The 288358-nt window shown below is 46.1% G+C and overlaps 2 protein-coding genes and 1 non-coding gene across 4 annotated transcripts; 1 reads left to right on the plus strand and 2 right to left on the minus strand.

Moving 5' to 3' along the window:
• Nucleotides 1–21111: 21111 nt before the first annotated feature.
• VAT1L (vesicle amine transport 1 like) lies at nt 21112–187136 on the minus strand. The gene is made up of 9 exons (XM_005905698.3): nt 186785–187136; nt 155935–156064; nt 151559–151774; nt 113515–113657; nt 103686–103789; nt 101395–101450; nt 97045–97239; nt 26268–26351; nt 21112–23668 (listed from the first exon to the last, which is right to left on the minus strand). Exons 1-9 carry the CDS (start codon nt 187015–187017, stop codon nt 23570–23572), a joined length of 1260 nt encoding a protein of 419 aa, XP_005905760.1. The 5' UTR covers nt 187018–187136; the 3' UTR covers nt 21112–23569.
• On the plus strand, nt 152430–152587 carry LOC138991866 (small nucleolar RNA SNORA15). Its single transcript, XR_011467764.1, has one exon. It is a non-coding gene; the product is annotated as a small nucleolar RNA SNORA15 (small nucleolar RNA).
• A 41616-nt stretch (nt 187137–228752) lies between the features above and the next one.
• NUDT7 (nudix hydrolase 7) lies at nt 228753–241312 on the minus strand. 2 transcript variants are annotated; one of them, XM_005905696.3, is made up of 4 exons: nt 241194–241312; nt 238971–239124; nt 237707–237865; nt 228755–232720 (listed from the first exon to the last, which is right to left on the minus strand). In XM_005905696.3, exons 1-4 carry the CDS (start codon nt 241289–241291, stop codon nt 232352–232354), a joined length of 780 nt encoding a protein of 259 aa, XP_005905758.2. In that variant the 5' UTR covers nt 241292–241312; the 3' UTR covers nt 228755–232351. The 2 variants fall into 2 exon arrangements, with proteins under 2 accessions (XP_005905759.2, XP_005905758.2); XM_005905697.3 differs by lacking the exon at nt 237707–237865 and having other exon boundaries at nt 228753–232720.
• Nucleotides 241313–288358: the final 47046 nt, after the last annotated feature.

Here is a 288358-nt window from a genome sequence, read left to right on the forward strand (position 1 = left end):
TTCTTTTGACTCTAAGTAATTGTGAGGAAGAGAAGCAGCAGATGGGGAAGACGTGAAAGTCAGTCATGTCCGACTCTTTGTGACCCCGTGGTCTATACAGTACATGGTATTCTTCAGGCCAGAATCCTGGAGTGGCTTTCCCTTCTCCAGGGGATCTTCCCAACCCAGGGATCAAACCCAGGTCTCCTGCATTGCAGGTGGATTCTTTACCAGCTGAGCCACGAGGGAAGCCCAAGAATACTGGAGTGGGAAGCCTATCCCTTCTCTAGGGGATCTTCTCCACCCAGGGATGGAACCGGGGTCTTCCACATTGCAGGTGGATTCTTTACCAGCTGAACCACCAGGGAAGCAGATGGAGGGGGTGAAAATCAGTTTGATGTTGGATGAGTCAGTCTTAAGGTTTTTATGGGACACTCAGCTGCGTCTGTCTCATAGATGATTGGATATGATGGTTGGACACTTGAATGAGATAGAAAAAGAGAGTTCCATAAATGCATCAATCATTTGTTAATAGAGAATCAATGATATGTTAATAGTGGGAAATTGATGATGGGGATGAAGTCAGGATACTCAGATGGTGAAAAGAGTAGAATCAGAGGCAAATCTATTGGGTCCCAGATGTTGAAGGGTTGGAAAGAGACAGGAAAGGGCTTCAGTGGCCAGAAAAGCCAGAGAAAACCTGTATTTCCCTCTACTGAGTCAACAGACCGTGTTTTAAAAATCTCAGGTGAAGTTTCCTAGGGAGGAGAGAGAAAGAACTGGCAAATAGGTCAAAGAAGCAAAATAGGAAAAAGACTAAAATAAACACTGGTCTTGGGAGTAAGAAAATGACTTGAAGCAATTTCTGTAATTCATTAGACATGGAAGCCAGACTGCAACTAAGTAGAGATTAAAAAGTTAATTTTTTAAATAGAATTTTTATGAAAGAGGAGTTTTAGGTTCACAGCAAACTTAACTGAAAGGTACAGAGATTTTCTGCGCCCTGCATAGGTCCCCACTTGTGTGCTGGGTCAGAAGCGGAGGATATGTTGGTGTGCAAGACGACAGGGGCATCTGGCCCCCATCCGCAGGCTTCCCCCTGGGCCCAGCTTCTCCCTCATCCCCTCCGCCACCCAGATCCAGCCTCACAGTCCTGCACAGACCTCACTCCTGGTGCAGGAATGTGCTGGCCACGGCCACACACATCCATGCCCACAGGCTGCTGACCAGAGGGCGGCCCCCCTGCAAGCTCTGGGCTGGGAGGGCTGGTTAAGGCCACAGACTCTGGAACCAAACGGCCTTGGACTGAGTCCCAGCTTTGACTTTTCAGTTGTGTGTCATTGCTGCAAGAGAAGGTGGAACAACAGTACCTGCCTCTTAGGTGGAGACTGAATTCGTCACAACACAGAAAATGCTTAGAATAGAGCCTGCCCAATGGCAAGTGCTAACAATGCTTATGAAGTAGGTGGGAATGTTGAGTGATTCTAACCCTGGGCTGAAGTTTTTGTTTCAGAGTGAGGCGGATTCTCCATTTAGTGAGTTTTCTCAGACCTGCGGGAACCTGGCCTCCAGATTCTCCCCTAATATTATAGGGGCAGGAGGAGGCTGGCTGAGAGCTCAGAGAAACCCTGAGAAGCAGGTTTGCAGGTGGGTCTGCAACAACCCAGTGACCCAAGTTATTATACACTGTTTTAATGGATACATTAAAATGCAAAGGTAGGAAGTCAAGAAACACCTGGAGTAACAGGCAAATTTGGCCTTGGAGTACAGAATGAAGCAGGGCAAAAGCTAATAGAGTTTTACCAAGAGACTGCACTGGTCATAGCAAACACCCTCTTCCAACAACACAAGAGAAGACTCTACACATTGACATAACCAGATGGCCAACACCAAAAGCAGATTGATCATATTCTTTGCAGCCAAAGATGGAGAAGCTCTATACAGTCAGCAAAAGTAAGACCAGGAGCTGACTGTGGCTCAGATCATGAACTCCTTATTGCCAAATTTAGACTTAAATTGAAAAAGTAGGGAAAACCACTAGACCATTCAGGTATGACCTAGATCAAATCCTTTATGATTATACAGTGGAAGTGAGAAATAGATTTAAGGGACTAGATCTGATAGAGTGCCTGATAAACTATGGATGGAGGTTCATGACATTGTACAGGAAACAGGGATCAAGACCATCCCCAAGAAAAAGAAGTGCAAAAAAGCAAAATAGCTGTCTGAGGAGGCCTTACAAATAGCTGTGAAAAGAAGAGAAGTGAAAAGCAAAGGAGAAAAGGAAAAATATACCCATTTGAATGCAGAGTTCCAAAGAATAGCAAGGAGAGATAAGAAAGCTTTCCTCAGTGATCAGTGCAAAGAAATAGAGGAAAACAACAGAATGGGAAAGACTAGAGATCTCTTCAAGAAAATTAGAGATACCAAGGGAACATTTCATGCAAAGATGGGCTCAATAAAGGACAGAAATGGTATGGACCTAACAGAAGCAGAAGATATTAAGAAGAGGTGGCAAGAATACACAGAAGAAACTGTAGAAAAAAGATCTTCATGACCAAGATAATCATGATGGTGTGATCACTGACCTAGAGCCAGACATCCTGGAATGTGAAGTCAAGTGGGCCTTAGGAAGCATCACTGGGAACAAAGCTGGTGGAGGCGATGGAATTCCAGTTGAGCTATTTCAAATCCTGAAAGATGATGCTATGAAAGTGCTGCACTCAATATGCCAGCAAATTTGGAAAACTCAGCAGTGGCCACAGGACTGGAAAAGGTCAGTTTTCATTCCAGTCCCAAAGAAAGGCAATGCCAAAGAATGCTCAAACTACCACACAATTGCACTCATCTCACACGCTAGTAAAGTAATGCTCAAAGTTCTCCAAGCCAGGCTTCAGCAATATGTAAACCATGAACTTCCAGATGTTCAAGCTTGTTTTAGAAAAGGCAGAGGAACCAGATATCAAATCATCAACATCCATTGGATCATCAAAAATAGCAAGAGAGTTCCAGAAAAACATCTATTTCTGCTCTACTGACTATGCCAAAGCCTTTGATTCTGTAGATCACAGTAAACTGTGGAAAATTCTGAAAGAGATGAGAATACCAGACCACCTGACCTGGCTCCTGAGAAATCTGTATGCAGGTTGGGAAGAACTGGACATGGAACAACAGACTGGTTCCAAATAGGAAAAGGAGTACGTCAAGGCTGTATATCGTCGCCCTTCTTAGTTAACTTATATGCAGAGTACATCATGAGAAATGCTGGGCTGGATGAAGCACAAGCTGGAATCAAGATTGCTGGGAGAAATATCAATAACCTCAGATATGCAGATGATACCACCCTTCCTTATGGCAGAAAGTGAAGAAGAACTAAAGAGCCTCTTGACGAAAGTGAAAGAGAAGAGTGGAAAAAGTTGGCTTAAAGCTCAACATTCAGAAAATGAAGATCATGGCATCCAGTCCCATCACTTTGTGGCAAATAGATGGGGAAACAGTGGCTGACTTTATTTTTCTGGGCTCCAAAATCACTGCAGATGGTGATTGCGGCCATGAAATTAAAAGATGCTTACTCCTTGGAAGGAAAGTTATGACCAACCTAGATAGCATATTAAAAGCAGAGACATTACTTTGCCAACAAAGGTCTGTCTAGTCAAGGCTACTTTTCCAGTAGTCATGTTTGGATGTGAGAGTTGGACTATAAAGAAAGCTGAGTGCCAAAGAATTGATGCTTTTGAACTGTGGTGTTGGAGAAGACTCTTGAGAGTCCCTTGGACTGCAAGGAGATCCACCCAGTCCATCCTAAAGGAAATCAGCTCTGACTGTTCATTGGAAGGACTGATGTTGAAGCTGAAACTCCAATACTTTGGCCACCTGATGCAAAGAGCTGACTCATTTGAAAAGACCCTGATGCTGGGAAAGACTGAGGGCAGGAGGAGAAGGGGATGACAGAGGATGAGATGGCTGGATGGCATCACCAACTCAATGGACATGGGTTTGGGTGGACTTTGGGAGTTGGTGATGAACAGGGAGGCCTGGCGTGCAGCGGTCCATGGGGTTGCAAACAGTCGGACACGACTGAGCAACTGAACTGAACTGAACTGAGTATTTTATGTGCCCTACTTTACTAAAACTTCTTCACTTGTTTTAATTTCCAATTTTTCCTTTATTGTAAATAATGATGAGATGAACATCTTTGTGTGTTAATCCTTTTTTTTCCCCCTGCATCCAGTACTTGTTTTAGGAGGCACAATTCTGTAAGTGGATTTACTGAAAGGCAATAGAGTCTGATGCTTAACACAGACTAGAGCCTGACTGCCTGGGCTCACAGCTGGGCTCTGCCCCCAGCTCTCGGGTCATGGGCAGTTTTTTGAGCTGTTCCACGTCTTTGTATCCCATCTTTAAAAAGGACAATGTGTGTGTTAGTTATTCAGTCGTGTCTGACTGTTTGTGACCCCATGAACTGTAGCCTGCCAGGCCTGTCTGTCAATGGGATTCTCCAGGCAAGAATCCTGGAATGTATTGCCATTCCCTTCTCCAGAGGATCTTTCCAACCCAGGGATCGAACCCTGGTCTCCTGCATCTCAGGCAGATTCTTTACTATTTGAGCTAAAAAGGACAATAGTAGTACTTAAAATACAAGTTTATTGTGGAGCTTAAATAAGTTAGTACTTTTAAAGCACTTACTTAGAACGATGTTTAGCAATATTGCTGAACTAAAGGGAATGACTACTCTAAGATTCTTAATACATATTGCTAATTATATCCCATGGGAAAGAGGAGTAGGCCTTAGCTTTTCTCCTTCCAAAGGAGGCGGGGACAGTGATTGGATTGGGTCGACTTCAGGACAGATCAGGCCGCGTGGATCAGCCCTCAGGGTTGTTAGTTCTTGGAAGGGTCCCACATAGAAATGGCTAGCTCTTTCTTTTTGCCTCTTCCTGTGAGCTTCTCATGGTAGTAAAGTCCTGAGATGTGGATCTAGCCAAAGGGAGACACAGAGGCTCTTAAATTCGGGGTAGGTTTCAGAGCCCAGGACACTGGGGTGCTCTGTAGTAGAGTCTGAGCCTCAAGCTCTCTTCTAACCGAGTTGTTTCTTGTGTCCATTCCCCACTGTCCCTCATGAATTGGGGAGGAGGGATGGGTGGGTCAAGGCAGGATGCAGGTATTGCTATGTTCTCTGACCATAATAGTGCCCCAGGGCCATCATCCTTAGCTCTATTTTAAAAGGCTGTGTCCATTTTCCCATTAGGAAAAAATCTGTAAGAGGTGGATTTCAATTTTATATTTTTTCTTAGTGGTGTGGAGAGGTCCTTCAAGTTAGGGAGCAGGATGGCTGGGCGTAATGGGGAGTGGTGCTGGCATCCAGAAAATACTGGTCTTATTTTCAGAGTCAAAGATTTGGGGCTTTAGAATATGAACCAGCTTTTCTTTCCTTTCAGGAAACCACTTGCACATCCATTCTGAAAGTCTGGTAAACATGAAGGAGTCAGTGTTTTATGAGTGTCTAGTTTTCATCTCGGGACATCCAATTTGCATTGGATGTCATTCCTTGCTGCAGGGCTCCTTCCAGTGGAAACCAGACAGGAAATGTTCCCAGAGCCTGGCCGCTAGGCTGTGGAGACAGCAAGTCCAGGGGACAGTCTGATGGTTTTGAAAGACCCACTTTCACCACGCCTGCTTCCTTCTGTAATTTATGTCTGCCCAAAGTGACCAGGCCATCCTCCAAAATATATAACAGATAGCTGGAATTGTTGTTGAAAAACCCAGTACTTGCCTTTAGTATCCCTTATTGGAAATAAAGGAGCAAACAAGTCTCTGGCTTGCATCTGTTGACAGTAGTTTAGAAGGAGTAAACAAAACAATTTTTTGTAATGCCCCAAATTGAAAGGGGATTACTCAAAGGGGAATTAGTCTATTGGACTTTTAAACCATCATTAAAATTCTGCTGTAAAAGAATATTGATCAACATGGAAAATTCCTACAGTATATTTCTAAAAGGGAAAAGGCCGTTATAAAACAGAACTTCCAGGCACTGTAATTTGGGTGGTTTGTTGTTTAACAACACGTGTATATCTTGTTAGATTGCACATCTCCTGGTTCGTACTCAAGGATGCAGGCTCTGGAATAAGTGACTCCACGAAGTCCATTCTCATGCCTCCTCAGTCTCTCTTGTTTCTTTCTTTCTTTCTTTTTTTTTTTTTTTTTTGCTATTCAGAAATAGAAATCCATTCAATAGAAATCACTGTAAGCAGGTTATTTTTCAGTTTTCTACTGACTTTTATTTGTAAATCTGTCCCAGGGATGTTCAATTGACTTGTTGGGCATAACCGCTTAATGAACCAAGATGTTGGATGTTTAGCAAGTGGAATGTCCTGCTATGAGTGATAAATCCCACGACAGGGGGCTTGTGCTTCTCCTTTCTTTTATTTAACTGACAGGGCTCGATTAAATATTAATTGACTCTCCTGGAAACAGGGCCAGAGTTTAGTGCTATAATTGAGGCTCATCTTCATAACTTAGGTTTCATGCTCCTTACTGCTTCCTCCAGAATAATAATGCCATTTCCCCCAAGGCTTGTCAGGTCAGGGAGGATAGATAGAGTAGCGGGAGGAAGGTGACATGTGTCACACCTGGTTTGCTGGGACCACTGATTGGTTTTGGCTGGAATATGGTGCCGGTCTGCATACCTCTTTCAGACTTGTCCATTTGTTAAGTATCAGTTGACTCCTTCCAGGAGGGGTTCTAGGTACAAGGGTACAAGAGTAAACTCACAGACCAAACCTCTGCCCATGTAGAACTTAAATTCCAATGTTTCCTGATGCTGGCTATTTTGAGAATTATTATGTGTTTTCTCAGTTAAATGCTCACAATTACTAAATAAAAGTTTTAAATGTGCTAGTTAGCAGCTGTCTAAATAGAATCAGTCCTCCAATCTTGGCCTCCTGCATCCTCTTGTCCAAACAGTGGTCCAGGGGCAGCTTAATATAGTAGAAAGCAATGGCATCTGGAATCGGTCAGAACCTGGATGGGGGTCCCGCCTTGCCACTGATGAGCTATGTGACCCTGGAGGATTAGCCTGTTGAGTCCAGTTCCCTCATCTGCAAGATGGAGATTATGCTTGTACCGTGTTGTGTGATGATCAAAGGCAATAATGGATTTGAAGGGAGTTTGTAAACGGTAAAGTACCACATAAACGATGATCATCATCACACGGAAAATTGGATCAGAGCCTAGTAATCTAAAAATGTTTTCAACTTGGTGTGTGTATGTGTGTACATAAGAAATTAATATCTGTGGAGCTTAAAAAAATATATTCACAATGAGGAAGCCCATCCTAGGCTTTTAGAATCTGAAACTCCAGGATTGAGCCCCTCCCTGGACAGGTGAGGGCTTCCCTGGTGGTTCAGATGGTAAAGAATCCCCCTGCAATGTGGGAGACCTGGGTTCCATCCCTGGGTTGGGAAGATCCCTTGAAGAAGGGAATGGCTACCCACTCCAGTTTGCTGGCCTGGAGAATTTCATGGACAGAGGAGTCTGGCAGGCAACAGTCCATGGGGTCACAGAGTCGGACACGACTGAGTGACTTTCACTTTCACTGGACAGGTGTAGTGTCAAAAGGCCCGTAGGTGCTTCTGATGTATATATACCCTGATCATGTGGAGTAAGAGATGTTTGAGATGAGCTATAAGAGGAGTTGACGTGGGATCTTGTGTAAGTCACTCCGCTGCTTCTGGGGCCTCAGTTCCATCACTGGGAATGACTTAAAAGGATTGCTAAGGTTCCTTCCAGCTCTACAAGACAGCCCAGCAAAGCCTTAGAACCTCCGTAGGAGCCTGACCATGATGCTCGACCAGTGGATCAGAGCCAAGTGGAGGGTGAGGTGGCAGGAGCACCAAGGGCAAGTCCAAGCTGCTCTGGGGAGGGGTGGGGCAGGAGGCGGGGCTGGGGCGGGGCTTGGGGGCTGCCTGGGAGGCTTCCTTGACCAGCCTTGAATGTCCTTCCAGGCTAAAGCTTGTTGTGGTGTAGTGGGTGGGGAGAAATGGGGGAGGCCTGTTTCACAAAAGGCCTTGCATTTAGACTTTTCACCTTATCTTCAAATGCACGTATTTCCACTGCCATAGAAATTCATAGATAGGATTGGGGGAAAAAATCACGCAACTACAGGTCTGGAGAAGACTCTTGAGAGTCCCCTGGACAGCAAGGAGATCAAACCAGTCAATCCTAAAGGAAATCAACCCTGAATATTCATTAGGAGGACTGATGCTGAAGCTGAAACTCCCATACTCTAGCCACCTGATGCGAAGACCCTGATGCTGGGAAAAGTTCAGGGCAGGAGGAGAAAGGGGTGACAGAGGATGAGATGGTTGGATGGCATCATTGACTCGATGGACATGACATGAGCTTGAGCAAACTCTGGGAGATGGTGAAGGACAGGGAAGCCTGGCGTGCTGCAGTCCGTGGGGTTGCAAAGAGTCAGACACGACCTAGTGACTGAACAACAGCAACAACAGATCTGTGCATTTTTGTAAATATGGCCTTTCTTACATTCTTTAAATGAATGGATAGTCTCAAAAACAGGAGTGGCAAGCTTTCCTTTCTCTCTTCCTACACTCTCCCCAGACCACCGCACTTGAGAGATCTGCGCCCCTGACCTGCAGAGTCAGGTGTGGACAGGGCGTCCTGGGGGTAAGATGACACTGGCCGGTCCAGCCTCAGAGCTCGCTTCCTTTGCAGGAGGAGCACTATTTGGTAACACTGAATTTCAGCCCCTTCAGGGCCCTGGGGCTATTTGGGGGGCCATTTGAAGGCTTCTATCTCCATCTTGGGTCTGCAGGTGCTAGGAAGGGGCTGTCAGGGTGGCTGACAGATGGTTTCTCTTTCCGTCTGAGTGTTCTGGTGTGGAGGAAACAAAACTTCTGTTGATGAGTCACTGCTGAAGCCGGCCGTAGCCAGCATTTAAGTAGGAACAGCTGGCTGAAGAAAATATTGTCACCACCCAGAAGTGAGAACTGGTTTAAAACTGTTGTGAGCAAAGTGGATTTCTCACAGGTGACAACCAGCATGTTCAGTTACATGCACTGGCCCGTCTTCTCAGTCAAGTGCTTGCAGGAAAGTCAGACCGCCCCAGCGTCCAGCCTACAAGGCCTCCAGCTGCCGGGCAGACCAAAGCTTCTACAGACCTTGTTTGCAGACAGCAGGCTTCCCTGCAGTTTGGTGTGCAGAGCACTGGGGTGCATACATTAAAGAATGTCTTATGACACAGTGAGACGGCCATTCCCCTTGCCAGCTCCCTTTCACTCTTGATGATGGTGTCCAGCAGACAGTCTAAATTTCATGTCATTCTGGCTTATAATTCTTCTAAGACTTGCTAATCTTTTTTTTATTAACCAGGCACTGGCCTCAAGTTCAGAGACTTCAATGGACTATAGTTTTTTTCTTTCTTTCCTGACCGCAAGGCATGTGGAATCTTAGTTCCCTGACCAGGGATCCAACCCGTGTTCCCTGCAGTGGGAGCATAGAGTCTTCAGCCCTGAACTCCCAGGGAAGTCCCATATGGACAATAGTTTTTAACCAGACTCTACTAGTATGTATTATTATATTAATCTTGTATTATTCTTTGGGTCAATTTTTATTTTGATATAATTTCCAACTTAGAGAAAAGTTGCAAAAACAGTGTAAGGAACTCCTTTCTACCTATGATCCAGTTTCACGTACTGGCTACATTTTGCTCCCCTGGCTTTGTCATTTTTTTTTTTTCCTCAGGATATTGTTTTGGTATTCTAGAGACATCATTTCCTTTTACACTAAGTCTTTAAGTGTGTGTTTCCTAAGAGCCAGGACACTCTCTAACACAGACACAACACAGCTGTCAAAAGCAGGCAGTGTGCTGCTGATGCGCTGTTACTATGGAACCTGCAGTTCCCAGTTGATTTCAGCGGCTGTCCCAGGAGCGTCCCTTTACGGCTCGTGCACTGCCACCCAGCGCAGAGTCCAGTACGGGGTCACACAGCAGCCGTAGCGGTTCCGTTGTCTCCTTAGGCTCTCAGTTTGTAATAGTTCTTCAGCCTTTCTTTGACTCTCTGGACCGTTATTGAAGAATGCAGGACACTTCTTTCTTTTCTTAGAACATTCTTCAGTTTGGGGTTGTCTGCTATCTCCTCCTGAGTAAATTCAGTCCGCGTATTTTGGCAGGAATATCATAGAAGTGATCCTGTGTCCTTCTCAGTCCATCCTATTAGGAATTGGTCCCATTGGATGAGAATGCCTTTGATCACTTGGTTAAGGTTGTCACCTGCCAGGTTTCTCAACTACAAGGTTATCACTTTTTCCCTCATTTGGGGGGAAAATATTTTGAGACTAGGTAAATAAACAGTTTTTCATCAAATTTTCACCAAGTAGCTAATTTTCTAACTCTATCATTTCATTTGCATTCGTTTGTTGGCATTTTATTGCAGTCAGCACATTGTTTATTGATGGACTCACAGATTTTTATTTTATTCATGGCTTAAATTGAATTACTATCATTATTTATTTTGAGGTTCAAATTACTTGATGTTTGGGCAGTGGGAGTTCGTAATCTGGCTCCAGGTATTAATGCTTATGATTGCTCTCTCTTTTCTATTCTTGGCAAGCAGTATTGATTTTCCATTTATGGTGGGAAGGAAATTTAAAAATACGTATTTTAAATCATCAAAAGGTTGGTATGTAAATAGCTGAAATTTGGGAGATACTGCTCTTGTATTAGGAGGTATGTTGGCTCTAATTTTTAAAATTTTGTACTTTAAATATTTGATAATTGTGTCCCATTTAAGAGCTTGGAGCATTTCCCAAGTGGCCACATTTGGACATGTACACTCTGTCCCTTATTGTTTATCCCCAGGTTCATCTTATCATTTACCTTTTACAGAGGAGGCAACAGAGGCCTAGAGAGGATCACCTGTTCGAGGTCATGCAACTGTAAGAGTCAGGATCCTAACTTGGGGCGTCTGTCTTCAGAGTCCCTGCCTTTGGCCATCAAGATACAAGTAGGGTGGAGTCAGTTCTTGACAGGCAAAGCCTAGAGCATCCTTTACTTTCACTCCAGGGAGACTGTCTTACCCCCAGGACAGACACCCCCTTTCTCAGCTCCGTACCATGCAGTCCCCTGCGTCCCTCCCTCCGGGCTGCTAGCCTTTCTTGGTCATTGCTGTTCCTCTCTCACTCACGAGCCTGGCAGTGGCCAGGCTGTATTTACCTCTGAATCCTTCAGAACACAAAGAACAGGGCCATGCACTTAGGCAAAGCTTGGTAAATATTTGTAGAATTTAATTGAGTCACCTTAGTAATTTTTACCTTAGTAGAGTTAGTTTTATAAATAGATAGCGATAGAGATCCTGAGTAAGAATGAGCATTCTGATGTACTCCTTAAAAAAATTTTTTTTTATTGTGGTAAAAGTCACATAAAATATTTTAACCATATTTAATTGTACAGTTCAGTGGTACTAAGTGCATTCACGTGTGTGTGTGTGCATGCTAAGTCGCTTCAGTTGTGTCCAGCTCTTTGCAACCCCATGGACCGTAGCCTGTCAGGCTCCTCTGTCCCTGGGATTCTCTAGGCAAGAGTACTAGAGGGGGTTGCCATGCCCTCCTCCAGGGGATCCTCCCGACCCAGGGGTCAAACCTGGGTCTCTTATATCTCCTGGCGGCACTAGTGGTAAAGAACATTCACACTGTTGTACAAAGCTAGTTAATAATTAAAAACTCAGTGTCGATTAGATGGTGCATGGGCTTCCTGCCTTGCTAGCTGACTAATCTGAAGAATCTTTGGAATTTTCTGACTTCTGCCCCTAAAACAATAGACAAACCAGCTCTTAACATCCATAGTCAACCTGAGCCTGAGCCTTGGCTCAGAAAATAAGTGTTTGTGCTTGTTTTTGTGAAGGATGAAGAGATCAGCTTGACTGCCATTGTGCGATGGTCTTTCCCCCGCTTCACAGCACAGCCCTTTAACTCATCAGGGTGGCTGGGCACCATCCTGCCTGCCATGGATAGAATGCCCCAGAGTCAGGGAGACAGCACTAATCCCTTCTTACTCCCTGGGCAGGCTTTTGAAAAGCTAAGGAGGGCTGGCCCCCAAAGTCTCTCTAATTGTCACTCGCTGTGCTTTGGAATAATTGTCTCCAACTTGTTAAGCATTCTCAATGACTTGAGCATTAGAGAGAGCTTAGCTTGACTTCTGGCCCAAATTCTGGAAACTCAGTTGCTATATGTAGTTTGGGGCACTTTATTTAACTTCTCTGGCTTCATGTGTGTGTGTGTGTGTGTGTGTGTGTGTGTGTGTGTGTGTGTATTTATTTATTTATTTATTTTGTGATGCCATGCAGCTTATGGGATCTTAGTTCTCTGACAAGGGATTGAATCTCAGCCCTCGGCAGTGACAGCGCCTATTGCTAATCACTGGACCACCAGGGAATTTCCTGGCTTCATTTTCTCATCAGTAAGGTGGGGATAGTGTCACTAACTTAGGCTTGTTATGAGTATTTGGCCAAGTTAATACATGCAAAATGCTATTTTTATTTGCGTTCCCCCAAAGTAGCCCTTTGCTCCAAAGAACAGCAAGGAGAGATAAGAAAGTCTTCCTAAGTGAACAAGGCAAAGAAATAGAGGAAAACAATAGAATGGGAAAGACTAGAGATCTTGTCAAGAAAATTAGAGATACCAAGGGAAAAGTTTATGCAAAGATAGGCACAATAAAGGACAGAAATTGTATGGACCTAACAGAAGCAGAAGATATTAAGAAGATATGACAAGAATACACAGAAGAATTATACAAAAAGATCTTAATGACCCAGATAACCACGATGGTTATCTAGATGATCACTCACCTAGAGTCAGATATCCTGGAATGTGAAGTCAAATGTGCTTTAGGAAGCATCACTACAAACAAAGCTAGTGGAGGTGATGGAATTCCAGTTGAGCTATTTCAAATCCTAAAAGATGATGTTATGAAAGTGCTGCACTCAATATGCCTGCAAATATGAAAAACTCAGCAGTGATCACAGGACTGGAAAAGATCAGTTTTCATTCCAATCCCAAAGAAGGGCAATGCCAAAGAATGCTCAAACTACTGCACAATTGCACTCATTTCACACGCTAGCAAAGTAATGCTCAAAATTCTCCAAGCCAGGCTTCAACAGTACATGAATCAAGAACGTCCAGATGTTCAAACTAGATTTAGAAAAGGCAGAGGAACCAGAGATCAAATTGCCAACATCCGTTGGATCACAGAAAAAGCAAGAGAGTTCCAGAAAAATGTCTGCTTTTGCTTCATTGACTATGTTAAAGCCTTTGGCTGTGTGGATCACAACAAACTGTGGGAAAATCTTAAAGAGATGGGAATACCAGACTACCTTACCTGCCTCCTGAGAAATCTGTATGCAGGTCAAGAAACAACAGTTAGAACCATACATGGAACAACGAGCTGGCTCCAAATTGGGAAAGAAGTACTTCAAGGCTATATATTGTCACCCTGCTTATTTAACTTATATGCAGAGTACATCATACGAAATGCCAGACTGGATGAAGTATAAGCTAGAATCAAGATTGCAGGGAGAAATATCAATAACCTCAGATATTCAGATGACACCACCCTTATGGCAGAAAGCAAAGAGGAACTAAAAAGCCTCTTGAAAGTGAAAGAGGAGAGTGAAAAAGTTGGCTTAAAACTCAACATTCAAAAAACGAAGATCATGGCATCTGGTCCCATCTCTTCATGGCAAATAGATAGGGAACAGTGGTAACAGTGACAGACTTTATTTTCTTGGACTCCAAAATCACTGCAGATGGCAACTGCAGTCACAAAATTAAAAGACACTTGCTTCTTGGAAGAAAAGCTATGGCAAACCTAGACAGCATATTAAAAAGCAGAGATATTGCTTTGCTGACAAAGGTCCTGTGTGTCATCAAAGTGCAAGTGAAGTCGCTCAGTCGTGTCTGACTCTTTGCGACCCCGTGGACTGTAGCCTACCAGGCTCCTCCCTCCATGGGATTTTCCAGGCAAGAGTACTGGAGGGGGTTGCCATTTCCTTCTCCAGGGGATCTTCCCAACCCAGGGATCGAACCCGGGTCTCCTGAATTCCAGGCAGACGCTTTAACCTCTGAGCCACCAGGGAAATCCCATATGTTATCAAAGCTATGGTTTTTCCAGTAGTCATATATGGATCTGAGAGTTGGACCATAAAGAAGGCTGAACGCCAAATTAATGCTTTCGAGCTGTGGTGTTGGAGAAGACTCTTGAGAGTTCCTTGGACTGCGAGGAGATCCAACCAGTCAATCCTAAAGGAAATCAGCCCTGAATATTCATTAGAAGGACTGATGCTGAAGCTGAAATTCCAATACTTTGGCCACCTGATGCAAACAGCAGACTCTATTGGAAAAGACCCTGATGCTGGGAAAGACTGAAGGCAGGAGAAGAAAGGGATGACAGAGGATGAGATGGTTGGATGGCATCACCGACTCAATGGACATGAGTTTTAGCAAGCTCTGGGAGATGGTGAAGGACAGGGAAGCCTGGCGTGCTGCTGTTCATGGGGTCGGAGAGAGTTGGACACGACTGAGCGACTGAACAACAAAAATAGCCCCCCAGGTGAGGACTCGGGTGTGGTTTATTTGGTGATCTCTAGAAGCAGGAGTGGGGGGGGTGTAGGGAGAAGGAGATAAGGAAGGAAGAAAAGCCAGTGTGCTTGCTAATGAGTAAGTCACAATTGTGACAACTTGGGGTTGACTCCCACGAGGGGGCCCTTCAGACACCGTGTGGAGCATGGAAAGGGAATCTGAGCACTGATCTACTGGCTGCCATTCTGCATGGTCGAGGCTGCCCCTGGGGGTGTGGCTCGCCTACCCCCAGTCCCCACCACAGTAATTCTGGCTTACCTTGGCGCACTTGTGCCCTGTGGCACTGGAGTGGAAAGAAAGCATAAAGAAGAAAGACCAAGGCAGGTGCTTGAGTGATGCGCTTGCTAGGAACTGCCCACAGGCATAGTGGACTCTGGTGTCAAGGGAGCCAAGACAATACAGCGGGGAGGTGTCAGTGGTGGTTCCCACAGGGGCTTAAAACAGAGTCCAGAAAATAAAACTAGTAAAACACCAACACAAACAAACAAAAAAAACAGTGTCTGGTATACAATCAGTGTTCAATAGACTGGAGCTACAGTAGACCCAGTTTTAACTGCCCAGCCTCCTATCCCGTGAGGATCTAACTCTCTGTGACTTGAGGTGGTTCTGGTAGGACTGTCATTCAAGTTGTCTGCACCTACCATGACCAGGTACAGGGGTGGTCACATGACCCAGACTGACCAGTGAGAATAGCCATCCCTCTGCTTCAATGATTGGTTGATGGATGGGCATGTGACCCAAGCTGGCTAGTCAGAACCTTCCTGAGAGTGCTTTGGCTCACACCAGAGCTAATGGAGAGGAAGTTGTGCTTAGGAGGGGATGGTGGAGGGAGTGTGGAGGAAAGTATGCAAGGGAGGAAGGACCACCTCACCAGGAGGCTGTGAGGTTGGAACTGCTAGTCCCCATCTTCCCTAGCTTCTGGGAAGAAACCTTTCTGTTATATGGAGTCCTGGACTCTATAGACAGAACTTTACTCTGTGACTGAGTAAACATGAGCAAGCTACCTCTCTGGAATTTAATGTCCTTGATCTGTAAGCAGGAATGATATCTATATTTTGAGGTAATGTTTTGATTCAGTGAGAGCATGTGTAAAATGCCTGGCAAAGAGCAGATCCTCAGTAAATGTGTGATTCACTTTCATGCTTTGCCTTGATTTGATTTCACTCTATGAAAATCTCCAAACTCTAAGGTGGGATAGTATTTTGAAAATGATCCCAAGCTTTATGTCCATGAGCATTTGTAAGTATGCTACCTGGGTCATTGTCCTCTGTTGGTTTTGACTCCCAGCTCCAGTAGTGATTTACATTTGTGGGGGGCACCTCTGGACAAGTGGCCCCCCTCTTAGGGAAAAGCTTACCTCACCTGCCCCTCTTTGTTTCACTCCTGAAAGGAAGAGGTTCCCCCCCCCATTCATGTCAGTTTAGTGCTGCTGAAATTCGTGATCAAACGTGTTATGGATGGACTCTGGGGTCGGGGGCGACTTGCTAAAGAATCGTGATTCTGATAGGACTCCTGCTATCTGATCTGCCTCCCAAAGCTAGAAGAAGCTCTGTGCGTGCATGCTCAGTCGTGTCCGACTCTTTGTGACCCCAAGGACTGCAGCCCACCAGGCTCCTCTGTCCCTGGAATTCTCCAGGCAAGAATACTGGAGTGGGTTGCCATTCCATCAGGGGATCTTCCCGACCCAGGGATTGAACCCGTGTCCCTTGCATCTCCTGCATTGGCAGGTGGATTCTTTACCACTTGAACCACCTGGACCATATAAATAATGGTGTTCATCTGGGGGAGATTTCTCATGATCTCCTCTTACTTGAGAACATTCTCCATCAATCCCTGGGTTAATCCCTTTGTTTAGTACAAAATCCAGAATCTTTGAAAGGATATTAGTGTATTTCTATAATTCAGCCACATTAATCATTTGTCTCTTCTCCCTATGCATGCAGTAGCTAAATGTACCATTCCATGAACTCGGCCTGCACTTTCCCACTAATGTGCCTAAGGATAGTTCCTTCTCCTGGACCACTCTCTTCCCCTGTTCCTGATGAACATGGTTCTTCAAATATAGCACTGTTAACTGCTCAGACCACACCGCCTCTCTGTACCAAGGCAGGCTCTACAAATAGATTGCTGTTTGCACTAGTGAGAAAACTTATTTGTTGTTACATCATTCAACTGTAAACTCCTGAAGGGCTGGAAGAGACTGTCTACTTTTTATTTTCCTGCTAAAATACTAAAAATACTGTGCTGAGAACATGTTTGTTGAATGAATAAAAAAAAAAAAAAAAACCCTTGTTTTGAAAGCATCTGCCATCTGATTTCCCGATTGGAACATGTGGGTCATAGTTTCAATCTGGTTATATAAACACTTCATCTTCACAACAATTCTAGGACATAGACCATATGATCATCTTCATTAGTGAAGTGAAGTGGCTCAGTCGTGTCCGACTCTTTGCAACCCCATGGACTGTAGCCTACCACGCTTCTCCGTCCATGGGATTTTCCAGGCAAGACTACTGGAGTGGGTTGCCATTTCCTTCTCCAAGGAAGGAAATTCCCTTCATTTCAGTAGGGGCAAGCTCAAATGCCAAGCCTTTTACCCAAATTTGATTCTTGATTTGCAGGATTCCAAGGCGTGTGCTCTCGGTCGCTGCACACGTGGGAGCATACGCGTGTGGTGTGTTTGGGTTTCTCTGCTCCTATCTGAGTCACTCCTTTGTTTGGGTGTTTGGGAGCCAATTTGAATAACTCATAAGACAAATTTCCCAGCATATTTGATTGGATCATAATAAGAGCTTTGCTCATTCTGCTCAAGACAGAGAAGGTAAAACATTTACGCCTTAGAGAATTCAAGCTGCTATAGCAAAATATCATAGACTGGGTAGCCTCCAAACAGCAAAACTGTATTTTTCAGGGTGCCAGCATGGTCGAGTTTTTGAGAGAGAGTGCTCTTCTGGGTTGAGGACTGCCAGTAAATGAGGGAGCGGAGGGAGCCAGTTTTCTCATGACTGTTTTATCTATCTGTGTTAGTTTTCAGTTGTGTCCGCTTCTTTGCAACCCCATGGACTGGGGCCTGCCAGGCTCCTCTGTTCATGGAATTTTCCAGGAGAATACTGGAGTGAGTAGCTATTCTCTTCTCCAGGGGATCTTCCCAGCCCAGGGATTGAATCCTTTTCTCCTGCATTGCAGGCAGATTCTCTATTGTCTGAGCCACCAGGGAAGCCCCTCATGACCCTTATAAGTGACCCTTATAAATCTGAAAGTGAAATAGTGAGATCTATGTATTATCTGTTGTTTAAGAAAAGGAAGCTACTGAGTATTTCCTAATCACCCCATTTTCCCAGCCCTTGTCATGCTCACTAGGTACGTTTACTCCTTGGAAGAAACGTTGTGACCAACCTAGACAGCATATTGAAAAGCAGAGACGTTACTTTGCCAACAAAGGTCCGTCTAGTCAAGGCTATGGTTTTTCCAGTAGTCATGTATGGATGTGAGAGTTGAACTATAAAGAAAGCTGAGCATCGAAGAATTGATGCTTTTGAACTGTGGTGTTGGCGAAGACTCTTGAGAGTCCCTTGCACTGCAAGGGGATCCAACCAGTCCATCCTAAAGGAGATCAGTCCTGGGTATTCATTGGAAGGACTGATTTTGAAGATGAAACTCCAATCCTTTGGCCACCTGATGCAAAGAGCTGGCTCATTTGAAAAGACCCTGATGCTGGGAAAGATTGAAGGCAGGAGGAGAAGGGGACGACAGAGGATGAGGTGGTTGGATGGCATCACCGACTCAATGGACATGGGTCTGAGTGAACTCCAGGAGTTGGTGATGGACAGGGAGGCCTGGAGTGCTGCAGTTTGTGGGGTCGCGAAGAGTCGGACACGACTGAGCCACGGAACTGAACTGAACCTAAGGTACCAAGCTCTGTGCCGTGTGCTTTTATTCTCATGAACAACACTAAGTCAGCTTGAAACACTGCACTCAGGGCTTGCCTGGTGGTCCAGTGGTTGACTTTGCACTGTCGATGCCGGGGGCGTGGGTCTGATCCCAGATCAAGGAACTAAGAGCTCATGCTCCCTGGTACTGTCAGAAAAAGAGAGAGATGCACTCAGCCATCACCTCCCCGTGCACACTGTCCTCAGCATTGTCTTCCATCAGCGTCGGACCCTCTGCTTTGCCCCGCCCTCTGCCCCCTAACATTACCTCTTTGAATCTGTGTTACATATCTTGGTGTAACATTTCTTTTTGAAAAACATTGCATTTTCTTTTAATTATTTACTTGGTTGCACTGGGTCTTAGTTGTAGCACGTGGGATCTTCAGTTGCCGCCTGTGGAATCCGGTTCCCTACCAAGGGTCGAATGCAGGTCCTCCATATTGGGAGAATGGAGTCTTAGGCACCGGGCCGCCAGGGAAATCCCTTGGTGTCCATTTCTGCCCTTCCTCTAGACCTGTTGTCCAAGATGGAAGAGCATCAGGGAATCAACACACTTGTTAGGAGTTGCTCTCATCCATCCAGTGATACTTGGAAGTTAATGGAGAAATACATCCTCTTCCTCAGGTGAGTTAGTTGTAGGTGTCCTCCTGTAGTCACTTGCTCACAGACGCACGTGAAGTGGCTTCTCCTCTTTCAGTCTTATATCCCCTCTGCCCCCATCTGTGCTTCTTGGGGTCACCTCCCAGTACTGCTGACTTTCAAATCCTTGTTTCAGTGTCTGATTCTGGAGGACCCAAACCAGGGCAAAGGGCTGTCTACCTCTGGATCACCTTTAGGCTTATCTCCAATCCCTCCTCCCACTGAACGCCACATTTACCCTTTGTAATCACCCCCCACACCCCCAGGCTTTCATGTCACCTCACTGCACACCCTTGTTCCCTCCCCTGGAAATCCACGACTATTCATTTGGCATTCAAAGACCTCTGTGCCCTGTTTGGGCTTCGCCTCATGCCTTTCTCCAGCCCCACTCCAGCCCCACACAGGGGAGCGTGTATTTCAGCTGCAGGATTCTGTTCCCCATCCTGCCAAAATGCCCTTCAGTGATCCCACCTCCTGGCTTTTGCACAGATGTCTTCCTCTGCCCCAAATGGCATGTAAAAGTTTTGCCTCCTTTTCTGGTCTACCTTCGTCCACGTGGCTGAAAAGAGTTTTGTTCCCAGCTACAGGTCCTGCTCCCCACTCTCAGATTTGCAAGTGAAGACACGGGTTCTAGTTTATGCTGCAGTTTTTTGCTGAACTGGATTTCCCTGTGACAGCACACCAACGCTGGCTATGCGAGGTCATGAGCCTTACACGGAGTACAGGAGCATTAAGTGAGAACAGAATGAAAATGCCCTTTGCACACTGATCTTGTAAGACTTCCACGCACAATGTGACTAACTTTTCTGCCTTGTTAACTCAAGTTTATGTATGTGGCATTTTATTAACATGCGACCTAGCTCTAATATTTTGGGCTTCCTACCCAGAAGGAAGGAAGAAGCCTCCCTAATCATGAATTCCTCCTTCACAAAACCTTTGCCCTTGGAGATTCACTTCTGTGCATCTCTTTGATAACCTTGAGGATATTGATTTGATCATGAAAAGGAAAATGGTTGAAATGTGTGAGGTTTAAAATAGCACTTCACTGCGCACTTGGATCACAGGCTGGACCAAAAAAAAAAATGCTTCTTGATGTGCATGTTATTTGCTGCAAAACAAAACAAATTGCTGAATGTATCCCTGAAATCAGAGGAAAGGGAATCCCTGAAGAGTTTCTAGTGAGAAGGGATGGTAACTTGAAATGCATTGTATGTTACCCCTTATTTGAGCCAGGAAGCATATGGGGCAGGTAAGGGCAAGGATTCTACTGTGGCTTTAAATCCTGGCTCCACCACTTCCTAGCTGTGTGATCTTAGTGCAAAACCTGTCTTCAGTTTTTGCACCTGTAAAATGGGCATAATGATGGACCCTGCTTCTTAAGGTTGTTGGGAGGGTAAGAGAGTGTCTTTATATATACATATATATACAAGGGGTGTGTGTGTGTGTGTGTGTGTGTGCGTGCGTGCGTGCGTGTGTGTGTGTATGTATATATATTCAGCTTGAGGGGAGCTAAATGCTTTTTTTCAAAGCTTCTGCTTACTCACTCAGTTGCTCAGTCGTGTCTGACTTTTTGCAACTCCGTGGACTGGATTCTTCAGGAAAGAATACTGGAATGGGTTGCCATTCTCTTCTCCAGAGGATCTTTCTGACCCAGGGGTTGAACCCCAGTCTCCTGCATTGCAGGCAGATTCTCTACCATCTGAGCCACCAGAGAAGCCCCTTTAAAGGCTTGTCTCATCTCAACTCCTATTTTTTCTATGTAGCCTCTAGTTCCTTCATCGGAGGATTCTTCTCGGATGTGTTTTTTTTTTTTTTTTAATATTTTCTTTTTTAGCCACTGGTGCCTTGCGTTTTAATAGCAGGGCTGTTTTTGCAACAACTGTGTATGTAGAATAACTGATGCCAGGCAAGGTTATGCTATGCTGAATACTTTTATTTGTATTTTTTAATGTAAACATGATTTGCTTTGTAGGCACAATATAACGAAAGCTCTAAAGCCACAAATACATTAGACAATGCTTCAGTTCCCTTGTATCAAGCTGACATTATGGTGAAGCCTGCACAGTTCCTTTAAGGCAACCTGAGACATTCTGTACACTTCCTTCAGGAAAACAACCACGTGGCGGCAAAGATGCTTCAAACAAGAGTGTTAAACGGTTCATTTTGATACTTTAATTTTTCCCCCCGGTCTTCATGGCATTAGTTGATCTTATTGGTCAAACACTAGTTTTCTCTTCTCCTTCTGTATTTCACGGAGACAAAAGGGTTTTCTTTAACTCACCAGCACAATTTGTGATTAAAGTTGAAGAAACAGACTTGGGAAAGAAGGTCTTTTCATGCTAACCCACTGGACATAACAAAGGGCATTTGGCTTCTGAACGGACAGTTCTGTCTCCCCAGCCAGAGAAGAGACTTGGGATGCTCACAGGTGTCTGTTCCCCCAGCCCAAGAAAACGCCATTTCTGTCTAGCTCACCAGGAATGCCACTTGGGTAGCGGCTCTTCTTAAGACCTCATGGAACACTTGGCTGTGGGAGAAACAGGACCAGTAGCACAGCATTTAGCAAAAGTGTTGGGAGAAGGGGCAATACAACCTCTATGTGATCTTCCTAAAGTGGCCAAGACCTGGAATACTGGCGTGTCCTGGGGTAGGAAGAGACGCTGATGTTGGCGTCTCCTTTTGAGATACACATGTCCCTTTGCTCATCAGATGGCATCACCCTTTCTCATCTTCATAGCTTATGTGTACGTACAGTGAGGAGACACTTCTTTCAGATAAAGATTTGGCATAAATAAGTCATCATCACAAGCTTAAGATAGGGGAAAAAAAGCACATGTTCAGGGAGGTGACATTTGTTACAAAGGGACTTAGGGAATAAAACAGGTAATTGCTGAGATGCGTTCATTGCCATCACTTGGGGAAAGAGTGGGTTCTACCCTAAGGCTCAGTGGTGGAGAGATTGGGCAATGTGGGAGCCCTTTGGTAACCGTGTGGGCTCCTGTGTCTGCAGCTTGGTCTGCTAGTGATGGAATCAACCCCTTGGGACAGCAGGACCGGGAGAAGGTGATGAGGACCCCCCCGGCATCTGACTCTCTTTCTCTTCCTCCAGGGGAACTGTTCGCCTCAAGCCATGTCAAGTGGGGTGGGGCTAGGGGTGGGCTCCTTAGGAATTTGGGAGCTGGAAAGTTCATCAAGGGTGTGTGATCAAGTAGTTTGGTCCCTGATTTCTGAAAAGCAGGGTCTTGCAAAGAGTCTGCACCATGATTTTTTATTTCAGAGGAGAGGAACGCACATTTGGCATCAGATAATAAACATCAACCTTTTGTATCACTAGAGTTTGTTACATGTAGGAACATGCTTTGGCAAGAAAAAAGATACTCATTGATTTTTTCCCCCCAAATAGGGCTCAAAAAGGGGGTCTTCCCTGGGGGAGGAGGGGAATCTACGGTAAAGGTGGTTATCCAGTACCTGGAAATGAAAAGAGGAAGAAGGGTAATGCCATGGCAAGTGTGCAAACAGAGGCAGGTCTCAGGAGTGACTTGGAAATAGTCCTGCACCTGGCACATTTTCTTAAAATGAAATCTATACGCAGCCAGAGGATTTTGCTCTCGTGATGGGGTTTCAGAGGAGGAATCCCCGTGGCTGGTCCTCACACTTTGCTGTTGACCCATCTTCTGTCCTGAAAAATGCACATCTCTTCCCCTATGTTTGTGGTTAAGAACCAGTGAAGGGATCAAGCATCAGAGGGTGGGAGGAGGGTCTTCCAACCTTTTGACCATGAAACACCTGAATGAAGGTGAAGAGGTTGCCTCTTCAGTGGGAGGAAGTAGAGTACGACTTGGGGAGATCCTACAGTTAATGGGCTCGTGAAAACATCTCCCGGCCTACCCTCTTTCTGCCGGCCAAACCGGCAAGTGCTCCTGTCGGAAGCATGGGTGGCTGGCAGCAAAAAGGATCACTGGCCCGAAGAATTCTCGGATCTGGACGGTGCTCTCTGTTAACACCTCTCAACCCAAACTCGTTTTTGCCGACGTCTGGCCTCCTAAGCGACGGACCTGTGGGCTCATATTGATTTTCAAGGCTGTTCTAGAACTGTCGAGAAGGACCCAAAGATGGATGGTTTTGAAACAGAGAAGAGGGCAGAGTGTAAAATACACAGATGGGGGAGGGATGTAATACCGCGTGATATGGGCTTGGCACTTAATTTCAAAAACAACAGTGATCAACAGCTTTTTTTTTAGCTCGGCTGACAGCAGACAAACACGACACGCACTGGACTACAGCGTTTGTTCACTGGGGCACAGGAGGGTTTTCTCAGCTGGGTCCTCTTCTCCCAGAGCATCCCTCTGTCCTCCTGCCCGGGCCGCGGGCTACTGGATGAAGGGCATCCTCTCCTTGTTCTCGCTGTCTCCCTCGTGGTCCTCCTCCTCTTCGCCCGCCTCGCTGGTCTCTGTGCTGTCGTTGGCCATCTGTAATCCAACAGAAACAGGGATAGGCCCCTGACTCTCGGCACCACCCCCTCCTTCGTGGTCTAACCTGGAGCTGGACTTTCTCTCTGGGCTACTGATGAATGCGGGGCCTTCTCCCTGGAGCTCCACCCCTCCACCCTCCTGCCTGCACAAGCCTGCTTCTCCTTTAGCACACAGCCCGCCTCCTCAAGGAAGCCTTCCTAGACTTCTCTAATGGGAACAGTCCCCCTGTTGTGAGCGCCTCTGTGGCCCGGATCCATGGCTACCGTGTCCCATCTATACACACGGCTTGTGAACAGATGACACCCTGCCCCGCTGTGGGAACTGCAAGCGACCGGGCAGATGAGCCAGGCTCCTGCTTTCTTCCATTTTATCTCCTGCAGCTAGCAAAGTGCCGGACACACACAGGAAGGCAATGTGCGTTTTAGAACAGTGAACACATAGTGGTGAGAGTTCTTCCTTATTAGTATACACGCCATATTCACCACCGTGCAGGTACCTCGTGTCCATCACCCCACTTTTTCTCTTCTCAACAGCCATGACGTAGTAGCCATAGCAATAACTATTGCTGGCAGTTGTTTTGCAGCGGTGCAAAGGGAGACTCAGAGGTGACGTGTAAGCGGAAGTCGTGAGGCAGCGGAGGTCAGCAGGCTGCAGAGAAGGTCGCTAGCCCTCTCTGGGGCCCGGGGCAGACGCCAGGCCTGGGGCGGGGGCGCCGTCTGACGCCGCGGGGTGTGCAGGCAGCAGCTCCGTCTCGGCTCTGACCCTACGCACGGTGTCAGATGAGCCCTGCTGTACTCGCCCGTCCCCATCAGGAGAAGGCCCCAGCAGAACAGATGTTCCCGCTGCTTGTAGGCACGTCCGCTTCCGGACCTTCGGGCAGCCTGCTGCCCCCACGCCTTGTAGCCCAGACGGTTTCGAATGGCGGGTGTGCTCCCTGCAGTGGGTTCAGTGGGGCAGACTCGGGGCCTTTGATGCCCCCTGAGCTCTGACAGTGGCCGCTCTGCCAGGAGAGTGTGCCCCAGGAGCCCCTAGCTGCACCCACCCCCCCACACATGCTGCAGGGCGGTGACGCGGCCCCACAGAGCCCAGACCCTGTGCTGTTTGCTCTCCCTAGAAATACCCTCACCGCTGGCTGCCTCTCCTTCAAGCCTCGTCTCCATCCAGGAGGGACGGGCCCCTCCCGCCAAGAGATGCTCCCCGGACCGCAGGTCTGAGCTGGCCCATCTGCTGTCAGCTCAGGTCCCAGGGGTGAAAGCCCCCCTGAGCTCCAGCAATGAGGACAGCGACACCTGCCACGGTACGGCCTGGGCTTTCACTCAGAAAGGTGGCTTTGCAGCTCCTGTCCTGTTAAGAATCCTCCTGTGGTCAAGCAGGCCTTCCTACCAGCCCCACCACCCAACAGGACCTCAGGTGTAATGGAGGGCAGGAAGCCAGGAACAACTCCGGTGCTTGAGAGCAATAAGTGGTCCAGTCGGGCTCTAGACCCCTCCTCTAATGGGACTGAGATAGACTCGGTCACGGGTTTACAAAACAGAACACAGGTGCACAGAAGCCCTGCGATTCTAGCCTAACCGTAACCCCTTATCTGCCTCCAAACACTTGCTGGCCCAGTCCTGGGACTTAGAAAACATTTAGAAAATTATATCCAGATTGCTATCAGTCACTTCCATGTTGTAAAATATCCTCTCACTAAACTGTCCTTCATTGTGTGAAATGGCCATTATACCCAAACCACATTCTGGTTTCAAAAGCAAGGAAACACTTTTTAAAGCATGCACGTTGGACTAAAACGTGCCAGGATTTTAGTTCTTCCTCTTTCATCAACCACTGATGCAGCTCCAAAGCTAAACATGTGAGAAACCAAAAGTCTTCCCGAGTATTTTCTTGGTTAAATCTTTCCTAGAACTTAGTTTGTACGAAACAAAGTTTTATGCACGTCACTGTAACTGACTGATGAGGGCGTATTCAGATCCAGTTTACAGACAGTGGAGCTGAAGCCAGAGTGACGACTGCCCAGGTCATGCAGGGGTTCAGAGCAGGGCTCAGGATCCATGCAGCCTGGGGGCAGTCTGTGTGTTGACCGCCACACTGCAGAGCCCCTCAAGGGACCCTTGCAAGAGGGTCTGGGATGTGTGTGTGACATGCTTCACTCCTGAGGGACAGGGTGTGTATGGGGGGTCCCCACATGTAAGGGTGTGGTCCTGGTAAGAGAAAACAAAAGCCCTGGGGCCAGCAGGAGGCAGCTCGGAGGCAGGTGGCATCACTCTGTTGGGGATCTGAATGTGAGTTTATGAACCTTTACCAGGAATTCCTCCCACCTGTAGCCAAGAGTGAGCTCGGGTAACAGGCCCGGGCTGTGGTTTCTGTCCTCTCCCCTCTGCCCTCGGATGGCTCTGGAAATGTTCTCGCCGAAGCCTTTTCCTTTCCTTATTGGCGTTCATCCCATCTGTGACTAATCCCTCACCCACTTACCTGGGGTCTCCCCCACCAGCCCCAGCAGAGAGCTGAGAGCAGAGAGCTCTCCTCCACCGCACGTGTGCCTGCCTCTGAAAACCCTCTCCTGCCGCAGTGAACAGATGCCTCTCCTTTGACTCACCAGTGGCGTCGGGGTCTTTTCTACGTCCAGAATTAACTTGCCGATGTTCCCTCGGTCGTGGATTCGCTGCATGGCCTCCTTCACCTGGGAGACAGGGAGACAAAGGTGAGGTGAGACGTCACCCAGGTGACAGGCTAGTTCAGTCGCTCAGTCGTGTCCGACTCTTTGCGACCCCATGGCCTGCAGCACGCCAGGCCTCCCTGTCCATCACCAGCTCCCGGGGTTTACTCAGACTCGTGCCCATCGAGTTGGTGATGCCATCCAGGTGACGAGAGGACCTGGACAAGCCAAACCACTCGCTGCCCACCAGGGGGCGCTGCAGTCCAGGTTTAGCAGCTCAACCGGCGGTGGTTCCCAACTTAAATTCTGGTTGTCACTCACACTCTTTGTTGTTATGCAAGCAGTTAGGTTTCCTGGGTCTAAAAAAATGAGCGTGATAGCTCCAGAGATGAAAAGAGGAACGTTTCTTTAAAAAAAAGAAAAAGAACTGGGGGAGGAAAGGCCTGTGGGGTTCCAAGAGTTACATGCTGCAGAACGTGTCAGGGCCCATTAACCAGAGCAAATTTTGACCAATAAAATTGTAAAATTATTTTTCTAGGGTCATCTGTGCCCAGCTTACTCAAATGTTACATAATCTGGTTCGCAGTTTGGCTAAAATGGCCCATGACCCAGGAACATTTTTCCCACCCGAGTGGAGGCGTCTCCAGACTAGCGTTTTCTCCAGTGAGGGGGCTTCCTGTTTCTCCCCAAGTGACAAGGGCTTGTCAGACAAGCACACAGACGCCTCCTGGGCCCCCTTTGCAAAGGCAGGTGTGGATGGAGTGTGATGGGGGCTTCCAGCATTTCATTGTTGCCGTATGGAAAATGAACACTCGGGGGTGCTGTGGGGATGAAATAAAAGAAGGAAATGGTAACAACGCCAAGCTTGGCGTGGATAAATCCTCCGCATCTCAGTAAAATCTAAATGGGAGTGCAACATCTCTTGATTTTTTTTTTTAAAGAAACAACAGAACTAGTTAAAATATTTTCCCTGAAGTTTCAGTTTTAAACATCTTTGTTCATACATTCATTCAATCCACAAATATTCACTAATTGTTGCTTATAGGCTAGGTGCCATATCTTAAAAAAAGTTTTTTTTAAGTAAATTAGGGTGTCTGTCTGCCTTTGAGGAACTCAATCTGGGATTTATGGAGCAGTGTTTGCTTATAGAAAAACCAAAGCCAACTTCCCATTTGAATGAAAACTTGAGAGAGCCATTAAGAGGTGCATATTCTAATTGCTTTTGTAGGACTTTTGTCCTAAAGACACAATTCAAATTATGGGGAAAAAATTACCACAGAAAAGATACTCAATTGCTTTCAATGGCAAAACATTGGAGCAACTTATATGTCACAGAATAAGGGAATGGTCAAGTAAACCGAAGTTCTGACATATATCTACCGATTGGAAATGTTTTGTGGCTGTTAAAGTGCTAATTATAAAGACTGCAGTAGGATTAAATGCCTTTATAATACAGTTAAATGAGAAAACCGAGGTGCATATCTTTACATCTCCATAAAAACGTGGGCATCCTACAGTAACTAGAAAGAGATTTAGATATAAAACATGATGTAGGGGAAATAGGCGCCTTTCAATTCTAATGTCCAAACATGTTTATCTGGTAACCTGTTGTCAAACCAGCGGTCATTGTAAATTCAGTGTATCTTTAAACGCGTTCTTTGGACAAGGTAGCGTTGGTCGGAATCAGCCTCTTTTGTAGACTGATGGCATCTTGTGACTGTTGAGTTCCCTGCCCCTGGTACATAATCCAGGAGGTTTCTCCCATTTCTGTGATGAACATTGCTTTCCAAGTGCTTTCGTATTTCAGTGCTGACAACTACTGTTTACTAAGAATCTTTAAATATTGTGGCAGGCAGCTTCTAAAACTGCTCCCAACCCCTTTCTGGGACTCACCTCCGTGTGTATCCCCATGACCCATCCCCGCCCTCACCATTAAATGTGAGCTGGACCCAGCAACCTGCTTCTAACAAACTGAGTATAGCAAAAGTGATGGGATGTCCCTTCCTGATTAGGTTATGAAAGACTGACTTCTGTCTTGCAGTCTGTCTCTTTCTCTGGCTCTTCTTGCTTTCTTGTTCTGATGACACAAATTGCCATGTTGTGAGCTGCTCTATGGAGAGGTCCCCCCATCACCGTGGCAAGGAATGGAGGGAGAACTCTAGCCAACAGCCAATGAGAAGCTGATCCCCTCCATCCAAAAGCCCCCAGGCTCTGGATCCTGCCGACAGCCAATGAGAGGGCTTGGAAGCAGATCCTCCTTCAGTCCAGCCATGAAATGAGGCCACAGCCTTGGCTGACACCTTGACTGCAGCCAGAGGACCCAGCTAAGCCCTGCCCAGAGTCCTCACCCACAGGAACAGAGATCATGGAGTTATTTTAAGTCAGTAAGTCTTAGGGATAATTTGTCATGCAGCCACAGATAATTAATACATTGTTACCTGGAATGTATAATTCTTCCCTTGCAAGGTACATATTATCCCATTCTACAGATCAGTACCTTGATGCTCAAAGACATAAGCAATTTGTCCAAAGGTTACATGGCTGTGGGCGACAGAATCGTGTTTCTGACTCAGTTTTGTCAGACTTCAAAAACCAATGCTTTTCCCCAGTTCTGCCCAGAACATGCCGCTTCCTTTGATGCTCACATAATGATTTCCCAGAATTCAGTTGTTTATTACCCAGGCAAGTTATTAAACACCTGGAAACTCCTTGGAGATTAGGAACAGTTTTTAAACTGCTTCTCCAATAAGGTAGAGCCCAGGGAGACAGAAAAGCTGATTGTGGTGCTGGGAAAAGAGCTCCCTGCCGGGCTGGCTCTAATCTGCATATTTTTTGTAGATTGCTTTCTGAAATGAACTGACGCCTTGAAGTTCCATACATGGGGGATGGAGAAAGGATTAGGAATCTGATCCCCAGTCATGCTGTTTGAGTTTACAGTCCTCCTGGGCTGCTGTTGGGGGTGGGAAGAATCTTTTATGACAGCTCTCAGAGGGAAAGAAACTCAGTACCGTTTTTTGATCAATTCTTTATGAAGCACAGCGTGAAGCATTTTACACATGTTGCTTCATTTTATCTGCACCTCAAGCCTCTTAGGTGACCACAGGCAGGCATCAGAGTTTCAACAGAGGAGAAACCCGAAGATGAAAAATCGAAGGGGTCTGTGGCAAGTCATCATCTGAATGGTGTGGGAACCACATGGGAATTGAGACTGCAGCTTGCCCTTTCTAGGACTCTGGGAAAACCAGAGCAGATGGGTCTCTACTGTGTGCACCCCAAAGCTTCCCTCCAGTGACATCATCAAAAGATAAAATCTGCAAAGAGAGATGTTGCTCCCAAGTTGCCAGTTTATGAGCTGAAGCACCTGCGTGGGTGACAGTGCCCAGAAGATGGAAGTGACAACGTTCAGAAAGCTGCTGATCTGCCTTGTGGCTGCCAGGGAGCTTTTTCTAAAGCACACCTCTGCTTGGAGCCTCTCCCCACTGCATTCAGGAGGAACATCCAGCCAGTGTGGCACAGCCTGTCACAGTGACCACTGAGCACGCGACACTGAGCACTTGAACCACAGCCGTCCCAGCTGTGATGTGCTGGAGTGTGAAATACACAACGCACTTCAGTGATTTAATCATAATGAAAAGGAGTGCAGACTCTCTGCTTCATGTCAGGAGATGGCTAGTGCATGCTCAATGCATGGAGCAGGGCGCCGAAGCCAGTGCTCTGGGGCAGCCCAGAGGGATGGGGTGGGGAGGGCGGTGGGGAGGTTCAGGATGGGGGACACGTGTGCCCGTGGCTGATTCATGTCGATGTATGGCAAAAACCACCACAATATTGTAAAGGAATTATCATCCAATTAAAATCATTAATTTAAAAATTTCAAAACAATAGCATTTTAAGTATCCTGGGTAAAGGAAAACATATGATTAAAATTAATTTCACCTATTTCTACATTTCTGTCTGTGAAAGTGAAAATGTTAGTTGCTCAGTCATGTCTGACTCTTTGTCACCCTATGGACTGCAGCCCGCCAGGCTCCTCTGTCCATGGGATTCTCCAGGTAAGAATCCTGGAGTGGATTGCAGTGCCCCCCAGGGGATCTTCCTGACCCAGGGATCGAGCCCACATCTCTTATGTCTCCTGGTTTTTTTGGCAGGAGGTTTTTTTGGGTTTTGTTGGGTTCTTTACCACTAGTACCACCTAGGAAGCCCCAATTAGACCCAATTAGAAGTGTAAAAAGAAGCTGCTGAGATTCACTTTAATAATATATTTTCTTTAACCAGATTATTATCTATTATCTTATATACCTTATACCTATAATCTTATTATCTTATCTGTTATCTATCTATGGAGAAGGAAATGGCAACCCACTCCAGTGTTCTTGCCTGGAGAATCCCGGGGATGGGGGAGCCTGGTGGGCTGCCGTCTATGGGGTCGCACAGAGTTGGACACGACTGAAGCGACTTAGCAGCAGCAGCAGCATCATTATCTATCTGAAATACTATCATTTCAATGTATGCTCAATATAATAAAAGCTATGGATGAAATATTAAGTGTTTGGAAGCCAGGGTGTACTTTCCTCTTAGCACATGTCTCAGTTCAGACCAGCTGCACTTCAGCTGCTCACATCTGCCGTATTGGAGAGTGCAGCCTGGATGGCATGACAATGACACCAACCTCAGGGATCCCAGTGCAAAGGAGCGTCTGGCATATGACAGCTTGCAGAACAAACGAATGAACGAGCAAAGGAGTCGATTTGTGCGGAGAGTAAGACATCACCCGGCTGAGCTGGCCCAGAGGTTTCTGTCTGATCCATGCCACGTTCCAGAGCCCCTGGCCCAGGCGGCATGCTTGGTGGCTGCCGGGGCGGCCCAGTGCAGTCTGCTCATAATCAGGGCGTGGTCCCCCACCCAGGCTGAGACACCCCTGCCAGCTGCGGGACAGATGGACTGACTGCAGCCAGGATCCCAGCTGTGGGGCTGGCCAGAGCTGGTCTCAGCAGCTGGATTCTCCAGCCTGAGAGGATGGTGGCAGGAGGCAGGGGTGATATCCCCACTTCCCAGGCTCTGCTTTGACTCAGCAACATCATTCCAGGAAGCTGCTTCACCTCTTTGCTCCCCATCTTCTTGATATGTTATTCTGTCCACCTGTTCATTCGGTCGGTCACTCAGCCAACAGTGCCAAAGCCCTTTTCCAGGAGCTGTGTGCGGAGTGGTGGTCGAAACAGACACTCTCTCTGTCCAGAAGGAATCACAGTTTCACTTACTAAACAGGCTAGTCGTCATAAGAAGAGTTCCACGATCTAAAAACTGTTTATTTCACCCCAGTGGGTGACAGTCCATCAGAGTTGGTCGTGTATCCCTAGTTTGTGTTCCAACCAAGTCCCGTAGCATTCAAGTTGGTGTTCACGCATGACCCCTGGGGAAACGTGATTGGCTCAGACTGTGTTCACAGAGGAACACTAGCTGTGGTCGTTCTTCTTTCCTCCTGCGACGGATCTAGGAGAAGTGGTTTTCTGGAAGTTGCGGAAAATGATGATGAGCAAACCCACAAGATCCCAGCCATCATGAAGCTCATGGTCTTAATCAAAATGACTCAAATAAATGTAGGCTTGCCACTGGGTAATTCTGAGATGGTGTTAAGAGAACGTGGATAGGGGAACTGACCTGGTTGGGAAGATCATGGAAAATTCTGAAGAAGCGACAGTTGAGCTGGGTTTTAAAGGATGAGTAGAAACATGACTAGGAAAAGAAGGGAGAGAGGACCATCGCAAGAAGAGGGGGCTGAGTATGAAAGGAGAGACTGCAAAGAGGCCAGCGGACATGAGGACAGAGAACAAAAGTGAGCATCGGGCAAGATGCTGGGGAAGTTGGCTGGGGATATTGGCAGTACGTTCCAGAGCCTGCCAGGGTGCAGTTGTCCAGGGCCGCTCACACAGATCTACACCCTCCAGTCATCTTCAGACTGGTCAGTTCCTTCATGCTTGAGCAATGAGGGTTAATGATGCTCCATCTTTGTTTGGGGTCTCATTTAATGTTTCCCAATATTTCATTTCCTTTTCCATGTTGTGAAAGGCACAAATTCATTAGAGTACAAATGATACCACTTAATAACCAAAGCATTTGGCTTGTGCTATGAATAGTAATAAGCCTAGCCATCTAAAAGAGGAAAAAAAATTAAGATGGATTATTCCATGGATCACTGTGTCTATTAGATTATAAATTAAAAGCTTTGAAAAGGAAGAAATGAGTAATACTCTAATTAAGAAGCACATCTACCCAATTCGTATTTGGAAGATGACTCATATTAACGGCATTCATCTTTGGGGGGAATGGATGATTGCTTAAAATCCAAAGTGGGTGTGGAAAAGTAACACATTCAGTGCAGGTAGACTTGAAATCTGGGGTTTAAGTTCTGTCGAGAAGCTGTGAGAATCTAAAGTGAGTGAGCCCTGAGATTTTGACCTATATGGAAGAGTGACTGAAAAAGTAAAATGTCCAGAATCATGGATTGACCCACTGGGAAGGTGGAGAAAAAAATCAAACACAATTCATGTTTGGATTAGATGCAAATGGATCTGTGCAATGATGCAAGGCATGGGTTAAGGTGGGGCATTTAAGGGGGTGCTCACTCCCAAGGTCATTTGAGTGGTGGTTTAGCACCCAAGAGTGAGTGCTTCCTTAAATTTTGCATCCTAGTCACCTGCCTTGCCCCATTCTAGTTCTGGCACTGCGTGGAAGCCAAATATTGTCAATAGAAGGAGACAGTAAGTCGTCATTTTAAAAGAAGTGTCTGCTTGGCCACAAAATAGTGTGGATGGTCCAAGAAGATTTTTAAAGGGCCATTGGTAGGAACACGGGTTTAGAAGAGGGACAGGATATTTGGAGAGTGAGGAAGAGGGAAGACAAAACAGCAAGACAATAGAATCAGATGAAGCAACTGGTCCTTTTTTCCTTGGGAACCTAGATGACGTTGACACTGATGATCAAGTATGCATTGCGGTCATGAGGAGTTCAAATGAAGTAAACATTGAGTTAAAAGCCAGAATTGTTCTGCAGAAACCTACAACCCATAATCAAGCTGCACTGTATATTCTAGTCGAATTGTATTTTGAACTAAAGCAAAAGATGAAAAAAAAAATCTAGTGAAATGCCTCCAACATTTCTTTGATTTTCTTTAACAATGCTCCCCAGTGTCAAATTTGGATGGTGGAATAGAATTAAGCTGGACACTTTGAGGATGCTTATTCCAACATATAAGTGAGGTCTGGGGGGAAGATTAAAAAAATGCGTGAAATGATTCTTGTTCCCTGCAGAAAAAAATATCTGCTGTACAATCTGTAAGAGAGATGTCTGAAGTGTGACGGGCACAGAAGAGGAAGCAATTGGGGTTAGGAGAAGAATGAAAATCAGGGGAAAACTCTTGGCAGGAATGAACTTACGGACTGAGACTTGAAGGTCAAGAAGTTTGTCACTCAGCCAAGGAGAAGGACATAGAAATATTAAGAGTTTAAGGAAATATTGCTCTGCTCCAAGAATGAGTCATTGACAGCCACCAGAACTCTGAGGGCGATGCTGGTGACGATGCTTTCAAAATCCTCTTGAATTAAGATTCTCAAGTCTGCTGCAGATGGGTTACATCATCGCTTGAGCTCCTGCCACTCCTGAAATTCCACACAGCAGTGGTAGAACTTACAGAATATTGTGTCAACTGATTCTTGCTTCCAATCCTTTAGCAAAATCCTCCAGCCAGGGAGAGAAACTCTTATTCCTGCTTGGAGGACTCTAGTTCCTCACTAATAAGGTCATCCCCTTGCCTCCAGATAATACTAGTTTTATTCATTCCCTGATGGATAATGACACCTGAAGGTTTTGCGTTCCATGACACTTGAAGGATTTCCCCTGAAACAGTGAAATGTGGAAGTTATGGAAAAGGGTTAGAACTACAAGGAGGCAAAAGACCCTTCAAAATCTTGAAAGTTCTCATCTTTCCAAAGGGATGATGGCCAGAGCTGCTGGCATTTAGGAAACTACAGTTTAGAAGGCAGAGGTGACCTTTCCTTAGACTTCCATAGAAAGGGCTTGTTTGCAGACTTCACTTTCACTTTTCACTTTCGTGCATTGGAGAAGGAAATGGCAACCCACTCCAGTGTTCTTGCCTGGAGAATCCCAGGGACGGGGGGGCCTGGTGGGCTGCCGTCTATGGGGTCACGCAGAGTCGGACACAACTGAAGCAACTTAGCAGCAGCAGGCTGTTTGGGGAGCATTTTTGTACCTAAGGGAACTGAGATGACATTGTCTCATCTAGACATGGCTGTCATTTAGATAAGGGTTAGGATGTCCAGGGTGCAAAATGAGCAGTGGCCAACAGAGGCAGATATGCCTGGGACAACTTGTCTGGGGACTGTAGGATTCAAGGAGTAGAAATAAAAGAGTAATTGTGTTTGTATAAGAGGCATTTGCAAGCAAAGCACTCCAGTAGAAAGTTGACCCTCCACTACTTTGAAGGGGATCTTGTGGATCCTCCACTAAGACAGGAAGGAAAAGAAGGTTTTAGGCTCTGGACTGCAGTGATATAACCTGTCCTCAGGTTACATTAGAAGAAGGTGAGAGTCTCAGGGAAAGGGCCAAATCTGAAACTCAGGTAACTGTAAACGGCAAGGCAGTGGCGGTGCATCCCCCTGGGGCTGTGGGGGTCAGTGCTGGCTCTCATCACAGCAGCCAGCACGTGACAGATGCTCAGCAGGCGCTTCACCAAGCAGAGCACTTTCCGCGCCTGATCTCTGTGAGGGGAGAGGTAGCTTGTCAGACTGTCAATCAAGGGTACGGACAAATAGCCTCTCTTTTCTCCTGGAGCCCCTGTTGCTTGCAGAGGAGAGCTGAGATCACACTGAGGTCTGGCAAGGTGACGTGGCTTGTGCCAAGTCAAGCTGTGGGATGTGACAATGTCAGCTTCAAACCGAGCCCTGTGAAGCCCCAGGGCGTGGTGCACTGTTGCCGGGTGTGTGGAGCCCGGAGGAGGCAGGAGCTGGAGAGGAGGGGCCAAGGGGCACCCTGTAGGGTGTGGTATTTCCTCCGCACTTCCACACTCACCCTGTTGCTCCTGGGTTGTAATACTTAATTCCACTCTCTCTTGAAGAGTTTCTCAACCTAGGAAGCACTGACTTTTGGAGTCAGAGAATTGGTTGCGGGGGCTGTCCTGTGCATCACAGAACATGTAGCAGCGTCTCTGAGCTCTACTCACTAGATGCCGGTAGCACCCCCATTGTGACAAAGGAAAATGTCCCCAGGCATTTTCCAGATGTCCCCTGGAGGGAAAGAATCGGCTCTAGCTGGGACGGTGTGAGGTCTCAGTCCGCCCTCCACACCTCCCATGCAAGGGCAGACGCCTGCCCCTGCACGGTGCGCACAGGACACCTTGGCCAGGGACTTGCCCCCAGAGCCTGGTTTCTGCTCCATCCTCAGGACTCGGAAGAGAATGTGGCACACGGTGGGTGCTGCATGGTCTCTGACCTCAAAACACTCATTGGTTAGGTCAGGTTTTCGTAAAATGTGGACGGAAGACAACCTGTATCAAGGGGGTCACCACGGATGAACCTATTTGCAGGGCAGCAAAGGAGAGGCAGACAGAGAGAACAGGCTTGTGGACACGGTGGGGGCAGGAAGGGGGCGCAAACTGACAGAGTAGCATGGAAACATACACTTTACCATGTGTAGAAAAGACAGCCAGCGGGAATTTGCTGTGACGACACAGGGAGCTCAAACCCTGTGCTCTGTGACAACCTAGAGGGGTGGGATGGGTGGGAGGTGAGGGAGGTTCCAGAGGGAGGAGGGGACGTGTGTATACCTGTGGCTGACTCATGTTGATGTATGGCAGAAACCAACATGATATTGTAAAGCAATTATCCTCCAGTTAAATACATTTTTAGAAAAGTGTGTTGGCTTCAGCTTAGACCTGTTTGTTGAGAATGCAGAGGCATGCCACTCCAGGCGATCCTGGGGGTCTGATGTTTTAGACTCTTGACCTAAATGGTGCTTCATGTAACAAATATCCACTGCCCACCACAACTGAGGCTCTGGGCTTGACTGACTCACAGCGAGAAATAAGAAAGACCAGTCCCTCCCCAGGAGGGCTAAGATCTCTGCGAGGGGTGGGGTCTGGTGTACCATGTTTTAATATCTGGATAGGACCTGTTTGGCACTTGGCTTAAACATCACTGCATGTAGGAAAGTAGCAGAGAGTCACAGTTACAGCCCTTCTCATTCTAGGGCAACTGAGAATGAATTATCTCAGCTTTGATTCTGCACACCTGTGTGGACATCAAACAACTTGCTTTCTGCTCAGCGCATGAAGAAAGCTTCAGGAAAGCTAAAGGCCTGAAATCAAGGTGTCAGAAGAATGGCTTCCCAGCAAAGGCTCCAAGGAAGAATCTTTTTCCAGCTTCTCTCCTAGCTTATGGGGGTTGCTGACAATGCTTGCTGTCCTTGGCTTGCAGCCACAGCATTCCGATCTCTGGCTCCGTCATCACGTGCCCTTCCTTTCTGTGTTTCTGTGTCTCCCCTCTTCTTATAAGGACAGCTCATATCAGATTAAGGGCTTATCCTATTCTAGGATGACCTCATCTGAACTCAGCCCTCTGCAGCTCAGCTGTGTTGAAATACATCTGCAGCGAGCCTAGCTCCACACTCGTGTTCTAAGGTTCAGGGAAGGACATGAATTGAAGGACACACCTATCCAAGCTGAGACAGGTAGTAACACCTTTAAGTTTTTCTTTTTAAACTTTTTTAAAATTATAAAAGAAAACACATACACAGACAGCCACACATGTATAGTTTGTAAGTACGCAGGTAAAGAAACAGAACTTTGCTGGACGTCCCCAAAGCCTCCCTGTATGTTCTGTCACAGCCCCAACTCCCTCCCCTTCTCCAGATGTTACCACTGCATCCTGACTTTTAGAGCGACCACTTCCTCGTATTTCTTTCGTTTTTCACCTAACTGTACATCCCTAGGAGAAGGCAATGGCACTCCACTCCAGTACTCTTGCCTGGAAAATCCCATGTTCGAAGGAGCCTGGTAGGCGGCAGTCCATGGGGTCGCTAAGAGTTGGACAGGACTGAGTGACTTCCCTTTCCCTTTTCACTTTCATGCATTGGAGAAGGAAATGGCAACCCGCTCCAGTGTTCTTGCCTGGAGAATCCCAGGGATGGGGGAGCCTGGTGGACTGCCACTATGGGGTCACACAGAGTCGGACACGACTGAAGCGACTTAGCAACAGCAGCAGCAGCAGTACATCCCTAGGCACCAGCGATTTGTCTTGTGCCATTTGAAAAAACATACACCTTCAGGTCTTTTTAAATCTACAGGCTGTCCTATTTCATTATTGCTGCTGTTCCTTCCAGGTCGAAGTCTGGGTTGCTTGGCGGTGGTTTCCTTCCCACGGTCTGGATTCTGTGAACTGCAGGCAACCAGTACTGTCCAGCAGGGCCCCCTGTACTCTGCATTTCCTTCAGGTTGGCGGGAGGTCTGATCAGACTGAGACTGTGGGTGCTGTTGTGTCCTCTGGGAGACACACGTGGCTGGTTGGCCCTCTTTTCCTGATGTTCAGTGCCCAGACCCGTTAATTTAGTGGGGGTTGTGAAATTCCGATTCCAAGACTCTGTGTTCATTTATTACCTGCCTTCATTTTATAAGGAGCCATGCCCCTTCATCTGTTTAGTTGATTATGACTGGTGAACAGCTCCTATAGGAATGGGAGGATAAATACGTGATTCTTTCCTTGGGTTTACTGGGAGCAGCAGCCTTTTCAAAGAAGCAAAATTAAGGAACTTGAGTAAAGCTTTATGCGTAAAACATTCACTAACTGAATATTACTAAATTCTTATTTGATATTTAAAAGGAAAAAGTGGGAAGCAAAACATGTCTATCAATGTCTATCAGGATGGTTAAGGGAATTATAGGATAACCCTGAAAGGTCACCTCATCCCATTTCTTATTGACATGCTAAGGAGAAAGAGTAATTATATACTCAATGTGGTCATACCTTCATAGAATACATATTAATATAAAGAATAAAAGAGAGCTTATATCAACCCAACTACCTTGGATATATCTGTAGCAGGATTATGGCTAGTTTTTATTTTCTCCAATATACTTTTCCTGTTTTTTATCTTTTTTTTTTTCAATTACAATGGAGTTTATGCTGAAATAGTAAGAACACAGATACAGTGTAAAAGCTACAGATCAAGCTGAAGGTAGGTTAGAGATCTGCTCTAACCTCCAGAGATGTGCCAAGAGAGAGGCCACAGTGAGTGGGGCGGTGGTGAGGAGAAGGGGTCAGAGTAGCTGGGGAAGGCTTCGCGGCGGGAGGAAGACCCCGGAAGACACGTACTACTTGGATGGGGAAGAAAGAACCCCTGAGGCAGCAGCGTGAACACGGGCGGGGAAGCAGGAATGAAGACGGTGTGAGGCGCGGCCCCGCCCCGCCGGAGCAGCGCCCGGGCCTAGAGACCCCGCGAGCGGCGGATGCAGGGGCCCCGGGGCCGCGGCAGGGCCCGCCCAGAGCCTGCTGCGTTTCTCCTCCACAGGCTGCACGTGCTGACGCCGGACGGGCAGCCGTGGCACTTGCAGGCTTTCCCATGCACCGTAGTCCATGCAGCAGGCAGCAGAGGAGCAAGCCTCTGAGGGCACAGAGGCCGCGGCAGGCCTGCGGAGGGCGTCTCTCAGATCTGCCTCAGCACTCGGGCTTTGAAAGTAAGGCCCTGTGTCAGGCTTCCAGTCTGAATCCCCATCTGCTATTTCGAGGCGGCATGAAGTTCTACAAATGGAAAGAATGTGGGAAGATCCTCCGATGTAACTCAAAGCTCCTTCGGCACCAGAGGAACCACACTCGGGAGAAGCCCTTCAAGTGTAAGGACTGCGGCAAAGCGTTCGAGTCCAGCTACGCCTTATCGGCCTTCCCTGGTGGCTCAGACGGTAAAGAACCTGGCTTCAATGCAGGAGACCCGGGTTCAGTCCCCAGGTTGGGAAGATCCCCTGGAGGAGGAAATGGCACCCCACTCCAGTATTCTTGCCTGGAGAATCCCCATGGACAGAGGAGTCTGGTGGGCTACAGTCCATGGGGTCGGAAAGAGTCGGACACGACTGAGCGACTTCACTTTCACTTTTACGACTGTATCATACACGAGAAAATTCCCAGGGTTTCTCCTGGGCGTGGATGCGCCGCTGGACAATACAAAAGTGACCTACACCCAAAACCTTTCCAGCACTCCTCCCATTTAGCTTCTCCCCCGTGCGTAGCCTCGGTGCTGCAGGTAGGTGGCGCTCCGACAGAAAGCCTGCCACACTCCTTACACGCACAGGGCTTCTCCCCCGTGCAGATCCTCTGATGCTGGGTCAGGGTGGTGTTGGAACGCAGGCCTTCCCCAGGCTCCTTACATTCGTAGGGTCCTACCGTCAGCTCCCCTGTCTTGATGGGGGACTTGCCATCTCAAAACCTCTGCTTCCCAGGGATTGGGGTCCCCTGGAGCTTACCCTCTGTCCAGCTGGCAGACCAGATCGAATGTGGGGGATGGAGACACCAGGGAAGCCACATTTGTATAATTCTCCAGCGTCACCTCCCTGCACAGGGCCCTCTGTGCAGAATCCAGACTGGCCTACTGGTTCTGAGTGAAACACACAGCCACGTTCTCAGAGGTCACTGGCTCCTGAGGCCAAGTGGTTTGGAGCATGGCTGTTGTCCATGGCTCTGTGCACTCTTCCTGGTTTGCAAAAGCAGGAACCTTAAACGCCTCTTCCCATTTGAACCCCAGGAAGCGGGTCTCTCAAAGATCAGGCAGATCCGAGTGCTGGGGCCCAGAGCACATCTCAGTCTTTCTATCTTTATTTTTTAAGCCACGCTATTAAAGTATAATTGCCATATAAAAAGCTGTACATAGTTAATGGTTACAACTCAATGAACTTGAGGATAAGTGTACACCTGTGAAACCATCACCACCGTCATGGCCATAAACATATCCATCACCCCTCACCATTCTCTCTCACTCTTTTTATCACAGTTATTATTTGGGGGTAAGAACAATTAGGAGATGCTGAGGATGCGGGTTCAATCCCTGAGTTGCGACGATCCCTTAATTCTTGCCTGGGAGATCCCATGGACAGAGGAGCCCGGTGGACTGCAGTCCATGGGATCGCAAGGAGTCAGACACGACTGGGCAACTGAGCACACATACACAAGAACAATTAATATAAGCTCTACCCTTGTAGCAGACGTTAAGTACATTATATAGAATTGTTAGCTACGGGCACTACGCCACATTAGCAGATCTCTAAAACTTACATATCCTGCATAAAACTTTGTTCCCTTTGACCACCACCTCTCCTTCTCTCACCGACCCAAACCCCTGGTACATACCCTCTGCTCTCTGCTTCTGTGATTTTGCCAGTTTAGACTCCACATACAAGCGAGATCATGTTTGTGTGTGTGTCTTTTTTAAAAAGTCCACGGTGAGCATGTATTCATGGAGAATACGTTTTAAAAGTGGTGGTGGGTAAAGCACCACCTCCACTTTGATTACCAGGACAGTGAAGGGAGGTTGCAGAACAGGGGGGAGGGGGACGGAAGCTCAGGGGGGTCTGGAGCCTTTCACAGAGTTGTGTAAGTGGCTTCAAAGTGAAACACACCACCAGCTGCGCAAGGGAAGCCGTGTGCTGCCGTAATCAGCAGCCTCACACGCCGCGCGCCTCCCCAGGATGTCCCTCAACCAGTGCAGAAAAGACAGAGGCTCTCAGAGGACACTTCACCGTCCCACCTCTTCTCCCCTCCCTTCGCTGACTCTCTCCAGTCACCGATACCCAAAGTCGACCTCAGTTGCAGCGAGCACCCCCCGCAGGTCTTTGCTCTCACCTCCCGGTGTGTTCTCTCCACCTCCTTCACTGTCTCGTTCAAGGCCCCATCACCTCCCTCCGGGATGACTTTTCCAGCCTCCTATTTGATCTCTGGGGCTCCAGTGTCTCCACGTTCCAATCTGTTCTCCTTCAACTGCCAGAGCTATGATTAGTGGTCGATACATTTGTATGTCTCTTGTGTCTCAAATGCTTGGGACTTGGGCAGTAGATTCAGTAAGGAAAATAGTAATGATGGTGATTTTAATGGCTAACATCAGTAAAGATGATGATAATGATGGTATGATGGTGATTTTAATGGCTAACACCAACCACTTAGCACACAAGCTGGGCAAATGCCAAGCATCAAGTGTTTTTTGCAGAATAGTCCATTTGCTCCTCATTGTAACCCTCTGATGGATGTGCCATGATTATTCTCATGTTACATACACGGAACAGGAGGACCAGGGAGGTTAATTAATCTGCCCAAGGTCACAGGCAGTGTAGGCAGAAGGAGTAGGATTTTCACCTAGATGGCTGATGAAATATTGTTAGATGAAATGACATCGTGTCTGGGATGTGCCTTAAAATACTCCAGAAAAGCCGTTGGGGAGGGGAGGCAGCAAAGGAGACAAGCTGACCAGGGGTTCATCACGTGAAGGCTGCCTCCATGGGTACCTGGCTGGTGGGGGCGGAGGTGGGTCAGGATTTGCTGCTTGTTTGAAATTTCCCAAAAAAGGTTTTAAAATATGAACTTTGAGTTCTGTTCCCCAAACAACAACTGTATCAACAGATGCAGCACCCAAATGCTCAACGGTGTGTGTTGGATGCTGATGTTATGAGTGAGGGGTTTGGGCTGGAGAAGGTGGAGGTCTTCGCCCATTTCCCCAGATAGAATCATGTTATTCTTTGCAGCAAATAACACGGCTTTATGAGAGTAATAGATTCCAGTATTGGATACCTACCCCGCGCCAGGCAGCATTCAGCGAGATGAACACACACAGGGAACCCCTTCCCCAGACAATGCCCTCCACCCCACTGGCTGCCACGGTGGGGACTCCACCCACACAGTCCATCCAGAACAGCGTGGGGAGACCTACGTTCTGGGCCTGAATGAAGAGCCCAGGGGGGTGGGAAATGACGCTACTTAGAGAAAAATGGCATTTTCCCGGGGCTTGTAAGGCTGGGTGGCGTTTTCCTGGAAGAGAAAATGCGCACACCAAATCCTGAAAGGGGAAGATGGCTCATGCAGGGACCCGAGAGTCAGTGACAGGGACGCTGTGCCGAGCTGTGTCTGCAGGGCTCTCTTCGGTCGGGGCTGGGGGGCTCGGACCTAACTGGAGGTGAGTCTTGAGAAGACAGCCCAGGAGGGATGCCCGCAGGTGAGGCAGGGGACGAGGAGAGAGGGGGAGACCAGCGGGACCTGGGAGTCAGGGCGGCTGTGAAGTGGAACTGACAAGATCCATGGTGGGATACTGCAATAGGCTGTCCATCCCACAGAACCTGTGCGATCTTTTCAGGCTCTTTGGAAGTCATCTAATTCCCCAAAAGGAAGAAAGAGCCTCTAAAAAGACCTATGCTTGGAAAGGTTCTCCATCAAAGCAGAGAGGAGAGCTGAGGTCATCTGAATTATCTTTGTCCATTTTAATCAGCGTTAGAAACAGATGACTCTGCTAAGGCCTGGAACCTGCCTTCTGTTGGAGTTTGCGTGACCCTAAAGTCGAATTTTTAACTATCTCTGCAGCTTTGCCGAGGCGTGGAGGGGCATCTGGGCCTAACCTGTTCTTTCCTGCATTGTCCTGGCTTGTCTGTCAGCTGAGATTTTTCCTCTAAGCACCAAGGAGTATCTATTAGCCTGAGGTTGCGTTGCTATGGCAACGAGACAGAAAACAGGCTCAATACACTGGGGGGAAAAAGTCAAGGGATGAGGGAGGTTTTGTCTTCCAGACACTTTCCTTTCCTGCTCAGGGGCCCACTGTCTCAGCTGGCAGGGCCATGCCTTGGGCCGGGGTGACCAGGCTACTCTGAATTCACAGGTGGTCACAGGGACTGAAACCCAGGGGACAGCTTTAGGACAACAGTCAGACCCTCGGGAGTCATGGAATGAGGGTGGATCTGGGAAGGTCCCCACAGCTAAGAGTTGGGTAGAGGTTGGGAAGGTGGGTGGCAGTTCACCCACATTTATACAAAACTGAAGTCATATCCACACCAAGCAGCATAGGAAATACTTGCAGAGTCTACACAGTCTTTAAAGCACCTTGTAAAGTATTTAAAATTCTCTGACCTAACAATTCCACTTTTGAGAATATATCTTAAGGAAGTAGTCCTACATTTGGAATAACAAGAAGAGAAAAAAACTTTATATCCAAAATACTTATTGCAGCTATAACAATAAAAATAAAAGTGACCTGGATGTCCAGGAGTGGGGAGGGCAGTTGAATAAACTCTGACATAAACATTTGTTAGAATAGTATGTGACCATGAGTTTGAGGAAACTCAGGGAGATACTGAAGGACAGGGAAGCCCGGTGTTCTGCAGTCACGGGGTCACAAAGAGCCAGACATGATTTAGCAACTGAAGAACAGTAAAGGTTAAAAGTGCTGAGAGAGTCTATTAGAGGGGGGAAAAGCAGTCTGTAAAAGTTTTTACAGTGTGATTATCATTTCTGAAAAATGTCAATGCCCTGAAAAAAGAAAATCAAAACAAACCCCCAAATGCACAAAAGAAAAACATTGGAAGGAAAAAAAAAAGGTTATTTTGGATGATGGGAATTAGACAGTTTTGTCCGCTTTTCTTTTCTTTTCTCCGAAGGGGTATATTTTTAAATGTCTGCATCGAGTATGACATTTTTCCTATCGGGAGAAAACATTTCTTCAATGGTTTTAGCACTTTTCTTTTTGTAACTTATTTGTTATTGAAGTATAGTTGATTTGCCATGTTGTGTTGGTTTCTAGTGTACAGCAATGTGATTCAGTTAGAGAGAGAGAGAGGGAGAGAGAGGGCGGGGAGAGAGAGACAGTATTACAGGGTATCAGAGTTCCCTGTGCGCTCCGTGGGTCCTTATTGTTATCTGTTTTACATATTAGAGCACGTATCTGTGAATCCCACACTCCTAAGTTATTCCTCCCTTCCTCTCCCCTCGCAGCCACAGTCTGTTCTCTGTGTCTGTCAGTCTGCTTCTGTTTTATAGATAAGTTCACATGTCAGATTTAGATTCCACTCTTAAGTGACGTCACGCGAAGAGTTGACTCGTTGGAGAAGACTCTGATGCCGGGAGGGATTGGGGGCAGGAGGAGAAGGGGACGACAGAGGAAGAGATGGCTGGATGGCATCACTGACTCGATGGACGTGAGTCTCAGTGAACTCCGGGAGTTGGTGCTGGACAGGGAGGCCTGGCGTGCTGCGATTCATGGGGTCGCAAAGAGTTGGACACAACTGAGCGACTGAACTGAACTGAACTGAAGTGATGTGTGGGATTTGCCTTTCTCGGTCTGACTTTCTTCCTTTAGGATGAGAGTCTCTGGGCGCACCCTGGTGGCTGCAGATGGCACTATGCCGTTCTTACTGGCTGAGCGGTGGTCTATTGTGCACATCTGCCACATCTTCTATCCACTCCTCTGTCAGTGAGCGCTTGGGTTGTCTCCATGACTTGGCTGCAGTAAATGGTGCTGCTGTGAACTCTGGGGTGCATGCATTTCTTCCAATTACAGTTTTGTCTAGATACATTCCTGGGGGAGAGAATTGCTGGAGCTTTTAGTTTTGGGTTTTTTTTTTTTAAAGACTTCCCTGGTGCCTCAGATGGTAAAGCATCTGCCTACAATGCAGGAGACCCAGGTTCAATCCCTGGGTTGGGAAGATCCTCTGGAGAAGGAAATGGCAACCCACTCCAGTACTGTTGCCTGGAAAATCCCATGGACGGAGGAGCATTGTAGGCTACAGTCCATGGGGTCTCAAAGAGTTGGACACGACTGAGCGACTTCACTTCACTTCTTAGTTTTTTAAGGAACATCCACACTGTTCCCCATAGCAGCTGTAGCAATTTACATCCCAACCAACAGAGTAGGAGGCTTCACTTTTCTCCACACCCTCAGCAGTATCTGTTACTTTTATAGGCTTTTTAATAATGGCCACTCTGACTGATGTGTGGTCACTGTAGTTTTGATTTGCACTTCTCTAATAATTAGTGATGTAGAGCATCTTTTCATGTGCCCATTGGCCATCTGTATGTGGAAGAAAATAACTTTCTTAAAAAGTTCTACAGTCTGGAATTGGTCATGCTTCCAAGTGAATGAGTCAATAGTCTCACTGAGTACAGATCCCAGAAGCCACTTATTACACTATTTTTTAGACACTTCTATTGTCAATGCAATCTTAGGCATTGCTGCAAAACCAAATGATACAGTATTTTGGCCCCCATGGACTTGACAGAGTAGGTCTATTCACTTCCTGATGTTCCGTAATTGAGCACTCCGAGCAGACCCTGACTCAACCCAGATCACCTGTACGAACCAGAGCAGACAGGCCTGTGTACAACGTGGAGTCTTTATAATCAGGCTCGTTGGTTTTCATTGCTTGGGATTCTTGACAAGTTTTAAGGAAATCATCGCATGGAGGAAGAAAGCTTGGGAGAGGGTTCAGCTCATGACTGCGTGAGTGCAGGTGGGACTGAGCAACCCGCCCCGTGGAGGACCCATCAGCCTGGGTTGCTTTCCGCTCCTGCTGCTCATCAGGGTACAGTCTTGGCACAAAGAAGAGGCAAGCATACGCGCCTCTCAGCCACCCACGGCTGTTTAAAACACTGAAACAGATCTAAAATAATGTGGATGAAAATAGCTACTTCAACTCGGATTATTGCAGGCAATATAATAGCAATAGATAGTCATGATTATAATGGTTATGTCTATTGAGTGCTTACAACATGCCAGCAGTAACAGGCTAACTGGCTTGCAGGCATCATCTCCCTTAATCTCCACATCGACTCTGTACATGGCGGGTCATTATTTCTACTTTACAGAAGACAAAACTGAGAACCCTAGAACTGAATATGCTCAAGGTGACACAGCTAAAAAAGAAAAAACAAAAAACAAAAAAAACAAAACTAGAAGAGCTAGGATGTAAAGATGGGAACTAGAGGATTAAAACCTGTTCCGTTGAGACCATTTAGTCATTTAGCTTCTAACAAGTCTGGACATGACGCAGCACTGCCATGTTAAAGGGTGAGGAAACCGAAGCTAAGAGAGGTTGAGAAGCTTTCCCAGCATCGCACAGCTAGAAGGCAGCAGAGCTGGGATTCGAACCCAGCCAGTGTCTCTACAGTCTGCTTCCTTCCTCCCTGCGACTGCGTTGTGGTGGCCCTGTCGCCTAGCGTGACAAATAATGTCAGGCAAGTACCTCATTTCGAACACTTAACATCAGACGTAGTACAGAGCAGATGCTTAAAAAGATTTGTGGAAAGGATGAATAATGGACAGGTAAGTGTCGAGACACTGAAAGCCAGACAAGGAGCCTCTATCCGTCTCAAACCAAACAATCAACTGGCAATCACGCATCTTGGAATCACTATTGAAGGAGTGGGTACATCAAAGTGTCCATCCACACCTATGACTGCAGAGGTCTAAAGAAATATGTCACCCCCTGAGTGAGTAGTTTTGCTCTTCCAGAAACTGGGTGCTGCTCCATGGGGTTGCCTTGCTGGGAGGTGTCTCTGAATGTCAGATAGGAAGCAGTCACCAGGTAGGAGAAAGTGAGGGGGGAGATACAGTGGAGAGATGAAGGAAGCCCCCTTGCGATCCTGAGGAGATGGTCCCCAACCCTCCCAAGGGAGCCTGAGATTATTTCCAACACCCGGAGGCTGTGCCAGGCATTCCTTTATTCCAGTAGAATAAATTCAGCCTCCTGAGTGGCCCAGCTCCCTAACTCCTTACAGGGGGGTTTTCAACCTCGACATTAGTGACATTCCGGGCTGGATGACTCTCTGTTGCATGTGGAGCTGTCCTGCCTATTGCAGGATGTTTAGCACCGTTCCTGCCCTCTGCCCACTAGACACCAGCAGTGTCCTCCCAGGCATGAGGACCCAGAGTGCCTCCAGACCCTGCCAGTAGTCTCTGGAGGACAGAATCTCTCCCAGATGGGAACCGCTGCCTTGCAAGTAGGCGTTAGCAACTAGAAGCTGGAGGGGAGCCTGTCAGTCATCCTGGGCCCCCCGTTTAACTTGATCCTTCTAAGCCAGGAGGTCACTAAGTGGAGAAGGGGAGGGAGAGGGCTGTGGATGCAAGGCTTCTCTTCCCCCAAGGAATTATCTCTCCTTCAAAGATTTCAAACTCCCAGATAGCTCAGTGGTAAAGAATCCACCTGCCAACGTAGGTGACGCAGGAGTCAAGGGTTCAATTCCTGGGTTGGGAAGATCCCCTGGAAAAGGAAATGGCAACCAACTCCAGTATTTTTGCCTGGAGAATCCCATGGACAGAGGAGCCTGGCGGCCTACAGTCCATGAGGTTGCAAAGAGTTGGACACTATTGAAGTGACTAAGCACACACAGATTTCACAGGTCACCGCTGTCATTGCCACTCTGACCTCTAGAGGGCGCTGATGTCCTTCACTGTCTGCCGCAAGCCTGGCGCTGTTCAGTTCAGTTCAGTCAGTTCAGTCGCTCAGTTGTGACTGACTCTTTGCGACACCATGGACTGCAGCACTCCAGGCTTCCCTGTCCTCCACTATCTTCTGGAGCTTACTCAAACTCATGTCAATGGAGTCGATGATGCCATCCAGCCACCTCATCACCTGTCAGCCCCTTCTCCTTTGGCCTTCAATCTTTTCCAGCATCAGGGTCTTTTCCAATGAGTCAGCTCTTCACATTGGGTGGCCAAAATATTGGAGTTTCAGCTTCAACATCAGTCCCTCCAAAGAATATTCAGGGTTGATTTCCTTTAGGATTGACTGGTTTGATCTCCTGGCAGTCCTAGGGACTCTCAAGTCTTCTCCAACACCACGGTTCAAAAGCATCAATTCTTTAGTGCTCAGCTTTCTTTATGGTTCAACTCTCACATCCATACATGACCACTGGAAAAACCATAGCTTTGACTAGACGGACCTTCTTCGGCAAAGTAATGTCTCTGCTTTTTAATATGCTGTCTAGGTTGGTCAATGCTTCCCGGTGGCCAGTGGTAAAAAATCCACCTGTAATGCAGGAGATGCAGGAGACTCACATTCGATCCTGGATCAGGAAGAGCCCCTGGAGGAGGGCATGGCAACCCACTGCAGTACTCTTGCCTGGAGAATCCCATGGACAGAAGAGCCTGGAGGGCTACAGTCCATGGGGTTGCAAAGAGTTGGACACAGCTGAAGCGACTGAGCACACACACGTGCACACACTAGGTTTGTCATAGCTTTCCTTCCAAGGAGCAAGTGCCTTTTAAGTTCATGGCTGCAATCCGAGTGCTGACTGAGACCTGGGTTTAAATCCCAGCTCCATCACTCACCAGCTTTATAACTTTGGGTGTGTTCTGTAATCTCTCTGCCCCAAAGCTGCTTATCTGCAGAACAGTGATAATCGTTACCAGCAACTATGGCCTTGGGGGCCAGCGTGAGCTGGCATGAGAAGGCATCTTACCTGGAAAGTATCTTTGCGACCCCAGGGACTGTAGCCCACCAGGCTCCTCTGTCCGGGGGATTCTCCAGGCCAGAATACTGGAGTCAGTTGCCATGCCCTCCTCCAGGGGATCTTCCCAACCCAGGGACTGAACCCAGGTCTTCCACATAATCCCATAGCGACCGTAAGCGGTGGCCACATCCAGCGTGTGCTGGAGCCACTCTTACCGGTCCAGGGAAGTCGACTGCGCACATTTCTTCCCCAATCTCAGTACAGTGAAGTCATGTCGGTTGCTTGAAATCAGCCACGGTGGGAATATTTACACCAGAGAAACAGGCAAACAGCGACAAACCAGCGTGTGATAGCACGTACGGCTTGAGCCTCAATCTGTGATTTAGACAAAGTGGGGCAGGCGCTCCCACAGACAGAGAGTAACTGCTGAGGCACCCAAGCTGCCTCTGGCCCATTCTGCCTCCAGAGGGCCCAGCAAGCAGACCCCACGAAAGACCGGGTCTCATCTTCAAGGTGCTCAATAGCCAGCGACTTTTGCTTCATCCAGGTACCTCCTCCTAAGTACAGGGAACATATTTAATAACACACTGAAAAGAAAACTGCGTGCTACTTCCATAAGTGTGGGGGTGGGAGGGAGAAGATCCGTATTGTTTGCCATTAAAAGCCAAACAGGTGGCACAGATTCTTTACTGTCTGAGCCACCAGTGAATCCTAAAGAGGTTTAAACAAGCTCAAAATAGCATGGAAAGCATTAAGGAAGCCACCTGCCAATGCAGGAGACACAAGAGATGCAGGTTAGATCCCTGGGTTGGGAAGAGCCCCTGGAGAAGAAAATGGCCACCCGCTCCAGTACTCCATGCCTGGAGAATTCCACGGACAGGGGAGCCTGGTTGGTGGTCGACAGTCCATGGGGTCACCAAAAACTCGGACACAACTGAGTGACACTTACGAAAGCCAAACATAAGGAGTAAGACAAAAGGAAACATTTTTGTCATACTCTAGCTTGATGCCCTTGCCGACCTGAAGATGAGAACCCAGGGTCTGTTCTCTCTTGGTTCAAAAAGGAGAGGACACGTGTCCTCGAGTTGTGGAAGCACACGGGCTCCCTGCTGACTGTTCTGGTGTAATCAGAGGATTGAGGGAGGAAATGCAAAGGTCATATTCTTCTCATTACATGATTCAATGTGAGGCTAGTCAACATCAAAGCCCTACTCCGCTGGTGAAAGGAGAGCTTTCTTGGGGAAACACTGTGTTAGATGATGCTAGAAGATTTGAAGACAGAAAAAAAAAAAGATCATTTAAAAAAAATGAAGCATCATTGAGCCAAATGCAAAGTTCATATTAACTTTAAAGCTAACTTCAGTGGCACGTTGAAGCCAGCTTGTACTGGCTCATGGGGCTCAACGGTTAAATTTTCAGGGATTTAGCTAATCAGTTGACAGCACATCCGTTGCTTGGAATTGGCCAGGGGGGAGCTTTTACACGACGGAAATTGACAAACACTACAAATCAGAGCTTCCCACAACCCCAAGATCTGATTATGAAAACATTTCACAAGTGTGCTACTCGCTAATGCTTTCCATGCTATTTTGAACTTGTTTAAACCTCTTTAAGGCATCCCTGTGGCTCAGACAGTAAAGAATCTGCCTGCAATGCAGAAGACCGTCTACAATGCAGGAGACATGGGTTCAATCCCTGGGTTGGGAAGATCCCCCTGGAGGAGGGCATGGCAACCCACTAACCCACTCCAGTATTCTTTCCTGGAGAATCCCATGGACAGAGAAGCCTGGCGGGCCACAGTCCATAGGGTCTCAAAGAGGCGGGTACAACTGAGTGACCGGCACAGGCACACACACACACACCCCTTTAGGTTATGGCCTTAGACAGCCAGGAACATCCATTCCTTCTCTTACCTCAGAGAGTTTGTGTGCAACAACTTGAGATACACAGAGTAACAAACATCCTTAAAGTCTGATGAGCTCATTTCCATTATAGCATCTTAAAGAGGAGTGATAGAAACCACTGCTGAGAAATTGCCGTAATTGATTATTGTATATAAAGTACACTGACAATCCTCCTTTCCAACCCACACTCTTTAATGAGCTATTTTAGTGCTGGTTCTGCTAAACGCTTGGAATTTATAATGCCCTGGAAACTCATCAATTTCTAAGGGTGCAATCAATGACTGACTATTAGGGGAAAAGCACCAACAACAAACATGCAAGATACAAGACGATAAACTGAGTGCAGAAAGCTTCACCCTTGGTAATCCCTCATGTCACTACCATATGTTTTATTCCAAGCCTTTCTGCGTATGTTTTGGTCCAGAGCCTCAACTCCTTTGGTCTTTACTTGTGTGTGTGCATGCATGTGTGTGTGCTCAGCCATGTCTGACTCTTTGCAACCCTGTGGACTGAAGCCCGCCAGCTTCCTCTTACCATGGGATTTCCCAGGCAAGAATTCTGGACTGGGTTGCCATTTCCTACTCCAGAGGATCTTCCTGACCTGGGGATCTCTTGAGTCCTTGAGATCTAGAGATCTCTTGAGTCTCTTGAGTCCGCATTGGCAGGCGGGTTCTTTACCACTGTGCCACCTGGGAAGCCCTGATCTTTATTTACCCAGAAAGCAAAAGGGAGACACACCCTGGTCACTTGATTTGGGGGAAATGGTTGGGCTCTGGAATTTAGCTTCCATCCCCTTTGACTTCTATCCCCTGTGACTCTATCCCCTTTGTCGTATTACTGCGATGGTGAATGTCCAGCAACGCTTTTGTTATGGATCTCACGGGTGGGGAGTGGGTGCCCTGCTGATTTCTGGTGGAACTGCTCCCAACACAGCTGAGTTGAATCTACTGGGCACCATCACGGGAGCAGAGCTGGAAGCCCTCAGGAGCTGGCGCACACAGGCTTCAGCACTCACCGCCACAGAGAGCAGCTCCGAGAAATCTCCTTTCCTTCCAACGTTTCGGAGACCTGGTAGGTAGGTGCTCTTTCCTTCAGAGAGCTGTAGACGGTGTCGACCTCGGAAATAAACCAGCCAGTTGTTTCACCAGCAAAATGTGTTTATTTGGGAATAGCAGGGAATTGCAATGCGACAGAACAGGTGAGCTACGGTGAAATTTGCAGGCAAGCTGGGAGAGACAAAGAGAAGGTCAGCTTTTCTCTGGCTTTAGGAGGCAACTGGGGAGAGTTTTGAAGGAAACGTTCACTGGAGAAGAAGAGTTGGAGGCTGTGGCAGTTTCTCATTGGCTCCAAGTGGTTATTAGAGCGTTGCTGCTGGGGGCAGGGAGGGAACTTCCTTTTTCTTACAAGCAGGGGATAAAATTCTACAGGTAAGAAATGTCCTTCCTTGTCAAAACAATTCCAATCTTCCTTTTCCCTGCCGGTGAGGCTGGCTGAGTGGCACTTGCGTGGGAAAGCCCCCTTCAGGGCTTTCTGACTCCATTTACAATGAGTTTTCCTTCATTTTCACAAAGGGTAGTTCACCATTTACAGGCTTGGAAAGGTGATGGCAAATGCCAGCCAGCAACGGACGGGTTACTCCACTGTCCAGGGTTTATTGTTCATTATTTTTCTCTCCACTCACTCACTCATCTCCCACCTCCCCCACACGCAGTAGAATGTAAGCACTGAAGATATTTTTTGGGGGTTCCGTTTTGTTTACATGTAGCCAAAGTGCCTAAAACAGCCTGACAAATAAGTGGAATTTCAATAAATATCTGTCAAATTAATATCCAGTAGGCAAAGACATAAGACAGAGCTTAGAGCAGCTTCCCAACTTGCAGTGGGCTTTAGGGTCACTGGGACGCATGATAAAATGGAAGACCCCAGACCTATCTCTGCTGCTGCTGCTGCTGCTAAGTCGCTTCAGTCGTGTCCGACTCTGTGTGACCCCATAGACAGCAGCCCACCAGGCTCCCCCGTCCCTGGGGTTCTCCAGGCAAGAGCACTGCAGTGGGTTGCCATTTCCTATCGCTAGTCTCCTCTAACTCACTGGGTTGGAGGCAGGGCTCAGAAATTGGCCCAAGGAGTGCACACCTTGAAAAACCCTGCCTGTCCAAGGGAGCAACTGTGGCCATTGCTTATAGGAGAAAGGCTTCTGCCCGTCATTTCAGAGTCACCCTTCCCAGGCGGTAGCTCCAAGCTGGGCGGACCCAGTTGGTGCCTGGGCAGAGGGGAAGGAGCCAAGCTGTGTGGTCTCTCTGGGTGGGTTCAGACCCACTTCAGTATCGGGGTTTTTCCAGTGCGTGGCTTCAGCATCCAGTAGGATTGGTGATGAAATCAGCACCCATTCCACCTGCTGAGAGCAATGCTGAAGTCTAGAATTGCACGTTTTCCCAGTCCCTAAACTTTCAGTGACTTAGCATCTTCCTTCATATGACTGTCGTTCTGTCTCACATCTCTGGGCACATTTTCTCCGGTGATTGTCGACTCTATACCATGGGCTTAGTAGCCTCTTTTGAATTTTCACCTGGTAGGGGCGTCGGCTTGTCTCTCAATTTGTGTGAATCCAGAGACCCACCTTGCCTGGTCCAAGAGGCTTTCTCCTGGTGTCAGAACTTGGCCCCTTCCCTTTGCTCTTGGCTTTTACCCTAAGGTGGCAAGGTTGTGGGGGGGAGGCAGGTGTGATGTGGCATAAAGAGCTGCTCTGGGGTGATTTGGGAAAATTCAGGCTCATCTCACTGGACTTTGTAATCCCGGACATATCAAGAAGCCACTCTGAGGCTCTGTTTCTTCAGCTCAAACATGGGCAGTATATTGCTTCAGAGGTTTAGAGGGAATTTGGCTACAGAAGTACAAGTGCTCTTTAACCTTAAGTCTCAGGATATTACAATAACCAGGAGGATCCAGAGTTTGGAAGCACCTACTGTACCATGCGGAGAAGGCAGTGGCACCCCACTCCAGTACTCTTGCCTGGAAAATCCCATGGATGAAGGAGCCTGGTGGGCTCCAGTCCATGCGGTCGAGAAGAGTTAGACACAACTGAGTGACTTCATTTTCACTTTTCACTTTCCTGCATTGGAGAAGGAAATGGCAACCCACTCCAGTGTTCTTCCCTGGAGAATCCCAGGGACAGTGGAGCCTGGTGGGCTGCCGTCTACAGGGTCACACAGAGTCGGACACGACCAAAGTGACTTAGCAGCAGCAGCAACTGTACCATGAGGTCTTTCCTCCATCAGTCTAGGGAATTTGTAAGGTAAGTCATTGGTGCTATGATCTCTTTACAACCTTATCTTGCCTCCCACCTTCTTCCTACCTGCTTCCCCCTACCCTCCAGACATATGTCACTGACATTTGGAGGAGGAAGTCGTGAGGTGTCAATAAGGAGAGGGAGGCAGGATGCTCTGGAGAAGGAAATGATTATTCATTAAGTAACTAGTATGCTTTAGACAGTGCAGAGCACTCTAGATACACCACAAGTCTAACAGCCCTGCAAACAGATGTTATTACTTCACTCTGATGGATGGAAACGCTGGAGCTCAGAGGGAGTGGACATCTTATCCAGGGTCCCACAGGTAGTTTATGCCAGAGATGGGCTTCAAATTCCGGTCAGCTTAACTTTACGACCAAGTATTGATTTTACTGAGCAATTCTGTCTCTGGCAATAATGGCTGGAGACACAACCCAGGAAATCTAAACCTCTTTCTCATGCTTTCCACTTTTCTTTAAAAAAAAAAAAAAACCTTTTAAAAAATTTTATGGATTTATTTCTTTTGGCTGTTCTGGGTCTTCGTTGCTCCTGCTTGGGCTTTTCTCTCATTGCAACGAGCAGGGGCTGGGTTGGGGTGCTCCTCTCTGGTTGTGGTGCCTGGGCTTCTCATTGCAGGGGCTTCTCGAGGGCACTCGGCCTTCCGTAGCTGTGGCTCCCGAGCTGTAGACTGCAGGCTCAGCAGCTGTGGCATATGGGTTTAACTGCTCCATTTAATTTAATTTTATTTATTAATTTTTAAATTGAAGTGTAGTTGGTTTACAATGTTGAGTTAGTTTCAGGTGGGCAGCACAGTGGTGCATACACATACACGTATTGTGTTTTTGAGATTCTTTTCCCTTAAAGGTTATTACTGAGTATAGTTGAGTGTAGTTCTCTTGTGCTACACAGTAGGTCCTTGCTGCTTAGTTTTCATACTGTGGAGTATATATGTTAATCTCAAACTTCTAATTTACCCCTCCCCCGGCCCTCTTTGGTAACCATAAGCGTGTTTTCTATGTCTGTGGATCTATTTCTGTTTTGTAAATAAATTCATTTGTATTATTTCCCACTTCCCTTTCTGATCTTCATTCTCCCCCCACTCCTTCTCATTCTCTCTCTCTCTGAGATTTGGGGTAAGGTGAAGGTTTTCTGTTAAACATTACTGAATGGTCAGTGAAGAATGACGGGAGGCAAGGTTTCTTCTGATTAGGAAGGGTTAAAAATTCTTGATGCCCTGAAGAGGTGGCTTTCCCCTGATTTCCCAAAGAGTTGTAATTCTGTAGAATATCAGTTCTGTTACCTGCACTGCCAATTTATTTCATTATCTGTAATAAGCAGTAATGACATTTCTTAATTGCATTCCATAAAAATCTCAATTATCACTTTAGAATTACATCAGATTAGATGAAGCGACATCTCCCACAACCAGAAAGAAATTTCACTCTTCAAATGAAACTTTGATTATGTTTTTCAGAGATGCCCTATGCTCTAGAATCAGTTGGCTGGTTTCAATTGAAAGGAAGAACCAAGTGAAATAAACTACTTTTGGTGAGGCAAAAGAAAGAGAGAAAACAAAAATTGCCTGAAGGAATGTTCTTTGGGACCGTAAGGAAACAGAGCATCTTGATGCATTTTTCTCTCACTCAGAAATGAGGACTAGATCAGAGTTCCTTTCGCTGGCAGTGTGAGAGGCAGGTCCATTAAGCTTCCATGAAATTGTTCCCCAGCCTGTGCTTCTCCACGAGACCTGGCCCTGCTTCCTGACACTTCCATCGCCTTATGCAGGACATGCCATATTGGCACCTCCTGCTTGACCTTGAAGCTCTAAGATAGCACCCAACTGAGCACTTTTCATCTTACTGTTGAACCATAAACTACCCTGTCTCTCTCTGTCCTCTCTGATGTCATTCCTAGTTTTTCACGGTGGTTATTGTTCAGTGTTTTTCAAAAGACTGTTCCACATACCATCATAGTTCCTTTTGCTGCTGTAACCAATTACCACAAAATTAGTGGCTGAAGTCAATACAGACTTATTATCTTACGGTTCTGGAGATTGAAGCCCATAATGGCTTTCACTGGGGTAACATCATGGTGTCAGCAGGGCTGTGTTCCTTCCGGGTGATCTAGGACAATCTGTTTCTTTGGATTCCACCTGCATCCCTTGGCTTGTGGCCCCTTCCTCTATCTTTAAAGCCAGCAGCATCTTCAAACCTCTCTGACCCTCATGCTCCGTCTTCCAAGGACCCTTGTGATTACAACAGACCACCCCGGATAATCCAGGAAAACCTCCCCGTCTCAAGATTTATACCTGACTCACCTCTGTAAACTCCCTCTTGTCACATATCATACTCACAAGTTCCAGGGGTTAGGACGTGGACATATTTGGGGGCCATTATTCTACCTACGGGGCGTCCCTGGTGGCTCGGTGGTAAAGACTCCGCCTGCGATACAGGAGACACAGAAGATGTGGGTTCGGTCCCTGAGCTACAGTTTCCCCACTAAAAGAGGAACCGAGATATATTGCAGGTTTGTTATAAGTTCAGGTGAGACAGAGTCATGAAACCACAGGATGTGACACCTGAATTAAGCTATCAAGTGAATTTCCATTTCTTCCTCTGCCTACTGAAATTTGCAAGAATTTAGGGGCTTGAGGTAGGGACGCTTGTGCTACCCACATCTGGTTGCCCTCTCCTTCCTGGACATCCAGGAAAACTACATTTCCCAGCCTCCTTGCAGTGAGGGGGACCACATGACCAGATTTAGCCAATGAGATTTGCATGGGAGGAATGCCCCAAGTCCTCAGAATCTCACTGCCTCATCAACCACGTGGAGACTTAGCATGCGCCCATCTTAACATTCCTCCTCCTGTGTGCCAGCTCAGCATTCCTGGTTAAGAAAGGCCCCCTTTGTCTTTCCCCTTTGGATTTCTGTGAATTCATGGAGGCAAATAAGAATGCAGGTTTGTGGGCAGACCAAAGAGACGAGCCTGGGGGTTCACAAGCCGTGAGCCATGACCTCTCAGCCATTGCTTCACTGGTAGGAGGCTATGTCCTTCTCCCTGACACTCTCTGTTTCTACTGTGGGTCCCAAATGATGAAGCACCGACGTGTTCTTCCCCTCGAGTCGGAATCATTGCATCGCTAGGATTTGACAGTCTGGTGGCAGAGACAGAGCTATCTCTTTGTAAAGAAATTAGTTTTCCAAGCTGTGTTCCAGGGAACACCTGTGCCTCAGGAAATTGCATTAAGTGAGCTGCAAAGAAAAAGGCTTCCACAGTCAAATAAGGACAGTGCAGTACATTCTCTGATCAAGGAGTCCTGCGGCAAAGAAATCTGCTGAACTTTGTTTCACCTAGCGTTTCTTAAACTTTGTTTCAAACTCACAGGATACATTCCCTGATTTCTCCTCCCTACCTTGCAACAAAAGAATAAGAATCCCAAAATTGCCTTGCACTCTATGTCCAGGTATGGATGAATAATGAGAACCCAAGGCAAAATAATATATTGGTAACTCCATTAGCGGTGAAACAGGCAGCCTAAAACCATGACAGTCATGATACATTCCACACCCCCCCACCACCACATTCAATCAGAAATTTTCTTATCAAAAATAGCAAGTTAAAATCAACACAGCTGCTCAAGTGTAGAAGTTGGGTTTTCTCCCTATATTTTAAATTTTAACATATGACTACTAAGCCTGCCAGGTGCCAGCATTCACATAGCTATGTGACTTCCATGCCCCTCAGGGCTTTGTAAGGTGTAACTACATAGCTACACTTTGCAATTTCCAACTAGGATTCCACTGTACAAATAGTGGAATGTAGAGTTTTTTGCATGTATAATTTTTATCCCTCTGTGAAGTCACTTTCTAAAAAGTATAGTTAAAACTGTGATTTTGCACAAAATTTATGGCATTGTATAGCAGTTCAGTTGCTCAGATGTGTCTGACTCTTTGCATCCCTATGGACACCAGACCAGGCCTTCCTGTCCATCAACAACTCCCAGAGCTTGTTCAAACTCATGTCCATCGATTTGATGATGTCATCCAACCATCTCATCCTCTGTCGTCCCCTTCTCCTCCTTCCCTCAGTCTTTCCCAGCATCAGGGTCTTTTCCAATGAGTTGGCTCTTCCCATCAGGTGGCCAAAGTATTAGAACTTTAGCTTCAGCATCAGTCCTTCCAAAGAATATTCAGGACTGATTTCCTTTAGGATTGACTGGTTGGATCTCCTTGCAGTCCAAGGGACTCTCAAGAGTCTTCTCCAACACCACATTTCAAAAGCATCAATTCTTAGGCGCTCAGTTTTCTTTATGGTCCAACTCTCACATCCATACGTGACTACTGGAAAAACCACAGCTTTGACTTTGGAGTCTCTGGCAGAGGCGTGGGTCGGCGGTGGCCTGCTGCAGGGCTGGGGGCACCGAGTGCTGCAGTGCATCATGGGAACTTCTGAAGGAGGTCACCATGATCTTCCTTACCTCCACCATAGTTTGGACTCAGGTCAAACCACAGGGAGGGAACACAGTCCCGCCCATCAACAGAAAACTGGGTTAAAGATTTGCTGAGCATGGCCCCGCCCAAGACACAATTTTCCATTTAGTCAGTCTCTCCCACCAGGAAGCTTCCATAAGCCCCTTATCCTTCTCCATCAGAGGGTAGACAGAATGAAAATCACAACCAGAGAAAACTAATTAAACTGATCACATGGACCACAGCCTCGTCTAACTCAGTGAAACCACAGGCCACCCCAGAGTGGTGGAGAGTTCTGACAAAACATGGCCCACTGGAGAAGGGAATGGCAAACCGCTTGGGTATTCTTGCCTTGAGAACCTCATGAACAGTATGAAAATGGCATTTCATAGGTCTCATATAACTAACTGGTGAATTTTGCACACAGCAAATAGAGTATTTGACCTCAGAACCCTTTTCTTTCCCTCCACTGAGTTACTTTTTAACATTTCCCAGGCCGTACTCTTCCAGGGAACACACTTCAGAAAATCTGATGTAAAAGTTAATTCTATGTAAACCATTATCAGTTGTTTCACAGACAGAAAATGTGTGACTTTGGCAGAATTACTTCCTATCTCTGGGCCTCAGTTAGCTTCTCTATAAAAAAGGAAGCTATTGAAATAGTTAAAGCCCAAAATCTTCCAGCATCCTCTCTTCAGTGTACAAGAATGTCATTTTGTATGTAGCCAAGCTGCTGAATGGAGGCTCCCTGGTGGCTCAGTGGTAAAGAACCCACCTGACAATGCAGGAGATGTGGGTTCGATCCCTGGCTGGAGAAGATCCCCTGGAGAAGGAAATGGCAAGCCACCCCAGTATTCTTGCCTGGGAACTTCCATGGACAGAGGAGCCTGGTGGGTAGAGTCCATGGGGTTGCAAAGAGTTGGTCACAGCTTAGTGGCTGAACAACTGGACATGACATCAAGGTGTCATCCATATGACGCCCCCCAACCCCGAATCTGTCTCACGGGCCATGGCAGAGAGTCATTCAAAGGACAAGGTCAGACACAAGTCCTGCTGGTCCTCCTCGCTGTGATGAGAGACGGGCCAGTGGACGGGACAAGAGGAGGTGCCCCTTGTGCAGAAAGCGCTGACCCCAACATCCCTAAGAACACCAGTAGTGGTAATAGTGGGGGATATCTAGTGGCTGCCACTGAACAGGAAACAGAAAGAATACAGGCTAGGGGTCAAATTCGGTGGTTCATCCCAAGAATGATGAGTATGTGCATGGGGGTGGCTGAGTGATTCACCCCAGGAAGTATCAGGAATACGAGCTGGGGGTACTGGTGATCCATGCCAAGCACGATCAGAAATTGGGCTTGTGGGTGGAGGTGTCAGTGGCTCCTGCCAAGAAGGATAAGGGGTGTGGGTTGGAGGAGGGGCTGGGTTGGTGGTGCATTCCAGAAAGGGTAAAGAGCATGGGCTCTGGATGTGGCTTGGAGGTTCATTTGGAAATATGGGGCTTTTTTTCTGGAAGGACATGCAGGAAGCAGAGTGCATTGTGCTGGGTTGGACAGCGGCTTGGAGGGCAGGTTTTGGATTCATTCTGCTGGCTTCAAGTCCAAATCCTATCACTTACCATCTGAGTCTTCTCAGATAATTTGCATAACCTCTAAGTATTTCCTCAACTATACCGTGGCGGTAATTACAGCCCCTTACACTACGTCATCTTATGAGGACTAAAGCGCTTGGGAGGGATGAGGGTGGCCTTGGTGTCATTCTGTTGGGGGTCTCCATCCCACCAAACAGTTCTCTTCTGATCCCCTATCTGCCACCCTCCCTGTTCTGCAGACATCAGTGATTTGAGATAACGCCGACTGCTTGGGAAAATGGGGCTCTTCTTTATTTGAAATTTACTTTTATGTTTTAAATATTCTCTGGAACACATCCACGATCTGCTAGAGCTGAGAATTGCTGCCAAGGCTTTATTTATGAAGTATTAAACGCCCAAAGAAATTCACCATGCCTTGAAACTCCTTAGGGAATAATACAAATAGATGGCCTTAAAAACAAATGCACAGAGCGATCATATAACTCCAGTTTCTATCAAAGCAGAAAAAAATGTTACTGATCCTTCCCTCACTAATGACCCCCATCTGGAAGACAGTGCCCCACTGCTGAGGTGGCCCTGAGTCTAGCAAATGATTATTGATGGAGAGGGAGGAGGATTTCTGGAAACAGAAGGATGTCATATTCCATCCATCCAGAGAAGTCAGAGCTCAAATAAGGACCAGACTGTGTCAGTACCATGCAGCTTAAAAGTAACAAGGGTATCCTGGTACAGCAACTGGGACGTTGCAGACACTCATTTTAAAAGAAAAATAAACTTACCTTTCTGACTCCACTATTAATCAACTCCTCTTAATCAAGATAAGATGTTTTGTGCAACTGGTTTTATAACTGATTTTGGTGAGTAATATCAAACAAGTCATTCAAGGAGCACTTGCTTTCATATCTTATTTCCTTGACCATAACTGTGTTTTTTTTTTTCCACATGTCACTGTGGTGGAGAGAGTGAGGGACAGGTGATTTAAGGGGAAAAGTTTGGATGTAAAACCCAAGATTTTCCAGGTTTCTGAGATGTCAGCGACAGAACATTTGTACATGACTTTTGTCTCACAATAACGTGGTGTTATAGAAAAGTTCAACACTTGATGGATGAGCTTTTAGAAGCTGAGGGACAACCTCCCTCCATTTCTGAGTCCTGCCCCATCCACGTTAGAATAATTGTTGTCGTTCAGTCACAAAAATTGTGTCTGACTCTTTGTGACCCCATGGACTGCAGCATGCCAGCCTCCTCTGTTCTTCACTATCTCCCGGAGTTTGCTCAAATTCATGTCCATTGAGTTAGTGATGCCATCCAACCATCTCATCCTCTGTCACCCCCTTCTCCTTTTGCCCTCAATTTTTCCCAGCATCAGAGTCTTTTCCAATGAGTTCAAATAGTAGTAAGAGAGAAATACTAGCAGTAGCAAGAGTGGAATGAGTGAACAATGAATGCGTTTTCATACGTGCTTGGCACTGTGCTAGGTGATTATATAGCTTTTCTCATTGAAAATTATCTGATGCTCATTTGTCAGAAAGGAGGCTGGTGATCAGAGAAATGATGATTTCCCTGGCATCTTAAAGGTAACAAATGATCCACAGTCAGGTCCCACTGTCCTCACGCCTTCACAGAGGGAGACCAACTCTGGGGTCTTTGATTGGGCTCAACATTAAAATGACTTTGCCAATAAGTCCTGCTGTGACAATGTTCTGCTTGAGCCAAACAGACACCAAAGATATGAAATTTTGCTCTATTATTCTGACAGTGCAAAGAGGAGGCATCTCATTGTGAAGGGAAGGATTGAACTGGAGGTCAAAGGACTTGATTTTCATGAACAAAAAGGATCAGAACCAGGGGTCAGAAATGCCAAGAATTTGAAAAGAATTTTGAAAACTTGATGGCTATGGCAGTTTTATTTTCTAAACTGCAGATCAGGACAGCTGGCCTGATGCCAATTAATGGGCAACCAGAGGGAGACAGCACAGATTTGTGGCTAAGAGTGCAGCCTCTGGAGATGGACTCACTGGTTTTGATCCTGGTTCTACCTCTTACTAGCTGTTCAACCTCTATCATATTACTGAAACTTGCTGAGCCTCAGTTTCTCTATCTGTAAAATGGGCACAATAGCAAAACTCACTGTATGCAAAGCCCACTAAACCATGTAATGGGTACTAAGTTCTGCACTCAATAAATAAATAAGACATTCCTAACTAAGCAGACAGGGTTTCCCTGGTGGCTCAGTGGTAAAGAACCCACCAGCCAATGCAGGAAACTCAAGTTCAATCCCTGAGTTGGGAAGATCCCCTGGAGAAGGAAATGGCAACCCACTCCAGTATTCTTGCCTGGGAACTTGCAAGAACAGAGGAGCCTGGTGGGCTACAGTCCATGGAGTGGCAAAAGACTCGGACACGACTTAGTAACTGAACACTCATGAACTAGGCAGACAGCTGAAATATGTAAATGTGTAGAGGACTTTAAAGCTCCAGAGGAAGTGGTTGATTGATCTCTAACTTTAGGGGCAGCCAGGTTGGAGTGACCTACAGAGACAGAGTCCCTTTCCAGGTCACACGTAGAGGGAGAGGTACCCCAGCACAAGAGACTGCAGAAGAATGAAACAGGGTCGAGTCTCTGGGCCGAAAGCAAAGGCTCAGTCAGAGCTGTAGGTTGGGAAAGTGCTCAGTCAGAAAAGCCACTGGGCGTGGGAGGAGGAGGGGCTGGGGAAAGCTGTGGAGCCAACTTTATTTCTATTCTGAGATACATAAGAAAAAATCTGGCCGCATTTCCATGCGCTTAATCAACCACCGCATCTCTGAGTGTTCTATTTTTTTTCCCATTATTTTTTAATGATGAATCATTGGCAGGAAAGGATCAAATGAACACGTACCATTGATCATCAAAGGACCAAATAAAGCATCTAGTCAATTTCATGGTCAAGGACTTTCAAAGCAAGAGGTGGGGGAGGGAATTAAAGAAAGATGATGCTTCCGGCGTTTTATGTTGTTTTAAAGATTTCTCAAAGGGCACCCATCTTGTGATCTAGCAATGACTCCCTAAGTCCACAATCTATTTTATTCTTTCAATTTCCTTTAGTCTCCCCTCTAGACTTTACATCATTTGCAATGCTGGGGAAAAAGCAAAATTGATTTCAGGAAGGGAAACTGTGGAAAAATGGTATGGGTTAGTCTCATCTCCTGCTGAGTTCATTTTATTAAACGAAGCAGAAAAATCACCAGAGCCTGGGAAGCTGAAATGGTCCCTTTTTCTTAGATTAGTTCTGGGCAGACACGAGCAGCATTTACTGAATGAAGAATTCTGCATCTATGGACCCCTTTCATCCCCTCAACAAGCCTTTACCTTAAAGGGACGGGGGAGCCTGGTGGGCTGCCGTCTATGGGGTTGCACAGAGTCGGACACGACTGAAGTGACTTAGCAGCAGCAGCAGCAGCCTGATTTTCTAAAGAGTTCAAGCAACTTGATCAAGTTCAAATAATAACTATTTGGTTAAGCTGAGATCAGACTCCAATCAACATAGGGGACAGAGAGTGCTGTAACCAGGGCTAGAACCAGGATGAGGTGAGATGTAAGGAGGCTCCCAGAGGCTCAAGGCTGTACCTGAACCCGGGAGAAAGTCAGCATCTCCTTAACTTTTGCTCCCTGTGTGCTTCACAGTGCCAACCCAGTCCGTCCATCCACCCTGCTCACCCATCCACCCAGCTGTCAGCATTGATTGATGGTGGGGGGCGGGGAGGCAAATGAGCCTCCTGTGAGCCAGACACTGCTGGGAGCTTTATGCACACAAAGGACTGCCCATCCTCTCACATGCCTTACCTGCAATGTACACATGCTTGTGAAAAAGTGCAAGTGTTAGTCGCCCAGTTGTATCTGACTCTGTGTGACCCCGTGGACTGTAGCCCACCAGGCTCCTCCGTCCATGGGATTCTCCAGGCAAGAATCCTGGAGTGGGTAGCTGTTCCCTTCTCCAGGGGACTCTTCCTGAACCAGGGGTTGAACCCGGGTCTCCTGCATCGCAGGCAGATTCTTAACCGTCTGAGCCACCTGGGAAGCATGTTTAGGTAGAAACAATTGTATGCACCAGAGTGCCTCTTCCACCAAGAGGGCCGTATATTTTTAAAGAAATCCTTTAATTAAAAGAAACAGGACAGAGAATGAGCTGGCCTTCTCCTTGGTCCAGAGCTTAGGTATTTGCTAAGACCAAGTCCAAAGGGAAAAAAGAAATTACTCTGCCAGCCAGAGGGAAATGAATGTGATAGTCCGGGAGGCAGGTTGAGAGGAGATAGAGAGAAGAGGGATTGGGTGGCAGCTCAAAGACTGGGGGTTCTTGCCCCTTGATGTGACCCCTACCCCCATCGTCAAATGCTCCTGACTTGCCAGCAGATTTACTAAGGTTCAAAATGTGTGTGTATGTGTGCAGTGGGGGCAGGGTGGCAGGTGTATTACGGGGCTCAGTGAAGGTGCTGTGTTGGTGCCTGTGTGATGCCAGGTGAAACAGAGACCCTGCCCACAGACACAGGGAAGACCACCAGATCCTAAGCCCCAGGAAATAGCAAATATGGAAGGAAGAGTTTCAGGCTGAGTCAGTACAGCTCTTTAAGGGGAAGTGGGGGCCCTTGACAGACATCTGAATTATGGAGAAATGGAGATAGTGAGGTTCAGAGAGGCTGAGTCAAGTGCTCAATACCCCAGAGCAAGTCGGAGGTGGGCTGCAGCCTCCAGCATGCCCGTTTCACAGCTGCAGAGACGGGCATCGTCACCCACGCTGGGCAAAGGGCAAGTGGGGCCAGGGCCCAAACCTGGAGGGGGATGGCAGGGCTGGCGGCGAGGGGCCAGCCTGACACACAAGCCCAGTGCAGGCCAGCGTGTGCCTGGGAAGCCCACAGCAGCTGCCCTGGACAGCTTTCTCCATGGTCACTTTTTTTTTTTTTCAATGAAGACTGTGTGTTTTCAGAAGCTGCGCTCCCAAGTTGGGTAGAATCTTTGGGCCAAAAGGAGGCCTTGGTAGGTGTCCTGGCCCTTCTGCTTTGTTTTACACTTCAAGAAATCGAGGCCCAGAGCAGGAAGCCCCGTGCCCAGGTGGGAGGCTGGCTTCTGAAAAACGCCAAAGGGATTCTACAGAACAGAGCAGAAAAAGCCTGGCAAGTGAGGAAGTCTGCTTAACCTGATAACCCCCCAGGGGACAGGGATTTGAAGACCTGATTCCAGGACCCTGGAGTCGCTCCTTTGGGTGGTTGTTCCTTTGGGTGGGTGCTCCTTTGGGTGGTTGTTCCTTTGGGTGGGTGCTCCTTTGGGTGGGTGCTCCTTTGGGTGGGTGCTCCTTTGGGTAGGTGCTCCTTTGGGTAGGTGCTCCTTTGGGTGGGTGCTCCTTTGGGTAGGTGCTCCTTTGGGTGGGTGCTGCTTTGGGTAGGTGCTTCTTTGGGTGGGTGCTCCTTTGGGTAGGTGCTCCTTGGGTAGGTGCTCCTTTGGGTGGGTGCTCCTTTGGGTAGGGGCTCCTTTGGGTGGGTGCTCCTTTGGGTGGGTGCTCTTGGCTGCCCAGCGGGTCCCTGACTGCTGCTCCATACTGCTGCCTGAGAACCACCCCCAGCTGTCCCCTGGCCATGGAGCTGCCCTCTGGAAGCTGAAGACCTGGGGGTCTTCAGGCCCCACTTTGGCGGAGGGCATGGTGAGCTCGGGGAGCTTTCCAAAGCCCACCTCTGTGACAGAACAGCGCTGCCTCTGAGAGGCCACCGGGGCTGGGGCGGGGTTCTCAAGATGGAGTGCGCGTAGAGACTGCCCAAAATTCTGAATTGAATAGATCTGGGCGGGGCCCCCCGAATCTGCATTAGAAAGCTCCCAGAAATTCCCCCTTGGGTGGTTCGCAGACCACACTTGGAAGGGCACTGGTACAGGGCAAGCTGGATGGGCTGGGAGCTACATGGCTGCGTGGCTGTGGGGAAGGGGCTGGTCCCCCTCTGTGCTCAGTGAAGCATCTCCTGTGGCTGCTGCTGCATCTTCCTCCTCTTTTTCCTCCTCTCTCCCTCCTCTTCCTGTTCCTCTCCTTCTCCTCCTCCACCTTTATGATCCAACTGGAAGTCCAAAATTCATTAACAGAATTTCTACTACAAAACATAAAATAAAAGGCTGCTGATTGCGCTTAAGCTTCCTCTCTCATCACACGGGAAGTGTTTCAGGAAGTTGAATGAGACTTTAGGAAAAGTGCCCAATAGGGCCTGGCACACAGTAGGGAGGCACTTGGAAACACAGACCCTTCTCCCTCTTGGCCCCTATTTGAGAGCTGAATCCTTTCCTGCTTCTCCCACCTATGACCCTTCCCTGCCAGCAAAGGCCACGTCACCGCTCTTTCCATGGCGTTCCAGCCGTGATGAGCCGCCAGCAGCCACCTGTCTTTTCATCCTAAGGAATGAATTGCCTCCCCTTCTGAGGCCGAGGCGGAAGAACGTTCGCTTGCAGCCATCAGTAGGCAGCACGTTCCTAACAATGGTCCAGGCTCTCTTTGTTCAGTTGAAACCTGTCTTAGCTCAGCTGCCTTGCAGGAACTGGCCTTGGTAATTACTGTAATTCTGTGTAGCTCAGCTTGAAGATGATGCCTTTTAATTCCCAGACATTTTAAGAGCCGCATATTATTTCACACACATACAGAGTTATTCTTTTTAGCAAATGCAATGTTCCAAATGCTTGAATTTTACACGCACGCACACAAACACACACACACACAGAGTTATTCTTTTTAGCAAATGCAATGTTCTACACGCTTGAATTTTCCAGGTAGTCATGACCTGTCTCAATAGATGCTAATTTGAAAAAAATTTCTCTGAAGTGTCCACAATTCCCTAATTGTTATTTGAAATAAATGAAATATTAGGATTTGGGGGGGGACTGAGAAAAATGCATATGCCCAAAAGTCTCAAAGTGACCACATTAGGACAAAGGAGCGATATTAATAGAGAGATAAAATAAAGCCAGGGGTCGGATGGGCAGGTAAAACGCACAGAACAGGCCGTGTGCAGGCTTACAGGGCAGCCTACATCCAGGTCTCACCGGCACCGTGAGAGGGGGGCACAGTTCATCACAGGACTCGGGGTCCCCCGATGACCGGCGCCAACCAGCCTCTTAAGAGAAACACAGTTCCATCTCCTGCTGGATGGTTTCCTCGCATGTGTCCTCATATTGGGACTCTCTAGAATGGTGAGTCCTTAACACCCCTAGGAGATACACAGTGGAATTTCTTCTTATAGCTATACCTCTGGTTACAAGATAGGAAAAATGTCAGCATAGCCGAGTAAAAGCAGCTCCACGAGGACTTGGAGCAACAGGGTTTTGATTTATAACCGTGTTCTTGGGCTCTGACGTGCTCACCAGAAAAGAGTAGAAAGACCGTCACCACTTGCTTCCCTCCCAGGTCCCATGACACACGTTATCACCTCTAAGAAGGAGCCTTTTTTTCTTCTAAGATAAGTTTTGGCCTCAGAATCCTTCCTAGCAGATCTTCAGGTAGCTACTGGCAACCTACTGACATTGGTATATGAGATAAAATTTACTGGCTACTGCTGGTCTAGAAGGATGGATATTTGTGTTAACTTCTGATGGATTCACTCTATGTATGTGTGTGTGTGTGTGTGTGTGTGTACACACTATATATATGTATATCCATATATACACATATTATATATGCATAATGCATAAACAGGCTTTCCAGGTGGCTCAGTGGGAAAGAATCTGCCTACCAAGCAGGAGATTCAGGTTTGATCCCTGGGCTGGGAAGATCCCCTAGAGAAGGAAATGGCAACCCACTCCAGCATTCTTGCCTGGAAAATCCCATGGACAGAGGAGCCTGGTTGGCTACAGTCCATGGGGTTGCAACAGAGTTGAACACAACTTAGTGACTAAAGAACAACAACAATACCTACCCAGACATATTATATATACACACATACAGTTAGATATGTATAGTCTTCTAAGAATCGAATTTGGATACATTTGGATACAGCATTCAGTCTTCTGAGAAGATACAACACAAGGTCATCATTATGATTGTCAAGTAATGTCTTCAATTCTAATAAGTTAGCGGGGATTTTCCAAGCACTAATTAGGTGCATGGAATTAGTGTCAGTCACTCAGTCGTGTCTGGCTCTTTGCGGCTCCATGGACTATAGCCCGCCAGGCTCCTCTATCTATGGGATTCTTCAGACAAGAATACTGGAGTGGGTAGTCATTCCCTTCTCCAGGGGATCTTCCTGATCCAGGGATCGAACCCAGGTCTCCTGCATTGGAGGCAGATTCTTTACCATCTGAGCCACCAGGGAAGCCCTATGGAGTTATTTTGCTCTTACTATTAACAGCAGCTGTGTTTGGGGGAGGGCTTTGGGCAGCTTTTTGGAGGTCTACTCTGCGTTTCCCTCCCCCATTGCTGGGCTACTGGCTGTCGCTCTGGACCTGACTCCATCAGTTTCCTCTACCTTTGAAACTTCGGATACCATAACAGACCAAGATGCACAGCAGTTAGAACTGTGTGAAAAGTACAAGTCCCCAGGAGCTGAGCTAGGTCTCGCCTGACTGGGCAGATGCTTTTGGCCCCTCTCTGTGGTCCCAACAGCAGTCACTTTGCCATTCCATCTGGACTTCTGGCTGCATTATTCAGATACAGTTTGCTTTTTAGATAAATGACATATATTGAGCCTGTCTTATTAGTTCCAGGTATTTCTTCTTTCTGAACTGTTGCTCTGTACACCCAAGAGCCAAGGAGATTTAGCTAGTAAGGGATATCTTACAATGCTTCTCCCTTTCCCTGTCACAGTGGTCTTACCTCTTTCCTGCACAGAGATTCACTTTAGCTCATGCTACCTAAGAGCCATCACTTGAAGGAATGGGATCTCAGAAGGCAGCTCAGGCTCCCCCAGGAACCCTCACATAGCCCCACAGCCTGTTTCCCAAATCCCAGCCCTGAGAAGCAGGGAATGGGGTCTTCTAGGGGCCACATATTTGCATCTCAAATTCATTTTAAACCCTCTGCCTGGCAACACAGTTCTGTTCCCATCCCAGCTCCAGACTCTTATTTCTGTTAATTAGAGAGTGTTTTGTTTCCACTTATCAGCCCAGCATCCTTTCCAATCAAAACAGAATTCTGATCTGGGTCCAACACCCATCACCGAGGGGCCCCGTTGGGTTTACCAATCAGGAAGCACAAGCAGCTTTGTGTTTCTCTCTGGGTACCCAGGTTGTCAGCAAAGCATCTGGACACACACAGGCATGCACACACACATGCTCATCTAGAGCTCTGAGAGGACTCCTCATTGGTGGCTGGTTGGTTTCAATGCTCCTTCCCTTCCGCATTGGCACAGCCTCTACTGTGAAAGAAGATACAGATGCCTGGGCATTGCTTATGGAGCCAAGGCTCTCTTAAACAAGAAGCTAGAGAGAGAGACACACACACACATATTCCAAATATTTACTCAGACCCTGTCCTGGCCAAATATTCTGTTATGCATTCTGAACCCCGAGATGATTAAAGGAAGGTTCCCCCTCCAAAGAGCTCAAAATTGAAGGCAAAGTGGGAACTATGTCGACTGTGGTAAGAGGTAAGACAAAGTCAATCAGGGGTCCCGGAAACAGTGGAAGGATGGTTGACTCTTGTTGGGGAGTAAACAAGTAAGGCTCCCTGGAGGAGGTGATGTTTGGTTTGAGTCTGAAAGAATTCCTGGTAGAACAAGATTTTCTTTCTCTGCTTATGCCCTTCCTCCCTACCCTCCTCATCCATGGTGTTTATTTCTGTGTGTGTGTGTGTGGTGTGAGGGGCTAGCCTCTGGGTAAGAGACTAGCAAGAAACAGGCACCTTAGTAGAATAGTAACATGTTGAAGTTGTATTCTCTGGCAGGCATCAGTGTCAGTAAGAGGAAATGTGGATGCTGTTTTGTACTGCACGCAAGGCAACTGCCTCTCTGGTTACACAGCAGGCTGAAGACCGGAGTGATACACAGCAGCGCTACTCCAGGATGGAGCCAGGGCCCTGCGGGGTGTCAGGGGAGGAGAATGACCCGGGAGACGGTGGGGTGGAAGCAGACGAGGAAGCCCTGGAGCGCATACCTACTAGACCATCTCAGTTCAGTCACCCAGTTGTGTTGTCCAACTTTGCGATCCCATGAATCGCAGCATGCGTTCCCTGTCCACCACTAACTCCTGGAGCTCGCTCAGACTCATGTCCATCAAGTCAGTGATGCCATCCAACCATTTCAACCTCTGTCGTTCCCTTCTCCTCCTGCCCTCAATCTTTCCCAGCATCTGCATCTTCTCCAATGAGTCAGTTCTCATCAGGTGGCCAAAGTATTGGAGTTTCAGCATCAGTTCTTTCAATGAATATTCAGGATTGATTTCCTTTAGAATGGACTGGTTGGATCTCCTTGCAGTCCAAGGGACTCTCAAGAGTCTTCTCCAGCACCACAGTTCAAAAGCATCAATTCTTCAGCGCTCAGCCTTCCTTATGGTCTGACTCTCACATCCATACATGACTACTGGAAAAACCATAGCTCTGACTAGACCATTTATGGACTGCAAACTCAAGGCGCCTTGTTGGCTGTCCTGTAGGAGGCACCCTTGTGGTCAGCTTGGGGGTGGAGGGGGGAGGATAGCAGCGCAGATACACTTCCTTCCCCTTTTAAGCCTGTATTTTCAGGGATGGAGCTGGATGTTGAGGAATCATTGGAAGAGGAGGCTTCCCATCCTCCCACAGCTCTGGTTGCCCAAGTGCACCATGGGTAGCACCTAGATTCCCAGCATGCCTCTGGCCCTGATGTTCTCAGGCTGGCCAGGGAAGACCGGGGGTCCAGGAACAGAGGCAGGGAGAGAGACAGCCAGTGAAAGCATCTAACTAAGGGAAAGTGACAGGGGATGATAGCAGTGGCTGTAGGAGTGAAGAGAAAGTACTGGGTTCAAGAGAAACGTAGCGGGAGGAATGGCCCAAACAGTGCACAGGCGTGTGCGGCGGCAGAGACGTTTCTCCCATGGCTGCTCGTGTGGACGGTAGTACCATTAAGTGGGATATAATGGGGAAAACATTTCCAAGCTTCTTGGACCCACTGTATCACCTTTTCCTGAACTCTGAGACAACACAGAATAAGCAGCTTGCTGAGCCAGCTGCAGTGGGGTCAGCGAGAGAACCTTCCAGCTTCTTCAGCCAATTAGCAAGTTCCTCAGTGCTTCCACTTTGCATTCCCGTAACTTCCCTGTTCACATGCTTATTGGGCCGTGAAATTCTTCAGAGTGTGTCTTTGGATAGAAAAGATTTGGGCTTCTGTCTCTGCCCTTTATTTCCCTGCCTCGTTGGGGGACAAATAACTGATCATTTCCTAGGATGATGGCAGGGGGCTGCCTAGGTTCTAGAGGGTCAAATCAGCTGATTTCTCCATTCCCAAGGCTCCCTTACGTATGAAGATGGGGAGACTGGAAATTCAGAATCCTTGCAACCCGCAAGTCTCCCGCTGAAAGGCAGAGCAAAATCATATGCCTTCCTCATCACTCCTTAGTGTACTTCTATAATAATGTCTCGTGTGTGCTCAGTCGTGTCTGACTGTGCAACTCCATGGGCTGTAGCCCGCCAAGCTCCTCTGTCCATGGGATTTCCCAGGCAAGAATACTGGAGTGGGTTGCTGTTTCCTCCTCCACAGGATCTTCCTGACCCAGGGATCAAACCCTCATCCCTTGCGTCTCCAACACTGGCAGTCAGATTCTTAACCATCGTGCCACCTGGGAAACCCATTCCAAGAAATTCACTGGAACCAAAAAGCAAGGCAGCAGAGTAGAAAGACCTTCAGATTAGACAGAAAGGACCTGAATCCCCCTGCACGCCGTCTCAGTCTTTTAGAGCCTCGGTTTTGTCCTATCCAGCCTTGTAAACTGCCTATTAATAGAAACTACAAACAAAACATAAAGAAAACGTGGTTAAGTCTCTGAGCTGCACTGAAAATTGCCTTCTTCAGTGCAATGATTTGAAGTTGAACAGGGGGGTCTTTGGGATTGCTTTGGGATGAATTTTATTATCTCTGTTAAATCTGGAGTGGGATCCAGCCGAGTCCCTTTAGCAATTTTTATTACCCAGCATTAAAGGTGATACAGTTAAAGGAAGTACTTTAATAAAAGGTAATATCGCTGAAATTATAAAGCACAGATATGTCTTTCCCCTGTAATAGCTGCATCTTAGCACTCAAGATAGATCACCCCTCCCTTTTTCATCTTATTCGATTCTCCTCCCCTTCTACCTCCCATCCTAATACTTCTTAGCACATGAGCCTAGATTTCCTCTAACCTCCTCCTCTATTCTCCTCTCATCCTCTTTCCAAATTGGCCCTCAATTAATGAAGTGAGTCTTCCAAGACGACTCTGAGAATCAGGTTATTTTTCAGAGGCTCCGTTAGGCCAAGGAGACGATCACTCCTGAGTATCTCTTATCTAAATCCTTCAACTGCTGGTGGGTGAATAATAAACTGTGATTCACTGGAGTAATACACAGAGACTTTTTTTTTTTAGTTTAATCAAAGCAGCATCTGTTAAAGCCGCTGCTTGCCTGGGTATAACAGTGAGAATGACTAATGTCCCCAGAGTGCCATCATCGTGAATCAGAGGTCACTCTCCACACAGGATGCCCACAACAGTGGAGGGAAGGCTGGGGTCAGTTTGAACATATGCCTACCTTAAAAGAAAAAAAATAAAAGGAACAAAATTCAGTATGTCCTAAGAAGGATCCTCTTAGGCATAGGTTTTAAAAAAGAATAACCTCTGCTATAGAGTCTTTTGCAAACCTTATTTTTTCTTCTTTGAAATTTTGACAAGTGATAACAGTATCCAAATGCCAGTTTATAAAACTCCCTCACATGTATTCTTTTCACTTATTTAAATTACCTTATTTATGGACACTTGGGGCCCAAACAACAAAAATATTATTTAGAGGAAACTCTTGCAGTATTTTAAAATAATTTTTAAAAAAAGTAACTGGAGATAATTGCTTTACAATGTTGTGTTGGGCCACACAACAGCACGAGTCCGCCGTAAGTATACACGCATGAACGCTAAGTCGCTTCAGCTGTATCCAACTCTTTGCGAGTCTTTGGAGTATAGCCCGCCAGGCTCCTCTGTCCATGGGATTCTCCAGGCAAGAATACCGGAGTGCGTTGCCATGCCCTCCTCTAGGGGATCTTCCAGACCCAGGGATGGAACCTGCGTCCCTTACGTCTCCTGCATTGACAGGCAAGTTCTTTACCACTAGTGCAGCCTGGGAAGCCTCCTATATTTACATACACATGCTTACTAGAAACAATCCTGACATAAAATATGTATAGTCCCCAATTTTAAGTGATCATAAAATATGTAATGTACTCTTTATGAAATCTATATAATGAATTGAACCCCACAGAATGCTCTCATTGATTTTTGCCCACCCATGGTGGCCCATCTGTAACCAACCTGTGGCCAACCTGTGGCCACAATTCAATCATGATTTGACAAATTGATTTTTGCCCTACCCTAATCCAATTACTCACTACCGGATAGATTTGTTGTTGTTGATCCTGATATGTGATTGATCTCTGATCTGCTGCTGGACTGTTCCTTACCCGCCTATAAATCTGTACTCGGTCCCCTGTAATCTCTTTCCTAGTCCGCACTAGACACGACACATTCTAAAAGTTTAACCTGCGCTAGTCACGTTTTCTCCATTCCTTTCCCAAGTTTGGACAGTCGACAGAAAGATAAATGATAAATCAAGCGCTGATTTCTGTGGTGTAAATACTCCCAACGAGGCTGTTTTACGAGCTTTCCCAAGTGACATCAGTGCAGGCAATTAGGAAGCAGTGCACACAGCGGGCCACTTTGCAGAACTTTCCCCGCACGGATAAAGCAAGCATTAAGGAACCCCAAGCACATAGAGTGAAGCGTAGCAAAATAATTAAGAAGTGGTGAGTTTTAAGTATTTGTGACCTTTGTCTGCAATAGAATTTTTTATCGTAAGTTTATATACTTCAGTATTTCATATAACAGTTATGTTGATTGACCGGCTCACCAAGTTCCCGAACGTCTGACAATAGGCTCTTGTGAGCAGGTAGGAGCCAGCCCGGCACACCATGGCATCGGCATTGGGATTCCGAGTGCTGAGCATGGTCTGGGCAGCAGTCAGAGTTCTCAGTGCTTGCTGTGTGAGTGGCTCTTTAGCTCTCAAAAGGGCTGGTGAGCAAAGAGCTTGAGAAAATAAGGCCACCGTCAGACATTTTTCTCACCGAACTGCTCCAGGCACCAAGCCGGACGAGGGGAAGGGATGGTCCCTGGGCTGATAGTGGAGACACGAGTCAAGTCACGGAAGCTGCCCATCGCCTCTTGGTTCCTTCCTTGTTGTATATAACCAAGGAGCTTGGCTGATTAGCAGTTGGATTCCCCTGTTTTCTCCTCAGCAGGGACACGGGCCAACCAGAGCAATTGTGTGTCTGAGACAGAGGTTATGTTTCTCACGGTCAGTTAACAAACTGGCATTCTGGTTTGGACACTGGTCTTACTGGGTGGTGCAGGCTGAGTTAGACACTGGCTGGCCATTGCAAACTAGCTCGGGGGTTCTGTCCTGTTGGATAACAGTAAATGTGCACAGATAACTGTTACCAGCAAGGCTTCAGAGTCAGACTGCTTGCGTTCAGATGCCAGTGGCTAGCCGTGTGCCCCCAGAAAAGTTATTCAGCTTCTCTAAGACTCTGCCTCATCATCTATAACATGGGGTAGTCACTGCACCTTATAATCTTGTAAAGATTCAACATGAAATTGCACATTAGAGCTCTTTGCACAGTGCTGTGCAGATAGTATGAGCTCAAATGATGTAAAATGATGATAATAACAGTACTATAGTAGTATCCTCACAATTTTGGAAAATGGTAGTTCAACTACTATTAATGAGGTTTCCTTAATACAGGACTCCAAAAAGTCTGTAAGATCTCAGAATGCCTACTGTCATACTAAGAAGCAATATTGCACGCTCCTTTCCAAAACCACTAATACTGGCATTTCTGAAACACTCCCTGAGATGTCCGTTTTTAGCATTTGTTGAAATTTCCCTTCAGGAGAAAAGAGGGGCTGCTGTTCCCCAGCTTTTCATTTTCCCTCCCTTGAGGCAGAATTCTTGTTGATCCCTACACCCCAGATGCAGAGAGTCAAGCAGAGTTATAGGGACCGTCATTCTTCCTATTGAAAGAATTCACAAGTCTGCAAAGAGTATTCCAACTCAGGCTGAATCTCACCTTGTTGATCCTTCTTGGCTTCCAAAAGACATCAGAAGAGGAATCTCTTAGGACTGCCCTCTCTAGCAGTTGGGTTGTTGACATAGTCTTGATGTGGCTTCCATTTGCTTTCTTCCAGAAGCCTGAGACGTTCCTGTAGGACTACTCTCAGGACGAAGGAGGGGAGGGTGAGCTGGAGGCTGGGCTGACAGGCAGAAATAGCATGCACGCATGGAAAGGGTGAGAGCCCTGTGGTTGGGTTCACACCCACCTCCCTCACCGAGCAGATGGGTAGTCTTACACCAGAGGCTGACTCTTTCTAAGCCTGCATCTCCTGAACTGCCACAGCTGGCCTGGTTGTGAGTGGACTGCACAAGAAAATACGGTAGAGTGCTCAACACTTAGTAGCCCATAAGTCTTCACGAGTCTTACTGCAGAGAAGTGAGGAAAAGAAGCACAGAAGGGGATGTCCCTGGTGGCCTAGTGGTTAAGAATTCACCTGCCAATGCAGGGGTCACAGGTTCAATCCCCAGTCAGGGAAGATTCTACCTGCCGCAGGACAACTAAGCCCAAGCTCCCCAACTACTGAACTCACATGCCCTAGAGCCAGTGCTCTGCAACGAAGAGCAGCCCCTGCTCGCCGCAAGTAGAAAAGCCCGTGTATACTAACTGAGACCCAGTGCAGCCAAAAATAAATAAATGAATACTTTTAAAAAAGAAGTGCAGAGGGAGGTAAGGATTGGAGGAAACAGGCAATTTCATAAAGAACTGTCATCACCTACTTTTAAAAGAAAGCCTCTCTAAAAAGAAGTGATTTGTCTTATCTTTCATGTCTTATTGTGTGACCTTGGGCAAGTTACTTACCTCCTCTGTGTCTCATTTTCTATCCGGTTGAATATCGATAAATAATACCACCTACTTCCTGTGGTTACTGGCAGGATGAAATGAGGTACGGAGCACACGAAGGGGTTAGGATGGTGCCCAGTTTGTAGCAAATGCTCACAGTGTTCTCTCCACTATCATCGTCAATATTATTATTATCAGCATCCTTTGCCCGGGTCCTCTTGTTTGCCCTTTCTTCTCCCTCAGCTCTACTTTGCTTTTCATCGGTTAAGCCATTAACAGAGCCTCACTGTCAGAAGATGAACACCCATCCTCCTGCAGGTTCCGCAAGTGTTCTTGACTTTTTCCAAGCTCTGACAGCTGCTGTTGTCTGGGCTTTCACTTGGCAATTAATCACAGAGAACTTTCTGGTGGCTCCTCTGTTGTTGTCTGAGCTGTCATCCCAGTCTTTCACCGCAACTCTGTGCTTGTATTACCATTCTCTCTACACAAGCACTAAGCAATGATTCCAGGCCCTCTCTTTAATCATTGATGGTGAGAAACAGCTTTTCCGCAGACCTAAGCTGCCCCACTCGGGGGCAAAGAGCACGTACTCTCCTCAGCACTTTTCCTCAAGGGAGAAGAGAGGAGAGGAGAGAAACAGACAGGTTCCAAATCAGGAAAGGAGTATGTCAAGGCTGTATATTGTCACCCTGCTTATTTCACTTCTATGCAGAGTACATCATGAGAAACACTGAGCTGGAGGAAGCACAAGCTGGAATCAAGATTGCCAGGAGAAATATCAATAACCTCAGATATGCAGATGACACCACACTTATGGCAGAAAACAAAGAAGGACTAATGAGCCTCTCGATGAAAGACGAAAGTGAAAAAGTTTACTTAAAACTCAACATTCAGAAAACTAAGATCATGGCATCTGGTCCCATCACTTCATGGCAAAAAGATGGGGAAACAATGGAAACAGTGAGAGACTTTATTTTCTTGGGCTTCGAAATCACTGCAGATGGTGGCTGCAGCCATGAAATTAAAAGACACTTGCTACTTGGAAGAAAAGCTATGACCAACCTAGACAGCATATTAAAAAGCAGAGACATTACTTTGCCAGCAAAGGTCCATCTAGTCAAGTCTGTGGTTTTTCCAGTGGTCATGTATGGATGTGAGAGTTGTACTATAAAGAAAGCTGAGCACTGAAGAATTAATGCTTTTGAACTGTGGTGTTGGAGAAGACTCTTGAGAGTCCTTGGACTGCAAGGAGATCAAACCAGTCAACCCTAAAAGAAATCAGTCCTGAATATTCATTGGAAGGACTGATGTTGAAGCTGAAACTCCAATATTTTGGCCACCTGATGCGACAAACTGACTCACTGGAAAACCCCCTGATGCTGGGAAAGATTGAAGGTGGGAGGAGAAGGGGACAACAGAGGATGAGATGGTTGGATGGCATCACTGACTCAATGGACATGAGTTTGAGTAAGCTCTGGGAGTTGGTGATGGACAGGGAAGCCTGCCATCCATGGGGTCACACAGTTCAGTCTCTCAGTCAGACACGACTGAGAGACTGAACTGAACTGAACTAAGCAAAGATTAAGGAAGTTTCAGGCCCTGTGCAGTAAATCCAATGTCGGGAACATCGATTCAACACAGTGTCTGCCCCTGTCTTTAGGAAGTTTAGGGTTTGGTGGGGAAACCGGAAGATAAGAAGACAGTGTATCTGGAAGCACAGGGTGTATTCAGGAGCTGGAGGTGGGAGTCTGCTTAAGGAGAGCTTAACAAGACTTGAAGAACAAGGGAGAAACAGACCTGAGGACTGGCACTGCTCAGGGAGGGAGCTTCTGCCTGGATATTGATTTTTAAAATATTTATTTGATTTCCGATATTTGTTAGTTTCAGGTATACAGCACAGTGATTCAGTTACGCTAAATATATGTATGATGTACACATGAAGCGAAAGTCGCTCAGTTGTGTCTGACTCTTTGTGACCCCATGGACTATACAGTCCCTGGAATTCTCCAGGCCAGAATACTGGAGTGGGTAGTTGCTCCCTTCTCCAGGGGATCTTGCCAACCCAGGGATGGAACCCAGGTCTCCCACATCGCAGGAGGACTCATTACCTGGCTCCAGTATTCTTGCCTGGGAAATCCCGTGGGCAGACGGGCCTGGGGGGGCTACAGTCCACGGGGTTGCAATGGAGTCATGCACGACTTAACAACTGAACAACAGCAACAATACACATCTTCTTTTTCAAATTCTTCTCCCTTGGAGGGTATGACAAAATATCGAGTATACTTCCCTGCTCTATCCAGGAGGTTCTTGTTGGTCAAATGTTAATTTTTTTATACAGTCTCCTAGTAAACATTCCGGAATGTTCTGAGATGATTCCCCCAGTTGCACTGCATGAGGTGGGCAAGCCAGCACGGAGCCAGGGTTTCTCCACATAGGAGACCAGCAGAAGCGAGGTCTCTGCCTGACGGTGCTTGAGGGACCCCACCCTCCAAGCGCTATCCTATCACTGGCCAACCCGGGGACCTTGGTACCAGGAGATGTGTCTCAGGGGAGTCAGCTCTGACAGCTGATGGTGTGCATCTCTCCCCAACTGTGCACTCATGATGGTAACTCGATCCTGGTCTTGATGGAAAGCATTTGCAACAGGGAAATTGGCAAATTCTCCCCATCAGGGAGTTCTTTTCCAAGGCTAGCTGTTAAACAGCTTGCAGTGCACCACTCTGAGCACCTTGCACTCGAGTGCTGCCTCTTGCAAGACCTACCGCTTTCCATGTCTCCAGATCTTATTCTGCTAAAGAAACTTCCCATCCGTTGGATTGGACCCCTCTTGCACAGCACTTGAAATCCTCTGGGTGCCCTTCATTCTCCAGCTATTGCTGCTGGGACCCGTTCTGTGCAATGCTGACCAGCTTCACGCAGGCGCAGCTGACAGTGCTCTGGGCCCTGCCCATACCTGGCCTTCACCTGCAGTGTCCCTGATGTGCGCGCAGGGGAAGCCATCCTCATACACGCACAGTCACGCAAGTCCTGGGGGCTTGGTGCCTGTGGGGCCACCTGACTGATGGGGAGTGACAGTCAATGGACACCCTGTGGTTTCCCAGGGAGACGGTTCTGAGATGCATTTCCTAAGTCTCCCCAAGAACCTGACCATCTTCCTGCGTCTTCTCATGCCATCCACCCATCGCAGCCAGTCTGACTAAGGCAGGTAAGGAGATGAAGGCTCGGAGAGTCAGGGACTTGTCTAAGATCACCATTCTCGGTGGTGGAGGAGGTGGGATTTGAACCCACTTCCCGGGACAGTGTGCCTCTCCACACCTGCGCATTGCCTCTGCCTGTCAAGTTGGTCTTGCCAGCTCACCCTCCCTTTTTTCCTCCTGAGAGTGGCTCCTAGGGGAACACTCCAGGCTTTAGGAATTATGCGGTTGGAAACTGCTATAGCAATAGCTGCCTCTGATAACAGTCTTCCCTTCATGTCCTGAATGCTACGTATCCCTTTCACTTTTCCTCCCTGCCATCGTTTCTCACATAAATTCTTGCACCCAAGCCTGTACCCCAGGCTCTGCGTTGAAGGGATCTCAGCCTAAGACATCGTCTGAGTCTGTTGATGCCTGTCCGTCACTCACAGGACTCTCCCCTTGTGACAGCAGTCATAAGCAGGAAGTGGCCTGGTGATGGAGAACCAGGTCAAGGTGACTGACCTCCTCTTAAAGGAAGTCTTGCCTGCTTCCCCCCAAGACTTGGTCACACTTTGTTCCCATGGGAACCAACTGCACTGGAATGGAGCGATTCATACATCAGACCTCTCTCCCTAGAAATTCTGGAAGATGAAACATTATTTTCTTCATCTTACAACGTCCCCTGGCACAAAATAGGTACCAACAGACTTTTGGGGGGACTTCCCTGGTGGTCCACTGGCTAAAACTCTGTGCTCCCAGTGCAGGGGGCTTGGGTTCAGACCCCAGTCAGAGAACTAGATCCCACAAGCTGCAACTGAGAGTTTGGGTGACACAACAGAAGATCCTGCGTGCTGCAATGAAGGGGGAAGATTTCACGTGTCGCAGCTAAGACCTCGCTCTGCCAAATAAATAATGTTTAAAAATAAGTAAATAAACTTTTTAAAGAATGAATGCAGAGAGCATCCCCCCTCCACCAAAAAAAAAAAAAAAAATGTTTACTGTTGAGCACAACTAGGGAAGGTCGTTCATTTGACACTCATTGTTGGTAGAAGGTGGGGAAGGGCATTCCTGATGTGAGCCAAGGCCATCCAAACACCACAGATCGATGGTGAGCAGAAACTCAAACTACAGGCAAGGAAAGGTGCAAATTTAAACCCGCAGCAAACAAGAAAATACTCAGCCAGCACCTCCTAGAGCCAATAAAACGCTTGGAATGTCAGCGCGAGAAGCAGCCATCAACTAGTTTGCATAAGTATTTTTTATATGTATCGCTGCCTTGGTCCTCACTGCTGTGCTGGCTCATCTTGGTTGCAGAGAACGGGGGCTACTCTCTCGCGGTGGTGTGTGCGCTTTTCACTGCAGTGGCTTGTCTTGTGGTTCCTGGGCTCCAGGGCGCAGCCTCAGTAGCGGTGGCACAGGGACTTAGTTTCTCTATGCCAGGTGGGATCTTCCTGGACCAGGGGCTGAACCTGCGCCTCCTTCACTGGCAGGAGGATTCTTTACTGCTGAGCCACCAGGGGAGACCGATCACTCTTTTTTTAAAGGCATGTTTCTCAACACTGCAGGTGTGTGATAAGTTTATAATCACTTTGGGGGAAGTACAAACCTAGGTGATGAAAGTTACAGCGAGGGAGTCCTATTTGCAGCGCTTTGAGGATGATCCCATCACACCACAAACCTAAATTGCACCTAATGATATAAACAGAATAATGATGTGAGGAAGCCTGCCAGCCTAGGAACGAGAAGAAAGAGAGTCAACTGATGGGTAAATAATAAGGCAGCAGAGGACGCTGAAAAATGGCAGCCACGTGGAAGCCAGGGGCAGGAAAGCAACTTAAGAATGGACCCAAACAGGAAAACCATCGCAGCAGGGTAGCAGAGGCTACTCCGTGCTTGCTCTTAGAAGCATCCTCCAAGGAGGAGCTGAAGAAATCTCCTCGTCACATTTTTAAACACGAAAAATAAACATCTTGACAAAAAAAAAAAAAAAGAGAGAACGTAGTTTCAAGGTATCTCCTTTTAGCCCTAACTTCTTCTGTCTTGATTCTGCCTTAGGTTTTTGGTTTTGTTTTTTTTTTTTTTTCTTTAAAGACAATGAAGATCTACCAACATATTGAATGCAGCTTTTTCTTCTTTTAAAACACTGGAAAATTATTTCAAGATCGAGAGCACCTAAACCTTCAGCTGTCTAGCAAGTTGCCAACAAGAGGTGGATAAATAAAGCCTGCAACCCTGACAGGGAGGGTGTGGTTTATAAGGGTCTCACCACCATGAGACCACTCAAGCAGAGTTGAATGCCTGCCATTTGCCACCAGTATTTCTCATGAATGTTCTCATCAGTGAGCTTGCAACGAAATACTGTAATTGTCTATTTACATGTCTACCACCAGCTGGTGTTTGCTCCTTGAGGGTACCTTGCTTTTCTGTCTCTTCAGGGCCTAACTCTGGGCTTTGGTAAATAGTAAGTGCTCAGTAAATGCAAGCTGGTTTGAAAAATTATTATGTGCAACTATATGGAAATTGAAAAAAAATAAAACACCTTAAATGAAAAACAAGTCAAGGAAGGAATCCAAAGGCACCTAAACAGTATTGGAGGCACATTGCTTTACCCCATTTTTATATTAGAAAGAAAAGAAGGATTAAACTAAGTCTCTTTAGGTAAATCAGGGAGTGTTATGAACTGAATGCTTGTGTCCCTGCAAAATTCCAGTGTTGACGCCCTAACCCTTCAATGGCCCAAAGCAAAGACCTCCTCCATTTCGTTGCAGTTTCACGTCCCTCCTTAGACAAGCATCATAATATTCTTCTAACCTGCTCACACAGGCTCAGGAGGGATCTGGACCGCTTGCAGCTGTCATGGTGGAGGGGAAGAAGATGTACAGGAATAAAACCGAGAATGGAGTGCGTTAGGACAGCAGCAGTGGTTTTGTTTGCTGTTGTTTAGCTGCCCAGTCGTGCCCAACTCTTTTGTGAGCCCATGGGCTGTAGCCTACCAGGCTCCTCTGTCCATGGGATTTCCCAGGTAAGAAAACTGGAGTGGTCTGCAATTTCCTTCTCCAGGGGATCTTCCCAACCCAGAGATCAAACCTGCATCTCCTGCATTGGCAGGTGGATTCTTTACCGCTGAGCCACCAGGGAAGCCTTAGGGTAGTCAAATTATGAGTGATCTTTTTTCTTTTTCTTCTGTTTCCTAAATGGGTGTTGTGGTCATATGAAATTTATATCATTTAATCTTTTAATTGCAAGAAAAAATTATGCTGGGGAAGTAGGCAAAACACACATAATCACAGCACACACACAAATATACAAACATACACCCTACACACAAACACACACAGATTCACAGACAAACATACACATACAAACACACAAAGACACACACATCACACACACACACACACAACACAAACACATACTCATGAACACACAAAGACACATGAACTCCAAAGTAAGAAACCTTTCTTGGATTCCTGGTTCTACCATTTGGTACCATTTATCTTCCTCAGTCCCTCTTTGTAAAAATCTGTATAATGGGCTCAACTCCTGACCTGCCTATCTCTGTGGGATAACTGTGGGGCTCAGTGCCCACAAGGCAAGTAAAATGCTGTGTACATAGAAGGGGTATGGTGGGTGCAGCCTCTGAATCGTCACCTTACTTCCCACCACACCCTTGGACACAGTGATGTGGATGGTAAAGAGGATCATTTGGAACACGTCCACTTGCCAAGAATAAAAGTGCAGTGATCAGCCCACCAGCTCATGATTCACGGCCACTGGGGCGAGGCAGAGAGGGAGCTGGAGAGACCCAAGTGCTGGCCTGGGAGTCACGGGAATTCGTGCTGTCACTCAAGTCTCACGTCCCGGAGGAGGGCAGCACCCCTCACCTGAGTCTTCTCGTCTGAGACGTGGGCAGAGCAACACCCACCCCAGAAGGCCGAGGCGGGCATCACGTGACTGAAGCCAGTTCACCACGGCCCCATCCTCACCCAAGAGCTGTTTGACAACGCGTGTGAGGTGATGTAAATGACACACGTTTGGGAAGAGATGGGGACAGGAAGAAATGAACGAAAAGTTAGAGGAAGACCCCACCCCGAGGCACCTGTACACAGCACCTGCTTTACTGCTGCCCCAGAGTTTGACACCAGCAGAAAGCGTGAGGGTCATCGGCCCCACTTTACAGAGGAAGAAACCCAAGGCTTGCAGTTCAGAGTCAACACTGTCTGCACTCACAAAAGTTCGGGATGGATGCACAAGGGCTTTGAAAACCAGTCTCACCCCTGACTCAGGAAGCATCCAGTCGGGGAGTCGGGGTGAGCAGGACGTAGGGCTGGGGTAGCCACCCCCTTCCAGGAGGGGCTGAGCCTTGGCTGTGAGATCAGACGAAGGACAGAGCCAGCCTGGGAGTCAAGGTTCGGCTCCACCGCTTCTCCGCTGTGTGACCCCGTCTGGGCCACGTAGCCCTCTCTCTGAGCCTCGGTCTCCCCATCTGTAAAATGGGCGACATGTCTCCTTCCAGGACAGTCGGGAGTCTAGGCGAGTGAAGTGCTCAGTGCAGACAGCCACCTGCACCCACCGCTGCCACTTTGCACTTGTCCAGGACTCGCAGCTGCACATTTAGAGTTTATTAAATGACTTTCCTGGCACAGCCTCCCCCAACAAGCTGACAGTTTAGAAACCCGAGACGAGACAGGTGGAGGCTCCGAGGATCCAAACAGCAGCATGTATTTTTCATGCATGCTGCTCTGAGCTTCTGTGCCCCAAAGCGGCGCCCATGGGAATGAAGGGAAAGCATGAGGCTAGGGCCCCGGTTAGCCTGTCTACATCACGCAGTGGCAAATGGAGGGGGAAATCAGCCCGGGGGCTCACCTGCTGAGGGACAGAAAAATGGGACGCCCCCATCCCACCCCTTGGATATGGTGACAGAGGCTGACTTTTACTCGGGGCTGGGTACTGCTCACCTGCGTTGCCCCAACAATGACCCCACAGAGGAGGCACTGCTATTACCCCATCTCACAGATGGAGAAAGCGAGGCCTCAGGAAGTGAAATACCTTTCTCAAGAACTCACAGTTATCACTGGAGGACCTGAATGATTCAGGAACCTGCCCTTTTAAGCCCAAGGCGAAATTGTGCGTCTGTAGCCCTTCATAGTTCACGAAATATTTTTCTGTTTGATCTTGTCTGACTCACCATTTGCTATGGATTGAATTGTGTCCCATCCTCTCCCACCCCCTGCAAGTTCACATACATGCTAAGTCACTTCAGTCGTGTCCGACTCTTGGCAACCCCATGGACTTGTAGCCCACCAGGCTCCTCTGTACATGGGGTTCTCCAGGCAAGAACACTGGAGTGAAGACTTCCTCCATTCGATCTTCCTGGCCCAGGGATCAAACCTGCATCTTTTACATCTCCTGCAATTAGCAAATGGGTTCTTTACCACTAACACCAACTGGGAAGTCCTCAAAGTCCTAACCCCCTAGGACCTCACAATGTGACCGTGTCTGAAAACAGGGTCGCTGAAAATGAAATTAGTAGGGTTTACCCTCGAGCAGGGTGGGCCTTATCCAATATGACCGATGTCCTTAGAAGAAGGGGAAATGTGGACCCCCCCACACACACACACAAGAGCACCCCATGTGAAAAGGAAGGCGGAGAGGGATGATGATGCTTCTACGCACCAAGAAATGCCAAAGACAGCTAGCAAACCACCAGACATGCGGTGAGAGGCTGGAACAGCCTCCCTAACAACCCTCAGAGGAAACTAATTCTGTTGACATATGGATTTCTGACTTTTGGCCCCCGGACCTGGGAGACAGTAAATGTCTATTGTTATTCAGTTTGGGATAGTTTGTTATGCCAGCTCTAGGAAACAAATATATAACTCTTCTGAGAAATAGGGTCAGTTGTTCCTATTTTATTTTATTAAAAATTTTTTTTATTTAAAAAATTTTGGCTATACCTCGCAGCATGAAGGATCTTAGTTCCTTGGCCAGGTATCCAAGCCTGTACTCCATGCAGTGAGAGCAGGGTGTCTTAACCACTGGACCACCAGGGAAGCCCCCAGTTGTTCCTATTTTATAGGTAAGGAAAAGGAGACTCAGAGAAAAGAAGTGTTATAGGCCAAACAGCCAGAAGTAAGAGGGTCAGGAAACCCAATGCATTTATTTACTGTCCCAAAGCTTACCCCATCTGATTGGTGCTGCTCTCGCATATTATAATATGAAATTAAAAGGCGCTTGGTCCTTGGAAGCAAAGCTATGACCAACCTAGACAAACCTAGTATTAAAAAGCAGAGACATTACTTTGCCAGCAAAGGTCTGTATAGTCAAAGCTATGGTTTTTCCAGTGGTCATGTATGGATGTGAGAGTTGGACTGTGAAGAAAGCTGAGCGTGGAAGAATTGATGCTTTTGAACTGTGGTGTTGGAGAAGACTCTTGAGAGTCCCTTGGACTGCAAGGAGATCCAACCAGTCAATCCTGAAGGAAATCAGTCCTGAATATTCTTTGGAAGGACTGATGCTGAAGCTGAAGCTCCAATACTTTGGGCACTTGATTCAAAGAACTGACTCATAAGAAAAGACACTGATGCTGGGAAAGATTGAAGGCAGGAGGAGAAGGGGATGACAGAGGATGAGATGGTTGGATGGCATCACTGACTCAATGAGTTTGAGCAAGCTCTGGGAGATGGTGAAGGCCAGGGAAGCCTGGTGTGCTGCAGTCAGTCCATGGGATCGCAAAGAGTAGGACATGACTGAGTGGCTGAGCAACATTGGCAGAGTGCTTTTCAGTTTGCAAGGATTCAACATCTATCCGTCGATGGCACAAGAACCACAAAATCCTTTGCAATTACAGGGAACGTGGTAGCAGCCCCATTTCCAGTGGAGGAAAGGGGTGCTTAGGGAGGAGGATGGATTTCAGAAGGTGAAATTGAAATCAACATCCACAGTGTGTTCACCTGCTGTGGTGTGACCTTTATTCCTGCGTTCCCTGGTTTAAATGTCTGTTCTCCTGCTCACACGATCCTGGTCTGAAGAACAGTTATTTACCCCTCTTCTCTGGTCTAGCGGATAGGCCAGAATCTGTGATGAACACATCAGGACAGGTCCCTCAAAAATGTTTGAAACAGTCCTTTGATGCCACCTTGCAAGTCAGACAAGCACCCTGACCCCCACCTCCTAGGAAGGCAAGTGGAAGCAAACAGACGTGTTCCTGTCCAGCCTCCGGAAGCAACAGAATCTCATCCAGGTCTTGGAAGAACACAGCAAAGAGCAGCCTACACTGACTCCATCCCCGGCGCGAGGAAATCCAGTTCTGTGACTCGTTTTCAGCTAGACAACAGGCGTGAAGGCGAGAACAATCATTTCCTTCACAACAGACGTGTATTCGGAGCTGAGCTCCCAGACCTCTTAACGGGGAGCGCCAGACTGCAAAAAACCTAATCCTGCAACACACCAGGGCCTCTGGCGGAGATGAGTCTGTGTGGCTAGGGCCTGAGTGGCCGGGGTTGCACCACTGGCGCACGCAATCTGCCTGAGACCCCAGGCACCTTCTGCACAGAGCATCCTTGCTTGATACCTTGTCTGAGAGTCCCTGACTGCAAAGACCATGACCCCACGGGGAACGCACTTGCGACGGGGCTGTAATACCAGCTTGCCAGGTCTTACTCTCCATCCAACTGTGGGCGTAACGCCTTTTGGTTCCACCAAACTGACGGAAGGTACCGTTATCGTCACAGGTGACTGTCTGTGAGCGTGTCAGTGAGGGTGGCTAACCCCTGGGACCCGAAAGCAGGGTTCCTAAGTGGGGGCTGGGTCAGGGCAAGTTTAGGGGATGTCAGGGGTGTTTTTGCAGAGGAGTCAGCAGTGTCCCTGAGTCTTGACAGGTGAGCAGGAATTATGCAGAAGGACAAAAAAGAGGGGAGGGCATGGCAGGTGAAGATAAGAGGAGGGATAAAAGCAAGGAGGCAAAAGAGACTTGGGTCTCGGAAGAAGCACTATGGTCCCGGAGGCTGGAGTGATGGGGAGCTGGGCGGTTGGTGGGGGTTTCTCCCTACCCCACCTTCTCCCAAGGCCTGCCTTCCTGGCCTCCCCATCTCTGTGTTCCACCCAATGCACGCTTTTCAAGGCTTGGATGCTCCTACCTCCGTCTCTCTCTAGCTTCCAGGCTTTTCTCCAGGCCAAAGTGTGCACTGGTCACGCTCCCATCCAGCTCCACCCCTCGACGGCTCACCTCCCGCTCGTGTCATTATCTGACTGCTCCTCTCAGCTTTCAGAGCCCAGCCCCTGTTAAGTATCTGTTGAACGGATGGCGTGCTGATTTCCAATTGTTGCTCTGGCACATCACCACAAACTCACTGCTTAACACAACGCAAATGTACTCTTCTACGGTTCTGCAGGTCAGAAGCTTGAAATCAGCCAAGTGCATAGAAACCAAGGCGTCCATGGGCCTGGTTTCTTCTGGAGGCCGGGGCTTCCCTGTCCTTTCCGGTTTCTAGAGACCACCTGCCCTCCCTGGCTTGTGTCCCCACATCACATGGCCTCTCCCTGCTCCACTTCCTTGCTCACGTCTCCTCCGACTCCCCTGACTCCCTCATGAGGACTCGCGGGATGGGATCAGTCTCTCCCAAACAGTCCAGGGAAGTCTCCTCATTGCAAAACCCTTAATTTCATCACATGAGTAGGGTCCCTTTGCTACATAAGGGAGCATACTCAAAGACTTCGGGGATTAGGACGTGGACATCTTGAAGGGGCTGTTATTCATCTTGCCATGGATGAGGATGCTAACGCAGGGGGCTCGATCTGCTGGACAACTAGAATGGGGTGAGAGCAGGTGCATGGCAGCGCTGGGGGGCATGATGGTGCTGACACGTTTGAGGTGCAGAAAATCTGTGAGGTAGGACTTCCCTGGTGGCTCAGATGGTAAAGCGTCTGCCTACAATGTGGGAGACCCGGGTTCAAGCCCTGGGTCGGGAAGATCTCCTGGAGAAAGAAATGGCAACCCACTCCAGTATTCTTGTCTGGAAAATCCCATAGACAGAAGTAGGCTCCTCCATCCATGGTGTCGCAAAGAGTCGGACACGACTGAGCAACTTCACTTCCACTTTCACACCTGTGAGCAGGGCATGCCGGGAGAATGAGTGTGGAAATTGGAAAGCTGTGCATGGGGGACTGATTATGTTAAACTGAACAGTCTAGGGTTTCACTTGAAAGAAAGGGGGACATGCTGCAAAAAAAAAAAAAAAAAAAGGAAGGGACATAAAGCAAGCCTACTGGTTACTTCTGTGGCCTTGGTTTCCTTGTCTGAAAACCGGGAGGATGGGCTAGGCTGAATGTCTGGTTCCATCAGGCCGTGCAGCTAGGATGTTAGTAGGGCCTGAGGCCAGGGATCTGACTGCCCAAACTGTAGCCCCTTCCCTTCTCTCCTGTCCTCTTACCCCATCCTTAAACAGCCCTGCTCTCTCTCTCTCCTCCTGTGTGTGTCTGTATTGAGATACACTTTACACACCACACGATTCGTTCAGAGGGTGCAGAGCGATGGTTTTTAGCATCTTCACAGGGTTGTGCAACTGTCATTAACTTTAGAACATGTTTATCTCGCTAAACAGAAATGCCCCCGAGCCCATGGAACCCATGACCTACTTGCTAAGCAGCCCTTCTGTGGGCCTGCTCCTCCTGGCTTCTGCCAGTCCTTTCCTCTGCTCGCTGCCAAATGGGAGGCTCACGCTGGCTGTCAGCCTATCCTACCCACGCATTCACTTCCTGACCCTCTGCCTTCAGACTTCTGCCCACATCATTCTACTGAAAGGCTTTCTGAAAGGTCAACAGTGACCCCTGGGCCAGATTCAAAGGCTTTTCCTTGGTACCTCCCAACTGGTCAGCAGTCTGGACACTAAGGACCTGCCAATGGTCACGGTGGTCCCTTTACCGGCCCCCACGCCCTCCCCTGCCTGGGACGCCTCATCTTTTATGGGCAGTGTGAAGGGAGGGGATGGGGTTCTGGTCTTACCCTCTTCCTTCTTCAGTAGAAGCTAATGCCTGTGATCTGAATGCCAGCTTCACCGCACACCAGCCCTGTGAGCCTGGGCAGCTTACTTCATCTAAGCCCTCTTTCTTTATTGGTGCTTCAGGAAGAGTAACAGTACCTACCCCCTGGGGTTGTCGTGAGGATTAAATGGGTTAATTCATGGAAAGTGCTTGCTTGGAGAACTCCTGGGGACATTTGTTCTTGTTTAGTCACTCAGCCGTGTCCGACTCTTTGTGACCGACCCCCTAGACTGTAGCCCGCCGGGCTCCTGGCTGTCCACGGGATTTCCCAGGCCACTGGGCACATACAAATATGCTATGATAAGTGTCTGCTAATATTATTTTGCTCCTTCTTTTATTCAATGAGTTTATTCATAGTCATTTTTTTTTTCAATAACTTCTATGCATTGGACTTCCCTGGGGTTCAAATTTCCATTAAATTCAATTGTAAGCAAGGACTTTGGGCATGGATAACTCCCCCCAAAGCCTCACTTTTGCAACCTATAAGATGAAGATCATAGTAGCTGGGTCTTAGGCTTTTTGCATGCTCAGTCTCTGGCTTAGTTGTGTCTGACTCTTTTGCAACCCCATGGACTGTAGCTCACCAGGCTCCTCTGTCATAGAGTTTTCCAGGCAAGAATAGTGGAGTGAGTTGCCATTTCTTTCTCCAGGGGATATTCCCTATCCAGGGATCCAGGGACATGTCTCCTGCATTGGTAGGAGGATTCTTTACCACTGTGCCATCTGGGAAGCCTTAGGGATTTTGGAGAATTTAAATAAATTAATCCATGCAAAACCCCATGGAGTATACAGTCCATAGAATTCTCCAGGCCAGAATACTGGCATTAGCCTATCCCTTCTCCAGGGGATCTTCCCAGCCCAGGGATTGAGCCCAAGTCTCCTGCATTGCAGGCGGATTCTTTACCAGCTGAGCCGCCAGGGAAGCCCCAGAACAGTGCCTGGAATGTAGCAAATCCTCTAGAAATGTCAGCAGTAGTGGTAGTTGTAATTATCCTGCCTTCTTCTCTCGAGTTCAGGTGCGTTTGACTTGCCCAGGGACATCACTTGCTGTTCTACCATCACTTTAAACCAAACCCACATCTGAGCACGTTAATTTTTTCACAGCAGTTTCCATCACTGCTAACTCGAATCACACTGCTAGCAACCGCAGTCCTGGTTTCCCAGACTCGCGTCCCCTTTGTCCTTTATATCGGCTTTCCATCCTTCCCAGTGACTTGGATTCGCTCATTCTCTCCCATTCCACAGCTTCCACTTTTGTGTGGGGCTTGTCCACCCAGGTGTAAAAATGTGCAGTTACCTCCTGCCTGCCCGAGTCCATCCTCCAAACCAATGAGTACACGACATACCTGCATGCATTATGTGCTTCAACATGACGCTGCCAAGCACTCTCCCTACACCCAGCTGGGCCTCTGAAGGAGCTCCTAAATCTTTTCATTTATTTATTTTTGGCTGCGTGCAGTCTTTGTTGCTGCACGCAGGCTTTCTCTAGTTGCGGCGAGTGGGGGTACCCTGTAGTGGAGCAAGGGCTTCTCATTGTGATGGCTTCTCTTGTTTTGGGGAATAGGCTCTAGGGCACTCGGGCTTCAGTAGTTTCAGCGCACGGACTCAGAAGTTGTCGTGCACGGGCTCAGTTGCCTTACACACGTGGGACTTCCAAGACCAGGGATCGAACCCATGTCCCCTGCATTGACAGGCGGATTCTTAACTACTGGACACCCAGGGAAGTCCCAGGAGCTTGTAAATCTTTAAAAGAGGTCTCTACCAGCCAACTGCCGTCTGCCATAATTAAGTGGGACTTTCCGTGGTTTCTTCTTCAGTCTTTGCTTCTTGGTTTTGGCTTGGGTATCTGTTTCAGATAACTGGCTTCATCCTTTTTTACCTTCCCAGTCTGGTATTGGAGTTGAAGTCTGGGAGTTCTTTAAAAGCGACAACCACACCCTCACCCATCCTTGTCTCTTGAGCCATTCCACCCTCCCTATCACTGGTTCAACAGTAATCTCCCTTTTATCATGTCAACCTCTTGCTCTGTGTCAGATAAGGGTCCCTAATCAAACTCAGCATCACATTATTTTTCCTTCATTTATTCTTTTAGGCAGACCTCTATCTTTGTAGGTTTCGTGATGTCATAGAATGAAAGACACATGTATAATTAAGCCTCAGCTAATAACATGAAGAGGAAAATGCAGGGGACCCATAATGAGAGATTGGAGCACTTAAATCAAGCAAATGACTGCATTCGGGCAGTGAACTTCACTATAGCCAAGGCAAAGAGAGATACACAAGGAAGGGCATAATTAACATAATTTACTAAGGGTAATCATACCAGATTGCTAGGGAAACAAATTCCTTTCCTACCTTCAAACAGGAGGATGACATCATCTCACAGACCAGCTCCAGGAGAATTTCTGCAGTGATGGGAATGTCCTTCCCTCTCTGCATGGTCCAATATGGTAGCCACTAGCCACAGGCAACTACTGACCACTTGAAATGTGGCCAAGGAACTGAATTTTTCATTTGACTTAATTAAATTAAATTAAATTTGGATAGCTATCTGTGGCTACTGGTACCATAATTAGAGTGTAATCACAGACTTATATGTAAATAATGTTGTAAAATATCTTTAATGGAATATTATAAAATTGTCAAGACCTTCCTTCAACCCTGTATCTGTTTGCTAGGGCTGCCATTACAAAATATTGCAGACTTGGAGGTGGTATTAAATAACAGAAATGTATTTTCTCAAATCCTGGAGGCTGGAAGTCCAAGATCAAGGTGTTGGTAGGGTTGGACACATTCTGGGCCTCTTTCCTGGGCTTGCAGATGGCCATCTTTTCATAAGACCATGTCCTCACTTAGTCTTTATGCAAACATCCCTCATGTCTCTCTTCAACCTAATCTCCCTTCTTATAAGGACACCAGTTGGATTGTATTAGGGTTACTCAAAGGCCTCATTTTAATTATCTCTTTATAGGCCTGTCTCTAAATACAGTCATATTCTGTGGTACTGGGATTTGCAGCTTTAACGTGTGAATATCAGGGAGTACACAATTCAGCTCATAAGTTTCCTCTGTGTGCTATTAAATAGCAGACAGGTAAAGGCATTTGTGATCAGAAGCCAGAGCTGTATACTCCAGGTGTGTGTCCTAGTGCCATACTTGGGGCCAAGATGTGCTTCCAGGAATTGAGAGATGAAATGATGTCATATTCCTTAGGCCACAGTCTCTAAATAACAATCTTCTCACCCAGAATGTCAACTCATTCTCCTTTAAAGTGAAGTCTCTCAGTCATGTCCGACTCTTTGCGACCCCCTGGACTGTAGCCTACCAGGCTCCTCCATCCATGGGATTTTCCAGGCAAGAATACTGGAGTGGGTTGCCCTTTCTTTCTCCAGGAGATCTTCCCGACCCAGGGATTGAACCGGGATCTCCCGCACTGTAGGCAGACGCTTTACTGTCTGAGCCTGGCAGCAAAGGTAAGGCCAGTTCAAACCCGAGATTTGGACTCCATTGAGCAGATCGGCCTTATTTCCTCTCGTCCTTTGTTCCCGTTCCTCGGCTTTGTTCAGACTTCTCTACCCCAGGTACCCCATACTCATTCCCACTTCTCTGATTGTCTTCACGCTGTCCTTCCTGTGGGCAATACTTTGCTTTTATAAACCCCAACATCATCCTAAGAATCTATATTCTACTAATCTCTACCAAGCCCTAACTCATTCTCAAAACCATCTCTGAACATTCATTCTTCCTTAACACCATTCTCCTCTGTTTTCAAATTCCAGTCACACTTGAAACTGACATCCCAAAATTGAAAATGCAGTTCTTCTGTTTCATAGGTCTTAGGGATTGTCTCAGGAATGAAATCATAAATGTAAGGGTCAGGGAACAAGTGACCTATCCCTTCTGTAGATGTGACATCTTAATACAGTATGAGCACATAGTAGGTGCCCAATAATGTCTCTGCTGCTTGATTGACAGATGTATTTTTTTCTCCCTTTCCCATCTCTGAACTGTTTTTACAGTTTTATGTACAGCTGCACATTTATTATCTGGAGACAAACCTGAGGCTTCAGCATATCACCAAGGTGTGTATAACATTTACAATAAAGTTGAAGATAGATGGCTAAAAAGGAACCCTAATCACCTCTGATATTATTAAATCCTCTAGTTTGAGTTCTCAGAGAGCCCAAGAAAATTTTCTTCTAATCTCTATGGGCTTTCTGTCCCATAGATGAAGTTATAGAGCTGGCCTGAGAAGTAATTTTGTGAACTCATTTACCAAAGGGGATGGGGGAGACTCACTGTAGTCATCCTTCAGAGGTTTGCAAGTAATAAGCATGCTCTGTTCTCTTCAAGCCCAGAAGAGCTGTGTGGGCTTGATAAATAGCCAAGCTTGGCCCAAGTGCAGCTTCTAAAATGCTGTCTGTAAATACTGCTGAAGAGACCATCAAAACGTTGGTGGGTGTTGCTGATGAGTGACTGTGGGTGCTTTTGTTAGCAAACAGGGCAGCCGCCCCTCCCCACTCTGTGAATGACGAGCCTGCTGCAGGGGCTGTAATTCCTTTGCTTTCCTGGTGCCTGTCTTAACCAATATGACGTCTTTGATTTCCTTAATCAAATCAAATTCATTAGTTATTTTCGGCTATGCTGGTTCTTCACAGTTGCACGGGCTTTTCTCTAAGTGTGGTACTCAGACTTCTCATTTCAGTGGTTTCTCTTGTTGTGGAACACAGACTGTAGGGCACGCGGGCTTCAGTGGCTGCAGCTCCTGGACTCTAGAGCACAGGCTCGATAGTTGTGGTGCGAGGGCTTATTTGCACCGAGGCATATGGGATCTTTGAGCAGGGTTCAAACCTGAATCTCCTGCATTGACAGGTGAATTCTTTACCACTGAGCCACCGGGGAAGCCTCAATACAGCTTCATATAAAGTGGTGGTTCTCAACTAGGGAAGGTTTTGCCTTCTCCCTATCCCTCCTGGGGAACATTTGGCAATGGCTGGAAACAGTTTTTGTTGTCATAGCTGGCAGTGGGGGCGGGGAGCTATTGGTTTAGTGGGAGCAAAACCACCCCCAGAGGGGTGAGAACTGGTTCCTGGAAGATTTTTTTAAAAAGTCTTACACTTTTAATATGTGTAAAGCACAAATATACATACAGGACATAGATAGATGATAGATGGGTAGGTAGGTAGATGGTATATCTGTGGGACTAAAGTTTCACAGAGGAGGTTAATTAAGAAAAAAGTATTAAAAAAAAAACTCCATATGGGACAGTAATTTTAAAAGGTTGGAAAGACTGCTTTGTAGAAACTTCTCCCCCACCCCCCGCCACTTACTTGCCAACATATACCGTAGTTTATTCCTTCCAGAACTTACTGCAGTTGGAGAACACCCTACTTAATTTTGTTCACTTGGGTTTTTCTTTTTTTGGGGGGCAGGTGGTTATTTTTTAAATTATGAAAGTGTGATAACACATTTACAGGAGACTTGGAAAATATGGAGCAAGGTTACATTTAGTTTCACTATACATTACAATTATTTTTTAAGGAGATAAATTAATATTTTTAGTTGGGGTTTCAATATCAAACTCTCAAAAATTAATAGAATGAATATATAGAAAAGTTGAAGGATATAGTAGACCTGAAAAGCACTATGAACCAATTCAACATAATTCAGATTTATACAATTTTCACACAACAGTAGGATACAGATTCTATTCAATTTCCCATAGACTATAAACTAGGAGACACTGGAACATATCCAGGGACATAAAACAAGGTGCAAACATGTCATGTCTAAAGGTGTCACTTGAGTTCTTCTGCCCCACCGCTCTGAAAGTGAGCTTGAAGCTGAGGGACCTTGGCCATCTGCTTGCCACTGTGACCCCCAACAATGCATAGTGTTGGGCATGCAATTGTTATTCAGTTCACATTTGCTGATTCAAGAGCATTGTAAGCAAGGAATGATTTCCAATACCAGACCAAGGACCCACTGGATCAACCAGACCCCTCTTCAATTGTAAGCCTCACTTCAATGCTACCAGATTTGTTGGATCCCTTCTGGAAAGTAAGCTGAAGTCTCTTCTTTGCTCCATGGTCAAGTTAATCTCTTATACCTGGTCTCCACTAGCCCAGGTTTACCCTTCTCCCCGACCTCTGAGACCAGCCATTCTACAGTCTAGCCCTTTCCTCTTCCAATGAGAAGCCACAGTGAATACCACACAGATGTCTGACCCATTAAATTAAAACATTTTCAAGAAAAATATAACCGTAGGCTAACCATCTTGGAACTTACACAGCAGAGGAAACGTATGATTATCTGATTTGACTTAGCAATCAATGGAATTACAGTGAACACGGGCAGAAGAAAAAAGACTGGAAGGAAGTAAACCAGAATATTAACAGTGTTACCCATCTCTGGAATGTGGATTTTCAGTTTATTTTTTCCTATGTTTTTGGTTAATTTAGGAGTTTCTTATAATAAGCACATATTTCTTTTACCCTAAAAGAGAAGGGGTTTTGGTGGCTGGGTTTTTAAAGCACCATTTATGATATTGCTGTGTCAAGGAGGCATATATAGGCTTGATCCACGGATCCAGGACTGGCCCTATTTGATTACATGGTGATTCCTACAAAAATATTTTGGGTGGGAGGGATTTCTGTGCTCAGGAAAGCCATTGGATTTTGGCCAACCTAGTCCATTAGGCAAACAGCACCAAGTTTCATGCCAGGATGACGGCTACTGTTTGTCCCAAAGAATATTTTATATTTGTTAGATTTTTCATAAGTGTCCATGATTCCTCAAAATACAAGACATTCATTCATGCTATATGCAAAAACCAACCAAACAAACAAAAGAACACAAGCCCACATCTTTCACAGTATTTTCCAAGGGCTTCTTGGCTGCCTGAAGCCAAGCTCGTGACATCCGGACCAAGGAAGATTTCTTAATGAAATGTCTCTTGAAGCCTAGAACACATTTCTTCGTTTCTTCCTCACGGGTAGCTCCCATGACTGACTTCCCAAATATCCAAAACCACTCCTGTCCTGAAGAATTTTCTAGACACTCCTTCCTCCTAGCCCATCTCCCCTGAACCACTGCAGCCAGTTCACACTTCAGTATTTGAGGAGTTCTTGTTTTGTGTAATCAAGAAATGCTTTCAAATACTAGAACTTCGGCAGATCAGTTAATAAAAAGACTCAAACACTAGATCTAGCAATTCATGAATAATTACAGTGCCCAGGGTGAAGTTAACGACGTCTGGAAGGGGATCCAAGCACCCAGGCTTGGCACACAAATTATTTCAGCTCTGAGTCATTGTCTGCTCTGACCTCGGGCTCATATACCCGCAAGTGAGGATGTAATTGATGTTGCAACAATGTACACACTCTCTTGGAGTCAAGGCGAATCCTACATACCCATCAAAGTTCAGTGACCTACTGGGAAAGGTTCATGGCACAAGAGGCAAATTGACACACGTGGTTTAAGAACCACTATGAAACTTGAAGTATATCTTACATTCATAGCACTCCACACTCTAGGACAATGACATTTAGGATCCTCATTTAAAACAAACAAGCCTGGTGGGGGGTGGTGGTGGTGGTAAGAATCCCTTAATAAAAGATTGGATCTGGCTACCCAAATCTGCCAGAATTAAAAGGAAAAGACTATCTGCTGGGGGAAACATCATCCTTACCTCCTCCAGGGCCCATAGAGAGTCCACCACGGGCTTGATCTTCTTCTGGTTGTAGAGTGCAATGAGCTTGTCCACCACTCCCCGAATGAGGCCAGCACGGCCCTGTTTGAAGAGCAGGTTTAGAAGGGAAAACCCTGCGATGACTTTGTTCTCTTCATATAGCTTGATGGGGTTCACCTTCTCGACTTGCCACCACTGGAAAGAGAGAAGGTGTGGGTGACAAGGAGTCAGTGCTGGGCAGGCTGGGGGGATTCCAGTTGGCCAGGAGGTACCTCTGGCTGGTGTATTTTTGTAAGTGCCTCCTACGCTGGGCGCTGCCACGAGTGCACAGCAATGCTTCGAAGATGCTCAGGATCTAGATCGGGGAGAGCCCTTTACTAAGACAGCTCCTAGGCCACATGTGACCAGACTGCTGAGTCACACAGTTGGAATCGTGATCTGGAGCTGGATCCTGCCTGACAACCTGCTCCCAGTTACTCTCCAGGCTTCATTTTTCTCAGTGATGGGATGTGGCAGGATACTGCCTCTGAGGTTTCCTGGGAGAGTTTAGCCTAAAGCACTTGGCTTAGTGGATGGTGGTGGTGGTGGTGATGGGCTGGTGAAGGGAGCAGAGTGGCAGAGAAGTCCAAGCGAGGTGTGGGTGCGGTGGGGTGCCTGTGGAAGCAGCTTTCCTTGCAGGGCACAGCAGCAAGGCTGGGTGGGGGGGCGGGTGGACAGGGTTGGAAAACACCAGATAAAACAGAGAAGAGAAGCATAACGGAGGAAGAAGGAACAGCATGATGGAGTGATGAAGCCAGAGCGTTGGGACTAAATTGGTGGGTCTCAGCTAAGGGCAGTTTTACCCTCCCCCCTCCCAAAGGACATTTGGTAAATGTTTGGGATTTTTTTTTGTTGTGATGACTCAAGGCAGGGAATGAACTGGCGTCTACTGGGAAGAAGCCAGTGTGTGTGTGCTCACTCGGGTCCAACCCTTTACTACCCCTTGAACTACAGCCCGCCAGCCTCCTCTGTCCATGGAATTTTCTAGGCAAGAATGCTGGAGTGGGTTACTGGAGTATTTCCTACTCTGGGATCTTCCCAACCCAGGGGTAAAACCCATGTCTTGCATATCCTGCACTGGCAGGTGGATTCTTTGCCACTGCACCACCTGGGAATTGGGAAAAAGCCAGGGATGTTGCTAAAATCCTGCAATACACAGGGCAGGTCCTTGAGACAAAATTATCCATCCGTAAATGTCACTAGCACTAAGGTCCTAAGTGGGAAAGCCACACCTGACAAGTACGGCTGCCTTATTTCCTGTCTCCCATCTTCCACTTTAGACATGAAAAATGAGTGAAAGTGAAAGTTACTCAGTCGTGTCTGACTCTTTGCCAACCCATGAACTATACAGTCCATGGAATTCTCCAGGCCAGAATACTGGAGTGGGAAGCCGCTCCCTTCTCCAGGGGGTCTTCCCAGCCCAGGGGTTGAACCCAGGTCTCCCGCATTGCAGGCAGATTCTTTATCAGCTGAGCCACCAGGAAAGCCCAAGAATGCTGGAGTGGGTAGCCTATCCCTTCTCCAGCAGATCTTCCCGTCCCAGGGATCTAACCAGGGTCTCTTGCATTGCACATGGATTCTTTACCAGCTGAGCTATCAGGGAAGCCATAAGTAGGAAAAATAAGTAGATAACTCATTAACAAACCACAGAAATATTTATCCAATTGCTTTTCTCTGTCTTGATTATGTCCCCTTTAGTTCTTGTTAGACTTTAGAAATTTGAAGTTCCAGCTTCTGGAGGACTCTTAAGAGATTAAAACGGTTACTAACTAGTTTAATACAGAAGGCAAACAGCCATGTGATGGACACTTAGGAACATTTATGATATTAACATTTATGTTATGGTTTGTTTCCTTTACATCCTGCCTCCTTCCAGGATTGAGGAAGCTCAAAAAAGTAAAATATTTTTAAAAGTAGGGACATGAAATGGTTGGAAAATAAGTCTAAGAAAGACAGGTTGTCAACAGGGGTAAGGTTCATGCCCAACATTTTCACCAAAACCCAGTCCCCAGGGGCCCCAGGGCCGGCTCTAGAAGAGACATGTATTTGGCCTGGGCTGCTTGCCACAGACGTGGAGGCAGAGAAACGATTAATAACTTGATTCATAGTGTATGCATAGTGCTTCCAGCAGCGTTTGTGAAATGAAAGCTCACTGAGCCTATCGTTGCTGCCCAGTTGTGGTTAAGTGAGTTCCAGAGTCCAGCGCCTGCTTCTGAATCCCACTCTGTCACTCGGCGTGCAACTGTAAGCAAATCACTTAACCTGTGTTCAGTGTCCCCACCATACCTCGCAGGGTCGTCATGGGGAATAAGTGTGTTAACACGTACAAATGACTTAGCTCAGTATCTGGCACGTAGTATGTGGTCTGTAAGTATGAAACCTTTTTATCATCGGAAGTTGGAGAGATATTTTGGCTTAAGTGAGTAAGAGTTTTGGATCTGGAGTCAGACTGCTCTTGAAATGTTGACTTCAATTGTTATTGTCATTACCCTTACGATCTAAAAACAAATGGCATGTGAACACACACTCTGTAAGAGTTTTAAGTGGGAACATCAGTAGGATAGCTGCGTCAGAAATTCCTGTATGAGTCCAACTATACCTTCGATTTCTAAGCTTTTCTCCAATGTACAGAAGAAAATGCCTTTCTAGAACCTTCCAGAACAAAGCCATCATTCCACTGCCTCAGCATGCCCTACCTTCAATTTGCTTCTAACCGACCAACTAATATTGAACCTGGCCTCTGAAAGGGAACAAACTTTGTTCTTGACCTCCAGCTATAAAGCCTTCTGGTAATCAGAAGCCTTGTTCTGGGCAGGAGAATCTTACCCTCCATCCTGGCTGTTTTTACAAGCGCCTTCATCGAACCTGGGCACACTGCAATTATTTCATTAACACTGTGTGTTGTGATTGTGCATGTAGGGGAGAAAGGGAAAACACTTCTTACAATTGTATGTAATTTCAGAGCAATTTGGTTCCCCACAGCAGGCCATCAGCATCACATTAATTACAGCCACAGCAATGAAACAGCTGCCAAGGACACAAAGCCTGTCTTCAGGGGACATGATCCAGACAGCATCCTTCATTAGGCTCCATTCTTGCTCCCCTGTTTATCCCATGGCTGCGTAATCCTTGACCTGAACTTTGAAGTTCAAACGCAAGCAGAGGCCCTTTCATTCCACTCTCAGGGCAGGAAGTATTGATCATTCCACAATCAGGGGCCGTTTGGGAATAAAGCCTTTGGCAATCAGAGTTGGCACTTTGAGGGCATCTGGATACCTCCACAGTGTCATGCTGAGAGTAAATTCTAAACCCCTTGCCCCGGCTTTGTCTGACTGCCCTATTCATAATGCCTCTACCCCATTCTGTTCTTTTCTGTTGCAACACCCTATCTTCATCCCTTTCAGAGATGTTCTGCCAAGCACCTTATTAATATGTGTTACTTATTTCAGCTTGTCTGCCTCCCTCCCAAGGACATCAAGTGTGCCAGCCTAATTCACTGGGGTACCCAGTGCTTGGCACAGCACCACAAATAGTAGGTGCTCAGAAGATGCTCACAGAGCGAGTAAGTCCATCAGCATCTCACTGGCTGCTGGGGAGGGTAGAGGAGAGAGGACGAAGGCAGGCTCTGATGAGACGCTGCCACTCCTTGTTGTGGGTGTGGAGGTAAAAATGCAGGTTCAAGTCCAAATTAGTTTAATTCCAGCAACTGTAGCTCTAGGTGGGAATGCAGACCTGAGTAGGTTCGTGATGCAGTGAATGTACCAGGAACGCAGCTTCTCAATTGCAGACACAGTAACCACTGTATTCAGACATGAGCATCTACGCTAGTGGTTCACACACTTGCCCCTATCACAGTACTGCCCCAGGAGCTTGAGAAAATTTGAGGTCCCATTGTATCTCCAAGCCAGTAGAATAAGGATATGGAGAAATGTCAGGCAGCCCTGGAGACCTGGTTAGAAAGTAGCCAAACTGAAAGGCTGGTCTCTCCACGGACCAAACAAACTTCACTAATGCTAAATTTATTCTTGACCAATGATTAAGAACACCAACAATCTCTGTTGAAATAAGAAACAAAGCTTTCTGGAGTTTCTCTGACTCTCTCACCTCTCTGCTTCATTTGAACAAAAGCGCCCCAAGTCACAGTCCTGACCATGTGTAATGAGCAGGGTGGGAACACAGGCTGTCTTGCAAATGAATGATGCAGATGAAAGACAAACAAGAGTTGGCCTATCAGGTCCATGTCCTTAGAAGAGCTTACAGCATGCCAAGCACCACACCACCCCCGTTCGTTAGACATGCATGGATACTTACTGATTTTGCAAAGCTGAAGAAGCTCTTGGTCTCTCCAGTCACCATGTTGGATGAACCTGCAAAGGGAAGACTCCTAAGTCAAGCTCATGACAATCAATCTCTTGGTTCACATGGAAGAATGGCAGTTGTTTGGCCCCAAACTGTCAAGAGCTTGAAAAGAAATTTAATTCAGCCTTGGAAAAGTGAGGGAAATGGAGGGGGTGGGTGGTGTCAAGCCAACAATTTTAACTAAGTATCACTGGATCAAAGAGGAAGTAACATTTCTCAAGGCGACCCTTTCATCACTTGGGAAAATTGGTCATGCGGCAAAAATGTGATTTAAGCCAACATTCTAATAAAGTGATGGGCTGCCAAAATGTCTTGTTGGTTCCGTTCTTGGAGACTGAGAAATGAACTCATTTGTGAGCTTCCTTTATGGTTTTAATTTGATTCCTCGGTGAGTGAGAGGCTTGGGGAGATGACATTGACTGGGCATTTAAGTGGTGCGGAGAGGTGGGGCTGGGCTAGAATTTAGATGGATGGAAATACAGGGTACAGAGCAACAGGTGAGGGTGAAAACAGGTTCAGAAGCCAAGGAAATGGTGTGACTCATGTTACCTCCAAATAGGTCTGGGCAGAAAGGAGAAAACCATTTGAGACCAAAGGTGTAGGTAACCGAGCTTTGCTAGTGAGAACAAGTGATATTCAGAGGGAAGACAGGAAGCTGAGTCAGGGAAGACAGGAAGCTGAGTCTGCTTGTGCAGAAAGAAAAGACCTCCTCCTGGGTTCTGGGTTTGGTGGAAGGTGAGAGATACTATACAATATTGGTGGCTTTTTAACAACTCCTCTGCTTTGTCCCCACAGATTTGGGACTAGGATCTTCTCAGAGAACCGGTAAATGAGAAAATCAATGTCTGTCTTAAACTCACTTCTTTGGCATTGGTGAACTTGCTTCTCCTTTTATGGCATGGCTTTTACGGGATACAAACATCACGGCACTAGGCTTTGATTACTTAGTAGTCAAGTGATTGATACAATGAATTAGATACTTGTGATACGATCGAGTTGTATTACACCAGAGTGACATTGTGAAACTAAGGCGAAAAAACAGCTAGTACATGAGCAAAGATGGATAAAGTGTCATCTGCATTTGACTCACATGTTGGTCATAGCCAATATCCATATATTGTACACTGACATTCATAGCTTCTCTTACCAATAGTAATAATTTTAAAATTATGCATCTGCCCCTTTCAACTATTAATACATGGCCACTATTGATGATGCCAGAATACTCCAGCAGTGAAAGCTTCTTCCTTCTCTTTCTGTCACAATGATCTGATGATGACAAAATGATGCTTGGCTGCTTATTCCTCTCACAGATCTCTTTTATAAACTTCTCAGCAAATAGTACAGAATTGAGTATTTTTTTCCTAAGTTATACAGAACTAAGGCTCAATTTTGTACTCTATTCCCATGGAACAGAGTGCTAAAAATCTCACACACTGGAGAACCCTAAGATCATATGGCTTTGGAATGTGACATCTGGCTTCAGATATGTTTTTTTTTCCCTTTGTGGAGACTAATGTTTAAATTGCTTTCTATGCCTATAACAAAGAGAAGAAAAAGGGGAAGGGGAAGGGGGAGAAAGAGGAGGTGATGTTGGAGGAGGAAGACAAGGAGGCGAGGAAGAAGAAGAGGGAGAAAAGAGAAAGAGGAGGCTCTGGGGTCTCATTCTTCTGGAGGAAACCTCTCCCAGATGTCCTTCATAAATCCCCCCAGACCCGAGAGCATATAAGTGAATGTAGAGGCAGATGTGGACTTCATCCCTTCAGAGCTTCTGTCTTGATTGGGACATACAGGAGTAGTTTAGAGGAAAGAAATCCTGTACTTTGCAACTTCATCTTCAGTAATGAAGATCTTCCCATTTATCCCCACACCCACCCCCACCTGCATCCTATCCACTCCTCTCCATCCTCCTTTGGGTCCTTTATTGCTTCATTTTTGGAACTTCCTTTGAAGCTATTAGTATTTCCCTCCTGTGCCACCTACTGTGGTCAGGTTTCATCTCATCACTACCTTGGCTTGGCCTTGCTTTATTTCTTGTAGAATGAGACATGCTTATAGAATAATAGTGCAGTAGGCACTTTTAGAATAGAAAACAATGGACAGCCATAGCAGTATCATAGAAAATATGAAAAAGTTGAGAACACCCCATCTTATTCTGCCAACATATCAGCACATCTCGTCTTTCAGAGCTTTTGCAAGCACACACGCAGTGCTCCCTGCACCCGCTTCTGTTGAGCACTCACCATATAAAATGTAGGTCCCCAGTGGTTTGAGAAGGCTGAGGCCTTTCCCGGTGTTGTCCCCACAGAGGCAATCCAAAACAATATCCACTCCTTCAGCAGAGATTCTACATGGCAAAACGACAAAGTAAAATATTGTAACCTGTCAGGGAACAAACTGTCAGTCCCTCTCCCTTCCCATGTCATACTGTTGACTCTCAGGAACACAGAGAGCTCTGAGAGCATCAAGATGTACAGCAGAAGCCTTGGAGTCCGTCTTGAAGAATTTCACAAAGCTGGAGGATGCTAAGCCCAGAGGGTGGTGCCAGCGTGGAAGGTCATAGTCTGTCTAGCCACCTTACTCATCATCCCTGAGCCTCCCCTTTCTCCTTTGGAAAGTGGACCTAGCATGTCTTTTTGTGCTAGGAATGAAGTGAGATGAAAAATGTGATACTTGGCCGATTGCCAACCACAAAACAGTCACTCTGACGCCAATCAACAACTCATATTTGTGGAGCTTGGGTGGCGTGCCCAACTCTGTCCAAGGTGCTGAAGACAGAGTGGTATAACCAGCAAGCTCCCTATCTTCGTGGGGCTTCCAGTCTAGCAGGGTTTGCCTTTTTCCTTCTCCACGTCCCTCCTCAGTGAATCTATAAAGGCACACTAATTTAACTTGCAAACTTCTGTTTATCCAATCTCCAGGTTCAACCTATAAATACACTCTCAGAGGAAGAGGGTTAAATAGAGGGGATCTTCCTACAGTGATGGAGGGTTCCAGCATACAGGGAATCCACATCCGTCCTCTATTAGGAAGATTCCTTCATCCGTTTATTTATTTAACATTTAGCAATTCACTTACTCATGCACTTAATAAACACGTACTGGGCTTCCTGGGTTAAAAGAGATTATGCAGGAGGGGCTGTAGGACTGGAACTCTCGGGAGATGTGTAGGGAAAATATTCCTGCCCACGGAGTTACCAGCTGTGGCTGGACCCTGCTCTGGGCAGACAAGAAAGGCATTTCCTCAGGTTTGTGAATTTGCAGGGGCTATCTTGCCTTAGCACATCACTCAGTTTTTCTACCCCCTCCCCAATCCTTCAGCAAAGTTCAGCCACCACCACTAGCTGATGTCACCAGCTGTGTCCACAGTGGCACCAACTAGGAAATTACACACGCACCTCCAGGGTTCAGACGTGAAGGCAACCTTCTCGTGCCCGCAAGAGCTGAGTCTAACAAGAGTGTGCCCTTTAAAAGCCCCCAGGCCTTGTCCAAAACCCAGCCCATTACAGAGGCCCTTCCAAAGAGATCAGCTTTGCTTTCTACCCAATAGAGGGCTTATCTCATGGGTGTGTCCGTTCAAGTTCCATCTGTAAATTAGCAACTGATGCTTTTGAACTGTGATGTTGGAGAAGACTCCTGAGAGTCCTTGGACTGCAAGGAGATCCAACCAGTCCATCCTAAAGGAGATCAGTCCTGAGTGTTCATTGCAAGGACTGATGTTGAAGCTGAAACTCCAATACTTTGGCCACCTGATGCAAAGAGCTGACTCATTGGAAAAGACCCTGATGCTGGGAAAGATTGAAGGTGGGAGGAGAAGGGGACGACAGAGGATGAGATGGCTGCATGTCATCACTGACTCGATGGACATGAGTTTGAGTAAACTCCAGGAATTGCTGATGGACAGGGAGGCCTGGCGTGCTGCAGTCCATGGGGTCGCAAAGAGTCAGACACGACTGAATGACTGAACTGAACTGAGAAAATTAGGCCAGTGGATCTCAAACCTCAGTGTGTCAGAATCTCCCTGGGGGCTCTTTAAGACATAGATTGCGATCCCCCCACCACCACCCACACCCCCCTCCCCAACCCCAGCTCTAGGATTCACTTGGTCTGAGGTGGGGCCCAAGTATTTGCATTTCTAAGAAGTTTCCAGCTGCTGCTGCTGCTGTTGATTTCAGTTCCACACTGTGGAAGCCCCTGGTTTACTGTTTAATTAGTCATTAATTTGTTCATTGAATATTGAGCACTGGTACTGCCCTAGGCATGGGGGATGTCATGGTGAACCCGAACAGATTTGATTTCTCCCTCTTTTTTGGAGCTTACTTTAGGCAGATATGAATCAAACATTATACAAATAAAAATTAAATTGAAATCGAATGGGGTCCAGTGCCACAAAGGTGCCATGAGACCGTCTACACTGAGGATCTGCCCAATCAGGGCTGCCAGGGAAGACGTCCCTGGGGAAGTGAAGAGTGGCAGGTGGAGCAGATATGTGGGTCAAGAGAGGTGGTAACAGGGTCCCAGGCAGAGGGAACAGCATGTAGACAGGGCACTCAGGGCTGGTGCACTGGGATGACCCTGAGGGACGGGATGGGGAGGGAGGTGGGAGGGGGGTTCAGGATGAGGAACACATGTGCACCCATGGCTGATTCATGTCAATGTATGGCAGAAACCACCACAATATTGTAAAGTAATTAGCCTCCAATTAAAATAAATACATTCATTTTTTAAAATCTTAAAAAAAATTAACTCTCCATAATGAACATTGGAAGACTGTGATGCTGGGAGGGATTGGGGGCAGGAGGAGAAGGGGACGGCAGAGGATGAGACGGCTGGATGGCATCACTGACTGGATGGACGTGAGTCTCAGTGAACTCTGGGAGTTGGTGATGGACAGGGAGGCCTGGCGTGCTGCGATTCATGGGGTCGCAAAGAGTCGGACACGACTGAGCGACTGAACTGAACTGAACTGAATGAACAAAATTGATTGCTTCATGTGAAAAAAATGCTCAATGTTGCTAATTATTAGAAAAATGCAAATCAAAACTACAATGAGGTATCACCTCAGAGCGGTCAGAATGGTCATCATCAAAAAGTCTACAAACAATAAACTCCGCAGAGGGCGTGGAAAAAAGGGAGCCCTCCTACACTTTTGGTGGCATTGTAAATTAGTGCAGCCACTGTGGAAAAACAATATGGAGGTTTCTTAAAAACTGAAAGATAGAACTGCCGTATGATCCAGCAATCCAGAGCATGTATCTGGAAAAAAACACAATTTAAAAAGACACATGCATCCCAATGTTCATTGCAGCACTATTTGCAATAGCCAAGACATGGATGCAAGCTGAATGCCCGCTGACAGAGAAATGGATAAAGAGGGTGTAGGATACACAGACAGACACACAATGCAATATTGCTCAGTCATGACAAAGAACGAAATAATACCATTTGCAGCAACATGGACGGACCCAGAAATTATCATAAAAATGAAGTAAGTCAGAAAGAGAAAGACAAATATCGTATGATATCACTTACATGTGGAATTTTAAAAGATGGCACAAATGAATTTATTCACCAAACAGAAACAGACTCACAGACTTGTAAAACAAACTATGGCTATCAAAGGGGAAAGGTTGGGGGAGGAATAAATGAGGAGATTGGGATTAAAAAAAAATAACAAATTGTAGTAAGGGTATTTCATTTCATCAAACTTTTATTTCCATTTACATATTTTAAAAATATGTGAATGAGGGTATGTGAGTTTATATGAACATGCAGAAGGATATGTGCATGAAACAAATGTGTGTATAAATAAGTACTAAGTCTGAACCACTATAAGATGAATTTTTCATGGTGTGTAATAATAGAAAAAAGTGGTTACAAACTTTCCTTGGTAAATGTTCTTTTCTTCTGGTTTGTACACTAATTGAAATGAAGCTGTTTAGAATGTTTAAAAATTTAAAAAAGGGAGGGAGCCTGCTGCACAGCGGGGCTGGAGAGGCAGCAGGAGGCGGTGCACAGACGCTTCTGAGGCCGGGCTGAGCCGCCTGCTGGGGAGCTGAGCACCCTCCTTTCTCACGTCCACAGGTCAGTTTTGCTCCCTCCCGTGGAAGTGAGAGCCTGCCCTGCCTCTCCTAGCCAGCCCTCCCGGACCAAGTCCTCCCCGTGAACTTCACTTCCCTAAGACCCTTCCCTCGGCCCGCAGGATGCCGCCCAGGTGCAAGAGTGGCCTCCCCGACACGAGGCTGTTCACACCTTCTGGGGCATCCCCGCTGGCCCTGCCTGTCCTCTGCTCCCCACTTCCTGTCCGGGGCTCCTCACATCCACGTTCTGCTCATGGGCCCACAACCTCCCCTCTGCCCATCCCAGTTCCTTGCACTGGCTGCCTGGCCTCGGCCTGTGGCTCCAGCCTCTGGACTGTGGTTCTGCAGAAATGCAGGGCACGCCCACAGAAACACGTGACCATATGCTCTGCCCACTTCCCCATCCTCACCTCTGACTCACCACCCTAGACATCCTGACTTTCTAGCTATTCCTAAAACCCCACATTTAAGAGCACCTACTGTGTGCCAGGCACAGCACTGTCTCATCTCATGAGGCCTCGTGTCAGTCCTGAGACTCAGGGCCAGTTATACCCATTTGATGGATGAGGAAACTGAGGCTCAGTGGAGTCAGTTGACTGTGTGGGGAATAGGAGGGCCCTGGTTTGAACCGGACGCCAAGTGAGAGCCCCAGAGATGGAGGAGGTTTTGTAGGGCGGGTTGTGGCCAGCCCGGGGGTGACTGCCACTGCCACTCATAGTCCCCACTGGAGGCTGAGCATAGAGTTGGGCAATGCACGGAGGTTGAAATAAGCCAAAAATTCGCTGCGCATTGCTGTCATCATATCCTTTGGAAGGTCAGTGGTGCAGTGGGAGGAAGGGAAGGGAGGAGATGGATTCTGTGGATGAGAAGCTGGGTACAGGCTGGTGTCATTCCTGGGGGCCCTGAGGGTGAGAACACGCCACTGACCCAATTTGGTTATAGAAGTCAAACCTGCGAGCAGACATTGCTCCTTTAAGGGCCAGCAATGTTCCTTCAGGTGAGAGCTGCAGAATGGAAAAGCGCTCCATCCCCTTGTTTAGTCACTAGAATCGCAGTTAGTGGATCGGACTGAACACTGGGTCTAGTTAAAATGCTCAGGTCCTGCAAGTAGGGACTTTCCTGGTGGCTCAAACGGTAAAGAACCTGCCTGCAATGCAGGAGACCCGGGTTCGACTCCTGGGTCGGGAAGATCCCCTGGAGAAGGGAATGGCAACCCACTCCAGCATTCTTGCCTGGAGAATCCCACGGACAGAGGAGCCTGGCAGCCTGCAGTCCATGGGGTCACGCCGGATATGACTGAACAACTAACACTGAACAACTTTCTTTCCACAGGGAGGCTTGGGTCAGGTCCTCCCTTGCTCATCCTTCTATTGACAAGCACCTTAGCATCATCTTTTAAAGGAACAATCATGAATATCACAAGCAGAGCTACACAGCTCGCCAGAGGCTCAGAGACCATCCTCATTTCTGAGCTGCCCCCAGGGCCCCAGTTTCTGGGAATGTGCACCTTGCCTGCATAATTACACAAACACAGAGAGGGCAGAGTTATAGGCAGCAGTTCCTACTCTGCTTTCTCCTGCTGTCATAAATCTCTGCAGACTTAAGAAGCAAACAGAAATAGCCCCAGCTCGGAGAGTCTCTATGCCAAATTCAGCAGCAAGATATTTTGGGATTGCTGATCCGAGATTTTCCTGTCTGTCTGTCCTTGGTCCCCAACCCCCTGCTCCTTTTCTGAAAGTGACGGCTCTTTGCTTCTCGCCCACTCGGATCAGTGGGGGATTTCTCCTGAGTGGTAGCCTTTGCCATTGAGTCATTACTGGGTAAGCGGCCCTTCGACTCTGTCAATCAAGAGATCAATTCCCCTTTATCATCGTAACTTCCATTTCCAGCTGGGTCCTTGGCTCTCCTGCAAGTCTTCTCGTTCAGAATCCCCTTTTCTCTGAGAACTCATCCATGCCATGGCTTTAACCATCACCTCTGAACTCATGACACAGGGATGAGGCGATTTCAGCGCGCCTGGCACACAGTAGGCTGCTTAGTAAAAGTTCACTGAGATGCCTCCCACCTCACTTAGCAAAACCACCTCTAGTAAGGAACCCTTTCTCTATTGTTTTCTCTCCGCTCTCTCCTGCTGGCTAGGCTTTTGTTAATTTCCACTTGGCCTCAGTTTCTTTGTAAGATGTGGAATTTCCGTCTTGCTGGATACACATCAAATGGTCTCACTAAGATGCTCTAAAGAGCAAGAGGACTGATGCAGACCTGGCGTAGGACTCACTCCCCGCCTCTCTCTAAGGACTAAAATACTTCCCAGTCTTCAAGCTCCCACGTGGGGGCTGTCCCCCTCTGTGCTCCCTCTGGTCTTTTTTCTCTCCTCTTTATTTTTAAAGCCCTTACAGTCAGATGCACACAATTCAAAGCTTCGAACTCTTCCACTTTGTTTCATCTCCTGAAACAAAGAGCATACTCATCTCTCTCCTCGTGAAAAGAGAAGGGGGAGTGACATAAAGGCTAGGTCTGTATTATAAATATTTCCCCCCATTCCCTTTACAATGTCTGGTTCTAGGCTGCAGACATGTTCAAAAGAAGCAGACTGACGGACTGGTTGATAAAAGAATTTCCGTCCCAAGAAATTTTACGCTATTATTTTTTTCTAGTTGATTACACACAACATTGTGTAACAAACAATATCCACGGATCAGAAAAGAAGGAAAAGTCACTCTGCATTCCACTCCTGTTGCATCTTAGTGGGTGGATTTTTTTTCTCTTTCATTTTATGTCCTTACACGCCAAGGATTTATACAAAGCTGTGATCACAGTGTAGCTGGAATTTGGCATACTGCTTTTTTCACTCAATATGCTACTATGGATATTTTTTTCATTTTCTGACAGAGTCTTCATAACTAGCATTTTTTTTTAGGGGCTGCATAATACTCAAGTGTGTGGGTGTAGTGTAATCTACCGAGCTGTTTCCCTTCTGTTGTTGATGGGGGCTGGTTCTGAATTTTCACTATTACAGACGATGCTGTAATTCACGCTGTCGGTCCATCCTGGGCACCTACAGCGAGGCAGAAGGAGTACTTGGCTCTGCAACAGGCAATATGGACCTGTGGCTTTTATCTTCTTCAGGATTATTTCCTGAGGGTAGGATTCATGGGACAGAGAGTTGAAATATACCTGTGACTTCTCAAGTCATTTTTAGGCTAATCCTAGGATCTCTACTTAAAAACTCAAGGAAGTATTGGAGGTCATGTTTGCAGGATGGTGGTCGGAGGAGATACTCTCAGATGCTATTATCTTCCACTTATCTGACATCAGCAGAAATCATCGATTCTGGGCTAAAGGGAGCAGGTCAAGTGCAGTGAGGGGATGAGGGGATGGTGCAGCTCCTGGGGTGTGGGGACCACAGAGGCTCCCTGGTATGGACTGTCACCTCTTCAGAAGACTGCTATCCCCTGCTTCTCTTCTGCTACTACCTCCCAAATCCTCTCACCACATCCTCCAGCCGCACGGGTCTCCTTGCAGATTCTGGAACTGACCAAGTCTTTCCTGACCCTGGGCCTTAGCACACGCCATTGCCCTTGGTCAGAAATGCTCTTCTTTTGGCCTGATGCTCATCCCTCAGTTCTCAGTCCAAATCTCACCCTTTGATGGATAACACATCTGATTTCCCCATGTGCCTGTGCTTATTTCACTAGCACCTTGCATTTCTCCACCAGAGTGCATACCAAAACTATAAAGCAATGAACCTTTCAATATCTTTTGTCCTGTCTTCCCCACTGAGACTCTAAGTTCCTTGAAGACAGTGATTCTCAAGGTAGTTTCTGCTGGATCTGCTGCCCTAGCAGAGTACCTGGCCCACCACAGATACTTGGTACTTACTAAGTTAAGTTGGTCAGGGCAGGAACAGAGAAAGGGATGCTTGCCAAAATATCACTTCAGAGGATGAAAGAAAAGAGGACAGAAAGGATCAGATCACAGCTTGAAAGATACAAGCTAAAGAAAGGAAGGAACTTCCCCGGTGGCTACTCAGTAAAGAATCCACCTGCCAAAGCAGGAGACTCGGGTTCAATTCCTGTGCAGAGAAGATCCCGTGTGCCACAAGCACTGTGCCTGAGTGCTGCAACTCCTGAAGCCCGTGCACCCAAAGCCTGTGCTCCACAACAAGAGAAACCCCCACACCGAGACGCCCGAGAGCCGCAACCAGAGGGAGTCACTCCCTCTCGCTGCAGCCAGACAAAGCTGCGAGTAGCAGCATCGAAGACCCGGCGAGCCAAAAAAAAGGAATAAAGAACCACCTGAGGGGTATAAGAGTAGGCAAAAATATATTCTGAGAGTCTTTCAGACTACTATATATAAAATAAATAAGCAACAAGGATTTACTGTACAGCACAGGGAACTCTATTCAATATTCTGTAATTACCTACACTGGAAAATATAATCATCTATACTTAAATTTTTTACAAAATGCCTGTGATCTCTGGACATCTGAGAAATGGATGGTGAAGTTCTAATATCTAGCTTTTAAGCTCTCTTTTCACACCTCATGGGAAATACTGGGGCAACCTTAAATAGCATGTAGATCTCCCCATTCAATATCTAAAAACAAATCGGGGAATTCAGACCATCAGAAGGCTTTCCTTTCCAAGAAACTTCCCAAGTTTAACCTAATCTGGTCCAAATCTATCACTTCAAGCAACCAGATCTCCTGTCTTGCAGCCCTTAATCAGGGGTGTGGAGAAAATGGTTTCTTTGTTATGATGTTAGCTAGACAACTTAATCCTTTGCAGCTTACAATTTTGTGCTGGAGACTGAAAATATATAAACAGTGGCTCTGGAACCTGGCTGAATCCTCCCAGGGACTGCGAGTGGAGCAGAGCCTGGGAATCTGCCTTGAATGCTCAGAATCAGCAGGGGGAGACCCACAGATCATCTGCAAGTGTGGCAGCAGCTGAGTGTGCCATCTGATTCCCTGTGTTGGCATGCACGTAGCCGTGATCAATGGCTTCAGGATCACAGGTAAAATACGGATCTGGTTATAAACCAAAGTCTCCCCTGTGGAGACCGCAACAGCCAGCAGACTGACGCCTCTGCCTTCAGACTCCCGTCTCCCATTCATTCTCCCTGCAGCACCAGTGACTGTTTCAAGCCCATGTCCCATTTGTCACCACCGTGGTCCTTTGGTGGCTCTCAGTCACACCCAGGTTGGAGTCTACATTCCCTGGGGCTGTTATGTGAATGCATGAGAGATAAACTTCTCTGTGTTAAGGTCGTGTTGTAGCAGCTCTCACAATTCAGCTTGGTGAGTTACTTAACGTTTCAGTTCCTTGGGTTTATCGTCTCCAAAATGGGGATAATAATAAGGTTGTTGAGAGGATTAGATGAGCGAATTACATGTGAAATAGCCCAGAGCTAGTAATATGCATGTTCATCATTATGGCATTATGACCCTGAGAAAGAGAGAGTGCGTGCATGCTCAGTTGCTAAGTTGTGTCTGACTCTGCAATCCCATAGACTGTAGCCCACCAGGCTCCTCTGTCCATGGGATTTCCCAGGCAAGAATTCTGGAGTAGGTTGCTGTTCCCTTCTCCAGAGGATCTTCCCGACCTAGGGATCGAACCCGGGTCTCCTGCATTGGCAGGCAGATTCTTTACCACTGAGCTGATGACTATTATTAGCCCTCCTCTAAATGAATACCCCTGTTCTTTAAGAAGGGGCTTCCTTGATAGCTCAGTTGGTAAAGAATCCACCTGCAATGCCGGAGACCCTGGTCTGATTCCTGGGTTGGGAAGATCCCCTGGAGGAGGGATAGGCTACTCAACTCCAGTATTCTTGGGGTTCCCTGGTGGCTCAGCTGGTAAAGAATCCTCCTGCAATGCGGGAGACCTGGGCCTATACAGTCCATGGGGTCGCAAAGAGTCAGACACGACTGAGAGAAATTCTTTAAGACAGAAGCGCAAGGACCATCCCGGTGCTCTTTAGAACAAACATCTTACCTCTTCACTTCCTGCACATAGTCTGCGTTTCTGTCGAAGAGGTGGGTCACGGAGTCCTTGATAGCTTCGTGCTTGAAAGTAGAAGCTGTTCCAAAGACGGTCACGTTGGGGACAGTGGAGCACAGCTGAGCCACAGCTTGGCCCTAGAAGTGAAATATAACAGACAAGTCACATAGAAGAGCTACCACCCGACAGCTAAGCTTGCTGGGCAAAAAGCAGGATTTCTCGGCCTTGGCACTATTGACCTTTTTTTTGGCTGGATTGGTCTTCGTTGGAGGGGGCTGAACTGTGCATTGTGAGATGTTTAGCAGGATCCCTGGCCTCCACCTACACGGTACCAGCAGCATGCCCCCAGCTGTGACAACCAAAAGTATCTCCAGTCAACATCGCTCGTTATTAGATGCAAATCAAAACTACAGCGAGATACCACCTCACACTGGTCAGAATGCCCATCATCAGAAAATCCACAAACACATGCTGGAGAAGGTGTGGAGAAAAGGGAACCCTCTTGCACTGTTGGTGGGAATGTAAATGGACACAGCCACTATGGCGATTCCTTAAAAATACTAGGAATAAAACTACCATAGGACCCAGTAATTCCCACTACTGGGCATATACCCTGAGGAAACCAAACTGAAAAAGATACAGGTACCGCTGTGTTCATTGTAGCACTATTTACAATAGCTAGGGCATGGAAGCACCCTAAATGTCTATCAACATATGAATGGATAAAGAAGCTGTGGTACGTATATACAGTGAAACATTACTCAGCCATAAGAAGGAGCACGTTTGAGTCAGTTCTAATGAGGTGGATGAACCTAGAGCCTATTATACAAAGCAAAGTAAGTCAGAAAGAGAAAAGCAAATATCATATATTAACACACATATATGGAATCTAGAAAGAGGTACTGAGGAGCCTATTTGCGGGGCAGCAATGGAGATGCAGACACAGAGCACAGACTTACGGACACAGGGGTGGGGAGGAAGGAGGTGGGACAAACGGAAACATGTACACTACCACATGTGAAACAGATAGCCCACGGGAACCTGCTGCCTGACGCGGGGAGCTCGGACTGGGGCTCTGTAACAAGCTAGAAGGCTGGGATGGGGTGGGAGGTGGGGCGGAGGTTCAGAGGGAGGGGACATATGTATATCTATGGCCAATTCATGTTGGTGGGCGTATGGATGGCAGAAACCAATATTGTGGAGCAATTACCTTTCAGTTAAAGAATAAATGAATTAAAAAAATATCTCCAGACATTTTGAAATGTCCCCTGGGAAACACGATCTCCCCCAGTTGAGAACCACTGGCATAGAGGAAGGAGAGCCAGCAAAACCCTGGTACCAAGACATAACAATGATCATTTAACCATCTGGACTTCAGGTTCTCCATCTATAAATCAGCACTGATATTACGTACACCCCAGGGATCTTGGAGGATGTCCTAGTTTGGATTCCCCAGAAGCAGATCCTGAGGAGCAAGTCCTTTATCTGGAATAGGATCACAGGAAATACCAGGGTATTAAGACAGAAATAGAAGGCAGTCAATAAACAAATCAACCCTGAATATTCATTGGAAGGACTGTTACTGAAGCTCTAATACTTGGGCCACTTGATGCACAGAGTTGACTCACTGGAAAAGACCCCGATGCTGGGAAATATTGAGGGAAGGAGGACAAGGGGGTGACAGAGGATGAGATGGTTGGATGGCATCACTGACTCAGTGGACATGACTTTGAGCAAACTCTGGAAGACAGTGAAGGACAGGGGAGCCTGGTGTGCTGCAGTCCATGGGGTCACAAAGAGTCCGACATGACTGAGTGACTGAACAACAAACAACAACCACCTTTATCTGGAATAGGGTTGCAGGAAACACCGGGATATCAGGACAGAAATGGAAGGCAGTCAATAAAGGGTGTGTTTATCAAGTCAGCATCCACCATGGTAACTGGAACTGGGTCCCTCTGAGGAACTCCAAGAGCAAATGCAGATTGCACCTTGCATTATCCCAACCAAGTGGTGAGGAAGCTGGAGTATTTATCCACCAAATTTCCATCTGATACGGGTTCAGGGTTGCTTCTGCAGCAGTAACCCCTAGGCATGTCTGGCTTGTCCTTAGAGACCAAACGTGCTTCCACAGCCAGTTAGGAGCCCTAAGTGAGCAAATTGTACCACACTGAGTGCAGAGAAGGTGTGGTGTGTCTGATAGCCTCTGCTCCAGGGTGTGGAATGAGGTAACATGTGACACAGGTCAGCGCCTGGCACAAAACATGGGACTCAGTCACTGTTAATTATCCGTACCCCATAGTGGCTTATTACAGCTAGAGCTGAGATGTCCAACCATATGAAGAAAAAGCCAGTACATTTAAATACCAAATGTTTCAAGAGAGATCACAGAAGTAGTTAGGAATGGGTAATCTTCCCATGTCCTTTTTCAGTATGGTCAGAAGTTTGAGTCAGTGGACAAAATACTGTGATCGCATGCATTCACAAACCTTCCAGTAAAACCCAATTTGCTAATTAGGATGCATCCTAAAACCAAATACTATCTTTTTCCAGTGTTCCATCAACCATCTTCATGAGGCAGAAATTATTAAGGAGGGAAATCATTCCACCAAACGCATCTGTGATATGAATTACTGCCTCTCACTTTATTTACATTTTCCTGTTGGTGGACTCAAATCAGGCTGGCAGGTCAATTTGTGGAAATACGATTCTTCCCAACATTTGCAATGAAAGGAAACATTGAGAGCATCAGAAAATGTCAGATTTATAAGCTCATCCAGTTACCCCCTCCCCCTCATTGTTTATAGAGCAGGGACAGGGGACTCGGAAAGGTTAAGGTGACCCAGTTCTTCTGAGGCAGACCTGAGATGCAAAGCAAAGTCTCTTGACTTCCAGCTACTGCCATTTTCTATTATGCCACACTGTCTACTTATTTTGACATTTTGCACTAAGTGGACTTTTACATTGCTGTCTAAAATAGACACATTACTGACATGCTCGCTTGGAGGTCACCATTTCAGAACATGGCCATGAACCTGAGACTCTAGACGGGCTGTACTTCTCTGCTCTAAGAATAGCTTTGGTATTTTGGTTAATTTCTTCTTAAGAACATTTTATTTATTTAGTTTCGGCTGCGTTTGGGCTTTCTCTAGTTGTGGCAAGCGGGGGCTCCTCTCCAGCTGCAGTGTGGGGGCTTCTCATTGAGGCGGCCTCTCTGGGTGCAGAGCATGGGCTCCCGGGCGTGCGGCACTCAGTGCTTGCACACATGGGCTCTAGAGTGCGGGCTCACTAGCCGTGGCACATGGGCTCAGTAGCCCCGGGGCCACTTAGTTTCCCCTTAGTTGCCCCCAACAAGGGACCAAAGCCATGTCCCCTGCATTGGCAGGCAGATTCTCTTTTCTTGGCAGGAGGATTCTTAATTACTGAACTACCACGGAAGTCTGGTTCATTTCTTTATCTCCTGATTTTACAGAACAAAAAAGGGGTTATCTTTCCTATGCATGTGTCCTGAGTTGCTTCAGTCGCATCTGACTCTGTGTGACCCTGTGGGCTATAGCCCACCAGAGTGTAAATGTCAGCAACCAATGTGACGATCCTTGAAAATTCGACAGGTACTGTTAGTACTGCTGGGGTGAGAGCTTAGAGCTGGTGCTCATAGCTGTGTAGTCCCTCCTGCCTTCTGTCCTTAAGCAAGTGAGTGAAAGTGTCCGACTCTTTGCGGCCCCATGGACTGTAGCCCGCCAGGCTCCTCTGTCCATGGAATTCTCCAGGCCAGAATACTGGGGTGGGTAGCCATTCCCTTCTCCAGGGGATCTTCCCAACCCAGGGATCGAACCTGGGTCTCCTGCATTGCAGGCAGATTCTTTACCATCTGAGCCACCAGGGAAGCCTTAAGCAAACCTGACATTTATCCCTCAACTCCTTTTCAGATTCCTACTACATGCTGCCTCGTCACACTGTAATACAGGCTGGAGCGGCAGACTCCTGATACGCCTTCATCTCTCTAGGCACACCGAGGTCCACGGCTGTGTACTGAACTACATCTTACCAGCCATCTTCACCCGGCTCTCCGGAAACCACACGTCAGACTCAAGCGATCCAAAACATAACTCGTGGCTCTCTCCAAAAGAGTTACTCCTTGTATGAGCTTGCGAGGGCTGCCATCACGAAATGCCACAGGCTGGGCGGCTTAACCAACAGGACTTTGCTGTTTCACGGTTCTGAGGCTGGAGGTCTGAACTCAGAGTGTCAGCAGAACTGAGTGTCAGCAGGGCTGGCTCCTTCTAATGACCATGAGGGAGGGAGCAGACCCAGGCCTCCCTCCCTGGTGGTCTTCTCCCTGGGTCTCCTCACACTGGTCTTCTCTCCCTGTGCCTATCTGTGTCCACAAACCCCCTTCTTGTAAGGACAGCAGCCTTGTGGTTTAAGGCTTACCCTCATGACCTCATTGTAACTCGATGACCTCTGTGAAGATCCTGCCTCCAAACAAGGGCACATTTTGAGGTGCTGGGGTTTAGGATTTTAATTTATGAACTGGACGAGGGCAGGGGGACACGATTCAACCCCACACACTCCTCCCGCTGCATTTCCTGCCTCAGTGGATGGAGCTGCACCATTCATGCATTGCTAAAGAGAGAAATCTAGGAGTTGTGCTGAACTCCTCTTCCAAATGGCACAGATTGCTTCCCCTCACCATCTCTTGTGACTGCCACTTCCTCCCCTGGACTATGACAACACCCTTCTCACCAGCCTGGCTGTTTCCACGTGGACTTCATACCGTGAAGGACGATTTTTCTTAAACACACCACTGAACATTTCCTCATGTGCTGCAAGGCTTCCCAACGCCTGTCCCGCCTTCCGGATAAAATGCACACCCTGTATGTGACCGCACAAGGCCAGGCCCCCGGGATCTGACCCAGTCACCTCACTAAGAGACGGCCTCCGCCTTGCCAATACCCACTCCCTAGCTACACACACTTGCGCCATCACTGACAGTGGCCCTGACCCTCATCCCAAGGCGTTCGCAGAATAAGCCTTCAACCTTCTTTTACTGAGGAAGGAGCTGAGGTTCACGGAGGTCGGGGGCCTGGGCCAAGGCCACCAGGGTACGATGCGGCAGAACTTGACGCTGTGCTCGCCGGCTGAGCAACCCTGAGTAACCGTCCGCTCCTCTGCATTTTACAGTATATGCATCATATGGCACTATATAAATTCTAAGATTGCTGCGGGGCTGTATGACATAATGCATCCACAGGCTTAGCACCGGAACACCCAATAAGCATTTGCACTCATTACCACTAGGACTCCTATTGCCATTTTTCTCCGTATTATTATGGTTATATGGGCAGTGGGAGCAGATCCACAGTCTACCACTACTCCACAGCCCCACATGCTGCTTGCAACAGTGCCGCTTTCCCCGAATGCGCCCCCTCTCCTGTCACGACCTGGCTGTCCACTCCCTTATGCAGCTCACAGTGCTTGCTCTGAGGCCGCCCGTTTTCCAGCATCCCAGGCAGACCCTCTCCCCTCTTCCAGGGCCACCACCGAACGTCCTCCAGGACAGCAGCCACCGCCGCCTTCTGCGGCTGCTCGCTGACCCGTCCGTGCACCAGAGACGGTGCCTCGTGGGCTCCACACCCCAGTGCCCAGGGCAGAGCCTGGCACGAAGCAGGTGTTTGGTAAAGTGTGTTGAACTGATGCACAAGACATAACAGGGGTTTGACGTAATGGGGAAGCCCCTTGTCACTTTGCAGATTTCTTTGTTTTTCAGCTTTGCAGAGCAGGAATAAAGCGCAGATTTAACATTCAGCATTACTAGTCTCTGGCCCAAGCAGAAATTTACCATTTTCATTTTAAAGAGAAAGATACATGTGGTAATAAAATGAAGTGACAGAAGTAACTGGGTTACCTACATATTTATATTATTATGTAATATATGTGAGCACTAAATGTAATATATAATACATAAACATATTATATAATATAGTTACAGTCAGCCCTCATGGATACTGATTCTGCATCTGTGGAGGCAACAATTGGTGATTTGAAAATATTCTGGAAAAATTAATTCCAGAAGGTTCCAGAAAATAAAACTTGAATTTACCACATGCTGGCAACTATTTACATCGAATTTATCTTGTATTAGGGCTTATAAGTAATCTTGAGATGATTTAAAGTACATGGAGGATGTGCATGGGTTATATGCAAACACTATCCCATTTTATATAAAAGACTTGAGCATCCTTGGATTTGGGTTTCTGTTGGGGGAGGGGTGTGGTCCTGTGGATGCCAAGGGACAACTGTGTATATATAATTACGTTATACAATATATAGCTAGAATTATATGTATATATGAATGGGCTTCCCAGATGCCGCTAGTGGTAAAGAACCTGCCTGACAATGCAGGAGACAGGAGAGATTTGAGTTTGATCCCTGGGTCGGGAAGATCCCCTGGAGGAGGGCATGGCAATCCGCTCTAGTATTCTTGCCTGGAGAATCCCATGGACAGAGGAGCCTGGTGGGCTACAGTCCCTGGGGTTGCAAAGAGTCAGACACGGCTGAGCACACATGCATGCATATATACAATATAAATGCACATATAATTAGCACAGATACAAGTAGTATATGTAATATTTGCTCAGTCGTGTCCGACTCTTTGCGCGGACTGCAGCCTACCAGGCTCTTCCATCCATGGGATTTTCCAGGCAAGAGTGCTGGAGTGGGGTGCCATTGCCTTCTCCAAGGATCTTCCTGACCCACGGATCGAAGCCAGGTCTCCCGCACTGTAGGCAGACGCTTTACCGTCTGAGATTATAGTGTCTATTATTATATAAATAATGATGGGTAGTAAACACAAGTTCAGTGCACCTCTATTTGCAGCATTCCCACCCCCTCTTTTAACTCTTAATTAATTCACTCAGGCAATGAGAGGCCCTTGCAAGATCCTCAGTGATTTTCTAAAATAAATAATACCCACCATTCTGTACTTAAGCAGAAAAGTGCTCTCCCTCACATTTACAGACAATCTGTACCCTCCCTTCTCCAACTCCCAAGGTGAATGCAAGATCAGCATCTAATTTATCCTCGGTTTCTCCCATGTGCCTGGCAAACAGCATGGACTCAATAAACATTTGCGGAAGACGGAGTGAATTTTCAATAAAAAGGATTTTGCAATTTACCTGCAGACCCAGAACATAAAATGAACAAGACAATCTAGTCTCCCAGCAACAGCAGTAAATGGAGATTTGCATGTACTTGTTTCTGATTGATTCCCCTTCCCTTGTAGGATGTAAGAGCTCGCAGCAAGCCTCTGCCTCCCTTCCCTCAGAGGTGACAGCGGCGTGGTTCCTGCCTCACACCTTGTGCCAGGTACTGGGCTAAAGAGCTGCCTTAAATCCTTAAATCACTTGTAGGACACTTCGTTTCTCTTTTATACCTGAAAATGGGGATTCAGAGAGGAAAAGAACCTGTCCAGGGTTCTGGCGCCTGTACGTGATAAGGCTGGGGTCAGACTCAGCTGTCCCTGACTCCTTGACTGTCCCTGACTGTCTTTTTGTCCATCCTGCTAAGCATTCAAGTTGCTGACATGGAAATCTTAGAGAAAGCCATGGGTCCTTGACATCAGTCTGGAAGGCTTAATTGATCTACTCTGGATAGCTCTGTCTCAGGTTAAGATAGGTGAACAGATTTCAGCCACCTCGGTCCTAATCCCAGGGCTGTTGAGGTCTCCTCAAGCAGAGCACAGACAGTGGGAAATCCAGGGCCAATAATTGTGAGGAAGTTGTTTGTGGGGGGGCGGGGAGGGGTGGGTCCTGCAATTTGACTCTTATCAACGGACTGGCAGTTCAAAGCAAGATCTTATTCCAGAAAGTTTGGGCACAGTAGATGAACAATTTGAGGAGGAGGTCGCTGTTTTAGTTGCTCAGTTGTGTCCAACTGTTTGTAACCCCGTGGACTGTAGCCCTCCAGGCTCCTCTGTCCATGGGATTCTCCAGGAGAGAATGCTGAAGTGGGTTGCCATTTCCTTCTCCACGGGATCTTCCCAACCCATGGTTCAAACCTCCACCTCCTGCTTGGCAGGCAGGTTCCTTACCACTGTTCCACCTGGGAAGGTCAGAGGAGCAGGCACATCTGTGTAACAGGCTTAGTACATGCCTGGGACATATTCAGCTTGTTAATCGACAATTTTTAACACAGCTGTCCTGGAATTAGGACCAAGCCTGGCTGAAATTCTGGTTACCCACTCAACCTGAATTTAGAATGGATGCTCTCCCTTATATGTAGAATCTAAAAAGGCATGCTACAAATGAACTTGTTTACAGGACAGAAGCAGACTCACAGACTTAGAGAGGATCTTACGGTTGCTGGGGAGGATGGGGAATGAGGGAAGACATAGTTAGGGAGTTTGGGATGGACATGTACACACTGCTGTATTTAAAATGGATCACCAACAAGGACCTACTGTATACCACAGGGGACTCTGCTCAATGTTATGTGGCAGCCCGGATGGGAGGGTTTATGGGGAGAATGGAAACATGGCTGAGTCCCTATGCTGTCCACCTGAAGCTATCACAACACTGCTAACTGGTCACACTCCAGTACAAAACTAAAAGTTCAATTTTAAAAAATCTAAAAAATATTAACAGACTTTTGGACACAGTAGGGGAAGGAGAGGGTGGGATGATTTGAGAGAAAATGATTGAAACAGATGCATTACCATGTGTGAAATAGATAGCCAGCATGAGTTTGCTGTATGATGCAGGGAACCCAAAGCTGGTGCTCTGGGACAACCGAGAGGGCTGGGAGGGGCAGGGGGTGTGGTTCAAGAGGGAGGGGACATATGTAGCCCTAGGGCCGATTCATGTTGATGTACGCCAAAAAACCATGACAATATTGTAAAGTAATTATCCTCTGATTTAAAAAAAAAAGAAAAGAAAAAATCTTTGATTATGGAATAGGCACTCCTATCAGGGCACTGAGATGCAGGATGCAGCATCAGATTCTCAAGTAAGGAGGAGACAATGGAAAGATGGCTTCAAAGGGCCTCTCTGATGCAGAGGTTCTCTACCTCCTCATCGTACACCACAACTCTAGCTTTGGACAGACTGAGCATATGGGGAAAATGCCAAGTCTTTCCTGAGCACCACACCCTCTGACCACAGGACCTTTCACATGCAGGCCCCCTACCGGTAGCCCTCTCCCCTGTCTTTTCTCTTGGCTGATTCCCCGTCATCTTTTGAACCTCAGCCTCTCTGTCACTTCTTTGTTGCTCATTCCATCATTAGAGGGCTATTTCATGACTGCCTCTAATAGGTTAGACCCTAACCCTAGCCCTATGGGAGTTCCTGGAAACATAAAGGTGAACAAGTTATAAATGGTCCTTTTCACTTTGGGGCTTGCATTCCTCTAGAGGCAACAGATATTAATAAAATAAAGATACTATTAAAAGTACAGTCATACACTTAAACCAATGGAGTGAGAATGCCAATTCCAACCACTGAACCACTGGGATAAGACCACGTTGGCACATTTCACTCTTGGAAATACGTGGCAAATAGGGGGCATGCACTCCAGCACATGTGGACATGTGGAGGGAGGGACTAGACAAACGGGAACTTGAACTTGATCCCTGTGGTCTCTCAAGTGCCGTGATTTCTAGGTCACACGGACTGGTTCTTAGCTGGTCTATAAAAAAATCTATTTGAAAAGCCTCCCAAAGAGAATGAGACTTTACACAGTATCCTACATTTAGTGAAAAATGGAATTTTCTACTGCTAACTTGACATTTCCAAGATCACTTATAGAAGAGAGTTAGGGTTATCTCTTCCACAAGTTGTTTTTGATTTTAAAAAGCTCCTGGAAACCACCAATCATTCTTGTGGTCAAAGAATGGAAAAGAATGAGCTTGGGGGTATATAGAGGAGACGCCTGGAGGAAACAGTGAGGGTGGATTGTTCTGTTCCCAAGAACCGCCAGTTTACTTTTTCATCTTCGTCAAGGCAGAAAGGCACTTGGACGAGGAGAGATAAATGACTGTTATCACAAAATTTAGTACATTGGAGACCTGAGCCCTCCTTATGCTTTTCATATGACAGTACTGACTCCCACACTGGGATTCAGACATGGGTTGAGAAACTCTTCTTTTCCCCCAGATCAGGGCTGTCATTTGCCTGCTCAACAATTCACTTGACTCAATTGTTGTAAGAAGAGCAAATTCACATCCCACTGCGTGGGCTGATCCATGTGACCCGCCATCAAAGGCAGGAAAGAACATTCTATGCCTTCCCCTAGAACGTTTTCAGAATCAGCTCCTCTTTATCTTGTTCCTCGCTGCCAAACTCTTGAACTACACATGACACTCCCTGTAACATGTATGCGCTGAGCAGATATCCCTGCAGCGAGAAGTTCCAGGGGGCAGTGGCTGAGGGAGAAGAGAGAGAAGGAGGAAAAAAGTGAAGATCAGTGGAGACAGGCCTTTTTCAATTGCTCAAGGTCTAGTGGCACTGGAGAGACAACAGAGGATGAGATGGTTGAATGGCATCACCGACTTGATGGACGTGAGTTTGATCCACTTCCGGGAGTTGGTGATGGACAGGGAGGCCTGGCATGCTGCAGTCCGTGGGGTCACCAAGAGTCGGACATGACTGAGCGACTGAACTGAACTGAAGGTCTAAATATGGATTTTTTTTTTAATCCAAAAAAGCAGTAGACACATTTGTCTGGGAAGACCTGGTGGATGATACCTTTGATCGATGATTGATTTTATCTATCATACAGCTCAGTGCTTCTCCTTGTGAGCTGCTAGTGACACATCACTTCATCTGGAGACTTGTTAGAAATGCAGGTTCTCAGGCCCCCACCCCAGACCTGCAGAATCAGAATCCCCAGGGGGTGGAACCTGGCATCAGAGGTTTAACAAGCCTCCCAAGAGACCCTGATGCCACTCATCCTTCAGGGCGCCATTCCACTTGGCATGATTCAGAGGCTAAGGCCCCTGGGATGCTCTGAATACCTTAATAGCACATGTTTTATTTCAAGCCAGGATGGCGCCTAGTTATTTGTCTGTATTTTATAAGTTCCAGAGGGTGATTCTAATGTGCAGAGTCTGCTGAGATCCAGTGCTCTATAAAGTCTCCTTCTTCTAATTTGGTCAGTTACAGCCTTGACTATGCACCTCCCCGATGGCTCAGGGTGTAAAGAATCCACCTGCAATGCAGGAGAGACAGGAGACACAGGTTCGATTCCTGGGTTGGGAAGATCCCCCAGAGGAGGAAATGGCAACCCACTCCAGTATCCTTGCCTGGAGAATCCTGTGGAGAGAGGAGACTAGTGGGCTACAGTCCATGGGGACACAAAGAATCAGATACGACTGATGACTGAGCACAGCACAGCCTTGACTACAATCCACTTCCTCCCTTCTGAGTCGAGGTTGACGTTGGAGCCCATGGGTTTAGCGTGTGAGATCCTGTAGGTGAGGATATGACTAACAGTCTTCTGTAAGTCAGAGAGGCAGATGAGAAAACTGTCGCCCCTCTATCAGCATGGTCTGAGGCTCTGCAGGCCTGGAGACGTTCAGCCTCCCTGCTCCTGGGGCCTCAATGAGGCTGCTGAACACCCAGGTCAATTTCACTGATTGGAAGTAAGAGACATTTCCTGGCCACCCACAGCTCTGCCCATCCATTGATGGCAAGGTGAATATTTACGTTTTTCCTCCGCTCAGGCTGCACTGAGCTCACAGAACAGGCTCTCAGGTGAGAAGCAGTGGGGCAAGGTGGTGAAGAGTCTAGATTTATTTACCCAGTGTCATCTGCGCAGAGCTTCCTGTGTACCAGGCAGGGTTCTCTGCGCTCTGCAAACACCAGCTCATTCCATCTGCATCCCGTCCTTGATGAGGAGGGTACCACTTCATCCTCATCTTCCAGAAGAAAGAACTGAGGCGCAGAGAAGTGATGTAACCTCCCAAAGGCACACAGTAACAACAGAGACTAGATTTGAACCCACGTCGCCTGGCTCCAGTGTCCACAGCCTTAACCTCTGCCCTGTGCTGCAGGACAGTAGTGGGTCTTGGGGCTACGAGGAGAGAAGGAAGGGGAAACATCTCTCACTGGCCGGGTGCTCTTTGCCAAGCACTGTGCCAGGACCTTCCACACACACCTCATTTCACCCTCCCAGCAAAATACTCCCGGCATGAAGACAGACTCAGAAGGATCAAGGTTATCCTGCTAGTTGCTGGAAACCAAGGCTCAGAGAGGCTAATACTAGAGGCAGGAAGTGATGGGATCTAAACCCAAGCTTCCTGTCACTAAAGCCCAAGTTCTTTGTTCTGACACCAAAACAATTGCATAGAAACGAGACCCATCCATGGCCGCAGAGCAAGCTAGAGCTCTGGGACCCCAGACTCACTTCTGTCCTGGAGCTGCTGGTCAGCTGGTTGACCCCTAGATTCTTCTTCTCTAATTCAGGGATAATAACATTTACTCAATGAGGTCAACTGTGGGTCAAAGGAGGCAACATGTGTGATGTGATTCACCACAGAAGACTCAGAACAGGTGCTCAATAACCAGGCTTCCAAAGCCACCTCTTCCAGGAAGCCATCCTGGAGATCCCTAGTGGAGTTAATATCTCTTCATTGCTCAGTTGTGTCCGCTCTTTTTGACCCCATGGACTGCAGCATGCCAGGCTTCCCTGTCCTTCACTATCTCCTGGAGTTTGCTCAAATTCATGTCCATTGAGTCAGTGATGCCATCCAACCATCTCATCCTCTGTTGCCCCCTTCTCTTTCTGCCTTCAATCTTTCCCAGCATCTGGGTCTTTTCCAATGAGTCAGCTCTTCGCATCAGGTGGCCAGAGTACTGGAGCTTCAGCTTTAGCATCAGTCCTTCCGATGAATATTCAGGGTTGATTTCCTTTAGGATTGACTGGTTTATCTCCTTGCTGTACAAGGGGCTCACAAGAGTCTTCAACACCACAGTTTGAAATCATCAAATATCTCTTGCTTTGCCCTAAAATTCATACACATCACTCTTCAACCATCTTCCACTCTGTGCTGTGATTCTCCTTCCCTCCTCCTCCCTCCTGTTCCTGTCTCTTTCTTTTGAAAAATCTCTTTCTCTTGTGTCTCCCACTAGCCTATCAGCTCCTATAGGGGAGGACCATGTCTTATTTACCTTTATCCACAGCAGTGAGTTGCATTGCACAGGTCTCAGTAGCTTCATGTTAAATGGATAAAGTAGCAGAAGAGATGGAAGTTTGGTGGCAAAGGGCAAGGTGGTCACAGAGGACCCACGATGTCAGAGGGAGAATGAGGGCTGGGACTGTACACGTGTGCCCTTTCTAGAAGAGGAGGCTTGGAAGGATGGTCCTAGCTGCTGCCCAGAAGGCTTCCTTGCTTTCTCCCTTGCTTAGATGCTGATCTGCCCCACATGCCTTGGGCAGTTTTGACTTTCCATCAATGACGGGAAATGGGCTGGAAATGTATGTACTCACGCTATGGATGGGCTGTGTGACTGTGGAAGGATATTTCATTTCTTGGCGCCTCCATGGTCTCATCTATAAAACAGAGAAAGGACTATCGACTCCAATGTTGGTCTGAGGCTCACACGCTGACAGATGAGTACTCAGCCCAGCACCAGGCAGCGAGCGGAAGCCCAGCACACGATTAGTGCCCTTGTGCAATCCTCACGTGCGTGCTGTTATCTTCTGCCTCCGTTTAAGCCCCACGTGGACTGCAAGGCAGGGAGCTGAGTTGGAAGGGTTTAGTTTAGGGCCACCACTCTCCCCTTCTCTACCTCCAGGCAGGCACAGCTGTGAGCCTTGGCAACCGAAGTGTGGGCATCTGTATTGTAGATGTTTAAAGTTTTCTGTATATTATGTGATGCTTTGACATGTTAAGAACCTCACTGGCTGGGGAGAGGCAGGCCCCTCCTGGGCTCTCCAATTCAATAACAAAGGGCTCCCCAGGGAGCCAAGGGCACTCTTTGATATGCAAACTAACCAATCCAGAGACCCTCTCTTCCTCAGTATGTGTAGCTGGTTCATACACCCCGAGGCAACTCTCTTCTGCCTTATCTGTCTCTCAGCCAGATAGGAGGCCTGTAATTGTTGTTGTTCAATAGCTAGGTTGTGTCCCACTATTTGGGACCCCATGAACCGCAGCACACCAGCCTTCCCTGTCCTTCACTATCTCCTAGAGTTTCCTCAAACTCATGTCCACTGAGTTGATGATGCCATCCAACCATCTCATCCTCTGTTGCCCCCTTCTCCTGCCCTCAATCTTTCCCAGCATCAGGGTCTTTTCCATTGAGTCCACTCTGCATCAGGTGGCCAAAATACTGGGAGCTTCAGCTTCAGCATCAGTCCTTCTGAAGAATATTGAGGGTTGATTAGTGACCAGCCCTATAGCCCAATCCCTGCTGAAATGCTTCAGAATAGCCAGTCCTTGACTATCCACCCAGCCCAGCCTGGCCTTTCCCACAGAAACCCCAGTAAAGGTCATAGCCAGTGTCTGCCTCGCTCCTTCCTTCTGCCTCCTGAGCACCCCGAGGTCTTTCCTTTTCCTTGTGCGTGTGGTGTGCTCCTGTCTCTAGGACTAGAGAGTATCATAACCTTCATTTTCCTGAGCCTTCCTCTGTCTCCGCCTGGGGTTGCATCGGACTGACCATCTCATAAAAGAATATAAAACAGCATTCCTCTCTGTCGCCCCAGGGGTTGAGTGTTTCTGTGCCGTGTACAGCCTGCCCAACTGCACATGGTAACTCTGCTAACCAGCCCACCTGCGGATCCGTATCTTTCATTGGGACAATTTTCCCATAGACGCCCAGGTACCCATAGGACAATCCAGAGCCCACACTGACTGAGAACTGGACTCTGGGAACCACATGGCTGGAATCCTGGCCAGGGAGCCAGTCCAGGCTGCCAGATGGCCAAGTCCCCTTCACAGGGCTCTAAATCGTGGTGGTCAGAGCCACTTCCAGGCTGGCTGCCTTCCACGCGGTGCATCTGGATACATTTCCTGGATGATTACTGGTGCACAGTGGGATGCCGGATTCACGGTTCCCAGCCAAATTATAGTTTGTACTCACATTTCGGAGCTGTGGTTTTGATAAATGTGTCTATTTCAACCCAAAACTTGTTAGGTAGGGTGAGCATATAATGCACCATCCAAAACGGGATACCCTTTGAGAGCAGGGGCTGAGTGGGATGCTGTTACTAACTTGGCTCACTCAACAGGCAGAAGGTGGAAGTGCCCTAGGTAAACTGGGTGGCCACACCTATTACTGGGCTTCCCTAGTGGCTCAGATGGGAAAGCATCTGCCTGCAATGCAGGAGACTGGGGTTCTATCCCTGGGTCAGGAAGATCCCATTCTAGTATTCTTGCCTGGAAAACGCCATGGACAGAGGAGCCTTCTGGGCTACAGTCCATGGGGTGACAAGAGTTGGACATGAATTAGCAACTAAAACACACACACACACACACCTATTGTGTGAGTGCCCTAATATCAAGTCAAGGACCAGAAGGAACAGGGTGGCCAGGAGCGAAGGGAAAGGTGTAGGCATCCGTTAAGACTTGGACTTTGACCCTTGATCGACCACTTACCACCCGTGGGCTGTGGCCCAATGATTCTCAACTGACAGCTTGACCTCTAGAGTTGGGATGATAATACCTACCTCTATGTGCTAAATAGGGATTCCCAGTTGGTACTAGTGGTAAAGAACCCATGTGTCAATGCAGGAGATGCCGGAGACAAGGGTTTGATCCCTGGGTTGGGAAGATCCCCTGGAAGAGAGCATGGCAACCCACTCCAGTGTTCTTGCCTGGAGAATCCCATGGACAGAGGAGCCTGGAGGGCTACAGTCCACGGGGTCGCAAAGAGTCGAACACGACTGAAGTGACTTAGCACACATGCATGCGCTAAATAGAGAGAAGCGCTGCCCGAGTTCAAGTACAAAGTGGGGGCTTAGGCAATAAAAGTTCACTTCCCTGCCCGATGACTACACTGTCCACACCCTAACCCCGGGGACTTGTGAAACCAATTCGTGGCTGTGCCTGGGAGGCAGTAAGAGCCCCTGCTCAGGATGACGGTTTCCACGACTCAGTGCTCTGGCTTTGTGCCTTTTTCTGAGTGTCCCTGTTTGTTGAAGGCACCTCATTAGTCAGGCCTCTGGGCAGGACCAAGAGCCCAACCTTGCTTTCAGCTCCCGTCAGATACGAGGACAAGTTCACAGGAAAGCCCCTGCCCCGGGCATGAAATACTCAGACCCTCAAGCCCCTGCTCCTGCTGCCAGCTCTCCTGGATCAGACGTCTGGGCTCTTTCTGCGGCTGCCAATCCCTTGACTGAGGTTCTGAAACTGGTGTGGGTGTGGAGCTCGTGACACCTGGAAGGTGGCGTCGGATGTTCCAGGTGAGAGTGTGTTTCAGGCTCAGTCCCATAGGGAAGAGAAGCACCATCTCCAGAGAGGAATTCCCACTAGGGTGTTTAGCCCTGTCTGATCCACCTTTTCTTCCTCTCCAACCCCTCATGATCTGTTCTCTTTAAAGAGCAGCTCCTCACTTCCCAAAGCTTCGTCCTGCTGTTTCATATGAACAGCAGACTTTCAAAGTCCACTGACTTTCTTTGTAAATGCAATAAATGTACAGCTATTTAACTCTTAGTATTGTTTATCAAGCCATCTCTCTTGGGTAAACATTAACACCACCAGTTTCTACATCATGTCTTGGATCACCTCTTTATCTGGAGCCACCATCATAGCAATAGGCATGCAGAAGGCTTTCATAAAACGTGGGAGTGAATGAATGAATGGAAATCTCTGCATTTTTTCCTTCTCTGACACATCTTGAGATCAAATTGCCAACATCCATTGGATCATCGAAAAAGCAAGAGAGCTCCAGAAAAACATCTACTTCTGATTTATTGACTATGCCAAAGCCTTTGACTGTGTGGATCGCAACAAACTGTGGAAAATTCTTAAAGAGATGGCCACCTGACCTGCCTCCTGAGAAATCTGTAAGCATGTCAAGAAGCAACAGTTAGAACTGGACATGGAACAACAGACTGGTTCCAAATCAGGAAAGGACAATGTCAAGGCTATATATTGTCACCCTGCTTATTTAACTTACACGCATAGTACATTATGTGAAATGCTGGGCTGGATGAAGCACAAGCTGGATTCAAGATTGCCAGGAGAAATATCAGTAACTTCAGATATGCAGATGACACCACCCTTATGGCAGAAAGTGAAGAACTAAAAGGCCTCTCGATGAAGGGGAAAGAGGAGAGTGAAAAAGTTGGCTTAAAACTCAACATTCAGAAAACTAAGATCATGGCATCTGGTCCCATCACTTCATGGCAAATAGATGGAAACAGTGGCAGACTATTTTCTTGGGCTCCCAAATCACTGCAGATGATGACTGCAGCCATGAAATTAAAAGATACTTGCTCCTTGGAAGAAAATCTATGATCAACCTAGATAGCATATTAAAAAGCAGAGACATTACTTTGCCAACAAAGGTCTGCCTAGTCAAGGCTATGGTTTTTCCAGTAGTCAAGTATGGATGTGAGAGTTGGACTACAAAGAAAGCTGAGTGCTGAAGAATTGATGCTTTTGAACTATGGTGTTGGAGAAGACTCTTGCGAGACTTCAAGGAGATCCAACCAGTCTATCCTAAAGGATATCAATCGTGGGTGTTCATTGGAAGGACTGATCCTGAAGCTGAACTCCAATACTTTGGCCACCTGACGTGAAGAACTGACTCATTGGAAAAGACCCTGATGCTGGGAAAGATTGAAGGCGGGAGGAGAAGGGGACGACAGAGGATGAGATGCTTGGACAGCATCACCAACTTGATGGACATGAGTTTGGGTAAACTCTGGGAGGTGGTGATGGACAGGGAGGCCTGGTGTGCTGCAGTTCATGGGGTTGCAAAGAGTCGGACACAACTGAGTGACTGAACTGAACTGAACTGACCTGACACATCTTAGTAAGGGAATACCTTGTTTCTTTCATGGTATCCTTTTCACTGTCGCATAAATTTTGCTTGTTTATTTATTGTTCTATTCAGTGAAAAGCATGTGCTGTGGACATAAATCAGTGTTGTGCATAGACATCAAGCTGGTTTGTACACATTTCCTCTGTGCCACGTGCTGCACTGGGTTCTAGGAATCCTTAGTGGGAGGTTCTGGCCTTTGGGGTACCCCTGGCCACACTCATCAGCCATCTGGAAATGGACCAGTCCTATGAGTCCTCAGAACCCTAACCTCTCACGCATGCATGGTAGCAGTGCCCTGCTAAAGGTGGGTGTGAGGAAAGAAGAATGTGACCCCATGGAGGCCTGGGCATCCGGCCTAGCACCAGGCAGCAGGACAGTTAAGGATTTCAACACCTGTTTCCCCAGCAAGATCTACACCCAGGCCGCCATGTGGCACTCAGGGGCTGCGGGTTGACCTGTGAGAAGCCTGGGGGACTGAGGGAGCAGGGGACAGCGTGGTTTCTGTCCCCTCCCTCCTCCCCGACACCTACTGCTTTCAGCCACCAAATATTTATAGGCTGCAGTCAATGAAGGCGCTTACAAAGGTACACAGCTCTCACGGGTCCAGAGTTTCCTAAATGTTTCCTCATTCTCTGAAAGCTCTAGGTAAGACTGAAGCTATTATTTCCCCAAGCACGGCACAAACTGATCACATTAGTAAATTCTCCAGGTAGGTGAGAGAACTCGATGGCACGTTTAGCAGGATCTATGCTGATCTCTTGGAGAAGGCAATGGCACCCCACTCCAGTACTCTTGCCTGGAAAATTCCATGGACGGAGGAGCCTGGTAGGCTGCAGTCCATGGGGTCGCTAAGAGTTGGACACGACTGAGCGACTTCACTTTCACTTTTCACTTTCATGCATTGGAGAAGGAAATGGCAACCTGCTCCAGTGTTCTTGCCTGGAGAATCCCAGGGACGGTGGAGCCTGATGGGCTGCCGTCTATAGGGTCGCACAGAGTCGGACACGACTGAAGCGACTTAGCAGCAGCATGCTGATCTCCTCTAAGCTCTTTAAAAAAAATATTATTTGAAAGCCGCACATGTTAGTGTTCCTCATAAAGAATGAAATTGGGAAAATACAGAAAACAATAAAAATGCCAACCATCACGCCAGTCTCAGAGATAAATACGCTACATAAATTGACTCTTTTGTCCCAGTAGTTGTCTGACATGTATAGGTTAGTATCTGGTTGTCTACAGAATTGAAATCACACTGAATATACCACTGTGTACCCTGATTATTTTTTTCTAAGCTTACACCATGAGCACATTCGTGGGCATGAAACACTCTTTAACATCATTATGTTGAATGGTTGGGGAATATTCTATTGTGGGATACACTATAATTCCTTGTAACCAGTCCATATCTTGGAGGAAATTATAATGCCATATTTCAGTGACCATCTTGGAATGTAGATCTTTGATGGTAAGTTTCAGATGGCAGGGTCTGTATCTGCTTTATCTGCCACTGCGTACTTTGTGTCCAGCCCAATGTTGGAGAGACTAGACAGTCAGTGTTTGAATACAGACTTGCCACTCATTTGACTAACTCCTAGATTATTTCCTTATTAGACACTGCCAGTAGATAGGGTTCTATCCTATAGTTGACATGGCAACCCTACCAGTATAAATTATGAGGTCCGCCAGCTTAGTATAGTTCTAAAGAGGAGATGTGGGAGGCAAAGCAGGAATTCCAAACTCGGGAGTCCACAGACTGATAAAGCAGAGAGAGTCGACGGACTGATAAAGTAGAGCAAGCCGACGGCCGTCTCTGCCTTGAATGATACATTTAGGGACCGGGAAATCCATCGTGGTTCCTGACTTAACAGCTGACAAGCTAGTTTAAGTAATGAAACAGTGTCTACGTGTGGTTCACATTTTGACAACATGGTCATTTGTTAATTCCACATACTTAATAAACGTATCCTTCTCTGTGTAATTAGGAATCTCATTATCATTGCACAGATGCTGTCTGCCTGGAACAGGTGAAGTTCATCAATTTAATTAGATCAAACAATTAAAAATGGCCAAGCACCCACTCACTCCAACTGGACCCTGTACGACATGCTAGAAGCAGAGAGATGCCTAAGATTCACTGTGAACCTCAAGATTTAGATGAGAAGACTGGAGAACAATTGCAGTACCTGATATATGGATGTAGGTGACGGGTGGATGGATGGATAAATGGATGCATGAGGTCTGATGAAGGCATTATCCATAATACAATTGAGAAACATTCTTTTACATCATTGTTTTGAATGGTTGGGAATATTCAAACTGTCGAGGCTGTAGAAATGGAAAAGCAGGGAAGGCTTCCATGGGGAAGTGATTTTTACATGATGAACAGGAATTTGTCAGAGAAATAAGGGGAGCTGGCAAAGGCTGTCGGGAGTGAAAATGCATGGTTGCAAGGGGAAGATGAACAGAAGAGTATGGCTAGAGATGAAGAAGGTGGCAGCAGATGATGGAGAGAAGTGCTTGAGTTCATCTTGGCGATCATGACTTGTTCAAAGGTTTGGGCTTCCCCCTAAGGACACCCTAAAATGAAGATATGTGTGCACATGGTTTATTTGGCAATTGATCCCGGAAGTAAGATGAAGCAGTAAGGCAGTGAGGCAGGAGAGAGGAAAACCTATCAACCGATAAAGCAGCTTAGCCCAGTGACTAGCTGGAGTGCACTTCTAGTGGGGATCTTCTAAACCACACAGGACACACCTGGTAATTCTCCCAGTTCAGGGATTTATCTGCCCACTCCCATCATGCACTTGAGGACACTCCTGGGGGCATTAACTCCTAGACACTTCCACCTTGCATCAAGCCAGGGCCAAGTTGCAAACCAGAAAACGACCTCAGGCAGAGAACTGCAGGAATCTGATGGCATGAGCTGGGGCTATACACTGACCTCAGGGGGGTTGGCTGGGCAAGGGGGCATCTAAAGCTTAGTGGGTAACAAGCTAGATCTCGGCATGACAATGCTGTGATTCAGTTCAGTTCAGTTCAGTTCACTCGCTCAGTCGTGTCTGACTGTTTGCAATCCCATGGACTGCAGCACTCCAGCCTCCCTGTCCATCACCAACTCCCAGAGCTTACTCACACTCATGTCCATCAAGTCGGTGATGCCAACCATCGCATCCTCTGTCATCCCCTTCTCCTCCCACCTTCAATCTTTCCCAGCATCAGGGTCTTTTCCAATGAGTCAGTTCTTCACATCAGGTGGCCGAAGTATTGGTTTCTGCTTCAGCATCAGTCCTTCCAATGAACATTCAGGACTGATCTCCTTTAGGATGGAATGGTTTATCTCCTTGCAGTCCAAGAGACTCTTAAGAGTCTTCTCCAGCACCACAGTTCAAAAGCATCAAATCTTCGGTGCTCAGCTTTCTTTATAGTCCAACTCTCACATCCATGCATGACTACTGGAAAAACCACAGCCTTGACTAGACGGACCTTTGCTGGCAAAGTAATGTCTCTGCTTTTGAATATGCTGTCTAGGTTGGTCATAGCTTTTCTTCCAAGGAGCAAGTGTCTTTTAATTTCATGGCTACAGTCATCATCTGCAGTGATTTTGGAGCCCAAGAAAATAAAGTCTGTCACTGTTTCTATTGTTTCCCCATCTATTTCCCATGAAGTGATAGGACTAGATGCCATGATCTTAGTTTTCTGAAAGTTGAGTTTTAAGCCAAGTTTTCCACTCTCCTCTTTCACTTTCATCAAGAGGCTCTTTAGTTCTTCTTCACTTTCCGCCATAAGGGTGGTATCATCTGCATATCTGAGGCTATGGATGTTTCTCCAAACAATCATGACTATACAAGAATAATCTTCTTCCAGTGACTTAATACCATCAGTAATTCCTGCCTTGGGTGTTCACTGTTTCCTAAAGCCTGCAATGGACTTCTTTCTTGCTTTTCATGTAATTGCAACCTGTCTGTGCTTAAATGTCACCCACTCAGTGAGGTCATCTTTGATGATTCAATCTGCAGTGCGTCTTCCTCTGTGATTATTCTATAATAGCATCTTGATCCTTTCAGGTGTATATCATGTAGTATGCATTCATGTATGCATATATGCATATGTATGGGAGAAGGCAGTGGCACCCACTCCAGTGCTCTTGCCTGGAAAATCCCATGGACGGAGGAGCCTGGTGGGCTGCAGTCCATGGGGTCGCACAGAGTCGGACATGACTGAGCGACTTCACTTTCACTTTTCACTTTCATGCATTGGAGAAGGAAATGGCAACCCACTCCAGTGTTCTTGCCTGGAGAATCCCGGGGATGGGGGAGCCTGGTGGGCTGCCGTCTATGGGGTCGCACAGAGTCGGACACGACTGAAGCGACTCAGCAGCAGCAGCAGCAGCATATGTGTGCTTGTGTATATATATAACGTATGTCCGCATGTGCATATATTTGTTTGATCTTTGGCTGTGTGCCTATCCCCATTATTTGCCATTGCATTCTAGACACCTAACATGTTGCCTGGCACATAGCAAGTGCTCAGTGAGGTCTGCTGGGTAAAGGAATCGGGGCAACAACCTGCCTCCTGTACCTTCTGGCAGAGGAAGTCTTCTTCCCCATTGTCCTGGGGCTGGGGGAATGGGGAAGAGCCCTGAGCAGTGGCAGGTTTCTGGGGGCGGAGGTGGGGGGTGGTAGGTAGGTGGGAAGACTAGCCTCTGCTTGGCCCTGGGAAGGGAAGTCCAGGTCTCGGCACTGCACGGAGCCACTCTGTCATCGTGGGGATGGGCTCTAGAGAACAGGGCTCCTTTCAGTTGCATCTCTTGGGGCTTAAAATATTTGCCCTCCTTAATGCATTCCTGCCTGGATGCATCCCTTAATCTCCTCAAATCCAGGATTTCAGCCTCACTGGTGTAATTAGCTCCTTGGAAGGTTTAGGAGTTTTTGTGTGAGAGCTTGGTGGCCCCTGGGAAGGAAGGATTGCCAGATCAAATCTGAATTTTGCTAAATCTGGCAACCCTACTGGGCTTGACCTTCTGCTGGGGCCCCGGAGAGTTGTGGGGGAAAGTGGCTGTCCCTCCAAGCTGGCTTGGTGCGTACCACGCCCCCTCCCCTCTACCCCGACAGACTTCACTCCTGCCCCGCACTGCCCACCTGGCTTCTCAGAGGCCAGTGTGACCCCATACACCGTCAAAGGAAACAGCTTGTAGCAAGGTCCCTTCAGTGTGCCAAAAATAGGCAGGTAGGCAGAAATCCTGAGCAGATGGGTAGACCTTGCCTGCTGTCTCCTTCCTATTTCCAGACCTGCCTTAGAGGTTTAAATACAGGCTTTGAGAAAGACCCTTCTGAGTGTGAATCCTGTTTCCGTCTTTGCCAACCATGTGGCTTTGGCTAAGGAACTTCACTTCCACAAGCCTCAGTATCCTGAACCGCAAAACGGGTTGATGATAATGGTAAATACCACATAGGGTGGTCGTCAGCCACACAAAATGAGTGCAAGGTACTTGGCAGCACGTGTTTTAAAAAATTAAGCAACACATACATTCCTGTGCTTAAATTTGTGTATGAAAATGAAGTTGCTCAGTTGGGTCTGACTCTTTGCTTGTCAGGCTGCTCTGTCCATGGGATTTTCCAGGCAAGAATACCAGAGTGGGTTGCCATTACAATTCACAAAATTTGAAAAATTGAAATTTTATAACTAAATTTAAAAACTGCTACTAGGTATTATCTTGGATCTCATTTATTCATCAGTTTGTCTGTTCAAAGAGTTATGAATAAAACTCAAATCGTGGTGCTGAGAGTACGAGTGGGGGAGGGTCTTGGGAAACCAGCGTGACAGGCAGCTCAGGGCCCCTGTGAGGGAGCCTTGTCTTCCTTCCTCACTCATCACTGCCCACACACTACTTGCAGCTAGCTCCACGCTTTCCCTGACCTTCTGTGCCATGTTTCCCGGCAGCCTGGAAAACTCACCTTTATCTGTAAGAATTCTGCTGACATAGCATCCCTCCCACATAGAGAATTAACCCTTCTTTCTCCCAAGTGCTTCGATTAGTGCAGACTCCACATTCTAGTTCATGTATGCAGTTGTTTATCCATCTCCTCCAGAGAGCTGGGAGTCCTCACAAGGCAGGAGCTGTCTTATGCATCTCTGTCCCTGCAGAGGCCTCTCCCGGACCAAGCACAGGCCGGGCACCTGTATATATCACTCTGTTTCAATGGACTCTCAGGTTTATTCAGCCCCAGGGAAGAGTTCTCCTTCCTTGGAAAAGTGTGACTAGCCTGATTTCGAAAGCCCTTGATAGCATCCCCTGATGGACAGTCTTGGGTATCACTTTTTATTGCTGTTGTTGTTATTTAGTTGCTAAGTTGTGTCGGACTCTTTGTGACCACATAGACTGCAGCATTCTCCTCTGTCTCCTGGAGTTTGCTCAAGTTCACGTCCACTGAGTCAGTGATGCCATCCAACCATCTCATCCTCAGTCATCCCCTTCTCCTCCTGCTCTCAATCTTTCCCAGCATCAGGGTCTTTTCCAATGAGTCGGCTCTTCACATCAGGTGGCCAAAGTACTGGAGCTTCAGCTTCAGCATCAGTCCTTCCAATGGATATACAGGACTGATTTCCTTTAGGATGGACTGGTTTGACCTCCTTGCAGTGCAAAACACTCAAGGTACCACTCCCTCTTTCCATAAAAGCCAAGTCCAGACCTGACCTTGCATTAGCTGGACTCTTACTTTGACACCACATCCCAGCCCCAGGCTGAGCTCAGCACTGTCACCTCCCAAGGAAGAAGCCTCCAGGCTCCTCCCATCACCAAGGTCCCCTGCCTCTGTCTTCTTGTCAGAACAATGAAGCCCCAGCTCGGAAAGGCAGGGTGTTCAGGAGACAGGCTGACAGCCCAATGGAACTTGCTGTCAGCTCGCTGACATGCCTGGCATCCCCATACCCCTGACTCAGCCTGACCACGGCTCGACGTTTATAACAGAGAACAGGGGGCCCTTAGGTGGCCCTCCACTGCCCCCAGGATCACCACTGTTGGTGGGGGTGATGGTCCTTGGTCAGCAAGGAGGGAGTAAAAGGCCACCACCAGCTGATGTCAGAGCTACATGTGAGCAATTAGAGATGCCTGGGGAAACGTGTCATCGTCATGCAAGAGGGCTTGGAGTTGATGGTTAACTTTAAAAAAAATTATGTTTAATTGAAGGATAATTGCTTTAGAGTATTGTGTTGGTTTCTGCCATTCATCAACGTGAATCCATATAGCTCACTCCCGGTTTGAAGTGAAGTTATCGTAACCCCGATTTAGCCTGAGAATAACAAGGCAGAAAAAAAAGTGCAAAAACAAGCACGCTTATGTAATTTGAATATCTGTCTCCTTAAATCCATGCTGGACAGTCTAACATCATTTCCAACAGGACAATTAAAAATAGCTAAGTGGGCGTCATGTGCTGTGTTGACTACTTGTATAAATACTGAATGAGTTTTCTCATTTTACAAATGGGAAAAAATGAGACTTGTAAAAGAGATGATACATAATCAGCAAGTAGCAGGGCTGGGGTTTGAACCCACATCCAGGTGCCAAGGCCAGAGCCCTAACCTCATGAGTAGACATATTCTTTCCTTAGTGGCTGAGTATTTGGTCTGAACCTCTTCTGCCAGCTCACAAAAATGAATGCCTGCTCCAGGCAGAGGAACAGGACACGAATGCCAGACAGATTTTATGGATACAAAGTAAGCAATGAAGCCGAGGAGGATAAAAAGCATCCTTAGTGTCCAAATATTCCTTGTGGGCTATTTTTCTTGCTGTTTTACACTAAAGTGCGTCCCTTGCTCTCAGACCACAGACTCCCTCCCCTATCAAGAGTCAGTCCTTCCACCAGGCGGGCACGCAGCCCAGCAACATGGGATTGAGAAAAGCTCGACAGCGGAAGAGCTCACAGCTTTGAGACTTTGAAAATAACCATTCACTCCAGTGTGACACAGATGGGTACCATTTCATGAGGACTTCCCTCCTGCACACACGACAAGCTGGGTCCTACATCTGCTTTTATGAGCAAACATGGAAATGTTACAGGATAATTATGCCGTTATGTCTTCTCTTTGACGTAGGGCGTGACTTGGATAGAATCACAGTCACCATTTACCGTGCTCTCACTTGGGGTTGATGTTGTATTAAGGATTCCATTCTCTTGTTAACTGCATACCAATCTGAGGAGGGTTGTGCTATGATGTGAATTTTACACACGGGAAAACTGAGACTTAGATTAAGCACCTTGGTTAAGATCATCCAGTAAATTGTCGAAGTTGGGATGCAAATACAGGTTGGTTGAGTTTAAACCTCTGTGCCCTAAACCTAAACTAGCATACACTAATACAGAAGACTGAAATGAATACTAATTCTTTCTTTAATGCATGACATTTCACGTGCATTACCCACTACAATGCACCACCACCCAAATGACAGTGATATCTAATTCCTATTGAATTTTCCAGTGTCAGGCTTATTAGAAGTTCCGTATCACTGATTCTCAAACTTGACCTTGCATTGGAGTCCCCTGGTGGGTTTGTTAAAACTCAGGTTGGAGAGTTGCCTGTAGATTCTGTCTCTTGACCTGCTGCTTCCATGCCAGAGTTTCAGACTCCATAGTTGGTCTGGGGTGAGACCCAAGGACTTGCATTTCTAACAACTTCCAGGTGATGCTGATGGTCTAGGAGCCATGCTGTGGGAAACCACAGCTCTATATGAATTTAATCACTGACTACTCACATCTCCACTTTCATCCTCATTGCAAAAATGAAGAAACCAAGGTCCTGAGGGTTAAGTAGCTTGCCCAAATAAAGAGAAATACGCCTTTAATCTGAGCTTCTCTTCTTTAAGCCAAGCCCGGAATAGCTTTATTTCTTTCTTCCTGATACTAAAAGCAAACCCCACCATAAGAGCTGAAAGCCCAGGGCCCAGTTTTCCCAGCTTGGGGCCATATTGCAAAGTTATTCTGATGTTTTGTCTGGTGTATATCCTGGGTTTAGTAATATCAAGTGGAGCCCAAATGGTTTAGGAGAAAGAAAGTATGCACCAGCCCCATTGTGTACACACTTATTCAGCCCACCAGCACTTACGAGCTGCTTCTGGGCACTCAGCAGTGCTCCAGACAACAGGAAGGATTCTCAGAAAGGAGAGAAGATAAGCTTCCAGAACTAAGCACAGGGTGGAGAAGCAAGGTCTAAAGGATGATCATTGTTGGAAATTCAACCAAGCAACCAGGCAGGCAAGCGGGGTATGATGATATGATGATGATAACTCATAACGGTCATCACAATAACTGTTGAGAGCCAGGTTCTCTGAAAAAGGACTCTGAGTGCAGACCTGCGTGCAGAGTGCTTATTGGGAAGTACTCGTGGGAACAGCATCTGCAAAGGAGTGAGGGAAGCAGAACTGGGCAGAGAGAGAAGTTGAGCTGTGGCACACCTGCAAAAGATGATCATGCCAGTCCCACAACTGTTTCAAAGATGGGTGAGTCCTACAGAGCTGTCTCTAGTCCTTCAGAGCTGTCTCCATGGATGCAAGGGGGCCGGGTTTCTGTAGCCCTGCGTCCAACAGTGTAGACAGGGGCTGCCCCAGCAAGGGGCAGAAACCTTGAGCAAGGCAGCTCCCTCCCTCGACAGCTATTACTGGGGAGGGGACACAGCCGTGAGTCATCAGTAGCCAAAGCTTCCGGCAGCTCGGGAAAATGTGTACCTCTGTTCTGAAGGGTGTTCTAGATGGCACAGCACAGCATCCCCTACAGTTTCATTAGGTAACGTTTGGGTACTTACTAGGTTTGGGCACTGTTTACATGTTTTACATATATTAATTTATTCAAGCCTCCCAACACTATGAGATAAGTATAATAACTCTACTATACACAAGGAAACTAACAAACAGCTAAGTAGTAAGTCATAGAAAGCAGGACTCAAACCCAGGAAGTCTGTTCCAAAGACTGAACATTTAACAACTGTTAACTGTTCCTCTGACTCTTATGAATTTAAAGAAGAGAATCATGGTGAGAGTGGATGAATAGGGAGGGGAGTTGGCGCTGGTGAGAGTGATAGGTAAGGAAGTTTTCATCTAGGAGGTAAAGATTGGCCACATCACAAGAGAGCATGACATCGGGCCTTAGAAACCAATGGGTCTATCTCAGTTTACAGGAGAAACATCTGGTCTACCTTATTTTACAGAAGCAGCATTGCATTACCTCATTTTACAGGAAAACCTAAGGCACAAGATGGGAAAAGGCTTACCTAGGACTACACTGTGATGTTGTCAGACCAAAGGATAGAGCCCTACATGCCTGAATCTCTGGCATTCAGGTATCCAGAGCTCTAATTACTCTAAAGAGAAGCTGAAGGACACTCTGGCCATCCCTCAATCACCCAGATTCCACCCTGACCCACTCAAATCTATTCACCCTTCAGCAATACAGAATCTTATAAAACTGTCAACCACAGGTTAAATTTCTGCTCAAAACCCTCCCATGACCCTGCATGGCTTTTAGGATAAGGATAAAATGGTCGTCATGCAAACACCTAATCTCAAAAATATACAAGCAACTCCTACAGCTCAACTCCAGAAAAATAAATGACCCAATCAAAAAATGGGCCAAAGAACTAAATAGACATTTATCCAAAGAAGACATACAGATGGCTAACAAACACATGAAAACATGCTCAACATCACTCATTATCAGAGAAATGCAAATCAAAACCACTATGAGGTACCATTTCACACCAGTCAGAATGGCTGCGATCCAAAAGTCTACAAATAATAAATGCTGGAGAGAGTGTGGAGAAAAGGGAACCCTCTTACACTGTTGGTGGGAATGCAAACTAGTACAGCCACTATGGAGAACAGTGTGGAGATTCCTTAAAAAACTGGAAATAGAACTGCCTTATGATCCAGCAATCCCACTGCTAGGCATACACACTGAGGAAACCAGAAGGGAAAGAGACACATGTACCCCAATGTTCATCACAGCACTGTTTATAATAGCCAGGACATGGAAGCAACCGAGATGTCCATCAGCAGATGAATGGATAAGAAAGCTGTGGTACATATACACAATGGAGTATTACTCAGCCATTAAAAAGAATACATTTGAATCAGTTCTAATGAGGTGGATGAAACTGGAGCCTATTATACAGAGTGAAGTAAGCCAGAAGGAAAAACATCAATACAGTATACTAACGCATATATATGGAATTTAGAAAGATGGTAACAATAACCCGGTGTACGAGACAGCAAAAGAGACACTGATGTATAGAACAGTCTTATGGACTCTGTGGGAGAGGGAGAGGGTGGGAAGATTTGGGAGAATGACATTGAAACATGTAAAATATCATGTAAGAAACGAGTTGCCAGTCCAGGTTCGATGCACGATACTGGATGCTTGGGGCTAGTGCACTGGGACGACCCAGAGGGATGGTATGGGGAGGGAGGAGGGAGGAGGGTTCAGGACGGGGAACACATGTATACCTGTGGCGGATTCATTTTGGTATTTGGCAAAACTAATACAATTATGTAAAGTTTAAAAATTAAAAAAAATTTAAAAAAATGGTCGTCATGCTGCCATGTGGTCATTCACCTGCCACTCACTCACTGTCCCTTCTTTCTCTCTTCTTCTCCTCTCTTGCCACATTCTGGTCAGTTTCCGGAACATATGCAGATTCCACATTGTTGATTATTCTTGTAACCTCCTAACCTCTTCCCTTCACTGTTTACACCTCCCCAGCTCCTTGTCATCCTTAAATAGCAGTCCTAAGTTTGGTTCCTAAGTACAGTCATCTCTGTTCCCCTAGACTAGGCGCTTAGACCTTGTATTCTATAGTCACAACACCATTTACTCCCTGCTTAGTGCCTATCACCACCACCATTGCTGATTGGTAAAGATGTATTATATCCATGAGACTGCAGGCTTCAGGACAGAGGCATTGGGTTAATGTTGCTCACTTTATAACACCCAGAGACTGACACAGTTACCTATCCTCAGGGCTTGTACTAGATAGATGAAGAAAGAAAGAGAGAGGGAGGGAGGGAGGAAAAGGGAAAGAGAGAGAAGGGAGGAAAGATGGAAGGAAGGGGAGAGAGAAAAAGACAAAGCAAAGAAGAAAAAAGGAAGGAACGAGAAAAAGATAAAAGCAAGGAAGGACAGAAAGAAATGGAGAGGGAAGAACAGAGACAGAAAGATACAGAGGAAAAAAAAGCAAGAGATAGAGATGCAGAGAAAGACAGATGCAGACAGAGGCAGAGCCAGGCACAGAGAGATGAGAGAGGCAGGGGCTGGCGGTGGGGAGGGCAGGGGATTATGAGCAAGTGTGGGGTGGAGGGTGGGAACAATGGGGAGCAGGGTGCGAGAAGGACTCGGGCTGGTGTGAGCAAAGGTGAGGCTGAGAGTTCATCTCTCTATCCAGTCAAATGGTTGAGGAGCCCAAGCGCGGTTTGAACAGGGACTGCGTGGGGGATTCTCTGGAGTTTCTCATAGAGTGAGCCACAGGATGGACACTGTCAGAGGGACCAGTGGCCAGCCGGGGATGGGTAGAGGGCGGGGACAACAGTTGACAGCCTGGTGGGTGCCCATGAGAACAGGCGAGGCTGCTTCTTGCTGTATACTGCACACTTGCCCAGCTGAACAGTTTTTTTTTTTTTTCATCTTAATATGGGCAATAATATTCTGAAAAGCAAGTGTGGCCTTTCAAGTGTGTTGCTGGGAAGTGGATGGGTCCCTGGGGTTATATAAACTCAGCAAGACTAGTCTGTCTGTCTGGAGTTCTCAGCGCATGTCCAAGGGCTGGAACTACGGAGGTACATTTTTCTTCATGTCTAATTATGTCTTATGTGTTTGAGGAAAGTGATGCTTGAAAAGGGGCTTGTGTGACAGCCCCGCTAATTCATGAGATCATTGTGCAGACACCTGTCTGGGAGGATGAACAAAGGATGCTGAGATCAGCTTTACCTGCCCCTTGCTCCAGGTTCCAACAACCAGCCGCCCGCTGACTGTATGATTTGTTGCTCTCTTGCTTCTGGCTGTTTAAGTACCACAGTGGCACTGAGTAATATTTTCTAACCAGAGAGTGATAATAATAACATGATGATAATAGTAATAATAGCAGCTGACACTGGACTTTCCTGTATGCCGGTTAGCTTGCAAAGCCCACTCCATAAACCTCTTTTAAAATGCTGTACAAAAACTGAGATCAATATTATATCCATTCTTTCAGATGAAGAAGTAAGATCCAAGGGAGTTAAAGCACTTATTCAAGGTCTCTCACCTGGAAAACAGAGAAGCTAGGATGAAAACCAGCTCAAACTTTGGAATCTGAGCACTTGAAGTTCTGTACTGTCTCTATAACTAACATAAATGCTGCCTTTTCCCCCTTCATTCCTTCTGCCCCTTTCTTCCTTCATTCCCTCTGCAAATACTCAGCAAGTAACCCCGGTATACTGGGCACTGGGCTGTGTGCTCAGGACATAGTGTTGAGGACTTCACACCATCCCTGCCTTCAGGGACACGGCAGCCTACAGCTTATTTCCAGCTGGGAAATTAACAAGAGGAGATGCTCCAGCACTAAATCCGCCTGCCTCTTGGAAGGCTGGTTGTATCAACGGATGGCCCCCTCCTCCTCCTGAAGATAGCTCAACTCTCCTGAGTAACCCCCCAGGCTGTCCTCAGCTCCTGGGGTGGGGGGAAAGCTCACCGACAAAACCCAGAGAGAGGAATCCATTCCACTTCATTCTAAGCAGAAGCTGGGTTTCTCTGCACATGGCCTCCCAGTACTTAAAAAACACGAGCTCTATATTCAAAGAGACCCAAGTACACATGCGAGCCCATCCTCTCTATGGCTGGGTGACCTGAAAGAGGTAACTCAACCTCTCTGTGTCTTAATTTCCTCTGTTATAACGGGGATGAAACAGTATCTACCTCACAGCCACTGTATGGAAATTACTGGACTCTATTTCAGCTCTTATTCCCTCATGATGTGATATATATGTTCAACGAATATTGAATAAACAAAGCCTCTGTCTCAGAGGCCAAATTTAACCTTTATAATGTTTATAATAAAGATAGTTTCTTTGGCTCACTCATGACTTACTGTAAAGAAGTTAAAAGCAACTAAAAATAAAGATCAAGTGAGGCTTATCCAGACATAGACCCAGCTTGGAAGAAATGTTTTTAGATATGTTTTTCTTAACCTAAGGTATATTGCTGACTTGTGAAAGTCAGGCAGTGGCAGCCAGCATCAGAGGTTTCCAGAAGCAGGGAGGTGGGGCCTGGTGCCACGACACATCTCTGCAGCATCTTTGACATTTAGGAGGGTGAGGGCCTGTTTCTAGGGGTCAGCGGTTACAGAATGAGGGTCTTATGCATCCCAGGGGGTCCTCAGGCCACAGCCCTTCCTGCTGATGGCTGAGATGCAGTTAATCATCATCTCTTCTATTATTCATGGATATGACATGGATATTTAAGGATATGACAGAGGCACTTTATCCTCTTAAAATTTTCAGAGATTCCGTTTCCAAGAATTGTAGGCTCCTGGGGATTCGGAGGTCTTGCTATGGTGTAGACCCTCTTATCCAGGGCATAGGGTAGGGGGCAGACAGAAGACAGGGGCGGTGCAGACAGTTTTGAGGCCGGCTCTGTGGGGCAATCTCAAGAGCGATGGATGGGGGAGTTCCTGGCCCTGGAATTCCGAGTTCAAATTTGATCCTTCCATCTAATGAACGGTTGTGGGCTTGGAAACAACTCTGAAACTCTGGATCTGGGAAATTACAATAACTCATTTTTACTGGGTGTTTATCACGTGCAAGTATACTGCTTCAAGTTCAGAGGTACCGCCTGAGGCTGGCCATAATGTTACCCCGCTTTACAAATGAGAAAGTCGACTCTCCAAGGGGTTGGAAGATGGAGCTGGGACTAAGCTCAGGGAGCCCAGCTCTAGAACTCATGGTCTGAAGTCTTCCCTGCTACGTACTCTCTCTTGGGGATGGTTGTTACGAGGGCTACATGAATTCTGTTTACAATGACCCTGGTACACAACTGGTGTGGGACACAACTGGATGTCTTTGTCTCCTTCTGGCTCTGAGATCTCATGCATGCACCCTCTAGTTGGATGCTGACGAGTACAGACTAAGAATAGCTGGACCATGGGATGATGGAGGGGGATATGGGTGAAACGGTCACAGGGCCTTGAAGAGGGGGCCTCATTCAACTAATAATGCACACCAGATGCAGAGAGGAAACCTGGAACAATATTCAGAATGTGGGATGGCATGAGCAAGACCGCCAAAGACGGCTTACTAGGCTGAAATTTACAAGATCCCTAGGAGTGATTTTTTTTTCTGAGATTAAATCAAGGATGGGACTCTCCTTAGCTCAGCATATACGTTTTCTAGGCCATAAAAAATGGCTTGCAACAGCGTTTTGGTTCACAAGTGTTTACTGCATTTATGATGTAGCAGTAACAAATCAGTGGTAAAGAATACACCTGCCGATGCAGGAAACACAGGTTTGATCCCTGAATTAGGAAGATCCCCTGGAGAAGGAGATGGCAACCCGCTCCAGTATCTTGCCTGGGAAATCCCATGGACAGAGAAGCCTGGCGGGCTACAGTCCATGGGGTCACAAAGAGTCGGACATGACTGAGCGACTGACAAAGACTTGATTGGGGCTTCCCAGGTGGCACTACTGGTAAAGAATCCAACACAGGAGATGCAAGAGACAGTGGTTCAGTCCCTGAGTTGGGAAGATCCCCTGGAGTAGGAAGTGGGCAACCCACTCCAGTATTCTTGTCTGAAAAATTCCATGGACAGAGGAGCCTGGCGGGCTAGAGTCCAAGGGGCTGCAAAGAATTGGACACGACTGAGTGACTGAGTACACACAGAGATTTGATTAGGTGTGTTATCTTCTCAGACCATCTGACTCTGCTACTGTCAGAGGAAATCAACAGCATCTTCAGAGATCGGATACAGCAGTGGAGACTTGGGCAATTTAGATGAGAAAGTGACTGGCTCTGGATTGAATTATTTCCCTATACGATATTAAAGTTTCTTTCCAAATCACGTTTAGGTTGGCATTTCTCACTTCCTGTCTGCAAATTCTGCTCCACAGCCTCTGATAAAGTCAGACAGAAGAAGTCTTGGTACCATGAGGACTACACACTTTATATAAACTCAGTTAAGCAAACTTTATCCTAATTAGGTTGAATCTGATTTGTCATCTGATCATCATCAAGTTAGGAACCATATACCCAGGCCACAGCCTTTTTGGCTCTTAGAAATGTCTATAGCTGGCACTAAAGTAGAAGATGAACAAATATGTGTTGAATGAATGAATAAATGAAGGAATGAATGATGGAGCTGTTGAGTGGAAAGAGAAGTGTGTTCTAATCAGCCAAAGGAGGGTGTGAATCCTAGTTTTGCAATTTATTACTGGCTTTTCACCATGAAAAGGGAAACAACCCAGAGAAAGTAGCTCTATGAATTCATTTCCTATTGTTGCTACAAAAAATTACCATCTAGTTCCATGGCTAAAAACAAATAAAACCAATTTATTCTGCCAGAGTTTTATATTGTAATAGGATATATATTACATTATATACAGAGGTTTTATATTGCAGTTCTGGAGATCAGAAATCCAAAATGGGTTGCCTGAGGCTAAAATCAAGGTTTTTAGCAGGGTTGTGTTCCTTTTGGAAGCTCCAGGGGAGTCCCTTTCTCTGTCTCTTTCAGCATCGAGGGACTGCCCACAGCCCTTGGCTTATGGTCTCTTCCTCCATCCTTGAGGCCATCAGTGTAACAGCTCTGAATCTCCTTCTGACTCTTTTTATCAGACCCACCTGGATAATTCAGAAGGGTCTCTCCACCTCAAGGTCCTTTCCTTAATCCCATCTGCACAATCCCTTTTGCTGTATAAGGGATTAGGATGTGGATGTCTGGGGTGGGGTAGGGGGAGTCAGGGATGGAGAGAGAAAGAGAGACTCACCCTGCCTACCACAGCTGTGCTGTGCACCAAGTCGCTTCAGTCACGTCTGACTCTTTGTGACCCTATGGACCATAGCCCACCAGGCTCCTCTGTCCATGGGATTCTCCAGGGAAGAACACTGGAGTGGGTTGCCATTTCCTCTTCTAGAGGATCTTCCCAACCCAGGGGTTGAACCCATGTCTCATGTCTCCTGCTGCCCACTGCAGCTGAGCCAAATTTATCCAATGGTGATGGGCAACACCCTGTACCTTTCCAGAGCATCACAGATAGCTCATGAAAAGTACTCCCCAGGGAGCCCACCCCCCCATCATGAGGGCAGTGGCTGGCTGTCTTCTTGGGAGGAATCTAGGTCTGCCCGGAGGTGGCCCGCTGGTCTTTCCACCATGGGGTGGTGACATGGTCTGGGCTCCCTTCAGAACCTGTTGGTTTTTTATAAGACTGTGTCAAGTCCACCCCATCTCACTTGAGTGTTCACATATGTGGATATGTGCTTGGCAAAAAGACTTTCCTCTCATGGTAACCTTGAACTCCATGCTGCATGCGTATTTGTGCATGCTAAGTCATTTCAGTTATGTTTGATTCTTTGTGACCCTATGGACCGTAGCCCATCAAGCTCCTCTGTCCATGAGATTCTCCAGGCAAGAACCCTGGAGTGAGTTGCCATGCCCTTCTCTAGGGCATCTTCCCAACCTAGGGATCGAACCCGTGTCTTTTGTCTCCTGCATGGGCAGGCAGGTTCTTTATCATTGGTGCTACCCGGGAAGCCCCCATGCCACATACCACCCATCAAATCTTGATTGGGAAAAATGCTATTTAGAGACCCAAGCACCTGAGAGCTGGAAGTCCAACCCCACCCTTCAAGTGTCCTTGGGTTTAGCCAGACCACATCCTTTTGGCCCCAGGCTATTCACTTTCACTAAACTTTGCTTTACTTAGTGCTATTAGATTATGAAACAAGCACACCATAAGAAGCAGCATCACAGGAGAAGTTGCATTTATGGTAACTGTTCTGTGAGTGGATGTTCATTACATGTCAGCATACATTTCTTATGAGAAACGACAGATAATTATCCCTGGCCTTAAAATCAGCACTGGGATTTCCCTGGTGGCTCGGTGGTTAAGACTCTGGGCTTTCACTGCAGGAGCATGGGTTTGATACCTGGTGGAGGAACTGAGATCCCACAGCCTGCATGGCCTGGCCAAAAGCAAAGTAACTAACAAACACCCCAGTACTGGTTATGGTTTTCCTGGTGACTGGTTTATCTCCATCAAATGAACACAAGTGCACATGGCTGATCATTTTTCTCCCTTTGCACAACCCACTCTTAGGAAGCCAAGAAGCTTCAGCAAAGCTATAAGACATCAAAGCCTGCATTATATGCCCCATTAGTTATCTACCCTCGTTGTCCCCTCCCCAGTTCCTTCCTGTTTCACATTTTTTTTCTTACTGTCCTTTAGTTTAGTTCAGAGTTTAGTCCTTTCGTGTCTGTGAGCCCAGAATAAGGCATGGTAAGAACTTCTGTTATTTCCCAAGACGTTTTTTTCTCTTTTGTGAGACCCAGGTCCCTGATACATTTCTCTTGGTTCCAAGAAGAACAAACTCAAATGAAAAACAAAAAATCAAAACATATAACCAAACAACGTCAATGCCGATGTTTCGACACAGACTCTCAGCAGAACTGAATCCAGCTCCACTGTAAAGCCTGGCACTGAGGCTGATAAAAGGAAAACAGGTCTCACACGTTACGTGCCGAGCACACCGAGCTCATAAATACCAGCGTTCTAAATGGCTTGCTTGCTGTTAACAGATTCACTGGCACTGAAATCCATTTCTTTTCTGGGGGATATTTAACTTTTATTGTATCTTTACTCATGGTCAAAAGACATTGGCAAATTTGCTAAAGTGATTGAAGATATTCTTCTTAAAGGCATTCCTTGTCTTCTTGGAAAGGAAAACCAGAAATGAGTTGTACAGTATATAAGGTTTTGGTAGTTGTAGAAAGCCAAGATTAAAAACAAAAAAAAACAACCTTAGTAGAACCACCAATGAAAAAAATCTTTAAGATATACGCAACCTAAGAGTTCATCTCTGAGTTCATAAAACAACAGAATCCTCAACCCCAAGAACCTCTCACGCCCTACTGGACAGTGTATCCAGACCCTCTCTTTTTAATCTCTATCCCCATAGAGCCCAAGACGTAGTATGTATTCAATGCACAGTCACTGAATTAGTGAGTAACATCTCACTCTCTGTCCATGGAATTTCCCAGTCAAGACATGACTAGTGACTGAGCACAAGTACCTCTCATTCTCAAAGGTTGGAGTTCTCCTCCAACCCCAAGACACCTAGGGGAACACAGTGCTTGCCCTGGGGCAGGTTGGCAGTACATATGATGTGACTGGTACTGAGATCCATCCAAACCATGAAAGAAATCTCTGCCATTCCTGAGCTCCAGGGCAGCAATTTTAATTTCCTTTATTTCTTCCCTTGTCAAAACATGCCTTACAGGTGACATTCCTACAAGCAACCGCTCTCATGGGTAGACTTAGGTTAAAGTGCCATTCCCACTGTGCTAGTACAATCTCCATCTGCCTCCCTGCCACTCAAGAAAATATATCAGAACACAAATGAACAAGGACACCATTACTCTGGGAAGTATCACGAATTTGTGGCAACTTACTGAAAAGAGTAAAGCCTCCGCCATTTTGGCATTTCAGATAATGTTAGTAGTACATGACCTACGGAGCATCTCACAGTGATTGACATGAAGGTTCACTGGGATGCCAAGGCTGAGAGTGAGTGCTTCTCTACAGAATCCACCACTGAGACACACCATCTAAGAGATCTTTCCAAACTCCAGAGAAACCATCTCTGAGGCTCACATTAACCCCAACACATTCGTCCTTATGAACTCTGCCACTCACGTGAGATTCAGGAGAACCACAGTGATCATCTCTACGAATGGACACAGCTCACAAAGAAACATCATCAACCGCGTGTCACTCCACTCTCTCCACCCTGACCTCGGGGAGGAGGACGCACAGCAGCCCACTCACCACGCCGCCGCCAGCCGAGTGTATGAGCACAGACATCCCTTCTCGGAGGTTGGCGACTTCGAAGAGCATCATGTAGGCGGTGACGAAGTTCATGGGGAAGGCAGCGGCCTCAGAGAAGCTCATGTCCTCGGGGATCTTGTAGACAAATTCCACAGGTGTGCACACTACCTCTGCCCAGGCGCTGTAATTGACAAATGCCATGACGCGGTCCCCGATCTGGCGAGAGGGAAGCACGGCGTGAGTGGAGGTTTCTTAGTCTTTTTTGAGAGATTTCTCAAGTACACTTAATGATCTAGCAAAAACTGTAGAGTCCTTCCCAGGGGGAAAAAAAGAAACCTCAAACCCTAAAATATGCACACCTTCACCTCACCTGCCTTTTGAGGCATTTGTGGATGCTCTGAACCAATCTCTGCAAGCTTCCCAGAGGCCATGGAAGCCCCGGTCTGTATCCCTCTTCCGGAGCATAAATATCGACGTGCACCACGTTGCACGCCTTGGAATGTTAGCGTCAGAAGGTCACATTACCGATCCGACCTCTCATCTAATCTCCCTGTTTCAGGACGTGGAGGGTCAAAGGGGCAGGGCTGGGAGTCAGTCTGCTCTCTTTGGTTCTCTCCCAGCCCGTATTGATTCCCTGCCAGGCTAGTTCACTGCAGTATTTGCGTCAAAGGTTAGCACCGGATTACCGATGGCATTAGATGTGAAACGTGGTGCGTCAGAAAAGTCATGTAAATCTGAGTGCAGGGAATTGAATAAAAGCAACCAGGCTCAGAGAGAAATAGGAGACTGCCCGCGGGTGTGAGGAGCACACGTATTATACGGCAGGCGTTGTCCTAAGGCTGTCACTTGGTTTACCTCCTGATCGGATGAGGCAGGGCTGAAGACTGCGGTTTTTTTAAATCAGTGGTTTACATAGCCAGACACCAGGCAGAAAAGAAAAGAGTGGTCTTCCCTTTAAAGTGGTTATAATCATGTGCTAAGTTTTTTTTTTTTCCCCATAACATATCATTATTCAAGGGAAATACAAAGTAAACCATCACGAACAGCTTATGAGTTGCCAAGTGGTAGTTCAATGGAACCATTCTGCTATCTGACGTTAGGCTTGTACTGTGACTCTTCAATGCAATATTCAAATTGTTACTGTCACAGTGATTTCTCAGTAAACTAATGGCTTCCATATATCTGTGTTTTAGTTTACTTTTTTTTTTTTTAGTAATTGATTCTACTGTTTTCTTCTAGTTTAGCCTTTCTCTTTTACCTCTGTTCAACAAACTACAACAAAAGCCTCCCATGAGACTGGTTTCTTTTTATAGCTCCATATTACAGATGAACGATGAGAGTTTTTTGCAGACACTTAAACTGAAGCAAAGAGAAGATCACGTCACTGATCTGACCCAAAAGTCATGCAGCCAGAGAGCAGCTGGACCTGGATGCGAACATAGCGAGGCTGACTCCAGATACAAATAGTTCATTCATTACACCTAAGTGCTACAAAGAAGACACTGAGTTATATAAGAGTGTGCAACAGGGGAAACCCACCAAGTCTGGGAATATTAGTCTAAGGTCTTTAAGTTCCAGTTTCCTTGGCTCTTACATGGGTTTAATATTAGGAACGGCTCCTTATGAGATTAAATAAAATAATAAGCAAGCAACCTACATGGCATGGTGCATGTAAACTGAGCAAAGAACAGTCAGTGCCAGCTCTTAAGAAGCCTGGTTCCTGATCTCCCATGGAATTCACACTTTAATGATCGAAAGCTAAATCTTTGACCCACTGAGTTTCATGAAGCAGAGGAAGAGCTGTCTAGTGAGGAAACTGATGGGTGGGAGAGGCTGTCTCATGGGCAGTGAGGGTCAATCCTTGGAAGCATTGAGAATCAAAGGATGCTGTCAGGAACATCATGGCTTGGACCAGAGGATCGCTCAGGTCTAATACCGGCATCCTCCTTTTTCAGAGTCATGCAAACCTAAAGCTCTGTCATAGCACCACAGAGTAGCTGATGACGTGCGGTGTAAACAGAGTGTGGGAAAAGAGTATCTCAACCACCGTGACAGTGATGGTCATACCACCCCAGACCACCCTGACAGTAATGGTCATGCCATCCCAACAGAGTTTTCTGCTCCAGGCCTCTCATTTCATTATCAAAACGTCAAAAAGAGGGGTCAGCCATCAGATAAACCCTAATCTCAGAGTCCAGAGGTGGGAAACTTTTTAAAAAATATCTAATTCACCTCATTATTTGATTCTGTTAGGGAAAAGAAATTAGTTTTTGGCAACGCAGCCCAAATGATTCCTTTTCTGCAGTGCTCCCGGCAATAATTTTTCAAGGCTTCCTTGTAATCGATCAAGCCAAGACAGCTAGCTATTCCATGTGTTGCTGTGTGGAATTCTATCTCCAACATGATTGAAAATCATAAGTCAGTAGAGGGCATATTAGTATTGGTTTTTCTCCCCAATCACGCCCTGACTAGAAACCCGTAGGTGGCTTCTTTTATTAGTGCAGCTGAAAGGACTGGAGGAGGGGTGGAGGAGATGATGGATCAATCTGACAATAAGCAAGCCAGGGCTAACTAGCAAAAGAAAGATCATACATAAGGGAAAATATATATAATCAGGCACAGTGATTCCTCCCTATAAACCAAGGTCAACCCATCCCTAAAATGATGGGTTGTTTATCCAGTGCTCAGGCTTGATAGAGCAAATGGTATGCTCTTTTCCTTTGGGACCACGTGGAGGAATGAAGAACAGATTGTATTTCTTATAGGCAGCATTTTCAGGGAGAGACGGTGCTGCCTCTGGTTATATTGCCTACCTGGGGACAGAAAATGTAAAGTCATAGAGAAGAAAAGAAAAAGCACAATTACTTCTCTCTGAACGTTTTTCTGCCGTGTTATCTGGAAACCACTGACAAAAAGACAGATGAGCTGGTTGAGGGGTCCAGACATTCATCATAATGAATTTGGAGCATATTGATATTTTCAAAGTATACTGAGGCTCTGAGGCACTGAGACCAAGCAGCAGGCTCAAAATCGATTCTGAGGGGATTTTGGCATTGCCTTTTACAGGATTTTTCTTCCTGTATTAACCATCCAATGCAGCATTTGCAGGTGGGGAGGAGGGGTAAAGATTGTGGGACTGTAGGAAGAATCAAAACTCTCTAGTGGTTTGAATTCAGGTTCACCTTCTACTTGCTCTCATTCTGACCGCATGGAAAACTACCAAACCCTTCTGAACTTCATCTCTAACGGGATAATAATCTTTACGTTGCAGGGTTGTGATGGGGCTGAAAAACAGTAACTTGCCCATGTTTCTGGTTATGATGGATTCTCAAGTGTAAGGTCTCTTTGTCTCTCCGTGGGGAAGCACTAAAGTTTAATGAGAGCTCTTATGCCTGATTTCCAATGGCTTTTCTTGCTCTCAACTACCACAATTTTGTATAGTTGATTTGCCCATAGGTTTTTCAGTTTTCATAGACCAGATCCTATTTGATTTATATGGTAATGGTAAATAGGATATTTTCAGTGATTAAAAATTTTGTTATTGGGAGTTATGTACATGTACAAAAACAGAATTATATAATAACCCTTTGTAGACTTGTCTTACTCCCCAAGCCACCAACCCATAGCCAATTCTGTCTTATTGTCAGATAACTCTACCCTTTGTCTTTACATTTTTCATCCAAAAATGCCCTTTCTCAATGTCTGAAATAATGACTTATAAGTGATTAGAAGAAACAGAGGCTATTTCTCACCAACCTTTGCATTTTGTAATTAACTTCTGAGCCTGATGTGATGGTGAAATGGGAGCCACGAGTAGAGAGAGGAGGGGTGTACGCTTGGTTAACCCATGGCCAAATCCATAGTTGTATTCATTTTAATCTTTTTAAAAAAACATTTTTCTTTTTAAAAATCTTTTTAATAGCTATAAAGTGAATAAAGGGGATGTTAAGGTTTCCCCTGGCCACTTCACCAGACTGTTGCGAGGAGTTGTAACAAGATGGTCCCTGAGAAAGGCATGAGACACTGGGAAAGTCCTATCACTTATGAATATCGTGTGTGAAACAGATAGCTGATGGGAGCCGCTGACGGCACGGGGGGCTCCAGGCCATGCTCTGTGAGGGGCGGGCGGGGCTGGGGGAGGTTCAGGAGTTAGGGGACATATGTGTGCCCACGGCTGATTCACTCGTATGGCAGAAATCAACACACTACTATCGGGCAATTATCCTTCAATTGAAATAAATTTTAAAAAGCAAATAACAAGAAGACATGTTACAGATGATTTCAAATGCATTTTGCATAATGTTTTGTTTAATCTTGTATTATTTCAATAGATTCCAGATAAATATCACCCTTTCAGTCAGAAGTCAAAACATTACCTCAAATCCTTTAACGCTGTCCCCTAGGGCTTCAACAATCCCAGAACACTCAAATCCTGGCACCAGCGGGGTCTTGGGAGGGGTGTCGATATTCCCCTGGCGCACCATCAAGTCAATGAAGTTTAAACCACTGTAAACAGCAAAATGAAAAGAGAGAAATTCACGATGAGATGGAAAGAAAGCACTGGCTTGACTCTTCTTTCCTTCCCATCCCCTCCCTCCCCTTCCTCCCCCAGTTCCTCTCTTCTTTCTTTTTTAACTTTCTGGAAAAATGTGTCTAATAATAACGTTACTTAGCTAGATGTCACCAAGAAAGCAAAACAATTACCTCTCTAGACAACTCATGCTTTCTCAGCCCTTCAAATGGCATCTGCAGCGTTCACGCTCTAATTCAAGAGAGAGCCTCGTTGTCCCCACTCACAGCCTCCTTACTCTAACTCTAAAAATGTATTGACCAGCCTGGTCATTAGCCATTCTAGCACTTAATTGAGGGGAAAAAAAATACTAGGAAGAGCTTATAAGAAGAAACACAGAAAGCAGCCAGACATAATGGCCACCCACCTATCTATGAAAAAGAAAGAGAAAAAGATCTAACTTAAAAGGTCTCAAATAGACTGTCACAAGTAGCTCAGCTGGTAAAGAATCCACCTGCAATGTGGGAGACCTGGGTTCTATCCCTGGATTGGGAAGATCCCCCAGAGAAGGGAACGGCTACCCACTCCAGTACTCTGGCCTGGAGAATTCCAGGGTCACAGAGTCAGACATGACTGGGCAACTTTCGCTTTCACTTTCAACCATCTCACAGACTTACACCAGCACCGCGACATAAAGGCCAGCCGTAATGGTGACCGTGAGCCATCAAGAGACCAGGCTGGGTGCGCCTGCAGGACGGTGACTCGAAAGAGAGAGGTCAAAGGGACAGGCCAGTGGGTGTGGGAAGACTGGAAGGCTTGTTTCAAAAACCTGAGTTGTCTCTGGCTGAGAGAAATTGTTTGGTATTCTCTATAGACATATTACTTTTGAAGTAAGAAAATTATCATTAAACTATATCAAAGTCATTGCCTTGGAAATCCACATACTTGATTGTAATGATGCTACCAATGTTCCAAACTATTGGTTGTTTTTTTAAGAGCTACAATTGAGAATTGCATTTAACAGCTGTGAAGGAATGAAGTGAGAAAGCATGTATGTGAAATACACGAGCATGTATTTTTTTCGCACATGTGGCTCTAACGTACTTCCTGTTTTCACAAGCTGCCATCTAAGGAAGACATGGGTTGGAGAAACCAAAGTCCTCGGTCTGGCCCAAGGCCTATTGGCCTCTGACCACAGCTTCTCTCGCAAGCAGAAGACTTGAACTCTTTCTTAAACACAGCTTGTCCGTTTCTTCCTCGGCCTCTTTGCAGCCAGGGACACAGGACGTCTACCTTCCACCTCTGGTCTCCACTTGTCAGTCTCATCCATAGCAATGGACAGGGGCAAGGAGGGTGACTTCCTTGAAAGGCGGATTAGAGTCACCCCTTTCTCAAGGTTTTTCTAGCCATAAATGAGGCCAGATTCACATATTCCCCCCACCGAAGTATCTCTGACATGTGCCCTTTCTGAAGACAGCTGCATGCCTCACACTTCTTGGCTCCCAGAATACCTGGCATGCCTCATACCCACAGCAACACAGTAGGTACTCAAGCAACACACACTGAATCAAGGAATATTCATGAATATTCAAAAACACGTGCTGCCAGGTTGAGTACTAACGCCTTTTAGAAAACAGCCAAGGGATGCTCAGAGTCATGGACACCCTTCTGAAATGTGTGTGTAGACTTCCAACCATCCTGTTTCAATGTTTAGTAGTTCTTAGGGCCACTTAGTAACCAAAATGTTCTCCAATAATGTGGCTGAATAAAGTCTCAATTCCACGACTTCTCCCTGGGTAACCCTGGGTCGGTTATGCAACCTCTCTAAGCCTCAGTTTCCTCATCTGTGAAATGGGAGTTATGAGAGCACCCGTATCACAGGGTTGTTGGGAAAACTGATGAGAGTCAGGCATTGTGCCAAGTAAAAAGTACATATTCAATAATAATAATATCTGTGTCTTCTATTAAGAAGGCTGAAGTGTGAGATATATTTTGGGAAGATTGCCATTAAATGAGAGTGAAAAATCGTTTCAGAGCTGAAATGGGAAAACTTGAGCTATCTGTAAGCTTCGCTTCTGTGAAATAGCCCATTTTCCGACACAATCAAATAAATAAAACATCACTGTATAACAATAAAAGGAATTTCTACATCCCAAATCAAACACTCCATCTCATGTCACACATATTTCAGCTCACCGTGTTATATCCTCCATGTGAAAACTTATGATTTCCCAAGACCCCTGATGGAGAAATGGCAGAAGAGATGACTTGACAGTGCTGTAAACGCGCCAGCCCCTTGGACAAGGTTTCAGCCGAGATGCCTGTCGCACTGCTCTGTAGGGCAGCCTTCAGTTTCCATCCAGCATGAAGCGGGTGCAGTGATTATAAATGAGGAGGCAGCTACTCAATGCCAGAGAGAAGGGCCAAGACTTATAGAGCCTTATATAAGGGCTTAGCCTCTATAAGGGCCAAGACCTTATAGAGCCAGGAGCACCCCGTTTTCTCAGTGAGGCATGCACTCAGGATTGTGGAGGAAGCCAGTCACCTTCAGGATGGAAACATGAAGGAGGTGTGTCCCACGTGAGGGGGGATGGGTCAGTGTTGTTTATCTCAGCAGAGAGGAGGTGACGAGGTGGTGACGAAGCACCTTTATGCTACATCAGACCTGTTTCATGGTGTCTGCCCATGCACCTCCTCCTCAAATGGAGCCAACCAGCATTTACTGAGGGCCTCATTTGGGGCAGAAACTGGGATAAACATTTTCCTTTTGTTATTTAAGACTCAACAACACTCCTACAAAGTATGAACTATCATACCCACTTTTCAGATGAGGAAACTTAGGCTCAACAAGTTACTTGTGTAAAGTCTCATCTGTGGAAACTGTCAAGTCAGGATTCAAATCCAAGCCAAGTCCAGAACCTGGGACCTCACAGATGACACCCTAGTCCCTCTTCACAGGGACTCCATCCACTGCCCTTGATGAAGGGGGCACATCCAGGGCCCACATTTATAACTTCCTATCTCTTTGCCAGCTGACACTACCAATGGTTGGACCCAGTGTTGGAGGAGTGGCCAATCCTAGTTTGAGCAGGAGTGCATGCAGCATAAAGCAAATGAGCTGGTCCAAGAACTGGATCTCAGAAACCATGAATTGGAAAACATGCATCAAGAGAACAACTTGGTACCAGAGAGGATGTCAAAAGGTAGGACTGAGCCAGGTCGCAGAGCCAACCCAGCAGCTTCCACCAGGGTCAGCTATACACACCTCACTGCTGAATTATCAAGGCTGGAAGAGCCCACTCTCGACCTGTGGTGCCTCCTTGCCCCATGTGCCCCCTGCCGTCAGATACCTAAGGGGTCCTTGGATACTTCACATACGTGTTTATAACAGAGCTCTTCGTTGGGTTATGTGTGTGGTTTCTGCCTCATGAACCCAAAATACAAATGAAAACAAATACTAGAATCAATATCCGTAAATCACTCACTGGACAACCATTAATGACCTCATTTTTTTTCCCCCAAGCAAAACAACTAACATTGTTTAGCAATAATAAGTTCCTTGCCCAAGACCACACAGACAGTGAATGGTGAAGGAAAGAACTTAAACTTGGGTCTGTCAAACACGTTTTTCTTCCCACTCCCTCAGGAAAAAACACAGGGGCATATCAAGCCATGCATCATCATTATAATAGTTTCTAATTTTCTCTAAAATTCCCTGGTGGCTCAGATAGTAAAGCGCCTGTCTACAGTGCAGGAGACCTGGGTTCAACCCCTAGGTCGGGAAGATTCCCTGGAGAAGGAAACGGCAACCCACTCCAGTACTCTTGCCTAGAAAATCCCATGGACGGAGGAGCTTGGTGCAGGCTACTGTCCATGGGGTCGCAAAGAGTCGGGCACGGCTGAGCGACTTCACTTTCCCCTTTGGGAATTCTGAGGCGGGGGGGCAATGACTATGCCTGATGATTCGGGCCCACACCAGGGGTGACCGTCAGATGTCTTTCTTGCTGACTTTTTATGTGACTCTCTTAAACATCTGAAGTGAAGTGAAGTGAAGTCGCTCAGTCGTGTCCGACTCTTTGCGACCCCATGGACTGTAGCCTACTATGCTCCTCTGTCCATGGGATTTTCCAGGCAAGAGTACTGGAGTGGGTTGCCATTTCCTTCTCCAGGGGATCTTCCTGACCCAGGGATCGAACCCAGGTCCCCTGCACTGTAGGCAGATGCTTTACTGTCTGAGCCACCGGGGAAGTCCACCAGGGAAGTCCTTAAACATCTGAGAGCACTGCAAAAAGAAATAGTACTGCAAGGTGCTTGATGCAAAAATGCAACCCTGTGTTTCTCCAAGACTGATACAGTTAGAAAAGTAAGGCTTTTGTTCCCTCCTATATTAAATTATTAGTCAAATGAGAGGCTTAAAGTGTTATTACTGAGATTTACAGTGTTTCAGACATATAGCAAAGTGATTTACTTTTTTATATATGTATATATACATATATATCATGTGTATGTATATACATATATGTATATGTATATATATACACACACACACAGTTTTTCAGATTCTTTCCCACCATAGATTATTAAAAGATATTAAACATAGCTATGGTTTTTCCAGTAGTCATGTATGGATGTGAGAGTTGGACTGTGAAGAAAACTGAGCGCCGAAGAATTGATGCTTTTGGACTGTGGTGTTGGAGAAGACTCTTGAGAATCCCTTGGACTGCAAGGAGATCCAACCAGTCCATTCTGAAGGAGATCAGCCCTGGGTGTTCTTTGGAAGGACTGATGCTAAAGCTGAAACTCCAGTACTTTGGCCACACTGGGAGGGATTGGGGGCAGGAGGAGAAGGGGACAACAGAGGATGAGATGGCTTGATGGCATCACCAACTCGATGGACGTGGGTCTGGGTGAACTCCAGGAGTTGGTGACAGGGAGGTCTGGCGTGCTGTGATTCATGGGGTCGCAAAGAGTCGGACATGACTGAGCAACTAAACTGAACTGAAACATAGCTCCTTTGCTGTAGTAGGTCCCTTTTTTAATCTATTTGATAGACAGTAGTGTATATCCGCTAATCCTAAATTCCTAAATTTATCCCTCCACCCACCCCTCCTCTTTGGTAACCATATGTTTGTTTTCTTTGTGAGTCTATTTTTGTTTTTTAAATAAGCTCAAATGTGTCAGTTTTCAGATTGCACATATAAATGACACTGTATGATACTTGTCTTTCTCTGTCTTGCTTGCCTCACTTAGTATGATGGTCTGTGAGCTCATCCATGCTGCTGCAGATAGCGTCATTTCGTTCTTTTTTATGGCTGAGTGATCTTCCATCATACGTATGCATGTATCAGGTGTGTGTGTGTGTGCTCAGTAGCTTCAGTGTCGTCCGACTCTCTGCAGCCCTATGGACTGCAGCCCGCCAGGCTCCTCTGTCCGTGGGATTCTCCAGGCAAGAATACTGGAGTGGGTTGCCATGGCCTCCTCCAGGGGATCTTCCCAACCCAGGGATTGATTCCATGTTTCTTATGTCTCCTGCACTGGCAGGCGGGTTCTTTACCACTAGCACCACCTGGGAAGCCCAGGCATGTACCACATCTTCTTTATCCATTCATCTGTTGATGGGCATTTAGATTCTTCCCACGTCTTCACTATTGTAAACAGCACTGCAATTAACATAGGGGTGTGTATCTTCTCAAAGTATAGTTCTATGCCCAGGAATGGCATTGCAGGATCAAATGGCAACTCTATTTTTAGATTTTTAAGGAATCTCCCTGATGTTCTCCATAGGGGCTGTACCAATTTACATTGCCACCAACAATGTAGGTGGGCTCCCTTTTCTGTATACCCTCTTCAGCATTTATTATTTGTAGGTTTTTCAGTGATGCCATTCTGATACTTCATTGTGGGCTTGAGTTACATTTCATTACTAATTAGCAATGTTAGGCATCTTTTCACCTGCCTGTTGCTTGTTTTGAATGTCTTCTCTGGAGAAATGTCTGTTTAGGTCTTTGGCCCACTTTTGGATTGGATTACTTGGTTTGTTGATATTGGATTGTATGAGCTGTTTGTATAATTTGGAAATCTGTCACTTGTCAGTTGTACCATTTGCAAATATTTTTTTCAAGACTGTAGGTTGTCTTTTCATTTTGTTTATGGTTTCCTTTGCCGTGCAAAAGCTTCTGAGTTATTTCTTCAAGGACACCAGTAAGTGGATGACTGAAAAATCAGCCCAGCTATCAGTTCAGTTAGTCAGTTCAGTTACTCAGTCGTATCCAACTCTTTGCGACCCCATGAATCGCAGCACACCAGGCCTCCCTGTCCATCACCAACTCCTGGAGTTACTCAGACTCGTGTCCATCGAGTCAGTGATGCCATCCAGCCATCTCATCCTCTGTCGTCCCCTTCTCCTCCTGCCCCCAATCCCTCCCAGCATCAGACTCTTTTCCAATGAGTCAACTCTTTGCATTAGGTGGCTAAAGTACTGGAGTTTCAGCTTCAGCATCAGTCCTTCCAATGAACACCCAGGACTGATCTCTTTTAGAGTGGACTGGTTGGATCTCTTGCAGTCCAAGAGACTCTCAAGAGTCTTCTCCAACACCACAGCTCAAAAGCACCAATTCTTCGGCTCTCAGCTTTCTTCACTGTCCAACTCTCACATCCATACATGACCACTGGAAAAACCATAGCCTTGACTAGATGGACGTTTGTTGACAAAGTAAAGTCTCTGCTTTTCAATGTGCTATCTAGGTTGGTCATAACTTTCCTTCCAAGGAGTAAGTGTCTTTTAATTTCATGGCTGCAATCACCATCTGCAGTTATTTTGGAGCCCAAAAAAATAAAGTCTGACACTGTTTCCACTGTTTCCCCATCTATTTCCCATGAAGTTATGGGACCAGATGCCCAGCTATAGTTTATTAATTTTCCAGTTTGAGAGAAAATTGGCCCAAAGAGGGATTTAGCAAAGAAGAGCAAGTAGATGTGGAGAAAGTCCCCTTCTATTTTCCAGGTGAAGGTAAGGTGAAGGTTGCTCATGGGAAAGGGTTTTGGATTTCCTGCCGTCTTGTTCTTCCCAGAGGCCATCAGTGTCCTCAGCACAGATCACTAGACAAAGGACAATGTGATGAAAATCTTGAAAATCTTCCAGAATCCTACTTCTCTACTAATGCACCTCAATAGACCCCAATCATATATTTTGACCTCACACTCAATAGGAATCCCTAATCTTGCCCCATCTGGTTCAGTTGAGAGATACGTGGTCACAGAAACCACCTTCAGAAACCCGCTGTTTTACTTTCTGAGGGATTGTTGAACATATCATTTGTTACAATATACGTTCTCTTCTTTATGAAGACTGGGGATTTCCCCTCAAATTTCAACACAGAGGTTTAGTTTACATGGGTCTCACAGGCCCAGCACAGTGTAGAAACTGATCATATTTGTTTCTTTTCATTGGCTACTAGGAAGCTCCAGGCCAAAGTTGTAGCACCCCTCCCTGAAAACAGCAGCACTTTCTGGAATTCATTCTCTATGTCATTCTAACACTCACCATCATCTTAACTTTCTGAATGCTTTGGGGTTGCCATTTTTAAAAGTCTTAGGCTCTGTTATCTTAGATCTCAAACTTGATTGTACACCAGAATTCTGAGGAGTTCTTATTAAAACAGATGGCCGGGTCCCACTCCTGCACTGTTGACTAAGCTGGTCTAGGGCGAGGGTCAAGAAAGCTATGGTACATATACACAATGGAGTATTACTCAGCCATTAAAAAGAATACATTTGAAGCAGTTCTAATGAGGTGGATGAAACTGGAGCCTATTATACAGAGTGAAGTAAGCCAGAAAGAAAAACATCAATACAGTATACTAATGCATATATATGGAATTTAGAAAGATGGTAACAATAACCCTGTGTATGAGACAGCAAAAGAGACACTGATGTATAGAACAGTCTTATGGACTCTGTGGGAGAGGAAGAGGGTGGGAAGATATGGGAGAATGGCATTGAAACATGTAAAATATCATGTATGAAACCTGTTGCCAGTCCAGGTTCAATGCATGATACTGGATGCTTGGGGCTAGTGCACTGGGATGACCCAGAGGGATGGTATGGGGAGGGAGGAGGGAGGAGGGTTCAGGATGGGGAACACATGTATACCTGTGGCGGATTCATTTTGATATTTGGCAAAACTAATACAATTTTGTAAAGTTTAAAAAAAATTTTTAAAAAATAAAGAAAAAAAAAAAGAATCTGCATTTCTAACAAGCTTCCAGCTGCTGCTGCCGCTGCTGCTCTAAAAAACACACTTAGATAGCTGCTGCTGTACCATTTCTTTTAAAGCTATCTCAAGTTGTCTTTGGGATGAGACAAGGTAAAAATTAATAGATGATGATTAAGTAGATAAGAAAATGAAAAGCTCTCTCATAGTCCTCTAAGGCAGCTGAATTTTTTGATCCTAGTCCAAAGAATTATATTACTCTTGTTAAATGTGGTCTTATTAGATTAGGTTCATCATTCTGATTTGTCTGGCTCTTTCCTGGATCCTAATTCTTTCATCCAAAAAATTGGCTCTTCCTTTTGGATATGTAGCCTCTGAGAATGCAGATATCAAGCCATTGACTTTTCTGTCCAAATTGCTGATAAAAATTTTGGACTGGCTGTCACATTCCTGGTTACTAAGGGTATTTGTGAAGACCACAACGAGATGTCATGGAGGAAATTCAAGATATAGAACCAGTGGACATGTTTTAAGTTTCTTCAATTCATGAACTCTATGATTCTCTGAAACATCTCCAAGATACTGGCATGACCAAAAAGTCCTTCCAGGTTTTTCCAGAGCAAACTTCTTGGCCAACCCAATACTTTGAATTCATGTTTAACAAGATCTGTGTAAGTTAGTGAGCCCCACTCTTCGTGAGCCAAGGCAGTCAACCCCCCTCCCCATTCCCAGCAGAAGTTGCTGACCACGTGGGCGCAGTCTGAGCAAGTTTCAGGTACAGTAATTTTCTGGATGCATGTCATGACCATCAAAGCTCCCCCCTCCCGTGCACAAACACACACAAATCCCCCTTCCCCGGCCCACAAATCCCCAAATATGCACACTCTGGTCCTAGCTCTGAGAGTGTTTTACCCAGGCACACATTCTCATGTGTGATCAGCACTGAGAAAAATTGCTCTAAGTAGCCTCAAATCAGCTGTTCCCACAAGAAGACTTTTTAAGAAGAGATAGGTCCTTTCTGTGATGGGTTCTCATGTAGGGCTTTGTGATGGTTTGAGGGGCCCAATAAACTAGCAGATCTCTAGAAACCCTCATTTTAATTCCTCAGATGATAGGGATGGGGAGAAAAGGAATTATTTGTGGCTAAGTCTTGTAATAGATAACATTTATGGGGTGCATACTATGTATCAGACATGGTGTTAAATGTCTGTAAGTGTGATACTTAATTTTTACAGCAACCATAACAAGGCTGAGAGATACATATTGCCCACATTTTACAGAGATCAATACGGAGGCACATTAAGGTTTATAAAGCCAAGAGGTGAAGGCAAGTGATGTCTCCAGAGGCTACTGCCCTTTGCTTTCCTTTCAAGAGACCATCACTCAATGTTTCCAGTTACAGAGAGGGGACTTCTCAACTCACATGTCACACTGAGCACTTACTATGTCCTGAGCAGATACTTAGTACTGGATGTCTAAGAACTGGGGGCTCAGTTTCTCATGGGGAAACAGAATCGTGAAAGCTGATCACAACACAGTGGGATGAGTGGTTTGATAGAAGTGTAGCCAGAGAGCTCACCTGGCCACCAGGAGACGGACTCACAGACAAGATAACCGTGGAGTCAGAACAAGGACCCTCAACAAGGTTTTCTCAAAGAACTCTTAGCTTTGGTGACACCCTCTGTGAAAGTGATGGCTTCCCTGATAGCTCAGTTGGTAAAGAATCCGACTGCAATGCAGGAGACCCTGGTTCAATTCCTGGGTCGGGAAGATCCTCTAGAGAAGGGATAGGCTACCCACTCCAGTATTCTGGCCTGGAGAATTCCATGGTCTGTATAGAGTCAGACATGGGATCACAAACAGTCAGACACGAATGAGCAATTTCCATAAGAAAGTGAAAGTGAAAGTCGCTCAGTCATGACTCTTTGTGACCCCAAGGACTATATAGTCCATGGAATTCTCCTGCATTGCAGGCGGATTCTTTACCGACTGAGCTACCAGGGAAGTTCTATAGTCAGAGCTAAACGTAAACCCTTAGCTATTGCTTTCTGGCTTCTCCACAAGGGGGTTGCTTAATCTCCCTGAATCTTAGTTCTTTCATCTCAAACATGCGTCGGTAGCAGCCTCGCGCTGTCGGGGTTGGTGTGGATTGCACGTGACAGGACCTTGTGAAGCGGGGTGCCTCGCACACCGCAGTGCTCAGTGAGCGTGAGCTGCTGTCGTTGTCATCAGCACAGAGAAGGCGTCATGGGTCAGGCTCCCTGGGAAGCAGACTCCGAGACTCAGCTTTGCATGCAGGAGGGTCGATAGGAGGCACCCCGGAGAACAACACCTACCCAGGGGTGAGGGAAGCTGGACTGAGTGGATGGAGAGGTTGAAACACTGACGTGGTAGTAAAAAAGGACACGATTTATCCGTGGAAAGTTCTAGAGCTAGGATGGGACCTCAAGTCATGATGAATCCAGGCAAGGGGGCTGGACCTTTTTACCTCATGTCAACTGCTCATTGGATGAGAGCTGTCCCCGGGAGGAGCTCTGATCTCAGGCAAGGGTACTTCTTTCTGCTGAGGGCAACTCCTCAGCAGGGACCTAGCTGCGAGCCCCCAGCAGCCAGCACTCGCTGTAGCTGGGGGAAGGCGCTCTTCAGTCCTAAAAGGGGGTCCTGGGTGGTATACCCCAGCATCCACCATGAGAGGGGTGTTATGGCCTTCCTTTGCAGGGCTTTATTCCTCTGCTGGCCCAGAGCAGTGGTCACTGATGGTGAGAATTTACAGAGGTGTCCTTTGCATGGTGGTTTCTGAGAAGGAAAGGTGTAGGGTTCTTACGACCAATGCTGGGAAGGAAGAAGAGGATGGTATCTTCAAACTGGGATCTGAGGATGAGAGGCAAAGAGGGAAGGGAAAGGGAGGACTTGAAGAGATCAAAGTGTCAAGGACACGACAAACTAAGAAAAAAAGAGAAGGGGAAAGGCGGACGAACTATCAAAATACACGCAGGAGTTGATCTTAAATGTTCTCACTATAGAAAAGAAACGGTGACTTTCTGATAGCATGGAGGCGACTAATGGGTTGGTGGTAATCATTTTGCAATTCACAACCATATCAAATCAACACTTTAAACTTACACAATGTTATGCATCAGTCATCTCTCAGTGACGCTGGGGCAAAGGGAAAACAGTCTTTCACAGGGCTTACTAGATTATTTTCAGCTATGAAAACCATACATGCAGGGTTAGTGAACTGCTTGGGGAAATCCATGAAAAATAGTAGCTCGGGGCTTTCTCTGTGTCTAGAAGGCGGGGATCACTGGATACTGGTAGAGACCCAGACACCAGAGGGAACACGGTCAGACGCCACGTGGGGAGTCTAGAATTCCCTCTGCTTGGTGAACTCACTGCCCAGCAGCCATTGCAGCCTGGCCCAGAGGCTCCCAATGTGTGGCTTTGCGCTGAGCCATAGCAGCCTGGAAGCTGTGCCCTTGCTTTTTTTTTTTTAACATTTTTATTTATTTGGTGGTTACCTCAAACTGCTTTGCCCTTTGTTCAGCTCTCCTCTGGCTGCTGCGATATTCCTCAAAGCACTGAATTCTGAACCCAAGGGGGTGGGGCCAAAGAAACACAGGTTTGAGTCATTCCCTCATTTCCCCAGAACTCAAGATTTTGGTTTTGTTTCTTAATCACAGCTGATAGCTTAAAAACATCTAGGACCATAATCATTGATCTCAGAAAATCTTGCTCCCAATTCTTCTTCGTCGTCTTTTTTTAGCCCTATTTTTTTGGCTTTGTTTAAGCAAAATGGGTGTCTGAAGAGGCCTTACAAATATCTGGGAAAAGAAGAGAAGTGAAAAGCAAAGGAGAAAACGAAAGATATACCCATTTGAATGCAGAGTTCCAAAGAATAGCAAGGAGAGATAAGAAAGCCTTCCTCAGTGATCACTGCAAAGAAATAGAAGAAAACAATAGAATGGGAAAGATTTGAGAGATCTCTTCAAGAAAATTAGAGATACCAAGGGAACATTTCATGCAAAGATGGGCTCAATAAAGGACAGAAATGGTAGGGACCTAACAGAAGCAGAAGATATTAAGAAGAGATGGCAAGAATACACAGAACTGTACAAAAAAGATCTTCATGACCCAGATAATCATGATGTTGTGATCACTCACCTAGAGCCAGACATCCTGGAATGTGAAGTCAAGTGGGCCTTAGAAAGCATCACTATGAACAAAGCTAGTGGCGGTAATGGAATTCCAGTTGAGCTATTTCAAATCCTAAAAGATGATGCTGTGAAAGTGCTGCACTCAATATGCTAGCAAATTTGGAAAACTCAGCAGTGGCCACAGGGCTGGAAAAGGTCAGTTTTCATTCCAATCCCAAAGAAAAGCAATGCCAAAGAATGCTCAAACTACCGCACAATTGCACTCATCTCACACGCTAGTAAAGTAATGCTCAAAATTCTCCAAGCCAGGCTTCAGGAATACATGAACCGTGAACTTCCAGATGTTCAAGCTGGTTTTAGAAAAGGCAGAGGAACCAGAGATCAAATTGCCAACATCCGCTGGAGCATCGAAAAAGCAAGAGAGTTCCAGAAAAACATCTATTTCTGCTCTATTGACTATGCCAAGGCCTTTGACTGTGTGGATCACAAGAAACTGTGGAAAATTCTGAAAGAGATGGGAATATCAGACCACCTGACCTGCCTCTTGAGAAACCTGTATGCAGGTCAGGAAGCAACAGTTAGAACTGGACATGGAACAACAGACTGGTTCCAAATAGGAAAAGGAGTATGTCAAGGCTGTATATTGTCACCCTGCTTATTTAACTTCTATGCAGAGTACATCATGAGAAATGCTGGGCTGGAGGAAGCATAAGCTGGAATCAAGATTACTGGGAGAAATATCAATAACCTCAGATATGCAGATGACACCACCCTTATGGCAGAGAGTGAAGAAGAACTAAAGAGCCTCTTGATAAAAGTGAAAGAGGAGAGTGAAAAAGTTGGCTTAAAGCTCAACATTCAGAAAACAAAGATCATCGCATCCAGTCCCATTACTTCATGGGAAATAGATGGGGAAACACTGGCTGACTTTATTTTTCTGGACTCCAAGATCACTGCAGATGGTGATTACAGCCATGAAATTAAAAGATGCTTACTCCTTGGAAGGAAAGTTATGACCAACCTATACAGCATATTTAAAAGCAGAGACATTACTTTGCCAACAAAGATCCATCTACTCAAGGCTATGATTTTTCCAGTGGCCATGTATGAATGTAAGAGTTGGATTGTGAAGAAAGCTGAGTGAAGAAGAATTGATGCTTTTGAACTGTGGTGTTGGAGAAGACTCTTAAGAATCTCTTGGACTGTAAGAGATCCAACCAGTCCATCCTAAAGGAGATCAGTCCTGGGTGTTCATTGGAAGGACTGATGTTGAAGCTGAAACTCCAGTACTTTGACCACCCGATGGGAAGAGGTGACTCATTTGAAAAGACCCTGATGCTGGGGAAAGATTGAGGGCAGGAGGAGAAGGGGATGATAGAGGATGAGATGGCTGGATGGCATTACCAACTCTACGGACATGGGTTTGGGTGGACTCTGGGAGTTGTTGATGGACAGGGAGGCCTGGCATGCTGTGGTTCATGGACTCGCAAAGAGTCAGACACGACTGAGCAACTGAACTGAACTAAAGCACCCATTTTATTATGTCAAGACTATGAAAAGAGATCGATACAAATCTGCTACGGAAGGAAAAACTCGTGTCTAAAGCAAAGAAAACTTTCATGCACATCTCAAATGGTACCTTTTACTGGAGAACAGACAGAATTATCCTGGGTGGACCTCAGGAGAGAGAAACCACCTGAGCTCCATCTGAGGTTGGAAAGAGCGTGTTAGGACAGATGCAGGTAACAATCTAGTGGTTACCCGCGGGGAGAGAAGGGAGAATGGCAAGGAAGGGGTAGAGAATGAAGAGGTAAAAACTACCATGTGTAAATAAACGGGCTCCCCAGTTGGTGCTAGTGGTGAAGAACCCGTCTTCCAATGAAGGAAACATACGAGACACGAGTTCGATCCCTGGGTTAGGAAGGTTCCCTGGAGGAGGGCATGGCAGCCCACTCCAATACTCTTGCCTGGAGAATCGCTATGGATAGAGGAGCCTGTCAGACTAGGGTCCATAGGGTCGCAAAGAGTTGGGAACGACTGAAGCAACTTAGCACACACAGCACATGAAATAAATGAGCTACAAGTACATATTGTCCAACACATGGAATGCAGCCAACAGTTCACAGTAACTACACATGAAGTATACTTTTAAAACTGTGAATCACTATGCTATGTACCTGGAACTTACATAATATTGTACATCAACTATACCTAAATAAAAAAGGAATACAAAAATAAAAAATTATAGAAAAGAGGGAGTAACCTCCAAACAAATAGTTTTCTTCTGCTAAGATCTTCGTCAGTTAGCATGCAGACTACTCTTCAAATCCTTCAACCAAGAATAAACAACTAAAATATAACATTTGAATTGACTAAATGATTTCAAGTGATATGTAAGCAAAAGAGACAGAAGGGAAATTTTCAACTAAAAAAATATTCAATTCCACCATATTTTCTAAACAGACTGTCATCTTTGCTGCTAAAACTTAGCATGGGATAGTGTTAAGAGTCCAAATTCTAAAATGAACTTCCTGGCTTAAAAATCTGACTCCTCTACTTAACAACGCAACAAAACCCACAGAACCAGAAAACTTTTCAGTTACGACTCCACCATTTTCCTTCTGTCCGCATAGAAAATAAATATAAAGATTTTTTTTAAAGTGTGTTATGGATGCTCAGGCTACCTTCTTCCCACCCCTGGCCATGGCTCCTGACAGCAGTCTCCTCCATGTCTGGGTCCTTGTATTCCTGCCTACCTTGTTTAACCATTATTTTTAGATGTGAGGCCTGAAGTTCTCGGACACATCTGATGTGTTTTGTCATCAACGACTTATTAAGTGAACGATGCTGTTTTTGCCCAGCCCAGACGCCTGTATCTCTAACACAGGGACTGATGGTGCGCTGACAGAGCTTGAGCTGAGGTTGCACGGGTCTGTTGTTCCTCAGAGATAGGAAACATGTCCCCATCACAGGTCCACATTAGTATTCCAAACACATGTCGGTTTAATATTTCAAACACAGAACAAAATGGCCAAGGAGATACACGGAGAATCTAAATATGAACAGCCATTCTCAGCAGAAACCGAAAAGTGCAGCATGAGTGTGTCCAGGAAAAATTCTCCCTGATGCTGAGACGGACCCCTTGATTTCTGGACCTGGAGGAATTTATTTACTCTCAGCCTATCCTGGGAACACAGCAGGTGTTTATTCCCAACAAGATTCCCAGAAAGGTTAAGATCTCTGCAGTCCGGGTTAGATGTTGATGGAGTCACTGACTTCAAACAGGTGCCTGGCTGTGACGGATTGTGCAGAGCATTCAAACGCATTTAATTTAAATTCAACAGACCTTTCACGACTTGGGGCTTGGCTCGGGACTAATGTGACAGCAGTGACAATGGGACCTCTGCTTCCCAAGAGCTCGGAGACCAACAAGATAAGTGCCTTCACAGCATGACAGTTGCCCTGCAGGCCGTGGGTCACAGCTGGCACAGGCCGGGCAGTTATAACCCACCACGCAGCAGTCGTGCAGGTCCCACAGCAAAGCGTCACTCAGGCGTGGCGGCGCCCTCTGCTCCCGTTCTCCCGAGCTCTCCAGCGTCATCCCACCGCAGAAGGGAGACGGTATCACCGGACAGTGCAGACTGCTTCTTGCCTGACCTCTCACTGCAGCCCCGGAGGCGAGGAGGGCTCCCCCAGAGAAACACTCCATTTTTGCCACAACGTGAAGGTTATCTCCTGTCATTGATGCTGATAAAAGCTTTGCTCCATAAAACAGTTATGTCAGTAGGGAAACAAGTAGGCTAAGACTAGAACAACTCAGTCCAATAGAACGTTCTGCAATGGCAAAAATATTCTGTGTGTGTTCTGTTCAACGTGGCAGCCGCTAGCCATGTGTGATTACCGAATGCTTGAGATGTGGACAGTGTGGGTGAGGCACTGGATTTTTCATTTTAATTAGTATTTAAATTTAGTTAACCTTTATTAGAGACATGCAAATCAAAGCTATCATGCCTGTCAGAGTGGCCACCATTAAAAAGTAGCAAGCACTGGAGAGGGTATTGAGCACGGGAACCCTCTTATGCTGTTTCTTGGAATGTTAATTGGTGCAGCCCCTATGGAAAATAGTCTGGAAGTTCCTTAAAAATCTAAAAATAGAAGTACCATATGACCCAGCAATCCTACTGCTGGACATATAAATGGAAAAGATGAAAACTCTAATTTAAGAAGATGCATGTACCATAGTGTTCACTGAGTTTCACGATAGCAAAGCTTGGGAAGCAACATGGACAAAGAGGATGTGGTGCACATATACAACGGATGCCACTCAGCCACAGGGAAGAACGAAACAGTGGCATCTGCAGCAGCACGTGGGCTTAGAGATTATCAACCAAGCGAAGTAAGTCAGAGAAAGACCAATACCGTATGAGATCACTGATATGTGGACTCTCAGATATGACACAAACAGTCTTACTAACGAAACAGAAGTAGACTCACAGACACAGAAAACAAGCTGGTGGGTACCAAAGGGGGAGGGGGTGAGGGAGGGACAGGTCGGGAGTTTGGAATTAGCAGATACAAACTACTGTTTACGAAATAGATAAGAGACACGATCCTACTCTAGAGCAAAGGGGACTGTATTCAAATCCTGTGATAAACCAAAACGGAAGGATTTCTCTGGTAGTTCAGGAGCTAAGAATCCGCCTGCCAATGCAGGGAACGTGGGTTCCATCCCAGGTCCGGGAAGATTCCACGTGCTCCAGGGCAGCTAGGCCTGTGTGCCACAACTCCTGAGCCTGTGCTCTGGAGCCAGGGAACTGCAGCTACTGAGCCCACGTGCAGCAACTCCCAAAGCCCGTGGACCTAGAACCCATGCTCCACAGCAAGAGAAGCCTCTGCAGTGAGAAGCCCGAGCTCCACAAGCAGAGAGGAGCCCCCCTCGCTGCAACTAGAGAAAGTCTGCATGCAGCAACGAAGACCCAGTGCAACCAAAAATAAAATATACTAAAGCCATAATGGGAAAAATATGAAAAAGAACATATATATATATATATATATATATGCAAAACTGAATTGTGTTGCTGTATATCAGAAACTAATAACATTGTAAATCAACTAAACTTCAGTAAAAAATTTAATTGGTTAAGAAGGAGACAGTAGCAACATCACTACCCTGCTGTCTTCCTGGTGGACTATGCACAACTCGAAGGGGGAGTCGCCCTTAAAATCCATCTTTCGATGTTCACTGCTTAGCCCAGGGCACATTCTAGCCTTGCCAACAAGGATTCCTCCACTGAAGGTGTTAAGTAGGAAAATACCGAGGCGTGATTCAAGCTCTTTCCTTCCTCCTGCTAAAGGGAGTTACTGGTTGGCAGCCTTGTCAGTAGGCAGGGTAAAACTGAGAAGATCAAAGACCTGCTTGATTGATGTGCTTTGGGAAGAGCAAATATTTATCCTGGAAGATAAAAGAAGAGATGTGAAAGGTGAGCAAAGATAGATGCAAAAGACAAGAGAGAGCGAGGGCAGGGTTTGAGAGTCTGGGAGAGTCTGAAGAGCACGGGGAGAAGAGTTTGGAGGGGGAGGAGGCATTGGCGGGGGCGGTGGGGGATGTCTAAATGGGAAGAGAAATTTTCGAGATGTTTCCTCTGCAGCACGAATAGTTCCAGCTTTGGCATTTTCTAAAGGACTCGATAGAATTTGACAGTGCTTCTCAATTATATTGAAAAATTGGGTTTCTATTCAAGAGTGAATCATCCCAGCTAAATCTGGGCTACAAAAGGGAAAACAGAACAGGCATAGGAATGAAAAACATTAAAAGAGCAAAAGGAAGAGTGTCCTGTAAGCGCCATAGGCTGAGGGCAGACACGGTGACTCCAAGCCGGTGAGAGGGTGCAAATTTGCCTCTCCTATTTATTTCCTAGGAAGGAGCAGTCCCAGGGCTCGGACCGTCTCCTCTGTGATCAGAGAGAACGGTTCTCCAGGATCTGAAAGCAGATAAACCTGAACAGAATGTTTTGGGAAGAGGGGGCATGTTTTTAGCTGTATTACACATCCCGGGTTCTGGCTGCAGAAACACTGAGTCACAGCTTATTACAAGGTCCCCAGTTGGAACAATTTTAGTCAGTTTAGCTGGAGGATAAAGAGAATCCAATTATGAAATCGTTGAGACCAGTCATAGGAACGGTGGATTTAATAGCTCCCCATTAGCTGATTGACCTAGGGATAGCATAGATAAATGAAAAGCAATTCTTTCTGATCTTAGGGATTTTTTTTTAAAGTCTGTTACTTGATGGATAGTCTGTTTTAAGAAGGAGATGTGTCTGCATCGGGAGGGTGGGGAGAGGGCTTTGCAGTTTGCAAGCTTCATCAGAGCTTACTGTAGAATTTAGACTGAGCCACTGGGGTTGTCCCACTACGTATCTATTTGCATGAAGAGCAGATAAGCCTGGGAAAGAAGAGAAACACTCATGCTAAGGGAAATGCGAGTTGGAGAAGAGGAGCCTAGATGAAGAAGCCTATGGTAATGCAAACGGGAAGCTTGACTCTGAATGTGGGCTTTGGTACAACTCAGCCCTTCAACTTCAAGGGCTCGTGACGAGTGGGTATAAAGTGAGTGAAGAAAACCCTGGCTCAAATCCCAGCTCTTTGTCTCAAGAGTTTCGTCATCTTTAGCAAGTTCTTTATTTCTCTGATCCTTTCCCTTCATCAGAAAATGTTGGGTATCATGCTAAGTGCACGTGTGCATGCGAAGTCGCTTGGGTTGTGTCAGACTCTGCGACCCCATGGACTGCAGCCCACCAGGCTCCTCCCTCCAGAAGAGGTGTAGTTTACTTCTCTGGACCTTTGACACATAACCCTTTTTTTCTTCCCTTTCTTCAGTGAATGTGGCTTTGATCTGTTTGCACGGGTGCTCAGTCACTTCAGTTGTGTCTGACTCTTTGCAACCCTATGGACTGTAGCCCGCCAGGCTTCTCTCTCCATGGGATTCTCCAGGCAAGAATACTGGAGTGGGTTGCCATGCTCTCCTCCAGGGGATCTTCCTGCCCTGGGGATTGAACCGGCATCTCTTGCATCTCCTGCATTGGCAGGCGGGTTCTTTACCAATAGCACCACCTGGGAAATTTCTATAAAACCCTTAACGTGGTGCTGTGAGAAATCACTCAGTAAGGGTCATTGTGATAATAACGATGATAAATAATGAATGACAAGAGTGTCATTATTATTAGCTCCAAACAGCAGAAACATTGATAAGGAGGCTGGCACATGCTGCTTTAGAACCTGTATTGGATAGAAAGGGGGCCGCATTCTCAGCAGAAGGCCAGGCTCCACCTCAGCAGAAAGCCAGGCTCCACCCGGGATGGAGAAGAAACGGGAAACACACTGGGTGGCTTCAGTGTACTGGGAGGAGCACAGCAGAGCAACGGGAGATGGTTACAATCGAGGGGAACCAGAACTGTGTTCTGAGAGTCCAGGCCACAGCAGCTAAGATACCCTGCCAACTATGTGGGAGGCATTGAAGGTGGGGGTCCTGATACCTACTAAGGAAGGTCAGGACAGAGTCAAGGACATACCACTTGTTCTAAAAGGTTATTTCCCCCCAATAGTTTGAAATATTTATTCATTTATTTTCCAGTTGTACTGAGCTGTATTTGACACACTGTATTAATTTAAGGTGTACAGCATAATGATTTGATGTGTGCGTATCTTACACAAGGATTGTCACGTCACTGTTTACTTTAGGGAAACACCAGCCAGGCTGGTGGAGCCTCGGGTCCCCAGGTGTGCGAGCATGGCAGGAACACTTGAGTCACTGCTCTTGGAGTAACCCTCGCCAGCTGCAGCCCCCAGTGGAGCCGGGGGACAGTGAGGAAGAAACCACAGAGCGTCTTGAGAAGTTAGAGACCCACATCTCCCCGCCTCGGCGGAGTGGTTATGAGAGGGCTCAAGAAGCAGCCTTCTGGCTTCAAGAGAACAAACTGTGTCAGGGGAGAAGTAAAACTCCCCCAAACACAGCTCCTTTGGTACTCTTTCAAATCCCCGTTCAAAGACCTGCACGCTGGAGGGAGGTAGACTCAGAGAAAGCTAAGATGACGGAGGACAGCGCAAAGGAACACGGGCTCGGATGGGCCACTGTTTGTATTAGGAAAGTCACATTTACAAGTGGCACAGCCACTGCTGCCGAAATGTACACCCAACCCTCTGGGTAACATATTCACTCACTCCCCCAAACACTGATTGTGTGCCTACTTTACAGAAGCGCCAGGCATGGTGTTCACCAGTTAGCAGAGAATAGAGAACGCTTCTGGAACGTCCAAGACAACCAGAGATTCAAAAGATGATGGGCCTCAAAGTTGAAAACAGTATATATGTTATTTAATATGATTCAATGACGGTGCTGAGGGATGTCAAGTCCCAAGAGAGGGCCTGGAACTGCCTTCCCCAGTGCCCCCTCTGATTCTTCACTTTTTTCTGGACAAAGAAGCATCTCCCATCCACCATGATGGCTACCATTTTGATCAGTCCAGTGTGTTTTTTACCTACCTGCGTCATCTGATAACTGCCCTCCATTCCATTTACAGCATCTACCCCACATTCACCACACACACACACACACACACACGCGCGCGTGCTTCATGAGTTCCTGGCTGGGCTGTTGATCTCAGTGCTCCCTTCTTTTAGGTCAGAACAGGAGGGCGTGAGACACCAATGTGGCCAATCATTACGCCTTACTCCCTCGGGCCAGACAGACAGAGACCCAAGGGCTGGTTTGTGATTTATGAGGGGTCAATTGGATCCCTTCCCTGACGTATGAAAACTGGGAAAAGAAAGTTCTGTTTGCATCGGGGCTTGCTAAACTCTCAGGAGGCAGCTGGGGTGAAAGGTCTCCATCTTTCCAGGTCTCGGGAAGGCAGCTGATCGCACCCACGAGGAAAGAGAAGACAAGAGAGGGAAGGGGAAGGGAAGGAGAGTGCCTAGGAGTCCAGGGACTAGTTCACCAAAGTGAACTTCCTTCAGCATGGCTGAAAGGAAGGACAGAGAGGTGGGAGCAGAAGCGACTGGTCTTCCTCCTGAAGGTCCCTGAGCTTGGCCCAGCCCCTGCAGCGCAGTCGGAGCACCGTACATTTTGGTCCCACTCACACTCTTGTTCCCTCGGGAACGCATCTGGATGTTCGTGTTTATGTCATGCCATGGTGGCACAGCCTGTCCAGGCTACTGTGTTGTTTTGTTTTGTTTTTTAAATCTGACGGCGTTTGGTCTCAGATGCGGTGGGATCTCCTAGTTATGGCATGTCATCTCAATTTACCTTGCGATCTAGTTCCCTGACCAGTGATCAAACCCAGGCTGCCTGCGTTGGAAGCTCAGAGTCTTGGCCACCTAGACCTCCAGGGAAGTCCCTCAGCTACTTTTGATTTTAGGATCTTATACCCTTTAGGGGAGACACGTAGAGTCTGAATAGGGACTCCATTCAGAAAACTTTATGACTTAAGGAGGGACTTTCTAATGTCCTATTTTTTTTTCATCTTCTTACCACCATTAATATATATTAAACATATACTATACGACAAGGACTCCATTCATTCAACAGATATGAAATGTGCCAACATCATTGCCAAATACTTTAGACACGATCTAAAATTACCCCATAAGGACTATAATTATACCCATATTACAGCTTAGCAAACTGAGGTTTCAAAAGAGGAAGTCATTTTCCCAAGGTGACAGAGGTTGCTAAAAATGATCCAATTCAAGGACTTGACCACGTCTGTTTCACCCCAAACATTAACCCTTTTATAACCCCAATGCATCCTGCCTCCCAGCCAGTTTGGATGTCTAGTCAGTGCCAGCCCCCAAAATGAATCATTATCAGTCTTTTCGCAGAAGAGAATTATCCTACAAGGGACTCTGGAGGAGGGGAGCAGTCAGCATTAAGAGGACTCGGTGCTTTAATTTGCAGAGGAAGCAGTGGCTCACATGTTTCTCCCCCTGCACAGTGCTAGGGAAGGGGCTAAGGCTTAGGGGCCAAGGAGCTGGAGAACAGAATTCCCCTGCAGGCTCTCATCTAGAAAAACATCACGTTCAAAGATGAAACAGCTCCTTTCACTGGAGCATCTATTTTGTCTCTTGGGCCTTCAAACATTAAACATTAAATTTACTCATTTTAATACCGTGGCTGCAACTGATGTTCTGTGTGAGATCACATACAGAGGAATCAGACTAATTTGAGATTACATGCCTGCTGCCCTTTCCTAGGAAGAGCCTCTTCTTATTTCTAATTAAACTTTTTCTTCTATGACAAATGCCAAGATGCCAAGAAAGACCTGTATGAAGAATAAGAAGTGGCAGGAACTTGGGGTCATGAGGGCATTCTTCCCCATGCCTGGGTGAGCTTTGCTGTTGGCATGAATGTCAGTGATCTGCCCAAATGTCATGGGATTTTGGTTCCGCTAGATGGGTGTAAACCAGACTCCAGAGGTTGAGCCATTTTGCATGCCCAGCTATCAGAGAAATCTGTGCTGTCACCCATGGATGGGTGTGCAGAGAGTTGGTGTCAGGGTAGCATACATTCATCCTAGTCCATTCCCAACCCTGGGCATAAGACTCAAAAGCCAGCACCCTACTCCAGCTGTGCACGTTGTTGGATGGGAGGTGATCAGGACAGGGCACTGGAGGATGGGGGTCGAGTCCAGTAATAGAGGAAGGGAAATAACTGACTCACTATGTCTGAGGAGCAGTGAGGACGGTCAGAGACCCTCAGCCGGTCTTCACGGTAACACCAAAGAGAGGGTGTTATTCGTACCAAGGGGAGGCTACGGGCAAGGTGTCTCTTGGGCATCACCATCACCCAGCCACCATGAGGCAGGATTAGAGTCTGAACTCAGATCTGTTGTAGGTCCTTACTCTTCCCATTTCATCTCTGAGTCCCTTTTTCGTTACCTAGAAATTAAGGATGACAGCCTCATGGGTGAGGGTCGGATGGGAAATGACAAGGACGATAGGCTTTGTTGCTGCAAAGATGCTGCCGGTGGAGGGGAGGGTGAACTTGAGTCCTCACTCCTGTTGCCCACTGTGAGCCCCCTGCCTTTGGCTTCCATCTAATGAAGATCAGGCTGCTGTTTATGGGAACCTGCTCTATGTCAGACGTCCAATGAGATGTTCTGCGCCTCCTCTATCTATGAAGTAGAAGAAACTCTGATCCTGGGCTTCCTTTCTCCCTCAAAGTGCTGGGGAGACGGGAAGTCCATTCCGTTATTGGATGAGAGCAGATACTGTCACCATCACCAGCCCTCCTTGGGGAGGACACAGTTAACGGAAAAACGCAAATTCAGATGGACAAGAAAGACCCCTGATGCAGCGCCTCCACCTTCTCATCCCCAAATGGGGCTCAGTGTGACTCTGGAGAGTCACCCTTTCCCGTCAAATCCTGATGACCCCATCCAACACAGAGCACTTTATTCCAGTCTCTGTGCCAGAGTGGCTCCCAGCTCAGGTACTGGGACCCTCCAAACAATTTCTCAGTTCTACAAACACCTGCATTGCTTAACCTCATACAGTCCATTTATTTATTTCAATAAACACAGAGAAGAGCATTGTTGTTGTTCAGTCGCTCAGTCGTGTCTGATTCTTTATGACCCCATTGACTACAGCACGCCAGGATTCCCTGTCCTCCACTATCTCCCAGAGCTTGCTCAAACTCATTCCATTCAGTGGGTGATGCCATCCAACTGTCTCATCCTCTGTCACCATCCCCCCTCTCCTGCCTTCAATCTTTCCCAGCACCAGGGTCTTTTGCAGTGAGTTGGCTCTTTGCAACTTGACCTCATACACCCCACTTATGTATTCGAACAGACACAGGGAAGAGCATATTGGCCATGTTTCACTGGCTTAACCTTTCACGCTGTCTTGTTTGGGATACCCTGAGCTCAAGTTGCTGGTGTAGCCATAGACCAGTGGAGGAAATGCGGCAGAGGAAGGAACTTAAATGTCTTGAGTGGTGGTGATGTTTAATCAGCATGGGTATTCTGGGTCAACCGTAGTAATGTGATTCTAAGTGGATCCCAAAAGCATTCCAGACCCCAGAAATGGTGAGGAAGTGGATGTGGCCCAGAACCACAATGGCTGCTTTGGGAGGCAAGATGACAGCATGCAACTTAAAATATATATTTATTTTTAACTATTTTTGGCCCACTGGGTCTTTGTGGCTGCGCACGGGCTTTCTCTTGTCGTGGCTCCCAGCTGTTCACTGCAGCGGCTTCTCTGGTTGCAGAGCACAGGCTCCAGAATACAGGTTGCCTACTGCGGTGCACAGGCTTAGTTGCTCCGCCGTATGTAGGATCTTCCCGGAGCAGAGATTGCACTGGTGTTCCCTGCATTGCAACATGGAGTCTCAACCGCTGGACCACCAGGGAAGTCCCATCATGCAGTTCTGAGGGTGACCAGCTATGCTTCAAGTCAGTCCAGTGCATCCCATGGCTCTTTCTCTGTATTTCCAATTCCAGTCTCTGTGTCTGTCTGCCTCTCTGAGTCCCTGGGTCTTTAACTGTCTCTGTCTGTTCTCTCTTTCTACTCTGTGTTTGTCACTGTGTCCCTCAGATCATAGAGTCCAGAACAAGGCAGACTTAGATTTTTATGTTGCTTGTCCACCTAAAAAGTTGCAATCTTAACATATCTCTGAATGCCAGTTCCCCCATCTTTAAAATGGAGACTGTAACACTGATGTTGTTGATGCTTTTGAGTGGCCATAAGGATAAAATGAAGCAAAGTATATAGCAGGCAACTCAGTGGCTGCCTCATCACCAGCAGCCAATGGCTGGGCTCCCAGCCCATCTGCAGTGCACCTGACCTTCATGATGTATCAGGATCCCACCAATCTCCTATCCCACCAATCTCTCGGCTTTCCTCTAGTGTGGCCCGCCCTCGGCCCATTTTCAGATCAGCCAATGGAGCCATGACTGGCTGCAACTATTTTTCATCCGATTGGTCTCATTCCAGCAGCTTCATGTGGCCTCTTGCTGTAAATCAGTCTGGGAAAATAAACGTCCCCAGTCCATTAGAGCCTTTCCACCACAAGCCAAACAGACAGGCTTGTTAATGGCCACTTAAGTAAGTTCCTGCAGCCCAGTCTGGAGACCCTCAGCCTCAAATCCTCCCAGCTCCTGTCCAAGAGAAGCGCCATTGTGGCAAGACCCCTGGCCGCAAAGGTGTAGACAGGACCCTGAGCAATTGCGGGGACTGGGGGAGGAGAGACCACAAAGCCCGGTTTGTCTAGAACAGTCCCAGTTTGTCGCTGCTGTCCCAGAGCAGTTACCAACAGTGTCCCTTTCACTCTCCAGAGTGCTGGTATGATAGCCTGTAAGGGGAACCTGTGGAAACCAAGAAAGCAGTTTGAACAACACCATCTAGCATTTGTTGGCCTCTTGCTCTGTGTCAGGCATCACCACAAAGGTCCTGATGCGCCGTGTCGCATTGAAACCCCCTTACAACACCCTACACTTGTTGTTCAGTTGTTAAGTCGCGTCTGACTCTTCGCAACCCCGTGGACTGCGGCACGCCAGGCTCCCTTGTCCTTCACTATCTCCCAAGTTAGTTCAAATTCATGTTCATCGACTCAGGGATGCTATCTAACTGTCTCATCCTTTGCCACCCTCCTCTCCTTTTGCCTTCAGTCTTTCCCAGCGTCAGGGTTTTTGCCAATGAGTCGGCTCTTCACGTCAGGTGGCCGAAGTACTGGAGCTTCAGTACCAGTCCTTCCAATGAAGTTCTTCAGGGTTGATCTTGAGGAATGACTGGCTTGGCTCTGAAGGGCGGTGCTATTATTCTTTCCATTCTATAGACTGGGAAGCCCATGGTTAGAGCAGTAAGTGACGGGGTCAAGGCCAGCCAGTGTAGAGACACTGTTCGCGCCTCACCCAGATCTCTGTCACCAGGCAACACACCCGTCCCCCAGCTGGCTGTCGGAGCTCAGAGCAGCCCTGTTCCTCCTCCCATGAGTTACAGAGGCTCCACACCCCCACTCAGGAAGCAGCCCAGAGCCCATCACCGACCGATGACAGGGCAGGGAGCCCAGAAGGCTCCCGCCACTGCTACAAGGTCAGATTGAGTCTGTGGTGCAACTTGTGCTCTAGAACTCCTGGAGGGATCCAGCTGAGATCAACCTTTGCTTCACTCCTTCCCCTGTCCTATCCTGCTCCCCTTCTCCTGAAAGGACACCCCCTCCCCCAACCATCAACCTCTTCAAACAGCATTCCTGTCTCAGGCTGTGCCTCCAGGGGACCAGTCCTAGGACAGCCGTGTAGCAGGGGGTGAGCCAGGCTCACGTCTAGGAAGGTCTCACTCTTCATCTCTAAGTAGATGTGATGCAACATTTGCCTGTATTATGACATACATGATTAAAATGATGGCCCCCAAGTCATCAGGTTGCCAGCAGGTCTATTATACAGGCATCAGTGTGACAACAATCACAACTACTGTTTGCTGTTGTTGTTCAGTTGCTGAGTCGTGTCGGACTCTTTGCAGCCCCACGGACTGCAGCACGCCAGGCTTCCCTGTCCTTCACTATCTCCCGGACTACGCTCAAACTCATGTCCATTGAGTCAGTGATGATATCTAACCATCTCATCCTCTGTCGCCCCCTTTCTCCCCTTGCCCTCAATACTTCCCAGCATCAGGATCTTTACCGATGAGTTGGCTCAGTGCATCAAGTGGCCAAAGGATTGGAGCTTCAACTTTAGCATCAGTCCTTCCAATGAATATTCAGGGTTGATTTCCTTTAGGATTGACTGGTTTGATCTCCTGGGTGTCAAGGGACTCTCATGAGTCTTCTCCAACACCACAGTTCTTGCTGCTAACCTTGAGCCCATCTCTTTCTTGCATCCAAACCTCTGAACACTATAGTGTTCATCTTATTAACTCCATTTTGCAGTCGAGGCAGGAAAAGCTTAGAGAAGTTAAGAGAGATGCTCACCACGGTTACACAGATCTATCTTTCTCCAAAGGCCACACGCTTTTTCCACTTGGCCAGTTAAATCACTTGCTGTGCAAATTGTTCACTGAATGGCTGATGAAATGGGCTCCCTATAAACAATGAGGTTCTGGTAACAATTCAGATAGAAGACTGGGCTACCCTTCCCACCCTGTACAGCCCACAGTGGTTCTTTCTGAGCCGTGTTTAACCATCAAGCCTTCACTTTAGGGAGAAAGCTGGATTACTCTTGGGACAGCCAGAGAACGTTTCCTTAAGCCAGACATAAACAGATTAAAAGGGTTTCCCAGGTGGCACATAAAGAACCTGCCTGCCAATGCAGGAGACATAAGAGATGCGGGTTCCATCCCTGGGTCAGGAAGGTCCCCTGGAGGAGGGCGTGGCAACCCACTCCAGTACTCTTGCCTGGAGAATCCCATGGAGAGAGAAGCCTGGCGGGCTACAGTGCATGGGGTTGCAGAGAGTCAGACACGACTGAAGTGACTGAGCACCCGTGCAAACAGATCAAAGCCACATTCACTGAAGAAAGGGGAGAAAACAAGGTTATGTGTCAAAGGTCCAGAGAAGTAAACTACACCTCTTCTGGCTTTTCAACAGAGGGAGACAAAATAAGAGGAAAAGAGCAGAGCTTTAAGGAGAAATAAACTAGGATTCAAATCCTAGCTTCATTACCTGTGTGGTGTTTTTAGCAAATTACTCAACATCTCCAAGTCTCAGTTTGATTTACCATAATACCTACTGTGTTAGACCACAGATGAGAGTGGGGAAATGAGATGAAATATGTACGTCCCCCTGCCTTCTCTCTTCCATTTCCACAAAATTCATATGGTAATCAACTTGGACCCTCATTTCAGGTCTGAATGATACTAGTTCAGATGGACTATGCCCTATTTTCCAGCAAAAAGCAGATCCTATTTGATGATAAAAGGTTTCCATTAAAAATAGAGAACCGAGAGAGAACGGATAAGAGGGGAACCTTCATCCAAGAGGCCATCAGCTGATTCATAAAGCTACAGAATGAGTCAGCCTGGCTCCCAAGGCTAATCTTACAATCAATGGGCATCTCCGGCCAGCCAATCCTAGCCCAGTGGAGAAAGAAGGGCCCAGCGGGCAATCCTCACAAACCTATTCCAATCCCTCCCTGCAAAACTGATTAACTCTGCTTCCAGCTTGGGTGAAATGAAAATCAACCTGGGCCCTTTGCAGTACTGTTTTTCCTCCCTCGTCCAGCATCATCTCCCACCCCTCCTGGCTTGTTGGCTTTCTAAACAACTGGGGCAGGGGGATCTGCGGTGATTCTACTCAGCGTGTGTGTGTCTCTCTCTCTGTGTCTGTGTATGTGCGTGTGTCTGTGTGTGTGTGCGGCTCCAAAACAGCAGGCTTCTGTGTCTGGCTTTGAAAATCAATCTCCCAGCCTTCATCCTGACATTTATTATTTCCAAACCCTTCAGGTCCTCTTGGCATTTATGCAGGAAGCAAAAGGCTGGAGAACCCAGGTCTATTTGTCCTGCAGATGATGATCTTTTAACAAAAAAGTAGCTTCAACATTTTTACTCTCTGTATATACACTCTGACAAAGAGTCCTAGAACCCAGTCCCCAATTTGAATAAGGGTCATAAATCACACACACACACACACACACACACGTAATATTTTTGATTGGTGGTTGAGGAAGGAGAATTAATCAATACACAGGTTTAATTTTACTAGGTAGATATACTTCCACCAGACATGACTCAACAATCTCCCTCCAGGCACCTTTCCCCCATCCTTCCATCCAACAATAACTGAGTCATTCAGCAAGATACACTGGGTGCCAAGCTTTGTGCTGGGCATTGGGAATTTATCAGTGAGCATGTATCAGAGGCACGCTCTGCCTTCTGGATCAGCCAGCTTGGTTCAGCAAGAGTTAACAAGATAGAACTGTATAGGGTCCCCTAGTTGGCCAAAGCCGCCTCTGCCACCCTGAATTCCCCTGGGAGAGGCCCCTGTGTTTAGAGTCAAATGCGCCCAGCCCCCTGTGTGAGAAGTGAGCCAGAGACCAGTGCCTGCCTCTCTCCAGCCACCTTCCAGTCTGAAGAATGAAACCCGCACCTGCCCTCAAAGTGGCAAAGCAGAGGGGAAGCTCCTCTGCACTCTTCCTGCCTCTAGACTGTTCCCAGATGCTAAGTTTGGGGGGCTAACCAGTGAGCTGGCTGCTGCTTTTAGGGAGCTGGGTCTGTTGGGGGCTTTAAAGAACGGTGATGGGAAGGGATGGGCCCATCTCAGGGTGCTAACAGCAAGTTCCCCAGGAAAGCTTTCCACGCTGCAGCATACGACTCGCAGCGCTGGTCCAGTGAGCCCTCCGGGGCGAGCCCTCTCCCTGGAACTCCAGGGAAATGACTATACAGTGATAGCACAAGCGATGTTTAAACACTCCAGGAGGAATCCCGGCCGGGTGAGGGTCTGACGTTCCCTGGGGCGGGGTGGGGACAGGAAGGGTACTAAGGAGATGGAAGCAGGAGTTAGAAGATTCAGCTGTTTTGTTTGTTTGTGCTTTTCCTCTTCAGAGAAACACAGAGGACGCTGGGGGGCAAGAGGGGGATTAAGCAGCAGTGCCGGCCTTCCCTCTCACCAGGCTTAAATGCTGGGTACCTAAAATGCTTCCTTCCCAGTTCCTTTCCCAGTATGAGACCACAAGGAGGGAGTGTACAGCGGTGAGGAAGAAGGACGCATTTCCCCAGCCCGGCTTTCCGACCCCAGCCCCAAAGGGAAAACTGCCTAGAGGTTAAAAAAGATGCCATATCAAATCCTGGCCATGCTGCTTAGTGGCAGCCGGCTGATCTTGGGCAAACCACTCTCTGAGCCCCGGCTGCCGCACCTGTGACAAGGGGACAACGATGATGCCTAACTCTCTGGGTCCCGGGAACTATTAAATAAGATCGCACACGTAAAACTCTTTTAAGAACCGATGGCAGGTACGCAGTGAGCCGACGGTTACGATTTTCTAACCATGTTACCATCAAACCTTCCTCTCCTGGCCCCTGAGCTGTCCTACTCCACGGAGAGCTCCCGTGGCGCGATCATCCAGACCCTGAGCGCTGGGCGCCACCGGCCACCCTTCCCCTCCCCGGAGCTCACCATCTCCTCCGGTCACCCCCAGATCTGGCTTGGGGAGAGCGAGGGCTTGCCTGCCAGCCTCCTTCCCAGCATCGGCGGGCCAAGGGGCGGCGGGGGAGGCTCGGAGAGCCGGTGAGGGCGCGCGGGGGGCCGCCCAGGGAGGCTCTTCCCCTCGGGCAGCGTGCCCGCCGAGGCTCTGCCAGCCGCTCCCCCGGAGCTCTGAGCGCGCAAAGAGAGAGAGAGAAAGAAAGCAAGAAAGGCGCGGATACTGGACCAGGCTTTGACGCGGATCTTGAGCTCGCCGTCCTGCGGCTCGGGCATGGCCTTCCTGGTGACCCGCAGCTTGTTGAGCCCCCCGAAGCCGGCCAGCACCACGGCGCGCATCTCCTGGGCGTCCCCGAGGCGGTGAGAGCCGCCGCCGCCGCCGCCCTCGGCCGGCTCCTTGCCTGCCTCCTTTTCGATCATCTGCTCCGTCTCCTCCGCCTTCTCCACGCCTTCCTTGGCCATGGCGCGCGGGGGCGCGGGGCGCACGGGCTGCGGCTGCTGCGGCGCTGGGGGGCTCGGAGACCCTCGCTCGCGGGTTCCTCCTGTTGAATGCGGGATGCTCGGCGGCGCAATGGCTGCAGCCTCTGCGAGCAGCGCCGCGGTCCACGGACTCCGCCGTAATCCTCCCAAGAGCCGCGCGCCCTGCCTCACTGCCCTCCTCTTTGTCCTGCCCGAGCAAAGCCTCAGCTCCCGCTTCTCAGCCAGTTTCACACCAAGCTCTTGATCGTAGAACCCAGAGCCCAGATCCGCCAAAAAAAAAAACTCGTGAATAAAACACACAGAGAGAGGACGCCTTGTCCTCCGCCGTGGACGCAATACTTCATTATATACGGCGCGGGCTGGGCGCCTTGAAATGGACAGAGATGAATGTCTGGGCCTGGAGGACGCCTCCCCTCCCCAAGGTGGCCTCCTCTCCCACCAACGTGCGGGGGCCGGGGGACTGACGGGAAACGCGCTGTTTCCCAAACCACCGGTCCGGGTTAGAAGGACGGAGAGGTTCGGGAAACTGGAAACTGGAAATCCCACTGGCTGCCCTGAGGAGTCCAGATCCAGGTCTTTGCACTTGGGACCTGCAGCGATGCCCCTTACCCGGGATCGCGAGGAGCATCTCACGATGGCTAACTCTCACCACCTGACCCGTTTGGGGCCGTTGAAGAGGCTCCAAAATAGAGTTCAGTACCAGAAAGGGGTTCTGTTCTTGATCTGACTCAACAGAAGATCAGATCACTGTTTACACACACACACACACACTTGCAACGCAGACGTGTACACACACACAAACATGCCAAGCAATACCTGGCTTCTTGTCTTCTGTTAGCGAGCCCTTTTGAAAAAAGCTCAGAGAAGCACTTAGATTTTTTTTTTTTTAAGGAAAAAAATGGGGTATTCCCTTGCAGCAGTTTAAAGAAAGATGCAGTTGAGGAGTGATAGGTGTATATTCTGGTTATGAGCCAAAAAACCTAGGTCTTTGAAGAAGACCTCAGGGAGCAGGGGCCTTGAGCCAGACCTTGAAGGTGAACCAGGTTCCTCAGATAGGTGATCTCAAGCACCTTAAAACACGTAGCAAGGTGGCAGGTGAAAGTACTACTGGGAAGACACTGGTTTGTTCTGTGTGAGCTGATCATTGGCTGTGTTTGACAGTTGCTGGAGACTAGGCTTGAAAAGTTGGTTGGAACCAGCTTTTGAGGATTTTTACATATTGTGTTATAAAGTTAAGACATAATCAGCCCTGACTCAACAGAAGGCAGTGGGCACCACTGGAGTCTTAAAAAAAGGGGGGGAGGTGCATGGCATTACCAGATTGCATTTCAGGATAACAAGTTTGGAGGTAAACGGGTGATGGTTTGGACAATAGAGTTACTGGAAGCATGGAGATTTGTTAGGGACTCGAGTGCAGACAAAAATCAATCAATCGACAAATCAGTCAGTAAATAAGAGCCTCAGCTGAAGCAATGACTGTAGGATGGAAGAGAGGAGATTAGAAGGAGGCTGAAGAGACAAGACTTGGCTAGTGGATCGAATATTTGATTGTAAACCAAATTGCCCAAATCATTAAGTCTGTTGACATTGTGCAGTACAGTGTTCAGGCCGGATTCTATCCTGAAATAAGCATTGGAGTGCCAGTGCTTTATTTGGGAGGTGTTCCCAGGAAGCTTCCATCAGGAAGTCAGGAAGTGATCAGGGAAGCAATTGAAGCCAACACAAGGAGCGTGACCACAGGAACATGGGGGCCCCAGGCCCAGAGACAGTGTGGGACACGCTCAGCACCGTCTCATCCAAGGAGTAAGAACATGGGTGCTTTAAACTAAGCTTTCTGCTGATCCGCTAAGGGCTGTCCTGGAAGTGTTAGCTCCCTGGTGCTTTCAGCCTGCCCCTCGTACCTGTGCTGAGATGTTCTAGGCAGGGTGCTCTCCATAGAAAGCCGTTATCTTAGACAGGGAATGGTGAGTTCAGACGGGCTTTGGGACTGGCATTGATAACATCTTCAAGGTGTGGTCTTGATTTGCGGGTATCTACTCATCTAGACTTTATGTATCTTTTGTAATTTAATTCTCAGAATAAACCTTATTAGGTAAGCATCATTGTTCCCACTTTACAGAAGAGAAAAGTGAGTCTTAACATGGTGAATTATCCTGCTCAAAGGAACACAGTGACTGTGGTGGGATACATAACCAGCTCCAAATGGATGCGCTTAGCTTCTCACCATGCATGCTTATTTGGATGGATAATACTCCACGGCATTTTATGTTCTCTGGCCCTTTGTTGGCCTCCTAATATTTCTGTCCCATTAGGACCCCTTGCCTTGATTCTGAGGGCTTTCCTTTAAGAATAGAAAATTAATCTACTTTGCACTCAGTACACAGCATGTTTAAGAGAAGTGTTTGCCTTATAATATGTTAAAAGGAATATAATTACTCCCTCCAAGGAAATCTTCTGGCTGTTTATAAACACCAGATTATAATTGGTTTGCAGCTGATTGTCACAACAGCTAAGAGGAAACACACCACAGTCTATTGCTGTTGGAGGAATACCTTCTTCTGAGTCCTGTGCTTAACCTGGATGGTTAAGTACTCTCAAATCTTCTCCTCTTTGGTGGAATGTGCCAAAAGCTATGCGGCAAGGCATCTGTCCAAATAAACACAATAAATCTGCTTTCAATTTATAAAATTGATTCCTTGGACACTGGCTTTAGAACCTCAGTTGCGAAATACCTTACTTTGTAGGGCAATGTCACCACAGCGGCCACTGCTGGTGAAAGGCAGTATTACAACTCAGCTCTATTAACTTGTATATGAGGTAGGAACAAGGGTGTGTACCTTGGGAGGGGTGTAGGGGGTCTAAATAGGAACCCCTCACAATATAAGCCATCTTAGGGGAGTGCCACACAAAAGAAGTGAGATCTTTGGGCAATAATATACGGGAAACAATCTTAGTACGATTTCTGAATGGTTTTCTAAGATACTTGAAAAGTATCTATCTTCCAGAGCGATACGTTACCTGGGGCTAATAGTCAACGTCTTCAACTGTATCCTTTAATAAGATTTCTTCTATTGTATTGTCCTCAATACAATCAGAGTCATTTATTATAATACATTGTTTAATCTAAAAAATAATCCTGTGCCCTAGGTACAGTGTGTATATGTGTGTGTACTCAGTCGCTCAGTCATATCTGACTTTTTGTGGCCCCATGGGCTGTAGCCTGCCAGACTCCTCTGCCCACAGAATTTTCCAGGCAAGAATACCGGAATGGGTTCCAGTATTCCCTACTTCAGGGATATTCTCAACCCACAGACAGGAACGATTATCCTCATTTTACCCAGGAAAAAATTTAATAGAAACTGAGTAACTTCTCCAAGGTCACCTACTTAGTCTGGCAGAGCTGGCATTTGAAGTGCAAGGCATTTGACTCTAAAGTGTGGATGCTTAACCACCCTGCATAATATTTATGATTTTATAAGCTGTTATGGGTTTCAAAAATGCCATAGAATAGATTGAGGAAGAAGACAAATTCATAAGGTCAGTAATGAAGAACAGTTTAATGGTTGATGGCCATCGAAAGATCTTAGTAATATCCAAGAGCTCATATTAAATGAGGTATGCTATAATTTCTTATAGTTTGTATTGATGTAATTTAAAAGTCAATGAAGCATGATTGCCACAAGTACAGCATTATCTTCAGAGAAGTACTGAATAAGTGTGCAGCCCATCCTGAAAGAGGTAGAATAAACTTCCTATTTATATCTCATAGAATTAGTCATAGAGGGTTAACTCTAGACATGTCAGAGGGAAAATGTGAACTGATATTCTTCATCACTTTTTGAGTGCTGACCTTGTACTATTACTAAGTACTGGAGATAGAATGGGGAATAAGACAAACATATTCTCAGTCCTGGGATTCCCAGGTGGTGCTAGTGGTAAAGAACAAGCCTGCAATGCAGAAGACTCAGGAGAGCCAGGTTTGATCCCTGGGTTGAGAAGATCCCCTGGAGGAGGAAATGGCAACCCACTCCAGTATTCTTGCCTGGAGAATTGCATGGACAGAGAAGCCTGGCAGGCTCCAGTCCATATGGTCGCAAAGAGTCAGACATGACTGAAGCTACTTAGCATGCACGCATTCTCAGCACCAGTGGAACAAATAGAGGTGACATATATTGGTCTAGCTTGAGTTCCCCAGAAGCAAACCTTTTATAATTTAAAGATTTGAGTGTAAATGGCTTATTTGAGTGATGATGCTGGGAAATAGGGGTCTATGGAATTGATATAGGGAATGGAAAGAAGTTAGTGCAAGGTACACCATCTGGCAGGTTACCTCTGTCATTGACTCAGGTTAAATCGTGCTGGAGAACTCTGCATGACACTATAGAACACACCTCAAAGGCATCACAGTCGAGAGGTAAGGTAAATGGACTACCAACTCCTGTCAGTCCTTGGCCAAGGGCTGTTTCTCCAGGGTGCTAAGCATCTATTCTTTTCTGGTCTGCCCTGTACATGCCTGTTTTGGAACCGGCAGCTAACCAAGCTATTCTGAAAGAGTTGCAGGTGTTTTGGTTTAAACCCATTGGATCACTGTTCGTGGCAGCGGTGCGTTCTAAGAGGGTATACGTGGAACAAAGCAATCTCTCCTATTGCTATGACTCCCCCCAAAAAAATCACACAGATAATTAATCATTTACTAGTATAAGCACTGTAAAGAAGAAATAGAATGTTCTCTCTGGAAGGTCAGGGAAGGCTGTAATATTCAGCTACGAATAACAAAAGCCTCAAGATAAAAAGTGGCTTAAAGAAGACAGAATACACATAAGGATGGTGTGGAGTCTCCTCAAAGGATCAATGTTCCTTCCAGTTCTGTACTTCACCCAGATGAGGGACTGACCCTCATTCTCATGGTTCAAAATACACCCCTCACATCCATATTCCAGGTAGCGAGAGCAAGACATGTGGGAGGAGGGAGAAAGATCCACATGCTTCTTTTTAAAGAAATGAGGAGACAGCCAAAATACATCTGAAAGTAAAAGTCTTTCAGTCCAGTCGTGTCCAACTCTTTGCGACCCCATGGGCTGTAGCCCTCCAGGTTCCTCTGTCCTTGGAATTCTCCAGGCCAGAAAACTGGAGTGGGTAGCCATTCCCTTCTCCAAGGGATCTTCTCAACCCAGGGATCAAACCCAGATCTCCCACATTGCAGGCAGATTCTTTACCATCTGAGCCACCAAGGAAGACCAAGAATACTTGAGTGGGTAGCCTATCCCTTCTCCGGGGGATTTTCCAGACCCAGGAATTGAACCAGGGTCTCCTGCATTGCAGGCGGATTCTTTATTAGCTGAGCTACCAGGGAAGCCTTACCTCTTATTAACCAGACCCTAGTCACATGGCCATATCCTGCCGCAAAGGAAACCGGGAGATGCAGGCTTTTTTCTTAATTAAGTGACAACACCGGAGGTAACAGTCAAAGTTCTATCAGTGATAGGGAAGAGGAGAGATTCTATTGGGAGGTATAGCAGGGGTATATAGAGAGGCCACTGAGAGGCCTTCAAGAAATGAATGATAAGAATACAGGTTAACGCTCATAACTTCTGAAAGGGCAACATTGTCCAAGGATCTCAATTCTGTGACTCAGTCTTGCTCTCCTAACAACTCCTTTTAGAGAGGTTTTCACCCTCTTGGATGTTTCTCTTCAAAAGGACTTGTCTGTAATTTTATAATGAAAGTTAATAGAACACTCAATTCTCTTCCCGTAACCAAAAGATGCTGCTCCTGAGAGCATTTTAGCTCTTTGTGAGCCCAATCACGTATGAATACAATTAGAAGTGTTTCACCTGCTCTTACTCATTTATCCATAAGTCGCTGCTATCCACAGAGACAAGATCTTATCGATTATTTAGTATTATTTGGTAAACACAATCAGCTAAGTGAGGAGAACAATACGCTGCACGGGACTGAGTATACTACCCATCATGAGTAAGGAATCTCGATCAAGTAGCTTATGTTTCTGAAGCCTTGTTCACCCTAAAACATTTGTGAGTGGTTTCTTTTACCCCTCCCCCTGAATTTTATTGAGGGCTTTCCCCCTAGTGTGAGACTTTATGATTTCTTGCATGTATCATCACCAAAATGATGCTGTCTGCTTCTTTCAAGTGCTGCAGAGAGCTGTGTTTTCCCTGAAGTACTTTGCTGTAGATCATTGTGAATAATGGTAATGGGATGGGGATGTAAAATTTAGGTTCAGAAGTAAACAAAGCATTTACTCCTCAGATGGAGTCCAAGAGAAATGCAGAAGAGGGAGTATTCCCTCCCCTGCTCCAGCCTCACCATTTCTCTGCTTCCAAGCTGACGCTACAAATCAGGAATGAAATCACCCTCCAGCTAACTCAGTCTCTGTTTCCCTAACATCTCTGGTTTGGGCTAGGAGCTGATTTTCCTGAGAGTTTGTTTCCATTGTTGCTGGATTGGCCCATATCCAGTTGGTTGGAGCTTTCTCAGAGCGATGACTGCGTGAAACTGCAGGATCTCCATGTAAACTGAAAGTACACAATGTGAGAAGGGCACAGTTTGCCTTTTCTCTTCCGAGGTTAAAGGATCAAGCCCCAGGAAATAGGGAAAGCTCTCTAGGAGCAAGCATCCTAGCCTGTTCCTTTTAGAATACCTCTCCACAAAATTTAGTAGGGCGCCTCACACAGAGTAAGTAGGCAAGAAATCACATCCATTCATCACCCAGCCAGCCTTCCGTCGGCCATCCATCGTTCACATGTACATCCATCCATCTATCCATCAATTACCCATCATCCATCCATCACCCATCCATTTATCCATCCACCCACCCATCATCTATCCAGCTCCTATATTCTTACTATACAATAAGCAAAGTGGAAGGAACACATACCTTATTTCCAGGACTTGTTCATATCCCAGTTTTCCGTTCACTAACTATTTGGCTTCTAGGCTCCAAGAGGTTGAGAGAATTGCCCAAATCGGATGAGAGTCAGAAGACCTAATTTTCAGGCACGATGTGAAGAACCGCATGCCATTCTATGTCAAATTCTTCCCAGCATTATCTGAAGCACTTGATCAATGGATAATAATTTCCTCTCTGCTTCCTTCACGAGTGAGGCCTGGTACTTATCCTGAGAGGGAAGCAGACACACAAACAGCATGGGATGATGTTCTGGGAGGCGGGACAGTGTAGATGGAGAATAAGTGCTTAGGCTGTGCGGCTGGGCTGTATCCCACTCCTGGTGTGAGCTCTTCCCAGCTGGGTAACCATGGGCTAACTCCTTTTCTGTTGCTTTATTGTCTATTCTGTAAGGTATGGATAGTAATCACACCTATCCTACATATTTAATGTCTGTGCTTAGAAAAATTACTCTTTATACGTTAGTGCTTTGTAGCTGCCTTTGTCGTTTGCTGTTATTCACTCACTAAGTCGTGTCTGACTCTTCGAGATCCCATGGACTGGGCTCGTCTGCCTTTGTCACAGCACTTAGTATTTCAGTGACTGTGTTTAATTCATAAAGTTCCAATACAGGCTTTGTCATACTTTGAACTGTATTCTATAGAACTGTAGTTTCTTGGGATACCGGTTGGTGCCAGGGTAAAAGAGAGTTCTGTGATGACCAAAGTGTCTTGAGTCACTCTAGGTCAAGTTCAGTTCAGCAGCTTTCTTCAGTACAGGGCCTTTTAGGGTCTCTTTAAATGGAAATACAGAATGCAGCTTCACCCCATTTTCTTGACTTCCAGCCTTTTTACCTTGAAGACTAGCATTCTGCCAGATGTCTTTTGGGAAAAGATGCTCTAGACAAATCAATGGATAACTATTTTTGAGTGTCTGTTCAGGGATAGCAGAAAACAGCAGGATCTGCCCTCAATGAGCTGAGAGCCGTACTTGAGGGAAAAGACTTAAAACACTAAGCTGAGGTCCAGAAAGATTACAAAACCAATACAGTGGGTCTGATGAGGGAAACAATAGGGAGCAGTGGGGACTGCGGCAAAGAGGGATACAGGTGGTCATTCTAAAGGCCATCAGCTCAACTTCAGTCTCGTATTGCCATGTGAGGGGGTGTGCTCCATGTTGGCAGGTCTTCTAAATGTTCAAAAGAAGCCAGAAGTCTGGGTTTTTATGTGAAATTGCCCCAATTTTTAAAATCCTGACAAATATCACATAGAATGAACAAAGCATACCTGTGAACCGGATTTAGCCCAGCAGCACCAATTTGTAGTTTTTGCCCTAAGCTCTGAGTTCTTAGCCAGGGGTGATTTTGGCCCCCTCGGGAACAACTTGACAATGTCTAGAGACGTTGTTGGTTGTCATGAACGGTGCTAGAGATGTCTAAGGGGCAGAGGGTGAGTATGCTGCTAAACATCCTACAAGGCACAGAACTGCCCCCCAAATAAAGGATTATTCAGCCCCACCCATGGTCAATCATGCAAAAGTTGATAAAGCTTGCTCTAAATCATGACTCCTTAGACCCCGCAAGCGAGGCAGCCCATGGTTTTGACTTGCTGCCTGTGTGACTTTGGAAATGTCCTTGTTCCTGTTGGTAAAAGAAGATACTTGGACTAATTGATGCTCAAGGGACCTTCCAGCCCAGGGGACCGAGGTCGCATCAGTCATCAATGTTGGCAGTGGCCTGGCACACGGGCTCTCTCTGCAGAGACGACATTGATCAGAAATGATAGCTCCCGAAATGACACACACTGGGAGACTGTTCCCAGCCTGGGATACTGTTTGTCCTTTTGATGAGTTCAGAAGCCCGTTTCCTGCAGGTCTCAGTCCAGACACTTGAGTAAATTGGAAGCTGATTTTAGAAGGCTGCTAAATCATCCTGGGCGATTTTGTTGTAGAGATCGCTCATATTTTATTGAAGGAAAAAAAATCAAAGGACACACTTTAATTTAATATACCACTGCCTTTCCAAATAAAGATAGTCCAGTGGATATTGATTTGGGGTTTTGGCGTCGTGTGAGCCTGCTTATCCAGTTGGTTATCAAGAGCAAAGTTTTTTGGTTCTTTGTTTTTATCTTGAGGGTTTAATTCAATCAAGTCTGCAGTGGAATTGAGGCAGGCTGCAGGATGAGGTTCTGGGCCTGGGGGTTGGATGCTTTGACCAGGATAAGCAGTGACGGATGGGGGATGGGACAGAGTCAATGAAGGTAATGAAGGCTGGAGTCTCCAACAATACACTCAGCACATTAATGCTAAAGTCGTCTCTGACCCTATCTCCAGACTCTGAGTCAGCCACTGCACAGTCTGCCTGGTGTGACATCATCCCTCCTTCCCACAAGGCACTGCAGGGTTTCTCAAAGAGATAAATTACTAGGGAAAAAGGGCTTTCTGCGTCCCTGGAGAGGTAGAGGCTGGGATATTGTTTAGGGCTTCCTGGACCCTGACCCTGTTTCCCATGGTCCTGAGAGAGGAAGTTGTGACCTTTGATGGTGCTGAACTTCAGGAACCAGGGGAGCCAAGTGCTTGCAACATTTTCTTTAACAGCAATGCATGGAGATTGTTAGAGTAGGTTCTTCTGGAAGGATGATATGAGCTTGAGGATACAAGAGCAGTGGCCAAGCCAACCCCCCCCCACCTTGCTGTGATGGATAGTGTCATCTGCAGCCCTGCCCTGTTAGGGGTTCTGGGGGACAGAGGAACTGCACCAAACGTGCTCCCTCTGACCCTTCTCTGGGTGTCAGTCACTCTTCCAATAACTTCCTGTCTCCTTAGCCTATTTCCTATAGGAAATCAATCTAATTGTATGGCAGGCATAAGAGTGAATACACAGAACCCCGGCCCGTCGCTAACACACTTGACGTGCAGGTCAAGGCACAGTGCTGACTGCTGTGCAGGCGTCTTGGTTATGCTTTCCCCTAACACAGACTCTTGACCCTAGGATTTGATCCCAGCAGTTTGTCTGGGGGAAGAACCCAGGAAACCCTGGTAATGGAGTTGGGAGGGTTAGGGACTGAGGACAAACAGGAAAATGGGTGCATTTTCAATCAAGTGACACCTGGGACTCATCCCCACGGGGGAATTACAGAAAGCAGCACACAACATACTTCTGAGTTGTTCTAAACGGGCACTGAGGAAGCTGGGGCATCTGTCCACTGGGAAGTTCTTGCGAGCCGCTTTCAGAAACACTGACTTTCAGAACGGCTGGCCTGCTCTGTTTTCAGACCAGTCAGGCTCCAAGAGCAAAAGCCCTCGGGCAGAGAGCAGCAGGTGTTCACTGGCAGCAGCTTTAGGAGTGCAGAGCTAAGTGTCCAGGGCAGAGGGTGGGCAGGGCTGGCAGCTGCTGTAACATATTGATTTAAATTATTATTATCATCCTACCACTTACATGAATGCAAGCCAACTGTAATATCCTTATGCCTACAGCTCTTATAAACAACTCCATAAAAGCCAAATATGCTTACATATTATATCTTTAAGCAGTAAAAAGCAATATAAATCAAAATGATAACAGTAACTCCGCATGATGGGTGGTGGTGTTTGGTCAACTAAAGTCAAGCTTTGCAATACAAATGTGATCCTGACTTCCAAAGCAGCAGGTTGTTTTGAATCCAGAATTCCAATTCAGTACAGTTCAGTTGCTCAGTCCAACTCTTTGTGACCCCATGGACTGCAGCACACCAGGCTTCCCTGTCCATCACCAACTCCCAGAACTTGCTCAGACTCATGTCCATCAAATGGGTGATGCCATCCAACCATCTCATCCTCTGTCATCCCCTTCTCCTCCTGCCTTCAATCTTTCCCAGCATTAGGGTCTTTTCCAATAAGTCAGTTCTTTGCATCAGGTGGCCAAAGTATTGGAGCTTCAGCTTCAGAATCAGTCTTTCCAGTGAATATTCAGGACTGATTTCCTTTAGGATTGACTGGTTTGATCTCCTTGCAGTCCAAGAGACTCTAAACTCCAGTTACATCTTGCAATAACTAGAGTTTCCCTCCAACTTTTCTAAATTCTAGTTGCTACAAAAAGTCAGTCCTGCAGCGATGAGGTCATCTGGCCTCCACGGGACATGAGTGCATTATTTTATGTTGTCTTTGTATCAGTCAAGTATGAAACTTGAAACTGATTTAACATAGAAAGAAAAGGGATTATTTGGAGGGTGTTGGGAAGCTCACAGGGTCCCTGGGGAGGCTGTAGAACCATGCAGGATGGTGAGCAGCCAGGTCCCCAGCTGACAACATGCCACAGAATCTGTCTGGTGAGGGCACTGCTCTGGCCATTTCTGATAAATGTGGGACCACTTTGCTTGTGTAAGCATTACCACCAACAGATGTTGGGTACCACTGCCACTCCATCACGCTGTTGCCACTAAAATCTTGACCTTGCTGACACTGTTCCAGCCAGCCACCACCTAAATCAAATCTCCACTACCTTGCTTCAGAGCCCAGGTTGGGCGTGAGTCTGATTGGTGGCTTGGACCATGAGCGTGCACCCTCACTGGGAAGACACCTGGCAAAGCAAACATGTTGCATCCTCAGGTTCTAGAGTGGGACTCAAGGTTTGCCTACTTCCAGGTTCAAGGTGGGGGTATACCCCAGAAATAGGAAGAAAGTTCAGATGCTAGGTAGCCAAAAAAGTGTGACTAGTGTCCACCTGGGCTTCCCAGGTGGCTCAGTGGTAAGGAATCCCCCTGCCAATGCAGGAGACCCAGGAGATGCCGTTTTGATCCCTAGGTGGGGAAGGTCTCCCGGAACAGGAAATGGCAACCTACTGCAGTATTCTTGCTGGGAAAATGCCATGGACAGAGGAGCCTGGCGGGCTGCAACCCATGGCGCTGCACAGAGTCGGACATGACTGAGCCCCTGAGCAGTGTGCACTACAGGTTTTTCTTTTCCTTTTCTAATTTGTTATTCGGTTGCCCAGTCGTGTCCAACTCTTTGCAACCCGTGGACTGCAGCACACCAGGCCTCCCTGTCCCTCACCATCTCCCGAAGTCTGCCCAAGTTCATGTTCATTGCACAGGTGATGCCATCCAACCATCTCATCCTCTGATGCCCTCTTCTCCTTCTGCCCTCAACCTTTCCCAGCATCAGGGACTTTTCCAATGAGTCGTCTGTTTGCATCAGATGACCAAAATACTGGAGTTTCAGCTTCAACGTCAGTCCTTCCAATGAGAACTCAGGGTTGATTTCTTTTAAGATAGACTGACTTGACAGCAAGGAGATCAAACCTGTCAGTCTTAAAATTAACATGTCACAATTAGAGGGGCTGAAGAAAAGCTTGGTGAGCTGGTCACAGTCCACTGAAAGTATTCCAAAAGATTATCAAAGTGGTCAAACTGTTAAAAGCTGTTTTAACATTCCCAAAATAGAGAAATGCAAAGTGCTCAGCACATCAGGGCTAGTCTCAACTCCGTACCTGTTACTATGTATCATCCTAGAAGGAAAGGGTTATGTCTTATTTTTTCTCTGTGGATAAGGACAGACATTGGCTATATTCACTCAAAACTTAGATATCGTTCCATGTATTTTGGCATCTACTATTACTGCTAAAAGTTTAGGAAGTTTATTATCTTAGTGATTTTTTTTAATGTTTTTTGAATTAGGCGTGAAACTTCTAATCCAATTCTGAGAATATAAAGAAACACTCTGATGTAAAAAAAAAAAAAAAACCCAGGAAATTAACATGTGATACAACATTACTAACTAAATTACATATTTTGTTTAAATTTCACAAAATTTTATGCTGGTGTCCATTATTTGTTTTCATACCTTACTCGAGACTCCACATTGTATTTAATTGGGTTAAGCAGCTTCAAATTCTGGTATGCAACAAATTTGCCCCATGCAACAATTTCTGGTAAATTCTCTTTTCATTTTTATTCTATTATAGATGTTTTCTAATTTTCCTTGTTATGCCTCCTTAGATATACTTATCATTTAAAAGTGGACCTTCAATTTCCAAATACATGGGATTTTTTAAAAGTATCTTTGATATTAATTTCTCATTTAAATGCTTTCTTCTCTTCAATAACACGCACACACACAAAAGAATGGGCATTGACTAAAAGAGGGAAAGGAGGTAGCGAGGGGAAGGGGAAGGAAACAGTTTGCATTAGGTGTTAAGCTCTTAAACATGAGTAGATTGGGGCACTGAGTTAGAAGGCACCGTTTGGCTCTTTCTCTTTTGAGAAGTGCAGTTTCTAGGACAGAACAGAAGAGAATCCCACTTGATGTGGGAAGAGGGACTAAGAAAAGGTATTTTGAAGCTCAGCTATGGTTTGAAGAAAGATCCATGAGTGTAAAACCAAAGCACTTACAAGAATCCCAAATATTCTAGAGAAAAACATGCTGAAGGGAACACTCAAGGGTAACTTGGCTCTCCACAGTCTTTGCCCTGGAGATGAAACTCAAAGGAAATCTCCTCATCAAGACCCCTTGAGAAGTAGCTTTGGGTGACTTCAGTTAACACCTTAGAGCTTCTGCAGGGTAGCGGGGATGAAGTTTTGTTATTTTTGATAAAACATCCCAGGATCCCAGGTAAATTTACTTTACCAACTTTCTCTAATTATGTAAAAATAAAATTATTCCCATGACAAGAGCACTGGAAACAGATGGACTGCATAATCTATCCAAGATTTTTCCATCTGCGTTTTTAGGCATCTGGGCATTCACTTGGGATTTCACGGAAAGGCATATGCTCAGAAATGAAAGTCGTTTTCAGATAAACACAGCTCACAGGAGAAGACCATCCCTACTCATGGAAAAGGCCCAAGACAGACAATCTGGACAGGGCAGTAACTTATTTAAGGTTATTCCAATTGGTAAGCCAGAAGCATTTAATTTTAAATACAAATTTAAATGCTGACATCCTTTCTTTGGCCACACTTGAAAAGTGTGTTTGTGTGTGTGTGTGTGTGTGTTTGAATGCTACACAAGCCAGTGTGCCTTGGGAATAAGAGGACCCTCTAGATGTGATAAGGACCATGACTAACCCACACGCTAAGTGCAGACACCACCGACAGGCCCTGGGTTAGGGTAGGACAAGCGGGGCTGAGCTTTGCAAAGCCAGGGATGGATCTGGTCTTTACCAAGATACCGACATTTCAGTTGTGGTGGATTTTTGTGTTCACTGTGATGTCTAGAGATAATGCATTAGAATATTCTTTCCCTTGATTACTTTGCCGTCGCCTGAAATCTTGTATCTGAGGAGGGTGCCTCCCTCACTGGACCCCAGTGGTGGCTTACCTACAGCAAGGTTTCCCAAGGTTTACGTAGGTCACACACAGTGTCATTTTGGGTGGTCCATGGCCGTGACATTAAATAAATAACACTAGCCTTTCATGAGAAAGGGATTTTTTTTTTCCTTTTCTCATTTTTCCCCAAACCTTTTGACCAAGTTAAGTGGAAAGTGAAGGTCAGGTGCCAGCAAGAATTTGATACTTTTCTAACACTTGCTAATCTTTTAGCAGTAAGTGATTAGACTTAGGGCTCAAATAACTGGAGGTGTGCTAGTAACTTCTATTTGCCCTGCGTGTCCACTCTCCTTTTCTTTCTACCAAAGCTCTGTGCCCTGGGAGGCTGATCTTCATGGAAACCACTGGAAGACATAACAGGCTTACTTGATTGTTAGGTTCTAATAACGGGAAATGCCAGCAGGTGATGGGAAGCCTGGAGGAGGAGAGGCATTCCGGATCCTTGCTCCCCAGCCCCTCTGCTGCCCTGTCTGTCATGCACAGAAGCCACAGCTCTCTCCAGGCAGCCTTCCTTCTGCAGACCTCGCTCTCCCTGTGTGTTTCAGCAACTGCTTCTCCTCCTCTTTCCCTCCAAATGGGAGGGTTGCCAGAAAAATACAGGATGTCCAGGTAATTTGAATTTCAGAGAGCAACAAACAATTTCAGTGCAAGTAGATACCAAATATTTCCTTAGGTGGAGTTATATTAAAAATTATTTGTTATTTTCTGAAAATTGCTGTTGTTCAGTTGCTAAGTAGTGTCAACTCTTTGTGACCCCATGGACTGCAGCACGCCAGGCTTCCTTGTCCTTCACTATCTTCCAGAGTTTGCTCAAATTCATGTCCATTGAGTCGGTGATGCCATCCAACCATCTCATCCTCTGTCATCCCCTTCTCCTCCTGCCCTCAGTCTTTCCCAACATCAGGATCTTTTCCAATGAGTCGGCTCTTCGCATCAGGTGGGCAAAGTATTGGAGCTTCAGCTTCAGCAGTAGTCCTTTCAATGAGTATTCAAGGTTGATTTCCTTTAGATTGACTGGTTTGATCTCCTTGCAGTCCAAGGGACTCTCAAGAGTCTTCTCCAGCACCATAATTTCAAAGCATCAATTCTTTGGTGCTCAGCTTTCTTTATAGTCCAACTCTCACATCCATACGTGATTACTGGAAAAACCATAGCTTTGACCATACGGACCTTTGTCATCAAATTATTTGTTGTTTTAACTGGACAGTCTATACTTCTATTGGCTCAATATACTAAAGCTACCCTAGAGGGTCCTTGCTCTCAACTCTTGCAGCCCCTTGTTAGTTTCCCATAACCCTGCCCACATTTTTGTTAGTAGTTTCTCCAGTAACTCTCCTCGTGTCCCCACTGGAGGGTGTCCTCTGTTTTCTGATGAGCCCTGGACGCAGCCTAGTAAACACTGCTCTCTGGCTGGAATTTATACCACTGTTTTGTCTCTCACTTTGACTTTACCTTCTCTTGGCGGCAATATTGGTATTCCTTTCATGGCAGTGAAATATATTTTCCCTTTAAGATAAGTGTATTTCAGTTTGCAAATGGAACACCGCAAGGACAAAACAACACGGAGCTGGTACACAAGCTGGCTGGCTTTAGAGGAAACACTCAGGGCTGAAAAGCCTGGCGTCTGGACTCAGACCAACTCTAGTTGGAATTCCAGCAACACGGGGTTGTTGAGAAGATGAGATGAGACCAGGAATGCAAAGGCCTGGGCTGGGTGTGGGGCCCCTGTTCACAGCAGCACTGTATTTACATACAAGGAAGGTGCATACCGTCAGCCTCCCAGAGATGTCAAGCGACTCACCCACGGGCACAGAGCAAGTGGGGGGACGTCTGAGAGCAGAGGGCAGGCACCTGGCCCTCTGCCCAGTGTGACCAGAGGACCAGCGGCCCGGCTGCGCTGTGTGCGGAGGAAACGCTGCGTCAGCTTTGACCCTGCTCATCACTCTGCAATCTGTCTGGTGAGAGTAGTCTGACTTCATGACTCTGGGTTTTTGGATTGCTGGAGTGAAGGCCTTTAAGTCTGGGCAAGTTGCTATTTGAGAGGGAGATGCTGAAGACCTATTTTTTCCCCTTGGGTTTAAAGAAGGAAAACATGACCTCATTCACTAGTGAATGAATGAATGAGTGGATGGATGGATGGATGAATTCAGAGAAATGAGAGGGGAGTGTCAACCTGCCAAACTGTTTGCAGTCCCCGTCCTCCCATCTCCTGAACGTTCCCCAACCAGCTTTAGTTGAAACCCTGTGGCATCTTCTCCCCTCCTGCAACCTACCTTAGGAGGCTAGATCTGGCCTGATCTTGGTTTGCCTGGGCTTCCCTGGTGGCTCAGATGGTAAAGAATCCGCCTGCAATGTGAGAGACCTGGGTTCGGTCCCTGGGTTGGGGAGATCCCCTGGAGGAGGGCATGGCAACCCACTCCAGTGTTCTTGCCTGGAGAATCCCTCAGAAAGAGGAGCCCTGCAGGCTACAGCCCATGGTGTGGCAAAGAGTCAGACACAACTGAGCGACTAAGCGCAGCACAGCACAAATACCAGCCAGGAGCCTACTAGGCGCAAAGCGCATCGTAAGGCAGAGAGACTGAGCCCCCAAGAATGGACAGGAAATAATGAGGGTTTCCCTTTTCCCCAGCCCCAGACAGGGAGAGCAGCTATAAGCCACTGCTCGTACCTGGCAGAGCTAGGGACTCTCACACCTCCTCTCCTTCCACCCTCACCATCTTCAGAGCCCTGAGATGCTGAAAAAGCCTCCGATGATGCTGGCATCATCACGCGTGTACTGTGAAAGCCTCCACCCACACGGCTGGCAGGGCTAGTGTTGCCTTCACATCCAGCTGTGGAGGCTGAGACTTAGTTGGTGTCTTGCCCACATGTGCCACATGCTATGTGCTGTGACCTGCTCAAATCAGGATTAAAACCCAGACCCCAGGTTGTATCCCATCGGCCCCCTGTGCAATGGTGGTAAAGGGATTTGCTCATAAAGCCGGAAAGAGACAGAGTGAGATTTGAATCCACATTTTGTATCTTACACAATTATGTTTCTTAAGGAATGTAGGGTGTTAAAATCTGGGCACCTGTTTCTGTTGCACTGAGTTAAAGTACCCGAAAAGTGCCATGGAACAAAAGAGAGAGAAAGGGGGAGAATGAGAGAGAAAGAGAGCACGACAGAAAGATCACCGGAGGTAAGGCAGCCGTGAAGGCTGGCCAGGAGCAGGGCGGGGCAGCTGCGTGGAGCCGACGTTGCAGCGGAAGGACATTTCAGGGGCCAAGCCTGGAGGTGAGGGGAAGGCATGGGGCACGGTCGTGTCTGGTGTGTCCTCTGCACGCCACTCTCACCCGGCCCTGCTGGCAGACTTTCTGGTCTGTGTCCATCTGGGGCACAAGAATCTTCAGGATTCTGCAGAGATCTCCCTTCTAGCACTGGACTGTGATATTTCTCAATTCACAGCCACCTGCCACACGCGTCTTCTGCCCCTCTGTCCTCCAGTTTGCAAGACACAGAGCTCACTGAGGGAGCTAAAAGCAGGTAGAAGTCGCATGAATAGAGGGACAATCAACTCCCAGCCAGGAAACGCTTTGTATCTAATATTCATTCTATCTTTCCTGGTGAGCAGTGATGGGAATGGATGTCCAGGGCCCAGCATGGACATCCCCTGTGACCCTGGAAGGGACAAGCCCCTCCTTGCAGGGCACGGGTCAGCCAGGTAACCGGACAGTTCTATTTCCTATATTGGAAAGAAACAATATTCTTTTTATGGCAAAAATCTGTTGTATCAGACCCTCTTTTTTGAAGCTAGGAACATCCTGTTTTTCCTATTTGCCTTCTTTGATGAAAGGACAAAGCTAAAAGCTTTGCATTTTTCCATCTTCTTTGCAGCATGGGCCTTTCAAAAATGGGAAATAAGAAGTAATGTTTGCACAGTTTACAAAGGGACTTAGCACTTTTGATCCTTCATGTAACTAATCGGAGGGACACATGTTCACTGGCGTCAAGCGAGTCACTGAGCCCTGGGTACAGCTGAGTGATCTGAGGCTGGAGTTGGTTAGTAAGAGTCGGGGATGAGGGTTGAGCAAATGCAAAACTTCCTGTGTTTGAGTCAGCACATGTTGCATTATATCCTGTTGTCTCTGGTGCTATTTCTCCCTCACTTAAATTGTTGTTCAGTCGCTAAGTTGTGTCTGACTCTTTGCTCTTCACAGTCTCCGAGAGCTTGCTCAAACTCACGCCCATTGAGTCAGTGATGCCATCCAGCCATCTCATCCTCTGTCGCCCCTTCTCCTCTTGCCCTCAATCTTTCCCAGCATCAGGATCTTTTCCAGTGAGTTGGCTTTTTGGATCAGGTGGCCAAAGTATTAAATTAGAAAGCACATAACCCTTCCACTTAGTGCAATGGTGACCATGTCATTGGGGCTTAAAAGGTATTGGGTAGTGATGTTGGCTAGCGACTTCCCTGGTGGCCCAGTGGTTAAGACTGGCTTCCAGTGCAGGGGGTGTGGGTTTGATCCTGGTTGGGGGGCTTGAGGCCAAAAAACCAAAACATAAAACAGAAGCAATATTATAACAAATTCAATTAAGACTTCAAAAGTGATCTGCATTAAAAAGATCTTTAAAAAAGCAAAAAAGATGTTGGCTATATAATTTCTTAAGTAATTGTTGCGGCTGTCATCATCACTTCTCTGCCGCACTCGGGCATCCGTCCCAGTGGCAGAGGCTCTGTGACTTGGGAGGCAGGACGACATGATGGAAGGATGCGGAGTTTGCAGCTGACTGGGGTTCATGTTGCCTTGGGTGTGTTGCTTAAGTCACTTCACCCTTGACTGTTTTGCTAGAATGATGGGACAACCAGACTCTCCATTTAGTCTTGAACTGCAGATCACTAAATCAATTTAGAGCATGATGACCAACATTTTAAAAATGAAATAAAGTAGAGCAGAACGGAACAGAAAACACTTTGGTGCCCTACACTCAGTGTGCACTGTGATGGGACAGCCCCCGCATATATGCATACCATGCACTGCAACATCAAATGAATTTCTTACTGTGGGTGAAATTCAGTAGTCTCAAAAACTCTGTTATAAAGATTAGACATAGTTAAGATAAGGCAAGCCTACCCATGTAGTATGTGGTCAAATTATCGTTGTGACCAGCTGCCTCTTTGTCCCTTCCATGTCCAGGGAAGCCAGGAAAATCCATGGGCCATCCATCTACATGGAACCAATAGTCCATTGACCTCAGAGTACCAGAGGACAGCTCAGGTGGCTGAGGCTGTGCTCCTTAATCCTGCTGACTGTCAGAACTGCCTGGAGATGCCCATTCGAAAGGCAGATGACTAAGATCTGCATGAACCTTCTGAATCTGAGACACACCAGGCTTGTCTTGAAGGAGTCAAGCCTTCCAGGCATGCTGTGCGCAGAGCTCTCTTTGCCATTTCATACCTGGCATCCCCTCCCTGGTTAAAAAGGATTGAAACAGCAGCTGGTGTGTTGATGATCACTGAACAGCTGTGCCCCAGCTCAGACCAGAGTGGCATCTGATTGGAATAAAACACCTTGTTTTTCTGGGTCCCTTTTTCTCCAGCAGTTCGAGCATGAAGCTGCATGAGAGGGATGATGAGTGGAAATATATTGAAACACCTGCAATGAACTGAGAAGTTAATTTAATTGTGCCGAGCTTTTGCAAAATAGTCTCAACACTGTTGCCAGAAAGGCATCTCTTCAATGATGCTCTGATCTTCTCAGTCCCGATTTTTAACCCTTTAACAATTGCTTGCACTCTCTAGGATGGACACCCATTTTCTTGGTGATACGCTCAAAACCCTTCCTGATGCGATCCTCATCGACTGGTTTCAGACTTAGACTCTAGTTCCCCTAACACTGAGAGCTCCTTGAATAGGTTTTGTTGTTTTATGTCTCCAAGCCCGTTCAGATGCTGTTCCCTCTGCTTAGAATGTCTCTCTCCATCTCAATCACCAGCTGAATCTGAATTTCTATTCAGTTTTCTTACTGTGGACTCATTTACCTCTTTTGTGAAAATTTCAAGGTTAATTACCTGTTCTGCTGAAAACATATGAATCTGAGGGATATGTCTGTAAATACTCAGTTATAATAAATTATAGTCTGTTTCTTTGCCCCCCCATCTACTAATGGGGGTGTCTATTAATTATGATATTCACTAAAGGAATAAAAATGTTAACCAACTTTTATTACTAAAGACCTATTAAGTGCCAAATTAGAGACTCAGGTATAGAGGCCTGCATTCTGGGCCTCCCAAATATCCACACCCTAACCCCCGCAACCTGCAAATATCACCTTATATGGCAAAAGGAACTTTGCATATGTGAGTACATGATGGATCTTCAGATTATAACCCAGAGAATCCTGGACTGTCTGGCTGGGTCTCAAATGTAAACAAAGGTCCTCATAAAAAGGCAGTGGAGAGAGAGACACAAGGCCACATGGAGCTGAAGCAAGGTGCGGCTGATAGTCCTGGAGGTGGAGGAAGACGCCACTGGCCGAGGAATGAGGCTCTAGAAGCCAGGAAGGGTGACAGAACAGAGCCTCCCTTGTTGGCCTTGGCCCTGCCAGTGCTCTGGTTTCAGCCCTGGAGAAACTGCTTTCCGACTTCTCACTTGGAGAAGCTCTAGAGACTAAATCGGTGCTGCTTTAAGCCACTGAATTTGTGATAACTTGTTCCAGCAGCAATAAGAGTCTCATCCATCATCTGCCATGTATTATGGGACAGAAATTACAGATGGTAATTAATTACAGGGGAAAAGTGAACCAGAGCAGGGCTGCTCAAACTTTGGTATGTACGAAGAATCGCCGGGAATGGCTACAGTGCAGACTCTCATTCACTGAGTCTGGGGATGGGTCTGAAATTCCACATTTCTCACAAGCTCCAGAGTGAGGAGCATGGTGCTTATCCAGGGACCACATTTTGAGTAACAGTGGACTAGAGAGCAGGGGCTGAACACAAACCAGACCGATCAGAATGAACAGTCTTAGAGAGCCAGGTGTGGGCACAGAGTTCTGGAGATAGGAAGCTGTTGGGCGAGAGTCTGTGCTAAGATGGCCCCAAATGGGCATGAGACCTGCCTTTATCACTTAGTGCCCTCTTGGTGGAGAGTTTGGAGGCCGCTCACTTTCAGTGCCTCTGTTACTTCCAACAACCTTGCAGAACAGACACGGTAATGCTCCTCTGACAAATGAGTGCGTGAAGGATTATAGGGTTAAAGGACTTTGGCCACACCCACCAGGGATGAGAGGCGATGGGTCCAGAAGTCTCTAACTCCCAAAAAGAGTAGGGTTTTTCCCTACTTTTCTCCCCGACTTTTTCTCAATAGTGGATAATACACCGATGCGATGGAGAGCCTCAAATCCCCCAAGGAAATATGCTCATGTTACAGGGATTGATACTGGATTCGCCAAGATCCAGGCTGAGATGGAACCGGAGCTTTGGCCAAGGCATCCTCTTAGGTAAAGAGGCAGTCCAAGTGCTGAGTGGGCAGAGTCATGCACAAGGCCAGGCGTAAGGGGTGAAAAAATACAAGTCATCCTCTTTCATTTGGTGGGTGGAGGAGAAATTGGAAGAGAAATTTGGTGGCTGGCTGGCCCACACCCAGCCCTTAAATAGGGCTGTCCCCAGAGGTCAGATCAGAGAAGCCAAAGGCATTCAGCAAACTCAAGAAATGGGAACAGGGTTGAAACGTGAAGAGAAATTGCAGATCCAGAGCCAGATGGAACAGAAATGGTATCAGGAGCCAACGTGGGGTCACAGAGGGAAACCGTGTCCTTCACCCCTCATCAGGCCTGTGGCTGGCTTGGGTGGGTCTCCTCACCCATACATAGGAAAACAGTTATACCAATGCTGTAGGTGTGGTGATAATCAGAACTGACTTACGTGAAGCTCCATCATTCTCAAGCCATCACGAAAATGACTGATTCCTTCAAACAGTCAAGATGTCTGTGGTTGGTCTTGATGTGCTGTTGATTCTATAGTCCCAGATGAAAGAGAATGACCTAACATATGAGTTTCTCACAAGTTCTGAATAGCCAAGTCCTGTATTCGCAAGCTTTTCTTGCCATTGTTTTTGTATTGTTCTACGGCACAAAACATATGGAAGTTCTTGAATTTTTCCCAAATCACTCGAGATCATCAGAGGCTCGGAGTTGAAAGGACAGAGTACATCAGAACAAAGAAGTTTTAACTTTGTGGTGACACCATTTACTCCTGGCTGATATTTATGTAATGCATGGTACAAAAGGGCCTTCCTAATTCCTCCTGCACCCACCTCCTTAGTCTACCGTCTAGGCCTTGTGTCTTAATCCCAAAGGCTACTTTTTCTTGCCTGGGCAGCAGATTTTATAGATTCTAGAGGGCACTAGTGGAGGATAATTGTATTGTTGGCATTAGGGAGACAGTATTGTGGACAGCAACCCATACCAGTATTTCTTGCCTGGAGAATCCCATGGGCAGAGGAGCTGGCGGGCTACAGTCCATAGGGTCGCAAAGAGTCAGACACGGCTGAAGCAACTTGGCACCCATGCATGCACACTGTGGATTTCTAAAAAAATATGTTTTACAAATAGAAGTGGATCGAGCTCCAGCTTTACTTGAAGAACTGGTTGATCTTCTCTGGGTTTGTTGTAAATCTGTAAAGTGGGGCTGGAAATAGCATCAATCTACCTCCTAGTGTTTGTGAGGGTTTTATAGGAAAATGCTGCTGCTGCTGCTGTTGCTGCTAAGTCGATTCAGTCATGTCCGACTCTGTGCGACACCATAGATGGCAGCCCACCAGGCTCCCCCATCCCTGAGATTCTCCAGGCAAGAACACTGGACTGGGTTGCCATTTCCTTCTCCAATGCATGAAAGTGAAAAGTGAAAGTGAAGTCGTTCAGTCGTGTCCGACTCTTAGTGACCCCATGGACTGCAGCCCACCAGGCTCCTCCATCCATGGGATTCTCCAGGCAAGAGTACCGGAGTGGGGTGCCATTGCCAGAAGAGCATTTAGATCAGGTTCAGTAACCTGATCTTTTTTCTATAGAGGGTCAGAGAGTAAATATTTGGGGGCTTTGTAGATCATAAGTGTCTGTGGCAATACTCAGCTCTATCAATGTAGAGCCAAAGTGGCCACAAGCCATTATTTATGTAAATAAATGGGCATGGCTCGTGTTCTAATAAACTTTTATTGACAAAAATAAGCCTTGGGCCTTAGTTTGTAATTCTCTGCTTTAGAACAATACCAGTAAGCCTTAAAAAGTGGTAACAGCAATTAGGATTCTTTGCTATCACTGTTAGGAGCATCATTATATGGACCTAATCCTTACTCTTTCAGCTACCAGTTCTCCAAAACTGGGGCTGGTCTCATTCATTTTTATCCTCTTTAGAGTAGTTGTTTTAATAGAAGTGCTAAGAGGGAGAGGGACATTCTTTCCTTTGGGCTTTAAATCTGACAACAGAACCCCGTAATCCAACTGTTTTGTATATTGTATGTATATTAGTCACTCAGTGTCTGACTATTTGCAAATCCATGGACTGTAGCCCGCCAGGCTTCTCTGTCCGTGGAATTCTCCAGGCAAGAATACTGGAGTGGGTTGCCATTTCCTTCTCTAGAGGATATTCCTGACCCAGGGGTTGAACCCAGGTCTCCTGCGTTGCAGGCAGTAGCTTTACCCTCTGAGCTACTAGGGAAGCTAGTTTTGTGTACTGCTTTTAAAAAATATGTTGGCCCCTTCATGAGTTCATTTTTAGTGATTAAATCTTAGAGAAACTGAGAATAAATTGAGAAATAAATAACAGACAGCATAGTTCATTTCTCATAATAGCACAGCCAAGAATCAATGGAGAGCTGGAGAAGGGAAACTTTATACAGAACAATTTACTACAAAGTATGAGCAAATCAAGATAATCTAATTGTTTACTTTTGATTGTCCCTGAGGGCTGAGTACTTACAGCCAAGAGAATTTATCTGAAGAGTTTAGTCCTAGAAACACAACTTTTTTGGCCCTACTAGCAGAACACACGGAGAAGGCAATGGCAATCACTACAGTACTCTTGCCTGGAAAATCCCATGGATGGAGGAGTCTGGTAGGCTGCAGTCCATGGGGTCGCTAGGAGTCGGACACGACTGAGTGACTGCACTTTCACTTTTCAGTTTCACGCATTGGAGAAGGAAATGGCAACCCACTCCAGTGTTCTTGCCTGGAGAATCCCAAGGACGGGGGAGCCTGCTGCGCTGCTGTCTCTGGGGTCGCACAGAGTCGGACACGACTGAATCGACTTAGCAGCAGACTTAGCAGCAGCAGCAGAACACAAGCATTAATTTCACAGTGTCGCATGCCCTCTGAACATCGATGGCCTTATGTTCCAAAGAAAAAGTTCATCAGGGAGCTTATCTGCTGATATGTTATTAGCTGGAAGTCAAAATTAATGAATTTTGTCAGATTGCCTCGAGTAGAGATAGAAGAGGATAGAATTTTCTGGCAGTCAATTTCCACTCTGTCATCTAGTTAGCATTTTTTTCTTAATGTTACTCCTAGGGATCTTCTGAACTTAACACTGCCTGGAATTCTCAGGGCACATGATTGAACAGTAGCGTATTTTCCCCTACTTCCATAACATCCTTTAAAATATCTAAAAATTTGCTGCCCAAACAAGAAAATCAATACTGGGATCTGTGACAGGAACCTCAAAAGAAGTAATTGGGGCAAGGCAAAGATGTTGGTCATTAATGCATTTGATGTTAAGGTTCCTTTGGTTATAAGACATGGGGCCCCAATTCAGACTAGCTTAAGCAAAAATAATTATATGGACAGATGTAACTGGGACACTCAGTACTGGCTGATGGCCGAGGTTGACAGGAACTCATGCTGGGCAGATCACAAGTCCAGCTACTGCAGAGCTCGACCATGATAAACACGATTTCTCTCCCCTTGGTCTTTCACGAGAAATTTGATGGAGAACCAGGAATCACTTCTGCCATGGAGATCCTCATTTAAATAGCCATGGGTTCTTAGAAAAGCACTGAACATCACCAAATATCCTGACTCCTGGGTACAACATGGATAACTGGCCCAGTGTTGCCGACAGGATTGTTGTTGTGTGTTCAGCCCCTGAGTCATGTCTGACTCCTTGCAACCCCATGGATTGCAACACACCAGCCTTCCCTGTCCCTCACTGTGTCCCAGAATTTGGTAAAACTCATGTCTATTGAGTTGATGATGCCATCCAACCATCTCATTCTTTGTTGCCCTTTTCTCCTCCTGCCTTCAATCTTTCCCAGCATCAGGGTCTTTTCAAATGAGTCAGTTCTTCGCATCAGGTGGCCAAAGTACTGGAGCTTCACTGTCAGCATCAGTCCTTCCAATGAATATTCAGGGTTGACTTCCTTCAGGACTGACTGGTTTGATCTCCTTGCAGTCCAAGGGACTCTCAAGTGTCTTCTCCAGCAGCACAGTTCGAAGGCATCAGTTCTTCGGCGCTCAGCCTTCTCTATGGTCCAACTCTCACATCTGTACATGACTACTGGAAAAACCATAGCTTTGACTATATGGACCTTTGTCAGCAAAGTGATGTCTCTGCTTTTTAATATGCTGTCTAGTTTGTCATAACTTTCTTTCCAAGGAGCAAGTATCTTTTAATTTCATGGCTGTAGTCACTGTCCATAGTGATTTTGGAGCCCAAGAAAATAAAATCTGTCACTGCTTCCACTTTTCCCCCGTCTATTTGCCATGAAGTGATGGGACTGGATACCATGATCTTAGTCTTTTCAATGTTGAGTTTCAAGTCAGCTTGAAACAACACAGGATTGTAAGGACAACTAAAGAAGAAGCAGCATGAAAGCACTGCAAAGACAAGCGAGACTCATGTGCTGTTTGAGAAATGGGAACCCACTCCAATGTTCTTGCCTGGAGAATCCAGGGATGGCGGAGACTGGTGGGCTGCTGTCTATGGGGTCGCACAGAGTCAGACACGACTGAAGCGACTTAGCAGCAGCAGCAGCAGACTCAACTCCTTCCAGGAGGAGTGCATGGAAGAGAAGGCCATGGGAAAACAGTTGCCTGATCATTGTGGGCAGAAGATTGAAGGTTTTCAAAATCTATGATCCCGTGATAGAACTTGCTTAGTTTTATATTAAGAATCTGTGGAATGAGAAGCAAGTGTCTTCTGCATGTGAAGGCTCAGACTTCTTTAGTTACTATGCATATATTTTTTCTCAAATAATTACGCACATCTGGCCCTAATTTAAATCCATATCTTCAGTTCAGGAAGCTCGTGATTGTCACGTGGCTTTGAAATTTTGCCTGATTACAAACTTTATTTCCCTAATCTTGGTGGACAAGTTTAGGGTTTTTTTTTTTAATTGGAGTGTGATTGCTTTACAATGTTGTGTTAGTTTCTGTTGTACAATGAAGTGACTCAACTATATGTGTACACATATCCCCTCCCTCTTGGACCTCCCTTCCATTCCCCACCCCACCCATCTAGGTCATCATGAGCACGGAGCTGAGCTTCCCGTGCTTTATAGCAGGTTCCTACCCAGTTCAGTTCAGTTCAGTCGCTCAGTTGTGTCTGACTCTTTGCGACCCCATGGACTGCAGCACGCGAGGCCTCCCTGTTCATCACCAGCTCCCAGAGTTTACTCAAACTTTTCCTGTCCATTGACTCGGTGATGCCATCCATCCAGCTCATCCTCTGGTTCCTACTAGCTACCTATATACAATGGAATATTACTCAGCCATAAAAAGGGACAGAACTGGGTCACTTGTAGAGATGTGGATGGACCTAGAGACTGTTGTACAAAGTGAAGAAAGTTAGAAAGAGCAAAACAGATATTGTGTAATAGTGCCTATATGTGGAATCTAGAAAAACGGTACAGATGAGCCTATTTCCAGGGCAGGAATAGGGATGGAGATGTAGAGAACAGACAAAGGGAATAGTTTTGTAACAGGGATATAGCAAAATCGTTTAAGACAAGTAAGTGGCAAGAGCCTCAGAGCCCTTCTATGGAGACATGCTCATGGGTACAGTGGCAGAAGGATTAGCAGATATCACTGTTCATTTTATGTGATGATCTGCCTTTTCAAAAATTCCAAAGAAACCTCTGGTTCTTTGTCCAACCTCAGTCTGTTATTCCAGACTCTTTCTCTCACAGGGTGGTTTTCTCCTAGGGGCCCTGAGGTTCTCCTAACAACTTGGTCTATTCCATCAAGCTCCGACATGCATGTGCACAGCTGTATCCCATTGCTGGCACATTTCAATTTGCTTTCCCAGGACAGGGTTCAGACCCCTTGTGAATCAGTGGATGAGAACAGATGCCCAAGAGAGAGAGCAGTCACAGCCCCACATATAGAAAAACTGCTTCAACTTCTCTGAATGTTTTGTCATTGTTTTGTTGGTAAGTCTTCTGTGACCCCCATGGACGGCAGCCTGCCAGGCTCCTTTGTGAGATTTTCCAGGCGAGAATTCTAGAGTGGGTTGCATTCCCTTCCCCAAGTGATCTGCCTGACCAGGGGTTGAACCCATGTTTCCTGCTTGAGAGGCAGATTCTTTACCTCTGAGCCACCAGGGAAGCCTCTGAGTGTTTCACACACGACCAATTTGTAATGCAGGTATGTAATTACAGTACACTGCTGGGATATAGAGGGACGATGTAGGATGTGTGAGGGCTTGAGTAGGAGAGAGAACAAAAGGGAAGTGGTCTCAGAGCCATCACCATTCTCTCGTGGCATTGCCCATCAGCTAAGCCAATGCCTGCAAGGATGTACCAAGGATCACTGTTATCTGAGCACCCCAGCTGAATTCACCAGCAGAAAATCTTGGTTTCAGAACTTGAATTTTTACTTCTTTTTTTTTTTTTCCACTTAGGGATTGGTATTTTTTTTTAATTAAAAAACTCTCTCCTCCACACAAACATTCCAAGTCCTTACATTTGACAGCCTTTCAAAATTTTTTCTGTTAAAGGATAAGCCCAACCACCCTTCCTGAGAAGACCATTTTAAACACTTGGACAAATGTCCTCCTAAACAGAGATATATGGGTAAAATTATTTGACAAAAAATGGAGTCATACATTTTTCTGTAATTTATCATAGTTTATTTAAACAATTCACAAGTTGTTGCATGTCTAGATTGCCCTCATTTTTTTCCCCTAATACAAATGTAGAGCTGGACCACTTAGCTAGAGTAAAGTAGATATTTTTTAAAAAGAAAAAACCATTAGCAATTATAAAAGATCATTCAGTTCTGTCAGTTCAGTCGCTCAGTCATGTCCGACTCTTTTCGACCCCATGAATTGCAGCACGCCAGGCCTCCCTGTCCATCACCAACTCAAACTCACGCCCATCAAGTCGGTGATGCCATCCAGCCATTTCATCCTCTGTCGTCCCCTTCTCCTCCTGCCCCCAATCCCTCCCAGCATTAGAGTCTTTTCCAATGAGTCAACTCTTCGCATGAGGTGGCCAAAGTATTGGAGTTTCAGCTTTAGCATTATTCCTTCCAAAGAACACCCAGGGCTGATCTCCTTTAGAATGGACTGGTTGGATCTCCTTGCAGTCCAAGGGACTCTCAAGAGTCTTCTCCAACACCACAGTTCAAAAGCATCAATTCTTCGGTGCTCAGCTTCTTCACAGTCCAACTCTCACATCCATACATGACCACAGGAAAAACCATAGCCTTGACTAGACGGACCTTTGTTGGCAAAGTAATGTCTCTGCTTTTTAATACGCTGTCTAGGTTGGTCATGACTTTTTGTCCAGGGAGCAAGTCTTTTAAGTTCATGGCTGCAATCACCATCTGCAGTGACTTTGGAGCCCCCAAAATAAAGTCTGACACTGTTTCCATTGTTTCCCCATCTATTTCCCATGAAGTGATGGGACCGGATGCCATGATCTTTGTTTTCTGAATGTTGAGCTTTAAGCCAACTTTTTCACTCACCTCTTTCACTTTCATCAAGAGGCTTTTTAGTTCCTCTTCACTTTCTGCCATAAGGGTGGTGTCATCTGCATATCTGAGGTTATTGATATTTCTTCCGGCAATCTTGATTCCAGCTTGTGCTTCTTCCAGCCCAGTGTACACCATGCTTTCTCATGATGTACTCTGCATAGAAGTAAATAAGCAGGGTGACAATATACACAGAAGAACTGTACAAAAAAGATCTTCACGACCCAGATAATCACGATGGTGTGATCACTCACCTAGAGCCAGACATCCTGGAATGTGAAGTCAAGTGGGCCTTAGAAAGCATCACTATGAACAAAGCTAGTGGAGGTGATGGAATTCCAGTTGAGTTATTTCAAATCCTGAAAGATGATGCTGTGAAAGTGCTGCACTCAATATGCCAGCAAATTTGGAAAACTCAGCAGTGGCTACAGGACTGGAAAAGGTCAGTTTTCATTCCAATCCCAAAGAAAAGCAATGCCAAAGAATGCTTATAACTACCGCACAATTGCACTCATCTCACATGCTAGTAAAGTAATGCTCAAAATTCTCCAAGCCAGGCTTCAGGAATACATGAACCGTGAACTTCCAGATGTTCAAGCTGGTTTTCAAAAAGGCAGAGGAACCAGAGATCAAATTGCCAACATCCACTGGATCATTGAAAAAGCAAGAGAGTTCCAGAAAAACATCTATTTCTGCTTTATTGACTATGCAAAAGCCTTTGACTGTGTGGATCACAATAAACTGTGGAAAATTCTGAAAGAGATGGGAATACCAGACCACCTGATCTGCCTCTTGAGAAACCTGTATGCAGGTCAGGAAGCAACAGTTAGAACTGGACATGGAACAACAGACTGGTTCCAACTAGGAAAAGGAGTATGTCAAGGCTGTATATTGTCACCCTGCTTATTTAACTTATAAATGATCATTAAGGACACATAAATGATTACAAAATTGTCCTATAGTGAAACAAATTATCCGTATTGAATAGTACCAAAAATAAAAACTGAAGTGCTTGGGCAAATTTTTTACCTAATCACTGATCTGATTTCATTATTGTGCTGACCTACTTCTTTGTGGCAACATGACTTGACCATTAGTTTTCAACAAAATTAATTCACTCATCTATGCAAGATACATTTATTGAGTTCCTGGCAGGAAGTAAAATATAATAAAAAAAAAAGGTCCCCACACTGCCAGAGCTTACGCTCTGCAGAGAAGGAGAGAGGGAAAAAACAAACAAACAAGTAAATAAATATACAAAATACCAGATACAGAAATGGTGTGCAGAAAATTAAAACATGAGTGTGTCACAGGGAGGGGTTCAGGGTGAGACTCTCCCAGGAAAGGAAGAGTATACTGAGAATTGATGATAAACTTGTGCCAGTCATGCAGAGAGCCTGGGGAAGACCACTCCAGGGACAAGGACTGCTGATGCAAAAACCCTGTGTTGGGAGTGAGCTTGGCATGTTTCAGGAAGACAAGGAAGGTCGGATACGTTTTAGTTCACCAAGGAAGCTGGAGAGGTAGACCAGGATGAGAAGGTCAGAGGTAGGGAGAGTCCAGGTTGTACTAATTTTGTTAACCAGGAAAGAAGTTTGCAATTTATTATAGGCAACATTGGAAGGTACTAGAAGGTCTTAAGCCAAGAAGTGACAAAGATGTTACTCATGTTTTCAAATGATCACTCTAGATGCTGCATGAAGGATGGAGTGCAGGGGGCAAAAACAGACTAATTAGGAGACTGTTGTAGGTCCAGGTGGGAGGTCATGATGGCTGGACCACCTGCCACGGAGGAGGTGGGAGAACTGGATGAACCTGGGATATGAATTGGACAAAGAATGAACAAGACTTGCTGATGGAACGCAAATGAGGGATATAGGGGATAAAAAGAGCCAATGAAATGATGGAGAATAGTGACTGTGTCTGCTAAGCGTTTTCCGTATAATCAAAGCTATGGTTTTTCCAGTAGTCATGTATGGATGTGAGAGCTGAACCATAAAGAAGGCTGAGCACTGAAGAATTGATGATTTTGAATTGTAGTGCTGGAGAAGACTCTTGAGAGTCCCTTGGATAGCAAGGAGATCAAACCAGTCCATCCTAAAGGAAATCAACCCTGAATACTCACTGGAAGGACTGATGCTAAAACTGAAGCTCCAATACTTTGGCCACCTGATGTGAAGAGCCAACTCATTGGAAAAGACCCTGATGCTGGGAAAGATTGAGTGAAGGAGGCAAAGGGGGTGACAGAGCATGAGATGGTTGGATGGCATCACGGACTCAATGGACACGAGTTTGAGCAAGCTCCAGGAGACAGTGAAGGACAAAGGAGCCAGGTGTGCTGCAGTGTATGGGGTCACAGAATCGGACATGACTTAGCAACTTAACAACAATGACAATAAGCATTTTCCTGAAAAATAGCATGTTTGGACATCTATTATAATATGATGCACAGGGTGATTTTTTTTTCTCATAATAAAGAATGCATTCCATTTGTTAAGTACCTACCATGTGCTGGCCCCTCTTCCTTACTGTGTGTGTAGAGGAAATGCAAAGATAGCCATTGAATTAAATTCTCTTCCTTTCACCTCACTTAATAAATTACAACGTAACCCCTATTTTCCATATGGCCTCTGCCCCTCTGAGGATTGCATTGCCAAGGAAACAGATTGCTAAGCAGAGGCACTGTAGCTAAATCCTATTAAACATGCAATAATTCAAACAAACTGCATAAAGCCAACAAGCACTTGGGTTTGGAATATTGGCTTCCAAATGTCCCCCTCCTAACGCTTGACCATATACGTAATAAGGTGCAAGTCCAGAGCTCTAGACTTGTACATTCCTGCCCCAAATCCCTGCTCTGAATGTCAGAATTTTTTAATTAATCTCACCAAATGGTATTTTCACATAATGAACTCTCTGCACGCTGCTAACTTCAAACAGTAGACAAAAAAGCGATTCTTTTCTTTTCCTCAGTCACATTTTTCCTTTGTAAAACATTCAGCAAAACTGCTTAATTACCTGTATGGGTTCAAATAGAGTTGGAGAGGGTCCAGAGTTCAAGATTTCAGAAGTAGACATTGTTTAGAGACCAGCTAGTGCAAATATGCTTTACACCAAGAAACTGAGGTTCAGAAACATTGATTTATGTGTCCAAGGTCACACAGAATATGAATGGGCAGTGACAGGGTCAATGCCCACTTCCCCTGGCTGGTGACCCACTGGGATCTCTGTTTCAAGGTTGTTCTCACCACCTCTCTTCTAAAAGTCATCCTGACTACTCCTTTAATATAAATTCTCATGTCCAACTCTCACCTACAGCCTTTGCAACCCAGCCTTGCTCGCCCATCTTTATTTTCATTCCTACCTTCCCTCTGCCCAAGCCTCAAATGCAGCTTCTTACTCCAAGTCCTTCTGATCTTATCATTCACTCCCATCACCATTTCTCGGGCTCATCTATCTCCTTACACAATCAATGCATTTACACATCAAATGGGTTTTGCACAAATAGGTTCTTTAAACCTACAGTGCCCATGAACCTTGGCTGTCCTCACTTCACTCTGTCACTTCATTGAAAAAAGAAAGAAAGATCCAGTAGAGTGAGAAAAAGGTGTCACTGGAGTTAATGTACCATGTATAGATAAATTCTTTATTTGGGAAAATTCACTGCTCGGCCTATTGAATATGCAAGATGAGTCCCAATGGGCATGAGATACAAAGAATCAAATAGGTAGCTTCAGCCTTCCTGCAAAAGAAATAAGTATCTTGCTGGTGGTGTGAGCAAACAGAGAAGACCAAGGCTACGACAAAAGTATTGAGAAATACAACATCAACCTGGAACCCAGTTTGACATAAATAGGAAGGACCTTTTAAGAACAAGAAAACATAATATTCACATGTAAGTTCAGCAATTTACATTTACCTGGCTGATACCCCTGTATCTCCAACTAAAGTCACACGGAGATTTATGTAAAAGGCAATATTGGGGAAAACAAGGAGTGGTGGTTGTCCTGGACGTGGGTTGACACTACAGTAAAGGAGATGTGGAAGAAAGTCAAGGCACAGGATGCAGAAAGAAGGTTCACAGAAGCTGGAAACTGAACCAGAGATGATTGGAGAAATGTGAGCCTCTAAGGGTTTGAACAAATCGTGGGAGACCACTGAGCTTTGCACTTGAATTACAATGGGGACTCCAGTCAAGTTTACCTAGATCTGAAGGAGATGAGCCCCACATATATCCAAGCATTGGGAATAGAAGGAAGAGGAGATTGAATTCTTATCTTCTGGTAGCTCTTAGGAAAGTACATCAGGACAGCTAGGTATGGAAATGACTACAAGGCAAAAACTGGTTAAAGAGAGGAGCCATTCACTCATGTTGACTTTTGGTAGGGCACTTAATATACTTTATCCAGTAAACAGGAGATGACTCTCAATGATATTAGGCCACCTTACATTAACTTTTATCAGGTTGGCTGTTGGGAAGAGACTGATTTTTTCTTTGGCCTACTGAATTGGCTATTTGATTAGAAATAGCTGCCTTTATATTTATACAGTTTTATTCTTTCATTGAATACATATCTATGGAGCATCTCTCTCTCTCTTTTTTTTTTTTTTTTGGCTAAGAATTGCAGGAAGTGCTTGGAGTACAATGATGGACCACAATTGAGACATGATCCGTCAGTATGGAGCTCAAAGTCTAGAAGAGGAGAGAAGCATCAATCGTAAAATCAGACAAAGCATTATAATATTGTAACTGTGATAGGAGTTATAGGAGAGGTATATGGTACCAAGAGAACACAGAACCAGTGGAAGGGGACAGAGAGGAGCTTCCCTAAGAAGCTGAGATCTGAACAACCAGTAGGAGTTAACAATAGGCAAAGGCAAATGGGAAATCATTCCAGATAGAAGGGTCAGCATGTGCAAGAGTCTGGTGGTGTCCATGAGCTGAAGCAAGGCCAGTGTGGTAGGAGCACGTGAGCAGGTGAGTAGGCAGGCGCCACATGAAACAGACAGCTGGAGAGGCAGACAGGAACCAGAACACAGGGCTTACAAGCTCCATTCCTCTTCCTCATAAAAGCAACGAAAAGCCATCAGGATATCTCAAGGAAAACATGATCATACTTCGAGGTTGAATAAACAACGGGCTGTAGAGGACAATGGGCAGAGCGATGGTTAATTACCACATGGATATTTTGCACAAGTCTGTGATTGCTTAAACTAAGCTAATGTCAGTGGAGATAGGAAGAACCAGATTCGACAAATATTCTGAAGGTAAATTCAATAGAGTTCAGCAGAAGTTTGGATATAGGAGGATCTTGGTTTGGGTTTACTTAGAAATAAACTCTGAGACGAAGACTCAACTTAATGGAATATACAAGGCACACTGGTATGGGGGTGGGGAAGAGAGACAGGGAAGGAAGGCAACCACTAAAAAGTGAGGTATTAAGCCAGTTACTGTGGGCTTCCCTAGTGGCTCAGCAGGTAAAGACTTTGCCTGCGGTGCAGAAGATGCAGGCGATGGGGGTTCGATCCCTGGGTCAGGCAGATCCCTTGGAGAAGGGCATGGCAACCCACTCTGGTATTTTTGCTTAGAAAATCTCATGGACAGAAGAGCCTGGCGGGCTACGGTCCATGGGGTCACAAGAGTCGGACACGACTTAGCAACTGAGCACACACAGAAGCCAGTTATTGTAGTCAGTGACTGGAGTAGGGCTTGGTTCATTCTGAGATCCAGGGAAGAATCATGCTTCACAATTATCCGGCTCAAGAGGTGAAGAAACTGGTGCCTTTTTTTTTTTTTTTTTTTAATAGCTCTTCTAGGTCTTTTTTTTAAAAAAACTATGTATTTATTTATTAGCTGCTCAAAGTCTTCCTTGCTGCACATGGCCTTTTCCTTTTCTCTACCTGTGCTGATCCAGGCCTACTCTCTAGTTGCGGTTCGAGGGCTTCTATTGTTGCAGAGCACTGGCTCCAGAGCTCAGGCTTCATAGTAGTGGATATTAGGCTTAGTTGTTCCACGGCACGTGGGATCTTCCCGGACCAGAGATCGAACCCACGTCCCTTGCATAGGCAGGCAAATTCTTAACCACTGGACTACCAGGGGAGTCCAAAGCTGGGCGACTGATACACCAAATTCTACCAGTCGTTGTTGAAGGCCTAACCCTAACCCATCACTTCATGGGAAATAGATGGGGAAACAGTATCAGACTTTATTTTTGGGGGCTCCAAAATCACTGCAGATGGTGGTTGCAGTCATGAACTTAAAAGACTTGCTCCCTAGAAAAAATGTTATGACCAACCTAGACAGCATATTAAAAAGCAGAGACATTACTTTGCCAACAAAGGTCCGTCTGGTCAAGGCTATGGTTTTTCCAGAGGTCATGTATGGATGTGGGAGTTGGACTGTGAAGAAAGCTGAGCGCCGAAGAATTGATGCTTTTGAACTGTGGTGTTGGAGAAGACTCTTGAAAGTCCCTTGGACTGCAAGGAGATCCAACCAGTCCATTCTCAAGGAGATCAGTCCTGGGAGTTCATTTGAAGGACTGATGCTAAAGCTGAAACTCCAATACTTTGGCCACATCATGTGAAGAATTGACTCATTGGAAAAGAGTCTGATGCTGGGAGGGATTGGGGGCAGGAGGAGAAGGGGACGACAGAGGATGAGATGGCTGGATGGCATCACTGACTCGATGGATGTGAGTCTGAGTGAACTCTGGGAGTTAGTGATGGACAGGCAGGCCTGGGGTGCTGCGATTCATGGGGTCGCAAAGAGTCAGACACGTCTGAGCGACTGAACTGAACTGAACTGATGAAGGCCCTTATTTTCTGGCACTTCCTGGCCACCTGCTGTGGGTTTAGAAAAAGTCCTCAGGAACAGAGATGTTAGAATTGGCTCTTAGAAGTGGTCTGGAGCTCACGACAATTGTAGGACCCAAGGGATATATGGGTGGGACCCAGACTGCGTCTGTTGGAGGGGGTAAGGGTGAGAGTCAAAGGCAACTTAGGGGACTTCCCTGGTGGTCCCGTGGCTGGAACTCTGTGCTCACAATGTAAGGGGCCCAGGTTCAATCCCTGGTCAGGGAGCTAGAGCCCACATGCTGCAACTAAGACCCCAAACAGCCAAAAAAAAAAAAGAGGCAACTTAGATTTCTGAGTTGAGCTGCTGAGATACAAAACATTGGGAAATGTTGCATGCCAGGCACTGCCAGACCCAGGGAAGGCCAACAAACTACAGCCCCTGCCTTCACGGCATCTCCGGTCTAGCAACTGAGCTAGTTCATGAGAACATGGAAGGGTGCTCTCCAGGGAACAGGCACACAGACTCTGCCTGGTCCTAATCTCAAGGGAATTACTGAGGGGACAAATCTGATTAACTGAGTTTGGGTTGGGTGCCAATCCAGAGCAGTCAACAGGGGACTGTTTCCACCTTACTCCTGAGACAGAGTGGAGAGCTAGCCCTAAACTAGGGGGTGGTTATAGAAGCTGCAGGTTTTAGCTTTCTAGGGCTGGTATAATGAATGACCATGAACTTGGTGGCTTTAAACAGAAATACCTTCTGTCACAGCTCTGGAGGCCAGAAGTTCAAAATCAAGGTACAGTCAGGGCCATGCTTCCCCTGAAGGCTCTAGGAAAGGAGATCCTTTCTGGTCTCTCCAACTTCTCCTGGCTGCTGGTGTTCCTTAGCATGTGGTAGCATCACTCCATCTCAGGCTCCGTCTTCAACCTTCTTCTCCTTTCATTTATAAGGACACAAGTCATTGCACTTAGAGTCCATCTTAAGTTCGGGATGGTCTCCTTTTAAGATCCTTAACTTAATTACATCTGCCAAGACTCTATTTCCAGTTAAAGTCACCTTCCCAGGTACTGGTGGGTAGGACTTGGATGTCTTCTTGGGTGTTCCCAAGTGGCTCAGTGGTAAAAGAACATGTCTGACAATGCAATAGATATGGGTTTGATCCCTGGGTCATAAAGATCCCCTGGAGTAGGAAATGGCAGCCCACTCCAGTATTCTTGCCTGGAAAATCCAGGAGAGGATTTGGTGGGCTATAGTCCATGGGGCCGAAAACAATCGGCCATGACTTAGCAACTGAGCATGCATGCATTCAATTCAGTACAGAGGGCTAAAATCAGTATTTGTTCACAACAGGTTAGGAGTTCTAGCAAATCTTCAGTTTATCACCTGGTCTGATGTTAAGCCATATGGATTTATAGTCAGAAAAAAAATGTAGGTGATTTCCCATAACACTTTTATGAGCTCTATGGGATGTAGCAGATTTAGAAGAAAAACCTAGGCTGGTGGAAGGAGATGAAATGAGCCCAGAGCAGAATCTGTTCATAAACTAAAAAAGAAATGCAAATGAATTAAGAAGGTAGAACAAAACAATCAGAAGAGAAACTTCAAGTTTCCTGTACAAAATAAGTCAAAAAGAGAAGAAGTTGAAACAGGGGTACCATTGACAATCATGATGAAATAAGGGATAAAAGCTCAAAGATATAAAATGCAAAATGAGGAAAACTACAGTCAAGGGAATATCAAACCAAGGCTACATCTATACAATGAAAATTTATGAACTTGAATATGAGACCTTTAAAAGGATCTTTAAATTGCTTCAGGAAATATTTCTTCTTCCAGTCATTCCTAGTGGAATCTCTGACATAAAAACTACTGCCTACATCAAAAACATGTCCACCACATACTGGCCATCTCTAACAAACACATGAAAAGATGCTCAACATCACTCATTATCAGAGAAATGCAAATCAAAACCACAATGAGGTACCATCTCACACCAGTCAGAATGGCGCAATCCAAAAGTCTACAGACAATAAATGCTGGAGAGGGTGCGGAGAAAAGGGAACCCTCTTACACTGTTGGTGGGAATGCAAACTAGTACAGCCACTATAGAGAACAGTGTGGAGATTCCTTAAAAAACTGGGAATAAAACTGCCATACGACCCAGCAATCCCACTGCTGGGCATACACACTGAGGAAACCAGAATTGAAAGAGACACGTGTACCCCAATGTTCATCGCAGCACTGTTCACAATAGTTAGACATGGAAGCAACCTAGATGTCCATCTGCAGATGAATGAATAAGAAAGCTGTGGTACATGTACACAATGGAGTATTACTCAGCCATTAAAAAGAACACATTTGAATCAGTTCTAATGAGGTGGATGAAATTGGAGCCTATTATACAGAGTGAAGTAAGTCAGAAAGAAAAACACCAATATAGTATATTAATGCATATATATGGAATTTAGAAAGATGGTAATGATGACCCTATATGCGAGACAGCAAAAGAGACACAGATATAAAGAACAGACTTTTGGACTCAGTGGGAGAAGGCGAGGGTGGGATGATTTGAGAGAATAGCACTGGGACATGTATATTACCATATGAGAAATAGATGACCAGTCCAAGTTAGATGCATGAAACAGGGCACTCAAAGCCGGTGCTCTGGGACAACCCTGAGGGATGGGATGTGGAGGGAGGTGGGAGGGGGGTTCAGGATGGGGGACACATGTGCACCTGTGGCTGATTCATGTCAATGTATGGCAAAAGCCACCACTTGTAGGGCAAAAGCCACCAATATTGTAATTAGCCTCCAATTAAAATAAATTAATTCATTTTTAAAACTCAGAAACTATTTAAAAAAAAGTTCTGGCCATCTAACCTTTAAACTCTAACTTCCTGGGCTTACTCCTCAGCATGCATGCGGGCCAAAATAGGTCCTGAACATCTATCATCTTCTGTCATGGTTCAAATTCTTTGGAAAATGTAATGCACTTAGCTCAGCTACTTAAGTTGTTATTGTTCAGTTGTTAAGTCCTGTCCAACTCCCAAGGACTGCAGCACACCAGGCTCCTCTGTTCTCCACAATCTCCTGGAGTTTGCTCAAACTCATGTCCATTGAGTCAGTGATGCCATCCAACCATCTCACCCTCTGTCATCCCCTTCTCCTCCTGCCCTCCATCTTTCTCAGCATCAGGGTCTTTTCTAATTGGTTGGCTCTTTGCATCAGGTGGCCAAAGTATTGGAGCTTTCAGCTTCAGCATCGGTCCTTCCAGTGAATATTCAGGGTTGATTTCCTTCAGAATTGTCTGGTTTGATCTCTTTGATATGCAAGGGACTCTCAAGAGTCTTCTCCAGTACCACAATTTAAAAGCATCAATTCTTTGTGTTCAGCCTTCTTTTTTGGTCCAACTCTTACATCTGTACATGACTTTGTTGGCAAAGTGATATCTCTGCTTTTTAGTTCCTATCTAGGTCATCTGTTTAAATAGACCACATGAGTCACAGATTTCATGCATTCTTGGTGATAGCCAATTCTTTGCGACGGCATGGACTATAGTCCGCCAGGCTCCTCTGTCCATGGGATTTCCCAGGCAAGACTACTACAGTGAGTTGCTGTTTTCTTCTACAAAGTCATGGATTCTTGGCTATCAAATTAGATGCTACCTTTGGGTTGACCATGGATCCCTGGTCCATTCACCAGAGGCCAGGGGAAGTCAGACTGAGGGGTTGCATGGTCTGTGGATCTGTTATATATATGTGTGCTCAGTCGCTCAGTCATGTCCAACTCTTTATGGCCCCATGGACTATAGCCCTCCAGGCTCCTCTGTCCATGGAATTTTCCAGGCAAGAATGCTAGAGTGGTTGCCATTTCCTTCTCCAGAGGATCCTCCTGATCTAGGGATAGAATCCACATCTCTTGTGTCTCCTGTATTGGCAGACAATTCTTTACCATTGTGTCACCTGGGAAGCCTAGAGAGAGCGAGAGAGAGAGAGAGAGAGAGAGAGAGAAAGGTATGCAAAGGGGTGTGATGAAGCAGTGTCTGTGCTACGTAAATAGGGCTGGTTGGAGGAGTGGGCATAGAGGATTTGAGTCTTAAGTCTGAGGGGTATGCAACAATGGGACGGCAGACAGAGCTGTCCAAGTGGTGATGAGGGGGCAATCAAGATTTCTGAATGGAGGACTTCCATGGCGGTCCAGTGGTTAAGACTCCTCACTCCCACTGCAGGGGGCATGGGTCCGACCCCAGGTCCCTGGTTGGGGAATTTCCACGTGCTGCACGGTGCACCAGAAACAAAGATTTCTGAATGGAGTCTAGACACAGACCCCAGGAGGGACCCTAGGGGCTGATCACTCCAGCAGTTGTATCAAAACCCCGTGCTAGTCTCAGATAGGAAACCAGCTGGCAACAAGAAAAAGAAATTACGTTTAATCGTCTCATCTGAAGGGTGGAGGAATGTTGCGCCATCTCAGTTCCTTACCCGGAAAGCTGGCACCGTGAAAGGACTTGTTGTACGAGCAAGGATGCCAGCACTCTCATTTATTAATTGGTATGCTCCACTTTAATTAAAATCATCATAGCTAATCATTCATTTCAATATGTGCTGCAGCAGCTGAATAAACTGGAGGACATGACAAAGGGGAAAATAAACTCTGCTCTGTCCCAATGTTTTCAGCTTTGCTCTCCCTTTCCCATGTAGTGATTCAAGGGAAAGGTTAACATAACCCTTCTATTCTTGCCTCTGTCCCTAGAAAGTGAGCCTTATGTTGAGTGAGTATAGTAGAATATGAGCTGTGAAATTCATACATGTGTATTTGGATGTTGGCTCTGTGACCATGGGCTAATATTTAACTTCTCTGATTCTCAAATTTTCATGTCTAAAAATGGGAATAATACTACTACTCACTGCAGAGATTCGGTGGAGGGTTAAATGAAATAATCAAAATGAAGGGCCAGGTTTATAATTGTTGTTCAGTCGCTCCGTGGTACCGACTCTTTGTGACTCCGTGGACTGCAGCACACCAGGCTTTTCTGTCTTTCACCATCTCCCAGAGTTTGCTCAAACTCAAGGTTTATAACAGGTGCTCAATAAACAATAGTCCCCATCATCACCACCATCATCTCATTCACCTGGGTAACGTCGCCTTATCCGTCAGCCTGGCTCAGCCACCGCCTCCTCAGGGACGGCTTCTCTGAGTCCCTCCTCCCTCTGTGTGTTCATTCCCATCACGTGACTGTATTTGAGTCTGCCGTTTACTCAGGTGCCCCCCTGGTGTACACAGTTAAGCAACTGTTGTTTAGGACTGAAATGAAAGTAGTATTTTTCTTGTACCTAGTATATTTTCAAATGGCTACCAAGTTAGGAGGACATAAACACTTGTTAAATCGTTCACATATAGTAACATAACAAACCAAATTATTAGGTGTTTTCCTTTGGCCTAGATATACTGTGAAAAAAATGACTGAGATGCCAAGGGTACTCATTGTGAACCAAGAAAATTCATGAACTTCTGGTGTAGGAAAAATGATATTCAGAACTAGAGAAATAGCAATGCTTATTATTACCATTATAATGTCCTAGTTATAATAATATCAAATTACCAGCTAACAGTAACATTGTTACTATTTCCTAGGCATTATTCTAAGCATTTGGGTGTGCTTTAAGTAAGAAGGTCACATGTACTAACTCTTTTTTTTTTTTTAGGTAGAAGTGAATTTTATTCATAATTTTATTATAAAATTCTTATTGAATAACATTAGAACACAAATTTTTCTAAAATGGAAACACTTTACTGATTTTTCACACTCTTAAGTAATACATTATCATTTTTATTTTTCTTAAATTTTATTTTTAAACTTTACAATATTGTATTGGTTCTGCCATACAGGCATACACGTGTTCCCCATCCTGAACCCTCCTCCCTCCTCCCTCCACATGTACTAACTCTTAATCCCATCAACAGACCTAAAGTAAAGAGTTTCTCCCACATTAGAGGAGGAAACTAAGAACTGTAGAGGATGAGTAACTTGCTAAAGGTCACTGAATGGATGGATGCCTTAGCTGGGATTCAAATCTAGGCATCCTGACTCCCCACTCAGACTTAACCACCTGCTTACCAAGGCCACAGGGATGCAAAGAAAAGAGTTGAGATGCCTGGATGGCAGAATGCACAGATTTTAGGGACTGGAGACAATAAGTATTTGGGGGTGTCCGTCCAGCCCCCTTTCTTCAGGAATGCTCCCACCCAGACCCACCTGACTCAGGGGCCTTTGGGAAACACGTGCAACTGTGGCCCCAGCTCTGAGCCTTGCCCTTGAACATGTCCATAGGTTCCTGGAAACCTGCCAGGTGAGCCGAACAGGGCCAAGTGTTGTCCCCTCTAAAGAATTAGGGGCTGGAGCACTGAGTTTCTGTTGCTTTTCTCTGTCTGTATCAATAACTCAGGAAGATGGTTATCATCATAAGAATGGCAGGATGCAGAAGTCAAGATGCACCTCCTCTTGCTTTTGAGGTAGAGGTTTGCCCCCTGACGACTTTTTAATTGGAGGATAACTGCTTTACAATATTGTGTTAATTCTGCCGTACACGAAGGAGTCAGCTCTATGGACATATATATCCCCTCCCCGTTGGACTTTCCCCCCACCACTACCCCATTGCACCCGTCTAGGTCATCACAGAGCACCAAACTGAACGCCCTAAGCTGTACAGCAGCATCCCACTATCTGTTTTACACATCAGCTCGGCTCTGTTCAGTTGCTCAGCTGTGTCCGACTCTGCGACCCCATGGACTGTGGCACGCCAGGCCTCCCTGTCCATCACCAATTCCCAGGGCATACTCAAACTCATGTCCATTGAGTCGGTGATGCCATCCAACCATCGCATCCTCTGTCATCCCCTTCTCCTCCCGCCTTCAATCTTTCCCAGCATCAGGGTCCTTTCCAATGAGTCAGTTCTTCACACGAGGTGGCCCAAGTACTGGAGCTTCAGTTATACACAGGGTAGTGTATATATGTGAATCCTCCCCGTCCCACCCTCTCAATTCATCCCACCCTCCCCGTCCACCACCCACGTCCCTTCTCTAAGTCTGTGTCTCTAAACCTGGCCTGGAAATAGACTCATCTGTACCATTTTTCTAGATTCTACATATATACGTTAATAAACAGTATTTGTTTTTCTGACATGCTTCACTCTGTATGACCGACTCTAGGTCCATCCACATCGCTCCTTGAGGTTGATTTGTTCAGTGGTTCTGCAGAGTTTGTGAGATCAGTGCTCTGCCAATAGTTTCTTTGAGTCAAACTTCCTAAATGTCTGGCCATTGTAACAGGATATTTAACTAGAACCCTGAACATAAATGTCATGAAATAAACCACTAAAAAGGGGGTGGGCAATACCCCCATCACTGCGGTGTTGGTGGTGGTTTAGTCACTCAGTCATGTCCGGGTCTTTTTGACCCTGTGGACTGTAGCCTGCCAGGCTCCTCTGTCCGTGGTATTATCCCGGCAAGAATACTGGAGTGGGTTGCCATTTCCTCCTCCAGGGGATCTTCTTGACCCAGGGATTGAACCTGTGTGTCTCCTGCCTTGCAGGCAGATTCTTTCCTGACTGAGCCAGTTGGGTGGCCATGCATGTCACTCAGAGTGAGGACTTAGGTTGGGTCATCTCCACTTAGAAACTAGGCAGGTCTGTGGTGTTTGCATAAACAAACAGTTCGGAAAGTTCTGCACTACCAGAGGTCAACCATTTACCCAGCAATTATGCTGCTGTCAGATTGTAAATACATATTTGCAAATTCCTCTATAATTGTTCGGAAACCATGTAGGCCTGTTCCTGCAGGGCTGGTTATAGAATGTTAATGGGTTAACTCACTCAACATCTGCTTTTGAAGCTGCAGCCAGATTTGCACCGTTTCAACATTTACGGGCATAAAGCTGCAGATTGAATGTTTTCCTCCGCCAGCTCTCAGAAAATCAGAATTCAGCAGCAATGGACAGTGGCATGGCTGACTAAATGGATTCAGCGTGTGGGCACCGTATTTTCAGCTACAACACAGGACCCCCTCGGTCCCCGATCTGGTCCAGGATGGCTAACACCTTAATTAAGGAGAGAAATCTCTGCTAACTCTAAAGTTTGACATATGATGATGCCCCTGTAAGAAGTAATAAATTTCAAGGCGTGCGATTCAGAATATATGTCTCTCTGACCTCTGATTTGAGGGTTGTCCTTGAAATGCGTGTTTTTCTGCTATCATATTAAGGCAGGTAATCTGCCCTGATTGTCGGCCTCTCATATTCTTTTAGCTATTTTGGATCATGACTGTCAAACCCCACCAACACCCAAAGTCGTCTTGTGCATGTCCCAGGAACCGTATGTTAAATGTCAGATCATCCTGAATTCTAATTACTGACAACACCTCAAGTTTGGGTGAATATCCATCCAACCATTTTCAAGAGTTATGGTGTATTATTCAGGCTATAGCTCTGCTGTAACAAAATGACCCCAATTACAGTGGCAGCAGTGACAGAGCTTTCTTTTTCTCCCATGTAACCGTCCCAAAGGAATAGCCCAGGATGGCAGGTTGCTTTGCTCCACAGTCTTTCAGAGATCCAAGGTCTTACATCTTTTAGCTCTGACTTTCCTGCAGGAATTGTAAAGTCAAGGCTGGGTTGCAGATAAATCATGGAAAAGGCAATCGAGGGAGTTTGGTTTATCTCTTAAATTGAAATTGGAGATGACCAGCAAGAACGATTTCACATCCCATTGGCCTAAATTTAATTTCAGAGCTACATTTAACTGCACTGGAACTTAGTCAATGCTGGTTCTGCCTGGGGAGCTATGGGCTCAGCTTCAACTCTATAGCCAAGGAGAAGGAGGGTGTGTTCTGATGGCTGGTCAGGAGTTTCTGTCACACGTAACAACAGAGAGAGAGAGGTTACCTTGTACAAATAAGATCAATGCCACATGGTCATACATTCAACAAATATTTTTAAAATATTGATTTTATCTGTCTGTGCTGGGTCTTAGTTGCAGCATATGGGATCTAGTTCTCTGCCCAGGGATTGAACTCGGGCCCCCTGCTCTGGGAGCTCAGAGTCTTAGCCACCGGACCACTTTTCTTACACATGTAAGAAAAGTATTGTTACACATATTGGGGGTGAAACTATGCAATAGTATAAACACATTTTTCTACTTTTTAAAGACTTTTGCTTTTTCAGACAGTAGAGGACAACTGGGGAAAAGGCAAGGTTTTTTACCTTCAAGTTGCAGTAAAAATATTCACACCTGTCAAATTCCAACAGCTGGTCGAATCATTGTTCCGTGGCTAAGCCCACAAGAACACTGCTCAGAGAGTCATTTGGGTGTTGGTCTCATAAATCATAACTTGCTCAGAGCATGTTTCTGAGGCTTCAGGAAGGACTCTTCAGAGGGTGGAATCAAATCGCTGAGATTAAAATCAACCTCAAAGGAGGGTTTTTCCCCCAAAATCACTAAGGCGATAAACACGGCACATCTTGCAGTCAGTCCCCGGATGCAGTACGTCACACCATCTTCAGGGTCCGTGTACTCAAAGCAGTGAACAATAACACGACGACCGCAGCGTGTCACGTGACTCTGATGGTAAACACGGGGACGCAGGAAGTACTCCAGAGGCACCAGGAACACGTTCTTAACTTCATCCGGGTTAGGTCTGGCCTCAAAGTTGGAGTCTATAAATCCTACAACCGGCGTTATCCACATATCCTTCTGAAAGCAGAACACGAAGACACTGAGACGTGAGCGATACAGTTTAAAAAATAAAAAAGTATGTCTAAACGCATGCTAAGCTAAGCTAAGCCACTTCAGTTGTGTCCGACTCTGTACGACCCCATAGACAGCAGCCCACCAGGCTCCCCGTCCCTGGGATTCTCCAGGCAAGAACACTGGAGTGGGTTGCCATTTCCTTCTCCAATGCATGAAACTGAAAAGTGAAAGTGAAGTCGCTCAGTCGTGTCTGACTCTTTGCGACCCCATGGACTGCAGCCTACCAGGCTCCTCTGCCCATGGGATTTTCCACACAAGAGTACTGGAGTGGGGTGCCACTGCCTTCTCCCAAACGCATGCTACTTCAGCATAAACTAAGCTCACAGGCCAAAGCAGTCTGTTACATAAAACTTCTTCTATAAGTAAACTTTATGTCCCTTAAATGGAGGCGTGGGCTTCCCTGGCTCAGTGGTAAAGAATCCGCCTGCCAATACAGATTGGAGACAGGAGACGTGGGTTCGATCCCTGGGTCGAGAAGGTCCCCTGGAGAAGGAAATGGCAACCTACTCCAGTATTCCTGCCTGGAGAATCTCATGGACAGAGGAGCCTAGGAGGCTAGCTGGCGGGGAGATTTCTATTTATAACCACCACTGTTCTGAAATGAACGCAGGGTGCTGTTCCGTGAAAGATTCTACCTGGAGTCTTGCAGGGGAGGCCTGCGGTTTAGTGTAAGAGCTGATGGGGGAGGCATGACCTTGAATGAGAAAGGGAGACGAATTGGGGAATTCCTGAGAGAAAGTGAGCGGGGAAATCCAGGGAGACACTGTGGGGCTGGGCTCCTACAGGAGGACCAATATGCCTGTGGGAGGTCTTGAGGGAGGGCAGCTAATGCGTGTTGAAGAGCAGTGATGACTCAGATGGTTAACTGAATTAATGACGCAAGTCAACATCTGGACCGGGAGCGGAGGAGGGGAGCGCGGGCTCGAGACGTCTGTAAGGTGGGACGTCTGGGGTTGTGAGCTGCCCCGAGGCCCGGACCCAGCAGCAGCCCTCACTGTGCTCGGCCTGCCTGACAGCCTCTTCTGTCACAAGGTCCCCTCAAGCAGCCGCTGAGATGAAGGCTCAGATGCCAGGGGTTTCTTAAGGAAGAGCTCGAGGACAAAGGATTGAGGGCGGGAGCAGGGAAGCCAAGAAGGGATGCTGCGGGCAGCTCCAGCATATAAAGTGTACCTCGGTCTGTCCCGGGAGATGATGAGGGAGCTGGGCTTTCATCCCCGGCCTCTGCCTGGCCAGGAGTAAATCAAGACAGTGCTGACCCATGGGGGCGGGGCGCGGCTCCAGGAGCCTGAGGGCATGAGTATGGAGAGAGAACCAGAGTGTGTGTGTCTGTGTGTGTCAGAAACACATCCTAAGAGGACTGTTACCGCGTATATACAGAATCGAGAAAAGTGGCACTGATGGATGAACCTACGTGCAGGAAGGGAATGGAGCCGCAGACACGGCTCTGTGGACACAGAGAGCAGCCTCGTGGACACAGAGGGGCAAGGAGAGGGCGGGCGAGGCAGAAAGCAGCATCGCCGTTTGCACACTCCCCTGTGTCAGACAGACGGCTGGCGAGGAGCTGCCGTGTGATACGCGGAGGCCAGCCTGGCGCTCTGCGGTGACCTAGACGGGTGGCACAGGGGAAGGGAGGGAGGCTCCAGAGGGAGGTGATACATGTATAATTACTGCTGATTTGCATTGTTGTATGGTGGAAACCCACACTACACTGTAAAGCAAATTTCCTCCAATTAAGAAATAAATTAAAAAAAAAAAAAAAAAAGCATCTGGACAGACCTTGGAGTGTCGCTCACCGTGCATCCGTGGCTGCTCTCTCCATTCAAACCCCACAGCCTGTGGGCCCCTCGTCTAGAATCCATCAGCCTCCCCCAGGTTCTTCATAACAACCTGCTCCTGAAGAAGCTTTACCAATGGAAACTGGATCAGAAAAAACTTGCCCATGGCCACACCTGGCTCCCACTTGGCAGAAGCCAGGATTCTACCCTAGGCCTGCTGCCCATATGCTGGAGTCGAGTGCTCAAGTTCTATCAAAATGCTGGTCACCAAATCTCCAAGCTGGCACACCAGTAAGCGGCCCGGAGACCACGAGGCAGCATCCCCAGCTGTGGCTCAGGCCTTCCAGAGGTCTCAGGGCCATGCCTATTAGGCAGGTGCCTGGGCAGGAACTTTGTATGGCCAGTGCCAGCCCTTGAACTGGCATGTCAGAGTCTAAGGAAATTAGTGCAGGAAAGAAAAAGAATCAAAGCAAAGCCTCAAAGGGAGATCAGGGTTTAAGACTGAATGTTCTAGATAGGGAGTCAGGCACGCTCAACAGGGTTCAAGCTCAGCAAAGTAAGAGAGACTGTGGAAACTTGTGGCTGAAGCAGCAACTCTGCACATCCCATGTCTAAAAACACAGGTGTCTGAAATGGCAGGAAAAAAGTAGTATGTGGCAGACATCCCAGGACCCATAAAAGCCTGGATTTTGCCCATTTGCTGAGTTGAAATCCCACAGAGACTGGCTTCTGCTCTGGAAATAGGATGAGCCAGGCTTTAGAGCTCCTGGAAGAAACTGCAGACTATTAGAAACAGCCTTGGAAGTCAGGACACACCACTGAAATGTTACAGGAATCGGGCCTTCAGGAAGCGAACAAAAGGATGGAGACTGGGAGTTACGGGCCACGCGTAGAGAAAAAGGGGAACTGTCCCTCGAGGCCTTTGCAGAGAGAAGCTCATACATGTATGATACAGTGACATGTATGAAGGTCGGTTGGGGGCTGGAAGGCCTGGGAGGGTTAACACCAGGCATGGGGAAAAGCCAGTGACACCCCAAAACATCTCCAGGCATTGCCCTGTGTGTGTTCCCCAAGAGAGAAAATTACCCCCAGTCAAGAATTAGAATTCTGACTGAATTAGAATAGGCTTCTAGGCATTAAATAAATGGCACTTTTGAACCATATTTAAAAGATTTGCAAAGTCCAAAAAACAAAACAACCCTCACTGGCACTTCTAAATACAGTACATCCTCCTTGAAAGCCTTTCTTCATTCTAATTTCTCGGTGGTGTGATTGGCATTATAGCAGGAGCAGGTCATTTGAACACACACACACACCTGTGAGGACTGTTGTATGCGATCCCCTTACGGGTGAACTCAGCAGCTCTGGGGACCTTGGAAATGGACTTACTCTCATCTGGGGAACCTATAACCATTATGTGTTTTGTCAAGAGAGTTCTAAAATAAATCTCTAAGATGTCCCAGGAGATTTGCAGCTATCCCCTGAAAAGGGCTCCCATTAGAAAACACAGAGGAAGTAACTGGCATACGTCCTGTCTTAATCCAATGTTACTTTTCTGTCTCGTTTCTTTCTCACTGAGGGCACATTTATGGAATGGCCTTTAGCTTCTTCCAAGCTAAATCTCCTGGGAGTGGTGACCTCTCTATTCTTAAAATTGAGCCAATTAAGACAGATGTCAGCATCATTGATCGTCACAAAGGGCAATCTGGCTTTCTAATTTTTAGGCATCAGTGGAATTCTTCCTTTGACATAAAAATTCACATGAAAGCCCAATACTATTTAAAAAAAAAATTATACCTATTCTGATAGGTGATGAGTGAAGTTCACCTCTGGGGGATTATTCTTCCCCCAAGCCTGTAACCTTTGCTTAACCAGGAGAATAGTATCAGATAAACCCAAATTGAGGAGCGTGCAAGAACACACCTGACCTGTGCCCCTCACAAGTGTCAAGGCCATGAGAACAGGGCAGTCTAAGAAACTGGCCCAGACCAGAGACTGAGGAGACAGGCAACTAAGCACAACATGGTGTCCTGCGTGGGATCCCGGACAGAAAGGGGGACATCAGTAGAAAAACTAGTGAAAGGCAAGTAAAGCGTGGAGTTCAGTGATGGTAAAGTGCTGACACTGATTTCTTAGTGTCACAAATGTACCACAGTGATGTCCGATGTCAGTAACAGGGGGACCTGAGCACGGCTACGTGAGAACTCTCTGTGAAATCGGTAACCATTCCAAAATTACAAGTATACATGGAAAATTTTAGACCAGTCAAATAATTCTGTTATGCAACTTTAAATTCACCCTATTTACTCCTTCTGCCCTCCTCCAGGGATCTTTCCGACGTGGGTTTGACCCCTGGGTTGGGAAGATCCCCTGGAGGAGGGCATGGCAACCCATTCCAGTATTCTGGCCCGGAGAATCCCACGCACAGAGGAGCCTGGCAGGCTACAGTCCACGGGGTCACCAAGAATCGGACACGACTGAAGTGCCTTAGCAGGGCACATCACTCCTTCTCCAGTCACTTAGTGTAACAGTGAGAGTGTTGTGATCAGCTCGTAGGAAATGAGGTCCAGCTCTGTCAGTCCCAGGACACCTTTCGTTGTTATGTTTGTTTGTTTCGTATATACTATCAAATCCTGCTTCAAACAGAAATGCAGTTACAAGTAGTGACTGTTTCTAAACAGCTTCCCTAGATCTCAGGATATTGCTCAATCTATGTGATATGGAGAAGCCTGGTTCCATGGTATGTGCAAAAATGAGTACCTTCAGTGGCCTCCAAGGGGCTAAAATTTGGTATGTGGCATGCTCAAGTGTGTGTTATTTTTTTCAAAAGAATTCTCAAAAATAAACCCATCTAGAGAAAACTGTGAACTGAATGTCAACGAAAGAACACTGAGGCATCTACAGGGTTCCACAGCACCCAGTCTGAAAACCGCTGATGGTGTTCAGCCCTTTCATTTCTGGACGGGGAAGGAGGGGCCCAGATAGGAAGTGGGGGTTGCCCAAGGCCTCTTAGCCCAGTGGGGGCAAAGTCCACACATGAGCCAGAGTCTCTTGACTCTGTACCGCATGCTTGAGGGTCGTGGGATCCTGAAGATAGTCTACCTACTGCGAGCTCACGCGAGTCTAAGCCAGACAGCTCCACCCCCAGCCTTACATCAAACGGCAGTGGCATCAGGCAGCAGACCACCTCCACTTGATGAGGACGCAGCCCCACTTCCTCCTGGGCTTCCCGGAGAGCCGTGGCCACGTCGTCCGCGTCCGTAGGTTCGCACTTACCTCCAGGAAAGCAGACCTCTCCAGGTGACCTTCTCAGCTGGATATGGAAGGAACAGAGCCGCCGTGTGGGATTCCAAGTTTGGTACCACTCATTCATTCAACAAGTATGTGCTGAATTTCTGTCTTGTGCCAGAGACCATTCCCATACTTGTGGCAACCAGTAGGGAATAAGACCAGAAAGAAAAGTTTTTCTTTTTTTTAAACTTGAGTCCTTTAAAAAATTGAACTAGGAGAATTACCCTCACTTCTGATTTTTCTCTCCTTGCCCTCCAAAGATAGTATACACACACACAGATTTACACTGATGGAGAAAAAAGGCAGAACAAAAGGATAATGAAAAGGCCAGCATTCTGAATGGATAACCTTTATCGAGTGCTTATGGGTCTGGGCACAATGCTTCAGATGGATTTCTTGTCAATGAGTCTGAACAATTCTATAAGCAACTATTTTTTAAAATATTTTTTAAAATTGAGATGAAATGTTATTCCTTAAAAAACTTAATATATTTTTTAAAGTACAGTTGATCTACAATGTTGTGTTAGTTTCTGGTATACAGCAAAGTGATCTGGATACACACATATACACACTATACCTGGGGTGGGATTAATCTAAAACAGTGGCTCTTGGTGGGGGCAGTTTTATGCCCCCCATCCCTGGTGGGCTGCCGTCTCTGGGGTTGCACAGAGTTGGACACGACTGAAGCGACTTAGCAGCAGCATCCCTGCCAAGAGAGCAGGCGATATCTGGAGACATATGTGGCTGTCACAAACTGTGTGTGTGGTCTGTGTGTGTGTGTGTTACTGGCTTCTAGTGGAAAGAGGCCAGGGATGTTGTTAAATGTCCCATAATGTACGGGGTAACTCTCACAACAAAGAATTATCCAGCCCGAATGGTGATGGCTGGATAAGAAACCCTGGCATAAAAGTATTTTAAATTACTTGCTAGCTCAATTGCTTATTTTACTTTCCAAAACTTCTCCGTAAAAAGCCACATGATTCTGTGGCTTCATGTACCCCTTGAACATCACAACTTTGAAAGCCCAACTGAGAATCTGGAACCTCAAACTATGTGCCAGTGACCACATTTCATGGGGTTTTCAAACATCCTGAGACCTTAAGGTCAGGAACCTTTCCGTCACTTACCTTCTCTGACCGGAGGGTGAACAACAGGTAAAGTTTCCCATCTTTAGCCAACAAAGGTAGAAGGATCGAACATTTGTTAGATGAACAGTGAGAATATTCGGTCCCACAGTCATGCTTTTTTAAGCGGGCCTTAGCGTCATCTATCAAACTGTTTCTAAAATGGAAACAAACCACACAGTTTAGTAACCCGGGTTATGATAAAAAGCTCCTAAACTGCATGATGTTTCTGCTTTGCTATGTGTCCTGCTGCTGCTGCTGCTAAGTCGTTTCAGTCATGTCCGACTCTGTGCGACCCCATAGACGGAAGCCCACCAGGCTCCCCCATCCCTGGGATTCTCCAGGCAAGAACACTGGAGTGGGTTGCCATTTCCTTCTCCAATGCATGAAACTGAAAAGTGAAAGGGAAGTCGCTCAGTCGTGTCCGACTCTTAGCGACCCCATGGACTAGAGCCTACCAGGCTCCTCCATCCATGGGATTTTCCAGGCAAGAGTACTGGAGTGGGGTGCCGTTGCCTTCTCCGACTTTTTAATAATATGACAGCAATAATAATACCCAAATCATGTGACTTTTGGTAAGATAAAATGAGGCAAAAATTACTAAGAACACAGTTTAGTGCCTGAGTTCACTTTAAAATCTAAATTAATTTTGAATGATGATAAAATATTCTTTCAACTGTGCAACAGTTCAGTGCTGAAACCCACAGTAATACTCAGGAAGACAGATTTGCAGAGCAAGTTCATTGTTACAAAGGTTACACCATCGTAAGGCTAAGGGCTTTCTCTTAACCTGGCCCTTACGTCACATTATCAAACCCTTGTCTTCAAATACCTTATAACACTGGTTCCCAAACTTATGCAGCAACAGAGTCACCCAGAGGGCATGTTACAACAAAGACTGTTGGGTCCACTTGTGACTTAGTAAAATCCAAGTATTTAGGCTTTAACCACACATTGTTCTCTGAATTCATAACTATGGGTTAAGGCAGTTTTGTGTAAGGGGCAAAAGCTGGTGTTTAAGTAAGCCAGACTGGTTTCAAAGTGTTAGGACTGACCTCTCTAAGCCCCCCTTTCCTGATGTGTGACATGTTGAGGATGTTTGTAAGGATTAAATGATCCAGTTCTGTGGCTGCCATTTAAATGTCTCAGTCCTTAGATGCCCCACTCCAGTACTCTTGCCTGGAAAATCCCATGGATGGAGGAGCCTGGTAGGCTCTAGTCCATGGGGTCGCTAAGAGTCGGACATGCCTGAGCGACTTCCCTTTCACTTTTCACTTTCATGCATTGGAGAAGGAAATGGCAACCCACTCCAGTGTTCTTGCCTGGAGAATCCGAGGGACAGGGAGCCTGGTGGGCTTCCGTCTCTGGGGTCGCACAGAGTCGGACACGACTGAAGCGACTTAGCAGCAGCAGCAGTCCTTAGATGCATAGTTGCTTGCCAGAGATGTGTGCTATTTCTTGCCTCTTTCTAGGAGGTAGGATGCTCAATAATGTAGTTAGGAAACTGCAGTGGGTGTTGAAAGTGCCCCAGTGGCCTGAAGAGTCCACAGGAATGCTGGCACTGGAAGGGACTCCAGAGCACATCCTAGTGCACACAGGCCGGGGTCCAGAAAACGAAACTAGAACTTCCAACCAGCAATGTGAGGGACTGCTTAAAAGTGTGGTGCCCAGAGCTGACCACAGGGACCAGCAGAAGCAACAGTCTGCAAAACCGTCCACGTAAGGAGCTGGTGCTCGGAGTAATCGCCAGGTAAACACTACTGTCGGTACATTCTGTACTACATTCTGGGTGGGCTCATCGCACCTTCTGTCCATGCTTTTCTCATTAAGGTGAAAACACGATCACGCTCCAGGCTCAGAGAGTTTGTGTAACTGAGGCTGGAAGTAGCCTGGGGACTTTGAACCGGGCGCTGCCTGGTGCGGGCTCGCTGTTCGACGGCTGAGGCTCGGCGAGCGGAAGAGGGAAGCCCTCGGGGGCTGTGCGCCCCCCAAGTGTGCAAACCCGGCTCTGTCTTTGGCGGGGGAAGGCGCGAAGGCCCGGGGATCCTGCGAGCTGCCAAAGGAGGTGAGCGTCCGGAGCGTGGGGCTCCGGAAGGAGGACAGGCGGGACCCGCAACAAGTAGCCAGAAGGCCCTGGCCACCCACGGCCCGCAACCTGTCCGGCCGCGCAGTGATCAAGGCAGGGCCAGGCCCGGCTCGGGGTGCCAGAGGTCGGGGAGGCCTTACCTGGCAGGTTCCTGGGGAGGGCCGGGTCGCGACATCGTCCCGGGAAAAGTTCGCTTCTTGCCAGCAACGCTTCCCAGGGAACTCTGCCGGACGAGCATGCGCAGAGCAGCTCCGGGCCTGGGGCGGGGAGAGAGGCGGGGCCCGGATCTGGGGGCGGGGCCTGGCTTAGGTCGCAGGGCGGGACCGAGAGCCGAGGCTGAAGATCGGGGCGGGGCGGGGCTAGTGGGGCGGGGCGAGGCGTGGGGGGCAGGGCTAGTGGGGGCTTAAGGCCCCGCCTTCCTGGTCGCGCAGAGCTTCTTCCTGCTTTCCCTCAAAGGCAAGAGCTAAAGGAAGAATTCTGAAATTGACAATTGTTGAAAATGGGGAAAGGGCAGTGCTGGTGACTTGAGAGAATTCTAACATTCGTACTCACCGTTGCTAGGAGGTCATGTTGGTTCAATTTTTCTGAACAGCAGTCCACACATGTTTACCCAGCATCTACTTTGCAGGCCGGACGGTGAGAGAACAGACGACACGGAGCTTACAGTCAAATAGGAGAGAGGGAGACAGAACTCAGACAATTACCTAGATGAAGCCGTTAGTCCCTGGGGAGCATGTGAGGGAGAAGCAAATCAGAGAAAGCTTCCCAAAGAGACTGGTATCCGAGCTGACCCGGCAAGCTGCTGTTCTTGAAGTGTGGTCCTGGGAGAAGCTGCGACCGTCCACATCAGCAGCGTCTGTGTGCTGTTAAAAATGGATAGACTCTCGGGTCGCACCCAGGAGATGCTAGATCAGAAACTGGGTGTAGAGCACAGTGAGCTGTATTGTAAGGGAGTTCTGTTGCTCTGAGAGGGAGAAGGGCGGGGGGAGAGTTTCAGGAAAAAGAATGAATTTGTGCAAAGATCCCAGAAGTAGCTGAAGAAGATCAGTGAGAGGGAGCCTGGTTTGAGCTGACATTCAAGAAGTTAATTCAGAGACGGAAGGCTAAGGCTGACTTCTCCATCCTGCACAGGAGGTGCAATGCCCAGGGCCCCCCATAATTTCAGGACTCCATGAAAAATGTTTTAATTTTCATTTCTTTCTTTCTTTTTTTGCCACCTTGAATGGCCTATGCAGTGAAAGCACCAAGTCCTAACTACTGGATTGCCAGGGAATTCCTTAACTTTAATTTCTTTCAAAAGAAGAAAATGAATATAATAAGAAGCAGTATATAATAATGAATTCTGATTGGGTTATATTCATCTTTAACCAATGCAGTCCTAAAATAATATTCATTTTATTATTTAATGGAGAAAGGTCCATAAAACCAAAATTACCTAGGGCCCATGAAAATAACAATGTAGCCCTGGTCGTGGGATAGTTGGGCCACAGTTTCCAGGACCTCCAAGACCACTGAGCTCAGCTGTTCACCTTGCCAGTTTGCCAAGGCTGGGAAAGCCCAAACCAAAAGCTTGATGGCATCCTAAGAATAGTGATGATAGTTGTTCTCTTAAATGTTAGTGTACTTAGTCCTCTGAGCAACCCCATGAAGTAAGGTTATTCCCACAGAGGTATTGCCATCCTCACTCTCCAGATCAGGAAATTTAAAAATGTCTCTTGCTTTGGGAACTTCCCTAGTGATCCAGTGGTTAAGACTGGATGCTTCCCATGCAGGGGGCGTGGGGTTAAGGTTAGATCATTCTGACCTCTTGAGTTCATTTATTTTGATGCAACCTCTCGCAAGCAACTGGCCTGTGAATTATGTGGATCTGATTGGCAGTGAGACAGAGATGAATCGACATATCCATTGCAGATACTTTGTGCCAGGCATGTCTAAAGTGCAGCCCCCTGACCTCCAAGACCTCTTAGTCTGTTGGGGATGATAATGAATGTGTAGTGTGCTCTAGCTCTGTATAAAAAGAGTGAAGATGGAGTTGGGGGCTGGAGATTATTGTTCAAGCATTCTATTTTCTCTTCTTTCGCCCATCCTTTGGTTGAATCCTCCTTTTGAAGATGAACAAACTGAGGCTCATAGTGGGTCAGTGCCTTGCCCATAGTCACACAGCAGGGAGCTGGCACTCGAATAGGTTTTGAGGGCTAGGTGGGGTTTCAAGAGGCCAAAGTGGGGGCAGTGGCATTCCAGGCAGAGGGAACAGCAGAAACCAAAGCTTGAGTGAAGAGTTTCAGAGAGTCAAGGAGTGCAGCGTGGCTGGAACAAAAAGGGCATCTTGCAGAGTGGAGCCCTGGGAACAGTGGAGAAAGCTTTGGAAACCACAGCAAGATGGAGGTTGAACTTCTTTCTGAAGGAAGAAGAATGAACAGGTCTGGGTTTTCAGGAAGATCTCTGTGGAATCAGGGTGGGAGATGGATTAGAAGTGAGGAGAAATTGGGGGGCAATTGGAGGCGGGAGCTCTTCTAAAAGTCCGGACTGAAAGAACCAGAAAAAAAAAAAAATGCTTTAAACCTTCTGAAAAATACCTATCCGTTCTCTGACATCAGAAAGGAGGGGGTCTGGATTGCCTTCATGTAAAAAAGCAGCATCCTGAGATGCTTTGCTGTGTACCAAGGCTAAATGCAGGGCATCTGCTTTCAATCAGAAATACTGCTCAAAAAACACTTAGCTGTTATGGCTTTTGTAATGCTGGAAGCCATAGCACAGGGAGCATCACAAGGTAATATGCATCTCTCTCTCTCTCTCTCTCTCTCTCTCTGTATATATATATATATATATGTATGCAAAACAATACAGGATTCAAGGTTAATGGGCAGTGTCTTCTAGGGGAAATAACTTGTCTCTGTAGCTTTTGCACACAGATTTGTTGGTAGCGACATAAATTCTGGAAAATGTGTTGAAGAAAAACAAAGCTATAAAAAGGTTCAGGCCAGCCTGCAAAGCCAACACCTCCATGTGCATTTCAGTCAAAGAGGCACATCCCGAGGGCCAGGGTGGACCTTATCTGCAGTCCACCCACCTGGAAACTTAATTTGAGCAGCACTTTAAGGCCAGGTCTGGGTGGTGCAGAGATCAAGAAAATACCAACCAGCCTTTGGAGCAAAGGATGTCTGGGGAAAAAGACCTACACAAACAATTAGCTTTAATGCCAGAAAAGTGCTCTAATCCAGGAGGGTGGGGGCAGAGTACTCTGGAGAGTGAGGAGCGGTGGGGAAGGGATTAATTCTGCCTGGGAGTAGGCAGTGGGCTCCAGGTAGAATGCGGAGGGAAAGTAAGATAATAGGAAACACTAAGCATTTAGTGTTATTTTCCCAGGAAATAAAGCTCAAGTATAGTGGGAATTCCTAATAATGTACTTTCACGGCCTTGAGAAATTTCATAGAAATAGCACCTGGAAAAATGGCATATGTTAAGAAACTGTGTTTTTCTTAAGAATAATCTTGTTACAAACCTCAAGGCCAGCCCCAGAAGGGAGTATGACTGGGATCATGAAAGCATGGACCGGGTCGGTGTCAGGCATGAACGCTGCCTATGCACTTGCTAATTGTTCCCGAGACTAGCCCAGAAGGGACCGGTCTGGGGTAAAACAAGGAGATTTGGACTATGTCGGTGTAGTGTCTAAGAAAGATAAGATCAGAGACAGTCTTGCAGTCTGCACAAAGGAACAAAAGCTAGACTCCGAGTGGACGCTGCACCGCAGTCCAGTAGAGGCTGCCGGCCCCCGGACCCACTGCACCAGATTTTGCGTTGTCTTCATTGTCGTCGCTCGTTTCTCGACCATTAGGGCGACATTCAAGAAATGGGAGTTTCCTCTGCTCCTTCCTCAGTTTGCGAAGGTCTCTAAATTCCTGCTGGGAAGTGTCAGAGGGGAGCTTTCAGGTTCATTCTCACATGTCAGTCAGGGGATGATGGTTACAATTGCTGGGCTGGGCCCTGCAGACGAGTCTCCATCACTTCCCTCCACCCCCACCCCTCTCCCCAGCAAATCAGAGAGAGTTAAGGAGGCACAGACTTGGCCCTCCTAACAGAGGAAGGTGTATTTATTTATTCTTGGCTGCACGGGGTCTTCGTTGCTGAGTGTGGGCTTTCTCTAGTTGCGGCGAGCTTTCTCTCGTTGGGGTTCGAGGCCTTCTTATTGTGCTGGCTTCTCTTGTTGTGGAACACGGGCTCTAGACACGTGGGCTTCAGCAGCTGCAGCCTGTGGACTTAATTGCCCTGCAGCATGTGAAATCTTCCTGGACCAGGGATTGAACCCATGTCCCCTGCTTTGGCAGGAAGATTCTTAGCCACTGGACCACCAGAGAAGCCGTAGTAGAGGAAGTAGACAGAGTTCTTTGAAGATTAGGTTGAAACAGAAATTCCTTTTTGAACAGGTCAGGGGTTCTCAGTCTCAAAAATTATCCGGGGGCAAGGATGCTGCATGGACATCTAAGTGCCCTGAATCCCACCCCACAGGTACTTATCTCAGGGTGGAAATTCATCTAGGAACATGCATTTCTAAGCAAGCTTCTAGGTGATTCTGATGTAGCAGCAAAGGCACTAGTTTAAATGCTCCCAAGGGAGTGCTCCCAAGGGAGATGAGATGTTTGATGCCAAAAGGATAAAAGTCACCACCTTCTAACACTGGGTGATGTAGCAGCCCTAGAGGGAAGGCAGATGGTGGCCAGCCAGTGCCAGGAGCCATCATTCCTGGTAGCAATGAGACAATTTTCCTTTAAGGGCTTGGGAGCTGGCAACTCAGGCAGGTCCATCTCAGCAGAGACTCCGGGGCAGTTGAGCGGATTGTTCTGTACAAAGTTGGCTGGGGTGGACGGATCCCTACTTACCGTGGTTCTTGCATTTTGGTAAAAGATCCATTTAAAAAAAAAAAGATAAGACTCTTTGTGACTCCATGGACTGTAGCCCACCAGGTTCCTCTATCCATAGAATCCTTCAAGCAAGAGTACTGGACTGGATTGCCATTTCCTTCTCCAGGGGATCTTCCTGACCCAAGTATTGAACCCGGGTCTCCTGCATTGCAGGCAGATTCCTTGCCATCTGAGCCACCAGGGAAGCCCCATTAAATGGAAAGAGTTTGTGAATTTGGTTCAGAATGTTTTCAAAGTTGAGTGCCCATTCTTGGGCTTGGCATCAAGTTGGATGTTGGAGATACAGGGACACTGGACAGTTGGTCCTTCTTGTTGAGGATTTTGATGTCAAATATGGCAGCAAGTAATTTTGGTCTGCGTAGAAATCTTCTGGGGGTAATTAAACATGTAGATTCTTGGGCTCCTGCCTCATTTGCAAGGCAAATACATCTGCACTTGTGACCAGACCTTGGGTGATTCTGAAACAAGTCTAAACTTTGAAAGGGGGAGAAAACAGAACTTGAATATGGGAAAAATAAAAGAGTAAAAATCAGTCAGGCCCAGGAAGTCTGGATAGACACAGGAGCGAAGAAGTCGGTGACCTGAGACAGCCCTTGATTTTTCTGGCAGCAGATGTGGACTGGGAACAAAAGATTAGATAGGGATGATTGGGGAAAATGCTTCTAGAACGGCCCCAGACTACAAAAGCGTAAATCGCTGGGCATTTATTTCCCAGTACTGCCAATGTGATTTTTAAAGTAATTCATGATGCTTTTTCATTCACGTTTAATTTTCATTGTGTAATAACAATAAAACAGATATATGATTGCATATTAAGATGCCTTAAATCTCTGAGTTTCTTTGATCCAGGCCTGCCAAAAACTGACAATAACTGATGAGCGCCAATCTTTCACAGATTTCTCTACTCTTGTCAGGTCTTATTTCTGTGCACCTTTAGAAATGAGATAGAGATTAGTTATATTGGATTCCTTAACAGTCGTGTAATCTTTGTGTAATGGAACAATCAAGTAGGTTTAATTGCCAGTAACAACTGTGCTGGGAAATTTGTAATCTAAATGAAGGCTCAGCCTAGGATGCACAGAATGGCATGACTGCACAACAGGATGAGAAGCAGTCTGGTCTCAATTAGCATGTGAATTAGTTAGCAAATTGGCTTAAGGCTTTCCAGCGCATGTGGGAAGCTCAGCCTCAGTGGAAGAAACAGATTCTACTCTACAGGGAATTCTGTAGAATTCCTCTGTGCCTTCACCTTGGCCTTGAGTCTGCCCACCAGGAACTCAGCATTCAACCCTGATTGAACCCCATTGCTTGTACAGGTTGGTGAGAGGAGATGGAAACTTACATCCCTCCCCAGTCCAGACTCCACCACTTACCTAGCGTGGTGCCTTCTCCAACCCACTCTTTCTGCCTCAGCAGAAAGCATGCTATCTGTGCTCTGCTCTCAGGGCTGCAGTGTCTCTCGGTGTATCTGGGATAATGAACACTGCGAGGTGGACAAACTCTTTAAGAAGGATGCCATCCATCTGCGGCTAGCCTCTGGTTCCATGTTGATCCTTTGGCCGGGTTGTCTTTTTTTAAAAAAATATTTAAAAAAATTAGTTAGTTAATGTATTTTTGGCTGGGTCGGGTCTTTGTTGCTGCCCTGGCTCCTTCTCCAGTCGTGGGGCTGCTCTCTAGTTGTGGCGTGCAGGGTTCTCATTGCAGAGGCCTCTCCTGCTGCAAAGCATGGGCTCTACCATAGGAGGGCTTCAGCCGCTGCAGCATGTGGGCTCAGTAGCTGCCGCGTCCAGGCTCCGGAGCACAGGCTCAACAGTCGTGGTGCACAGCCTCAGTCGATCTGTGACCAACGGGGTCCTCCAGGATCAGGGATCGAACTGTGTCTCCTGCATTGACAAGAAGACTCTGCACCACTGAGCCACCAAGGAAGCCCCAGCCTGTCTCAAAAAGACCACACAATAGTCTTGTCAGGGCTGGAGGGCACTGGCCACAATTCAAGGTCTTCAGGGGAAGCCAGAAAAGAACGTGGGCTGTCACAGAGTAATTTCAAGGGTCTGATGGTGGAGGATTCTACTTCTAGCAGCCACTGTCCAGCAGGACATTCTACAATGATGGAAATGCTCTCTGTTGGCACTTTCTAATGCAGTGACAGCTAACCACATGTGGGTATTGAACACTTGAAATGTGGCTCATGTGACAGAACTAAATTCTAAATTTTCATTTTTAAAATATTTATTTGGTTGTGCTGGGTCTTAGTTGTGGCACGAAGGATCTCCTGTCTTCCTTGCTGCGTGCACGATCTTTAGTTGGGGCATGTGGAATCTAGTTCCCTGACCGGGGATCAAACCCAGGCCCCCTGCTTGGGATCGAGGAGTCTTAGCCACTGGACTACCAGGGAAGTCCCTAAATTTTATTTACTTTTAGATAATTTAAAGAGTCATATGTGGCTTGTGGCTACCATATAAGTACAGTCAGAGGGTTGTAATTTCTAAATTTCCTTCTGTCTTGCCATCTTCTTAGAAACATCAGCTGATGTCTTCTACATAGGGTATCATATCTTCCTGGTTAAAAACTTGCTTTGAGAAAAATTCCTGGAGGTCCCCCCCAGGGTATTTTGGGGAGATGGAGCTGAATGCCAGCATTACTATTTCTTTTCTTTTACAAAGAATGTAAGCTGACATTCCCCTCCATGGGCACCCATTCCTCTCCAACCACCTATCACATTAGTGAGGGCACGGAAACCAGCTTTTAGTTTTACTGGAGACAATAAGCTGTTAGCAACCAAGTGCCTATTTATACCTGCTCCGTGGCGAGTTGTGTTGATTTATATGTTGTTAACGACAACTAGACGTCATACCACTCGTTAAAGAATTAATACTGTGGATGGGGAATAAAGTATTTCCCAAAGTATGTTCCAAGCAACCTCAGACGGAAGATGTGCGCTCTACGAAGGCACAGTGGCCACATTCATTTTGGGAAGTCTGCGTTTCGTCCTGCTCTTGCAGGTATGCAATCTATTTTAATATGTCTCATCTTTAATTGTGTCATAGCCAGTTCTTTTAGCGACAAAAGCAAGTTTACTTGGGAACAGCCAGAGGAATCGCCATTTCGGCTATATAAAAATGGCAGATTGTAGGCAAATCCAGAGAACAAAGAAGGGGAATTTGCTTTTATAAGGAAATAGGGTGGGGCGTGTTGAGAAAGGGCTATAAAACCACAGAGTCCATTGGAGGAGATTAGGAGCCCAGTGTATGGAGGTTTCTCATTGGAGGAGATTGGGAGCCCAGTGCATGGAGGTTTCTCATTGGTGGAGTTTCCCCAGTCTCTGATTGGCTGGACTGTCAGGCCAAGAGACATCTTCCTCTTCCTGCTGGACTGCAGAACAGGCGACAGCTTCCTGTGGGAGATCCAGGTACTGTCTCGCCCTGCGTGGAGTCATTGGCTATGCATGGCAGGGACATGGGACCTCCACCTTCGGGCCTGTCTTGACTCCAGTTTTACCGGAAGTTTCATTAATTCCACACACGGTGAAGTTTTCAAAATATTCAGCTGTAAAGAAATCTACTTCACTTTGTTCAACGCAACTTTTCTCTGATGTACTTGGCCATAGACTTCTTTTTGCCCCCGTGATACCCACTAACATTGATTTGAACTGGTGTCCCGTGTTTTGTTGGTGAATGTAGCACTTTGAGTGGTGCTACATTAAGAGTGATGGGTAAGGATATAGGGGAAGGATGAATATTGCCCCCCAGGATAAAGGCCAACTTCACGGAGAAGCCTGCTGCTGCTCCCATTCCTTTAACTTACTTTGTTTTTCTTCAGGGCATTCATCACTGAATGATATAATACATATTTAGTTTTCCTAAATTCTCTGGTCCTCCACCCCCCCCCCCCGCCCCCGACCAAATCTAAGCTCCAGGAGAGAGGGAACAGTGTAGTAATATCTTTTCCTCACTGCTGTGGCTGCAGCACCTAGATCATCAATGCATGACTTTTGACCGAATTTGGTAAAGAAAACATTTCAACTGGGCTTTAAAGGGGAGGAAGGATTTTGAGGTGCTAGAAGTTCATTCTGGAAGGAAGGAGAAGCACAGAAGAATAAAAGCAATTAACGAGTTGTCAAGAAGCTGGCTTTGTTTGAAGCCAGAGTGCTGTCTCCCAGGGGCAGGAGATAACACTGCAAGGATTCACTGAGGCCAGTACATAAATTGAGAGAGGGGTGGTGGTGGTAGTGGTGGTGGTCGCTGGCTCGCTTTATAGGAGTATTTTCTAAGAGGGGCAAGAAACTGGAGGTACCACACTATCTCCAGAGAGTGTTAGATTCTTTACTGGGGAAGAGGCACTGTTGAGGGAGTGAGCCACTCTATTTTCTGGCATTCTGGCCAATTTACTTGCCTACAAATAAATCCATTGATATATATGTGTGGTGATATGCATGCATGATATATATCTGGTATCTGCTTTTGTACATTTTTATGAAATTGTGCATTTAAAGTGAACTTGCGCCAATGTGTCTACATAGAAGCCAAATTCATAACCTGAAATACGCACGACCAGCGGCTGTCAAAGGTTGCCACCCTTATAAACTCGTCTTGAACGTTGAGGAGATGAGTCATCCTTCTGGGAAAAGGGCATCAGCTGTCAGGCTGTGTTTCCTCTTTGCTTTCTCATTTAGAATACAGATGTGCTTTAGAGACAGGGACAAAAAGCAGAATATGTTTCTTTTCATGTTGTTTGTCTTTTTTCATAATTAAAAGCAATGGTTTGTTCCTCAAATAGATGCTGGGCTGCTAACTAGGCTAATTTGTACAGCCTCATGGGAAATGAGATGTTCATGGTTTTGACAGTGTGAGTCTTCTGACCTTGTGTAGGGATTAAAATGTACATCCTGTTCGCTTTAGGTAAGAAGGTACTGCCCACAGCATCTTCCTCAACCTTGACAGCCTGGGCTAGTTTTTCTTCCCTGACCCTCAGCCAAAGTCACCTGAGTTTTATGCTCCTTAGTGTCCCGCCCCCTTCCCCCCCACCTCTCACCCCACCCCACCCCCTGGGCCAACTGAAGGATGAGGCCAGTAGCAACACATGGGCGTCACCAGCAACCACTTATGTTTGAAGGCCTGTGTGTGAGGCATTGTAGGAAAGTGCATTCAGTGCTTTACATTGATGGGCTTGATTAATTCTGTAACCACCTTCTGATGTACAGACGCTTTTCTTTTTCTTTTTGGTATGAGTGTACGGAGACAGAGAGCAGATAAGCAACGGAGCATCTCAGGGCAGGTAGAGATGGGCTAGGATGTGAATATAAACCATTTCATTCTGATGTCCATATCCACTCTATGGCATTTTGCTCCTTATTGAACACAGTTTTTAGACTTTTTAGGTCTATTTTTGTGTCCATTTGATTGCTACTTAATACATACATGTGCTTGGTCACTCAGTCATGTCCAGCTCTTTTGCAGCCACATGCACTGTAGCCCGCCAGGCTCCTCTGTCTGTGGGATTCTCCAGGCAACAATACTGGAGGGGGTTGCCATACCCTTCTCCATAACATACACATACGTGTGCATATATATGAGTGTATACATTCCGTTAGATGTCCTTTATTGGTGATGTATACTCTGCCTATTACAGAGTGGTCTAAGATGATTTGCTTGATACTAAAACTAAGGACAGTTGGAGAACACGAATTTTACAAATGGGACAGGGAGGAGATTGTACCAGAAGTCGAGGGCAAGGTGGCAAGATGTTCGTGCCATGCAGGATCCTATTTCCCTGATCACGGATCCAACCCAGACCCCTTGTGTTGGGATCGTGGAGTCTTAACCACTGGACCACCAGGCAAGTCCCGTTTCATGATTTCTTATACAGAAGCGCAGTGTCTGTGTGCTGAGGGCTGAACTTAGGAATCAGTGTCTCATTCCGCTCTGTATCTTGATATCCTTTGGCTCAAGGCCTTTTAGACTTAGCTGCTCAGCAAGTGCTGCCTGAACGAATGAACTTGCAGGTGTCTGCCTCGTCTGTGTGCTTGTGCTACGCTTCTGTCAAAGGAGGGATGCACGCACCCCGGTCCTGGGGTGGAAGGAGCTCGGAGCGTTGGAGGGCCTAAAGGAAGACCAGGGTGCTGCAGGCGTGGAGGGGGAGGGCAGAGAGTTGGTACGCTCAGAGAGATGAGCCAGACCAGATCTTACAGGGCTTTTTCTACCCTATTAAGGAATGGGGAATTCAAGCCTCCATTGCAAATGAAGCATTTTGAGTGCACTAACAGTCCTCTGAAGATTCTCTCCTGAAACTGCCTCCGAGCTGCCATAATTTTGAAAACTGTGTTTATGTGGCAGCTGCTGCCATGAGCTTTGTGTTTTGTGATTACTCGTCTCGCTAACAGCTGTCAGTTCCTTCTCGAACTCTGTTTACCTAATTTGGTTAGGCTGGTGTGCAGACGAATGGGCTTTGATATGATAAATGGTCCATGAAAGCGAGAGGAGAAGGCATACAACACTCATTTCCATTCTATCCAAGAATAAAGAAAAAGGTTACCAGCTGTGAAAAACCACCAGATTAGAAGCAGATTTCTGATTGTCAGCCTGCTGGGAGATAATCTTGTCAGCATGACCTGCAGAAGTGGTAATAATTTGCAATTATGTACCAGTCATTCTCTTAGGACACGCAAACACATTCTAAATATTTCCCTAATCTCAACGAGGCAGAGATGATGGGATATTATCATTTTGCAATTAAAAAGTCATCTTAAAAAAACCACTTTAATAATCTTTGTCAGGCTGTGCATTTGGAAAACTTCTCAAAGCAGCAGTTTGGATAGGGAAATGAGTACGTGATCTTGTTCCCCGGACACCTAAAAGCTTGGTGCTTGCGTGTGTGCTTCTGTGCTGGTCTGTCTGTTAAATTCTGGAGCAGGGCCTTTTTAGTGCTGAGTTATGAGGTGTGTTGGATGGAGCAAAAGCACTATAAGCCACGCATCCTTCAGGACTAGCCATACTTTACTGAGTCCTAAAGATCGAGAGAAATCATGGTGGCCAACTCCTTGGTAACGTCATTCCAAGAACTTTCCACAACCTTACTCACGAGCTGCTGAGCACGTTTCCTTTTTTTTTTCCTTGTTGTTCTTTCAAAAACCCTTCTAGAATAGAGCCCGCGAGGTTTTTCAGTTACTAATGACAGTCAGACCTCTGTGCCAGGGGTTATGGCAAGGGCTCCTGCGAGGAGCCCCCAGAAATGTAGATTCTAATCTTGGTTTTGAAAACCACTCACAATGCATGCCTTTAGGACAGTCACTTAACTTCCTGAATTTTTTTTTACCTGTATCTAAAATGTGTGTCTTCTAAGAGTGTTGAGAATACCAAACAAGGTAACATAAGTAAAAGCAGTTTGAAAATCACAAAGGGATACACATTTCTGGGGAAGGACTTTTACCATGTTATTTGGGACAGAGGCATAAATTCAGGCATTCTGACCTGTTTTCTATGCTGACCCATAAATAAGCGCTGCCCCATTATCCATGTTTATTCCCCCTCAAACTGGAGGGCCACGTCCATGATCTACATACTCCCTTTCCTTCCGTTGTTCACCTGTCATGACTGCTATGGATCATCATCTCAGAATCCGTGCAAAGCTGAGTCTGTCTTGGTACAACACTCTTGACAGCCAATTATGGTTACAACAGTTCCATTACAGTGGTCATCTGAAAGGAAAGGAAACCTTCCAAGGACCCCTAGTACTTCTCAGTAGCTCTTCCAATGCCCCTGAAACTTAAAAAGGGGGAGACTAGAATGACTATGAGGTTGCTGCTGCTAAGTCGCGTCAGTCGTGTCTGACTCTGTGCGACCCTATAGACGGCAGCCCACTAGGCTCCCCCTGTCCCTGGGATTCTCCAGGCAAGAACACTGGAGTGGGTTGCCATTTCCTTCTCCAGTGCGTGAAAGTGAAAAGTGAAAGTGAAGTCGCTCAGTCGTGTCCGACTCTTAGCAACCCCATGGACTGCAGCCTACCAGGCTCCTCCGTCCAAGGGATTTTCCAGGCAAGAGTACTGGAGTGGGGTGCCATTGCCTTCTCCGGACTATGAGGTTACCACCCAGCAAAACATTGTTTTGCTGAAATTTAGCATCTGGGGAGGGTCCTTGGTGGAAGGTGCAGGAGAGTGTTTACCCGACATTGTGTCTGTCTCAGCCATGCAGCCAGGACCTGTAGGGCTAGTGCCAACCAACAGCCTTTGAACAGAAGTGACCTGGGCCAAAGCATGGAAGGGCTTCCTGGTAGCTCTTCCCTCGGTCTTACTGCTGGGAAGGCCATGAGTCCCACAGGGCTCAGCTACCAAATGGTAAAGTCTTCAGGATCTCTGGATGCTGGGGGACAGCTTGCTTGGGTTGCAAACTTTGTAAACAAGGTATGATAAACCGAGTGGCTTAAATAACAGAATCATGTGGACAAACAGTTCTGGAAGCTAGAAGTACAAGATCAAGGTGTTCCCAGAGTTGGTTCCTTCCAAGGGCTGTAAGGAAGACTCTGACCCATGCCTGGTGGTTGGCTGGCCATCTTTGGCATTCTTTGGCATGTAGAAATATCACCCCGTCTCTGCTTTCATCTTCACCTGGCTCTCTCCCTATGCCATCTCTGATGCCAAACTTCCCCTTTTAGTAAGGACACCAGTCACATTGGGCTAAAGGCCCACGCTGCTCTAGGCAACTGCATGTAAACTACCTGCATGACGACCTTACTTCCAGATAAGGTCACATTCTGCGGTTAGGACGGCAACACAGACATTAGGGAGGATACAGTGCAAACCTGAGATAGTGTTGATCCACACTGATGCGTTATATGAGTTAAACATACCCTTTTGTTTTAAGCGACTGAGATTTGAAGGTGGTTTTATCAGCATTGTCTCATTTGTCCTACTTAATGACAGAAGCTTAAATTATATGCACACAGTAAGGAATCACTTGCCCATGGGGGTGGAGGTGGGGCGTGAAGTTTAGAGCAGCTTGTCTCTGAGATGTGAGTGCTTTGTGGGTTGGTGATGACTCTCACCTCTGCACAGTCTCACAGAACCGGAGTTACCTGACTGGCCACCTGAACCAGGTCATGCCTCAGACCATGCCTTTGCTGCTGCTGCTGCTAAGTCGCTTCAGTCGTGTCCAACTCTGCGCGACCCCATAGACGGCCTCCTACCAGGCTCCTCTGTCCCTGGGATTCTCCAGGCAAGAACACTGGAGTGGGGTGCCATTGCCTTCTCCAATGCATGAAAGTGAAAAGTGAAAGTGAAGTCGCTCAGTCGTTTCTGACTCTTGGCGACCTCATGGACTGCAGCCCACCAGGCTTCTCCGTCCATGGGATTTTCCAGGCAAGAGCACTGGAGTGGGTGCCATTGCCTTCTCCAGACCATGCCTTTAGACCATGCCAAAACCTGGCCCATCATGATTCACTTTTAACTTTCTGAGAAGCATCATAAAACAAAGATAGGAAGAAAAAAAAACTCTTTTCTTGGGACCAAAGGGTGGATAATTCATTTATTAGCACTATGGAGGCAGAGAAGTGTCTCTAGAGATCTTCCAGTTCAGATGACTCAGCTACAGATGAGGAAATGGGCATCTTGACAGGTGAAGGGGCCACTTGTCCAAGGTTGCAGGGTTAATAAGAGGCAGAGCTGGAGAAGGGGTCTTTGAGCAAGTGAGTGAGCAAATATGTTTTTAGGCTTTGAGCATTGCTGTGTTTAAATGCTTAGACACCTCCAAAGTTCACATGTTGAAATCTGTTACCCAATTTGTTGGTGTCAGGAGGCATGGAAGTATGCTAAGCTATATACAGTTGTATATCCTGCTTAAAAAAAATCACTGAACTTTATATAGCATGAACTGTTTCCAGATCTTTTTTTTTTTTTCCAAAAATACAATTTTAATAGTTGAATACAACTTGCATTCTGATGGATTGAAATTTGAGTAGGTTCTTGTTTTATCAGTGGAGGCTGAGAATATGATGTCATTAAAGTCATTCTTTCTCAAAGGATAATGATGTTGGGGATGACACTAATGCTAATTATAACCTCTAAAAAAGTGCCTTTTCATCTCTGTCTGCCAAAGAGTAGGATTCTTTCTCTTCCGTTCAGAAGGGTAAATAGCTGCTGACTTTTCCTGTATTTAATATGGAATATGAGCTGCAGTTTACACTCTGATGTATTTTCCTTTTGAATCAAGTGCCCCCTCGTTACATGATCAGTGGGAGCAGCATAAAGCAGGATTTTGAGCATGGAATACAGGGGATTGAACCCCAGCTCCATTCTTTGTATGCTGAGTGACTTGGGGCTACTTTCTTACCCTCTCTGGTCCTTACTTTCCTCATCTGTAAAATGTGAATAATCCAGTGATTTTCCCATAGGGCTGTTTTGTGAATTAAATGTAATGATAGACATAAAATTTTAGTGAGATCTAAACAAATAGTAAGACTTCAATCAGTGATGGATATTCTCCTTCTCCTCCTTATCATCAGCTCCACAATTTATTTTGATATTTTCTCTCCTGAACATTAAAACCTCTCAAAAAACAAAAGATCTCCTATGACATATATCTTGTTTAATCTTCACTGGGCATTGTGTCCCATACTTAGATGCAGTTGCTTAATACATGTTTATTGATTATTTCATAAGTTTTTTTTTGCCATCTCTATAAATAGACGGTAAATATTTTTATTCTGAAGGCTATGTCCCAGGCATTGCTACAAGAAACAGAGCCACTGTTTACACGGTAGTGGTACAGTCACACTCGATCATTTACTAATTCATTTCTCAAACATAGCAGCTAGTGTACATTTCACATTGTCCTGTGCACCCATCCGTCTGAACTGAATGCTGCTCAGTTGCCCCCCACACGCACCCCAGTCAGGAAGCCCAGAGTCTAGTGTCTCTTTTGTTCTATTGTATGCTCAGCATTTGGCTAACTCTTCTATTTTTAGCACAGAGCAATTTCAAAAGACTTTACCTGCCTGATTGCTTTTGTTGATGTTGACTGGTGAATCTCCAGTTGGAGCAGCAGTGTTTTTCTGGTCTTTGCAATTTCAGTAATATCCGAATGAGATGGAAATTTAATTTTGTAGGGGAACTCTGTCCTGAAATATACAAATCATCCGTTTCAGGTATGTCTGGTAAAGTAAGTCTGTTAGCCTGAGAGGGCTTTCTCATCAGTTCTTCCTTCCTCTTGTTGAAATCAAGGGAAATGGGTGCTCCTGCATCTCTAAGAAGCATGCGGCCATCCAGCTGTCAGTGATGAGTTTGGCAAAGTCTGGTGCTGAGGCCTGGCCATGCCGTTGTTGCTGAACCCAAGTTCATGTCCCCGAGGGACAATAGTTAAGTTAGTTAAGTGTTAGTCGCTCAGTCGTGTCTGACTGTGACCTCATGAATTGTAACCCAGCAGGCTCCTCTGCTCATGGAATTCTCCAAGCAAGAACGCTGGAATGGGTAACCATTCCCTTCTCCAGGGGCTCTTCCCAACCCAGGGATCAAACCCAGATATCCTGCATTGCAGGCAGATTCTTTACTGTCTGAGCCACCAGGGAAGCCCCAATGGACAATGAGGCCACACAAATTGAAATGTTGAATTCTGGAGCAGAGAAAGGTTTATTTATTTCAGGGCCATGCGAGTTGAACAGGGTGGTGCCTGCTTAAAAGACCAGATGTGCCCAGGGAAGAAGCTTTGATAGAAGTGACATTTGGGGAGAGGGCTGCAGGTGTGTGACCCTCCTCTGATTGGTTGGTGGTAAGATAAAAGGATGGCCTTCCAGGAGTCTCCACCGTCAGCCTTCTGGTTCCAGCCATTCTGGGCTTGTGCTCAGCCTTCAGTTACCATCCTTTCCCTGGGTGGGGGGGTCTTTGTTCCTATAGAAGAACTCAGAGATCTGTAACAGACTTTTAAGCGCAGCCCTCCCCCCACCAGCGTGACTAGGCCCCACAGCCGCACTCTTTTTTCTTTCTGTATTCCCTCACTCCCCTAATTAGTAGCTGTTTGGATCTGCCCTTTGAAATTCAGGGAAGATCTAGGAGGCCAAAGCAAGCAATGGGGCACTCAGAAAGGTCTTCATTCTTGGGCGGGCTCTGCAGGGTCCTCCTAGGTTTCACCCTTCCCATTTCTTAGCCTTCTCCTCACTTCTACCTTTTTACTTGTTCTCTTCTTTCTATTATTTCTTTCCTTCTATCAAAAATGGAGACATTCTCCACGGTCCAATTCGAGATTCACACTTTTTGACAGAAAAAAAGAGGTAGCTGCCTCAGGGCTCATGACAACTCCTGATTGCAGTTATTGCTAATTATCTTAACCATGAAATTAACATCTCTATTTTCTAATTAGCCTAACTAATGAAGTTGTGATTTCCTTGATTTAGCCAGGATTTCTGTCTGTCTGAAGTAGTAATCCCCTGCTTTTTTTTTCATAGCCCTGTACTGGCCTGAAATTTCATTATAGATTTTTACATTTATTTGTTGTCTGTCTAACCCACTCGAGTATCAGCACTATGGGAGAAGGGCTTATATTGAATTTACTGCTGTATCTCCAGTACCTGAAAAGCTTGTGGTATGTAGTTGGTACTCAATAAACCCTTGTCGAATGAACGAATGAATATATTGGGTTGGCCAAAAAGTTCATTTGGATTCTTCAGTAAGATGTTGTGGAAAACCCAAAAGAACTTTTTGGCAAACCCAATATTTGCAAGAATGACTAGTGCACAGTAAGGGACGACAGAGGACGAGATGGTTGGATGACATCACCGACTCAATGGACATGCATCCGAGCAAGCTCAGGGAGTTGGTGATGGACAGGGAAGCCTGGTGTACTGCAGTCCATGGGATCGCAAAGAGTTGGACACGACTGAGCGACTTTCACTTTAAATATTTGCAACAACTGACTAGCGCAAAAGATAAAAAAAGGCACTCAGCCCCTTGTGTCTCTCTTGCTTAAGAAAACTATGGCAGTGGCAATAAAAACAAACCCAGAGGTGTTATACCTTCCTCATCCTTTACTTCTCACAGCAAGTCAAGCCCTATGTTCAAAATACAACCTGTCCCTGACCATCTCCATCTCCATGGCTGCTGCCCAGACCTGATCCACTGTTATTTCCCCACGTGGGGGGATGGCCCAGTGTCCCTCCATTCTTCCATTTCAACCTGTCCTCTGTGTAGCAGCAAAACGGGTCTTCTTAACTTTGAATTGCATCTTGGCAGTCTACTTACAATCCTGCAAACCCAGAACTCTGAGCAGATAATCCAAACTGGTGTCAAGGCCTTCGAGGCCCAGCATGACTGGCCCTTCCTTTGGTGGTCAGTGCCTTTCTCTTTAAAGCCATCAACATTGCATCTCTGGGTGCCTTTCTCTTTTCGTCATATATTCCTCTGACACTCTTCTCCAGCTGCCCTCTTCCACTTTTAAGAACCTTGAGATTACACTGGGCACACTTGTATAATCCAGGCTAGTCTCACGATTTTATTTTTTTGAGCTAAATACTTTTTGTAAGGAAAATTATAGTTGATTTACAAGGCAGTGTTAATTTCAGACATACAGCAAAGTGATGCAGTAATACACACATGCACACACACACATGTATATTTCTGTTCTTTTTAATATTCTTTGCCCTCACAGGTCATTATGACATATTAAATATAGTTCCCTCTGCTATACAGTAGGTTCTTGTTGCTTTTCTATTTTATGTATAGTAATGTGTATATGTTGATGCCAATAATCTCACTATTTCAAAGTCAGCAGACTAGTACTTTTAATTCCATCTGTCACCTTAATTCCCCTTGCCAAGTAATTTAACACATTCATAGGTTCTGGGGATTAGGAGATGAATGGCTTGGGGGACCGTTATTCTGCCTTAAATAAATAAATGGCCAACTGGCTTAGAAATTCTTTCTGGGTAAATGACTGCATTTAAATTTCTCTTGTTGCTTCGCATGCCTACCCAAGCCAGGCCAACACTCGGGCTCAGTAATTACTATGATAAGAACTTTCTGACTCACAGAGAAATGCAGCAGGCTCAGACAGTCCTTTTAATTATCAGCCTTAGACAAGGACCCAGAGACCGTCCAGGTACTAGGTGAAGAGTTTTCTCAAGATATAATTAAATATCTAATATTCTTTGGAAGGTATGAGATTTATAGTTGGTGCCCCTGGAACTGGCACGGTTTCTCGCAGAGTGACAAATGTGGGCATTATAAACGTCTGTACCTAAGGTGATTCCAGCCAAGGTGATTAATTTCTGGGAGATTAATACAGGGAAGCCGAAGGCCATGTTTTGCAATCAAGTAGATTTCTCTTGCCTCAGCCTGTACTGAATTCCAGCCTTGGAGTGGAAAAAAATTATGGAGATAGATATTTCACGAGTGCCATATACACAGCGGCACCCTCACCTCGGAAGTGAAGGAGTGAAATGAAGTGCTATGGTTTTGGGGAAAAGCTGCTGATGCCCAGCTTCCCATAACGTCACATACTTTTCTCAAGGACAACACAGCAAAGACGTTCGGTGGTGGGATGGATTTTTCTTGGAGGAGACCTGGAGTTGAGCTGTCATAGCTCAGGCTATTTTTAGTGGTGATGCTTTAAAAACTTAAGGAACCTGTCTCCCCTCGCCAGGCTCCAGCACAGGGTTGCTATGCAACAGGCCCATCATCCTGGTGGCTCTCCCACTCTTTTCTCCCAGATATTCAGTGGACTGGACCTTGGCAGAAACAGAACAAGAGGGTGGAGCCTGAAAGGAAGAGCAGCAGCTTTGGAATCTCTCAGACCAGAATCCTGCCTTAGGCAGATATCTGTATCTCCCTGAGCCTCAGTTTCACCATGTGTAAAATGCGGATTCTGTTAGTATCTAACTCATAAGATTATTGCAAGGATCAAATGTGATTCTATATGTGAACCACTTAAAACAGGATTGTTCTATTACAGAGCCCAAGCTCACACTGATCACCATGTGACAGGCCAATAAAAAATAGAGAGATGAGATGTTAGGGCGAGGAATAGCAACTTTATTCAGAAAGCTAGCAGACCGAGAAGATGGTAGACTAGTGTCCCAAAGAACCATCCTCTCCAGCTTAGGATTCAGGATTCTTTTATTCTAAAAGGGGAAGGGGTGTGGCTGGTTGTTGTAAACTTCTTAGCACCAGAGTCCTTTGGTCTTGCAGCTGTTCATGTGGTCTAGTCACAACGTTTCTGTAAACCTCCAATAAGACAAATGATATTCTCTGTTTTGCAACTTTTAGTCTCTATATGAATGAAAATTGTGATACCTTTAAAGGTCAAGCCTGGCAGTCAGAGCCTTGAGAATGGGCTGCTATGTATATTTCAGATTTGTCCCTCTCTGTTACAGTTTCATAAAACAGCAGTCTGTTATAAGTTGCACAAAATGAGTTGATAAAGTCATGTGGGTAAAATCGAGGAAATCCTTCTGATTAAAACTTTAGTGCCCCTTCTGCCTCTTCTGTTTATTAGAATCTATCATAAGATGGTTTTCTATAAAACCAAAAATAAAACAACAGTGAGCATATGATGAGTACAAGTGTTCGTAATTAGAGACACTGTTTCATTGATTTTTACAAAGAACCCTATGACTTCATAGCTTTGCTGCCTGGGCATTGTAGAGAAGCCTGAGTCATTCTGAAAGTAAGGTCCTGCTGCCTCTCTATGTAGGCTTCCCCGATTGCTCAAGTGGTAAGAATCCACCTGCAATGCAGGAGACACAGGAGACGTGTGTCCTGTAGGAGGAAATAGCAACCCACTCCAATATTCTTGCCTGGAAAATCCCATAGAGGAACCTGGCGGGCTGCTGTCCATGGGGTCGAAAAGAGTTGGACATGATTGAGCATGAACACACCCCCCACACACACGTCTCTATGTGTGTTTTAGGGCCACTGGGACAGAGTAAGCCATGGACCACTAAATTCTCATTAAGGCTCTCAGCTCTTTAATACTCATCTAGAGAATGAGAGAGAATGAGCCTTGCATATCTATTCTTAGTTGCTCAGTTGTGTCTGACTCTTTGTGACCCCATGGACTGTAGCCCACCAAGCTCGTCTGCCCGTGGGGATTCTCCAGACAAGAATAATGGAGTGGATTGCCATGCATGTCTGCCCACCAGTGAAAATAACCTCCTTCATCTGTAAAGCTCTTCACAGTTTGTAGGGTACTTTCATGCAGATGATAACACCGATTGCTTGCTATGTGCCTGCAGAGTCCTGTTTGCCTTTTAAGTGTTGTAATAGTTAAATAACACTAACCATGTGTGTGTATGAGGGGGCAGGGAAGAGGGACAGTTCTCAAATAAATGCAAGGGTTTGGGTTTATGGAAATGCCACTGCAAACGATGGTAAAAGATCCCAGTGCTAGTACTGATTTTGCCAAGAACACTGCGGTCTTCAGGGCAACTGCTTGTTCTACCTGGTTTGGCCTGACCCCTCTAAACCACATTTCCCCAGACCCCATCCCATCCTGAGGACCCTGTTTTTAAAGTGACCTTATGCCCTGAGTTTTCTGGAGCAATCCTCATTTCAGTATCCTGTCTTGATTTCCAGCTTTGTAGCCAATTCTGCACCCCAACTTTTGGTTTTGAAAATATGGTCCTTGTGATTCTGCCGCAGCAAGAACACATAAATGGTTGGTTTGCTTAATTGATACTCTGTGTGTCTCAGTGGGGCTTCCCTGATAGCTCAGCTGGTAAAGAATCCACCTGCAATGCAGGAGACCGTGGTTCAATTCCTGGGTCGGGAAGATCCACTGGAGAAGGGATAGGCTACCCACTCCAGTGTTCTTGGGCTTCCCTTGTGGCTCAGCTGGTGAAGAATCTGCCCACAATGTGGGAGACCTGGGTTCTGTCCCTGGGTTGGGAAGATCCCCTGGAGAAGGGAAAGGCTACCCACTCCAGTATTCTGGCCTAGGGAATTCCATGAACTGTGTAGTCCATGGGGTCACAAAGAGTTGGACACGACTGAGTGACTTTCACTGTGTCTCAGTGGTTCTTAAGTTTTGGGAGTGGGGAGTCATGGAACTTTGGGAATTTGGTGAAAGCTATGGATCATCATCTTAGAAAAATGCACAAGGGCATAGATATGGAAAAATTTGCATTTTTCTTTAGAACATTTCAGACACCCTCTCAAGCCCATTCCAGTGCAGGACCTAATTGGATCCATGGACTCCAGATTAAGAATTCTTGCTGTAGATGGTGGATGCTGATAGACAGCTAGAGAGATGAACCATCTTTCTCTATACAACTTATTAATATGCCACCCACCATCTTAGCAATTTTATTTCTGCCCCAGCTGCAGAGCATAGGTGATTTTTCACCCATGGAGGCAGAGTATAGATGGATGGGCTTATATGTGTTCTGAACATAAGCAGTGCTTCATTTTATCTAGTCATACTTTCCCAATTAATACGGTCAGAGCCTCTTCTCCACGGACATCGATTTGCTTGTATGTGAGTCACTCTTAAATAGAGAGAGAGAGAGAAAGATGAATAAATGGCTTTTCTAACAGCAGAATACATGTTTTCAAGTTTCTAAAACTAGGAAGAGACCTTGAGGTCTTTTCATCTGAGACGTGAAAACTCTGTCTACCTTATTCAATGAATGAAATAAGCCTGTTGCATCATTTCAGTAAGCTCACACCCTGTTTGCATATGACGCACTTAGAAATAGCCTTGAGTTCACAGAACATGTTCTTTTTGCCACTTTTATTGAATCAAGTGGCTTTCATTGTCTACCTGCCCTTGTACATATATATATATATATATGGTTGCTCGGGCCCCATCTTAACTGGGTAGAAGCTGCACAGCTGTTAACAGCCGTGTCCATGAGGAATGCAGATGTATGTGACTGAACCTTTTGATAGTAGAAGCTGGGAGCTGGGAATTTGCTTGGACATCTGTTGACTTTAAAATTCTTGACCATGTTGTTTTCTGCATTTGTTTGTTTTTATTTTATACTGTGCAACCCAAAGAAAACACATCTGCAAATCCTGCCAGTTCGCTGCTAGTTTGTGATCTTTAATCTGGTCCAGTACCTCATTTCACAGGTCACAGTGCTAAGGAGAAAATGACATCTGTGTTTACTCAGTGAACAGAAATGTTAAGGGATTGAAACCAGGTCTCCTGATTTTCCATTTATTTCAATTCCTCTTCCATCATGCTGTTCCATGAATTTCATTCTCTGTAGCCATTTTGACTTTGTTGAGGGTGTGAAAAAAAATGTTGCCTGCTGTATCAGTAAACAAGGGATGTTGCAGCCATCAACCAATCACATTCCAGCCACGCTGACAGTGAGCCCTGAGGGAACTCAAGGTAGAAACAGGATGCCCGCCGTCAAGTCATCAACCACTGCAACCACCGCTGACTGTGCACCCTGAGGACGCTGAGGATGGGGAGACACCGGATCTGGGCCCCGACAGGTGCACTGAAATTAGTGAGCCCAGACTTTTGCATCTTCCCAAACAGAGAGAAGCATGAAACTCATTAACTTGAGATACCTGACTTTCTGTAATTAACAGCAATCTTTTGAATTCTGACTACCAGGTTTTTTTTTGCAAAATCTCCTATATAGCCTGGCTCCCCCCTTTCCTTTTTAGAGCAGTCCCTCAGAGTTATCTGAAAGGCTGTGTCTAGGGCTCAAGCCCTTAGTTTTGTCTCCCAAATAAAACACAATTCTCAACTTTTAGGTTGTGCTATATATTTGTTTTCAGTTGACAAGGGCAAAGAGCATCCATAAATTTAAGCTATATGAGTGGAACTCTGAATCCTGAAGACATTCTTCAACCAAGGGCCAAAGGTTCGAGAGTCTCTTAGGTGATAATTCAAGTACACAGCAAGCACATTATTTCTGGCAACAAGAACAGGCAGTAAGAATCCTTCACACAACTTTCTTCTGTGCTCCACCACAGCATGCTCTCCCTGCAGATAATTTGCCTTAAAACATACTGTATTTAGAGACTCATTAAGCCATAAGTCAATTACTCTCCAGAGCACCCAATATTAAATTTATTCAAATCAAATCGTTTTGGTGGTCTGAAACCAGAGGCTCTTGCAAGGCTGCAGGATTGTATTATAGCAGAAAATGTATAAAATAGCTCTTTAGCCTGATAAAAATCATTGAAAATGCGTAAGGGTTTGTCAGTATTTCGATTTAGGGCTTTAACGTGGTCTGGGGAATCGATAGAGCGTGACCTTCTTTGATAACATTTGGAGCAACAATGCATTGATTTTTCATATCCTGCATGATGACTGGCTAGACGTTCAGTCCTGGAGGGAATAAACAAAAAAGATGAGAATTATAAAGAATATTCGTTTCAAATGTCAGAATGGGCAAGAAGTCATGCAAGAATTAAGGTAAAGGGGAAAAGGCCATGAGCCACTGTTTTCAGGAGATGGTTATGACAGGACTACAGAAACAAGTGGAACAGTCTTCTCTGTTGAAACAGGTTAATTGTGAAGATGCTTGGTTCATGATCAGAAAAAGCCTTGATTGTAAGATCTTTGGGCCCGTGCCAGTCTTTTTCACCTGTGTCATCCAGTCATTCAACATAGGACCTGGTGCTTAGTAAGTGCTTGATACATATTCAAAGCCTTTTATTTTTAATTTATTAAGTGCCTGCTCTCTTTCTTTGTGGGGGAGGGGTTTCTTCCAACTGCCAGAAAAAAATCAGAGTTGAAAGTACCTCAAGTACCACTGATGCAGGCAAGCACTGATCAAAAACATAATGTACTCTTAAAAGTGTGAAGATCAAGAGAAAATATACACACATTTATTCCTGTGAATCCTAGGCTTTTTGCTCTGCTGTTCTGCTGAAACCTCTTTGTGGACTCCGTAGCTTTCCTGGAGCTATTTTCATTCATAAACAACAGTCTAACTGTGCCTTGTGGGGAGGTGGAGGCTGGGGTCTCCTACGCCACCGTCTTGATCCAAACCACCCTGTGTTGATGTGCCATCTGTTTTCTGTCAAGACACTAACAGATAAACCATGATCACACTAGGAAATCTGCTCAGAGAAGGATGCTGTTAGAACTGGGGGAAATATCTATTTAATAACCTTAAAACTTAGGGGAAAAAATAAATCAGGGTAGCAGTTTTAAAGTGATGTCTCTGCGGACTCATCATGGATGGTGTGGAGTAGGGATCCAGAGTTCAGGGGATGGCTGCCATTGCCCAAGTCAGAAATCACGGGAGGGAAACTGGGACTAGGGGGGTGGTACTGAGAGAGATGGAGAGACATGTGTGGGCTCAGAGATACTTAGCAGGTAGAATCTACAGTGGATGTGTTGGAGAGAATTGCAGAGGGAGAAGAAGAAATTGCTGATGAGGTTTACTGGCTTTCTGGGTCGTCCATTTGATTGGACAGTGTTATTGTTTACTGAGATAGGGGACCATGGAGGAGGGTATATGGAAGGGCAAGGGCCATATGTTCAATTTTGGATACACTGAGTTTTTAGTATCTGACAAACCTAGACAGCATATTAAAAGCAGAGACATTACTTTCCCGACAAAGGTCTGCATAGTCAAAGCTATGGTTTTTCCAGTAGTCATGTATGGATGTGAGAATTGGACCATAAAGAAAGCTGAGCACTGAAGAATTAATGCTTTTGAACTGTGGTGTTGGAGAAGACTCTTGAGAGTCCCTTGGACTGCAAGGAATCCAACCAGTCCATCCTAAAGGAAATCAGTCCTGAGTGTTCATTGGAAGGACTGATGCTGAAACTGAAGCTCCAATACTTTGGCCACCTGATGCGAAGAACTGATTCATTGGGAAAGACCCTGATGCTTCAAAAGATTGAAGGCAGGAGGAGAAGGGTTGACAGAGGATGAGATGGTTGGATGGCATCACTGACTCAATGGACATGAGTTTGAGTAAAGTTGGGGAGCTGGTGATGGACAGGGAGGCCTGGCGTGCTGCAGTCCATGGGATCTCAAAGAGGTGGACACAACTGAGTGACTGAACTGAACTGAACTGAATGGGGATGTCAAGTGGTATACCCCAATGCAGGAAAGTTATAAAAGTCAAAGAAGAGGTCAGGGCTAGGAATATCAATCCTGGTATACTCAGTCTGCAGATTGAACTCACACCTGTGCGCATGGGTCAGTTCTCCTACCAAAAGGTTACAAAGTGATACAAAGTGTTAGTTGCTCAGTCCTGTCTGACTCTTTGCCGCCCCATGGACTGGTAGCATGCCAGGCTTCTCTGTCCATGGGATTCTCCAGGCAAGAATACTTGAGTGGGTTGCCATTCCCTTCTCCAGGGGATCTTCCCGACCCAGGGATTGAACCCACGTCTCCGGCATTGCAGGCGAATTCTTTAGCATCTGAGCCACCAGTGAAGCCACAAAGTGGTACAGAGCAGAGTTTCTCGTTCTCAGAGCCATTGGCAGTCCTGTGCTGGGCAGTCCTCTGCTGTGCGGCTGGCCTGTGCTCTGTGGGATGTTTCGGAGCGTCCGTGACTTCTTGGCTGGTACACACTACACGCCGTAGCACACTCTCTGCCAGTTGTGACCGCCGGTATGTCTCCAGTTGTTCTCTCCTGTCCCCTGGGTGGGGGCAAAATTGCTCCTGGTTGAGAACCACAGGTGTGGGGTAAGGGTGGTGAGCTGAGGTTGTGGTACCTGACTTGGTTCTGTCTAGGATGAGCCCAGGGTTGGAGAAATGTGTGGAATAGAGGCAAGTGCAGGAGGTGATACATTTGCTTTAATGCAAGAGCTCGAGAAAATCGTGTAGAGGAGAGTCTGGCTCATATTAAGTATTTGTTGTTGTTGGTTTTTTTTTTTGGTGTTACTGAGAAGTGGATAGGATCTAGAAGTGAGCCTTGAAAAACTCCAGCAGGAGGAAGAGCCAACAGTGAAGACACAGCTAATGAATGAGTAGCTGGAAGGTAGGTGGAGAGACGAGGTGACAGGATGTCACAGGCGTGAGGAGAGGATGGGGTGTCAGAGGAGGGGGGCTCGGTGGGCTTCTCACCCCGTCTGTGAAGTCTGAGCTCCTGCGTGCCCATCACCACCTTTCCCCCACACTTGGGCCTGGGAGAAATCAACTCTGTATATTGTATTGAGACAAAGTACTCTGGAATGTCTTTGTTAAATTGATTGGGGTTTAGGGTCTAGGAGTCTGGATCTCATGTTCTTAAATGATGCTCAGAATGTACTTATGACATTTTGGTAAAGACTTTTTTCTTGGTCTCAGGCTGATATTCATTTTCAAAATAAATTTTTTTTTTCTAATTTATCTATTTTTGGCTGTGCTGGGTCTTCACCGCTGCACAGGCTTTACTCTAGTTGTGGTGCACGGGCTTCTCACTGCAGCAGTGTCTCCTGTTGCGGAGCATGAGCTCTGGGGCCTATGCACTTCAGTAGTTGCAGATCCTGGGCTTAAAGCACAGGCTTAGCAGTTGTGGTGCACGGACTTAGTTGCTCCAAGGCATGTGGGATCTTCCCAGAGCAGAGATCCAACCCATGTCTCTTTCTTGGGCAGACTGATTCTTTACCACTCAGCCACCAGGGAATTTAATATTGTAAAGAAACATACGTTTCAACTGAAATTATGAGCTTGACATTGATAGCCTATGGTGAACGATATTGGATTTCTGATCTCTGAAGAAGAAGATTTAGCTTTGGGATCAGGAACCAGGCTTGATCACTCAAGAACTTTAGTGTAGCAGAGTTTCATTAAAGTGAAAAAGGGACAGAGAAAAGTTCTGACACAGACATCAGAAGGGGGACAGAGTGCCCCCCACCTCACTGGTCTTAGCCAGAGAGCTATATACTTTTTCAGTTGGTTATTACAGTAAATCAAAAGAATGTCTCAAGGTTGTAAAGGTCTTACCAGACCCACTCCCATAATATACATTTTAAGATAACAGGATTAGTCAGAAGGTTCTCAAGAAGGAGAAACATGTCCTCAAGCAGGATACATTGTTGTTATATAATCCTTCAAAAAAAAAAAAAAAAAAAAGTTAAGTCACTCCATCATATCTGACCCATGGACCAGGCTTCTCCGTCTATGGGGTTTTCCGGGCAAGAGTACTGGGGTGGGTTGCCATTTCCTTCTCCAGGGGATCTTCCCAACCCAGGGATCAAACCCAAGTCTCCCACATTGCAGGCAGATGCTTTACCTCTGAGCCACCAGATCAGTTCAGTTCAGTTGCTCAGTCGTGTCCGACTCTTTGTGACCCCATGAATCACAGCATGCCAGGCCTCCCTGTCCATCACCAACTCCTGGAGTTCACCCAAACTCGTGCATCGAGTCAGTGATGCCATCCAGCCATCTCATCCTCTGTTGCCCCCTTCTTCTACTGCCCCCAATCCCTCCCAGCATCAGAGTCTTTTCCAATGAGTCAACTCTTTGCATGAGGTGGCCAAAGTATTGGAGTTTCAGCCTCAATATCAGTCCTTCCAATGAACACCCAGGACTGATCTGCTTTAGAATGGACTGGTTGGATCTCCTTGCAGTCCAAGGGACTCTCAAGAGTCTTCTCCAACACCACAGTTCAAAAGCATCAATTCTTCAGCGCTCAGCCTTCTTCACAGTCCAACTGTCACATCCATACATGACCACAGGAAAAACCATAGCCTTGACTAGACGAACCTTTGTTGGCAAAGTAATGTCTCTGCTTTTGAATATGCTATCTAGTTTGGTCGTAACTTTCCTTCCAAGGAGTAAGCGTCTTTTAATTTCATGGCTGCAGTCACCATTTGTAGTGATTTTGGAGCCCCCCAAAATAAAGTCTGACACTGTTTCCACTGTTTCCCCCTCTATTTGCCATGAAGTGATGGGACCAGATGCCATGATCTTTATTTTCTGAATGTTGAGCTTTAAGCCAACTTTTTCACTCTCCTCTTTCACTTTCATCAAGAGGCTTTTTAGTTCCTCTTCACTTTCTGCCATAAGGGTGGTGTCATCTGCATATCTGAGGTTATTGATATTTATCCTGGCCCAAATATATAATCCTTAGTACAGAGTTTAATCCTTAATCCTTAATACGGAGATTATATATATTATATATATATATAATATAATAACATATAATAATATAAATATATAATATAAAATATACAAACATTATAATATAATTTATAATATATAATATGTATTATATGCATTGTATGTATTATATATAATATAATATATAATATGTATTATATAATATAATTATATATAATATAATAATTATAATAATTTTGGGGGAATGCAACAACTTTATTGAAAGAGAAATGCAATGTAATTTATCAAAAGCTTAAAAGGGGGAACTTAAAATTCCTCCCCTCAAGTGCAGGACCAAGTGCAGAGTGGACTCTCTGGATGTTGTATTCAGACAGGGTGCACCCATCTTCAGCTGTTTCCCTGCAAAGGTCAGCCTCTGCTGGTCTAGGGGGATGCCCTCTTTGTCTTGAATCTTGGCCTTGACATTCTCGATGGGATCACTGGGCTCCACCTCCAGGGGGTTGGTCTTATGGTCTAGGTCTTCATGAAGATCTGCATCCCACCTCTGAGGCAAAGGACCATATATATATATATATATATATATATATATATATATATATAATATTTTATTTATTTATTATATAAAATAGATAATATATATTTTATATTTTATATATAATATTAATATACATTATATATGTATATAATTATAATTTATAATTTATATATTATATATATTATATAATTATATATTATATATATAATTATATATTTTTATTTTATATATATATAATATATAAAATATATACATATTTTATATAATATATTTTTTATTATATATAGTTATATTTTTATATATAATTATATATATATATTTTATTTATATACATTATATTTATATAATATAATATATAATAATTATAATATACATATAATATATAATTATATTATATTATTATATATTTTTATTTATACATATTATACATAATTATAATTATATGATATTTATGTATATTATATAATATAATTTTTATGTATTATATATAATATATAAAATAATGTTATATAAATGTTATATATTATATATAATCCTATTTTTATATATATATATATATATATAAAATCCTTAGTACAGAGTTTAAGCTGAGTTGTTTTGTTGTGTAATCATAAGGTCCAGGCTCAAAGAAAAAAACGTTTTATGTGATTACGACTAAGGAATGTAGAAAAAAAACTTTTGTCCTTTCCTCCTCCTTGAGAATTCCAGACCCGTATCTCGTCTTCAAGAGCTCCAGACCCCTTTCTCCTCCTTGGGGACCCCGGACTTCCTACCTAGAAATCAACCTACCTAGAAATTGACTCTCTCAATGTGCTGGTATGTTTTTACATAATACATGTTAAACTTCATACATGATTTTTAACATATGAAAGGCTCATCTATACACCCCCTGCCTCACCTCAAGCATGCAATGTCTGTCTCTTTAATAAGGCTGTAGGTAAAGAGAGGGTGGAGGGTTATAAGTGAGTGCGTGATATTTCCACATCCATGTTTTAGAAGCACCACTCAAGTGGCAGTGTGGAGAGAAGAGTGGAAAGGGAGTCAGATTTTCAAAACGTTTGTCATTCATTATCTGCAAAGTTCAAATAATTCACAAACACATTTCCTCTACTCTGCCAGCAGGAACACTGGAGGTAGGGCTGAGGAGAATCGCTGTTATTGAAAACATCTGATTTTGTGATGGAGGCATCACCAGCCTCTCCCCTTCAAACCCGAGAGCCTGTGATTCTGCCTCATCTCATGATAATTCTGTATAAATTCAAGATTTATGAGGCTTTATGATAGAAAGTGACATCTTTTAGTTGGAGGAGAATGTTATTGTGAAAATGCAGGTTTTAAGAGACACTGACTTTTCTGTCGGGGAGGAAAATTTCCCCTCTACCCTTGTGGGTTCTTCTGGCTGGCTTAGTCATTAAAGTGACGTGAGACAGGTGAACAGGAGAAAAAAACAAATGTAATGACATACATATGGGGGCTCCATAAGAATGTGAGGCTGCAGAACAGGTTAGGAAGTTGAGGCTAATCTGGCATCTGAGAGAAGGAGAAGGGGGCAGGGGGTTGGGATTTCAAACAGTTTACCTGAAGGTGGGGAAATGTAGATCCTTGGTAAACATGTGCGTCATTCTGTGCAGACACAACAGGACACAGGGACTTTGATCAGACGGGCCTGGCTGGTTTCCCCTCAGTCAACCCTACCTAGCTCATGTTCCTTGTAGCTGATTCTGGGGGAAACTCTTTTCCGGGGACCCCCACCCCCACCTCCACCCCATGGAGACTTCTCGTTTTTTAAGTCTGTTTTTTTTTTTGGTGTGAACTTATTTTGGGGGTCTCCCAGATGGTGTTAATGGTAAAGAACCCACGTGCCAATTCAGGATACATAAGAGACGTGGGTTCGATCATGGGGTCGGAAAGGTCCCCTGGAGAATACTGGCATGGCAACCCACTCCAGTATTCTTGCCTGGAGAATCCCATGGACAGAGGAGCCTGGCGGGCTGCAGTCCCTGGGGTCACAAAGAGTCGGACACGCCTGAGACCACTGAGCAAGCACGCAGCACCCTGGGTCTTAGTTGGAGCATGTGGGGGTTTTATTAATAGTTGCGGCATGTGAACTCTTAATCGTGGCACGAGGGATCTAGTTCCCCCACCAGGGGTGGAACCCAGACCCCCGGCATTGCGAGCTTGGAGTCTTAGCCAGTGGACCCCCAGGGAAGTCCCCTGAGACTTTTATTTCTTAAAAACAGCCAACCTAAAAGAATCCTCACGCCAAAGACACACATCGTGCAGTGGCATCTTTTGCTCCCCTCCTTTCCTGAGGGAGGGACCCTGGTGACAAGTCAACTCAGATCTGTCCCGTCCTCAGGAAACACAGGATGCCTGGGTGGCCTGTTGTGGCTCGAGACCACCGTAGTCCCTTTCTAGCAAGGTAAAGGAAGTCTAGAATGGTCAAGTATGGTTGCTCACCATCAAATATAGGAAAAAATCCTTTCATAGAATCAAGGCCCAGGGTCAGATATGCAGATGCCCGCAAGGAGCGCACAGGTGCTTATAATTAATGATGCAGAGCTGGCAGACTAATGCACCTGACCCTATGGGGTTAACAGTTACTCAGCAAAACCTGCTAGTTACCTAATGTGGCCAAATGGAATGGGCCCAATGTCTTTAGAGTTCTGGCCTTTTAAAGAATATCTGGATTCTTTATCTCCTTTTCCCCTCCACTTACCCCTTAAAAAAAAGCAGACTCTATGGACCATACATTAATAACCTCAGAGCTACCTTCCCATCTGATTTTGCAGCATTTCTGATAGTACCAGCTTCTGCTTGGTCACCCCCAGAGACAGGGAGTTCATTACCATTCAAGTCAGCCCTGTTAGACAGGAAATGTTTGTGTTCAACAGGAAGTCTTGAGAAATGGAATATTTCCTTCCGTATAAGCAAACAAGGGTGTCACAATCGCCAGCAATTGCAGCCACTGTGGATAGAGAGCTGGCGAGCCCTGAGGAAGCTCAGGGTGTGAAAACACAGGGTTTGTTGTCGTTGTTCAGTCGCTCAGTCGTGTCTGACTCTTTACAACCCCGTGGACTGTAGCACACCGGGCTTCCCCCTCCTTCGCCATCTCCCGGAGTTTGTCAAACTCATATCCAGTTAGTGATGCCATCCAACCATCTCATCCTCTGTCACCCCCTTCTCCTCCTGCTCTCAATCTCTCCCAGCATCAGGGTCTTTTCTGATGAGTCACCTCTTTGCATCAGGTGGCCAAATTATGGGAGCTTCAGCATCAGTCCTTCCAATGAATTTTCAGTTGATTTCCTTTAGGATGGACTGGTTTCTCTCCTTGCTGTCCAAGGAACTCTTAAGAGTCTGGCCCCAGATACCTGAGCTGCTTATCAAAGGAATGATTTCAGGGAGCCCAGACTCTTGCCATCTTCCCATACACAGAAAAGTGCTAAATTCCTAAACTTGGGATATCTAGTTTTCTTTAATTTCAGTAATCTTTTGGCATTCAGACCATTTGCCCTTTGTTGCAAAACTTCCTTGAACCTGGCTCCTCCCCTCACCTCCTTAGAGCAGCTCTCTCAGGGTCACTTGAGATGCGTCTCCTGGGCTTGAAGTCCTAAAAATTCCCACCCAATAAAACAGAACTCTCAACTTTAGTCGTGAATATATTTTTTTAAGTCCACAGTCTTTATAAAAAAAAAAAAACACAACCCACATGTCTTAGCTTGCCATTCAGGCTTCTTCCCTGCACCCGTCTGCACGGCACATACCTCAGGAGTCATCCTCTGCTCCCCATAATGTCGTTTCAGTGTCTCCCAATTTGCCAAATGTCTTCACCAGGGTTTTCCTTACCCACCCCCACTGTCTAGACTCTCCGGTGCTCCGCTCTCCGATATTCTAAATTTAATAGCCCATTTTTAAAAGCTAGCAAAATCATGTCTGCAAAAGCAATGTGCTTCATTAAAAAAGGCAAACTGTGGATTCTGAATATGGTTTTGAATAGCTCCTCAAGCTGAGCCTGCCTGTTTGAACACTTCTAGTCAAAATCATGGTTGGTTTAAGGAAGGAACACAAAAATGAAATTTGCAGGTGGTTTCCATCCTAAATTATATATGTATGTATTTCTCAGTAAGTTGGCCAAACTTTAGATTTATTGGAGAGAGAGGAAAGGTGAGAAAACCCATAATTTGGCTTGAGTATTAGAAAACATTTTCGTGAATTAGATATTGATTTTTCTAAAGGGTTTTTCTCCAGTGGTGGTTAGTGAGCAGTGTGCAACAGCATGCTGAGTTGGCAGGAATGTAGGACTACCTTATCACCATCCCTTCCTGAGTCCATTGCAGACACCAGCGGAGCATCACCGCTCCTTCCTGAGTCCACTGCAGACCTCAGTGGAGTAGACCACACCCACCACATTCTGAGCACAGGCCCTCAGAGGGCAGGAACCATGTCCCATCTGTCAAGTGCAATCTCATGTTTCAGGTGCACCCATCTCTCCAGGTCCTCGGAGGACAAAGAGATGCTTGGCAAAGGTGGAGTTCAAGCATCGCCAGCTCCCTAATACTATCTTAATACCATCAAACCTCCAAGATCACCATGTTCTCAGTTGGTATTATGCTTGAGAAGACCATCCTATGAACAATTTAAAGCAAGAGTTGGCAAGGGGACATGTGGAAATGATGCAGCCTCATGAGAAATAGAATAGTCTAAGGAAGAAATGACAAGGCTTTGAAATCGGGAGGTGGACAAGAAGGAATCATAATTGAGAGTGGTGTTGGGGTGGGGCTGCCATGTTTGGCAACTCGAGAGAGGAAAGAGCATCAAGTCTTCTGGAGACTAGAGAACTGGGTTAAAACCTTTCCATTAAATGGTGAATAAACTTTATAGGGACTGTTGTTTAATTCCTCCAGGCGTCAGTTTTCTCTTGCGTGTATTGCTAGGTCAATGATTAGAGTATCTATCACAAAGGTTTGATTAACACTGGAGGCTAAACAGGCAAAATAAACTGTTTTGATCTTAGGGAGCTGTGTATCATTAACTGGATTTGAAGACATCAGAAAGCAAAGATGAAGGATATTTTTGGCAGCCAGAATTGTGAGGCTTGCATATTGACTCAATAAGGTGTACGATGCAGCCAGCAGAGACGGATACTCTATGCTTTGTTTTGTTTAATTTACAGACATATTATTAACTATTTTAAGGGTTAGTGGGAGTCATTGACCAATGCTGTTCAGGGAGGAAGAAATTTTTCTCTACCTTTTGAGGTGCTTCTGGCTGATCTAAGAATTAAATTGATACAAGACAGATTTATAAGAGAAAATCAGAAGTTTAGAAACATCCATCCGTATGTAACAATTCCTCGTTAGTACAGTGGTTAGTGTCCCCACCTGTCACACAGCCGTCTAGGATTCAATTCCCTAATGGAGATGGAGATGTTGGTGATCTTTTGGGCTTCTCTGGTACCCAAAATAGTGAAGGATCTGCTGGAAATGCAGCAGACCCAGGTTTGATACCTGGGTTGGGAAGATCCCCTGAAGGAGGGAATGGCGACCCACTGCAGTAGCCTGGAAAATTCCATGGACAGAGGAACCTGTTGGACTACAGTCCATGGGGTTGCAAAGAATTGGACACAAATGAGTGCCTAAACCACAACACTAACATACATGGCTGAGACCCAGGAAAACTGAGTAACTTGTCGAAGTGACTGAAACCCTCACTTTAGATACAATCTTTACCTGAAAACAAAAGAGGATGTTGGGGAGATCGGTTTGGGACTTCAAAGAGGAGGAAGACAATTCACATGGATGTGGTAAAGCAAATATTTGGTAAACAAAGAACGTTTGGTGGGCCACACAGACAGTGGGGACCAGGGTGGGCTCAGGGTCTCTAGGTCCTGCCTAGAGTTTCCCCACCACTTAGCCCAGAGTCTTTGCAGATATCGGTGGCGACACCTCCATTTGGGGAACAGGCCCTTGATCTGAATTCTTTTAGGCATTTATGGGAAAGACCAAAGTTGCTTGCCAAGTCTTTCGGGCCCTGATTGTTTTCATCAAAATTATCTTCATGCCAAAGGAACATTTGGGAGTGGCAAGTTTTGCTCCCCAGCTCCAGTGCATTTGGTTTTGAGCAAAACAGTTGGATGCTTGAGAAATATATAAGGATCTACCCTTCTCTGGGTATTTCATTATTATCTTTATAACCTCCTGGGCCCCCAGATGGATAATTCTCTTTAACGTCCAGTAGCTGCTATTATATCTGCACCTGGACTTAACTGCTAAGCATAATGTCAGCCAAGTATTTTTGTTTTCCCCTGTCACTTTAGCACCGAGGGCTGTGTGACCTGGAGTTTCCTTCCACACATTTCTAAAAGGAAGCGAACTAGCACTGTGCATGGACAGGCCTTTTCACATTTGCAAAGCATTCTTTCGGGTCATTCCAACTCCCACCGCTTTGCTTTTGGCAGGCAGTGTAGCTCCCAAGCAAGTGGCAGACCATCTTTTATTATCATAAAGCTATCAGGAACGTCTCGTAGCGCCGCCGTGATGAGCAATTTGCAGTTGGTAAATTCACGGCCCTTGGACGTGTCATGGGCGGACGGCCACTTCCTCCTGAGGGCAGACTGACCTCTGCGCGCTTCCACCATGGCTGGTGATGTGGGGAGACGGGGTGTGACAAGCCCTCTGAGAAGGAGGAAACGTGCACCGTCGCGGACAGAAGAGAAGGTAATGGAGGTGTGTGAGCCTCTCGGGGTCGAAGCAGACTTAATTTACCCATTAGAAGCATTTCCTATAATTAGCTGAAAATGGATTTCGCCTCTATTAGATTAGAACTAGATGAAAAAATTGACAGAAATCTCAAAGCAAGTGAAAGAAATGCCCTTCAAATACTCTCATTAGAGAGCAAATTATCTTCCCTTAGACGAGCTTCCGCCCTCAACAAGACAGCGGGGAAGGAACACCGCTGACATCCCTGGTTTCGCCACACGGTGTTTTTAGCGGCTCGTGTGCACTGAAGGGGTCAGAACAGCCTCCCCACAATGTGCCACTCTGGCATGTGGATTGTTTTGAGCCGGAGTCAATCAAGGCCCTAAAGACACAGGAAGAGCTTTTCATCTCCCTCTGTAACTGCCTCAATCTGAGTCACTTTGCTGTACGTCGGAAAGTAATACAATGTTATAAATCCACTATACTCCAATATAAAAAAAATTAAAAACCGTTACATAGAGGGGGTTTCCCAGGTGGCTCAGACGATAAAAAATCCTCCTGCAATGCGGGAGACCTGGGTTTGATCCCTGTTTTGGGAAGATCTCCTGGAGAAGGGAACAACATCATGGTATCCAGTTCCATCACTTCATGACAAATAGATGGGGAAACAGTGGAAACAGTGACAGACTTTATTTTCTTGGGCTCCAAAATCACCGCAGATGGTGACTGTGGCTATGAAACTAAAAGATGCTTGCTCCTTGGAAGAAAAGCTGTGATAAATCTAGGTAGCATATCAAAAAGCAGAGACATTACTTTGGCAACAAAGGTCTGTATAGTCAAAGCTATGGTTTTCCCAGTGGTCATGTATGGATGTGAGAGCTGGACCATAGAGAAGGCTGAGCGCCAAAGAATTGATGCTTTTGAGCTATGGTGTTGGAGAAGACTCTTGAGAGTCCCTTGGACTGCAAGAAGATCCAACCAGTCCATCCTAAAGGAAATCAGTCCTGAGTATTCACTGGAAGGACTGATGCTGAAGCTGAAGCTCCAATACTTTGGCTACCTGATGTGAAGAACTGACTCATTTGAAAAGACTCTGATGCTGGGAATGATTGAAGGCAGGAGGAGAAGGGGACGACAGAGGATGAGATGGCTGGATGGCATCACTGACTCACTGGACATGAGTTTGAGCAAACTCAGGGAGATGGTGAAGGACAGGGAAGCCTGGCGTGCTGCAGTCCATGGGGTCGCAGAGAGTCAGACACGACTGAGCAACTAAAGAGCAACGACAGCAACATATTTGGAATGGACCAACAACAAGTTCCTGCTATATAGCACATATTCAATATCCCGCGATAAACTGTAATGGAAAAGAGTGTGAAAAAGAATGCGTACATGCGTAACTGAGTCACTTTGCTGTGCGTTGGCAACTAGCACAATATTGTAAAGCAATTATCCTTTGGTATAAAATTTAAAAAACTATTATATATAGAATGGATAGGACTTATTGTACAGCACAGGGAACTATATTCAATATCCTGCGATAAACTATAATGGAAAAGACTCTGAGGAAGAGTGTATACATGTGTAACTGAGTCACTTTGCTATAAAGCAGAAATTAACACAACATTGTAAATCAACTGTACTTCAATAAAATTCTTAAAAATAAAGAATTTTGATAGAGGGGCTGTTTCAGGAAGAGAGCTGTCACCCAAGACAACTACAAATGATTGGGCTTGGTGTAGGAGGCTGGGAGACCTCAGCTAAGCCTGTTTGTTCAAATTCCTCTCTGGATCCCACTGTCTGTTTGCGCCAAGACTCAGATTTGTTTACCAATCTTCTTGTAAATTATCTTCCTTCCCTTTGAAGTCCCAGACCCCTGCCTGCTTCTCCTTAGCTCAAGATGGCATGTAAGCTTCAGTGTCAATGTGAAGCTCTTATATGTAGGAAATTCAATTTGTTTTTCCTCCTGCTAATCTCTCTTAGGTCAATTTAATTAATAGACCAGCCAAAGAACCTAGAAGGTTAGAGGAAAATCTCCCCTATGGTGCCAAGAACTGAAGATAAGAAGACGGAGCCAGGAGCAGGAACCAGGAGCTTCTCCCCTTCTCTGAGCCCAGCTCTGTCTCCTCCAGTCTCTGTGTGATCCCAGCCGAGATGCTGGCCCTATGTACCCTTCTGTTTCCCCTTCTCAGAACCCAAAGCTTTCCCAGTTTGTGATTCTGTGAACTCTTTAGGGAGACGCCTACGTACCAAAAAAAGATGGGTAATTCCACTGTATTTCATGTAAAATCCAAGTTGCAAGTATGTTAGGAGGAGGGCAGAAGAAATCAGTGGAGGCTGCAGTGTTTGTAACTTGAGGGAAAGACTGGAGGAATCAGGAGGGGTTGTAGTCAATGGTACAGAATCTGAAGACAGTCCTGGGTTGAATCCCTACTCTGCCTCAGTGTTCATATCTGTAATATGGGGCCACAGGGTGGGTAGTAGAGGTAATTGACATCATGTGTGTGTTCAAAAGTTAGGATAGTGACTTAACAGTGTTCCTGTAGATCTGCCCTGCCTTTTGAGCTGCTGAACGTAGTCACACAGCCTCTTCTACTCTTTCCCTTGAGGGGTAGAGACAAAGCCCCCTTTCTTTCAGTCGGGGCTAGCCTGAGCATCTTCATGACTAACAGAATGATGTTCTGGGACTCATGAGGCCAGGTCCTAAGAAGCCTTGCACTTTCTGCCCTGGCTTTTGGAAAACTTGAACAACTTGAGCCATGAGCCATCACGCAAAAAGTGTGACTGCTGTGGAATTCTTGTGCTAAGGTGAGCCTAGGTGGAGGCACACGGAGAGACCCTGAGTTTGCATCCAGAAGGGTGCTCGGCAGTCCCAGTGGTCCAGCCTTCAGCCATGGGGTCAAACCAGGGGAAGCCCTAGACATTGTGCAGAAGAGACAAGCTGTCCCCTCTGTTCCACCACCCACCCCCCACCTGCCCCCAGAACCCTGAGAGATCATAAAAGACAGCTGTGGCTTTCAGGTGGTGTTACACATGCCGAGGGGCTGCACAGATACTCACATTAACGTTGTTGACATTCAAGGAAGGTGAAGTGGGAGTCCTTTCCTTCTGGCTCTTCCCAGCTTGTCTCTTTCATTCCCAAATTTGAATCAGCAGTTCTGTCTGAATTATGCTTGGCTCTGAACCCTTGTCTCCCTTTTCTAGTTTCAGTGCAAATAATACACTGAAATCACAAGGAGGACATAAAATAGAGTATGTATATACATATATATATGTGTGTGTATGTGTGTGTATAGATATATCAGTAGCACTGTGTGAAGGAAGTGCCTGACCTAGTAAAAAGCGAATTGAATAAAGATCTGATTCCTGTGAGAATCAGTCAAATAAATATCTCATTCATTGAATTAGATCATTTTCATAACACTAAGGGGTCCACTGGGACACAGCTTTTGTTGTAACTCGGAATGCTGGGCATGGATCAGCTGACTTCTTTATTTGGAGCATCTAACCCAGTACTGTGTTTGTTCCTTCAAATGAGAGAGAATTCCAGGCATGTCTCTCTCAAAACCTAGAGTTGGATAAAGGACAGAATCGGGGTGGGATCCTTGCCACAGAAATGCTTCTTGCATTTTGGTAATCGCACAAGGTGGGAAAGAGTAAACACACTTTCTCTGGAGGAGATGGGGTATTTTTCACTGGAATACAGTCAATTGGTTCTTTGTCTTGCTTAGTCTGATCAGTTTATGACTTTCTGATAAAAGTTATAGACTCTTTCAAGAGATGCACTTATACACACCCAAACAATATGCTGCTTACGCTTATGGAAAGAGGGGGAATGTCCCAGTCCTAAGAAGTCTATTTTTATGTTGAGAATTCTTGACCTAAAGAAAGATCTTGTAGTTTGATAATACCTCTTCCTAGACAGAATAGCCTTCAAATATATAGTTATATTTGTTGTTGCTTGTTTGATTTGTCTGCTTAGGTTATATGGTATAGAATAATTCATCCTCCTCCCCAGACTGTCAGAGGTTTCAGTATGGAGCTGAGGTTGCTAAGACTTTGACAATCTTTTATACAGTTAGATGCATGTGTGCGTGCTCAGGCATGTCCGACTCTTTGCGACTCCATGGACTGTAGCCCTCCAGGCTCCTCTGTCCATGGGATTCTCCAGGTAACAGTACTGGAGTGGGTTTCCATGTCCTTCTCCAGGGGATCTTCCCAACCCAGGGATTGAACCTGCGTCTCATGCATTGGCACTGACACCACCTTGGAAGCCCATACAGGTAGGTGATCAGAAGTAATTAGACTGAATCCTTGCCTTCTTATTTGTTGTCTTTCTCTCAGAGGCTTCTTGATTTTGCTCCATTTATTAGAACCACACTCAACACTTCTGAAAGCATCTGCTTAGGAGCGGAACTCATCTTTATCCGAGATCAGCTAAGCGAACTTCCCTCCAACGACACTGATTGCAGAATGCGATGCATAATTAAGTGTTTACTGAAAAAGCCAGCAAACAGGGCCGGTGGGAATATGTCAGAGCAGCTCTTGTCTCCATAGCAACACCCGACGAGCCTTGCAGAAAAATGAACGCATTCGCAGGATCACTGATGCAAAATGATAAAGCCGCAACTAACAAGCACACAAAATCAACTCCATCGTTCTGTTTGGGGCCTTAAATATTTAATACCTTAGCTTTCCACATCATCATTCAATAATCCTAATTCATTTTTGGTTGTTTCTAAGTTGCTTAAGTGGAGAACAACTGACATCTGTTGATAACACACACTTCATGACTGCAAGTCTCAGTGTTATTTGCACAGGATGGTAGAATACATTTTATAAGCAATTAGGAAAATGCATTGTCATAGAATTATACTAGCCACGATGCCAGACAACATTCTCCCCTTGACAAACAAATATTTATCCTTCTCTGAAATGGAAGAACATTCCAAACCACTTGGGGCAATGATCTTTCCTCTTTTGACAAGTGTGTTCTGGGATTTCAGTGGGCTTGGGAGAACGTGAGTGGGGTTTGAGGAGCTTCCGGTTGTCTGAGGTGTGTGTTTGTTGAGCGTTCTTCTCCCCAGTGTCTGGAGGGCCATGCCCTTATCTCAGATGCTTGAGTGTAGGTGGGGCCACTATCTGCCATCTTTCTCTCCATTGCTTGATGTCATGGGGTTAGCCAGGAAGCAACAGGTCTGGGGTGGCCCCATCCTCCACAAGTCCATTTATTTTGCTGTCTCAGTGACACTGACATCCATCACAGGTAATCAGAATCTACATGTGAAAAAAATTAGCTTAGTGGCAATCGGTGAATGCAAACAGAGTACCAGTGTAAAAGAAACTCTGCAAATGAAGTGGAGACAAGACCCAGGAAAGCACTTACCTTGATCTTCTCACTTCTATGTTTGGGAGCTTTATGTCACTGGTTATGTATTAATAGGGCTTCCCTGGTAGCTCAGATGGTAAAGAATCCACCTGCAATGCAGGAGACCTAGGTTCAATCCTTGGAGGGCATGGCAGCCCACTCTAGTACTCTTACCTGGAAAATCCCATGCGCAGAGGAGCCTGGTGGGCTACAGTCCTTGGGGTCACAAAGAATCAGACACGACTGAGCCACTAAGCACAGCCCAGCACAGCATGTTTGCATAGATATTGTAGAATAGTCACACATATTACCTTTGAGCGACTGTGATTTGTCATACACTTTACTGGGAAATTTTACATTTATTATATGCAGTTATCACAATGACTCAGCCAAGTAGTTAAAAATTTTTTTTAATTGAGGAGTAGTTGATTTACAATGTTGTGTTAATTTCTGATATATAGCGAAGTGATTCAGCTATACAGATATATGTACATATTCTTTTTCATATTCTTCTCCATTATAGTTTATTACAATATATTGAATATAGTTCCCTGTGCTCTACAGTAGGAGCTTGTTGTTTATCGATTTTATGCGTAGTAATTTGTATCGGCCAGTCTAATCTATCCCTCCCCTGTCTCCTCCTTCCCCCTTCAGTTTGTCTTCTATGTCTGTGAGCCTGTTTCTGTTTTGTAAATTCCACATATGACTGACATCATGTGATATTTCTCTTTCTCTGTCTGACTTCCTTCACTTAGTATGATAATCTCTAGATCCATCCATGATGCTGCAAATGGCATCATTTCATTCATTCTTATGTCAGCCAAGTATTTGATCTTCATTTCCAAACAAGGAAAACTGAGGTTCAGAAAAGCAAAAAGATTTGTCCAAGACTAGCAAGTAATGGGGCTTCCCCAATGGCTCAGCAGATAAAGAATCTGCCTGCACTGTAGGAGACACAAGTTTGACCCCTGGGTTGGGAAGATTCCCTTGAAGGAGGAAGTGGCAATCCACTCTAGTACTTTTGCCTGGAAAATCCCATGGACAGGGTCACAAGGAGTCGGACATGACTGAGCAATGAAACAGAGACGGCAGGTGATAGGTGAGGACTCCAATCAAATTTTGCCTCCAAAGATGGCATTTCCCCGTAAATGTGCACACGTTCGTATAGGGTTCTGTAGCCTCACAGGCTGCTTGATGCACGTTTCTGGGCCCACAGCCCCAAGCAGCCTAGCAGCCCTGATGTTTTCAAGTTGGGTGATGAGTGGTGAAAGCGTTGCCACAGCCATGGTTTGCTCTCTGCCTGAGATTCCATAGAGCTTGCTGCTGGTGTTTGTGCTTTCCTCTGAGAGACTGAAGAGGTGGGTGGTGTTGGGTGAAACCACTGGAGACGAGCCGTAGGTCTTGATGGTGGCTGTTGTGCTGTAACCAGCCTCCCTTCGGGAACCTCCACGTGTTACCCAACACAAGTTCGTGTGCCCCACGCACAGTAATGCCAAACAAACTGACTCTGGAGCAGAGAAAGGTTTATTGCAGAGCCGAGCAAGGAAAAAGGGTGTCTTGTGTCAAAAAACCCTGAACTCCCTGAAAGGTTTCAGCAAAGCATTTTTAAAGGCCAACTGAGGGAGGGGCATCTCAGGTCACATGATCAGCTGGTACAGTTTTCTGATTGGTTGATATGATCCATCCTTAGGTATCAGAAGGTCTGATCATTACTTAATTTCCTCCATTTGTTCGTGGTGGTTTTTAGTATCTGAAAAACTCAGGAAATATGCATCAGATCTTATTATTGGGGGACATCAGAGAAGAGCTACAGCAAGAGGATATGGGGGTGGGGTCTGTCCCAGGACCTGCTCAGTTACACTTGGAAGCGAGTCCTGAAATTAAAGGGATCCACTGAGATATGACTAAAGTGGAGATGTGTGTATAGGTGTGCATGTGCGCACACACACACAGTATAAATATTCATGGTCGTTCATTATCTTTGCCTTTAGATCTTGTATTTCAGTCTCTCAATTGATGACTACAATTGGAGGTTGGTTGATGAGATTTGTTATATGATGTAAAACAACCTCTCTGGGGGTGTAACCTGGTACTCTCACTTTCTAGGATGGCCTATAACAGGGAATCACCCTGTTTACTCATATTCATAACGATTTTAATACTTATTCAATAAATGTTAAAATGGTGACATCACAAAGTAATAACTAAGGGATTTATGTGGATTATTTCCTTTAATCCTCACAGCAATGCTTTTAGATAAAGAAACTGAGGGTTAGTGAAACCAAGTAACTTGACTGAGGCCACAAAGCTGATGAGAAAGGGAACAGACAGGCTTTCTCTAGAGCTCACAGTTTTTCTTAGACCCTGGGACTAAATTGATAGGTTTAGTTCCTATTTCTTTGGGAAGAAAATCAGAAATTACCTAGACAGACATTTAAGTCCTTCCTTACCTGCATTTGTAACATATTTCCGTTAAATGAGATTAAGACCACGATGATATACTTAAACGGGTAGGTTTGTTCTGTGTTCATTGATTCATGCACTGATCCGTAGAGATTGTTGAGTACATACAACGAGACGATGTCTGTGCTGAGTACCGAGCAGACAAAGGTGAGCAAAATGGAGTTCCTTGAGAGAGGCTGGAAAATTATACAGGAACAAAAGGCATGCGTGGGATATTATAAGAACCATGAGAAAAGCACTTCTAAATTTGGGGGTCCGAGTGGAGTTCACCGTTGTAGCCTGCAGCCAAGAAGAGGTGCCAGAAAGCAGTCGAAAACAATCAGGAAGGGTGCAAGGCTGGGGTGATCATTTAAATAGATAATTTCTGGATTCTTTACTAAGAAGCCTAATATTCTTTCAACTCCTCTCTACCCATGGAGCAATAACAAAGTCTGAAGCATCTTAGAGCCAGAAAGCCTTCAATGGATAACAGAGAATTGATATTCTCGACATTGTGAAGTTAACTCCACTGCTCAGAAACCTCATGCTCCCATTACTGTGTCGGCTTAAAAGTGAACACCGTGGGAATGGAAAATGGTACCACTGTTTTTTTAAAGATAGTTTTGATGTGGGCCATTTTAAAAGTCTTTATTGAATTTGTTACAATATTGCTTCTCCTTTATGTTTTGACTTTTTGGCCGCAAGGCATATGGAATCTTAGCTTCCCCACCGGGAACTGAAACTGTACCCTCTGGATTGGAAGGCGATGTCTTTAACCACCGAATCGCCAGGGAAATCCCGGAACACCTATTGTGGAAAACAGTTTGGCACATACACTTTCAAAAATTACATATAAGAGGAAAGTGAAACAAATAAGGTGAAAAAAAAGAAGTTAAATATGCATTTACTATATAATCCAGCCATTCCACTCCTAGCTTTGTTCCGAAAAAAAGGAAAATGTATGTTGCCACCAAGACTCACGCTAGAAATAGATAGCAGCCTTATTCATTCATAAGGTGAGAAAGTGAAACAACCTTAAAGTCCATCAAATGGGAAATTAATAAACAGTACATTATATATACAGTGGGACAATATCCAACAAGAAAAAGGAACAAAATTCTGTTACACGCTACATGGATGAACCTCAGAAACAGGCTAAGTGAAAGAAGCTGGGTGCAAGCATATTTGTCTGGTTCTGTGTATAAGAAATGTCCGGAAAGGCAGACATTTGGAGACAAAAAGGAGATTAAGGTTTTCCTAGGGCTGGAAGTGAAAATGAAGAATAACTGCTAACTGGGGTAAGGGATCTCTTTAGGAGATGGAAATGTTCTAAAAACCAAACTGTGGTGATAGTTGCAAAATTTTGAAAATGTATTAAAAATCATTGAATTGTCTGCTCAAAAATGTATTTTATGGTGCATAATTATACTTTTAGAAAACTTTTAAACAATGACCAAATGTCCTACTAAAATTTCTGTTTGAGTTAGTTGGAGTGTCTGAAATGTCAATGTTTATCATTAACAACTGTAGCAGCCATCCTGGCTGTTTACTCTTTTAAACATAGCCTTCAAATCTGTTTTATTCTTTGTCTTTAGAAAGAACACAAGACTTTAAAGATGGCTCAGGGCATTAGTAAATCATGGAAGCTAAACCTTTTCACCATGTTAGTTAAAATGACAAGATTTATGATTTACAGATGTTTTCCAGCAGATCTGAACTTCTTGTCAGCATCTCAGATTCTGTAGGACTTTTTGGATTTGTGATGGAGTGATTAGTGCTGGCAGTCCTTTTCTGTAATTGTGTAGTATCTAAGGGAGGCCCTGGAAGTAAGTGCAATTCCTCAACCAAGAGCCATGAATTAGCCAACATAAGACTATGTTACTTTGGGCAGAATCCTTGGACTGCAAGGAGGTCCAACCAGTCAATCCTAATGGAAATCAACCCTGAATATTCATTGGAAAGACTCATGCTGAAGCTGAAGCTCTAATACTTTGACCACCCAATGCAAAGAGCTGACTCATTGGAAAAGACCCTGATGCTGGGAAAGATTGAAGGCAAAATGAGAAGGGGGTGCAGAGACTGAGACAGTTAGATAGCATCACTGACTCACCGGACATGCATTTGAGCAAATTCTGGGAGGTGGTGAAGGACAGGGATGCCTTGCATGCTGCAGTTCATGAGATCACATTGAGTCACACAACTTAGCAACTGAACAACAACAACAAAAAAATGTATAAAATTAACATTTCACATTTTTTTTCATATCTCTTTTGAAAAGCCCTGGAGCCCAAAATCATGGGAAACATTTAAAAAAATCTAGTTGTCTTGAATTCCAGTTGTGCTTATCAAGCCAACTTTTCTTGGATAAGGATTGAAAAGTCAGTAGAGCAATTTAACTCTAGGAGAGGAATTGATAGGATTAGCACAACTCGTTCTCAAGAATCAGGTGGGTGTCATCTGAAATTGACTTGAAATTTCATCTCCTGGGTCCCCTGTTCTGTGCTTCCCTAGGGCAAGGAGATCCAACCAGTCCATCCTAAAGAAAATCAACCCTGAATATTCACTGGAAGGACTGATGCTGAAGCTGAAGCTCCAATATTTTAGCCCCCTAATGCAAAGAACTGACTCCTTAGAAAAGACCCTGATGCTGGGAAAGATTGAAGGCGGGAGGAGAAGGGGATGACAGAGGATGAGATGGTTGGATGGCATTACTGACCCAATGGACATGAGTGTGAATAAACTCCGGGAGTTGGTGATGGACAAGGAAGCCTGGCGTGCTGCAGTCCATGGGCTCTCAAAGAGTCAGACACGAGGGCTTAGGAACAAATAGGCACTGGTCTCCAGCAGGCTTGGTTTTAGTTCTGGTTCTATTACTTCTTACTTTTGTTGACTGAAGAAAAATGCACAACCTAAAAGTTGAGAATTGTGTTTTCTTTGGAGGACTTTCTGAGGACCCTTGCCTGGAAGACGCTTCTATGATGGCTTTGAGGGGCTGCTCTGAAGATGTAAGGGAGGAGCCAGGATATGTGAGTTTTTGCAACAAGGACCAGGTAGTCAGATCATCAAAAGATCACTGTTAATTAAAGAAAGCAAGACATCTCAGGTTTATGAATTTAGTGCTTTTCTATGTATGTTATGGGGCAAGAGTCCAGACTCACTGAAATAATTCCATGGATATACACCTCAGCTATCCAAGACCAGGCTCCTGGTTTCTCTATCCTGAATCCCCACAGGTGCACAGTCCTGGTGTGGCTGCATTGGCTGATGGCCTGATGGCCCCAGCATCCTTTGTTCACTGATATGATGACAGATAACATTACCTACAGTAACATTACCATGTGACTTTAGGTAAGTAACCAAATCTTCTTAATTCTCAGTTTTTAGAAAATCAGTA

This window comes from Bos mutus, chromosome 18 (genome assembly GCF_027580195.1).
Source record: "Bos mutus isolate GX-2022 chromosome 18, NWIPB_WYAK_1.1, whole genome shotgun sequence".
NCBI lineage: Eukaryota > Metazoa > Chordata > Mammalia > Artiodactyla > Bovidae > Bos > Bos mutus.

Excerpts from the sequence above, each read along its gene's own strand:
- VAT1L (XM_005905698.3), bottom strand. The coding sequence starts at position 187,017 with ATGGCCAAGGAAGGCGTGGAGAAGGCGGAGGAGACGGAGCAGATGATC. Across the intron at positions 151,775-155,934 it reads ACAGCGTTAAAGGATTTGAG|ATCGGGGACCGCGTCATGGC; the intron begins GTAATGTTTTGA and ends CCCTCTCGCCAG. Across the intron at positions 23,669-26,267 it reads AAAAGACCCCGACGCCACTG|ATGGCCAACGACAGCACAGA; the intron begins GTGAGTCAAAGG and ends GTTGGATTACAG.
- NUDT7 (XM_005905696.3), bottom strand. The coding sequence starts at position 241,291 with ATGCTCGTCCGGCAGAGTTCCCTGGGAAGCGTTGCTGGCAAGAAGCGA. Across the intron at positions 239,125-241,193 it reads CCTCCCCAGGAACCTGCCAG|AAACAGTTTGATAGATGACG; the intron begins GTAAGGCCTCCC and ends TTTCCATTTTAG. Across the intron at positions 232,721-237,706 it reads TGATGCCACTGCCGTTTGAT|AAGGATATGTGGATAACGCC; the intron begins GTAAGGCTGGGG and ends TTCTGCTTTCAG.